This window comes from Homalodisca vitripennis, chromosome 1 (assembly GCF_021130785.1).
Source record: "Homalodisca vitripennis isolate AUS2020 chromosome 1, UT_GWSS_2.1, whole genome shotgun sequence".
Taxonomy (NCBI): Eukaryota; Metazoa; Arthropoda; class Insecta; order Hemiptera; family Cicadellidae; genus Homalodisca; species Homalodisca vitripennis.
This window is the reverse complement of record NC_060207.1, coordinates 43,929,185-44,217,542: the sequence shown is the minus strand read 5'-3', so window position 1 is coordinate 44,217,542 and position 288,358 is coordinate 43,929,185. Positions and strand designations below refer to the sequence as shown.

The following is a 288,358-nucleotide window of genomic DNA, read 5'->3' as shown; positions in this document are numbered from 1 at the left end:
AATTTGGGATCAATAATCATACTAACAAAATATATGTATATATTACCCATACAGATTATCATATATCTTTTCGTTTATAAATATATATATATATATATATATATATATATATATATATATATATAATATTTTGTACTGCGTGCAGTATTGTTTCTATTTCTTCCCAATTTTTTTGAATCATAAGGTTGAGTTAGTGCATAAATTATTTTAAATTTCATTAATGGATAGGTACATCAGAATGTCGAAAGTCACGTAACTGACAAATGGAACAGTAGTACTAAAAAACCTACTCTATTAGATCAGTGAGATGGTCCAAACTGTTGCAAAGGACTTTGACCACTCAAAACAAGATTTTCAGCTTTCGTGCACCGCGTATGATCAATAACCTGTATCTGCTGTGTACATCTCTGTCTCTGCATTGCGGTTTGTTTGATGAATTAGCTATCATGGGAGAAGGTAACCATGTAAATTTAGTCATCTTTTGCCTCTTCATTTACTTTCTCTGTTTCGTTTAGTTGGAGATAGTGTTCATCCGATAATAAACAGAGTTTTTGCATTAGTCCAAATGCAAAAATTGGCACATCTTTAAAATTTGACACTAAACTAACAGTAAAATTAATCTTACTCGTAAATCAATATGTTCCGTCGAAAAATCTGTGACTATACATCGATTGTAAATGTTATCCTCCTATGTTATAAATTAATAGCTTTACTTCTTACTATTTCAATGTCTTAATAACAGTACAATCTGCATAGTAGTAATAAATAATGCCTTCTTATAGTAGTAAATAAATAGTGTCTTACTGAGGACAATATTTAATGTAAAGTTAAGTATGAAACCAATAAAGTACAAAATCATGGCCACAGACAAAAGTTTATTAAAGTAATTTGTCTGAGTATTTTTATGAAGAATGGCATCCAACTATGACATAACACTGTGTTTTTATTTTGAATAAGAAAAACTAATACATAACGTAATATTTCACTATTGACATTAAACCATATCTTCTTTTGTGTCAAAGCTTGGATACCGACAAGCAAACTCCTCTATAGATTCCATAGCACAATAGAATATTGATTCTTAGCCAATGCCACGGGCGAATCAGCCTGGATTTGTTCCATGTTTTTATACTTTCAGCAAGATGTTATCAGATTGATTTAGACAAATGTTACCAAAAATAATTCTTTCTCTGTAACAGGACCAAATATCATAAATATAAACGTCACGAAGTACAGATTGTGATTGGCTGTTACTTAAATGATTATTTTTAGATTTGATTTAAGAAACACTTCCATAAACAATGTACAGCTAAGTCTTTCTGTATATTTATGTAGGATAGTAAAAAAACAAATTGGCACTCGTAATGCTTTACGGCTATTATTCACTGGTACCTTTTACTTGCCTTCAAATATCTCCTTCTCATTAGGAGGGAGAGCTATTTTCAAACAAGAGGTGTTAAACTAAACCAAGTTCTAATGAACATACGAATTACACTGACCGCATAAGCATAAAAACCAAGATTAGGCATTTATGACCACTGTAGAATATTAAGTGGTAACAACTTGCACCTTCGTTTTAATTGCTTTATTAGTTACAAACTGTTAAGTATCCTTATAAAATATAATTATTAACAACAGCTTACAAACTACTTTTGATTTAAGGACATTTTAAACTCAGCTCAAAACTCTCATGAGATAATAGTTTTAATTATAAATTATAATTAATATGTTCTTCACAAACTTTGAACAGAGAAATGCATATTGGTTGTAAATAATACTAAATAAAAAATTTAATGTTGCGTAACCTTTATCATGTTAATGAACGTACGCCGAAAGTATTCCGCTTTTACGTAACATTCAGAGAAATAGCATTAAACAATTAATTCAAATGGACTGTATGTTCAAGATTTAAATCATTCGTTCAATTACAAACAATCTTTAATCTTAACTATTTAGGATATACATAGCATATTTCTGCTTATAAATCTTTGTTCTATGTAACGTGGCGTATGTTTATCTACTTCAACATAACGTAACCAAGCGTAACTTTACATAGTATTATTATATAGACATTTAATTATCTTGAGATCATGTAGAGGTGTTAAGCGATTGTGATTAAAGTAGAATATAAGATAAGTCTAAGCAATAATATCGTTTAATGCTTTAACAGTAGGAAAACAATAATTTTGACTGTATTATAAGTTGTTCTTTAAGTAAGGCATCTCTACGCTTAAAATATTTAAGTATTTTTTATGTTATCAAACTATTTATTGCAATACAGTAACTATTGAAGCTTATAAATTCCTAATGTTGATTCTAGTAGATGTTTTTATTGAGTAATATTTGCACATTTATGTTGTCCAGTTAATTGCAAAAATGAAATATTTACTCTTATTATTTAACGGTGTACTATTTATTTTTAATTGGTTTGTTTTATTTAAAATGCAACTATAATAAAACATTAAAGAATGTTGACATTCATAAAAGATTTCATAGTTCCTTTCCTTTATCTTGACGTGTTTACAGTTTTAATTTTAATAAGCTGCAAAATTGCCTTCAAGATATAAATATAATACTTGGACAATTCGGTAAATAAATTTATTTGTCATCAACGTATTCAGTGGAAGATGAAACATGACTAAAGAAAATATTTATTTATAATGGGTGGTATTATATTGTTACGTAATAAAATTTTTATTTTAAACATAGGCAAAAAAAAACTTTAAAAATATATTCTACAAGCAACTAAGTCTATGGGTAAACTGTCCGTTTTCTTCTCTATTGATATAATTTAGGGAGCAAAGTGCGTTTACGTGTACAGTAAACTAATGAGGCTGAAAGTTCAATGAGCTTCTCCTGTGACAACCCTATCTCGAGATGGTCTGCTCAGCACCAAGTTGCAAGTGAAAAGTTTAGTGAAATAAAATCTCTGTTGCATAGCAGTATGAAACAAATATTGGCCTTTTAGCAGAAAATTACTCATGTATTGTTCCCTAAACAACATGTGTATAGTTAATTAAAGTATATTTCGTTTATCAAGTGTATTTATCTTAGTTTATTCTGTAACTAATAACTATGTTCTGCTGGTTTTCACTAAAAGTAATCCAATTGTGAGTTTAAAAAAATAAACACTGTGAGATCAACATATTACAATAAAATGAATACTGAGTTGTAAAGTTTTACTACATTCCAATCAAGTACCAATGAAACCTTGATGAAAAAAATGAGTAAAGCTGTCTGTAGAGTAAGCAACATTGTAACAAAACGGTACATTTGCTAGGCAGATTCACAGCATAATGCAATCCCCATTCCTCTCACCCTCCTCATTTCTTTAATCTCGTAACTCTACAGCACCTGCCTTGTCTCGTACCCTCCTTGTTTGTATCTTCTTATTGAGATGTTCCTTTTAGATACAATTTATCTTTTATGATCTGCTGCTATTGAGAACAAATTTGGGAATATTTCATCAATGCTGTTAGTTTATGATCACATAAATGTTAAGAAATACATTATGATCTTATTTTAATACTTTAAGAGTAATAACTAAAGCTAGTTTGAACTGTAATATTTACAAAGACAATAATTATATATGACTATACCTAATACTGTATAATCTTATTGTGAATGAGATGGTTCATATAGCTTTAATTTTCATGTGTTTGTTATTCGTATGTAGCATTTCGTTTTAATGAGATTATTATTTTAACATATGCGAATATCACTACAGTTTGTAGTGATTTTCACAAAATTAGATTTAGGCATGATTGTAAGAAAAAACAACAGCTAATTACTACGCGTATTTAACTTTAGGGTTTGAACTATATAAAATTTAAATGAACGGAACATCATTTTACGATGAGCATTCATTCCTAACGTACAATATAGGTTATTATACCTTGAAATAAAAATAATTGTATGACAAATATGTGTGACTAATCCTAATACAATAGAATCTGCATGAGTGAGATAATTTAGCTTTAATTTTAATTTGTACAGTATTCGTACATAAAATTTAGTTTTTATGAATAAATTAACATTAAGATTTGAGAATATCTTTACAGAATGTATTGAGATTGAGAGATTTAGATTTTAGCATTGTTATAACTGAAAACAACAGCTAACAATTATTTAATACACGCATTTAACTTCAGAGAGTAAAATAAGCATTGAATAAGCATTGTACGTGAACTAAAAAAAATATAAACGAACAGAACATTATTTGAATATGACTACTCATTCCTAACGTACAGTTACAGATTATTGTACATTAATATCCGAACTATACAAGTGTCAGGAAATATACCAGGGGCATAGATTAAAAATTTACTTGTGTTCCGATGAAGTCTCTTTCTCAATAATACATGGTTCTTGTGACCTGCGTGTTTATTAAGATAGTTTACATTGTTTTTAACTTGGTTAATTTTTTTGTATGTCAAGCTACAGTTGTTTACTATGTTTACTCGAAATACAATGAAAATATCAACCATTCCACAAAAACCTACCAATTTCCAATTATGAATCAAATGATTTTTTTGAAAAAATCGATTACCTGAAATTGAGTAAAAAACATCGTATCTTAAGTCATAAGAGATACATACATATATTAAAAATCATGTTATCGTTTTTTGGATGTGTAGTAACAATACCGCTTAAAGTTACAGCTTTAAAACCATCTATTTCTGGATTTTTCTTGATTTTAGAGAAGATATTAAAGATGTGTGACTTTGATACTAGAAAATTTACTGAACCAAATCATGATCTATAAAACGTTTATAGATGTATTCCTTACGAAATGATAATATTCTCACCCAAGTTTCTTTAACCAGCTCAGTACGCTATTGCGTTGCAATATGATACGGTGTTTCAAATGTGTAAAGTGACAGCTCCGTTATTTTTATGTAGGTAGAAATATTGTTTTTGTACGAGTACAAATCTAGTTGGATTTATACTTTCAGTTATCAGAAAGTCTACATACATGTTTTGATCGAGTCGGAAAACATCATAGTTATGTATCTACTAAGGAAAGAATAAAAAGGCAAATGTGTCCACAAATCATAAATGACGAAAGATTTCATGTGAATTATCAAATAGCGTTGGTTAATATTGTGGAACATACTCAGTGAAGTGATTAAAAAGTAGTTATAGCTACTATTTCAGTTTTCATAAGTTATAAATTTTGAGTAATTAAAAATATAATTATGACTAACTCCGTTGTTGTATCTACAGTTTTCTTAGACGGGAAGTTATACCTTCACTTTTGGTGTGATTAACTATTCTCCTAAAGTTATAACTTCATTATTTTGATGTCTGAGGACGGGCACACAACATTTACTTTTGTCAGTTGTCACTAAGCTTTACGATGGCGATGTTTATGCATGTAGAGGAGAGAAGACAATTCAGTGAAAGAAGAGTTTTAAATAGATAAGAGGGCTCCTCTCAGCTTGACGCAATTTTAATCAGAGAACAACGATTTTTTAACATCATAATTTCTCCCACATAGCGGTGAAACTCGGAGAAAACACTTTCTCCTAGACAATGTATCAAAATATTCCTGCGTTATACTGCTGATCCAGATTTTTAGAGTGGACCGGTCGACAATGTGTAAAAACACTAAGTACATGATGAATAAAATTGTACCATGAATAAAGCTGAGAACTGGATTCACTTTCCCGTCACAGTTAAAGAAATAAACAATGCAAAAGTGATGTGACAAACACGCTTCAGTTTTCAAACAGACTGCACCCCCATTTAAATTTTAAAAAACCATCAATGTTTGGAGATAAATATAAGTCATAAGTTACATTAAAAACATAAAACCAATATTTAATACATTTTATTGTTTTGTGAGGCCTTTCGATATCCAAGATATCTTCTTCAGACACATCACAAAAGTAAATTGTTATTCGTAAAAAGTTATACACAAAAAGTAAAAAGTATATTTACTTTTGTGATGTGTCTGAAGAAGATATCTTGGATATCGAAAGGCCTCACAAAACAATAAAATGTATTAAATATTGGTTTTATGTTTTTAATGTAATTTAACAGTGACCAATATAAGCTCCATCTACAGCATAAGTCATAAGGGCTACATGAAATTTCAGACAAATAGTGACGCAGAAGAAAGAATTACGGGCATTTCTACAGAATGGTCAGGCTGTGGACACGACTCTAGAATTTGGAGAATGAGTCATGTTAGGGACATAATTCTTTAATATATCTGCTAATTGCGAGAGATCTAGTTAATGGTGACTCCGGTTACAGCAACCTTTATTTTATTCAAACAAATTACAACGAGAAGTAGGTAAATCACTTAATCTGAATCAAATATGTCGGTTTGAGTAGCTGTTTCAGTGTATTTTGCTTTTGCATTTTTCAGTCTTATTTTCTCTTTTTTCTATTTGAATGTTCTACAGTTCCAATTGCAGCAGTATAACCAGTCTTTGTAGTTGAGGTGTACTCAAGTCTTTTTATCCTCTGATTCGCTGTACATAAATCTTTTTGTGCTATTGGTTGTCTGGCTGAGGGACTGTATTTTTAACAGCTTGAGCACTGCAAAAAGACGCAGTTGTTTATTTGTGTTTTCCCCAGTTACTTCTGCACAATCAGATGAACAGCAACAGTAAAACTTCCGGGTATCTTTGTTGAATCTGGATTCTCTGTTTTGCCTAATATTTCCAAAAACATTTATACCCAGTCTTTTAGTTTTACCTTTTTATTTCCCGTCACTTTAAAATCTGAATTTTTCACTTAGGATTTCATGTTTTGCAACATTTTTGTCATTTGAGAAGTGTTAACTAGATTCTTTGTTTTTGGAATAATTGGTATATACATTTTACCACGCATATTTCTTCTCTTACATAATTTTAGATACAGCAGATTTATCCAACAATAACGTGTTTTTGACAGAAATTTAACAAATAAATCTCGGTCTGTAATTTTCTTATCAGTGTTGGCTTCTTCTTCAAACGAAGAAAAACAAAAAGCCTTCGACACGTAAGCAAACAAGCGGCTCACACTCCACTTACTATCAGAGCTGAGAGTGAAAGTGGCGGAAGAGAGAGCAGAGTGGGGGAAGCCAGAACAGACATGAAAGGTAGTTAAACTACGGTGAAGTTGTATCTACCTGTATTTTTTTCCCGGACAGGCGTAGTTATATCTACGAAGTGTTAGGGTTTGTTTAATAACTTAGATTCGAAATAAAGCTATCACTACACCGTAGTGTCTACTAAGTAGTTGCTACGTTTTAATCACGAAATATAACATTATAGTTGTATCGAGCTTATTGTATTTTCTTACAGTAGTATTTCAATATTGTGTCGGACATGGTCTTTAAACACAAATTTTTGCAATAAATAGGATAACTACGATATTAAACTTTCACGTAAAGATAATGATTCTGTGATTTTATTTTTAGTAAAATTTACTAATTGAGTGATAGTCATAGCTTTTGCCTTGTGTCTTACAACCTTGTATACCAACCTTAGATACCTTATGAGCCTTAGATACCACCTCGCGCTATTAGTGTAACTACTAGAACGTGTTAGTGCCTCCACTGAGCTACTGGTCGCTCACATTTTACTGCCACTCCACAGTGGCCAATCTCTCTTATACCTCGTTTTATGGCGATTAAGCCACTTATGAAACAACTGCCACAGTTTACAACCGCCGCGATCTCCCGTAAAAACCGATATCGAACTCGTTTCGTCATAAAATATCCATCTGGAAACGGTGCGAGAGGGAGTTACAGTTGGTGTTATATACAAAGGCACAAATATGACATCCTATCCTCTTGTTTTGGAGAGGTGTGTTTGTTGCCATTGTTTGTTCACCAATTTGTTCGTAGAGGCCGTTAGTATCATATGTCATATTCAATGACAGCTGTCGTATTTTTTTCAAGTTAATTATTAAAAGTGTACAATATTTTACCATCAAATTTTATTAGTTTTGAGTTAACGTAACGTAAATTAATCTTAGTAAACTATTTCCTCCTGCATCATTCATAAAAGCATGATATCGATACACTTAATGATATCTGTAACTACTAACAAATTTTACTTGGTACTGGATGCATTGTGTTTTATATCCCTTCAATGGACACTAGCTCGCTTCGATCTCTTGTTTCTTTCGAAATGGGTCTCTTTGAAGAGAATGGCCCATTGTAACCGATATAACCTCTTTAGAGTCTCCATTTAGCCTCTTAACTCTCATTTGACCTTCACTATACTTTTTAGGTATACTACTGTATATAGTGTTTTTTAACCTGCGTTTATATGTTTCTCGTCGGTAAACTCAATACGCAACAATATTTATGGAGACCTTGAAATTCTAAATGTTATAACTTACAAGGCTAAAATGATACAATGAATTCAGCTACTCATTATTATATATATATATATATATATATATATATATATATATATATATATATCCCCACACATTTAAATAAATTAAATAAATACCGGTATAATGGTATTCCAGTAATTAAGCTACGTGTATAAACATGTAACTTCAATGGTCTAATAGATTTGACTTGCTAAAAGCAAAATACATACAACTATCCAATACTTTAACATTGAAATTTCGCTTCTTTAATTTTAGCTTTTTTGAGTCAGATAAGTAAATATCTGAATTGCGTTTCTTCATTATAACGGTACTATTTATCTACTGCAAAAAGTTGTTAGAAATCATTTTAATGAATCTAATTAAAAACATCTTAAATAGTTAGTAATTTTATTATAGTTTGTATAATGCATTATATATATAATACTGTATGAAAATACGAATTGTTACCTATTACTAGGCTCGTCAAATATCAAATATTTACTAGTGTTAATACCTAAGATCCGTTTCCACAACTAGCTGAAGTATCTATGAGAGAGGCCGTTTGGACCTTCATTAGGCTGAACATGGGCCTGTAGTTCCTTGTAACATGTTTACATCACCGGGCAACTGCGGCAACAGTAATACACATTTAATTGTGAAATCTGAATTCTCTAAAGAGTCTTGGCTGTGTTCTCGGAGAGGAAATGTCAGGTATACGATGCTCTCTCCAGTCCAATATCGTGTGTTCCTGTCCGAGACTTTATTGATTTAGGTCCTAGAGAAGTTGATACTTGAAGCATCAATCTCTAGAGTAAACTTCATTGATTTTGAAACTCTACGTATTTCCTGATGGTTGATTGCAATATATCTCGTTTAAAGCATTATATATGATGTTTTATTATACAAACTCGTCTCGAATTTTACAGACATATTTAATACTTTATAACGTATACGTATTTGTAACTACATTAAATATTGCTACACATTTATCCTCAAATAACTTAGATTGCCTCTTAAAATTTTCACTTTACAATAAATAGAAACCTGTAACAGATATCTTACGATTATATTTGTGTTTACAGTGTTTGTACTTGTATGAATGAGAAACAAAAATATTTCCAGAATTGACAGGCTATTTTTGTTCAAACCAAGAAGAATCCAAAACGTTGAAATTGGAAGGCACTAATGATTATTTTCATAATTTGTAATATTGCTTTGTTATTTTTTACTCTTTTTAATTACTTAAATAACCTCACTTTGATTAAGTGGACTGATTAGCGAAATTCCGAGAGCCAGTTTTATTTTCTTGAATATGATTACCGGTCTTAGTTCAAGTGTAGAAAATCCTGAAGAAATTACACAAAAAATGTAACATCAAATTATCTATTTTTAAAGTAACATTCATGGACTGCCATTTTGGATAATGGAAACTTAGAAGTCTCTACTTTTCGTCTCTAGATCTTCTTCTTTTATGAATGTGAATTAAATCAAGCAACAAACTTCCACTTAAGCATTTTTAATTAGCGCCCAACACACACAATTTGGATAGAGAGGCAAAACTTTTACCAAAAGCGGAAAGAATAATTTTAAACTCTACACGTGTTTATTGAAGTAAAGGTTTAAATCTTTTATCTGCATTAGTCCAAATGGTAAGGAGGAAAATTTTATCAAAACATATAGTTGTATTTGATCTATCTGTCTATCAGCCTTATTGAAATAAAACACGTCTGTAAATCTTTAAACACAAACAATATTAACACAAATTTTTGCTTATTCGACTTGTTGTTTAAACAAATAGTATAATATAACAAACACATTCCAAAAACTTGTTGCATACTTCATTTACGAATAAAAAACGATGTAAAAAGTTTATTAGTTTTTAATACTTACTAATTTTCTTTTCAAGACATATTTGCTGGAGTCATATTCAGTAGTGCCTGGATAAATGAATAGGGTAATTAGTTTGAAGTAGCATACCAGAGGAGTTCCATATCTCAGGTAGTCCTTAAAGTTTATGTTTAATCAGGAAAGAAGAGTTTACTACAAAATAAAATTGAAGAAATCGTCAATTACATCCTAAAAAGACACTTTGAGTTATTTATGTGCTTTATCTGTCCATTAAACGTACATAATATAAAATATAAGCCTTTTGTTTGAAGACTCACTAATATCTATGTTTTAATTCTAATTACCAATGAATTAACTATACTAATACTTACATTGCATTTATGCCTTACATAACAATAGAGTTCGTTTTTTCTAGAAAATTAACGAGGAGGTCAATTAATAAAACAACATCCAGCGCGTAATTTCCACGAATTCAACACGACGCGTTGTCTACACTGATAGAACATTATCTTTTATCTTGCGAGATAGCAACAATCATAAAGATCTAAATTTCATGTGCACTGTCAGTGTCCTGCTAGTCTAGCAATAGGTTTCTCAGGTGTATGTTGTTCAGTCAGTGCTATTATCGTTTTATAATTACTGTTAATTGTGCTTCGTGTGCTTTATTGAAATTTGATATTAGTTTGTTAAGTGCGTGTTTACAACTGTGAAAAATGAACATGATGCACCGATTTCATAATATCCGAAAATCCCAGAAAGTCCATCCTCCTACGAAGCGTTATCTTTTTTCCACCAAACAAATGTCTGTATAAAGCTTTCATTTATTTTTTAGTTATTATTCTATAAAACATGCCATAGAAACGTTCATTTAAAAATTAATGTCTCGCCCATGTATTTATTGCACATATATAATATTGTTTAATATTACCTTTATTTTATCCAAAAGTATACAACGAAATAACTCTCATGCACTTTCAAGTTTGCATCATAAAATAAATTAGTGTTTGCATGTATAATGAATTTCTCATTTACGTAAATCGAAGCATACCTACTAAATTTTGAGTAGTATACGTAGCCTTCAGTTTAATATACATTTATGTTTTTGGTTATTTTATGTGTTTCGTTATGTTGTTAGTTTTGACCTGATGAAGCGTAACGCGAAATATAGTTCATTAACATTAATATTTTGGCCTTTTCTACATATATATATATATATATATATATATATATATATATATATATATATATGTGTGTGTGTGTGTGTGTGTGTGTGTGTGTGTGTGTGTGTGTGTGTGTGTGTGTGTGTGTGTGTGTGTGTGTGTGTGTGTGTGTGTGTGTGTGTGTGTGTGTGTGTGTGTGTGTGTGTGTGTGTGTGTGTGTGTGTGTGTGTACATATATATAAAATTTTAAATTTATATACTGGTGTGTTTTAACCCTTGAATAATCAATATAAAAAGGGAAGAGGTAATACGTTTACTGTGATCTGTCATATTAATATACTGTATATACTACGTGAGTTTCTGATTAATATGACTCTTTCATTACACTGTAAGAGGTAATTAAAGAAACAAGTAAATCTACTTTAATGACACATTATTAAGTTCACATATATTTTATAATGTATAAAACAGGAGGGTCATATACAACTTTTAAATGCATACCATGTAGTGGTTAAGTAGTGAAAAGAATATTATGTTGTTCTTTCTACTACTTTATGGAGGTAAATTTCAAATTTGAACTTTTTTGAGACTTAAAGTTTATGATTTATATGTTTTAATATACAAAAACATATTCTATTATTGTTATGTTATATTATATTATTTAAATATCATATCTATTCTTAATGATCTGGTGTCACAGGATTTGTAAAAAAGACTATTTTTACTACTAAATCTTCCTGAACTTACTTGAGCAAAATCATTTAATTTTCTCACGTTCTATGACATGGAAGATGAACCTGTAAAAGCTTAAAAGATCGCTATTAATCGACCACATTGATAAATAAAAGGGTAATACTGGTAATCACTAACAGAGTAGTACTTACATGTACATTGACATGAATGTTACTATCACTAGGAACGGACGTAAGAAATTTATCATACAAGTATCTTGGCTTAGTCCATCGACTTTTAAAAACTACTTATTAAAAGAAGAAGGTTTTTGTTGTGTATATTAAGTTTATGAAATGTCCCAGAGAGATAGATTAGCCTTCCACTCTAATTTAGAGTTTACATGTAGGTGAAAATATTTAAAGAGCATTCGTTTATCCTGTTGTATAATTTATCTAGTAAATACCATTCAGAAAGTTACTTTCCTGCGAAATGCACATTTCTACAAATTTTCTGTTTATAGTGTAGCCAACACGTTTTAAATGACTCATAATTCATAGTTTTATCACTGAATAATTTACCGTTCGTACCGCCGAAGCTTGCACACCTCCAGTAGCTTGGCTGAATTGTGTCACTTTTATAAACAGATTGTATTAAAATATAGACTATTCTACGCATTGTTTGAGACCATAACTGGACGAAAATTATTAAATATTGCTCGGTGAGGTGTACTTTTCTTTGTGTAACGGATGTGTGTGGATAATTTGTTTGCATGAATCTGAAATTCACATTAGTAGTGACACCAACAACCTTCTATTTATAGATAATTAATTTTAAAAGTTAAATTAAATAATTTATTTGTATATTCATTAAAGGCACTTTTAGGAAAATGTTTTAAACAATACAATTGTATTGAATAAAAAACACTAAACTGAACAGTATTCTACCAAATCCCCTAAAAAGTAAAACATTCAAAATCTTTCAATGAGAGATTAAACTGCTGTTAATGCTGCAGCCTCATTCCAATGTCAAGGATTTTGTTCAGTGCTCTGGTAAGGGTGATTCTAATTACAGGTGACAGATCACATCTGAAAGCTGATGTAAGACTGCTATTGATGTGTTGAGGTTAAGCTTTTGAATTTTGAAAGATACTTTAATAAATGCCATTATCAAGCAAAATGCTTACCTGACTACATACACACAAAGTTTTTAATCGTGATAAGGTTTATCTGCTGTTAATAGGGCAGTCCGTTACAGTGTATCTCATGTGAAGGTTGTATTTCATTATATTTGTTAGTTAACTAACAAGGCAGAATACGCTATTCTTCGTGTCATAATGCTTTGATGAGGTTGCATGTACAACTTCAAATCTATATCTCATTTCGTTCTAGAGGCATCCTGTGAATAGACAGACGAACAGACAACCATACTAAACCATTGATATGTAAATGACCCATCATAAAACTTATTCATGTAGAAATGAAGTTTCATACAACATTTAAAGTAACAATAATACAAATTTTTTTGACATATCTTACCAAATATTAAATTTAAATTTTTAATGAAATTGAGATTCATATCAGTGTTTAAATAATAAGGCTACATGTTTTAATATATCACATGTTCAAATCTCTTACAGTTTTTTGTAGTTTGTTTACAAATTTATTTATTCTGCTATTTTTTGCTGCCATCATGGTTACCCATAATACCAATAAAAATATTCGCTAACACTCAGCGAAATCCTATGGAGTGATATGCACGATCATCTAGCTAGATTTTATATATATGATGTTACAGATAGAAATTAAAAATTTCTATCCACTAAACTAATAGGCTTCGCCAAAGCACATCCAGTTAATCGTAAAGATACTATTACTATATTGAGGTTACTTTTACTGTTATTCTATTCGTAAAAATCAATTCTGAGTTCAGGTTTTGACAGACTGGTATCAATGGTCTTCCGGATACCCCACTGTAGCCGTCTGAACTTTCATACACAGAAACGTGGTAAATATAGTGAAAGGTTTTACCTTGATAAAAAAAACTGAATATTTTCAGCGGATAATCTCAAAGGATCTTTTTGTTAACAAAGGACTGTAGAGTATTCAAGTTGGGACGTAAATTGTTTTCAAAGCTTAACACCACGCTGCCCAACACCGGCATACAAACTTCATTCATGTTACAAGTCAAAGAGTCAAAAGTGGCTGAGATGAAGAAGTCTTATTTTATAACAAATTTAGTATGTTGAAACATATTTTACACCTTCCTAGTTAGTGTTAATTCAAAGCTGCCAATGCTATTACTGACTTATTGTCTTTTTTTAGTGAAATGTGATTATAACAAATGATTTTCAATTGCAATATTATACATTCTGATATTTACTAAATATTTATGTAATATATCACATTTTATACAGGCCAGTTTCTGCCAAATATTTTTATTGTCTTAAATATAAGACACTAAAAATATTTATTGTCTTAAATCATATTAAAACTGTTATTTTTTAAATATGTACAGGAACATCTTCAACAATAAAATTACAATATAATAAAATATTGCAGTAGATGTATATACTAGTCATGACCAAAGGATAGACAATTTTTAGTGCAGTGATAACTAAGAGGCTCGAATTGATCTAATCATCCAGCAAAGCAAGAACAGTTTTTGCAGCCGATCCCAATGATTGCTTTCTTTGTTGAAGCCCGATACAGTGGGGTGATTGGGTTCTCTGTGGGACTACATTGGATACGTCGGGATGCAACTTTCCTTGACTGAAATTCTTAATCACTCAGATATCTACATTCTAGGAAATATTATTTAGTGAGATAAAATATATTATATTTAATTCAAATATTATATATATATATATACATTTATTTAAGTTATTATGTGTTATTAATAATAAGTTTTAAACATTACATATTAAACACACATGTTCATATTGAAAGTTATTCAGTATTGTTTGTACTTCCAAATTAAATCAAACTGTAATATTGATGCGTAATGCGTAAGCTTATTACACATACACGAATATTAAGTTACTAAGCATTATAAAGCAGATTTAGACTACATTTTGTTACATATATAATGTAATATATACATTATTTAATATAACATTTATTTATATTGGTTTCTGCCGTTATTGAATCAGGATCCGCTCTAAGATATAAGTCTTCCGTATTGATTGGTTCTATTTGCGACGGATTTTTTTATATTTTCTAAGGATCATTTAAGATTACGTATAATTTGTGCCTATAAACCAGCGTTAGTTGTTTTGAAATAAAAACAATAGGAGTGATACAAACGATGTCATAGATTCTACAATGTGTTAAAGGGTAGTTAACAGTAATTTTTTGTACTTAGAGTTTTAACACAATACTTTCAATCACAGTGGTAATCGGATATTTTATGTTTCTTCAGTAACGTATAGAAATTTATATGTGTTTCATTTGTAACAAGAATTTGTAACTTTCTTGCTATATGCATGCAGTCAGTATAATTCCTGTATGTTACCAATTGTACCAATAGTCTTCCTTGTTTTAAGAAACAACCTTTATTAAACCAAAGGATTTGACACTAATAGCTAGTGTATTGTTTGTGAATTAGGACAGATGGTACAATTGAAATTGAAACAATCACCAGGGTAATACACCTTTCCCATACCGTAATTATATTTTAAATAATATCAAGTGAGACTAATAATAATTAGATATGATAGTTATTTAGTTGAGCTTCAAATCTCTCTGTCGCTGTCGTGTTGATAAAATCGCTTTGAATGTATCAAGTTTTATTTAATACGGTCAGATTTATGTCGTAAGACATTTTAACATATACATTATTTCAGCTTAGCAGATCGTCGCAAATCCGAGGTATGTCGGCATAGTTAGTCACATACAGACCAACCATTTCGTGACGTCACAACAGCGAAAAAGGATGGCACTGATGGTACCTGGTCAACCCCAGGACATGTAAAATAGAGAATTTATAGTAAAAACTTTGCCTTGAAGGATGTTTTATGCCCAGCTCAACACTTTTCTGTGTTACTATTACCTTCAATGATCAAAATCAAACCTAAGTCACCGAATTATTACATTTCTATTTTAAACCATAAAACATAAATTAAGAAAAATAATTATAGCTAATCATACGTTTTAGTTATAAATTATTGATAGCCTAATCTTCACAAAATTTGAACAAAGACATGCATATTAGTTGAAAATATTACTAAATCTAAAATTAAATCTTGCATAACCTTATTGTTATGTTCCATTAGTTGTCTGATAATTCTTTATAAGTCTATAATTTAAGGATGGGTGAATCGATACGGATATGATGATTAAACAATTTTAATATGAAATATTTGTTCTTCTCTTTGGAGGAGAAATATTTGTGTGTCATTTCCCGTTACTTTGTTTTGTGATTATCATATTAAAAATGGACTTTGAACTGTATCAATATAATTAATTTTTATTATTATTGTAAAATATTAGTAAATTTATTAAATAGCAATGTGTATTATGTATTTTCGATGGATTAATGCCTTTGTTTATGCTTCTAATGGTGTAATTAGTGTAGCCCTAGAGTTAAATACAATTATTCTATAGTTTTTACTATTAATACTGTACTTCTGATAAAAATTATTATTTCAGTAGCATTATAGCGTTACGTTACTGTTTTCTTTGCGTTTAATTAATGGTTATTATTGTTACGTGTTGTACCTGTTCATCTCACTGCACTTTAGTCATAGCACGAGCATGGAATGAGGAATATAGGCTGAATATTCCAGTAATTATACTGCAATGCCTGACTAATGAGATCGATGTTTTGTGGGACTGTACATAAAATTCCTAACATCGTCTATTGTGTCGGTATTACCAATAGTAATATAACTAGTATCTAGTAATCAGTATTAGGATCTGGATATGTATTAATCCTAAAATCATTTAATATCATTAAGCGATTATGTATAAAACAGTATTATTAAGATCAGTCTAAGCAATAGTATCGTTTTTTGTTATAATACTTAAACAATAATTTCGAGTGTATCATTAGTTTTCCTGCAGCTCATCTTTGTCCTATATAAAAATGTTTTTTTTTCTTTTTTTATTATGTAACTAATTCTCACAATACAAACAAAATTGCACCTTATAAATTACATAATTTATTTGAGCACAAATAAATACTGTTTATTGAGTAATTTTCTTAAAACAAATTTGTGCAGTCCAATAAAAGTGCCAACGAAACATTAATTAGGATTAAAAAATCTAATCTGTACGATTAACTCGTTTGTCTTTTTATTGTAATACAACTCACTGTAATAAAGTATTAAAATATTTTAACATTTGGTAAAGATTGCTTAGTTTCTTTTGTCTAGGTAACGTTTTTACAGTTTTATTGTTTAAGGAGACTTAAATATTGCCTTTCAAGGCCGAAAATAATAGTTGGACAATTTAGTAAATATTGTTATCAATGATGGATTCAATGGAAAATTAAACAACATTAAAGAAAACATTATATTTTTATTTATTATTGCTAGTTTCTTATTTTGACTTAGTAAAATTTTAATTTAATATATATATATATATATATATATACACACACACACACACACACACACACACACACACACACACACACACATATATATATATATATATATATATATATATATAAAGTGTGTATATATATATTAAGTGTTTATATATATATATATAAACACTTAAACATATATTCTAGAAGCAACAAAGTTTTTGGATATAATCTGACAGTTTTCTTCCCTGTTGATGTAATTTTGGGAGCAAAATGCGTTTACGTGTACAGTAAGCTAATGAGGCTGAAAGTTCAATGAGCTTTCCCTGTGACAACCCTATCTCGAGATGGTCTGCTCGGCACCAAGTTGCAAGTGAAAAGTTGAGTGAAATAAAATCTCTGCCACTTGGCAGTATGGAATAAATATTGGGCTTTTAGCAGCAAATTACTCATGTATTCTGCCCTAAAACAACATGTGTATAGTTAATTGAAGTGTATTACGTTTTATCTTAGTTTGTTCTGTTATTAGTACTCCATTTTTAAATATACTTTGCCCGAGTTTTACTAAATGCAATCCATCTGTAAGTCTAAGAAAATAAACACAGTACAATCAACATATTGCAATGAATACAGCACTGAGGTTTAAAATCCACTACATTGTCGAAAGTGTTAATAACGAAGTCCAATAAAAAACAAATGAAACCTTGACGAAAAACATGAGTAAAGCTGTCTGTAGAGTAAGCAATATTGTAACAAAACGGTACATTTGTTAGGCAGATTCACAGCATGATGCAATATGCCCCCATTCTCCCAACCCTCCTCATTTCTATCATCTCGTAACTCTACAGCACCTGCCTTTGTGTTGTAACTTTCATATCTACTCTCATTGTGATGTCTCTTTTGGATAAGATTAACTCTTTTATGGTCTGATAATGAGACCAAACTTCAAAATATTAAATCAAATCTGTACCTATTTATTCAAGAATTAAAGAATGTGTAATTATTCACTACACTGTTTTATGAGATACAATTATGGCTAGTTTACATCGTGATATGTTCAAAGACAATTATGTGTGACTATTCATAACTACAGTATAATGTTATTGTGAGTGAGATGATTTATATGGCTTTAATTTCAATTTGTATGGTATTCTTACATACTGCAACATTTAATTTTCATGAATAAATTAACTTTAAAATATACGAATATCTTTACAGAATTATTGAGATGGAAAGATTAATTTACTGAAAAATGTGATTGCCTTAAATAACTATTGAGTAAATCACACCTTTGTCTTAACTTATAAGGGATATAAACATAGAGTAAAAATCATACAATCATCTTCAGTTATTGTTTTATGAGTCAGTTAGTAAAACTGCATTAAAAACCCTGTTTTCCAGTATTCCTGCTTTTAAGTAAGTTAATCTTATGGAGCTAGAAAAATTTGTTTTTGTACAAATCTAGTTTAAATCATTATTGCAGTTATTAAAAAGTATAACTACATCTTCTGATTTAGCCGAGAGGACCATTATATTTTAGCTATATTTCTGCTCTGAAAAGACTGAAAAGGCAAATGTGAGACACAGACTAATAAAGGAGTGTAAATTACCTGTAATTTGTCAAATAGCGTTGGTTAGTATTGCTTAATAGTGAAACATAATATAACGTTATATTTTTATCAATTTTATTCTGTCGTCATGCAGCAGTATTTCAATATTGTGTCAATAAACGAAAAATAAAATCCAATAATTCAAAAGTTTTTACAATAAATATAAGCATTATGATATTTAGTTTTGACGTATAGTCAATGATTCTGTAATGTTTCAGTTAGGTGTCTGTAGATTACTTATCGAGTGACAGTCATAGGTTTGCACTGTGTATTGTATCCAAAACACCTCGCGTTGTCACCTCGTGCTACCAGTTTATGTACTAGAACGTGTTGGTGGCCTCCACTGCGCTATTGGTGGCTCGCACTTTACTGCCACTCCAGTGTGGTCGACCTCTCCCATATCTCGTTTTATGGGCGATCAAGCCACTTACGAACGGTTTACGACCACCGCGATCTCCCGTCAAAAGCCAATATCGAGCTCATTTCGTTGTAAAATATCCATCTGAAAAAGGTGCCAAAGGAAGTTACAGTTGGTGTTGTTTACAAAGGCACAAACATGGGATCCTATTTTCTTGTTCGGGAGAGCTGAGTTTGTTGCCATTTTTATTCACCAGTTTGTTCGTACAGGCCGTGTGCATCGTATTGTATACTCAGGGGCTAATTTGTCGTGTTTTTTTCAAGTTATTTCTTAAACATATAGTACCGTACAATATTTAACTATCATATTGCGATTATTTTTTCGAGTTCACGTAACATAAATTAACCTTAGCAAACTGTTGTTTTCTTCTCTTGGAAGCAGAAAGAAGATAAAATATTCTTTATTTATTAAGATGGTCACAATGACTACTAATCAAGGTTATTATTAAAATTATTAAAAGTGAACAATATTTTACAGTCGAATTGTAATAATTGTTAGGTAACGAACATAAATGAGACTTAGGAAAATATTGTTTTCTTATCATTGCATCAGAAATATAATAAAATATTTGGTAATTTTTATTATTTGAATGGACTGCAATGGCTGGAAAAATTGACGTAAAAGATGTGTTATTAATTTCCATACCTGTTTTCTAACCTCTATTTACAGGTACTTGAAATGGATAGAACCAACGGTTTCTAAATTACAGGTTTTCTAAAGTCTAAAATTACAAAGTGTAAAAACACCAAACGTAAACTATTTATGTATAAGGTATATTATACTAAAATTTTTATTAGTTTTCCAAATTGATCTATTATTAATGGAAACTTTTTCAAGTATAAGTTTATATGTATTTATCCGGCACTGTCACTTTTCACAACAGGGTTCCATCGCTATAGAAATTTATACTCATCTATTCTGGAGGGTTACTGGATTTAAGTTATTTAAAATATTTTAATTTGATATAAAGTCAATAAAATTATTAAAAAACTGTATTTTAGGTGTGTATAATCAAATTTTGTCCCGTGGGAGACTCCAGCAATACGCACTTGCCAGTCAGGCGTTTAGCTCTAAGTAACATATTATGACACACGGCAGTCAACCTATTAAATAAAAGTACCACAATTAAGCAAATTGGCCAAAAATTAAATAAGATTCATGTGAATGTTTGTAATATTTTGGAAAGGAAATTAAATCAAAATAACATAAATAAATAATGTACACACACACACACACGAATATGCATATATATATATATATATATATATATATATATATATATATATACATATTAAAATTATTAACCAAACTTTTGTTTTTGATGATGTTATGAATTAACATGAACATGTTTCAGAGGGATACACATTTCCTAAAATATATAAAGAAAATCACTCCTAGTATTTTGGTTATTTTACAAAATTTGCAATATACAAATAACTTAAGGTAACCGTGTGTACCCAAAAAATATCTTTTTTTAATTTTTTATAGTTTTTCTTTACATCCTCTATGTTTTTCTGAACATTTTTATGTATAGTACATATATGTTATGCAAACACTTAGCACTGAAAAATAAATAAAGCAATGCCTGTCAGGTGTTTTCTTTTCATGTATGGCCTAAGAGTTGTATATTGTTGTTGAGTTGTATGGTATGGCCTATAGTTAGTATCTAAGAAGGATATTTCTATTCACTTTATGTGGCTATCTCGGATTTTTGTACTTGAAAAGTGGACATTTAATACGAAATGTCTTTGCTTTACAAATCCTTTTCTCTGTATCCTCCTATTCTCATGATAATTATAAGAGCCACATCAATTTTAATCTGAAGATTTTTGTATCTTCCGTCATTGTAACGAGATTACTACACTCAATGATTTCCGTTGCACTAGAAACATTTCACTTGGTACCGGGACCATTATTTTGTATACTCTCTACAATGAACACAAGCTCGCTTCGCTCTCGTTTGCTAAAATAGACATCTCTGACGAGGATTCCCATTGTACCCTGTACAACCTTGTTAGTGTTATTCGTTTTACCACTACATATAACGTTTTTAGAGGTGTTTTAGCGTTTGTGTTATTGATCAACTCACAAATATGTAAATAACTATTCATATTTATATTGTATATACAACTAGGAATCTAGGTGGTATCCTACAAAATATGTCTGTATCCATTTCGTGGTGCTATCTAGGATGGCGATACTTGAAAAGTGTGTTGTCTTTTTCTGTGTATTCTCCTATACCCTTCCTATTGATTCTAAGAGCCATTTAAATCTAAATCTACGAAGTATTGTATATTACATCACTGTAACTTGATATAGACACTCCACAATTTCCGTAGTCATAGAAACGCTTTACTTGGTAATGGGTGCATTATTTTATATATTCCTTCAGTGGACACGAGCTCGCTTGTTTTCACGAAATGGGCCTCTCTGAAGAGGAGGGCCCATTGTACTCGGTACAACCTCGTTAGTGTTATCCGCTTAGCCCCTTACCTCTAAATTAACTAATTTTAAGCATACCACTGTATAAAACGTTTTCTTAACCTGTGTTTAAGTGTTTCTATTGTCATTAAACTCAACGCAACAGTAGTTGTGGAGACATTACAATATGAAGTGAGTTTTATTACTTAAAAGTAAACATGTAATCCAGCCTCTCTTATTAATTTACATATCCCAACACATTAAAATCTGTATAAAATATTGATATTAAAAACGTATATATATATATATATATATATATATTCCAGTGTTTAAACTATATTTGTAAATATTTAACTTCAGTTGTTCAGTATTTTAATATGATTGTTCTTAGTTTAAGTGTAGAAAATGCAAAATAAGTGTGCATTTGCAATTTAAGGTCATTTGGCCAACAATAAACATTGAAGTACTTTTATGTTTAAAGTGATCATTCATAGGCCGCTAATTTGGATAAATTAAATTTAGAAGGCTTTACTTTGTGTCTCTAGTTCTTCTTCTTTTATGACGATCTAACGCCTATTTTGGTTAGGGAGACTAAACTTTTTCAGGCACCTTAGACTATAATTTTAAGCTCTGCAAACGTTTATTGACGTAAAGTCCTAAAGCTTCAATCTTCCGAAAGGTAAGAAGGCAAAAGCTTATAATGACATATAGTTATATTCGATCCACCTGTATATTTGCCTCATTGATATAAAATGAAACCGTAAATCTTTAAAATCACGAGATTAATGACTAGTTTGTATTAAAGTACTAAAAACAATATTATCCTTAATTTTTGCTTTATTCTCAAATATTACTTTTAATAAACATTACAATAAAAATACATATCCAAAAAATTGATTTTACATTTCATATACAAATTAGAATATAAGAAGTTTATTAGTTTCAATATTTAATAATTTTTTCCTTACATATTTACTTGAGACTTGTTTAATAGTGTGTGGATCAATATATGGCACGATTAGTTTGAAGTAGGAAACCATCCATTTTTGTCTTTACAGTTTAAGTGTAATCAGAAGATAAGAGTTTCCTACAAAATATAATTAAAAAATGTTCTAATTCACTCTAAAAAGAGACTGAAAGTTGTTTATGTGTTTTTCTAGCCATGTTTTTTACTTCACATAATATTTATACATTTATATTTTGTGACATACGGGTAGACTTTTATATAAAAGGAACGAAGCTGTCTATTAATAAAAGAATGTTCAGAGCGTCATTTCCACGACTTCGTCACGACGGGTTGCCTAGATAGATAGAACTTTATCTTTTATCTCGTAAGATGGCTACAATTATAAAGATCTAAATTTCATACACACTGACAGAGTTTCGCTAGTCTAGTGTATGGATTTCTCAAGTTTATGTTGTTCATCCAGTGCTAATTACGTTTAATTATTAATTTCAATTGTGCTTCGTTTGCTCTAGTGACATCTGATATATGGTTTATTAAATATCGAGTTTACGACTTGCGTTGTTTTGTGAAAAATTAACATGATGCACCGATTTCGTAGTATTCGAAAACTCCAAAAAGTCCATCCTCCAACGAGGCGTTATCTTTTCTCCACCAAACAAATGTCTGTATAAAACTTTCATTCATGTTTTAGTTATTTTTCTCTAAAAGGTGCTATAGAAATCCAAATTTTAAAATAATATCTCGTCCATAAATTGCATGTATTGAATATGCCAAATATTTACTATCTTAATATTATCTTAATACCTATGATATACGTTCAATTTTGAAATACCACTTTTCAGTGATTCAGAAAATAGTACGGTTTGACTTAGTTTTCCTATTTTAATAAATAGGTGTTTGCTCTTATAATTTTTAGTTGTGATATAATTCGAAGCTTACCTGCTCACTTTTGAGAAAGAGGGGTATACGTGAATATTGTAATTGTTTGTTTTGTCCACTGTACATACACCCATAAGAATTATTAATTTAATTTGCATGCTTGTCAAGCTTTCTGTGACAGATAAATTTTCAGTTAGAATAGTTTATCACAGTACGGTTTTCTGCTCTAGATTTTGTATTCGAATGAACGTACCTTTATGCTATCGTTGTATTTTTTTCACCACTCAAATATTTCACAGTTATTCAAATACCGACATTTTGAATTTATTGTGTTATTTCCTTGTTAATCTCAAATATTTAATACTAATATCACAAATGGAGTTATTGAATTTATGGCGATCTGCCCTAATAACAAGTTTTACAAATTACACGGAATTTCTGATTAATGTGATTAACTTTCATTGCACTTAAGGAGGTTATTAAAGAAATTAATAAGTTTATTTTAATGATATATTACTTTTTTATCTCTTATTTTTATACTCTCTAATTTTAAACAGGAGAGTCATATACAACTTTTGAATGCGTATTATATGGTTAGGTTATGATACTCTTTTCACTCCTGTCCGTACAGGTAAATTTAATTGAGATATCAAATTTAAGATTCATTATGTGATCCTAATTAACAAAACTTTTTTATTGTCAATATTCTTGGAGGGCTGGCAAATAAAGACTATTCTCACTACTACCATATGTTTAGTTGTGATTTTTCAAGCACCTCTTCCTTACCTGATTTGAGTACCTCCTATGATTTCATTCAATTTTCTCACGTTCCAAGCCATGGGATATGAACTGCAGAAGCCTGGATAATCGCTATGGGTAACCGAGGTAAAAATGTAAGTTATATACTGTGTTCACAAACAGAGTAGTTTTCACTATCTAGCTCTCAATACTGCGCTCAAAAAGAACATTTCAAAATATGAAACATGGATTGTTATACCCAAATAATCTAAAAATACAAACCATTGTCTCCTGGCTTCTGTTGGAACCCAAAATGAAGTAATTCTTAATAGTACGATAGTAACACCCTTCATTCTTAAAGTGTCTTCCAGGATACCTGCTTGTGTCCTGAATTACACGAAACCATTCCACAAAATTCTTATTTCGCTATTTCTTTCTGATGATAGACGGTCAAATATTTACTGCAATTTCACTGTGGAATGCAAATTGTTCGTTTGTTGTCTGTTGATAAGTTTAGCTAACTCGCCGTAAAATGGTCGTAAAATATATTTTATCACTAAATAGTTTACTTTAAGTACATCTTAGGGTTCGTAAATTTGTTAGAATCTTTAACTCTGTTAAAGTCAATGTTTAATCCCCGCTATTTGAACTAAAATCTATGATTTTGTTAATATACACATTGATTTCCACATAGTCAATATCACTACACGAATACAATTCATGGACAATATGTTACGATGTACACACCTAACAAATCAGAGTACTAGTAAACTACTTTAAAATCAAATAATTGAACAACACATTAAAAACCTATTTATATTGTTTAATTAAACCATAGTAATTGCCATAGTTACATGGTTTACACTTTAAACTTAACTTGTAAGCTAATTGAAAATATAGTTTATATCCATGTATTCTCAATGTTTTAACACTCAACAATCATTTTGTGTTTGTTCTAGAAACCGATTTCTGATGTTCTGTTATAAGAAAGCTATAAAATTCCATTAACTCCACTTAGAGTTATTGTAAGGGGCATATTTACAACTAATTTACCACATATTGTAGGAATGTAAAATCTTAGGCATGAAATTCATACGTCAACTCCTTAAAACAATTACGATTGAAACTATTTACTCTGTCGCTCTGAATTTTAATAATGAAACTAAATTTGTATTGCCTACTAAATCATCGATCTCTTAGGAGACACAAATAATGTGATTGCTTTACATTATTTATAAACATGAACGAGGTATATATAGTGAGAGCTTTACAAAAAATGTTAAAGAAAAGCAGTAAGTTCTCGACACAAAGCAACTAACAGAAACCTTTGAAATATTTTAAAGTAAGTTTTGGTATGTAAATAATCCTGTCCACAGGGTTAGCAGGCGTGGGTAATATTGTAATGCAAATAATAAATTAAAAAGTTTAAAGAAGTGTATACCTATTTAAAATTGGCGAACTCTTTTTTCAACAAATCAGTAAGTGGCATACCACGGTTAAGTGAGTTCTCCTTTAATATTAACAGAACTTTATAGTTCTGTTATAGTTATAGTTTACTGGAAATAACATAAATCGCAGACATTCGCTGTTTCGGGGCTGGCAACTCGACAGTGATAGCGATTACTGTAACTTATTATTTATATTAAGCCCCACAATTTATCTGATAATTTTGTTGTTGAATATTTAGTTTTAATTTGTCAAAAATATTGGGTTTTAACTCAAAAATACGTAAACTGTTAATCGTAACCTTAGGAATTGCTAGGTAACCTTTCAAATTACCAAAATCTTCCTTAATAAAAGCAAAAACATGCCCAGGCTTTTAAAGACGGTTTAAATTGCAGTTAGTGCTGCAGCCTCATTAAAGAGTCAGGGATTTTGTTGGGTACTGGGGACAGGGTGATTATAATGACATGTGACATCGCCTGTGAAGGTTGTTCTACGAATGCTTTTAATGTAGTGTATAGGTTAAGCTTTTGAATTTTGAAAGATACTTTAATGAATGCCATTAACATGATTGTAAAACGCTTACCTGAATAATGAAAAGAAAAATGCCCATTCGTTGTAAGCAAGTTTATCTGCACAGGCCAGACAGTTACCTGTGTCAGAATATCTCGAGTGAAGTATGTATTTCATTATACGATTATAGTAAATGTTAGTTAATTAACAAGGTAGAAGTACGCTACACCCCTTGTCATAACAGGCTTCAGTGAGGTTGCGTGTGTACAGTTTCAAATATTTTACACATTTCAGTCTAGAGATGTCCTGTCGATAGTTAGACGAACAGACAATCATACATAAGCCAGTTCGTTTTGGAGATACCATAGGATAGACAGACATGCATGAAGTATTTCCATTCCACGATTAATAAGCTTCGCTAAAGCACAACCATTTTGTCTTAAGGCTACTATTACTATATTTGGGCTATTGTAAGTTATATCCTATTCATGAGAAACAGTTCAGAGTTCTTATTTTGACAAACCGTCATCATTGGTCTTCCGGATACACGAATGAAGCTGTCTGAACATTTATACATCCAAACAAGGTAAATTTAGTGAAAGGTTTTAGCTTGGTTAAAAAAACAAAATAATCTCAGTGGATAAACTCAAAGGATCTTTATGATTAAATAAAAGTGGATTGTAAAGTGTTTGAGTTAGGCCCTAAATTGTTTTCAACACTTTAACGCTTCATTGATGTTGCAAGACAGAGTAAAAATTGGCCGAAATAAAAAGTTTTATTTTATAACAATAGTAGCATTTTGAAACATATTTTACACCTTTTCTAGTTAGTGCTAAAAATTAAGACCAAGCTGCAATTGCTATTACTAAAATAAATGTCTTTAAATAAAGAGATTCGGTAATACAAATGATATTTATTTTTCTATTAGGAAAGGTTTTCTGATAAAGAATGAATATTTTCATAAAGTATCACAATTTTTGTGTAGTGGTTTCTAGCAAATATTTTACTTAAATTTGTCTCAAATATTGGATCGAATAATAAACAGATATTTATTATAATCTTGGCAATGGATCATATATTTTACTGCATTAATATAATGTATATTTTAAAACATGTTATTCATACGATAACTTTTATTTCTAAGATAAGTACAAAAACATCATTAATAGTACATGTACTGTCTAAACAAAACTGCAATGTTTTGTGCGCTGATAATACCGCCTCAAAGAAACCGGTTTTATTAGCTAACCGGAAGTCCGACCCCATGCTAAAAGGGTAGAATTGATGTAATCATCCAGCAAACCAGTTTTTGCAGCCGATTTCAATGATTGCTTTCTTTGTTGAAACCCGACCGATACAGTGGTGTAATTGGGTTCTCTGTGGGAATTCATTGGAGATGTCGGGATGCAACTTTCCTTGACTGGAATTCTTTATCATTCAGACATCTAAATTGTAGGAAATATTATAAAGTGAGTCGACATATAATATATTTAACTTAACTTTAATTTATAAATGTTATGAACTAATCTACTATATGTTATGAATAATACGTTGCTGACATTACGTATTAAACGTAGAGGTTTAAATTAAAAGTTATTCACAATTGTTTGTATTAAAATATCAAATCAAACTGTAATGATAATGCACAATATATAAGCTTATTACACATACACGAGTATTAAATTACTAAGCATTATTAAACCGATGTATAGTAATTTTTTTCATAACTACTGTTTTATATACATACACACATACACACACACACACACATATATATTATATATATATATATATATATATATATATGTAATAAATCCAGACAGGGAGAGACTAAGATACATCAATACATGTTTAATAACATTATATATATATATATATATATATATATATATATATATAATGTTATTAAACTTGTATTGATGTATCTTAGTCTCTCCCTGTCTGGATTTATTCCATCACGAACCGTTATACGAGTACAATACAAAGTTTTCCGTATTGATTTGATCTAAGTGCAATAGATGGGAATAACAATGGTAATCAATTATTGTATAATTTTTATCAGAAACGTGTAAAAGGTTATAAAATGCTTCGTTTGTAGCAAAAATGTTTGACTTTTTCTGCATATGCAATTTTTTAAACAATGTAAATAAATATATAATTATATTATGTTACTAATTGTACCAATACATTTACTTATTTCAAGAAGCAAGCTTTATTCATCTATTTAAGGAATACACTAATAACTAGTATATTCTTATTGAATTAGTACTCTTGTACATTTGATTTAAATCAACCGACAGGGTGATCGATCTTTCACTACACAGTTATGACCTTTTGAATAAGATCAAATAATGAAATTGGTCACAATTACCAATAATTAGAGATAATTATTATTTGGTTCATTTTTCGTAAAATCTCTCTGTCATGATGATCAGCTTTGAATAAATTAATTTTTATTTAATACGATCGATCATATTTATATCTACAACAATTTAGTATGTAATGCCATTTCAGCTCACTAATATTAGATTGTTTTAGACAGTGCATCTACTGTAACAACCGCTATGTTTTATAAGTTATAAGAAATTATTAACAAATATATGATTTAAGGTAAATCGATATAAATATAATGGATTAAATATTTTAAGATCAAATCTGTGTTTTTCTTTTACGAGGATAAATATGTGCTCTTGTAACTGTGTCTTTTGAGGATGAAAGTAAAAATTAACTTTGAATTGTATCAAATTATTACGTAGTGTCCTATATTTATCATGAATACATGTCTTAGTTTATGTTACTAATGTAAAAATTGTAGCCCTAGAGATAAAGACAATTATTCTTTAGGTATGACTATTAGTATACTACGGATAACAATTATTGTTTCATTAGCGTTGTAACTGTATGTTATTGTTTTATTGGCGTCTAGTTATTGATTATTAGATTTACATCTTAAAATTGCTCAGTTCAATGCATTAAAGGTATAGCATGAGCATGGAGAGAGGAATATAGGCAGAATACTCCAGTAATTAGGTTGCAATGTCTAACTAATGAGATCAATGTTGTGTACGAGAAATTTCTAACGGGGTGTATTGTGTCGGTATTACTATTAGTGACAGTAAACAAAATTACTATCTGGTAACGTATTAATCTAAATGTCCTTTAATATTATTAAGCGATTATATATAAAGCAGTATTTAAGATCAGTCTAAGTAACAATATGGTTTCAAGATGTAATACTGAAACTATAATTATGACTGTGTAGTTTTAGGTAAGCGCATCTATCTCGCATATTAAAACGCGATTCCAATTTTGTTTTATTTACCATACTACTCCTTACATTACAATAAATATTAAAGCTTATAAACTACAAACATTAATTATTACGCAAATTTTAATTTTCATTAGGTCATTTTTACAACACATTTATATAGACCACTAAAAAACATGTGGATAATCAATTGAAGTTTATTACGTTTTACCTTAGTTTATTCACTTATTAGTTCTCAATTTTTAAATAACATTTGCCCGATTTTTACCATCTGTAAGTTTAAGAAAATAATCACAGTGAATCAACGTATTACAGTAAATTGAACACTGAGGTTTAAATTTCCACTACAGTGTTTCGAGAGTGAAATAAAGAAGTGCAATCAAATACAAACGAAACTTTGACAAAAACACGAGTAAATGGTCTGTAGAGTAAAAAAATTTGTATCGAAACGGTACATTTGCTAGGCAGATTTACAGCATAATGCAATATGTCCCCATTCTTCCAACCCTCCTCGTTTCTATCATGTCGTAACTCTATTGCACCTACCTTGTCTCGTAACTTTCCTCTTCTCCCATTGAGATGTCTCTTTTAGATAAGAAAAATATTTTTTGGTCTGGTACTGAGACCAGAGTTCAGAATATAAAATCATAGCTGTTTATGGGTTTTCAAGGATTAAGGAAAATGTGAGTATTTTATTTTACTATATTAGAGATTTAGCCTCGAAAAGTGTTTGATACATAGATATATTTCATACATATTATATATATAGTACGAAACACAAATTCGTACTATGGTACGAAAATAAAAAATACATCAAAAAGTGTTAAAAAGGTTTATTATTGTATATATATATATATATATATATATATATATATATATATATATATATATATATATATATATATTTATTTATTTTACTGTTTTATGAGATACAATTATTGCAAGTTTACATCATGATTTGTACAAAGATAATTATATGCGATTAATCCTACTACTCTATAATTTTCTTGTGAGTGAGATGATTTATATGTGTTTTATATTTAATTTGCATGGTATTCGTACATAAAATTTTGTTTTTATTTGTAAGTTAACTTAAAAAATGCGAATACCACCACATAATGTAATGATTTTGAGAGATTTAGATTTAGAAATTATTCTAAAAGAAAACAGCAGTTAATAATTACTGAGCCTTTACTTTAGGGAAAAAAGCGTCAACTGTACAAAACATAGTCGAATGGAGTAGTATCTGAAGATGACCATTCATTCCTATCGTACACATATAAATTATTATATCTTGGTATCAAAAATATAAAAGTGTTAGAAAACATTCCAGAGACCTAGATATTGAAGTTAGTGTTACGATGAACTGCCTTTCTCAATAACACATGGTTTATTCTGTTGTTTTTCAATGGTATTTCAATATTGTGTCGGACACAGTCTACAAAAACTATAAGTGTTTTTGCACTAAATAGAATAATTATGGTTTTTAAACTTGCACGTATAGGGAATGATACTCTAATTTACTGTTAGGTTTTAAAATTTACTGAATAAGTGTCATCTATAGGTTTTGCATTGTGTCTTGTATCCAGAACACCTTGCGTTGTCACCTCGCGCTACCAGTTTAAGTACTGGAACGTGTTGGTGGCCTCCACTGCGCTATTGGTGGCTCGCACTTTACTGCCACTTCACAGTGGTCGACCTCTCCCATATCTCTTTTAATGGGCGATCAAGCCACTTAACGAAACAACTACCACCGTTTACGACCACCGCGATCTCCCGTAAAAAGCCGATATTGAGCTTATTTCGTCGTAATATAACCATCTGAAGACGGTGCGAGGAGAAGTTACAGTTGGTGTTGTATACAAAGGCAAAAATATGAGATCATATCTTAATATTTTAAAAAGGAAATAACATTAAAATAACAAATAGTTTACATGTATATACATATAAAATATATATATACCTGTGAGAGAGAGAGAGATTTGAGGGGGCGAGAGGGAGGGAGAGAGAGGGAGAGACCATGTAGAGAGACAAGGGAGAGAAATGCTGATATTCTTTTCTGCTATTCATTTTAAGAGTAACATCAATTAAAATCTGAAGAATGTTGTATCCCCATCATTGTAACATGAGCTTGGTACAATCAATGATTTCCGTAGGCCTAGAAACATTTTACTTGGTACCGGGGGCATTATTCAGTATGTTCCCTGCAATGGACATGAGCTCGCTTCGCTCTCTTGTTTCCACGAAAGAGGCCGCTCTGAAGAATAAGGTCCATTGTACCCGAAGCAATATGTTATTCGTTTAGCCCCTTACCTCTAACTTTATCTTCACTATACCAATGTGTATAACATTTTCTTAACCTGTGTTTAAGTGTATCTACTGTCAGTAAATTTATTGCGCAATAATTCTTATAGACATGTTGAAATATTAAGTCAGTGTTATTACTTAGAAGACTATAAAAGTAAGCAAGTAATTCAGCCTCTCTTATTATTTTACAAATCCTTAGTCATTTAAATAGCCATAATAAATACCGTTATAATGTTCCTGAAAAGTAGATAGTCCTATATGATATTCCAGTATTTAAACTACGTTTATAACAATTTAACTTCAACTGTTCAGTAGTTTTTACGTGAAGTAAGGAAAAAATTCGAAAATTTCATCATTCATGATATTGATCAAATAACACAAAATCCTCTTACACACTCATAAGTTTATCAAATTTCAATTTTGTTTTTAAATGTAGCTTTTTGGCAGCCATAGAAGGAAAAATTAAGTTTGCTTGATTAAAGTTGTACTTATCTTCCTCCAAAAACTTGTTTAACATACTTTTTAATGAATATAATTACAATATCTTAAAACTACAATAACTTTAATAAATTATATATATATATACTTTATGATTATACTAATATAGAATTGTTACCTTTCACTAAACTGGTTCAAATGTGTACTAATGGTAAGTACTAGTAGTACAATGTCTTAGATCCGTTTCTACTTCTGGCTGAAATAACTATAAGAGGGGCCGTTTGGCCCTTCATTAGGCTGAACATGGGCATGTAGCTCCTTGTAACATGTTTACATCACCGGGCAACTGCGGCAACAGTAATACACATTTAATTGTGAAATCGGAATTCTCTAAAGAGTCTTGGCTGTGTTCTCGGGGAGGAAATGTCAGGTATACATACGATGCTCTCTCCAGTCCAATATCGTGTGATTGTGATCTGCTATATTGAACCTGATGTCAGGAGTTCTTGTCCGAGACTTTATTGACGTAGATCCTAGAGAAGTTGATACTTTAGTGTTGAAGGAACAAATCTCTGGAGTAAACTTCATTGTTTTAGAAACTCGTACGTATTTCCTGATGGTTGATTTGGACGTAGCAATATATCTCGGTTCGCGCATTATATATTAGGTTTTATTATAAATACACACATTCAATATAAATACAACATGTGTTCCATTTTATATACATATATATATATATATATATATATATATATATATACGATATATATAAAGGCATATACATACATAATATATATATATATAATTTCAATAAACATTGAATCACAAAAAGTACCTGCTCCGCCGGGAGTCGAACCCGGATCTCTCACTTGCCGGGTGAATGTGCTACCATTACACCACAGAGCGCTTACTTTTTCCGATTCAATTATTTTGTATTTGGCCATATCTGTCACATATGCGTTTAAATAAGCAAACTAACATATGATCGGAAGACCAAACACCTGTCAAACGACTTTTATTTACGTAAATTATATAAATTTAAATTATATAAATGGCAATAGCCTTATATATATATAATACATTCAAATACGTATTTATAATTACATTAAATATTGTTACATATTTATCTGAAAATTATTTAACCTGTATATTGAAATTTTCACTCAAGAGATAGTAACCAGTAACTGATGCCATGACAGCTAACATCGTGTAACCAGCAGGGCCATGATAGCACTAAGTAAAAAAAATCCGAAATTCTGTTTTATGAATAGAATATCAATAAAATTTGCCTCGATGTGGTCATAGCAGCCTTAAAAGTAATTGGCTGTGCTTTAGCGAAGACTGTTATTCGTGCAGATGAAAACTTTTATAGAATAAACAAATGTATAAACAAACTCAAGACTATAAAACATTTGCTGCTATATTCACACATGTATTATTATTATTTAAACACTGGTATGAATCTCTCTTTAATGAACAAAAGTCTGAATATAATATATGCTACGACAGGACAAGAAAGTTTTTATATGTTGACTTTAAAGTTATAACGAAACATAATCTCTACAAAAATTACTTATATGATGCGTCATTTTCGTATAAACATTTTTGTATGATTTTCTGATCGTCTACCTATCAGCAGAACTTCTCTAGAATGAAATTAGCTATAGATTTGAAATTGTAAATGCAACCTCAGCGACGTCTGCATTATCACGGGGTTTAGCGCACTTCTACCTTGTTAACTAACATTTACTATAACCGTATAATGAAATACAACGTTCTCACGAGATATTCTGACACTGTAACGGCATGCCCTACTAACAGCAGGTACACTTACTTACAATGATTGGACTGTTTTATTTTGTGTATTCGGGAAAACATTTTATATGTATATGGCATTCAAATATCTTTCAAAATTCTACATCTTAACCTATAAACTACATAATAAGCTTTCCTAGACCAACCTTCACAGGCGATCCGTTATCTGTAATTATAATCACCCTGGCCACAGTAGCCAACAAAATCCCTGGATCTTTAATGAGGCTCCGGCACTAACTACAGTTAAAACCGTTTTTAAAAGACTGGGCATGTTTTTGTGGAATATGGTAGAATAGTTTGTACTGTTTTATAGTTTATAGTGGGTTATATAATGGAAATACTAACAAAGTGAAACAATTCACTATTGAATGCTTTAGAGGCACAGACGGTAAATTATTAGTTATAAAATTGTGAGTTCTGACTCTTTCATGACGTGTTGGCTACAATTTTAACGATTTTAATTCCGCAGGGAAGTAATGTCTGATTACTAATAACTAGAAAAAGTATAAAGCATGCACAAATGCTCTTAAAATATTTGTAACTGTATACAATCTAAATTAAAGGGGAAGGCTGATCAATGGCTATGGGTCATTTCATAAATTTAGAATGACTACAACAATGCTTTTCTTATAATAAGTAATAAATTTAATGAACTGAGACATTTATAAACTAAATTGTTGTAACAAGTTTGAACGTGTTTCAGCATCCATACTGTCAGTTCTTGGTGTAAGAAACTTTTTACGGGACTCGCATGTAATCGATATCTCGAAAAAGGTCGAGATACAAAAAAACTTTGTTGAACTACAAAGTATTTCGGAAATAGTACAAGCCCTTAAGAACACTTGTTTTCTCTGCGTTCGTAAGGAAAGGGGTTAGGAATATATTTTAAGTTTGCATGGCAGCCATATTGAAACGAAGATGCTTACCAAGCAGGCCAACGACTTATGCGAGATATTTATAATATTGATTTTTATACCAAGTTTCAACTTGTTTGTGCATATTTTTGGAATAATTTTAGTTTTCACAGGTTACGATATATCGCACATACATATAGTTTTGAACGGGTGGAGTGGTGGTTTTAGTTGTGGAGGTCATGTGTGGTGAAGTTATATACATGTTTTTTCCCAAATGTTACTATAAACACAATTTTAATACGCTAATTGTGTAAAAAGTACTATTACCTTATACCTGTTGTTATGTGTCATATTTTATAAAAAAGCCAGCATTTTAATTATTTTATAGAGTTTATGTAATTGAATACAAAAATGTAATTTTTATTAGATATATCCATAATATTTACTACAAAAACTATTACTATTTTTGTACCCGCAAACATTTCCACTAAATGAAGGAGGCAAATAAATATTATAACCTTCAAATTATAAGTGATCACGATAGCATTTGATAGAGCATTATTATAGTAGAAAGCTGCCTCAGAAGGAATCCAGGTACGTTCTAGGCTAATCTTCGTCAAGCTTACTCTGGGGACATCTCAACGTGACTCTTGAATTACGTTGAACATCTCAACTTAAAACATTTAAATCTTGAATTAACTACACAAAATCGTTTTAAACACTGATATTACCGATTCAAATAATCACCTTTATCACCTAACCGGAAGTCAGAACCCAAGCTAAGAGGGTCCAATTGATGTAATCATCCAGCAAAGCAAAAACAATTTTTGTAGCCGACTCCAATGATTGCTTTCTTTGTTGAAGCCCGACCGATACAGTAGGGTGATTGGGTTCTTTGTGGGACTACATTGGATAAGTCGGGATGCAACTTTCCTTGACTGGCATACTTTATCACTCAGGCATCTATGTTCTAAGATATTTTATTGCTATACTTTTATTTAAGTTATTATGTATTATTAATAAATTGTAGACATTACTCATTAACGTGAATTGTTCAAGTTAAAAGACATTCAGTATCGTTTATATTACCACATTAAACTCTAATGATAACGCACAATGCATATGTCTATTACACATATATAAATATATTAAGTTACTAAGCAATATAAAACATTTCAGAATGATGAAAGTAAAATTCCAGACAAACGGAACATTAGTCCTTAACAAACCTACTCTATTAGATCTGTGACGTGCTCCAAACTTTGGTAAGGCTGTCGACAAATCGAAACAGGATTTTCAGCTTCCCATGTACCGCGTATGATCAATACCCTGTATCTGCTGTGTACAGTTGTATCTGCATTGCGGTTCGTTTGGAGAATTAGATTTCATACGAGAAGGTAACCATGCCAATGTCAGTCCTCTTCTATCTCATAATTTACTTTCTCTGTTTCGCTTCAAATTATTTTATTCAAGCCATTCTACAGACAAGCAATAAGCTACGTAAAATATACATGTTTGAGATAAAATACAGTTAGCTAGCACTAAAATGTAATAATACATTACACGATGCTAAGGAAAATATGGTTTCATGCTATAATAATCTCAATATAAGTTAAGCACTATTGAAAAACTACGTGCTGGACGCCATGCAATTATGTAATGGAAGTAGAAATAACATTATAATTACATTAGTTGTCCTATAGATAGGATGATATATTAGCATAGTTACTATCCATAAGGACTGTCTAAAAGCCAAGACTTTTGATAACAATTTGAAATATTTTAGTGTTACTACTACGCTGCTGGGAGTTTATTAAAATATTTCATACCAGTTACCGGAAATTATTTAGAGGTTAGGTGCAATCTTTATCTATGGATGCGAATGTTTCCTTTAAACCTGGTACCATATGAGTGAATATCACTATTGAGAGGTAATAGTAAATTATCCTTATTAATAACTAACAAGCACATACAAATATAAAAGTTATGTACTGTTAAAATGATGTGTTCTACAAATAGAGGTTTACAATGTTCTACAAAATTAGCATTACTTAAGATTCAAACATCCTTCTTTTGCAACAATAAGTGCATTGGACGAATGATCTCAGATGTACAATATATCATATACTACACGTGATTGAAAGAACGCAAACAAGCCTGTCTTAAAAAGGTTATTAAGCATCTCAACACTTAATGAAAGCCTGTACCTAATGATGAAAGTTTTAACTATTTCTTAAATACTAAGTAAAAGTCTATAATTTCAGCGTTAAGACTCTATGCAACGTATTCCACTGCTCTGTGACCATTCATTTGCTATTCTCTTAGGTCGCCACCGTACGCAAATACTACAAATACTACTATAACGTCCGCTATGTTTCATAGGTTATCTCATAATTTATAAGCCCCAGATTTAAGTTTGGATGAATCGATATTAACATAATGAGTAAAAAATTTTTAAATCAAATCTGTGTTCTTTCTAAAAAACAATATTGCTCTACTCCTTCCGGTAACTGTGTTTTGTGAAGAGGAAGTAAAATATTTATTTAGCGTTGTATCAATTTATTACATAGCAAACTCTATCCTATTTTTACCGAAAATTCATGGCTTAAGTTTATGTTTCTAATGGTGTAAATAGTACGTCGGTAGAGATGAAAGACAATTATCCTGTAGGTATGACTATAGCTGTACTACAGATAAAAATTATTGTTTAATACGCAGTATAGCGTTGCGTTATTGTTTCCTTGGCGTTTAGTTGTTAATTATTAGTGTTACGTTTGGTTATAACTATTTATCTCACTGCACTTTAGTCGTAGCACGAGCATAGAATGAGGAATATAGGCTGAATACTCCAGTAATTATACTGCAATGCCTCACTAATGAGATGAATGTTATGTGGGTCTGTACATGAAATTCCTAACATTGTCTATTATGTCGATATTACCATTAGTAATATAACTAATATACCGTATTAGAATCTGAAAATTTATTAATCTTAAGATCACATAGCAGTATTAAGCGACTATGTATAAAACATTTTTTAAGGTAAGAATAAGCAATAATATGGTTTTAGGTTGTAAAACTAAAACAATACTTTAGACTGTATTATTATTTTTTTTCTTTACGTATTCACATCTTAGTTCTATATTAAAAAGGTTTCACATATTTTATTTTATTTTACTATACTATTTCATACAAGACAGTAAATATTGAAGCTTATATACTACAAAGCTTAATGTTAGCACAAAGTTTAATTGATAAATATTTTTAGATATGTTTATATAGACAACTAAAAAGGCAGACCAAAAATTAATTACAATTTAATAATCAGCTAGTTATTTTTAATACGTTTCTTGTAATAATAATGCAACTAACTATAATAAAGTATAAGGTAATATAAAAAGGTTTCTTAGTTACATTGCTTTACATAACGTGTTTACAGTTTTATTGTTTAATGGGCAGTAAAATTGCCTTTCAAGGTAAAATATAATACGTGGATAATTCAGTACCTAATTAATTTTGGTCGTTATTTCAAGATTGAAGACAAATCTTTATTTACTACTGCTGGTTGCTTATTTTCAGCTAATAAAAATTAACTTTAAACATATTAAAAAAAGCTCTTAAGAATATATTCTACACAAAACTAAGTATTTGGATAAACTGTCAGTTTCCTTCGCTATTGATGAAATTTAGGGAGCAAAGTGCGTTTACGTGTACAGTAAACTAATGAGGCTGAAAGTTCAATGAGCTTCTCCTGTGACAACCCTATCTTGAGATGGTCTGCTCAGCACCAAGTTGCAAGTTGGTTGTTTATTGAACGAAAAGTTTATTGAATATTGGCCTTTTAGCAGCAAATTACTCATGTATTGTTCTCTAAACAACATGTGTATAGTTAATTGAAGTGTATTATGTTTTATCTTAGTTTATTCTCGAATTAGTACTAAATTGTTTAATAAACTTTGCCCGATTTTCACTAAATGCAATCCAATTGTGAGTTTAAGAAAATAACCACGGGGAATTAATCATATTACAATGAAATACAAATATTTAAAATCCACTCCATCGTCAAGCGTCTAATAAAGAGGTTCGATCAAGCACAACTCAAACCTTGACGAATAACGCAAGTAAATATGTTTGTAGAGTAAGCAATATTGTAACAAAACGGTACTCTAGCTAGACAGATTCACAGCATAATGCAATATGCCCCCATTCTTCCCACCCTCCTCATTTCTATCATCTCGTAACTCTACAGCACCTGCGTTGTCTCGTAACTTTCCTGTCTTCTCTCACTGAGATGTCTATTTTAGAAAAGATTAACTTTTTTACGATATGGTAGTGAGACTAAACTTCAGTATATTAGATCAAGGCAGTGTGTGGTCTTTCATAAATAAAAGAAAATATGATTGTTTTAATTTACCGTTGTAAGAGATACAACTACGGCTAGTTTATTTCGGGATATGTACAAAGACAATTATATATGGCTAATCCTAATATTGCATTATCTCCTTGTGAGTGCGATATAGTTTTAATTTTAATTTGTATGATATTCGTACTAAACATCAAGTTTTTATGAGTAAATTAACTTTAAAATATGTGAATACCACTACAGAGTGTTCTGATTTTGAGAGATTTATATTTTGGCATTATGTTAAAGAATACAACAGCTAATAATGAAATAATACGTGTATTTAAATTTAGGGATTAAATTAAGCGTTGTATGTAACCAATATAAAAATTTAAAAATGAAAGGAACATTATATGAAGGCGATTATTCAATCCTAACGTACAATTATAGATTATTATACCTTGATATAAAAGTATTAGAAAATATTCAAGAGACATAGATAGGGAAGTTAATTGAGTTTCGAAGAACTCCCTTTCTGAATAAAACATGGTTCAATCTCTTGTCACTTGCTTTGCTTTTAATTAAGATTAATTGGTTTTCTTTTGGTTAATTTGTTTGTATTTCATTGTATTTCTGTTTACCATGTTCTCTCTAAAAACAAGGAAAATATAAACTATTCTACAAATAATGGTAAGATTTTATGTCAATAATAATAATAATAATCTTTCTTTATTAGTCTAAGTTTTTACATACATACATGAAGTTTTACAACTGCATATCAACCCGAAATACAACTCTGTATAAAAAAGATAATTCTTACATAATAACGACAAAGAAGTACATGTATTGTTACATTTCCAATAATAAATAGAATATAGATAAATCTCCCAAACCTAGCCTAATTGAAGGACGGAATCTAAACTTATTTAACGGCTGGCAGAATATAAATGAAATACATCCTAAACTTGACTAAAGGTGAAATTTTAAAACTAATACATTGAAAACCAAAATCAGTAATATGTGTACATTTAAAGTATACTAACATTGTCAGTATAGGCCTAATGCTATCAAAATAGAATATTACAAAGATAAAGACAAAACAATGTAAAGTAAGTAAATTAATAAAGACATTGATAAATAGAGCTATGAATACAGATTGCAGTGACCCCCCCCCCGCACCGGCAGACCGAACAGCTGATAGATAAGCTCTGGCTGTGCAAGGAGGGGAGGTCGCCAACCTAAATTAATTGAGAAACAACAATACAAACCAATAAAACTTATGTCGTTAAAAAGTCTTCCGTGCCTGTTTGTTCTTAGGTTTGTGTGTGTGTGTGTGTGTGTGTGTGTCTTAAAATATTTGTAATGTGTTTGTTGTGTTCTACATGGCATTTGGTTTGGTGGTGAGAGTGAATAAAATTTTGTGTAGTTGGAATACTGTATCAAGGTATGCTACTATTTAAAATTTAACCTAGAAACTAACTTACTCGAATTTTCTAAGATATAATAACACAGGTTTACACTTCAGCATTTTACGCATAATAACAGAGAAAACTTGCTCTTCTTGTTCTATGCTCTTAATCAAATTCTTAACATATTTACTAAACACTTTTACAGAATTAACGTTCTTTAACTTAAGAGATATAATATTAAAGAACTTAGGTCAGAAATAACAAAATGTTTTTGTAAAATAAGTAATATTGGGTTTTGGGAGGGGTAATCATCTGAGTTTAGTAACTTCTGTCTATAATTTAAATTTGTAGCACAGTTCCTACTTTTTATAAAACATAATCGCATTACCTTTAAAACAAACATACTTTTAAGAGGAAGTACATAAAGTTGCTGGAAAGGGGGTAAGAAGGGTGATCATGGGGTCTTTTACAAGGAATTCGAATAAATTTCTTTTGCGTAGTTAATAAAGGTTTAAGATTTGGTAGATATTTTGTTTCCCCCACTACTTATGCCGTAATTACGCCTACTGTGAACGAGGGAAAAATAGAGCATTTGTAAAATAGTCTCATCACACATATTTCTTACAAAGTATCAAACTCTTATTACATTATTATGTTTTTTCCAACGTAGTTCCCTGTCAACAAATACTCCCAAATATTTCATATACTCATCTTCCAGTATGTCCTTACAACCAGTTGCACATTCACTGTCGTTGCATGAGCAATTGGGACATTTCAACAATATTTTACTCACAAAAATGTCTTTTCCTCTCAAATTAAAATTTATGTATTTTGTTTTTCCACACTTAAGTACATATTATTTTCCAAAAAGCTATATAACAGGACTATACGTATCATCCTTTATTTGTATTTCAATTTCATTTCTATCAATGTAGCAAAAAGTTGTGTCATCTGCAAATGACGTAATGTAGTCCTTGAACGTACCTTTACATAAGTCATTTATGTAGATAAGAAACATTGAAACCCTCTAGTGCTAGGCCTTGGAGGACTCAATTTGTTTCTATACTATATTCATTAAGACATTCCTTAAGAAATATGCATTGTTTCCTCTTTTTTAGGTAGCTCTCTAATAAGGAGTAGACTACCCGGAGTAGAGCCGGGAGGACAATTATATTTTAGTCTTGTTTCTGTTAAGGAAATACTAAAAAGGCAAATGAATAAAAAGGGAAATTCAATTAGGTACAATTACCTTAGATTTATAAAAAAGTTATGGTTGGTACTGCTTTAATGTGTGACAAAATGCATAAATATATTTGTATCAAACTTACTCTGTTGTCTTGCAGTTGTATTTAAATATTGTGTCAGACACTGTGTATAAACACTTTTTTTATAAACTTTTGTATAAACAGTTTTTTTCATACCTAATAGACTAATTATGACTTTTAACTTATAAAATAGGCAATGATTCTTTTATGTTTCTAAAATTGACTGAGTGACATCCATAGGTATTGAACTGTGTCTTGTATCCAAAACACCTTGCGTTGTCACCTCGCGCTACCAGTTTAAGTACTGGAACGTGTTGGTGGCCTCCACTGCGCTATTGGTGGCTCGAACTTTACTGCCACTCCACAGTGGTCGACCGCTCTCATATCTCGTTTTATGAGCGATCAAGCCACTTACGAAACAACTACCACCGTTTACGACCACTGCGATCTCCCTTCAAAAACCGATATCGAGCTCATTTCGTCTTAAAATAGCCATCTGGAAACGGTGCGAGACGAGGTTACAGTTCGTGGTGTATACAAAGGACTTCCCTTGTTTTGAGGTGTTTTTGTTGCCTTGTTTTGTTCACCAGTGTGTTCGTACAGGCCATGAGTATCATAAGTGATAACCTATTGTTGCTTGAAATTTATAAAAGCAAAGAGTTTATTTTTGTACAGAATATTTTTAAAGTACAAAAGTTTTAGTTAAAGTAAACATTAAACTCTTATTATTTATGCCAAATATATATTTCATTACAATGTTATTTAGGTTTTAATTACTTTGTAATAAATAGAAGCCTTTTCAAGAAATTACATTTTTTTTAATCAAATCAACTTTATGCTGTGTAACATTTTTCACTTTGATGTAAAAAGCTACTAAAACTTCAAAATTCTATTGTATGTATATACATAAAAATTGTTTCCATTTAATACTCCAGCAATATCAGCTTGGTATTCACATGATCTGCTCTTAATAACACATATGATACTCATGGTCACAAAACCAACAAAAACTAACAATACAACAACATCAAAAACTTTAAAATAAAAGAAGAACAACTAAACAACTTAGTCAATAACAACATGCAATTCAGTTGGATGTTTTTAAAATTTTGGAAAGGAAATAAAATTCAAAGGGTGACTGGATTAAAATAGATAACGTTTAGAGGTATTTTTAGCGTTTATATTATTGATGAACTCATAAATATGTAAATAACCTTTCATATTTAGATTATATTTATAACTAGAAGACTAGATAGTACCAAAAAACACATCTCTATCCACTTCGTGGTGCAATCTAGGATTAGTGTACTTGAAAAGTGTGTTGTCCTTTTCTCTACATCCTCCTATACTCTTGATATTGCTTCTAAGAGCAATTTTATCTAAATCGATTAAGTCCTACATCACTGTAATATGATATAGATACACTCAATAATTTCCGTAGCCATAGAAACGTTTTACTTGGTAACGGGTGCATTATTTTGTATATCTCTTTAATGGACACGAGCTCGCTTGTTTTCTCGAAATGGGCCTCTCTCAAGAGGAGGGCCCATTGTATCCGGTACAACCTCGTTAGTGTTATCCGCTTAGCCCCTTACCTCTGACTTTAACTAATTTTAAATATACCACTGTTTAAAACGTTTTCTTAACCTGTGTTTAAGTGTTTATATTGTCATTAAACTCAACGAAACAGTAGTTATGGAGAAATTAAAATATGAAGTGAGTTTTATTACTTAAAATAATTTAAAAGCAAACAATTAATTCAGCCTCACTTATTATTTACATATCCCCACACATTAAAATAGGTATAAAATATTGGTATTCTGGTATTCAAAATGTAGATAGGGCGGTAATAACTGTAAGTCTAAATAGTATAGAACTAGCATACTTAAAAAATATCACGCCATGGTAGTCGTAACAGTTTATGTGTAATCAAGAGATAAGAGAGTTTCCTACCAAATGAAATTAAAAAATCTTTTATTAAACTATAAAAAGATACTGGAAGTTTTTTATGTGTTTTTCTCCCCATTATACTTACAGCATATAACATTTTTGTTTGGAGGACTATAGTATCCATGTGAATATTAACATTAACAATAAAATGACATCTACATTTATTAATAATAAGCTTACATTGCGTTTATACTTTATGTGACAATACAGTTAGACTTTTCTAGAAAAAGAACGAAGCGGTCTATTAATAAAACAACATCCGGTGCGTCATTTCCACGAATTCATCACGACGCGTTGCCTAGACGATAGAACTTTATCTTTTATCTCATAAGATAGCTACAATCATAAAGATCCAAATTTCATACACACTGGCAGTGTTTCGCTTGTCTAGTTATGGGTTTCTCAAGTGCATGCTGTTCATCCAGTGCTGTAAACGTTTCATTAATAATTTCAGTTGTGTTTCGTTTGTTCGAGTGACATCTGATCTGATATATGCTTATTAATAGTGAGTTTAATACTGTGTTATTGGTGAAAAATGAATACGATGCACCGATTTCGTCATATACGAAAACTCCAGAAAGTCCATCCTCCAACGAAGCGTTATCTATTCTCCACCAAACAAATGTCTGTATAAAGCTTTCCTTTAATTTTAAGTTATTTTTCTTTAAAACACGCTAAGACGCAATTTTTTAAATAGTTTTTCGTGTATAAAATGTATATATTGAATATTTAAGAAAGCATTTTGGAGAAGAGTCAGTTTATTGGAAATAACACAAATCGCACACTACTGAAATTACTGTTACTGATGATTTATATTAAGTCCCCCAATTTATCGATTAATGTTGTGTTAAATATTTAGTTTTAATCTGTCTCGAATATTGGGATTTAAGCTCACAGATACGTAAACTGTGAGCCTTATCCTTAGGAATATCTAGATACCTTCCAGAAACACCAAAATTTGTTTCCTTAAGCACTTTTACTATATACTCGTGTATTAAGTAGTGCCAGTAGTAGGATATGATAAATTTACGCATTACGTGTAAATACTAGTCTTAACAAAACTACAGAGAACGTTTTGTGCAGTTAATATGTCTCAAGGAAACCAGTTTTATTAGCAAACCGGAAGCCCGACCTCATGCTAAAAGGATTGAATTAATGTACTCATTCAGCAAACCAACTACAGCTATGAAGCAGTTTTTAACTAATTACTTAGGGTACTACTCTCAAATTAAAAACTATGTTGTAATAAAAACAAAATCGTGGCTGCTTGGATGGTTATTGTTCTGAAATGTTATGTGTGTTGTTTTGTTTGGTTTGGACTACAAACAATACTTTAAATGGTTGATATTAAAAGATTCCAAGTATTGGAACCAAACTGGTCCGAGACACCCTGAATATTGAACCATGTATGTAGGAATAAAAGGTAAAATCTCTTGTACGGATATACATTATCTTAGCAACAAATTTTTGGGCAAAATTCCAAATTGCATTAATATCCGACATCCGGTGCGGCGGAGTTTAACACCGAGTTATCACAGCCTGTAGAAAACATGATGTAAAATATTAAAGAAAGTCCAGTTGTTATCAGCTTCAATGGTTAAATCTGATTTAAACTGGGGCAATATGGAAAATCTAAAGATCCAAGTGAGTTAAACGAAGAACTGGAATGTTGGGAAGTCTGATTATCCAAACGATATCGGGCTTAAAGTCAATTGGACCTCTCTCTAACTGAGGAAGTAGTAAGTTTTCAAACATAATAAGGAAAGTAATTTTCATTACCTCTGCAAATATAAGATAACGTACACATTTTCTCGAGAGATATCACGAAAATATTTAGTTTGGAGGATTTTCTCTCTTGATGTAGAGTTTTACAGGTCGCTGCTTTGTACATATGCAATATTCATAGGTTGCAACGGTTTTCCTCATAAACTCAATAGAAAATATGTTTATCAATAAACGAGTAGAATACTGCCATGGTGTGTTCCTTTAACGCGTCATTGTATTTCACTTGTACAAAGTAGCTTTTACGGTTTTACAGTCGGACCTCGCTGAAAACACGTCAGACAGACACGTTTAGAAACATCATATTCTCTATTGTTTGGTTTGTGGAGTGTACGAACGTTACTCTGCCTGATATACAAAGATTCACATATTCGTCTGATGTTCTTGGGCAGGGAGAGGGGATTGATACAAGTGGGTTTCCCTTTGATTAATGTACTAGACATATCATTGCAAGCCTGTAGGTTTTGGTAAATAAACTGTTGTCTAATACACGTAGGCCTGAGATGTACTTAACATGGATATAGAAGATTACTTAATTGTGAAGAAAACAGGATTTTTCCGGACATTTGCCATCGTTCAGTGAAACAAAAAGTTAGTAACATTACGTTTTAAGATCTGCAGTCTGATCTCTTCTTTATGTAAATAACTAACATAATACATAATTACAAACTAGGTTAAAATAAACAAATCATACCAAAGCGTTGTGACACGCCTAACTCATAATCACAACCACCATTTTGTGTGTCAACTTCACTAACTCTAAAACATGCACTTAATAAAAAACTATACACAACACTAATCATTAAAACAGGAACTACAGAATAAAGGTCACAGTAAGTCTGCATTCGTCTACCAACCACCTACGACCTACCAGAGGCCAATATCAAAGGGCTATTATCACGGCAGAAACAACATGGCAGAAATCAAAGGGAAGGGGAACAGGAATGGGCCCTTTATTATTATAATTATTTTTATACTTAATTGTGTTATTATTATGATTAAATGACATCTCTTTACATTATTAATAAATAACAAAACTAAAAGCCCAGACATGCATTGTTGTGCCTCGTTCTATAGACTGTATTATACCGAAGCCTAATACTCTAAACAGCTTATAATTCCACGTCAACGTATTGAAACCACAAAACGTGTTCTAGAGTCACGTTGGGATATCACCACAGCAGAACTTAATAAAGATAAGCCTATAAAAAGACTAGATTCTTACTAAATTAATAATTTTTATCATGGACTTTGAGTAAGGCTTTTTTCTACTGTTATATTGTTTGATCGAATGCTGTCGAGATCGATTAAAACTAAAATAGTTTTATCAAAACAGTTTTATAATTCGAAAGCTACAATATTTTTTTGCCTCCTTCATTAATAAAAGAATATACATTTTTGCGGCTACAAGGAAAGTAATAGTTTTACTAATGAGTGTATTGGATTTACGTAATCAAAATTACGTTTGTGGATTCAATGACATAAACGATAAAATACAAGATTTGTTTTTGTTTTTAATATGTAAATCTAAAAATATGACTAACATTTCCGGTTGCAGTACTTGTATACAAAATCATATACTTGCCTATAAGATATTGTCTTCATAGTAGCATTTAAGAACAAAAGTTTTCTACATAACTTCACCACACAATACCTCCAGAACCCAAAACCACCACCCCACCCGAACAAAAGTTTATATATACGCTATATACCACAGCATGTAGAAACGACAGTTGTCGTAAAAATAAGCCTAAACAAGTTTAATATTGTAATGCTGTAGATGGAGCTTATATTGGTTACTGTTAACTTACATTAAAACATAAAACCAATATTTAAGACTAGACAAATGTTTTTGTGATGTGTCTGAAGAAGATAGCCTCGCTATCGAAAGGCCTCACAAAACAATAAAAGTCTTAAATATTGGTTTTATGTTTTAATGTAAGTTAAGTTTAATCTTGATTTTATAAATATCTCGCTTAAGCCATTGGCCACGCTTGGTGCGCACTTTCGATTCAATATGGCAGCCGTTCAAAGTTTAAAGAACCCCGTTACTTATGAATTTTGGAGAAATATAAGAAAAGTATTCTTAAGTGCTTGTACCATTTTTGAATCATTTTGTACTTAAACACAGTTTTTTGTATATCGACCTTTTTTCGAGATATTGATGACATTTAAATCCCACAAGAATGTTTCTGGCACTAAGAATTGGCAATAGGGGTGCTGAAACAAGTGCATACTTGGTACAAACATTTCGCTTATAACTATCTTTACTTATTTCATTGATATGTAAAAATTACTTATTCTAAAATAATGGTTAATGTTGTGTATTTTGAATTTATTAAATGTCCTAGAGGCATAGGACTCTAATTTTCCTTCCAACTCCGTTTCCTGATATATACCGAGTGTTCAATTTAATATTGAGACACACAAGTTATATATGATATTGATATATCTACTTTAATGTCTCTGACTCCCCCTTCCACTCTAATTTTAAATTTATGTAGTTACAAAGAGCGTTCGTTTATCATGTTGTATAATTTTTCCAACAAATAGTGTTCAGACATTTACTTCTCTTTGGAATGTAAATCACTACCAATTGTCTGTTTATAGGGTAGCCAACACGTCATAAAAGAGTCATAACTCATAATTTTATCACTGAATAATTTACTGTTCGTACCGCTGAAGCATTCACACCTCCAATAGCTTGGCTGAATTATTTCACTTTGTTCGAATTTAGACTTTACAACCCTCTATGTCAAGTGAACTATAAACTGATTTTATTACATTACAGATTATTTTACGCCTTGTTTGAGACCAGAACTGGACGAAAACCGGTAAATAATGCTCGGTGAGGTGTACATTTCTTTGTGTAACGGACGTGTGTGGATTATTTGTTTGAATGAACCTGATATTCACATTGGTAGTGACACCAAAAAACCTTTTATTTATAGATAATTTAATTTTAAATATTTATAACTTTGAATTTTGTAACCCAGACTTATAATAAAAAAAAAACAGCATAAAACAGCTGGTAACATTTTGGTGGTGCGTTATATACTACTACTTAAAATACGAATACTTATACAAAATATTTAACAATGTGGTCACTATTATGTAATACCCGGAAATTCATCTATGTTATTGTAATGGTATTAAAGTTATTGTTAAATTGTGTTAAGGTTTTTTATAGTTCCACAAGGCATTTGTTATCAGATTCTCTAAACTTTTATTTTCCTATATGGTAGGCGTTATCTTGAAGGATTTTTTGTTCGTCGCCAAGACCAGAGGCATAAGTCTCAGACCGTTATGAACTAAAAATGTTTTATAATCTTAAAAAAAAATGCTGTCTGTTTTTTTGGGTTGCTTTACTATGTATTTTAGTAGTAGAAGTATCATTGAAAAAGTTTAAAATATAGGAACACCAAACAGAATTTATTTCCTTTGTTGAAAACAGTCATTAGAAGTTTTTATTTCAAGCAAATTGTAAATTACGCTGATTAAAGAGTGGCCTTGTACGTTCAGTATGTGTTTACTTCATACTTACTGCTTATCTGAGGATAAGAAATTGTGTGCACAAACTTCCGAACATCAGAAGAGAGCGTTGACAGCTGTTTTGGTGAATAGGCCAGAAATACATGTTTTTCGCTTTTGCGACAGGCTAAATATCTAGTATTACCGTCAATCTATGTCATAAATGTGTGACATTGGGTAATGAAACCTAACATTTTTAATGCAAAAATACCATCTTCATTATTACAGTCTCCTATATTTCAGTGGAGTTAAAGGGCACTACAAAATGTTATAGTAGAATTGTAATCGATCAGCAGCATTAAACTGAACTGTATTTTATCTAACTCCATACAAACATAAACATTCCCACTCTTTGAAAGAGAGATTAAACTGCTGGCTGCAGCCTCGTTGCAGTGTCAGGTATTTTATTGAGTGCTCTAGTCAGGGTGATTCTAATTACATGTGACAGATCACCTATAAATATTGAAGTAAAAAGATACTATTACTAAACTGAGGATGTAATTCAGTGTTTAGATTAAGCTTTTACATTTTGAAAGACACCTTAATGAACGCCACTAACATAAAAAAAGCTTTTATGACCACATAAATAAATGTCCATTCGTTGTGAATATGTTTACCTGCTGTCATACAGTAAGATACAGGTAAGATACAGTAAGATACAGTGTCAGAATATCTCGAGTGAAGTTTGCATTTCTTTATACGATTATAATACCTGTTAGTTAAGTACTATTAAGCCTGCTATTTCCATAATGTGGCTATTTTAGTGTTATTTTATTAATAAAAAATTTCTGAATTCTTATTTTAACAGTCCGCTTTCATTGGTCTTCCGGATACATTACTGTGACAGTATGATCATTTATACAGCGATACGAGGTAAATATAGTGAAAGGATTTAGTTTTTTATTTAATAAAATAATGTTTTAAGTGGATAAACTTAAAAGATCTTTTTGCTTAAGTTAAAAGCGGGTTGTAAAGTGTTCAAGTTAGGACATAAATTATTTTCAAAGCTTAACACAGCGCTTACAAACTTCATTGATGTTGCAAGTCAAAGAGTAAAAATTAACGAAGATGAAAAATGTTTCTCTTATCTACTCAGTGTTAATATTTGATAACAAGCTTTTAATAATATTATCTTCAAATAGTGAAAGGTAGTTATAAAAGAGATACTTATTCTTCTATTAGCAAAGATTTTCAAGTGTAATATAACAGGCTCTCATAAACGTATTTATATGAAGTAACGCACTTTGTAGGCTAGTGTCTGGCTAATGTATTGAAAAACTTGTCTAACATATTTTATCAAAATTTAAATAATAAGTAAACTATTTATAATTTTTAGGGAATTGATCAAATATTTTCCTGAAAAAGTAGAATTAAAATTTGAATCTTGAATAAAATACACAAAATAGTTTTGAGCACTGATAACACAGTTTTATTAGCTAACCGGAAGTCCGACCCCATGCTAAGAGGCTCGAATTGATGTAATCATCCAGCAAAGCAAGAACAGTTTTTGCAGCCGACTCCAATGATTGCTTTCTTTGTTGAAGCCCGACCGATACAGTGGGGTGATTGGGTTCTCTGTGGGACTACATTGGATATGTCGGGATGCAACTTTCCTTGACTGGAATTCTTTATCACTCAGGCATCTGTATATTGTGAGAAAGATAATTTGGTGAGATAAAATATAATAGAGTTATATAAAGTTGTTATTTCTACACATTTATTTAAGCTACTATATGTTATTAATCATAAATTTTACAAACTTTTCTTTTTTTAACTTATTTAAATTATATAGTAATAATCTTATGCACTTTGCAAAATCATTACAGTTTTATTTTATTTTGTAATATAAAAATAGTCAATAAATTTTAATACTGAAAAAAAATTTAAGTTTTAAATATTTGTTTATGTATTTTCAAAGTGTTATATAAATTTTTACTTGAACATATACTTTAAAAGTTCATTTAAATAAGTTAAAAAAGAAAAGTTTTATATATATATGTGTGTGTGTGTGTGTGTGTGTGTGTGTGTGTGTGTGTGTGCGTGCGTGCGTGCGTGCGTGCGTGCGTGTGCGTGCGTGTGCGTGCGTGTGTGTGTGTGTGTGTGTGTGTGTGTGTGTGTGTGTGTGTGTGTGTGTGTGTGTGTGTGTGTGTGTGTGTGTGTGGTGTGTGTGTGTGTGTGTGTGTGTGTGTGTGTGTGTGTGTGTGTGTGTGTGTGTGTGTGTGTGTGTGTGTGTGTGTGTGTGTGTGTGTGTGTGTGTGTGTGTGTGTGTGTGTAATTTTCCAATAAACATTTAATCACAAAAATTACTTGCTACGCCGGAACTCGAACCCGGATCTCTCACTTGCCCTACTACACCACAGAGCCCTTACTTTTTACGATTAAAATTTTGTTATTTGGCCGCATCTGTCACAAGTTTTCCGTATTGATTGGTTCTGTTATGTGCAATGCAACTTCTGTCTATACTCTATGGACGGTTTAAGATTATGTGTAGTCGGTACTTATAACCAGCGTTACTTGGCGTGTAAGTGAAAACAGGGGAGTGGTACTAATGCCAAGTAATAGTTTCTACCAAACCAAAGACTTCCACACTAGCAAGAAATTTAACCTTAGTGTATAAGGACTAAGCTCTAATTGATATAAACTAACTGCCAGATTAATCAATCTGTCACTAGAAAGTTATTACCTTTCTACGTACGTGAAATCTTTCTATCGAGTTGGTCAAAACAGTTTCAATAAATTAAGTTTGATTTAAAACGATCGGATTTATATCCTAAGGCAGTTTAATCTGTAATACCATTCCTGCTCCCCACAGTTTATAGATTCCTACAGATCTCTCTGTGAACCTTATTTAACTATATAACATACCCACGTGCTTTAACTGCGAAATGTGGCCTTAGTATTTAAATTCCTTTAAATAATGATGTGAATTTACTTAAAAAAGTAAGATTCTAATCCATTTTGGCGACAACAATAAAACATTTGGAAGAAAATCGGCATTTCATGAAAATAAAAAGATGTTGTTGTCCGTCGGTACTATGGAAGAGAAAATCAATAATTATATTAGTCTATATATTGTGGTACAAAAAGCGTCTAGTAAATACTAAAAATTATTTCAATAACGAGGCTTACCAAAATTTTAATTCCTTACTTAATTATTCTGGGATTATAAAATAACCCGTATGTTAAATTTTAGCTCCATAAGCAAATAAGGTCAATTGTATTCTTCCACAAGAATTGTATTAAAGGATTGTAAAACGTATCCCCAAAACTAGACGGGAAATCCGAGGAAATTCAGTAAATCCGCGAATTGCCACCTTTAATTTATCACCAACATTTCAAAGTTTACCAGTTACTAAGAACTTAGCATTTCCACCTTGAACTAACATGTAGCATAAGTACAATCTATTACACTGTCACATCACATGTACAGTATATATTGATATATTGTATTCACATTAAATTATTGGGACCATCTCTTTACGAATAATGTTTACCTCCACTTCCTCATCCTCATTATTTTTCACACGACTGTTTTATTCCAGAATAGAATTGTATGTGCAATACTATAGCTCGAAGCGGAGGAATTGAAGGAGATGTTATTTATAAAACAAAAGTCAAAGTCCGGACTAATAATAATACCGCTAGTTTTAGATCAGGCATTCGTGATCAGACCCTGTAGAATTTATTCTGATCTGTTACTGATACACACTATCTCGAGGAATGTTTCTTATTCGCTGGAAACGGCGCTTTTAATCGTGGTGGTCGGAAGCATTAGTCAGCCAGTTCGATTTTTAATTCCTTTTTATGTTTTTATTTTTAAGACTTTCAGAAATTTAATAGCTCCTTTATTTCCCTTTAACTCTATAAGTATTAATTGAAAAACTACATATATTGTGAGGTGAGTAAAGTATATGAGTAATTTTTGAATTTTTTTATTACACGTATACGGACGCAATGCTGAGGAAGTAAACTTTTACCATCCAAATTGCCATAATATTCTACACAGTTTTATTGGGATTTGCAACGAAACTAAGGGTCGAAATTTCTACGAACAATTTAGAATGATTTTTTTCAGTTATTTGGTTGAAACATTACTTGTAAAACTAAGTTACTGTAGGTGTTCCAAACGTTTATGCTTTTTCCAATTGATTCATCGTGATCGATAGTAACTTTAATATTTAGGATACGGCCGCTCATCTACTACATACAGGCTCTAACTAACCAATCAGAAACTTATCTCCCGATTTGTAACTCTTTAATATCAGTTTCAAATGGAAGTGTGAGCCAAGCAGAGTTCGAGTGAAGAACGGGGGCACGAAAATATTGTAAGATTGTATATAATTCAACACCCTAGTAAAATAATTACATAAATATTTATTAATATAAATAAATTTATCTGCTATGTAATAAAAGTAATAGTCAAATGAGAAAAATTAATTACAAGGAATATGGTACAATTAAATACAACATAGGAAAAATATTTTCTGTTGTAAAGTTACAAACGTATGTTATTACAGGAATATGTAACTAACTAACATTGTTTGAAACGCCTGTTTAATATAAGCAAGCGTTGGGTGTTTCTCAACAAAAACTATGTCGAAATGTTGGGTACGAAGCGACCTAGTCCCATTTTAACCTGTTTACTTTCGTGTAAACTCTGGTGATGGGGATGAGATTTAATTTATTATTAGGTTACAGGTTACAACGTGTTCAAATTTGTATTATTAATTAAAATTAAAAACAATTTAAATCACAGATAACGTAAGGTACGCACTATTGTAGAATTTACAATATTAGTATAATTATGTTTCATTGTTTGGTAAACGAACTTGGAAATTCACGAACTGAACAAAAATACGTTTAAAGGTTTTCAACGTTATGCACACTGAGCTAAAGCTTGTAATACATTTTGTTTTATACTTTTGAATACACATGCGATACTATCATACAAACTAAATAGGCAAAAAAATGTTGTAATGTGCAAAATTATACTAATCTGTATTTTTATATTCGCAACCTGTTATAGTTACCAGCGAATCATGTACAAGTAACAACTAATATCCTTATTTAACTAATTGCTACTACTGCAATATTTTTGCTATCTCTCCTCTTGCTTCGTTATTGATTTTAGCTACTGCTTAATCTGTTGATTTATTAATATGCTGTTAATTTATATAAACTATTTGTAATTTATTACAGTTTATTTTCTCGTTTTTACACTTACTTTATTTACATTATACGTTACTCACAAAATATATTTAGTAATTTGAATGATATTGTTCCTAATCCCTACAATCTTGATGTATACTGTTATTGGGTATATTTATCAGCAATATTTAAACAATAAATACTATGTTAATCAATAATATGTTACTAATGTATCTGTCATTGTTCATTTATACCCAAATGTTTATACTGTATGCAATGCCTGTAAATATTTGGCAGTTGAAATAAATTCAATGCAGTTGAAACAATATTTAATAATAACTCAGGCCTGTAAAATTTATTGGGTAAAGATAAAAATGATTCGGAAATCTAGTCCAGGAGGCGAGAGCCCTTCCGATACCCTCAGATTTCGACCAGCACCTAACCTAGCGCGACTTACGCTCGATTTCTACCTCAACGGGGAAAATCCTGGCGGAGAACTTATACAGTACAAATTGGCTCTTGGCACCTAGAGTGTTGTGTAAAGAGTGAAGGGATAATCATTGGGCAACACGAGATAGGATTCTGCCCGATAGAATACATGAATATTGTAAACAACGACCTCTATCCGTCGCCAGGTGGTATTGTCACCAAACAAAAATGATATTTGTTTTTCCTTGGATGCTTTTGGCACTACTTCCTGACTTCATATTTGTAACAGCATTTTGTCACCTTATAATCATTTATAATATATCCTTATATATCGCAATAATGCGAAATTGACTTTGTTTATTTGTTTTGCTTTCATAAATTCAACCCATTTGTACTGAAACGTTACATGCACATTCTTAGAGTCCCTAGTATGAATTTAGATCTATTCTTATTTTGAAAATACCTCCGGGCTACGCTCCTTGTGAATTATTGTTTAAAAGACCCTATTAACAGAAGTAAACTATTCTGTGCAAACATTGTTTTATGACAGCACAACCATGTAACCACTATTTTCAATTTTTGAAATGTTATAGTTTGAAAAAATATAATAAGCTGATAGTAACAACACTTCATATTTCAACCTTTTCTGCAACCACTAAGCACAGACTAAGAAAATATTCAGATAATAAAATAAAGTTTTAGTAAGAATATACTTTGAACTGTACACTTTTAGTATATATTAAGTATGACGTATCTAAGACAAAGTTACCTTTTCACCTTTACTATAAACTTAAATACTCCTATATAATCCATGTTAGTTGTTATTTTGATAAAAGTTGGCTTCTCAGATCTGTGTATGTATATTTATTATCGGGAAACAAGGTAAAATCATCTATTGAGCAAAAAATACTAAGAGTGGAGTCAATCACAATGGCTACAAATATACAAATTTTCGACAGATTTCCTTGATCGTGACAACAAAGCAAACTTAACATTGTAGTCGGAAATATATAATACAAATTCACTCGAGCCAGAAGTGCTAATACACGTTCAAAGGCTACGAAGTTGCATGCGAAGCCACAAATAACCGTTAGTGAAAACACACAAAATACACCAGACACTAAATGCAATGTGTGAATTACAACAAATCGTCGAAGGGGATTGCGTCCAATTTTTACTTCCTGGTATTATGTCATAAATGCTTTCACTAAGAAAGCTAAGACCATCAACTTTGGGTTTTTTACATTGTTCTATATTAGTTCTGGTGTTACTGGAATCATTGTAAGCAAAAACATATGATGAATGGAATAAAATACACGAAAGATGCAATAAAACGCAGAGGGAGTGCGTGAAAAGTGACGAGTAACAGCTAGTAATGTATATTTCAATGGTCAAATCAAAGATGTGTATACATTTATTTTAAACCATTCATTATATAGCGTTTTCAATAGTTTACGCATTTTTATAAATGCAAACATATACAGATATGGTTATATTACCAAGATTACTAATAAACATAATCTAAGTACGTAAGTTTTAGAACATGGTAAATTGCCAAGTTAAATAATAATTATAAGCAATGCACGTTCTATGATTAAATATCTGAACATCTGACGTAATCCTACCTTGTAGATATGAACTAAATAAATAGTAAAAAGAGTTTGCAGTTAGACTATGTCTAATTTTGTTACGTATTGCGCATGTTTGGGTGTTTATGAAAGATTAATAGTCTGAAAGCTTAAAGACATACTTCATGAAAGAGGTTGAAAACTCCTTCAATAACAAGAGAAGGTTACTTCACGAGTCCCAAAGAGTCATTGACAGTATAGGTGGTTGACTGAACCCTGTTGCAGGAAGCTGATTTATGTACTATCGTAAGGGATAAAAGGTCTATTACACATAAAAAAGCTTATTTCGTAAATCCATGCGAATATAGGTCACGAAAACTTAACCCAACAATATGATGAAACTAGTTTGCATAAAACCATTCTATGCGGCATATCTAATACCCTTCTGGTATGGGAAAGAAATTACAAAACAATTTAATTCTTTTGAACAAACTATCTTAATACCAATGGGAATTAAAATAGCGAGCAGCAGTGCCAAGAAATTCGTTGAAAAAATACTTCATAGTTGGATGTCAAACAGAATAATTATTCCTGTAATTTAATTTTTCAATGAGTTAAAACACTTATTGTCGCACCTTATACACACATATCAGAATTAAGCACGTTAGTAAAAAAAGGACGCAAGTTATCCCCCCCCCTTTCTAAAAGCACGTTCTTGTAGCACTTCAGGGAAATCATTGGGAAACCTCAAATGGCGCCTAATGTATTCCTGCAATAATTATTCACCATTGGAATGTTGCAGAAACAGATTGATAGATATAGGCTTAAAACTTGAGATATGTATTATATTTATAAAATCTAAATGTAAATTCACACTTAGAAGATTTGCTTAATTAGATGTCATATGGTTTCGATAGAGCACATTACAGAAGATACTATCTGAACCGGGTGGAAACAGAGCCATTAACTGATGAGACAGGAGAGGCCTGACATTTACGTGCTACCCCCTGTTACGGCGAGAGCAGAACTAACTCACCATGTCAACCGCAGTGCAGAGACAGACGTGTACACCGCAGATACAGGTTATTGATCATACGCGGTACACGGAAAGCTGAAAATCCTGTTTTGATTGGTTGACGGCCTTTGCTACATATTTTAACATCTTACAGTGTAGATTTGGTTGTCTTCTTATTTTGTCAACCAATGGGTATTCTTCACTCTGATTCATTCAATTGTAATAACATTAAAATTTACCCAATTTCTTGTTTAAAAATTGGTCAGTAAAAAAATCTCTGAATTTTATGCGTAAAATGCAGTATATAAATTTAATTTTTACTTTCTTGACTTTGATTTAATCCAATAGAGCTTACTGTGAAACTCTTTAATAATTAAAGGTGTATTGCGGTATTAAAGGGGTAACAATTATTGGGGTATTACGTTAAAAAGTGGATAAGTAAATTCAGGTCACAAAAGTGTTTATCTTTGTAACATTAAAACTCTAAATTTCGCTTTTTTATTCGAATTTGGCAGTTAACGTACTCGACTAAGACAATAAAAACTGAAAAGTATCACCAAATGTTAAGAAATCCATATCAAAATAATTACAGATAAAAAGTTAAAAAATAATTATAAACATACGCTATGAAGGTTTAATAAGTCATATTTCATACATTAAGATTGCATTGTTTTCTAAACATCAGTGTCAGCTGTTTGTCTTTACCAATTTAACTTTTTAAATAACGTAAATTATACAAAGATTTTGCTATATAACAGAGAAACCATGGAGTTACAACTGATGACAAGGCTCACCAAAAATGGAACCCTTCTAACCAAAAGTGTTTGATTAAAAATACAGTTCTAAAAACTACGACCCACTTGATTCTTTACTACATTTGGTACCAACTGAAAATAATATGTCTTTTGTGAATTGCTTTTGTAAATCATATTCGTGGCAATATTACAATCCTGCATTCCATAAAACAAACAAAACCAACCTCCCCTGGAAAGAGATGAAACGTGACAGAGAGCAATATGAAAGCTGTCTATTCATCATTGCATACGAAGATCAAAAGCTCATAAATGGTTATGTGTGTACATTTCGCAATTTAGGATGATTCAGTCCACTTGTAATTAGCATTTATGAGTTAATGTTCCTAAATGATGCATACGTTTATTGCTTCTAGATGTATACCATTATAAGGAGAACCAATTAAAACAACTAACTTAATTTGTAACCTCGTTTATAACTGTATGCAATATCATTATTATCTTAGGAAATGTGGTTTTATTGTTTCATTGAAAAAACACAGATATTACTCACTGAAATATTACAGAAAATGATCTATTTGTCTACTTTATGTAAGTGTCTTTTCTAACATAAAAAAATGTAATGTATATCTTTATTTATCTTAATCGATGTCTTACAGCTATTATTTTGGAGATAATGACGGTAAAATTTAAAGTGAAAGTAAGAAATCTTATTTCATGTTATAAAAATGGATTAAGTTAGTAAAAGTAATTTACGCCAACTTCATTGCAGTACTAGTCTAAAACATTCACACATCCTCTACAATCAGCTCTACTATTTCAGTGATTTGGAATCACCACATATAGCGCTGATATATTATTACTAAATACTACTCTCATAAAAGGTAAGAAATAATAAAAAAGTAAGAAACCTACCCAGCTCCCTCCTTGCTTTCATCGCATTATTACAATAATCCTCTCTATGATAAACCATATAGTTTAAATGAGCCTACAGTATGTCCTGTCGTTGTAATACCGAATATGAGGGAATGCTCGGTATATGAAAGTACAGTAATGATTAAGCACAATAGAATTATATCGCTTACACAGTACGGTATTAATATATATATATATATATATATATATATATATATATATATATATATATATATATATATTAACCCTCCAACTGTTGTTCATCAAAATTTTGATAAACATAACCCATTGATGATTGTTGTTCGTCAAAATTTTGATAAACAAACATTCCCTTGCATAATCACTCATTACAGTATATTCCGGCAACGTATCGATTCGATTCATGTACCATTGGATTCGGGATAAAAAAGCCTAAGGAATACTATAGTTTTAAATATGCAATATAACATGTATTGAAGTAAAACTGTATTAGTAAAACTTTTATTAGCAAACTCTTACATATACACCCTATTTTCACAATTTATGCGCATCGCTGCTTTTTGTTATATAGTGTTATTATAGTTTCATAAATTTGTATAATGCTTATGTGTTTCTGAAACTAGAATAAATTTGACACAAAATGGTAATCTCACTTTTGTAGTTTTCTTACTATAACTTGGTTTGCTAGGTATGGTCCCCCCCAAATAAAAAAAAAGAAAATGTAAATTTTGAATTTCATGTAAAAAAAAAATTCAGTAAACATTTTTTTAAGGCCAAATTTCAATACTAATATTATTATATGTTTAATTCTGAACACAAAAATATATATACTTCTATATATATTACTTTTAATTTATATTTTTAATAAATTTTTTTAAAAACCCTTGCACGAGGCTCGAAAACATGCCGCCACTACAGGAAAAAATGACCGCCAGTTGGAGGGTTAATTGTGATTCGATGTTTATTGAAATTAAATAAGGCTATTGCCATTTATACAATTTAACGTAAATAAAAGTCGTTTGACAGGTGTTTGGTCTTCCGATCATATGTTAGTTTGCTTATTTAAACGCATATGTGACAGATACGGCCAAATACAAAATAATTGAATCGGAAAAAGTAAGCGCTCTGTGGTGTAATGGTAGCACATTCACCCGGCAAGTGAGAGATCCGGGTTCGACCCCCGGCGGAGCAAGTACTTTTTGTGATTCAATGTTTATTGAAATTATATATATATATATATATATATATATATATATATATATATACATATACAATTCAGATTGTTTTCTAACAAGATGTTTTCGTAATCATCTAGAACATATTTGTTTAAGTACGCATTTATTTAAATAGGCTAAAAAATATGTCCTACAATATACTATTCTTTATGTATTTTCATTTGTTTTACAAAACAATATGTTGTAACTACGATATGCACTCGTAAGTAATACACTTAAAAAATACGAAAAGGTAAGAATCAGGGTTAAACCCCGTTAATCCAACTAGATCATCATTCGGGCCTAATTTAGATCCTGAATAGTATATTCTTAATAAGGAAAATGTGCTAAGGAAAACTACTTGAGGAATGTTTGAAGTTCAGCTAATGAAGGAAGATCTCTGGAAACAAATGAAGTTCAGTAGAAACAACGATGGTGCCGAGTCGTTTATAAGAGCTGTCGGTTCCCAAGCGAGACTTAATCTAACAGCTGATGTTTAAGTCGATACTGCGAAGTATAATGCGTTCTGAAAGCGCTTCTTTGAGAGCCTAAAAATTAGTACACATTTAACTATTCATTAAAGATGCTATGGTGATTTAAATATGGCAATTGGTAATTTTTGCAAACGATGTTTTAATGTAAAGTTATTATGAAATAAATATTTTGGATTGAATAGTTTATTATTTCCTAATGATGTATTGTGATATTTTGTTCTAATGTTCCATAACACGATTAAGTCCTCATTAGGCTAGTTTCCGAATAACACAATTAAATATAAAACATTGTTGTGTTTATTGTTGTAAGCTTATCATATTGAGCCATAACTATTAAAACACACGATCATCGAACTCTCTATCGTCTATGTAGAAACAAAGTTCGTGCAAAATTTAAAATTCCGAGATAAACTCTTCCAAAAATTTGTTTATTCTATTTGGTTTTCTCGTTGTCATCAAAATTACCCATGAGACTACTCTAAAAATATGTGAAACGTTGCGCCCAATCCCATAATAGTTGTTTGTATTGATTATATAATTATATTTTACACGAACAACACAGCTTTACGGTAATTATATTGTTCAGTTTGATTTTTTATGGTGTGTACAGTCATATAGAAACTAAATAATTCCCCCGAGTGATACGCTTCGCTAATGCTCAGCCATTTTCTTGTATATAATGTGTTTATTCAAACTGGTCCTCACATGAAGAATGAACGTGTCTTAGTTGGAATATATAATAAAATATAAATAAATAAGAATCCGATTTTTGGACGATTTCAATTCTGGTACCAGCACTATTATGTACAATTTCATCATAAAAATGTGTGCTTCTGTCCGTAGAAATCTTTTTCGGATCAGATTATTAGAATGTAATTATTATACGTCATGAATTATATTAAACATTATTTTATGGATATGTATGGAATAAAATATCAAAGCGTTATTGCAATTAATATATTTATTGCACATAAACCCGAACACTTACTTATACTTTAATTATAGTTTGATACGTGAAAATGCAATAACTTATTTTTTCCTTTGTACTCATATTATGCCTCTCACGAACATTTTTAACTCGTAATAACCACTTATGGTAGTAGTAAAATGCACAACTATGATGCATAACGTACAAAACAATGGATAGTCCCACCAACATAAGTTTCGTTAAATATGCAACAACAGGAAAGAGCTTAGAGGATTTACATAGGCGGCTGCTAGTAAGCTCCTTAAGTCAAATTATTTATTTGGTAGTGACTTACCAGTTGTTTTTAGGCTGTGTCCTTTCGTTTACTGATAATAATAACAATGCATATTATATATTTATTATATGTATATCTGTGTAAGTTTCAATGCTCTAGAATCTGTCTATCAAGAGCTAACACATGGATGGACAGATAGACCACGGGACAGATTAAGATACGATTGAATATATTTTAGCTGTCTGTCTGTCCATCCGCGTGTTAGCTCTTGATAGACAGATTCTAGAGCATTGAAACTTCATACATTGGATCATCATGGTCCAAGGAAGAACTCTATTGATTTTATTATAATTGGTTTAAAATTATAAGTAAACATAGAACTCTAACATTTGTTCATTACTCTTATAAGTAACTATGAAAAATGAACCATGCAAACAAATGTTGTAAACAAACGAAGCAAAGAAATATGACGTAGTAACACATATGATAAAGATATTTGTTTGAATGGTTGGCAAGACCTAACGTTCTGTCGGATACTTCGAACCTCCTTTATATCGGTTTTACTTTTTAACAATTTTTGTAATTTCTTTGATCCGTTGAAAATAAATAAAATTTTAAATAATGAAACAGAAAAAAATCATACTGAAGCAGAAACGAACAATTGATGGAATGATAATCGAGCAGGAAAGGGGTGATGGGAGAGCTCTGGTACTAATAACAACGGCCTCCTTAAATTTACTTTACTGCCACAACTGAAATTGGTGAACGAACAGCCTGACGTCACACAGCTCCCCCAGTCTTCATATCATCGTGTTTCAAGTATATAAATTCACTTTTTAACGTTGTGGATGACTTGCAATCGTTTAATCCTTACGCTAACGTAAGTGAAATTATATTGAGAAATTATACCTAGTGTACAAGGTTAAAGGTGATCTAACTAAAAATGTCCATCTCCTAATGATTTTAAAGTTCTTATCGATTTCCATAAATACTTATTTCACTATAATCTGTTCTATTATAGGCGTAATGTTGTCACAGTATATTACTAGAAAAGTTTTGCTATTAGACTTTTATGTTTCAATTGCTGTTCGAAATGAAATTATCAATCAGAAATGAACTTTTAGAGTCTTCCATTAGATATTATTTCTTCTTTGTCACATAGTAAGAGGGTACTGCAAGGTGTATTTATATATTTTAAATCATACTCAAAATATTATGTTTTAAGTAAACTTTGTATGTACACGTGATATATGATATTTAAAAGCTTTAGGTGATAAAAGTATATATGTATTAATTTCCTTGAAATCTTAAAAAAAACTTACCTGTTTGCACACAAACTTTTTCAACATCAATACTTGTTACATTTGCTGACACTATACATAATTTTAAAATGGTAATAGTAACAGTTTTAGGAAGAAATTGTTGGAAGCTGTGTGATATATCGTAGTATAGACAATTGGAGACTAGAATGTCTTGATGAATTTAACTGAATTTAGCCTCTGTGGTTTGATTCATAATTTTAATATCACTTGAATAAATGTAATCCTTTTAAGGGAAGGTTGCTGAATAATTTTACACAGCAATTATTACAGAGAGACTAGACTGATTTTGTGTTAATACAGACTAGTTTTGAGTAACATATTTACCTGAAATTGGTCCTTTAATTTTTTAAAGACTTAAATAAGCGCAAGCCTAGGTGTACCGGCAGTCATGACTAGAAAATCAATATTTTGCTAGTCCCAAAATAGATATTTTAAGCAAAATGTTATTTTTTTGTATCATAACAATGTTGTTACTTATCTGCGGGGGTGGGTTACAATAAATGCTGTAAAGAGATTTCCCACATCAACTGGCAGGTCCAATGTAATTGCAACAGCTACCTAGAGCCGGCTACTAAAGTCACCTCGGCCTTAACTTCATTATTGGGAGAGACAGATTGGCTTTAGTAACTTACTTAAACTGCTTTTCATTCATTTATTAAAGTTAAAGTATTTACTCAATTTCATCCCATGTAATCAAACCATATGACTACATAATTGTACAAACACTACGATATTTTAAACTCGAAACAGTATTTCATTGCATTAGATAGGCATTTTAAATAATGTAAATTTATCTCAGAGTAATGTTTCACTTCAACTTCATATTTTATAACGCTTTGGATTTAGTTATAATTCTCCAAGAGTTCTCTGTATATAGTGTAGTCGCTTTGGAATGTGAAATTGCGCTATCTAGATGCGGAGATTGATTTATATCTCACGGTTGGAGTTCAATCTGTACAGCTTCTCCGAATTAATACATACAATACAATTCTCTGATTTCTTTTTCACTCTCCAAAGTCTCGTATACGAAAGCAAGATGGGCTTTGCCTTTACTAGTACTTTATTCGGTAGTGTCATAGATTTATTGATTTATTTTCATTTATCACACGGACACCGGATGAAATCCTGCAAAGTAGTATACATTGGATTAACTCATACGTATATTTTGTTTCTATGTGAGAAGTATTTCAAATGGCACTATTCTGAATTCCAAATAAATTATTTATAAGTAACTAATTAAAAAGAAAACTTTTTACTATATTTAATGAAATAATTGTATTTATTGTACTTATCTATTGTGGGAGATAGCCAAATCTTTTGTTTCTATACAGGGTGTCCACAAATTATTCTTTAAAACTTCTCCATATGATTTATCAGGTCACAACTAAAATTTTCATATAAAATATAACATTATTTGCATTACCGCGTCTCGGTCTGTGTGTTTGCTTTTAGAAATGATCATGAAATAATTCTCCTGACAAGCTATTATTTCCAGCTGTTAAATGAAACAATCAGGTGATTAATGATTAATCAGCAGTCAAGCGACATTAAAATATCAATTAGTGTACTTAAGTGGGGGTGGTGCTCAGTAAATTGTTTATTACACCGCGCCGTAACTATTTGCTGTAGCGAAAGAACTGGGTGTTAAAAATTCCTCTAAAAGTAACATACGCTACACTCATAAATTGTTCGTAATATCTCAAATTATCAGTGATTATAGTTAGAAAGTTTTCCATGACCATTTTAAAAACCTAATATGATATTATTTTTAAACCTTTTTAACACGTCTTAATTGACATAAAACATTGCAAAGTTTGAAACGTTATACCTTAATTTGATTCTAAGATAAAATTTTTCTTAAGAACTCAAACAGACAGACAGTCTGTAAAGTAAGTAATTTAGGACTAGGCTATATGTGGCGTTATACATCATTTGGTGAATTTTTATAAAGAAATTTAATGGATATTCTGTATAACTTTTGTCCTAAAATGCCCTCTATTTTTGACGTGACAACGTCTTAAATTAGGTTGCGGCTCGGAGTCACTCATGAAAAAGTGTAACGCCCGGTAACGTTACGATGCCCGTCCAGTGGGTCCGCCGCACGGGATCCGCACGGGATAAAGCAGATAACTGTGGGTCCGCCGCACGGGATAAAGCAGATAACTATGTTTATTCGTGAAAATGTGGAGTGCTTAGATTCGTCATTTACAACAACTACAACAATAAAGGTAAATAATTGTACACTGATATTTCATTATCGTAAACTATGATTGATTGATTAATTGTTAGATTGACACAAAAGTTGAGAAACTGAGTTTATAGGTTATGTCATACTATTGACAAATGTTGATAGTGTTAAGTAAATTATTAGTGTAAATCACTCTGCAATCAATCGTAATTCAGTCGATTGAGAAGAAACAGCGCGTATTGCTAGTCAAACATTTAAAATAACAAATTATAACCTCTAACCTGTCATAACAGTGCGACCAAACAAACGAACTAAACCGACCAATCACCACGCGCGGAGTTAGAATTTAACTTTGTTTAGCAAGAATTTCAAATTCCAATTTTAGTAAATGTTTGATTCAACTTTACCATTTACAATAACAAATTTTAATTAATTTCAAATTATGTACAATGTTTTAGTAAACAAAATATATTTCTATAGTTAAAATTTGTGCAATTCTTATTTTCATTCAATTCCTTGTTCCTATTGTGCAATTTAATAATATTCATATCAATAAATATTCTACTGAGAAAAAGACGTTGTCACGTAAAATCTTCGCCCGTAAAAACCGACTTTACAGGCAACCATAATTTTTTTACGATACATTCTCTTTGTTACATGTTTTTATCAACTGTCAGAAGGAGAGCCACTATAATGCAAGGTCGAATGTCTATTATTTTGTGTTACTCCTGATGCGGTGCTAGGTTCAGGAACGTATTGTATATGTTTTATTGACATAGTCTATGGTCTTTATTCCTATTAACTTTGACTTTGGTTTGTATATCACTATGCGTATTGGTGTTTACCGGTTTGTTTATTACGACTTAAATGTTTCACACCTGAAGAAAGGAACAGCAGATACCAGTTCATTAGAAGTAGTATTATTTTACTGTAGCACTTAATGACAGTAGCATTTCCTTATCCCTGGTATCCTTTTATACCTTTGAAGAAAGAAACTTCTTCCACTAATGACATATTTCAAACGTATCTGGATATGATATATTTCACCTTATCCCAGTTGTTTTATATTTGTTAAACAACTTCCTCCCCTCAAAATAATAAAAAATATGTTTACAAACTTTACCAAGCGTTATGCCATCAATTGTTACTCTTTCACATGCAAAACTTCACTTCATCAAAACAACTTACGTTGAGGAAAATCTGCCAAAGAATTAATGAATTGTAATAAATTCTCTTTTGGGGGAAATGACGATACTCGTAGACTATCGTTCCCACAAGATCATAGTTGAATCTTTTGAAAGTCCGTTAAGTTAGGCTATATGCTTTTATAAAATACATGTACTCTCAATATTTACAAGTTTAAGGAAATGTACTTACTGAAATAAAACCGAGCAGCACAGAATATGTGGGAGGATATTGTTTTCACTTCCTGAAATGAGAACTAGTTAGCAGTAGAAGGGTGTGTCCATCGCTTGCTATTATGGCGGTGTTGATTCTCCATTAGGAAGCGAGCACGGGATATAGCTTGGTAATTAAAGGTTCACTGTTTATAGCTCCATTTGTCTCAACGGGAGCGACAGACTACCATCTGGGTAGTTGATAAATACTCAGGAAAGTCATTCTGACATTTTTGTTTTACTTTTGTATTATATCATTAGAAAAAACAAACAACTAGTGTTTTCATTCTCAAAAGCTACGTTGGTGGTCTATCGAACCGAAAAACTGAGTGACCTTCTGTTTAACATAAATTCTGAACTACTTACTACTTAGTGATCCACGAAGTTTGCTGATTACGTTAAATCGAACCACTAAGTATTTGTAAATATTTCAAGACTTTTAGAAAAAATTCATTTCTCCAATTGTATCTCCTTAACTCTTATGATATATTATTATATTATACTATAGTACATTTATATATATATATATATATATATATATATATATATATATATATATTTACAGTGATAATACACGAACTGTAGAAAATTACCATGTATAAAATTTTATCACTTATTCAAATATTAGAAATTTAAATGTATATTTGTACCTATAGTAGGTTTTTCAGATTCCATATTAAACACATAGATTTAATAAATATGAAAAATAAAAACGTTCCATTCATACTTTTATGAAAGAACAAGAAATAAAACAACAAACTGGAATATGATTGTCATAGGATATTACGACTTTCCTCATGGAGCTAAATCAGTTACTATCTCTATTCGGTAGCGGTTATCAATTAGAGCTTAACTATGAGAAATCTCCTGATTTTAAGTCTGGTTTTAGGGCTAGATCTAGAGAAGATCCATCTAATGAACACTTGATAGAAATCCGTTACCTTATACAATGTTTTAAACATAAAAAGTGTGGGTTTTTACTTTATAATGTCTATAAAAATATATATGAAAAACATTATTTCAATAAACTTAGATTTTTTAATACTGACTAGGATCCATGTTAAATTTTCTCCAACAACAGAAACAGACGCGAAGGTAATTCAGAATAAAAATATTCCTTTTGGTCCAGTGAAAATAGAGGTAGAGTACGAGTGGACTCAGCGTGGCACGAGTCATGAAATATTTAACTTAAAAAGCTTCAGGTCATATTGCAGCACATATATAGGTACAGATTGTTTCAGAGTTCTATATTTATATTTGAAGGTATTGTTTTTGAGAGTTTTTGAGTAAATATCATATTGAAATTGTTGGAGAGTCCACTAAACACACACTAAAAATAGTGCTGCTGACGGTATGGCTATTTTTAAGGAAACTTTCTCTATCGATTCTCCTAAGAACTTTGTTGTGTGTTTCTATAATTAACATTGTTTCATAGCTTTCGGGCTATAATAATCTTTATACTCTTATAATATGTTTTTCATTTTACAAGGGATGTACAGGCTACGCGATAAGTTTATAATTACAGCCGAATCCCTTTGTTGAGATGCACCATTATCGATCTCCATGTCGTCCATACTACTTCATGCAAAATTTCAAGTTTATTGGTTTACAGACCAAGCTCTTGCTCTTTATACATGAATACTAGGATCTGTGCTTATGTAATGTAAATTTCCTCTAGGCTTCTGGACTGTCAAAGTCAGTAATAATTGTAAGAAATATCAGTGGTCCCAAATTTTGTGTCTTTTTCATTATGTCTCCGCATTTTCCTTAACTCCTCTTTGTTTGAAGGTTATTTTTGACGATGGAAGGATTGTGAAGGAAACAGGATTTTTCCGGACATTTGCCATCGTTCAGTGAAACAAGAAAACAGTAACACTACGTTTCGAGATCTGCAATCTGATCTCTTCTTCAGGTAAAGAACTAACCTAATACATAATTACAAACTAGGTTAAAATAAACAAATCTTACTAAAGCGTTGTGGCACGCCTAAGTCAGGCGTAGGTGGTTATTAGACGAGTGAAGACGTATTGTGACCTGTATTCCGTAGTTTAGTTTTAATGATTAGTGTTTTGTATAGTTTTGTATTAAGTGCATGTCTATAGAGTTAGTGAAGTTGACAAACAACATGTAGGTTGTGATTCCTGACTTAGGCGTGCCAACGCTTTAGTAAGATTCCTGAATTATGTATTAGGTTAGTTCTTTACCTGAAGAAGAGATCAGATTGCAGATCTCGAAACGTAGTGTTACTGTTTTCTTGTTTCACTGAACGATGGCAAATGTCCGGAAAAATCCTGTTTCCTTTCCTTAACTATTTTACAGTTACATAAAACACGTTCTACTCCGTCTTAAATTTTAGACTTACGTGGCAGGTGTCGCAACTAACACAAAATATTTCTGGTTCACACTGTGTCAAAACATTGCGTAGATAATTAAGTAAATTAAGTCAAAAGTGATCCAAACTTCTTTTATGTTACTTTCTGCACACTTTTGACGCTTATAATCTGTCGTTCACGACAAATTTATAGAAGGCTCTATTTTAACTATGTAAAATAAGTTACAATCGTTACATAAAACTTTCTCGCCAATTCCTCTGGCTATCACCTTCGGAGTTGCCCCGCTTTTCTTAATGAAAAAAAAATAAATGATCCCGCTTTTCTTAATAAATGAAAACCCTTCGAGATCCCTAAAGATAGTAAATCCCTATCAGTAAAATATAAAAATTCTACAATCATAAATTTCCTTTAGAAAAAAAGACTGAAGTGATATAAATGCGATGGTATTGAATGAATGTAAGAAGTCCTGTGTGAACGTTTTGAGTGAGTGGTGTGTGCTATGACGTTAGTTTGACCTCCCGTAAGATGATAAGTGTTACCAACCGATGGTCATAAGGGTGCAGTTGAGTGAAGATCTCAAGGTATAACAATATCCTGTATTGACAGCATTGCCGCGATTGTTCTCCAGTGATCATTAACCCTCGACGAATATATTACTTAATTATTTTTAAATTTTGCAACAAGTAATCTATTAAAATTTATTTCAACCTCAATTTAAGCTCATGGATATGTCCAGAAAGATGACTACAAGAAAACGGAAGCATGCAATAATGGGTACGACATTGTATTGAAATGTATTTGTACTGAATTTATATTATTAAACTATACGAGTTAGTGAATTAATATGGAAACCTTTTTAGTAAAAGCTTGTAAAGTTATTATATTTAATGACCAGAAACGTCACATGTAGTCAGTCACTAATGAATAAGCTTTGAAACAATGTCACTCTGCTAATTCATTTTACCTGCCATTCTCATTGTTGTATGAAACGGATTATATACATTTATATTAACGTTGAAAACATTTTACTTTATCCGATCAGTGTTTTTAGTCCGACCCTTGCACAATACAAAAAGTAAACAGTATCCAAATAATTATTATGGACAATGATCAAATAATATGAATTTTGGATGAACAAATTTGATTAAATGCTTTATACCTCAATTTATTTTCCACAAGGGTGATAAGTATTATGTTTCTAAAAGAAAACCTTGTGCGAATCATGTAGCTTTAATTAATAAACCAGTATGTTTGTAATTGCTAGGGTAAGTTAATAGAAGGCAGATTATTGCAGGGCAGGTCGTTCCCGCTACATGGCCACTGTAATTGAGGCGGTAATTCAAACACTTTGTGATGCTATGTCCGCAGGGACAACTTAATAATAAGCGAGCCTAAGCCTGGGGACTGGGACTTCCTGTAAATTAAGCCCCGGTAAAAACGAAATTAAATTACTTTCTGCAAGAAGTTTCAAATCTTGTCATAATCACTAGAGTATACGCTTAGTTCTCTCCTTGTCTTGATTTTGTACACGTAACAAACGTGGTTCCTCGTACGTAATTAAAGGTGATAATATATTACGTAATTTTATATTTCTTTCCAACAATATATCTTTCACTTTCTCGTCCCCAAAACCTTTAACTGTATATTAACATCAAAAGTATTACGTATATAATTTTTCAAACCATTGCGTGACAGTACATAGTAGGTAACAAGGAATATTAGTTGTAACATTTACCAGCGAACTTCTCGATCTCAGAGGATCTGCAGGTAGTCTTTGTACGTGACGTTATATAGTAGTTAACAAAGAATATTAGTTGTAACATTTACCAGCGAACTTCTCGATCTCAGAGGATCTGCAGGTAGTCTTTGTACGTGACATTATATAGTAGTTAACAAAGAATATTAGTTGTAATATTTACCAGCGAACTTCTCGATCTCAGAGGATCTGCAGGTAGTCTTTGTACGTGACATTATATAGTAGTTAACAAAGAATATTAGTTGTAATATTTACCAGCGAACTTCTCGATCTCAGAGGCTATGCAGGTAGTCTTTGTACGTGACATTATATAGTAGTAGTTAACAAAGAATATTAGCTGTAACATTTACCAGCGAACTTCTATCTCAGAGGATCTGCAGGTAGTCTTTGTTTGTACATTCGCACGTGACAGTACATAGTAGTTAACAAAGAATATTAGTTGTAACATTTACCAGCGAACTTCTCTATATCAGAGGATCTGCAGATAGTCTTTGTTTGTACATTCCCACGTGACAGTATATAGTACCTATATATCATAGGATACTTGATCCAACTTTCACCAGCGACCTTCTTAGTCTCGGGCATTCTACGGCTAGTTACAATGTACGAAGTTTTTCACGATGCTTCATTGTATATCTACCCTTGTATACCAAGTGTTAGCCATGGTTCCATACTATTTTCTACTTTACGTATTAAAAACTCAGCATATGGTATTTCATCCCGTTTAAAAACAGCGTGTCTTACTAGAATAGAGTATTTTTATTTTTATTATATTGCTAATACACATATGTAACATACAGTGAAAGTGTTATTAATGAAGATACAATGTAATTGTTATGGATTACGATAAGTAATAACTATTTGTTAAATTATAAAAACAATTTAATTTTTTCCAAACTATTCATTATTTGATGATGAGTTAATAAATATTAACACTACAAAATGTAATAACGCTTACTTCCATTTCAACTTTAGAACTTACACTATTATATACCACAAAACAGGAACTTCTTTGCAGGTATTTTTAAATAACATTCTAAACACTCGTGAGCTTGGTAAAAACTATTAAAAAATATTTTAATCTTCTGGTCCATTTTTAATTAGGTTTCAATGGCACTTTTGGGGGCCCTCATGTCGGAGAATGAACCCGTTTTTATAAGTACTGTAAAACTCGAATTTTCCTCTAATATACAATTACGAATGATTTCAGCAACATTTAAACTGCTTTATACCTGCGTGGATATATGGTATAAACGAAGTTCTTAGCTTTTTAGTTAACACTTATCATGTACCATGATATCATGTATTAAGGATCTACTTAATTTTGAAACGGAACTTTATTTCCCTTTCATGTCCCGATCAAGAATATATCGCACGCAGATCAGAGATGCCTACTTCTGTCAATTAGTGTATACCTCTGCGCCATTGTGGTTTATTCCAGTTAAAATTATTTCTAGCGTCTTACTCTAGTTTTTCTTAAACGGGCTATTAAAAAAAAACTAAGATATGTTTTGTAACAGTCTTTAAGAAATTTGTAGAAAAATATAGATATTAGTTATTTTAATATCTGCATTACACTAATGATCAAGCATAGCATATTTTAATTAATGCTAACATTTACAGTTAAATATATATTTTTACTAAAATATCTTATTTAATTATCTGGATAACATCTGTGCTAATCAGTGATTACAGAAAAGGTAAAAATAAGAAGTGGTGTTACTTTTAAGCTTACTCTATGCTTTCAGTTCTATAAACGTAAAGAAATCTTTACGTATTTAAATGAATTGATTGTGTTGTCACATTAAAATGTTTACAAATAACAGTTGATTAAGAAAATACGTTATTACTATCTGCTCATTAGGCCAAAAATGGAGTTTCCAAGAGCAATGGGGCATGGGCCAGCGGGATTTTTGAAATATGAATTTGCTTATATGTTAACCAGGAACCTAAGACTGTCCTCAATGTCAATACAATGGGTGCAGTAGTGTTTAATTGATTGAGTGACACACACATCAACACACCGATAGACATTATTCGATTGTTCATATAATAGTACATATAAACTATTTAAACTGTTACAATTTTAAGTGGAAATATGAAGAAATCGATTTTGATTCTTGTGGGACTTAATGCTACATACTAAGATCTGTGTTTAGAATAAATACAGAAGTGTAACTCAGGATACATTTACAGTCTTTAAATCTGCAGTAAGTTAGAATATCTGTACTAATCTGCGATTTATGTACTGAAAATCATAGGTTGTGTTTTCACACCGTATGTGCTTGAGCGTGTCAAACTTTATAGCTATATATATATCTGCAACCTCGTGTCGTCGCAACCGGAAGAGGGCACCTTCCAGAGGAATAATAACCGTGGATCCGCCACACTAGATTCCTCCTATCCAAAACCTAACCAGCTTTGATGACTAAAGATAACTAATAATTTGGATATGGTTCCGAAAGGTTCCCTAACAAATTATGCCAAGTCCCAGGCCACGTACACTCACTTCTACCGTCCACTCTCCCCGATCGCTGCACAACGACTACCCGCACAACCTCCGGTCTCAGCTTGCTGACCTAGCAGGAATCATCCTACCAGAACCTGTCCAGAAGAATTCCGGATGGTAGGAGGCTCCTATTGGTCAAGCTAAGAGCTAGAGGTCGGCGCAGCTGGCTATCGCGTTCGCGGCTACTGAAGGATTAAGTGCGCCAAATTCAAATCTATCTATCTATATATATATATATATATATATATATATATATATATATATATATACAATTCTTCTTTTGTTTGTTTATTTTATTCTGTGTCTATTAAGTGTACTTGAAAAAGTTGTTAATTACAACGAAATATTGTACAAAATAATTGTAGTTTTTCTTTTGAACTGCTTTAAGAGACTATATATATATATATACATTAAATTGTATAAATGTATATACAATTTACGGGTGGTAGCACATTCACCCGGCAAGTGAGAGACCCGGGTTCGACTCCCGGCGGAGCAAGTACTTTTTGTGATTCAATGTTTATTGAAATTATATATAGATATAGATAGATAGACTAAAAGAGAGAAGTATCAGGAGCTCAGAAATACACAACAGCGCTGAAGTTATACCAAAATATTGCTAACAGGAACACAATGTACTAACGCTACAAAATATACTCTCACGCAAAAGCGTGAGACAAATATCTGTATTGTACACAGACGTTGCCCTATGAGAAGCTTGTAAAGTTTGTCGCTATCCTTATACGTCTGCTAAAAGCACTTGGGCGTGATTTCATTGTGGCAAGAGGGCCGTTCCACTTTACCAGCAAATGGCCAAGTTTGCCTCTGAGAAAACTTTAGGTAACAATAAAGTTTTAATAATTGCAGACTGCCCTAACTATGTTACTCGTCTTCATCCTTTTTTATATAAACGTGTTTATTAAATAGTTACTTAGTAAAATAAAACAATTTAAGTAGAAATAAACATTTTATTGTTGTTTTAACGTTATAAATAAAGGTTAAGGCTAAGGTAAGTTTTACTTGAATTACTTGTGTACTTTATGGTTATAAATTATTTATATTAATTTAAGAGATCGTTTGACCACATAATCAATCCGTCAGTTTTAAAGTAAAAAAATGAAGTGCGTGAAAACTTACACTTTTGTAGTCAATATGAAATATGTTTAAAGGAGTTGCTCCATAACTATCGACATAGAAGGGGAGATAGGCAGTTTTCTCGCTCCCATGCTATTTAAATGGGGAAACATACACATAGTTAGGTACACTTATCTCCTTAACCACTAATCCTACAAACCTGAAACTTTAGCACTGGTATAAGTGAGGTATATGGAGTATCTTATACCTATTTATAATAGGTTTTACTCATAAAAATGTGTTTTTTTTTCTAGTAATTAATATTTTCAACTTAAAAAAATAAATTTTTAGGTTAAAATTTTTTTGTAAATAATTTGCTTAGATACAAGCAAACAATTAGGTATACCATAGAAACAATGTATTAGTTGATATGCATAAACAATTTCAGGCTTCTATTTACTATGGTTCTTGAGAAAAGTGTACCTAAGTATAAAAAAACAAGGTTTCGGAAAATCGCATTTAAAGATAAAAGTATGGTTTTATTGCTCACATTTCTAAAAGGCACCAGCAGAATAGTCCTTTTCCCCATCTTCTTGCTCCTCTTTATCCTTCCTCCGTAGCCTTCTTTTGATACTTGTCTTTTTATTCTGGTCCCTTGTCTCCATGTCGGCTTTAAGAATTCTGCACCGATCAATCGTTTGAAGACCTGTGACAGTGTAACGACCCGGTTTCATTCCTAGTCTTTGAAGCACATTCACTTTTGCCACTGAACCTTCATTGTAGCACAGCACTGCATCTGTTGCACCTAGTTGGAGGGTTGGTAGGCTGACAAATTCAGTCTTTGGCAATCTTTTCCATATGCAGCTGTTCACACTTTCGTTGGGGTTTTGTGTCTTTCCGTGTAGGCAGCGCTTGAGGAGTTCAGGTTTTGACAGATCTTCATAAATTGGTTTTATAAGAAACATTACAGCTTCAGGCAAGGAGTGTTTATGAGTAAATGGGGTGTTAGTGAACTTGGCTTTTTGAAACTTACACCATGTGTCTTCATCGGAAGGACAACGGTCGTGTTGTGGGTTCGTGTCAGTAGATAGTCTATGGTAGAAGGTTGCCCACACTGCGCCTTGCATTTTTTGAACATCAGTTGTATTTCTTCGGATTGCCAGCCCATAGAAGGTTTGCAAGTTGTCGATTTCTTGTAACATACAACTTACGAGTACATATAAACTGCCTATTGAACCTCACGTTTTCTCCGTACATCGATGCTATATTTTATTGATGTTGGTTATTTGTGAACTTTTCGCCCACTCGTAGTTTTAATTTTACAACAGAATTTAAAATTTGTGTATCGGATTTTGGATTTTTATTTATTTATCAAATACTTTAACTCACTTTATCAAACCTATTTTTTTTTTTTAGAATGTATGGATAATCTATGTATGAAATAGGCTGTGTGTGTGTGTGTGTGTGTGTGTGTGTGTGTGTGTGTGTGTGTGTGTGTGTGTGTGTGTGTGTGTGTGTGTGTGTGTGTGTGTCCAATTCGTTCATATACAATTTAATAAAGTTCGTCGCTACAGAACAAGATCGCATGGAATGCCTGTAACAACCAAGTAGTCAGAATTTTAAAATATAAGGGCTTTTTAAATGATTTAAATAATTTGTTTCGTTCAAAAAATACAGGTTTTAATTTAATATGCTTGAGCTTTATACTGATGTTATTAATAGATTAGGCTGTAGTTTTCTAAGGATAAATAAAAAAAAGTAGTTACAGTGAAATTCAATATTGTGCGACTGTAAGTGTAAACAATATAATTTAATTACATAAATCTATATTATGTACTTTAATGGAATGTTAGTTTTTCAAGAGATTTTTAGCACTTTTAAAATGTTACTTCCGTTTATGGCCTATTTCAAGGCCTAATGTATATATGAACATAAGTACAAATGTATTTCTTTATTATCACCATATTTATGACACGGTATTCTTTAGACAACGTTTTAAGTACTTTATGTGCTATACGATGAATTTGGAAAAATCACTTTCATATATAACTACATAATTATAAAGAAATGTCAGTAAAATATTCATACTAGGATTTTGTATGATAATTTAAATAAACAGCATCGACATTGGCATAAAACAGATTTGTAATGTAAAACTATCTAGGAAAGAAAACACGATTTAAGTAAATGTTTAAGAAACACTCCGTGACAGTAGGTTGGGCTACGAGAGGCGATCTCAGGGGACAGTTGCTCTTACGTAACGTCTACACCACACACATCTGATTGTGAGTGTCTTACATCAACAAGTTTTTACCTCAACTATTTTTTCTATATAAAATCATCGTGTGTCATCTCATAAAATTTATATATCGGAAAATAAGATTATATACTAGATTATAAGTTTTTAACGACTAACACGTTATCATTCTTCTGTTATATAATAATCTTTATTAAAATATTTTTTTAATTTTCGATCACACAACCTTGATTTCTCTTTTAAATAATAAATAACTTTAATCAGAAAGATTGGATAAGTTAAATTGAGTTTTAAATGATCAGTGCAAAAGCTTATAAAAAGTTAATTAAATTGTCACCGTACACTTCAACTACAGTCTAAGATCGAGTAAAGGGTCGGATTACACGCTATAATTCTCCGTAGATTGTGTCTTATTTACCCACGTAGTTGTAAACAACTTTATTAGAATATTTCGTGCACTGCCAGCTGTTGTTTATATTTACCAATATGATTGATCAATTATGTATATATGTATATATACATGTATATATGTATGTATATATGTATGTATATTGAAATTATGTATTTTTCTATGTAAACGAATTCAAAATATGTTTAGAGAATTCTAGACGTCTATAAACAATTCGTTGAGAAAACATTAATTCTATTTATTCAAATATTCGTATGCAGATTTGTTAACATTAGCTATGATCTAGTATATACAAAAGCCGTTCTGTGCAAAGCATCATTATAGTTTGATTCATTCATTCTGAATATAGTCTCTTTTGTATATTTTATATAAAAAAACAAAGTATATCAATAGTGATATTCCTGACTGACGCTGATTTCCTTAAACAAATAATTTGTTCTATTCAATTTGGGTCAATCTTTATGTCTTTGCTGTAGATTTCCAACTGCAAAATTCTTTTTTCTTGATTATATAGCCAGAACATTATTATGAAACTAATTTTTTTTATTTTACATTCATTTTCATTTTCTTCTTGTGTATTCTTTACTAAAAAAAGGTAGCATAGTTCGTTTACTAGTACCTATTATGCGTAGCACTTACTGAACCAAATAACAATAAAATAATTTATAAGGATGATCTAACTAATGATGCTCAAGAAATCTAACTTGATTATAGCAATGTATTTAGCTATCACTAAGAAAGCATAAGATATCATTAAATGAACTGGCCTTGATATATTCATTGTTAAGGTTTTTACAGTTTATAATGTTCATTCATAAAATTGTTAAATTTTACTTTTGAATCCTCATAGATTCACCCAGTCTTGCATTATTGTGTGAAGACAATTCAGGGAACATACTAGAAATTTGTGTACTTGATACTGCTTTTCATAAAATTAAGGTTGTTATTTTTGTGATGCATTACAGTTGGAGGATTTATATTATAAATTTATTTTTAAACTTTTTATTAAGATGCTTTATTAAGTTATTTTTATCCTACATTACTACTGCAACATTTTATATTTTTTTACAACTCACGAGTGGTATTTTAACTTATAGCTTTTCCAGATTATAATTCTCTAAAATATATAAAAAAACATGATATTTTATTAAGAATAAAACGTTACATTTTCAACATTACTGTGTTCAACATTAAGTGTTTTAACCAGTGATATTCTATTTAAGCTCACTCCCGTATTGAAGGCTTGTATTTGCTAACACACGCATTATAATTAACAGCAAACCAGCAACTTAAAGAGAACAGTAATTAGTTATCTAATTAAGATGAACAAAAGCTAACAACGATTTACGTAATTAGTGCTCTAGAATGTTAATATACTCGTAAAATACGTTCGTTCTTTGTCTGAATTTATCAATAACATTCCATTAGCAGTTATCTATATCTAAAGCTAAGTGTTTATATTTTAACATTTTATGACCATATATACAAATTTAAGTGTGTTATTTAGTGTCGCATTTTAATTTAAAATATATAAATTAACTGAAAATAAATCGTCACGGATAAATTTTATTTTAAATAGCTTAAAAAACTTGATCAAGGACCGGCTGCACTGGCGACCATCTTGACTTTGGCCCATAACACCAATTTTAAACTTTAACATTGCTACTACCTTATTTTTAATCGAACATCATTATATATGGCTTATTACAAAAGATATAATAACTATGCAATGAATAGTTACGTTTTGGCTTTTTCGTATTTTTATTAGTTATACAGTAACAAACTCCTAAAAACTTGTAACTCGTCGTTTAAATGTGTACCTAAGACATATAACGCTTTATTAAATGAATAGAATAGAATAGAATATGATTTATTTTTGAAAATATTACAATAACACATTATATACAATGGTATACACAATGTAATAAATCAATAAAGTAACCTAAACAACCAAATGTATACTCAATGTACAAACCTAATGAGCAAACTTAAATAAAAATTTAATATTCTTGTAAATAAAATTAAAACAAAAACACTCGTAAATTAAAAAAAATATTTTCAAAAATAACTAGGGCCTCTAGAGGCAAGTACCTGTGGAGAGGTTCCTTTTATAACAAAAATCTTTTTTAGCTCAAAGAAAATTTCAACAAAACTTTGATTTTTTTATAAGCTCCTAAAAAATTGATTAAAAGTGTGCTGCTGCAGTTACAAAGCAAATGAAAATCCACTTAAATAAATTCAAACTAAAATTTACTGTTACCTTCTTTAATTAACTAGGAATCTATGCAGAGAAGAAAATCTAATTTATCAAAACCCAATAACCACTTCTTTAATGTTTTTGAAAATAACTTTATATTCTCACAACTAATAATTGAAGAAATTATACTAAACATTTTAGGTCCCAAAAAACAATAACTATTTGAAAAAAATGGTAAGTTAGGCTTTGGAACTGGTATTTGTTCTTGCTTTCTTAATTTGTTTTTGTAACTATTTTTTAATTCTGGTAAATTGCCACTTATGACATAAAATATTTTTAAAACTTTATAAACAAACATATATTTAAGGGAAGAATATTTAAATCAACAAAAAGAGAAAAAGATTTCTCCATTCTTCGTTTTCGTTTAATCAACCTTATGAATTTCTTTTGTTGAGTTAGAAGTGGCTTTAGATTTGTTTCATAGGCTCCACCCCAACAAAATATTCCTACTATTGACCAAAGAGAAGTACAGCATTCTTAACACTTCTTCGGTGCAAATGTATTGTAGAAAATAAAAAAATCTTAAAATATTGTTTAGTTTGCGTTTTAAAATTTCAATATGTGTCTTCCAGTTGATTTCTCTATCTAGCATGACTCCTAAATATTTTAAATTTTCGCACTGGGATACTACAGCACAGTTCTGTTGGCACCGAATGTTACTACACAAACAATTGACACATCGATACAAAATTGAATTACTAAAAATTCGCTTATCTGTTTATAAACTAAAATTGATGTACTTAGTTTTCTCTGGGCTTAATAACATGTTATTTTTTGAAAACCACCACTGCAATGCTTTAAGGTCTGAATTCATCTCTTGCTCTATATCATCCCAATTATTTTTTACATACGATAAAGCTGTATCGTCTGCAAAAGATGTAATATTTCCATTTAAATTTGAATCACAAAGATCATTTATGTAGATTATAAAAAGTACTGGGCCTAAAACTGACCCTTGAGGTACGCCACATTGTACAAACACGAAGTCACTAAAAGAATTATAAATTTTGACACATTGTTTTCTCTTTGTTAAATAGTTAACAAACCAAGAATAAATATTTCCCCGAATACCACATCCGTATAACTTTTGTAAAAGAATTGTGTGATCTACAGTATCAAACGCTTTTTTAATATCTAAGAATAAACCACTAACTTTCTGCCCTGAATTTATTCCTGTATACACATTATCCATGAAGCTTTTTAATGCTACTTCAGTATTTAAACCTTTCCTAAAACCAAATTGATTGTTGCTGAAAAAATTTGTTTTTTCTAGAAATTTAATTAGCTTTTTCTTCATTAACTTTTCAAACACTTTAGCAAAGGTAGAAAGTAAAGAGATTGGTCTGTAGTTATTACAGTCGGTAATTAGGCCACTCTTATGTAAAGGAATCACTACAGCTGTTTTTAAAATTTCTGGAAAAATACCTTTTTCAAAACTTAAATTTACTAAGTACAATAAAACTTTTACTAATTTTGGGTATATTAACTTAATTAAAAAAGAATTGATGTTATCTATTCCTGGTGAAGTACTGTTTTTTAAATCTTTTATTACTGCACTTAAGTCTTCAACAAAGACCATGCTCAAAAACATAGAGTTGAAAGAGTATTTTGTTTCAAAATAATTTCTATAGCATAAAGAGTCGAAATTTGCAGGTTTTACTCTCTATATATTTAATTGATTTACTATAGATAGAAAGAATGTATTAAACTCATTACAAATAACTTTAGAATCATGTACTAAATTACCATTTATATTTAGAGTTTGTATGGGAGTTCTTTTAGCCTTCTGTCCTGTCACCTCGTTTAAAGCTTTCCATGTAGCTTTGGAATTACCACTGCATTTCCTAAAAATATTTTCGTAATAATAGTTTTTTTATAATTCTTATTTCCATTTGTAATTTATTTCTGTATTTTTTTAAATCCAATTTCAGCTTTTCATTATTTGGATGATTCTTTACTAATTGATACAGTTTGTTTTTATGTATGATTTTTCTGCAAATGTAGTCGTTCATCCATGGTTTAATTTTAGAATAAATTTTACGATTTTCGGACGTTTGGATTTTACTTTCTGAAATTGATCTTTGAATAATATTATGGAACGTCTCAAAAGCGGTCGATGGGTTTTGGTCATTATAAACCTCCGCCCAGTCGAGTGAATCAAGCCGCGCTAGCAGATTGTCATACTTAGTCTAAGCGGTATGCCGGTGGGGAGGAGTTGGCAGAATCAGCTGTTCCATGACTGTCCTCTGCTCCCACACGCACACGCATGTTCACAATAATTAACCTGTGATCCGTTATGTTGGCGTCTATTACCTCAACGTGAGGTAGCGTTCTGTCTTTGTTTGCTAGCCTTGCATAAACATGATCTATACAAGTAGAAGAGTCAGGTGTTGCTCTAGTTTGCTCGTTTAACAAACACTCGAATCCGTTTGAGGAAAGAATTGAATTATATTGATCTACAGCAGTATTAACTTCAAGCAAATTCAAGTTGGCTTCTCCGATAAAAAGGAAATTCTTTTTTGCATTAAAATTATTACTACTGTAAAAATGAGTATTTAATTCGTTCGATAACAATTTTTTACTAAAACTATGTAACCTGTAAATGGCACACAAACAAAACGTCAAACATTTAAACTTAAAATCCAATGCTAATATATTGGCTGATTGAAGGTTAATTGGTTCACAGGAAATTATTTCTATATTCGACTTTACGAATATTGCAACCCCGCCTGCCCTTAGATCGTCATTGAATTTTGCAAAGTTTATGTAGTTTGGCATATAGTAATAATTAAGCTCGTTTTTGTCATTTATCCATATTTCTGACAGTATAATTATTTCAGGAAATAAATCCCTACTTTTTAATTCAGCAATAAAAAATCAAAGTTTGATCTCATACTACGTATATTTTGATGTAGTATTACTAAATTGAATATTTTATCCTCGTTAGTCAATATTCAAATTTTGAAAAGAAAAAAAATATATGTATACTGCCTAAAAGATTAATTCTTGTATTGTTGAAATATAATTTAGTAGCCAATTTTTAGTATTACCTAATATGAAGAATTTAAATTATACGTCATCATAACCATTTTAAAACGTAAAAAAAAACAAAAGTAACAAAAGTGAACTTGCACATACATTGTTTACAGTTCATTGAAGGTCGTCTTGGCAGGTGATGACTTTGACAGGCGAGTTCTCTTCCTTCCTGAGAAAGATTTTCCCGTTCCTTACCCACAGGAACTTGAAGGCCTTCTCCTTCTGGACCCTTCTCGCCATGGCGTACAACCTCCGTCGGGCAGGGGACAGGGACTCGTTCACTTAAATCGGCCGATCGTCGCTCCTTCCGATGTGTCTGGTTGACAACGTCCTCTTCACGCGCCTCTTCTTCAGGAGTTCCTCATTGTCAAACCTCCGCACAAATTTTACAATGATTCCCGGTGGGTTGTCTCCGGTTTGCCTCCCAAGCCTGTGGCAAGCGTCCACCATAGCGTCCGAGATATGCACGTCCAGAGCCTTGCCGACTTCCTTGACAATCCCTAGGACATCTTCCGCAGGAGTTACAGGGATGCCTTGGATCTCCAAACAGTTACTTCTGGAGTATTGCTCCATGTCCTCCACTCGCATTTCCAACTCAATTTTGTTTGCTTCTTGTCTCCATATTGCAATTTTGTAAGCAGGTTATTCAAATGTGTTAATTTATTTCGAAATTTCTTAGGTTTAGGTCTTTCTAACAAAATTATTAAATTACAACCTCTACAAACTAAATATCTTTTATCGATAATTTCTCCTCTATTAGAACACTTGTAACAGTTGGCATTATACTCTTCCATTTAAACAAAAAGATTTTTTTATAAATGGAGATTATGGAACTAAGTCTACCGAGATATAAATTTTTCAGCACAAATGTTTATGTTTACATTTCTACAACAGAGATAAATACAAATAATTTCATTCTATTGTACAACTATTTAGGATATTTTGTCTATGATTACAAAGATTATTCCGGAAGAAATCGAGATTTTTCATCAGCGAAAGAGTATATTTTTGAAGTTTTAGAAGGAATGAAAGAGAATAATATGAACATCATCAATTATTGTTAAAGACATACAAAATGAGTGTTGTTAGTGTGCGTGTTTTTGCGATATCTACTTAACTTCTAAGAAATTGGGAATGGGAGAGAAGAAGAAAGGTATCATATATTTTTATTTCAATCAACTGTAGATTTGTGACGTCTGCTGTGAGCGTTTGTACCACTAACGCTTGACCTCGAATCTCATTTTATTGAAACATGTGAGAGGCGTTTGTGTCACTAACGCTTGACCTTGCTTTGCACACGCCGTGTGTGGTACAAGGACAGTAGTGACACCAAACATTGACCTTGCTTTTCTCACGCCGTGTGAGAGACAATGAAATCACTGTAAAAAACACTTAATTCTGTATTACAAATGAACACTTTACATCACTATTTTCACACAATGTTTTATCACAGTTTAGAATGTCTACACAAATTCACAATCTTCTTGTAACGTCTTTCTTCGAGTCCCAAATATAAAAGTAACTTATAAAAATATAATAAACACTATGAATGGCAACGCCCAGTGGAACACTTCACTTCACTTTTAACAAGAAACACAGAACATCACACAATCTTCTTACTTCATATAAAGTCTATATCTTCTTTCTTCAACTTGCAAATACATTAGAAATCTTCTAATTGATGATATATCTTGTTAAATTTCGTTAAAATAGAGGAGGATCAAGCATGACTGACTATACGTGGCCAACGCCCATGATGAAAATTTTTTCCGTGCGATAAAACGATTATGAATATCGAAGTTTTATCGATAATAAAAATCGATGGTTACAATCGATATTAGAACTGTTATAGTTTCCAATGTATATTAAATAAGTGAATATCAATATTTATTTCAAACCTTGTTGTTAAAAAACCACTCAACCGATTTTAATGAAATTTGGTACACATATAGTAAATACTTAACTCTTTCGACTTAACTTATCCATAAGGGTGAAATCATCCCCTATTTCTTAATATTCAAAGAAAAATAAAAAATTTTATCGGAAAAATCTTAAACTTCAAAAACAAGCGAGTTTACTTAAAATTTCATGAAAATAACAAAATGTTCAAAATCTACCCCAATCATCCCTTATATTTAAACTCTTATATCTAGAGAAAACTATTGGAGCTTTTCTGATGAAATTTGGTATATAGGTTCAGTAAATATTAAAGTATTTTGTAAAATCATCACTTCCGGTCCATGACCTTGAAATAGTTTTTTCCTAATATCATCACTATTTTTCAAAGTTTTTTACTGCAATTTAAAATGAATACTTTTATCAATGTCTTTAACAATTCTGTAAAGTTTTTAAACTATCCAACGAATAATAGTGAAAATAACGCGATTTTTACTGAATTTCTCTAATATCGTTCTTAATCACATCATAGGCTAAAAATTTCTCAGAAACCACAACCACATAACAAATCGCGTTTGTAACAGCTTTTTGAAAATCCATGTTGATAATTATATCGTTCTTTGAACCAGAAATATTTGTCATACTCTTTGTTGTATCAATGACATAAATAGGTCTATTCGCTAAAAAATTCTTTAGGATTGTAATACATTTCCTTATTATTACAGTAAACTTTCTTAAAATCTTGATACATCTGATACATGATTCTGAAAAGACCTCCGGAAATGTTTAAATTTTGTAATTCATCTGGATAATAAGAACCGTTCAATTTTACTCTGATATTTTTTACATCCAAACTATCAAACTTTGAAGGATTTTTTTCTTGATTATTCTGTCTATCTGTTTGAAAACCTATGATAACGAACTTGGGATTGAAGATATTTCTATAAATGTTTGTAATATCGAACGAATAAGTTGTTCCGGAAATACCTTTTTGTTCAATACATTGCCAATCTAGAAAATTAAACATAATGTTTTGACTTTTTGTAATTTCATCAATCAACCTTATTTTACTCGTGATTTTATAATCAATCATTGGAACTCTAATAAAAAAATCTGTAATTGTTATTTTTCCATCAACAGGCATAACATTTCCAGTTGCAGTCATCAGAATCACATCATCGTCTTCTGCTCTTATAAAACTTAGATAAAATCCTCCTTTATAGATCGGAATAGTAACATTTTCAAAAAATCCTAATCCAAAATGAGATAAATTTCCAGCTGCTTCAAAAACACCAAATTTAAAATCTGATTCAAAGCCATTAGAAGTTTGAGAAATAACATCACTTTTTGAATACGAAATAGTTCCTTTAATTGTGCTTAATTGGCCACAGTTTTCGACTTCTTCTATCAATTTATTGTGTTTTCTTACTTCAATCTTAGAAAATAAAAACGGTATAAAATTATCGATTAATCTAACATTATCAGTTCCAAGATATGCTTGACCATCTTGTTTTGTTAAAGTTCCAGAAATATAAAACTGGAAGTTAGACGAGCAAAAGTTATCTCCAAAATTAATATTAAACTCAGTTCTTTTATTCGGTTCATTCAAATGTTGTTTACTAATTGGATAGAAATTTTTAAACTCCGCCCTTTCAATATCACTAGCATATTTTCTGTAGTCCGCCATTTAATAAGAGAAATTTTAAACATCGTGTATCATTTTTTCATCGATCTAATGTACGTTTTTATAAGAAAAGATATAAATTTTAGTAAAATAATTAAAAAGATTAGAGTCATTTTTAATGATCTACTTCGTCATATTCAGGATTCTCTTCCTTAAATTTTGCGATCTCGGTCACATATTTCAATAAAATTTGCACAGGATAGTAACCGCTATCTATAATATTGTTCCAATCAACTGTATCTTTATTTTCATCCAAAAACTTTATACTCAAGTGTTGATAGAGACAAAGAACAGACATATGATCTTTTAATTGATAATGTATATTTTCTTGAATGAACTCTGATGATAAAGTTTGATATTTTGCAATGTTATACCAATTCAATTTGTTTACGTATAATCTCATCATATCTTCGGATAATTCATATTTTTGAGAAATGTCATCCCAATGTTCTTTTTTAAAATCTCTTTCGTGTTGCATTATAAAAAGATCGAAAGCACTGTAATGTCCCGCCATCTCTATTTATTAAGAAAAAATTTCAAAATCAAGTTTTTATAAATTGGCTCTTTTTAGCGTTACATTCAGCACATTTTCCAGATATGATCAATATTCTCAAAAGTTTTTGTGGCATCTAAACTAAACTTATCAAAAGACTGCTTATTTTTTATAACTTTTTCATTAATTTCGCCAAAGTTTTCTTCTAGTTTAATAATTTATCATGAAGTAAAGATTGATTTAGTAACTTACTCTTTTAAAAACTTCACCATTTTTTTCTATCGGTTTCATTAAAACCCTCTTGAAATTTAGCGAAATCTTCCAAAAAGTTTGTTATTTTTCCATAAAGATCGCCTTTATATAGATTGAAATTTTCCTCAAAATTTGTAAAATTTTTTCATCACAATTTTCTATAGATCTTTTACTTCTCGCTTCAAGTTTTTCATAGACTTGTTGTAAAATCTTTTAACATGCTGTTTATGATTCTCATAATTTTGTTTTAGTTCATTTAAACATTTTAATAGGATCTTCTAATTGAATCATTACAACAACATCAAATGGATTAATTCCTTTACTAACACCGCTAATTCTTTTTCCTTTAAAATCTAAGGCATTTTTTAACATTCGGATCATGTAAATCAACAATATCGATGTTTTCTGATAATTTTAGAGGTTTTAAAATTTGTTCTTTAACAACAACATCATGTTTGTCATACCAGGTCGAACACCGACAATTCTTTTCTTATTAGCCAAACTAACATAATTCTTTTCAACTTTGATCCGCTTCAGTAATTTCATCAGCTTTTTCGATGTGAGACATTAAATTGGTAAATAATTTTTTTTACACCATCATCAACTTCTTTTTCCAATGTTTTTATTTTATCAGCAACTTCATTTGAACTCATGAAATTTGCAAGTTTGTTATCATATTCTGCTTTAAAATCTTCAATCTCGACAGCAAACATATCTGAATCTGGAAGGGTTTTGTAATAAATTTTTCTAACTTGTTATCAAACTCATTTCTCAAACTATCAAAATTGAAACTATTATCTACATTTTGAATAATTTGTGTACCAAATACGTCAAAAATATTTTGTGAATCCATATTATTAAGCAATAATTTGTTAACAACTTCTTTAAAAATCTTTACCATTTACTCAGTTCATTCAACACAAAAACACATAAATGACCACAAATTGGGGGATCTTTGTAGTCTTGAATTTGAGAATCGTTATAATAAACGACGCTTGATTTTTCAAATATTTAATCAATTCTATAGGTGGTTTGTCCTCAATTCTTCCATACGAATCAAAATAATATGCATTCTTATCATTTTTATAATAACAAATCCAATGCGTTCCACTTCCCATAATCGAGTCTAAAATTCACAATTCCACATTCAAATTTTCTTAACTTTTTCAGGTAATGTATCTCTCATGAAGATTCCTCTAAAAATGTTTAATATTTTTGCAGATTTCTTCCAATTCCCCGAATGTTAAAGGTTTAAATTTTTTTTTTCAATGTTTGATTTCACGTAATTCAAAGTTTTTTTCATCTAATCCAGATCCTGTAACATCTTCCAACTCTTTATCTAACCAATTTAAAAAATGTTTCGAACAATAGGAATCACATCCTTTTTAACGATTGGAGCAGCTTTACGAACATAAGGAACAACATTTTTAACAACTGGAATATTTTCTCCAAAATCTAATAAATCTTTCAAAAGTCCACCATTTTTAAGTTCTTTCAACTGATTATAAGAAAATTCTATTCTGGTTCCTTTATTGTTTTTTCTTATGTTTTTCGAGTTTATTGTATTGTCTATTTGTTAAAAATATCTTATCTTCGCCATTTTTTTAGTTGATCTATTTTAAATTGAATACTAACGGGTATTTTCTTCTTAAAAAGCGGATTTTATTTTTTCTTTCTGATTTTTGCTGAAATTTACATTCACTCCATTTTATATAGTTAAAATTTCAAGTTCTCTTCGATTCCCATTCCTAGTTTTTCTCTTCAAAAACATTGCTCCAGCTGTTGGAAGCGCAAACAAATCTTTCACCTAAACTAGCATCTTTTGATAAAAATCTATCCATTGCCTTATCTTGCAAAACTTTATCTGCGATATGTCTGGAATTTGTGTCTCTATGTTTTGCATAAAAAATATCGTGTTCCATAGCAGCTTGATCTAATTTATTTATACCAGTATCTCCTCTTTTTAGTCTTTTTTCGAGTTTTGTGCCAGGCCCCAGATACTGATAAGTTGGTACGTGTAATTCAAAAAGGTAAATTGTTGATAAAATCATTCAAAAAGTCCACTACCCTCAATCATAGATGAACTTATTGCCGGCAAAACTCGTTTTTAAATATTTAATTCCATCAGGTTTTTCAATCATTTCGTCAAGTTTGTTCGAAATAAAATCTTTAATTGCTTTCTTTTCATTCAAAAAATTGTTATTTCCAGCCTTCTCTTGAGCATAAATATAATTAATAATTCCATCGAGTTTTGTCAAATCGTCGATATATCTGTATTCAATCTTATTATCACTGTATTTTCTCACACCTGATCCTTCGATTCTTTTTTCCCAAATTGGTTTAATCAAATTGAGATATTTTTTACCTTTACTTGACTTTGGTTTCTTAGTTGATGGATCATTATTTTTGTAAATTGAAATCAGATTTCCATAAAATTTCTGTATACTTTTTCAAGTCTTCTTCAGGAATATAAACCGTCTTTTGGAACATCAGTGCCTGTTAATAATCTCCATAAAACCTTTGAGTTCCTTCATATGTTTTTTCATTAATAATGATATCATTATGCTCAAATTCACGGGCAAATTTTCCAATCATAAAACTTTTCTTTTTTCTGTCCCAATACAAACCAAATTTATCATCCTTTGCTCTAGGAAGAAATTTTTTACCAATTTCACCAATTATTATATCCGTTGTTCCAGGACTTATTGGTTCAACTATGGTAGAGTCTTCAATGATTCGAGGTCTAAATGGTGTTGAAGATGGTAATTTTGGCAATTCAAACTCAGATTCTGGTATCGAAATATCAGCAAATTGTCGTACAACTGGAACCAAATTCATCAAATTTTGATTATCGCTTAAAACATTTTCAATTTTGCCCTCAACATTTTTTATTGCAGAAGTTACAGGTTGATTAATTTTTTGAATAAATTTCTTGTTCTTTTTCATCAATTCGAATCTGTTCTTTAAATTCTTTGATTAATTTCTTTTCTATTTGATCAAGTTTTTTTGCTTCTTCTGAAGTTACGTTCGCCATTTATTTAGGAAAATTTTGAAAACGTAAACGTGGAAACGTGAAACGTGAACACGAAACGTGAACACGGAACGTAAAACGTGAAACGTGGAACGTGAAACACGAACGTGAAACACGAACGTGAAACGTAAACATGAACGTGAAACGTAAACACGAACGTGAAACATGAACGTGAAACATGAACGTGAACGTGGAACGTGAACGTGGAACGTGAACAGATTTACCGTTTTTCTGTTATTTTCATAATTGTAAATAAAAATTTAAAGATAATATAAAAATAATTGTAACAAATATTTTATCGAGACCACTGAGCAGCATTTATATTAGAAAATTTATTCAAATATTTACCATTTTTAGGCTTCAAAGTTAGATTAAATTGTTAAAAATCCGTATTCTTTCCTTCCAAATTTTATCACATAACTCAATAAAGTGTTTAAAAACTCATATCAGATCCCACATAATTGTTATAAATCTTTCTCGAATAGTGATCGTCTTGCTTAAAAATACACAACATATTCAGGTTATTTCTTATAACTTGTTTATCAACCTTTGAAAAGGCATTGGGAAAGATAGATACAAGATATGTTTTTGTGTGACGGGACATTACGAAATATTCCTTAATAACGTCTTGATTTTCTAAAATACAATCATCAAAAACGATTAAAGAATTCGGTTTACATTCGCTTAAACGGAACTATGTCCTCGGAAGCATTATAAAAATATGATATTTTCTTACTTAAGTTCTTCTCAATATTTTCAAATCTTTCTTGTAATTTTTTATAAGCGTCTGTTCTAAACATTTACTAAAGACGTACAAATTGGAATAAGGAATCAACCTATTGTAGATAAAATTCAATAATAAAGTTGTTTTTTCACATCCACTTGAACCAACAATTAACAATCTGATTGGTTGATCTTTCTTATTTTCTTCAAACGTTTGAAGTTTTATCTGATCTTTTGCTTTAAAAATTTCTCCATTTAAATAGAAGATTTTCATCTTGAAGCAACGCTTGCGAAAATGAAGCTGTTCAAGTTGACTTCAGAAAGCTCTAAATTAGTTTTAAAACTTGGAACATCCTATACACTTAGAGGAAGAATCAAATTATTTTATCGGTTTAAGCGGTTTTTATTCTGACAATTTTGTAATAAATATTAGTGAAAGTTCTCCTTATTGTATAGGATTTAGTGAGAAGAACATAACAAAATATTATGGTTTAAACAAAGGATATTATACTTTCGATCAATTAAAAATTCCCTTAAAAATTATCTGAAAACATTCAAACAATCAGATAAATCTTTAAACTTTGACGAAAAACAAGTTTGAAATGCAAAAAAAATTATCTCTCTAATAAAATTCAAATAAAATCACCAGTAAGAATAATGGTTTTCAGCAATTATTGTAGATTTATTAGGGTTTGTACAAGAAACTATTGAGCCAAATCAGGTATATTTAGGAAATAAAACGCCAAAATTTAGACCGTTCGATGTAATTGAAGTGCACTGCAATCTCGTTGAACCTAGTTTTGAAAATCATTACCGAACATTTACACAAAGAATCTGAAATTTTGTACACTTTTTTCCCAAATGTTGCTTATGGATCAAAAATCAGTGAAAAACCGAATGAAATCGATTATATTCCAATTAGAAAAAATATTAAAAGAATTCAAAAAATCGTTCTGACTATTCAAGACTCTGAGGGAAATTTATTAAATAATGAGAGTAAAAAAACAATATATTTAAGATTGTCGAAAGAATGATGAATCAAGGGGGGAACGAATCGTTCTTACCTTCAAATTTTCAAGAAAACAACTTTTGAATGTATAAATTACAGGAGTCTATCCCATAGACCCTTTCAAAATCTTCATCCTGACACTATTTTCATTAATGAATCTGGATTTTATTCTCAAAATAAAAAATTACTAGTTTAAATTTCTTTTCTATCTAAATGGAGTCAGTTGTAGACCTACTCAATTAATCAACTTATATTCAATAATAAAGACATTGTAACGATTGTAGACGAAAACAATGTAATCTGGTTTAAGGCTAAAGATGTTTGTGAAATATTAGGTTATGAAAAAACAAAAAAACGCAATTAAATTAAATGTTGAAGATGATGACAAAATTTCAATATTTTTACTTAAAAAAACAAGGGGCTATTCGAATGGCCCCTTAAACAATCTTCATCCTGACACTGTTTTTATCAATGAATCTGGACTTTATTCTTTAATTTTGAGATCACATAAAAAAGAGGCAAAAATCTTCAAAAAATTGGGTTACTAAAGAAGTTTTACCGAGTATTAGAAAATATGGCGAGTACAAACTTGAAAACAAGATTAAATATTTAGAGGACGAAGTTAAACACTTGCAAATTAAAGATGAAATGAAATCATTGAAAATAGAGAATCAAGAATTGCGAATGGAATTAATGAAGAGAGATATGGTATGTAAAGATTTTGAATAATAAAAAACACCATGTTTTTGTGTTAATTTAAGAAGAATCACATGTGGGAATATCCTTATTACGTTATCAGAGCTCAAAAGAGAGAAATACCGAAAAAGATTAAAACATCTAAAAATAAAATTTATCCTGAATTAGAGATTTTGTTCATTGATGACGAACCAAATTCTATCAATCTGTATAACCAAATGAAAGAATCTTTGAATATTTTATACAACGGAAATCATTTTACTACAAATATGGCAGAATCTCGACTGATTTATAGAATATCTAAATTACACGATGAAAATGTTTCTAAATTTTACTAAAAAACTCTCGATTTTATTATATTTTGTTTGTAAATGTTTAGCATAACTAGGTAACCATCGTAGAATTCTTTTTTCATATTCACAAGGCATTTCGTTTTTATAACTTTCGCTGAAAATTTTTTTTTAGCACAATCTTTGCAAAAAGCATCTTTTCTATCTTTTACTATACTGCCAGTTATTAAATTCAGAAATATTTTTAATTTCTTTACAAAAGTATACACTTTTTCTCTTCTAAAGTTAATTTGTTCATTTTATCATAATTCCTTACAATAACAGTCTTTTCTATCTCTTCTTGACACTTTGTACATTTTCTTTTGAGACTCCATTTATATAGAAAAAATTATTTACACGATGAAAATGTTAAAAACTCTTAACTTATGATATTTGGTTTGTAAATGTTTTTGATAATTATTTAAACCATTTTAATAGTTCTTCCACATTCACATTGAGTATCTTCATAATATAATCTATGGTGATTCTTCTTTACACAATCTTTACAATATGAGTCTTTCTTATCTCTACTATAGTGATCACTATTAAACTCTGAAATTTTTTTAATTTCTTTACATTTAAGACATTCTTTATCTTCCAAAGTTAATTTTTCTATTTTATCATATAATTCTTTATGATATTCCCTTTCACAATCTTTGCAATTATAATGCATTCCATCTTTCCTATTTTTATCTTTATAAAAATTCATTTAAATCTTTAAATTCTTTGCACTTTGTACATTTCTTTTGATGCGCCATTAATATATAGAAAATTTATTATTACAGTTTTGACTTCTTCAATTCATATTCATAAAACTTTTCCGGTTATTTCTTCATTATTTAAAATCTTTTATACTATAAGTTACAGGATCTGTGTTATTAATTTGATAAATCACAAAGATTTCTCTTGACCAATTGTTCTTATATTTGTTCGAAAATGTTTGTTTTTTACTAACAATTCTTACATGATCATCGAACTTTAAATTTAGTTTTCGTGTGAATTTCAGGTGGAACATACTTGAAAACGGTCTCTAAAAAACTCTTTTTCTGCATCTTTATCTACGTCTTTAGGCTTCATTTTGATTGTGCTATGAACAGTATCGTTATAATTGTTTACGATTTCTTGAAGAATATCGATCCATTTAAAGTTTTTATTAATCTCTCAAAAGAACCTTCATTCTTTCATTTTTGAGTTCTGTTATATCTCTCTACAATACTTGATTTCTCTTCGTTTTCAGTATGATAATAAATCTTAATGTTGTATTTCCTCAAAACATCGTTACATTCTTTATTTTTAAACTCTAAACCCTTATATGTATGAAGTAGGTTAGGAGGTTTGTGATTGATCCTTATGGCATCTTTTACTATATCTTCGAAAGCTTTTGAAATATCCTTGCCGTTTTTTCTTTTGATAGCTCTTTGACCAAGCATATTTTGAGAAAGTATCAATAACATTTAACATATACTTAAATCCATCATTTTGATCTGAATAGTTAGGACATTATAACTAAATCTGCTGCCCATAAATCGTCAATTCCTAATGTTATAATTTTTCTCTTTTTAAACTTTTTTCGTACTGGTGCATGAATTTCTCGAGCTTCAATCTCTATCTCATCTTTAGTCTTCAATTCTTGCTTAAACAGGTTTTTGGATTTGGATTCTTTATAAACTTACTCTTGTTTGTCTTACATTTTGAACATTTTGCAGCGATTCTATACAATCCATTTTGAGTTTGAACGATTTTTGAATCTATATTTTCGTTTTCTTTTTACACTTGTGACAGTGAGAATTAAATCATCTTTCCATTTACATATCAAAGTTTCCAAGTTTATTTAATTCGTCTAATATATCAGATTTATAGCCATACGGTACTGTATCGATCTTATTTTCTAGGACAATTCTCTTATCATCTTTAGCGTTCAGTGCCAGCTTGTTTATTGGTAACAGTGTACAAACTCATGTTTATAACTTTTGATGACTGTCATCTCCCTAAATTCTTCTTTATCTTCGAACAAACATCTCTTCAAGTTTTCGATATTTATTGTTTTATTTACAACGCTTCTCTTAATTCCTTTACACCTAACTGGGTTTTTATCTAGATATTTGTACGAGTACATCTTAGACCTTAAACCACAAAAAATTCTTCTAAAAACTTCGCTATTTAACTCATCTTTGAATTTTCCCTATTACCTTCTTATTTTTAGTAGTGAAACATTCATGATCTTTTGGATAATCACTTGTATCAAAGTCATCTATATTTTCTTTAATAATTTTAAAAGGATCACGTTTCAATTCTAGAAAATAACTGTCTGTATCCATGTAACAACAGATTCAAATCTGGATCAAACCTCTTTAATTTATCGTAATAAAAACTCGTACATTAGCAATTTTGATAGGTCAAGAACTGAAAATCCTATGTAGATCGGTTTGTTAAATTTAACCTTTTGTTTATACATGTGACTCGCTATACAGTTGTCGTCAAAGATAGTGAAGCTTTTGAAGTTCGTTTTTCTTGGCCTGTTTCATTGAAAATTCTTTCATTTCCTAGTCTAATATCGCATCTATTTTCGCACATTTTCCATACTTTTTTCCAAAAAAACTGAGTTGTTCATCATCAGCTTATAAAAATCCTTCTCAAAGTCACTTGTAGCTTTGGTCCTCATATTAGTATTAAAATCAATGTACTCATTCATAAAAGGCTTCTGATCGAATGCAATAACTCTATTCACATGTTTCAAAATCATACCTTGTTCCAAATAGAACTTCAAATTTCTCGAATGAACAACGTATTCAGTTTTATCCAGTAGAGTTGTGCAAAGTTTGTTTTTAAAATGTTCTGGAGCAAGAGGTAAATCCTTGTGATGTTCGTGTAAATTCGTTGGATATCCAAGATCAACTTCGAGAATATAGCCATAATCTTCGTCGCCAGTGAGTTCCAAAATTGTTTCTTTCCATTCTTCAGTTGTGTAAGTTTTTGGATCCATCCACTTGATATCACTAAACGGCAGTTTTTGCATTAGGCCATACCCATAAAGGTTATTAGCATCAACGTATAACAAATAGTTTTCGGGCTTTGTCTTATCGAAATCTTTCAAATATTTGTTATTTGCTTTCACATATCGTTTAATACACTGAGAAATGCCCCCGCGAATGCCTTTTTCAATCATCAAATACATATTATAATCGTTAATTAGCTGAAGCTCAATTTTCGTTAATTTTAACATTGCGTCCCATGCGAGACTGGGAGCTGTTAGATAGTGTGCCGGATCGAGTTTATAACAATTAAGGCAAATGTTTCTGAAATTTTCGAATATATCAGCAAGCAATAAAACATCTTGAATGTTATAGAGATCAGAGTAATTTCCTAGATTTTTCTCTTTTAATTTGTTCCAAACATTTAAGTAGTGTTGATAATCTTTCTCAGATATGCTCTCGTCTGTCAAAAGTGAATAGAAATCTTGAATTTTCAGCTCTTCTTTGTAATCAAGTTTTTCAATATTATCGATAAATTCATAGGGAAATATTCCTTTTCCAGATAGAATTTTAAAAATCTCGTCGTCGTCATTTGGCTGTCTTTCTATTATTGAGATAATAGAAAGACAGCCAAATGACTGAATGAGTTCAGTCCATCTTGTATAAAATGATTTGTATGTTTGAAGTCTTCTCTCTTTAGATTTTTAGCTAACTTTTCTATAGACGAGGCCATGAATCTGAACGTGTCTACAAACGAAAACTTGATGAATTTTCTTGGCTTATCACCTTCGAATTCATAGCCATATCCAGAATTTACAGAATAATTCATATATTTTTCATCGGTGTTTGCAATCAAATCAACATTTCCATATTGTTTAGCCAATTCTTTTATGTACAAATGAGTATCGTAATTTGACATATTGTGGCAGAAAACGGGAATATTCTGAGGAAATTTCAAATTTAGATTGCAACATGCATGAGCTGCGCCTCGAAACTTGCCGGTTAAATGACAATGATCTCTCACTTTATTATAACTCTTATCTTTCCAACTATCAGGAGTAAAACCATACTGAATTGACCCAACATCATAAGCAGACCATTCACAGATATGACAAACGTTTGAATTTTGATATGAAATTTCTTCTTCTTCAGTTAATTTCATAGGTTTCATGTTCTTAGAATTATATTTTTTCGCTATGTATTTCGATAATTTATTGAGTTCTTCAAACAATTTTGTCGGGACGTTTTTCAAATCTTCTTCATTTTTGGCACGATAACATATCGGTTTGTACATGCGATTGGTCACATTCGACACTAAATATAGAGTAAAACCATAAGGAATGTGCCTCTGAATCTTGGTTGTAGTCGATCTTTGTGGATTGTTCTTGCATGTCGGAATTTTTTCTAATATGCTCTCAAAGTCCATATAAATTACGTACGGATGGTTAAATTTCTTTTGATAATTAGTAAATTTAGTTGTTTGACCTGGAAATGGCATAATTGGCTTACAAACTTCATGATTTTTACAAATTTCTAAGTGATCTGTTAAATCTCCAGATTTGTAAAAATGGCTTAAACATCTTCTACACAAAAATTTTCTTTCTTTATGTTTAGACAACTGCGAAGAAACAAGCTTATTTAAATCGGTTATCAAAACATAATGAGATTTATCATCTTGTTTAACATACAATAAATCAATGTTTGTTTCAGCGTCATATTTTTCAGAAATTTGTAACGGAACAATGTTAATATTTTCATCAAAACTGTAGACATTGATAGACATTGTTGGATACTTATACTTGGAATTGTAGCTTCGTTTTTCAAATATTTGTATATCTTTCAGAGACATTGGATACTCAAAACCTGAAAATATTTCGTCATTCACAAATTTTTCGTATTGCTTTACACGTTCACAGTCTCTTTCTGGTTTTTCAATAGCACATCTTATTGAGTAAATAAAGCAAAAATCATCTCTATTTTTTATATTTATACAAGCTTTTTTATCTTTGATATTCTTTGGTAAATCGATGTATGATCCTGCATTCATCATTTCGTGTTTGTTAAGGCTCAAAACTAGTTGTTTACAACTTTTAAATGTCCATCCGGAACCTTTATTTGGATTATTCGTTTGTTCTCGATGTGTTAATTTATTAAATTGCTTAGTAATAAAGTCGTTTACGTCAAAGATTTCGTCTGCTTTGATAGTAAAATACATTAGACATGTTTGCGGTTCACCATTCACTAAAGTTCGTTCGTATTCACATTCCAAAGAGAGATAGCCCTTCATATTTTTAACATTTTCTTGAAATTTCTCGATTAAACTTTTAATTTCTGACCGCATAATTGAAAGATATTTGTAAATTGACATGGAATTGTCGTTCAAGTTTGTTAAAATGTATTGCTTGAAAAGACCGTGTATTGAGGATAAAACTTCTACATCAATGATATTTTCGGATTTTACTTTAAGAGTTTTATCAATTTCTTCGATCATTTCAGACTTGGTTTTATCGTTAGTACCGATAGCCAACTTTTCAGCTATTGAATGAAGTTTTTCATCATTAAATAGGTCGAGATTTTTCTTTTCAACTTTGAAATTTCTCTTTAATTCACGTAATTTCTCAATATTAAACATGTTTTCGTGATCGGCAATTTTATTTTCTCTAGCCCATTGTCTTAAATAATTTAGTTCATTATCGTAAATTTGCTTGTTTTTTTTGTGACTTTTAGAATTATAATGGCGATCATAGTTTTTTCTTAAAATTTCTATTTTGCAGAACGGACATGATATTTTATCGCGCTCCATTTAGATAGAAAAATTTATTTAACTAAATGGTGCTTGTAAACCAACGATTGCGCCGGGTTTACAATAATTGCCGAGTTGGAAGATTGTAAAGTACACTTACCGAACAGATTTTTGACTGTTTTGGATGAAAAAAAGATTAAAGAATTAAACAAAAATGAAAAATTACACTTGGTTGTTACTGGAAAGAAGACTATTAAAGATAAAGAAATTATAACAATTAACTTTGTAGAATAAAGTCTTAACTCTAAAACTTGCAGTCCCTCCCCACGTCATAGTACTGTTTTGATAACCATAGTTGGTGTCTTTCTTCATAGGAATCACATGGAATATTATCTACAGTAATACCTTTTGTTTCACACAAAATGTGGCTATATTCTATAAGAAAAATTCTATAATGCTCTTTAATGAATTGTGTTGATAAATCTTGATACTCACAAAAATTCCTAAGAAATTCATCAATTAAGTCTTGATTATCTTGAAAGAACGTATAATATGGGAAAAATTTCATAAAAAAACGATGAAAACTCTCTGTTTGTTTATTTTTTACTTTCTTTTCAATATCTTTCGTAATTATATTAAATATGTAATCCCTTACTTTTTTAGTTTTTTGCCGATAGTAAAACACTCCATTAGACGTTTTTTTCTGCAAAAGACTTTACAAGTTCTTTGAATTCTGTATCATTTAAGGAAAGTATCAACTGTTCTTTAAAATGTTTTGGTAATTCGTTGAACTCGTTAAAATTGTCTTTCTTTGTAAGTTTTTGAAATGCTAGAAACTGAAGAGAGCTTGGTGAGTTCATGTTGTTTATTTAGTAGAAAAGTTTTTTTATTAAAGTACAGTATGTTTTTAGTAAAATGTTTTAAATTGATTAAATTTTATTAAGATTTCGAATATTCGTAGCAGATTTGACAACATTTTACAAAGCACAGCTTAAGAAAGTAGAAGCAAACAGCTGTAGATTTGGTTAATTTTTCATTCCACAGAGTAGATAGTAATGTGCCGATCCTGGATCGCTTTTGGAGACGAACGACTGTAGATTCGGTTAATTTTTCATTGAGATTTGCTGTGTTATTTCTCAGCTTCCTTTATGGTACATTGAACAGTATTTTACATTGCTTTTCGGTTGGCTCCGAAAGTGCGCCAGGAACCCCATATTACTATCTACTTATATATATATATATATACTTCCCGATATACTATCCAACTATTCAATATATCAGTTGTAGAATATGAACTTATAAATTTTCAATTCAAAACTGAGGAATTGGCAGTAATGGAAATATTCGAAAATAACTCATTGTCCTAAAATTAAGGAAAATACACGGTGTCATACAAGGGGGAAGTCCGAGAAGAGATTCTGGTAATAAAGAGATTCTGCCAATAAACTTACCTTAACTTTTATACGGTTACGTTCTTTGTTACCACAGGATTAACAAAATTAAGTAAGTATACTTTAAAATATACTTTTCGGAAATTTACTGACACTACAAGTATTTGCACGAGGAACGGTACAATAATGTTTACGCTCTTCATTGCAATAGTCCTTAGTATGGAGCAAAGCTTATCACAGATGTGGGAAACCAAGCCAGACAGGGAACAGGAGTTTAACTGTAACAAAGATTAGTAGAAATATCGATGTCTGAGTTTAAGTAATAATATTTTCCAAACCACCAATTATGCTTAGAAACTGTAATGGTAAGAGGAAAATATTGTTTGCGGATATCAACAGAATAATTCTTTAAATTAATTTCCTTGCGTTTTTTTTTTTAAGGAGAATAATTATTAATGCAGATATTTTAAAAACCGTTATTGATTAAGGCTTAAAATTCTTCTGCAGTTGTTTTGTTATACTTTTCAATACTTTACACTACTTAGTACTTCATATCCTTTTGTAACCAGCTATTATTTTGAGGATATTATATATTCAGAATAAATTGCTACTACGGTCCATGTAGTAATTCAATAAACCTACGGGTCAATCCATTCTTGTGAGAAAACACTAACCACTAATCTCCATTATGAAATTTTTATTATTATTGATAAATTATGGCTGAAAATTCTACAAAATATACTGTCCTCCCAACAAAGTAACTAAAACCAAAAATGTACTCCTAATACGTGCATTTTTATTTGCGGGTTCTACGCAATCCGGTGATATCTCAGATTCATTAAACAACTTAACATGAGAGTTTATCCATCTTACAAAGGGGCACGAATCCTGGAAGACGTTTATAGTTGATGGAGATCCACATTCGAGGTACGGAAATTTTGCCATTTCACAAGTTCTAACACTGGCTAGATGTACCATCATCATTGCCACCCCTCTTAACTCACCATCGCACAATAACCCTCCTCCAGAGTCTCCAGGACACATCCCAACATCCTCAGCAGGCTTCACACATATGTACCTTTGTACCGAAGAGGAGCGCAAAGTTGATAATTTTAGTCTGAAATCGCAAATGCAGGGTTTCTTCACTAGCAAACTATGCGTTTTTCTCACTTGATCGTCTTTGCTTTTTTCTTTTTTCAGTACTATCCCGAATCCTGTAAATTTGCACATAAAGTAACTATGATAGGTCCATGGTTGGGACGAGAGCTTTACTTTGTTCACGTTGAGTGTCAAATTAAACCTTTGCTTGGTCTTTATTACACTTATGTCGTAATCGGATTCTCTGTTGTACTTCGGGTGCGCATAAAACTCTACACTCTCTAATAATTGCGATCCTTCTGTCAGATTCTTGTTAATTACTTCAGTAAATGAATTACCGCCTGCATACACCATTACGGACGTAACATTATCTGAAAAGTTCATCAAACAATGAGCTGCTGATAAGACCCATTCGTCAGTCAGTAGAGATCCTGTGCAAGAACCAAGCACTGTATCACCCCTATAAGACAACAGTAACACGGAGTATGGACTCTCCTCAGGTGTGGTGACGTTGAACTTATCTTCTCTTTTTCGCTGCTCGAATGGAAATATGTTGTCGTTCTGTTCACACCCGTCTACAACCTTCACATTTGAGTCATTGCGAAACTCCTCATCGTTTATATTGTGGAAACTCTTATTTTTGCAGTTCATAGACTCAGCTGTTCCGTTTAAATGTGGACTTTCCGGCGGACTTTCATTCGTATCACCGTATGGAACATCGAGTTCGGTATTGAGTATTGAAAGTAACAGTTTGGTCTGGTTATATTCAAAACTTTTTGTAGTCGTTCCCACACTAAACAAAACCGTTCTCGTAGTTGTAGAATTACTAAAATCTATGTTGTATCTTTCATTTTGACCTTTCTCACAGAAGGAAATCACCCAATATTTATGAAGTAAACAAAAGCAAATCACAGAATTCATGATGTCATAAATACACACATTTCAGGAATATAACTGAAATAAGGAAACAAAATATTTGAATTTAAATTTAGATAAATACAATAAATTTAAAGTACTACATAATTTTGGACCAGATTTGTTCTATGTTTATTTACAACATTGTATTTTACTGATTGACATATAGATTGGTTTGTATATCAAATATTAACATATGTTTACTGCGCCTTCACGATCAATGTATTCTTATTTAACAACGACTAGCCGAATACCGTAAGTATTGCAATTTACTACATTTATATATGGATCTTTTTAATAGCTCAGATAAGTGTAGAATGGATTGAGGTCTGCGTACATGTATACACGTTTGTGACATTATCTTTTTAGTTACATATTTATATACAACTTGTTGACATAAATAAGGAAGAGAACTGGCCCTAATATTGATCCCTGAGGGACACCATAGGGCATCTTGACCCTATTAGACAGAGCATTCCCAAATCCGTACGCATTGTTCTCTATCTTTAAGATACGACGAGAGCCAATCGTACGGCAAACCCCTAATACCACTAGTTCATAACTGGTGCAGCAGTGTCGCATGATGCACACAGTCACAGGCTTTGGAGAGGTCGAGAAATATGCTCATAATACGTTCTCTTCTCTCCAGGCCATCGACAAAATTATGAATAAGTTCAGTTACGGCATCGATGGTCGATTTGTCTGTCCTAAACCCGAACTGTTCAGGACAGAGAATTTCGAAGCGGTCAAGGAATTGTTCAACCTGATTGAGGAAAGCTTTTTCAAAAACTTTGGAATGGAAAAACTTTGGATGGAAATTGGACGATAGTTGCTTGAGGTGCAAGGATCGTCTTTTTTGCAAACTGGAATCACAGTGGATATCTTCAGTACGGACGGAAATACACCCTGTGCAAATGAGAGTTTGATTAATTTTGTGAGTGGTGTCAAGTAACTGTTGGTTAATGTTGGTAATTAACAGTTACTTCACCAGTGATATAAGTAGTGTTGTTGCAATTCCTTTTATATTTCTTCTGAGCTGAGCCATTGATACACAAGACAGTAGCTATTTGTGTTGGTGTCACGTAGTCACGAATATGAACGACAGTAAAACGTCTTCAACTTTCCCTCAAGGATAATACTCAACCTTGACCGAACTGCATACAATGGACGCCCTAGATCCGGATATATCCGGTTACATCCCGCCATGACCTGTCATAACAAGTCTACCATTGGCGGTTGCCAACCCACGGACTCGTGTCTTTCCACTGAATAAGTAATTAATTACACTCCATTAGGTTGTGAGTAAAATATATATGAGGCGTACACCCACTTAATAGGTGTTTGCAATTGTAACATAATAAATAGAAAGTGTACCACGTATCAAAAATACTTTATTACAAATGATTTAGTATTCTATTATTTAGAAATTGAACCTTACATTTTCTAACTATTTATTTATTTTTAGTAGCCTTACATATAATATAAATATATTGTAGTTCATATAATACAATACAAGCACAATAGATAATTACTCCCGAAAAGAAACCATATCTGAGAAGCAATTTCATTGCTTGTGTATTACCATTAATTGTGTGGTTACCATTAACTCCCTCAAAAGTAGTGTAAATTAACTTTTAAACCCCTAATAACAAGTGATCATAGAGTAATACATATTGTTAGTTAAATCAGATTTTATTAGCAAACATTAACACAAACATAGTGTACTTATTCCTAAACGTTGATATAAATTACATAAAAATATTAACTATATAATGTAAGAATTTGAATTCTGATAGTTTAACAGACAAATAGTAATCTAAAGACAATTAAAAACACAATTAATACAGTAATTTTAAACTGTGTGACGTAAACCGCTTAAAATGTAAGTACATCAAAGTTACATCAAATATAACCAAGCAATAAATAAATACATTACAACCAAATAAATATCTACGATCCTTTATACAAATTCATCAGGTGTTCAAATGCCGGATGATACGAGATATAGTAAACTTTAGATATCGTATACTTTAGAACTTGTCCATTTCATTGTGTAAGGAATAATAAATCATATAAGCCCAAAAGTGCCTGCGTACTCATAAATGTATGTTTCTAAATTGTAAATTAAATGTCACTCGTGTTAATTAAAGTGGAAAGCGTTATTTACGATGTCTCAAATTTGGATTAAATTATGCTAAGCAACATGTGTCAAAAGCAACCAGCAAATAGAGGAGTTTGTACGTGTCTCATCAACGGACTCAAAAATTTTAAAACCTCCAAAATTATATAATGTTTGCTATATGCTATGACATTTCCTCAAATCTGATTTGATTTTGTTACACACAGATGTGTAACAGATGATTCAAATATGTTCCCATACATTAAAAAAACAAATTTAAAAATATAATAGTATATTATATTAAACTTGGCACATAAAATAGTACATAACGTCATGAATTTGTAATATATTCAGCTTTAAGAAAACGTGTAGTAACTTTTACAAATTTAAAGTTAATTTCTAAAGTTATATAAAATTAATCATTTATAATTGTGTAATATGATGGGTTTGAAGATCAAATAATTTCTTTTATACTCTATGATAATTGTACTCGTTTCTACAAGATTCTCACTCCGATGAGCAAACCATGTGATTTCAATCTCTGTACATTATAATAATAATTTTTTTGAATGCAATCCGTATAGAATAGGTTATTTTCAATTGACGAAATATGTGTACTTTCAGAACATATATAACTATATTCTGTCACTGTAAACGCTATAGCATGTGTCCCTGTATATTCTGTAGGATTAATAATTCAAAAGGTATAAAAAGAGACCGATACAACTCAAAATTTATTTAAATTGTTTCCCTAACATTTGGCAGTAAACAATATTTGTTAATGGATTGAAATCGATTAGTTATTTTTGCTTGTAGGATGGTGTAAGTTTCTTATAGTGAACAGCAATATTTTTTAAATTTAGAATTCGGTTTTAAAATGGTTAAAAACGAAAAATAAAGAAACGGTGATCACACACCAACAAATCAAGACGTTGTAGACTGTAAAGAGGATCCCATAATATTCACGAAATTAATAACTTTACATTACCGAATTATTACCATTACTACCGTGAATGGACATATAAAACCAAGGGAGTAAGATCAAAGTTTACAGAAATATTTTAATACTACAAATAGGAAAGTAAAACACTGTTGTTTTTTAAGATGTCTCACTCAGGTCATAAATAATTTTGAATGTTTAAACGACCAGGAAATCTCGGAAATCTTGCTAAGAGTGGTTTGAGTATAATAGTTACTAACACGAATTGTTCTTTTATTGTAAACCTTGACCTAGATCATAGACTGTGGTACTTTTTATTGCTTCTCCTTGAATTAGACGATAAACACTCACCCATATTCAATTGGAGTATGGTCTAGTTGCTATTTTTACCGGAAAACATTGTAAATTATGCCACAAAATAAAGAATGTTTTGATGTAGTGGTCACATATCTGATCACTATACAGATAACGAAATTGCAACTGATCAGTCGAGATGTTAACTCCAATTTCTCAATAGAATACAATTTTGCAAAATAAATTATACTATTCTATAGCTCTATAGCTATAGAGGTTTATTAGTTTAGATTTTAAGCACTATCTCAAAGAATGTTTTTCAATCGTTCGAAAGTGCTGCCGTAGGCCAGAACCATTAATGTCACATCTAGACCTACGAAAACGATAATGAAATATAGTAAGGAAAAGTCTTCATGGTTGTTTAAACAATATTATAAAATATCATTAGTTCTTGAACGGTCTGACACTAATGCCTCCGACCATTGATGCCCTACACTGATGGCGTTGAATGAAAAAAATCCCTGGAGATAGAACCTATCACATAACAAATTAGAATTCTAAAGAACGATCACAAGTGCATGAAAAACGTAGTTTTATAGAGTTTAGGGTCTATATGAACAGTTTAAGAGTTCTAGGTATAACAGATTTTGACCAAAAGGTGACGTTATGATTCCTGAACTCCCACAAAACTTCCACTTATTTTCGTAAATTTTCCACTGAAATTTTGCATTCTAAAACACGTGTATTATATTAACTTCTGTGGTCTACAGTATTATTAATTCTTAGCTGTGGAGTTTATTCATATAGTTAAGATAGCTGAATCATTTAGTTATAAGATCACTTGTTTTCAAACCAGTAAAATTACATTTATCCCGTAAAAATTGTTTAATAAAGCAGAAACGTTAGATCTATTAATTCCTAGGCAACCAGACCGTACATAACAATTGTGGGTAAAATTTACTGCTGAATATTATTTTAGTTCAGTAGTTACAGCTAATTGTGTTAATCTGTGGGTGGACCTTTGAAGTCCTACACATCCCGTATAACTACGTGCTTTCACTGATTACCTGCAGGAAGAGAGAAGCCAATACAGAGAAAGCGTAAGTTCTTGCCGATTATCTGGAGGTAAAGAAATCGAATACTAACATTGTATTCAATTTCCTTCCCTCCAGATCATTGGTAAGAACTCACGCTTTCTCGTGTTTGGGGGGATCTGGAGGAAAGGAAATCGAATAGAATGAATCTGTGTGCTTTTGCAGTTTACTTGGAAGGATGGAGGATTAAACGAACCGCAAACTGTGACCTCTCGGGTTTACTAGATGAAGAGAGAGCTGGACACAAAACGTGAGGTCTCGTCATTCGTATGTGAGTGGATATGCTATGAATGGAGCGTATAAATATTTTGGGCGCAAACTTGCAATACTCTGGTAGATATAGTAAGTTCACATTAGTGGTATCAATCGTCGTGTGATATGGTTTACTCACACTCAAATATCACCTTTTTTAATAATCATGAAATTTTGTTTTAAACATAATTATTGTTTCTTCTTAATATGCAGAAGTCCACACCACAAAATTAAGGAAAAGTTTTATCGTTGAATTTATATTGTTAGGTCTTTTACTTTTGACTTGTTTCAGATATACATTTATTAGTCAATTTCTCCATTAAGTATTTGATTCTTTTTCCTCCTTTTGTATTACTCATCTTAAAAAGAAAAAATTGCAGCAGCTGTGTTATTCCTCTTGCACAAAGAATTTAATTATGTAATCAATATAATATTATTTACAGTTTCTTGCGTTCGTTGTAAGAACATTTAAAAAGTATGAATAATAATAAGTATTTCAGTAATACCTCATTACTGAAACCAACAGCTACATTTTCATATTACGTTATGTTCTATTTCATTTGTTTGGCTTTATAAAATTTTCTTATTTTCCGTTTCTATGGAATATCCATTGTATTTTAGCAAAGAACATACAGATATACGTATGAATGAATAAAAATGTAATTGTTTAAAGATATAGACATTAAGTTTCATTCATCTCATCAGTTTTTTATACTTAGTCTAATAACAACAAGAGGTTTCTAACAACGTTTTTCGAATGCTAACGTTGTCATTGCAAGTACTAATTATGATTTGAACGCCAATTTAACGAGACATGTCATGGATGTGAGTCACATCTAAATTGCCTTTTGGCACTTAATAGCTTCCAGGTGCAATGTTTGAACAAAGTCAATTATAGAGGTTCAAAACTAACCAGTGCAGGTGTCGCGTGTGACCTATTGGTCGAGAGTACTCTACAGTTCTGGAAATGTATCAAAATCATGTATGGGAAATAACATTGATTTCTAACTAGACATCACAGAATTATAACGTACCTTTTATGTAATTTATCTTTATTTTACAATTAACATTTAACCTGGGCTTGTTCATCTACCACGGCAAATCATACTTGATCATTAAGATTTATGATTTTTGTAACCCTACAAATATAAATTACACGAAAGTATAAATAATTACAGTATATAGAGCAAACATAAAAATTAAAGTAATTATACAAATTATAGTTTAAAGTATTATTTTCTTTCTTAATTCACTATAAAATCCTTCTTCAAGAATGTTTTAATTTTTCAGTACTACATTTTTCAATAAATATTATAAACATAACTTTAAATCATAAAAAATAGGATATGTTCTTCATAAAAATTACATTTGAATTGTTAAAGATATTATATTGAGTGCTCTTCCCAGTCTAAAGTATAATATACTGTACTAAACAAGAAGTCCACACTTAAATAATATTGCATCATATAAATTAAGAAAAATTAAATTAAAATTGTTTTACAGCTCTATATTTATATAACCATAACCTACATCGACCATATCAATGAACAAGTCCGCTATGATACAAGGGAGTACGAGACAGCCCGTATCATGTAACGGGCGGCACTGAGGTTACAAGCAATATTTCACTATCGAGATTTCCTATAGGCAGATAATTATACAAGAAGGTAATTTTTTTATCCCAGACAAAAAGAAATTGCGTAATTCTACTGACAGACTTAAATGGCCACATTCCATGGTTGGCACGTCCATCAAGGTGGTCGTTATATACTAGTACAATGAACGCAGGTAGAAGAAGTACGCCACACTCCGTAATATACCTTGGTGCAATATATAAAAAGTAGCATACAGAATTCTACGTGTACAAATGAAATCTTTCTTAACATATCTTTCCACATGACACATTCCCACATTTTGCCTTTTCCGTTGGGTTTCAAAAGTACACACCAATTCACCAAAGATTATTCTATTTGTTTACAAATTTACGCATTTTGTTATTCTCGTTGCCATCATGGTTACCCATATGGCCATTGTAAAATATCCGCTTACGTTCAGCCAAATTCTATGAGTTGACGTGCACCACCATCGAATGTGATGTCTACATAAAATGTTTTATGCAACGTTTAATTTCAGGTCATTTCATTCTTAAAATATCGTGACAGCCAGACAGACAGACATGAAATAAACCCCCCCCCCCTTTTGAATAAGGTACGCTCAGCCATAAGATATGGTTATCCACTCCTTCTTATATATGTAAAAGTAGATGCAAACCACTAGCCAACTAGACGCATCTACACGGGTATACAGCGGCCCAAATGCCAAGACCACCCGTCCACTATTTGTATAAGAAGAACGGCATGAACTAGAACCACCAAATAAAATGTAAACCCACTAAACAAGCTATTGGCTATATGATAAAATTAGTTTTCACGTTTCAACTTACGTAGAAAATAGAGAGTATACCCTGAAGATTATTGGTTGGAATCGCACAAAGTAGAAATTTAAAGATAAGGTAAGGTTATACATGTTTTTAAATCTTGTCTGGATCCAGACATTTTAAAATTGGCTTCACGTTCTTATCTTTATTTGTTCCTAAATGGAGGCAATAAATATTTAAAATTAGGATGTTTTCTGTGTTTTCTATAAAAAATTAAAGGATGCTGTTGTCATGCTAACCGGGTTACGTTACTACTCGCCGTAGTGCATTTAAACGATGGGCCTCAAAGCAGGGCTATTAAAATAATTGTTGGTATAAACTCATATTCCAAGTTTTGAGCAATCTAAATTTTCATTAAGTTAAAAAATTTAAATTACTCGTTAACCTTAAATTAAATGAATGATCAAACTGTGCAATTTTAAATACATTGTTTTTCCCATACATCTAACCGGTTCAAAATGTTGCCAAAAACATTTATTCAACTAATACTACTCAAAGAATAAAATCAAACCCCTATAGTGCCCAGTAAAAGCAGACTACAGCCTATTATTAACCTGATTAGCTACTGCACTATGGCAGAACAGATCTTCCAATGAAGTTTTTTGCATGTATTTGTGTGATAATAGTTTTAGACCCAAACATTTACGACTTTCCATGGTGCAACAGAAATAAAAAACAACATTAAAATAATACTTAATATTTCCTTATTATCTGTTTTACATTAAATTTAACTATCCTAATTACCATTACTATAGTTCGGTACAACTATAATTGCATTGCATAGATTCATTCGTATCATCTTTGTTGATTATCATTCAGTGTTTAATTTGTATTGTAGTTCCGAAATTCTAAAAATTAAATCAATAACTATAGCGAATTTAAACTCTTAGGTATATTTAGGCTGTCTTGGAAAATAATTTACCCCGAATCATATCACTTGGCTATTTTAGCTTGGATGGTGTTTTGACAACCACCGTTATTAATACTAAAGTGAAAGCGTCAGGTGGCAAAATCTCATTAAATCTAAATTAAACTCCTGACAGCCTCGCTCAAGAATAAGATTACTGGGATCCGGTGACCGTTCTATTATTACGGTTTCCAATTAATATTTTCCGCGGTGGCTCGACTATTGGCAGTCATTAAAAAATATGAGGTTATCAAATATCCTAACAAGTTATCTTTGCAAGAATAACTTACACTTTGACTACTTAACAAATATTTTAAACATTTTACGGTGCTGGCAATACTGAAAATAATAATTTCAATAATGTAGAAGCATATTAATTAGGTTTTGCAAAATCGATAGAGTAATTTCCCATCAGTAATTGCCTGTATCATTAGACTCACCATTTTAGGCCGAGGACGAAATTGGATGGTAATAAATCAAAGTTAAAATATAAAAGGTACATTTTGGTCTGCTTTGTTTATTTTGACATACTCAAAGTCAACCGTTGGATACTTAAATATACATATGCAAATATTCCTATGTTAACGTTTGCCAACAGTATAAATCGCCTTTTTAGCCCAATAATCTGTCTTTATTTTGAGTGTGTCAAGCAATAAATCAACTACTGCAAAATAAATTTGGTTTTAACTCTAATAACAAAATACTTTTAAACAACAAAAGGCGTTTATTTTCAAATTATAGTAATCAATAATTCTAATAGTAATCACAAACTTAATTTGTATATTATAAGATTTTACAGGTATATTTAATTCTGATAAGGCGTAGTTTACTAATACAATAATGAGTAGATGGTACGTGGTTATCGAACTCCTTGTAAGCCTTTTTCAGCAACCGAATGTTCTCACTCTTCAAAGTATGTACATATTTAAAGTTTAAATTTTATTTTAAATAATCCACATACTTTTGCAGAAAACCCACCATCACCCTCCATCAGGCGCTTAAAATTAGAAACACCATCAGGCGCTCACGGAGGTTTCCTCCAGGTTAGCGAATAATGGATATCATAGTCGTTTTAAACTGTTTTTATTTGTTTAAATATTCATACGGATTTAATTACAATGTACTATATTCATTTTTAGAAGTTAAATAAAAATTATTACTCACTTATGTAATGAATTTTCCAAATAAGAAATTCAAAATCTTAAAAAAATAGATTAAATTTCTTACAGTAACCAAATATTCACACAGTGCGTCCACATTTGAAGGCATTCATGAGGGCTTCGTGGAGTGATAGGCTACCTAATTAATTAGGTGCAGAGATAAGGAAATTTCTTCTTAAATATCGCCTTATGAAGGTTGTTTAACATTTCGTATAATACGTTCTTGATATATTGAAATCTTGTTCGAGACTACAAAGTAAACTACTTTCAAATATCAGTCTTCATTAATTACGATTTGTAGCAATGATGTTTCTACCTCTTTCCTTGGAAGAGATTGTGATACCGTACTGAGTTTTCCTTAAAATAATTTTTTTATCAGTGCTCAGAGTACTATTTTAGTATTTTATTGTGCTTTTATTTTCGTTCCTTCATATTTTAAAATATGAATTGCTAATATCACTCATTGACTTGAAATTTCATTCTGAATGAATGAATAAAACCAACGGCTATTAATGGTGTATTTCTTGAAGGCTATTCTATAAAACGTTTCTCAGCCGGTCAGACAAGTTTACTGCTGGCAGTTGTGGGTATATTTCTGTTAGTATCCTCTTCAGTAGTTTAATTCATGATGACAAAGGCTAAATATGAGATTGTGATATTTTTCAACAACCATGACTGATTGTTAATATGTTTTGAAATATACGACAGCGATAAATTAGTACACCTTTTTTGGATGTTATACTGTACATGTCTTGACTATTACGGCAGCAATAAGGAATAAGGTTTGAAAATTGATATTTCTTCCCAAAAGAAATCTGTAATTACAGTTAGGCCTTAGAGAAAGTCAAAAATACGTCTTAGTGTTAGATTAGGTTTCCGGATGTCCTATTATTGAGGGCTAATCCTGTTTAACTGAAAAAATTGGTTGCTATAATGTTACTTACTAATATATATATATATATATATATACTTCCCGATATATAACTATCCAACTATTCAATATATGAGTTGTAGAATATGAACTTATAAATCTTTTAATTCAAAACCGAAGAACTGGCAGTAATGGAAATATTCTAAAATAACTCATTGTCCTAAAATTAAGGAAAATACACGGTGTCATACTAGGTGGTAGTCCGAGAAGATATTTTGGTAATAAAGAGATTCTGCAAATAAACTTACCTCAATTTTCATACGGTTACGTTCTTTGTTACCACAGGATTAAAAAAATTATTAAGTATACTTGAAAATGTACTTTTCTGAAAATTTACTGAAACTACAAGTATTTGCACGAGGAACGGTACAAAAATGTTTACGCTCTTCGTTGCAATTGTCCTTAGTATGGAGCAAAGCTTATCCCAGACGTGGGAAACCAAGCCAGACAGGGAACTGGAGTTTAATGGTACCAAAGATTAGGAGACAGATCGATGTCTGAGTTTACGTAATAATATTTTCCAAACCATCAATTATGCTTAGAAACTGTAATAGTAAGAGGAAAATATTGTTTGCGGATATCAACAGAAAAACTGTTTAAATTTATTTCCTTGCGTTGTTTTTAAGGAGAATAATTAATAATGTTTGCACTCATGTTATAGTTTTAATGCAGATACTTTAAAACCCGTTATTGATTAAGACTTAAAATTCTTCTGCAGTTGTTTTTGTTATACTTTTCAATACTTTGCACTACTTAGTACTTCATATCCTTTTGTAACCAGCTATTATTTTGAGGATTTTATATATTCAGAATAAATTGCTACTAAAGTCCATGTAGTAATTCAATAAACCTATGGGTCTATCCATTCTGGTGAGCAAACACTAACCACTAATCTCCATTATGAAATTTTTATTATTATTGATAAAATATGGCTGAAAATTTTACAAAATATACAGTCCTCCCAACAAAGTAACTAAAACCAAAAATGTACTCCTAATACGTGCATTTTTATTTGCGGGTTCTACGCAATCCGGTGATATCTCAGATTCATTAAACAACTTAACATGAGAGTTTATCCATCTTACAAAGGGGCACGAGTCCTGGAAGACGTTTATAGTTGATGGAGATCCACATTCGAGGAACGGAAATTTTGCCACTTCACAAGTTCTGACACTGGCTAGATGTACCATCATCATTGCCACCCCTCTTAACTCACCATCGCACAATAACCCTCCTCCAGAGTCTCCAGGACACATCCCAACATCCTCAGAAGGCTTCACACATATGTACCTTTGTACCGAAGAGGAGCGCAAAGTTGATAATTTTAGTCTGAAATCGCAAATGCAGGGTTTCTTTACTAGCAAACTATGCGTTTTTCTCACTCGATCGTCTTTGCTTTTTTCGTTTATCAGGACTATTCCGAATCCTGTAAATTTGCAACTAAAGTAACTATGATAGTTCCACGGTTGGGACGAGAGCTTTACTTTGTTCACATTGAGTGTCAAATTAAACCTTTGCTTGGTCTTTATTACACTTATGTCGTAATCTAATTCACTGTTGTACTTCGGGTGCGCATAAAACTCTACACTCTCTAATAATTGCGATCCTTCTGTCAGATTCTTGTTAATTACTTCAGTAAATGAATTACCGCCTGCATACACCATCACGGACGTAACATCATCTGAGAAGTTCATCAAACAATGAGCTGCTGATAAGACCCATTCGTCAGTCAGTAGAGATCCTGTGCAAGAACCAAGCACTGTATCACCCCTATAAGACAACAACAAAACGGAGTATGGACTCTCCTCAGGTGTTGTGACGTTGAACTTATCTTCTCTTTTTCGCTGCTCGAATGGAAATATGTTGTCGTTCTGTTCACACCCGTCTACAACCGTCACATTCGAGTCATTGCGGAACTCCTCACCGTTTATATTGTGGAAACTCTTATTTTTGCAGTTCATAGACTCAGCTGTTCCGTTAAAATGTGAACTTTCCGGCGGACTTTCATTCGTATCACCGTATGGAACATCGAGTTCGGTATTGAGTATTGAAAGTAACAGTTTGGTCTGGTTATATTCAAAACTTTTTGTAGTCGTTCCCACACTAAACAAAACCGTTCTCGTAGTTGTAGAATTACTAAAATCTATGTTGTATCTTTCATTTTGACCTTTCTCACAGAAGGAAATCACCCAATATTTATGAAGTAAACAAAACCAAATCACACAATTCATGATGTCATAAGTACACACATTTCAGGAATATAATTCAAATAAGACAACAAAATATTTGAATTCAAATTTCGATAAATACAAGAAATTTAAAGTACTACATAATTTTGGACAAGATTTGTTCTATGTTTATTTACAACATTGTATTTTACTGATTGGCATATAGATTGGTTTGTATATAAAAATATTAACATATGTTTACTGCGCCTTCACGATCAATGTATTGTTATTTAACAACGACTAGCCGAATACTGTGAGTGTTGCAATTTACTACATTTATATATGGATTTTTCTATTAACAGTTCAGATAAGTGAAGTATGAATTGAGGTCTGCGTACATGTATACATGTTTGTGACATTATCTTTTTAGTTACATATTTATGTACAGTCAATAGTCAAATAATATTCACTGACTGATTTAATAATCTCTGTATCTGAAACATAGCAATAATTATGAAATTTGTTTTTTTTTTGTGTAAGACATAATTTTGACATCTAAAAAAGTTATTAAAAAATACAGTAATTACATATTTGTTGTAAATTTTTAATGGTAAAAGGCAAAATTATATTGACGTAAATGTTAGAGATTGTTTTGTTGACTACCAAATCATAATGGTGGTGGTTAAATATCTTGTTCCAGCAGGCATATATCCTTTTCAATAGGGTTTCTGAGAATGTTGACACATTTTCAGTTATATTTCCTGAAAAATTCCTGATATCAATATTCTGCATTTGCACGCTCGATCCAAACACCAAACTAGCATGCTATGGATTTTATGTTGCCTCAGGTTTATATTGAAATGTTGTATCGATTATCTTAAATTCTATTCCAAAACTGTTTTACGTTTCCAATTTACAGTGTAGGCTCAGTTGAATATTTGTTAGCGTGCAAAAATGCTTTGCCCGAACCGGTATTAGAACCCGGGCTCCTAGAAAGATAAGCTAAGTTTATAATCACTCAACTTCTAGGGCGTTGTGTAAAATTGGCTCAATAAGCAACGGATTTGCTCTTCACCTCAATCTCCATCCCAATTTACTTTTAATGTTAAACCATTAGCTAAACTTCACCAACTGCTGGATGGAAACCCATAAATACACTGATTTGGTAAAACAGTTTAAAAGATGCTTGCTGAGAAAATGATTTACTAACCACCTCGTGGCTCCTGCCTCACTCTACTGGCTTTTCAATTTTCAAGTCCAATCATATGAGTAAAGTTGTAGGCCTATACATTATAAACAGAGCAAGTAGTAAAATAACCAAATGATAAAAATTCAAAAATGGAGGTGTGACAACGTTAGAAAGTTTTTAACCTGGCAAGTTAATTATAAAACCGTAAGATATAAATACAAATTCTGATTTTCATGTCTGCAGCACCGCTGATATAATATCGATATATAGTGACTGAAAAACTTATTGACTTACGTTATTGGATTTACGCTACCTACGTTATTGGAAAGAATGCGTGTTTGCCTGTCTGTTTGTTTGATATAGGCATGCGTCGATTTTGAAGTAACAAAGAGTATTTAAACTGCATATTACTGTTCGTAATCTATTTTTCCTCATCATTTTTTAAAATTAAAGATATATTTTAAAAGTTGTTGAGAGTTCTCAATAGAATAGGTACGCACCAAATAAGTACATTAATATGTAATAAGAACAGTGTTTATCAAACGTCGCTTTGCATCGTGGTGGAATGAAGTTCAAGAAGCAATCATCTGTTTTATAACAGCTGGTTATCCATCAGCTGTTCCTTTCCTCAAACTCTCCTCATCCCTCAAGTCTACTACAATTATTATCAACAGCTGTTTATATTCTTCCTTCAGATCTTTGCATATCTCTCTTCCTATCTACTTTTCCATCAACCCATTTACACTCTTATCTTCAGCTATCATGTGGGCGGCTTCTCTTATTCCAACAGAAAAACTTATTTTGTTTCAAAATAAATATTCCTTTTTAAAAACATATTTATCCCTCGTCATCTAGTTCCTTACAGAATCATCGAATACTGAACATTAAAAAATATGTTTACCATTCTAGGCTATTTATATAAATTTTTGACATACCTCAAAAACATGATATGAATTATTTTATATTCCCTAGAAAAATTAGGGTCATAATAAGTTATATACCCTTAGTATTCTACATCTGAAATTGACATTTAAAATGTACTTATCATTACAAAATAACATGCGATCATCTGACTATACGATTGTGTAAGGCACAATAGCTCAACTGTTTATGTCCCTCTATGCTATAATCGAAGTCAAGAAATGGCAATATTGAAGAAATTAACACCATCATATCGTGGTTCTCTATGAAACGCGGTTTTTCTCTGAGTATACTTTAAGAATTAGTATGTAATTGTACACCTTGCATATGTTTCTTTAGCCACTCAGTTCAACATAATGAAAACGTGATTTTACCAATAAAAGGAAACCTCAAAAGTTACAAGAAGTAAACATAGTCTTGAAGAGAAACCCTGTTAAGGACACGCCTCCTGGGAAAACTCGTTTATCTTTATTCCGTTGAACCTGACAGCAAACGTTATCGACTTTGCTCGACTGCATATTTTCTACGGAAGTTAGGCCTAAGTCTTCACACCTAAGCACAATTTTGTTTCGGTGTCAAGGATTAATTTAAACTAAAATCTTGCTATCAACTTAAAACTCTGTTCAAAGTGTGGCTAGATAATTATACGGGTATGTATGCATGAAAATCGATCGAGAACATAGTGAATAGATTAAACACAGTTTATAAGTGTGTACGGCCTGTTAAAATCATTCTTACTCCTTAAGCTGTCAAAAGTGTATTATACACAAAACAAGTGACCTGATTGTTGATCCCTCAATGTAATGTACACAATTGAGTACACTACGATGTTTTAGACAGCATCTCTATGGTGGTACGCGCGGTGGAGCAACCGAGCTTTCTTCAAAAAACGAAGCTACTCAATTGTGTACCTTAATACCTCTTTACCTGGCTCACACTATGTGTAGTCTGGATTTGTAGTCAGGGTGTCTAAGATATCAAAACAATGTAAAGAGGTCATATCGGCTTCTTAGTCACCGTCGTTTTTTTATCTATACAAACAAAAAGACCAGCTTTCAGGAACTGGTTTGTTACAGCGCCAGATTCCAGACGCTGTACTAAGAGAAAAGCGAGCTGGAGCTAAACTCAACATTAGCATTAAATACACTCTTTCCACCACAGTTGTTTGGTTGATGTTTAAAGGTTAATTTTAATAGTAAATCCGACATGCGCGTGTGGGCTATTGATTACTTTGGCAGTCATAGGCAATTATTTTTTTTACTTTGATATTCAGTACCTCTGCTATACTAATTTAGGTTTTATCAAGAGTTTAAGTATTTCGGTTATATATTTTTTTATTTATTATAGAAATATTTCTGTTTAATGTAGCATATTATATAATATCATTTAGTCGATTTTAAACCGTTTCTGGGCTTATTTAAATACGTACTCAAAAACAAAAACTACTTTGGGCAACTAGGAGATTTTCGGGTAGAAATTAATGACGTATGATCACGTGACACCAATTATATAACAGCTGACGTATGGCATAATAATTAGTACATGTATTTTTGATTAAGAGTAAATTAAAGCTATTTCACTGTCATAGAAAATATATAGCTTTATATACCCTAATATAAAAGCCCTGGTAGATCGATATGTTCCTTTTTTTAAATTACTCATGTGCTCAGAACCAATTTGAACAATTGTTTCTTACACGCTTTCAGCATAAAAGGATTGTGTCTGATCGAAGACCATGTCATATAGATTTCGTGGTGTAGAATTGTGTGTACCTTGACCCACAGGACATCCTGGAATCTAGGTTATCAGCTGGTCAGTTGGTTAACAACAGTTACGTGCTGTCAGCTGGCAAACCAATCAGCTGACTGCTAAATAGTCTACGTGCTGGAGGTCTTAATTTGGACTGGACGTAATGAACTTTCGACTGTTGCAGAGACATTGCACATTGCACAACTGCGTGGTACAATCTACTCGAATTTATCTCAGTGCAAAAATTATAGCCAAAACTCTTATCTCTATAGTAAGTTATGTTTCTAATATTGAACAAAAATTTAACTTAACTGATCCCTTGTGTGGGTAAAAATACATATTATTCTTTATATAAATGTGATAACTCAGATTGAAAGGTTTCTAGGATTCTAGAATGTAATGAAATAAAAAAAATTAATAGTTAATTAGTCACGTGAAATGATTGTTTGAATATTTGTTTTCCAAAAGATTTCTTTCTCAAATAGTTAATGGATATTTGTAATTATTTCATTCAAGCTAGATGGGTCAATGGGTTCTATTAGATGGGTCTCAATCACGATATAGATTATAAATTATTGTATAGAATATTTATGTAAATACTCAAAATCTTTTAATTGTATTATTATGCAATATATCATATCATATAATATAATATATCATGCAACATAATTAACATATGACATTTTAATTTCCCTATAACTACTTGAGGTTGAATGGTCAGTGTACCACTATTTATGATATTGTGGCAGGAGCCACCACACATTTACTCTTAAAACGCGTCTGCTTCTGAAATAAATACTTTCTTTTAAAGACATTTATATTAAAATGACCCACATGATTAAGTAAAAATATTAGTATTATTTTTAAACTACACATTTTTATAATGTGTTTACAATCACAACTAAACAGAAACTTCATTTCCTTATTAAAATACCTTTTTTTATTATTTCATGAAAGTATATGTTTGTAATACGTAATAACATTAAACATGCTGTACATTTTCAGGTGGAATTGAACATGGTTTTATTTTTTAGGAACATACTTGCGTGATAGAATAATAAGTTATTCATTTCATCCAATTTTATTTAAGGCGACGTTTGCATAAAAATGATGGTAAAATAGCATATTTATAGCTGTAAATATTAAGTCAAGAGCCTCGAAAATATAACAACAAAATATCAAGAAACTTAGTATTAGGTGAATATAGGTGATTAGTTTTACAATATAAAATGTTAAATTAATTCCATGTTTACACATTTCACAATTCACTTTTTACAAAAAGAAGAAACTATGAACATTGGCATTGTACTTACTCGTCAAAATGTACACAGTTACCGACAAAGTCTAATAAAATGCGTATGATGAATAAATACATAAGTCCACTTTTTACTGTACTCGCCCAAGCCCAAGTTCCAATATTTGAATTATAACCCTTTCATTCAATTCTTCATTCCGTTTCTATTCAGTTTATTAATCAAATAAATCACTCAAAAAGCATGTGCATAAATGTATGTACCGTTTGCATCTTGCATGACTATATGCTTGCATGCTATGCATGTTTGTAAGCTATTTAATTATTTATAATATTTTTCACTTGTTAATTTCTTAGCATTGTCAAGCTTTAATCGTTCAAAGTAAATGAATTAGAACCAAATCCTAATAATGTTCCAGTCAGTTATGGTAAACTTCTAATAGATGTTTGATTTACAAGCCTAATGTGTCTGTGCTAGCATGGTATCCAAAACTATCGCTTTCTTGAATTACTTGTCCAAAGTTATCAATTATAATTCAATTATTGCTCTAACTCACTCTATGAATAATAAATGCTATAACAATTGGAAAACATAGCAATATGTTATAGCCATTTTTATTTAGATAGTATTATTTTGAAATAATTTGTAAGTGATCAAAATATAATATGATAAAAGATTGGCAACAATTAAGTAAAACTATCAATCCATATACAACTATTAAGATACTTGCCAAAGACTAATCCTCACAATATAACAAATACAAACAAAACATTAATTTCTTGTAACTACGTACTCAAATTCACGTTAATTTGAGGTTCAAAATCTAATATAGTTATTTTTTTAATATATCTAAGTAGAAGTAGATTTTACAATGTAATAATGTTATTTTTATACACAGTATTGTCATAACATTTCATTCAAACAATTACTGACCAAGCCTAGGTAAGTTAAGTAGTAAATAAACTGTCTATTAAACTCGCACAGGCTACTCTTTAACTAAAAGCTCTCGCATCCATTCTGAATATTTCACACCATCACTAAAGCTTGCAGTGCACGTCCACCCAAATCCTTCCGCTTCTGAATAAACTCTTACTCGAGTCAAACATTATTTGGCACGCTCTGATACACTTCCCGTTTTCAATGTAGTGAAAGTATTTGATGTTTGTGGCTAGAATGTCAGTGTTCTTCTTCCGCTTGCACAACTTGAGGCGTGAGGAGGAGAACAAGAGACGGCGCAACAAGAGCGGTACGGGATGCGGCATGCTTCGGTCCAACTTGACCCTCGCCCCCAGCAGGCTGTTCGAGCGCACCCCCCTCACCCCGTCCGACAGCCTGGACGAGATTGCTCTCAAGATACCCAGGTAACGCCATCTTGAGTTTCTGTTGGTCATATTACGACAGGGTCCACACGATCCCTCAAGATTCCCTCCAGGTTAGTCAGGATACTTACCGAAGCATCAAGCATAAACTGAGTGGAGGCAATTAAATTCATTTCATTTTATTACACCTAGATTACATTGTTTTTTAAAAGCGATCATATGAAACAAAACCTCATTGTAAATAATTTTCCTTCACTTACAATAAATTGTAGTCAAATATATTATTTTTTTGTTAGAATCAGAAAAACATATATGGTATTCATCTGATCAATCTCAAAACGCCATTATCCCAGCCCTTATTGTTATTTGTGCATCTAACATAACTGGTAACGGAAAGTACTTTTGTGTGTAGGCTACCCACATCCATCCAGTCGCAAAGCACGTATAAAAAATAAGCTATCTTCAACAGGGTAGTATTTACACACCTATTTAACAATTCGATGTTCTTAGCCTACTCAGGATTCGATAATTTCATTAAAACGTTCTGAAAGCTCTGTTGGATAATGTTTTTCATAGAATGCTGACGGATCATCTAAACATTCATCTTTACACAAAGGTTTGAAAATCGAAGAACTCATCTGATGATTTTGTAAATATTGGTAAGTAAAAACATAAATTGGTAAGTAGCCATAAGTACATAAACATCTAAACTAAATGTTTAGCACTGACTAATGAAATCAGGAATTGGTCCTTCTATTAAGACAATTGGAATAATAACTGTATATGTATTTATATACAGATGTTATTCCGTTTAAATATACAAATGTTATATATAACTCTCTTAAAGAGTCTCATTCAAACGTGCTTTAAGGTAACAGGAGTAGTCCTCCTCACTTTACCATAATTTTATTACGGCATGATTCATTTATACCCGAGGGCAGCAAAGAAGTGGCTTGGGGCCAGCCAATAGTGCGTTATCACTGTTGTCATGCCGCCTCGAGCCTTACAATATTGCTCTCATTATTGTGGCTTTCATTTCCATAGAAACGTAATCAAGTATGTCTGAGTCTGGCGAAGAGGCAAGAAGCTGTTCTGTTTGATTCCCTTGAGCTTTAATAAGTATTCCTAAATTTATTGTAATTTCCGCGATATAGGATACAGCACAATTTCATTACTTTGCGTATTTTATATTAGCTTATACACGTTTTTGGCTTTAACGTGACGCTGTAAATAAAAACAATTAAATATTTGTTTTATACCTCTTGGTAAGGATTAAGGAATTATTAAAACCGTATTTTATGTACTATTAAAAGTGAAGAATATATTTAATAAAATTTTGTTCATCTTTCAATTATTTAAACAATTTTTACATATAAACACAAAATATCCTTAAAAATTGACACATGTAATGCAGTGTGTTTGGTATTTATTTTTTTATATTCCCTACAAATATTTTTGTAATCGCTTACAGCTAACACAAAATACCTAAATTATATAAAATGTTGGATTTTATAGAATGCGATTTTTTGTTATTGTTTTTAATGTAAAAATAAAACAATAATGAATAATAGGGAACATGAATAATTATTGGTTTCCCATATACATTAAAATATAATGTATAATAATATTTAAAGAATAAGCCATTATTAGAAAACTAGTCACTGATGTTTTGCACGACATATTTGTATCGGAATAATAATACAAAATTTTAAATTTATAACAAATAATAAAATGTTATTCCAATATTGCATATAATTCTATTCTTGCAATACGAGATGAAAATAATATAGGACAAAATTTAACACACGTTTTACATAACATATTAAGTATTAGATTATTTATCTTAATTTTGGCTCTAAAGAATGATTTTATTTAACGTGATTTTATCAGACTCCTATTTGTAAAGCATCTGATTAAAAACAGCTTTCATTTTTTTCCGGAGTGCCAAATTAAAAATTGAGAACGTCACTGAGTCATGCTCTGTGTCTGTCCACTGGTTACATGATGCTAAGTGGCGGGCCGTAGGAGCCATGCTCTCAAGTATATATTCTGCTGCACTCACGTGTAGTACACATACTTTGATCAAAATTCTCTCATTGCAAGTGCATGTATGCATAAGTACAGCATTTTAATCACGACAATTACAGAACATATATTCCTAAATATATATCAAAGGAGGGAGTAACTTCAGCGGTAAGTACAATTTATCATATTTACGTAGTTATTGGTGATACGTACAAATATTTGCTTAATTAATTTTTGAGTGTTATTTTGGATGGTTAAATTATTTAAGCACATGTAAGCAATTAAACGTGGAAGGAACTGTTTTATTATAACTACATTACACAAAACATTGACAAACTTATATTTGTATTTGGTAATTGGTTTTATTTTTACAAAATATGTTGTATTATTTATTACGCAGTTTGCATAAAGAAATAGCCCTATGGACTTAACCTTGATTGATATATAATATATAGTTAATATGTAGACTAAGATTTGCATTGTTCCTATGGTTAAGTTTAGCATATACATAAATTAAATAATTTGTAAAATATTGTTTAGCCATTTGGAACATAAGTCGTACTATCTGTTTTTCTTGATGGTCATGTGAGAATGTTTAGAAAACTATATTATTTCTTTTCTGTTTAAAAATTCTCTACCAATCTGTCATCACGATTACAGTCACAATTCTGAACGCATCTTTACGATAGTTGGTATGATCGTTCCACAGGTATATGTAATTAATCGGACCAAGAAGAATGAAGCCCCAGGATCAAAACCTTTTACTACACAACTACTATAACCATATTGTGTTTGGATGGATTTGATTAAAAACTGGAATGAGCATTCTCTGTGAAATATTGTAGAACAATCGAAGCCTTGATATAGTATCGCTCCGTTTTGGAGCTCTGGAGTTATTAACATTTTATAAACAATTGCGGTTGAAGCCTGGTAGAAGATGAGGTCTGGTAAGTAGCTTAAAAGTTTCAGAGATTGAGATTTCTGGAGGCTGAGGCCTGCTAGAGGGCGAGGACTGTTAAGTAGCCTGAAAGTTCTAGAGCCTGAGAGCTCCTGGAGTCCGGCGCATGCCAATCCTAGGAAGTCCTGGAGGCTGAGGCCTGCTAGAGGCCAAGGACTGTTAAGTATCCTGAATGTTCTAGAGCATGAGAGCTTCTGGAGGTCGAGTCATGCCAATCCTGGGCAGTTCTGGAGGCTGCCTGCTAGAGGGCGAGGACTGTTAAGTAGCCTGAAAGTTCTAGAGCCTGAGAGCTCCTGGAGTCGGGCGCATGCCAATCGTTGGAAGTCCTGGAGGCTAAGGCCTGCTAGAGGCCAAGGACTGTTAAGTATCCTGAATGTTCTAGAGCCTGAGAGCTCCTGGAGGTCGAGGCATGCCAATCCTAGGAGTTCCTGGAGGCTGAGGCCTGCTAGAGGCCAAGGACTGTTAAGTATCCTGAATGTTCTAGAGCATGAGAGCTCCTGGTGGTCGAGGCATGCCAATCCTGGCAGTTCTGGAGGCAGGGGCCTCCTAGAAGTTGGAAACATCAGGTTCTCTGAGAGATCTCGGAGCCTGAGATTCCTAAAATACAAGCTCTCATAAGACATTCTGGTTTGTTTTGAGGTCGTTGAGCCGTATGGTCTTGTAGAAGATTTCCACAGTTTAGAAAACTTATTTTCCATGTAATGTATGCTATTTGAGTGTTTTACTAGTTTATGTGAGTCAATAAAAATTCAAAACCTCAATATATCGTACACAACAAATCTAGAAAATATTCTCCTACTTATTATTGATATCTGATTGTTCAGATAGCCTTCAATAGTTAAGATAGATATAGTTACTTTTGTTATGAAGATTATATTATGTCATTATGTTATGTTAACTCAGTATTAGTGTGATTTAACTACTTTCTTACACTATTAGGACTTGTTTATATCTGTATGCCTACGTTCCATAGGAAGTAAATGCATTTTTTGTTTTAAACTATTCCACAATCTATTACAAAGCTTTTAGTAAAGTTTCCAGTTTGAATTGGGTAATAAAATTTTTCCATTGTGACAAGAAAAGCGCAATAGTTTAATACTATTTTTGTAAATATATGTTAAATTCTTTCTTCCTTTTAAAATTCTATCATTAATTATAAACGCGCTAACTTACTGCACATATGCTATAGTTTCTTATACATAGCAAAGTATTTAAATTGTGACACATTTTATCATTTAAACAATCAGTGGTCAAGTTCAAAGAGGATATGGAAAATCTCCATATGACAGCATTAGCAATACCACACTACAAATGGAGTAATCAACACAAAGGTAAGAGCAACCGTAATTTCCCGTTAGTTTCATTTTACTTCTCTCTTCCCGTCCGTTCATCAATATTTTATTGAGATTTAAAGTTGCTTACCAAACAATATTTTTGCCTAACGATTTTTAATTTTTATGACTTAATTTATTTTAACGCTATTTCAACATTACTATATATCTAACCTCACATTCGCTTTGCAAAATATTAACTTTTAGTTGACTTTTAATTTTTAAACTAAAATATTGACTGGCCACCATTTTGTACTGGATTAGAAGGAAACGTCTGGTTTGCGGAATTTTTCTTGTTTTACGTAGGCCTTTCTCGATATTTAAAAATTTTTACTTCTTCCCCCACAACCAATACCTATTCTTATATAGGCCAAAACTGAGAAGGTTTTGAAATCCTGATGTTTATAGGTCCCCAGCCCACCTTTGATAATGTAATATTCTATGGAGATAATTATATTATGTCTAAAATATTGTGCCACCTAAAACGTTCAGGTTACACTCTATCAGTGGATAACGAAAGTAACGGGAATTCACATAAAAATATCAACCTTGTTCTATTGATTCGACTCTGAGAATAACTAAAGTTCTGCTGAACAGTTCCCGCAAAAACGCATTACGCTATTTATCTCTTTTTTGAAGTCAAAAGTTCAACTAATTTCTCTAAAGTTACGTGAGATTCCACTCTAACGTTGTGTGTGTGGGAAGTATATTGCTGTTGCAATTCATATGTGGTATTTTAAAATAAATTGTTAAATATATATGTATAACATTACATAATATTACTTAAATCAATGACGAATTATTGTTTAAGTAAATAATTTATTATATCCAAACGAGTTAAAATTGAAATATACCGTAACAACTAAAATACATAATGCATCATAACGTTGCCGTTCCTGCATGTATACATACAAATGTATATTATATAATACCTAATCAACCCAGTCAAAAAACAATACCTACTATTTGCATTATATGAATGAAGGAAGACACATAGTTATAAATGAAATCGCCAGTTTTCTAAACAGATCACAGTTTTGACAGTAGATTTAATATTTTATTTAAGCTACCGGACTGCTTTAAAAACTTATTGATTATTAAGGATGCAAAAACATAAATGATTTATATACATAATTATATATGATGATTGTGCATTAATAGAAATAATCAATTTTATTTCTGCATGAAATATAGGCCAGTGTATGCATTAACTGTCGCTTATTTATAACCAAGACTCTTTTAATAGCTCCAATCGTTATAATCAGCTGTTATTCTTTAACTCTACGTTTTAGACACAAAGTAATTTATAGAAATAATGAGAGGTATTTGCATTACAGTGTTTAGTTATGGGTATTGCATGACAATTTCTCTTCGTGGACTATTCAGGCGATAAAAGATTAATGGAATAAATGAACCCTGTTACATCAACGTGGAAATTAAAATTCCATTAAACGACTTAAATCCTTAAGCATGGGTCGTAAAAGCTCCTTGAAATAGCAATTAACCAACTTTGCACTTCTACAGAATATTCCCACGTATACTTTTGTAAGTAAGCCCAAGTTTTAATGATGTCTTAAACATGTTTGCAAGCTAAACTTTAAATTACGTTATACCTCCTTGACTAACTCATTCGCTATCACCATGTTAAACGATTTAATTTAAAAGGGAGTCTGTTTTTTTCGGTCACCTATATTTAAACCCGCGTTACTGTGCATCTCGATTCCGTAATGATGGTTAATTTTGTTGGTTTAATAATCTTGTACTGGGTGGTAGACTAGAGTATTTCTCTATTACATTTCTGTTTTTTTAACGTAGGGAATCCTAATATTACCGTTTAAACCACCTGGGTACTCCCTCCCTGGGAATCACAGAATTTGATTTAGCTCTCTTTGTTCAAAAGGAGTTATAAATAGAAATTCAAAGTAAAGGTAACATTTAAAAGATTATATCCGTTCTGATTGCAAATTATCAGAATATAACGTGTAAAGAAATGCCCTGAATGTAAAAGTAAAGTTTTATAGTTTTTTAAGGCATGCATTTTTAGTCACAGTACATTAAGCACAATATCGAGGTAATGGTTTGTGTGAAAGGCCACGCCAAGACGAGTTAGTTTAGTAGCAGGCCCTACTAACAATTGTAGAATAGGCCCACTATATTAATTGTTAATAACTATTTTGAAACACTAATAATAGGAAAATACTCGTAATTCGTGACTGTGATGAACTTATACAAGAGTAGTTAGTTGTATTTATAAATATTTTTCATGATTATCAATCCCAAAATTTGTATAATAAATTACTGCTTACAGATTATATTGCGTTTAAATTATATAAAATATATTATATTATGTTGATTGTTATTGCTCAAGGGATACTCAAAATTACGTGTTCTATGCTTAGGTCTGTAACATTACATAATCATTAACGAAGAATTTAAGTACCATAATTTCTTCAGTTAAATATTTTTAAGGGTATGATATTTTTGTATAACTAAACGGACTATTTTGTTTAAGGAATAGGATATTTGTAAATATGTGTGCAATAAAAAGTGGGTAGGGCTGAGTATCATTAAGATTTGGAATTTTATTATGATTTCAATCACTCCTAATTGACATCCACTCGTGTCAATCCAGGAATAGGTTTCATTAACTGGAAAATGTTCCCAAAATACATGTGATCTTAATTTGTGTTCATAATTTGAAACTATAAATTTTACACACTTGTTACGCTTAGGTAATATCGAATCATTAAAATTATGTAATGTATGCAGATACAAATCGTTATGTATTTTCAAATTATTTTGATAAAAGATAAAAATAGGCAACAAAATCATTTTATATTAACCCTATTAATTTCTTGAATAGTCTTTCATACTGTCACAACAATTTTTACTAGTTTTTGAAAACGCAAACCTAATGTTGAATTCCTTATATCACTTACTTTGAATCCAAGAAATGTAAAACTTCAATTATGGATGATATATTTTTATCTTCATGGTGATGATGATTTCATTGCCTCTCTCTTTATCTTCACGCGGCGTTGTTTGCAAGATATAGCTATTTTTACTCATTTATTAAAATTAATAATATCTTCTCAATTATCTGAATGCATAGCTTTGTGTGAATCAGGTGCATTGTAAGGTGTCAGATATGGTGATAACTTGAGGGTTATCCGCTGGGTATCGTGTTATTGTCGACAGAAAAGAGGATAATTATTGTAGTTTATTTAACTAGATTTCATGCTTTATATTGGGCCTACCGAGTTGTGATGTATGAGTGATTTTATGGACCCTGTATTATAATCAATAACTCAGGATTTATAAAGTGATTTGTGGCAGCTAGAAATGAGATATAGGTCAGTGTCAAGTTAAATAAAGGCTGGGCAGTGATATTGATATATTTAGGGATAGAGGTAGAAGATGTGTGGATGATGGAACGTGGTTTTATTCCTCCAATTATTTTGTTTCTATGTCTCGTTATATGGTAGGAGAGTTATGTCCGGTTTTGATCAGGTTACTTGACATCAAATGATATATTTTAGCCTGAAGTTTTACCAATATTAAATTATCAAGATAAAATTGAAAACTTTTTAACAAACCATATGGTATCATCAAGTCCAATAAAGTGAGTTTATATTATCATCGAGCTGTCATTTTAATCAATATCGTTGCCTTTGCTGCATTGTTTAACATAAAAGTTGGGGTTTTCATAAAATGTGCGAGGTAACAAAATTACTTTTTCAACGTGAAATACGAAATATTTTAAAGGTTTGGTTCTTACCTCACAGATGTATTTTTAAATACAAACAAATCTGTTGACGCATATTAATTTTTACTCATAATTCAAATAAAAAGATTCCCGTTACATACAATATTTGAATATAACTCATACACGAAATCAAACATGTAATTCATACATATTTATGGACTAATAAAGCAAACTTTCTTTGCCTGTGGAGAATTAATCCTAATAGGCAAAAATGAAACATGCTGAAATAATATTTTTTTAAATAATTTTTGGAATAGTGTCAGAAAATGAGGTGAGAACAAGAGGTATTGGTACTTTCTCCTATGAATTGAGTTTTGCCGAATGCCATTTAAACACCGTTGTTTAATCACTGATAAAAGCAATTTCAAAGAGAAATATCGCTTCCATTCTAAATGCCAGTGGTTTAAAACGATAACAGTTTTGTCCTTGTCCCTTCATTGACGTCCGGGTTATTAAATGGCAGGCCTCATATCTTTCTTAATTCCACCCTGTTGCACGATTTGTTTACTCTCATAAAGGGATTTTATTCGTTTTATACTATTTTTAAAATGACAATGGAACTGAGGCACCTTGTAGTTTGACGTTTCACCTTATGTTCATATTTTAGTTTAGCTGTGTTTAACTGTACCCATTTCAACTACTACAATGCCTTCTTCTACGTATTTGGTGCAATTGATTTCGGGTTCGAATCTCGTGAGAGTTCTCAAGAAATGTCTTGATTGATCATTATATCACATAATTATGCCTATATTACAGTCCAAATAATAATCAGCAAAGATTAAGAAATTGCATAGTTATGCTTACATTAAATTCCAAATAATAATCAGCTTAAATAATTTAATCATAAATAAATTTTTAATTACGTAAAATTAATCTATGTTTCATGTTTTAGAATAATAAAATTGGAAGTACATGAAAAAGGCGAAAATTCCTCTTTTAAAAGCTTATGAAAATATTTCTCATAATATCCGGTATGTTCAAAAATATTTACTAAATGATTAATTAGTCCTTAAAGTAGTAATACAAAATAACTATAAGGTAAGAAAATATGCTTTTATGGGTTATGTGTAGAAAAAGAAAATCCATTCACTGTTACAACATAGACCCGGATGGAGAACAATCGCTACAATGCGTGAGTTTCACTTTAAATTATGTCTAATCGACTTAGATATTCCGGTATTTCTAACTCAATTTTTAAAATATAAAACCTTTACAACCACATTCCACATCAAAGGTTTGAATGTAAAATGTAGTTAGTACGTCGACACTCCAGGAGTGGATCGGAAACGTAATGAGATTTGCGAACTCAAAGAGGTTGTTTTATTGAGTTAAAATCTGATCAATTCAAAGCGCTAAAATCGTGATCTTTAATAAAGTGTTCAATTTTAACATCTTTCTATAGAAACGATGCGACACTTGACAGAAAAATTTATTTTAAAACCTGTGTGGCCCCCGATGATATTCGCGCTGTATTCACAATGGACAGAGTAGTATTGTGTGACAACGATATTTTAATTATCTTACTGAACATCGCACATAATTGCTGTTTTCATTTGTTTATTCTAGCCACTTGTCTACCATGAATATAACTTTCAACATGGTGACATTTTTAGAATAGACTCTGATAACCAGACGGTGTACGCTGATTTCTTTCGTGACATGTCATGAAGAGGTAAATTATAATAAATAAATAAAAGTCTAAAACTTTGAACTTTTATAGTGTTTTCAGTTACTTAAAAAGTAGTAAAGTTAAAGGAGGAGACAAAATGATATTGCATTTTAATCTTTGTTATAAAACAGGACAATATTATTGCCTCATACACTTACAGACACCTGTATTGATGTAATTTGTACTATTATAGCATGAGATCATTGTCATATTACATTACTATTATTTGAAAAAACGTATGTCATATTCTTTGTAATTTGCGGGAGCATTATTGAACGTTTAGAGACAGTACGAGAATTTTCAGGAGGTGCAATATCTTTCAATTGAGGTAGTAGAACATAGTACAGGATTATCTGATAAATCACTTCTCCTTGTTCAATATGATCAACAACAGATTAAATACTTTCGCGTAGATTAACTTATAACAGCAAGTATATTTTATTTGTTTTTATATTAATATATTTAATAATTAATAGTGTTATATTCCGTTGTAAAAGTATAACCGGATTCTTAGTCATTAACAATTTTTTATTGCGAAGTTCTAGAATGGTTTACGGTCTTCTTATGGTCTATGTTTAGCAACAACGGGAGATTTAAGTAAAGACTGTTTAAATAAAAAATATAAATTAACCAGGTTTCTTCCCTAAGAGAACTTGCTCACTGTAACACTGTTATAACAGGACCTGATTAAAACTTATTTTATAATTATCAAACAGCAGGAAATATACAAAGGAATACAAAATGTCTATGGAATTTAAAAACATATAAACCAGGCCTACAACTCAAATTTGGTGTACCGGTACTTCCAACAAATATATACAAACGTTTGACAAAAGATATTACCATTATTTAAAATAAAATATGTTTGCGTTACAAATACTTGCACCTAGTCAAAATATTATTTTTTTACACACATTAAAAAATTAAAGTTAATTTATGTACTTCGTTAACACATTCTTAACAACATTTTGACAAACAATAAAGTATATATTGATATTTTCAATATATTATAACTGATCACCAAACATCCAAAAACGAAATAATTCTAAGAATTATAAGTCAAAATACTGCAGTGTGTTGTGTGTGTAATAACTGTTTAAATGTCTATTGGTATTACACCGTTTAACACTAAGTCTGATACGTCTATTTACGTTGTCGTAACTGTACTAAGCCTGTAGCAATGCTAGTCAATATTGAAATCAATATTTTGTAAGTCACTATTCAAAATTTTATTGCCTAGTACCTACACTATATTAATTTTTTATGTGAAAACTATAGTATAAAGCTACTGCGCTAACGATTGTACTGGTTCCAATAACAATTTTCTTTAAACGTTTAATTATTAACAACATGCAAAACAAAATAGGTACATTTTTGGCACTTTAAAAATCCACAAAGGAGTGGGAGCTGTTCCGAATTATTACTTGTAACATAATTAATGTTTTGAAATATAATCCCAACCAGATAAGTGTCTGGTTCCATTATAGAGAACGGTCTGTAGAGAAAGTGTAATAAAACGTTTTGTATGTAGAAGTTTGGGCAGATGTTATAAAAATCGCTTCGTTTAGCATAAATTTATTAAACGACATTATAGTGTAGTTTACCAATATAAGCATCTATGTGTTTGGTTTGTTTGGGCTATTCTCGCCATTCAAACCAAATCCCCTGATCGTTAATATTATCAAGACTTTCTAAAGATCGAGCCGCTGTCTGTATGATGACTCTTGATATACAGGTTGTAGAGACTTTAAACTCTTTAAATAGGTACCTTGTGGTCCAAAGATGAACCTTACTGATTTTGGGGCCAAAAGGTTAAGGAGCAGTATTTTCATTTGTGCAATGACTCTTCCTTTACGTACTGATGGGTCCTTAGGTACTACCTTAGGTTTCTTAACGCAATGTGATATATAACAAAACATATGTTTTCAGAAATTACGAGTATATTAAGAGTAGTACTTATTATTATTAATATAAGTTATTAATTATATTCTTACTTTGGTTAAATGTATTAATGAGTGTACATAACATTTATATATACTTGATTTATTGATCCAGCAGCGGAGAACTGTTACTTTAACACAATGCAAACTATAAAATCTGATTAAGTTGTATAAGTTTGTTAGATCACCGACAAAAGATTATCACTTTTTTTAAGTGTTTTGCCTTCCCAGTTCCCTCTTACATTATATTTGCTTTATTAAAATTCAGTAAAATGCTGGAAAATTTTACCCATTGAGTGGTTGGGGTAGTTTAAACTTCTTAATAAAATTCCAGTTGTTAGATATGCTTTAAACTCTTTTAAGCTTTTGTATCTGGTTGTAAAGCCATGAAATATGTCCAAATTTAGAGGTAAAATTACGTATCTAAATGATCCATCGTTTTTTATCTAAAACGTATACTTTATTATTATTCTAATAATTAACTTACAAAACTTTTTTACTTAGCTGGATAAAAATACATTTATAAAAACTAAGAGGCTTTTGAACTAGACATCTCCCAGAATTCTACATTTACAAATAAGTGTGAACATTGTTTTTATGGAGTTGAAATAAAGATGTCCGCTAACACAGCCGGGCTTTAGTTCGTAGAATCAAACAACCGAAATTTACTGCAGGTATTTTAATCCAATAAGCTCATAAAGAGTTATCGGACTTTTTTTTGCACTCCATTAATGATAGGAGGTAAGTCGTAACTTTATGTACTGTCTTATTGAAATTATTATATTTAAAATGGTGTTATTTTCAGTTTGTTGAAATAATTCTGAAAAACCCAAGGAGAATTTTTTTTAAATAATAATAAGTATAAAACTGTTTATGTTTTGTGGATGTTAGGTTTGGGCCATCATCAACTTATTAAGGACATCATCGTCAGAGAAACTTCTTTTTGCACTAATCTTTCTTCAATTAACATCTTAATATAAGGTATTATGTTAAAAGCTTTACAGTTGCTCTTTGTCTGTCATTTTGGTTCAATGAATACCTTAACCATTATCATCCCATTATACCCCAGTTCCCATTCAATGGAATGAAGACATATATCACTACTAATGTACAATTTTATATATGAAATGCATATAAGGCTTCGTAGATGACAGTATAGCCGTGAACTGTTTCCCCCATCCACATCCAGTTGTTTTTTAAATCGCCTTTAATAATATTTGGAATTAGGTCTATAAATACAGATGCAAGATCAAAATAGGCCTGTTACTCTGTCTAATCAGGGTACATTAAAAATATAAATAGAAAATTGATACTTTAATTAATCATAAATAGAGATTAACAAATCAATCACGTGAAAGATTAGAACAACCTTAAAAAAAATATTTATGAAGTAGGAAAAAGACTTAGGTTTTTTATACTAAAAGAACTACGTTTAATTCCATGTTAAAAATGTCTCAAAAGTTTAGCCAAGTGAATTAACATATATATCACATTAAAAATAAACTGTTATAAGATCATTTATTAAACATCTGTACAGGAAAAACTAATTAATAATAAATAGCTTCTCCGTCGAAATAAGTGAGGCATAATGACATGTCCGTTTTCAACAGTAATTAGTCAATCGACCAACTGTCACCGTACGGGTAAAGTAGATCTGGCATAATTTTTGTAACAGAACAACAGTCTTGCGATTCACAATATTCAATTCAAAGTAAAACTAGGAACTATTCTCAGCCTACTATGATGCCAAAACGGCTACACCAAAGCAAATAGCACTCACTAACAACGTAACAGCGAATGTCATAAATGTGTACGGAAGTAAGTGTTTACGCTTTACGCTTTGCATTACACGCATAACGGTTTTAGATCATAATGTATAATTACAATAGCTTGCAGCCCATATTACCAGTTTAATTACAGTTAATTACATGTTTAAAGGTTTAGTTTAAACTCTCCATTCCCAATTTTTAATCATCTTCCCACTAAAGTGAATTGACATTATTGTATTTCGTTTCAAACAACCCCAGCATTAGCCGAACGTTTTTGTGAAATTCGGATGACAGAATGCAATGTTCAAAATTTCAAATCGTACTAAAGAATGTTCCTAACGAACACAAAAGTTCAAACCCACTTAGTTATGAAGAAATGAGAAATATTCCCCTCCCACTATATAGCAGTTGTGAGGAAGGTACTGTCGTAACCAGAAGGCGAGTATTTAAATTACAAAAAATAAAGTTCAGGCCTTAAATAAGATTGCAGAACTCCTGTCTCTAAATGATGCAACCCTGGAGAGTAAGTTGACCGCCTAACACACTATCCTGAGGCTGTCTAATCAGTAGCAATGGTAATTAACCTTATCAGTCCACTAGGATTAATTACTTGTACTACAGATTTAATTGTAATACGTAAAAAACAGTAAAGCACACGTATATTTTATTTCAATTATATCGCGATTCCGATACCTTAATACATTACCTCCATTTTTATTGCAAATTATAACCTTGGTGTGCAGTTAATAAAAATGTATTTTTAACAAGTCATCTCTTTCTGTGCTAATCTGTGGTCAAAACAGCACTAAATAGTTATGTTAAATATAATAACTATGTATTTTTACTAAAACGAATTAGGCGCATTTAATGTAAATTAGAGCTCACAATGATTCTTCCAAGTTAAGTTCAAGTTAATATTGATTGAGTTGACATAAACATGTGTTTAATCATAGATATTGTCATACTATTGAGATTCACGACTGTTATTCATACGTATTTAATGCTTCATATTTTGTATCATGTTTAAATATCTTATATTTTAAATTAGTATAATAAATCATTGTTTGATTTCTCAGCATGGGTTTTAAAGCATGCTTAAAACGTATTACGGGTAAAATGAGTGTTCCCCACCATATTATTTCTGATAACTTTAAAAAAACTATTTCTAGCTTTAACCTTCAAATTTAAAGATTGCACAGAAGAAAAGATAGGTGTTAAATATTTAACCCTCAACAGCGAAAAGGCAGATACTTTAAAATTGGGATTGGAAAATGTAATGTTATGTAGATACTGAAATCTGTAAAACAGCATAAAACGATATAAATGTATTGTTAATTAATTACGTTAATATTATTAAGTTTCTAACTGTTATATTCAATAGTATATATTATATGGATTATAATGTATTAACCATTTGAGTTACGCTTATTAGCCGCATACTTTTATATATACGTACATGTAACTATGTATCTAAGAGCATTAACTATTTATTTTCAGGGGTATCAGCTATATGCTTTTATGAGTTTCAGCTAGCAAAGTTCTTATGGACGTATTAGTCATGTCGTTATACCTATTAAATTATCCAGTTAGACATATACTTTCAGACATATTACCCGTTAGATTTTATACATCCTAGTTATCCGCTTTAAGATTCATTTTAGCTTTATTCTAATATTCTTATTGCTACGTATAGTTGTACACATTTCACAAAATTGCTATACCTGTATAACCAGAATTACTTGAAGTTTTAACAGAACTTAATCAAAGTTTCTATATTTGTATATAAACTAATAAGTACTAGGTTTGCTTTCGATGTTGATCCGTCCCATGATAACGCGGAATGAATTCGATTTGGATTAAATATAAGGTATGTTATTAAGAACCATGTTTTATTCCTTCAAACGAATTTGCAGGAGTACCCTATGATAACTGTACGTATATTTGAGTTGAAATTGAGTTGAATTGGTAACGGGATAAACGGGGGCTTTTGAGACTTTTCAGGCCTAAGAGGTATTTCTTTATGTATATGCAAAACCACAGTAGTACATATTACTCTATTAATCGTATACATTTCTGCATAACCTAGATTCGTTCATACAAATTCAACTCCATATTGGCTTTTTCACTTTCGTTCAACACTATTAGGGAAATATTATAAGATTATATTTAACTATTATCTTTGATATAAAATATTATCTTATTTTTTAACATATATAAATTAAAATACACACTCCAAATATAGTTAAGCTGCATTGCAGTTGTTCATACAGGCAGAAAACTAAACTGTGAAGGACGGTGTGATCCTGCTGACACCGCATAAACCTGTCAGTAAGTGAGAAATATTTCCGGTAATGAATGTAGGTTTTTATGGCCGCCGACATATTGGCAATGTCGCCTTGATGGTTGTAAAAGTGCCCGTGACATGTATAAAAACGTTATGTTTGTGGGCATTTTGTGGTCAAAGTTAACAGTTGCTATACATTTTTATGTTTTATTTGAAATACCACCTAACTACTACCTAAAGCTTCCTATTACTAGTAAGTACATTGGAGTGATAATATTAATAATGTCAATGCTAAAGTTTGAGTTTTTGGTTTATTAAAATTCAGTATTTACACGGACAACTTCTTAGGTAAGACTTAAATGGCTGTAAATGCGTCATAGTTGACGGTTTACTATTTATACTCTTAAACTGAAAATAAATTTTTTTCAGGTTTCTTATAGTTATATAAATTGATTACTAAATGTTATGGCGGGTTTCTTGAAGTAGACACATACAATAATCTGTTAAGTCATTATTATGAGATAAAGTTGCAAAATATCATTATATGTAGTTTTGTAGTTTCTGAGATTGCTGTTAAGTAAACTGAAACTTTAAACGCCAGTAAGTTGAAACACTAAACGTGGAGATATTTTGGTTAGCTTCTATGAAGTAATACAAGTTTAATTAAGAATTTTTCCATAAATTATAAAAGTTTTAAGATACATAGTTTGTACAATGGATACAATTTTTACTCAGACTCTAAGATGAAATAAACATTTAATGTTATAATAGCTATATTCATTTCACAAGCTCTTTTATAAACAGTTTTTTTTTTTAACTGAAATATATTAACATGCTATATAACGTTGTGTGTACAATTCAAATTATAAAATTGCATGATTGAGTAATAATGTTGTTTTAATATTGAAAATGTATATTACGTATTCCATTTCATTGTTATTTCCACTTACGTTTTGTTTAGCTATTTAAGGCTTGTAGAGTACATAGTTAATAATGTTGAGACAATTTTTATCGTGTGTCTCTTAGGTAACATGAACGCCATAGCGTGAAGATTTATTGAACAATTAGTAAGTGAGTCGGTCACTTTCATCCATAAGGTCTCTTTTGTACATTTTATAAGGTTTATAAAGATAAAGAACCATAAGTTAAAAGCTTCGTTTTCTACGTTCTGACATTTTCCACTTCTAATTGGTAATTGATGAAAATTACTTCTGTGTAAATCGGCCTGTATGCTCAATATGATAACTTATAAGATTTACAAATGTACAGAACCAAATCATGTATTAAATCGTAATGTATCAATTTGCATAAATTTGTATTATCAATCTCGTAAAGCTAAAGGATCTTTTTAATGTTTTACAAAAATGATATTGTAAACAATAAAATATTTTTTTTTCCTTTTCAGGTAAGAAACGAGTTAAGAACACCTTGAGAACATGCCATGCCTAATCCCGGTACGTACAATAGTTTAAACATTGTATACTCATAACTCTCTAACATTAACTGCACTGTTGAAAGTTCATATAATGAATGTAACCGTAAGACTGTACTATATAATCCACTTACGAATACAAAATTTAATTTACGATTGGAGTGCTTTTGAGTACCTGACGGAGTGTCCTGGAGTTGAATACTCTTACCAACATAGCGGGCAGTTGGCCAGCTGTACGGTGAACTCTACCAAGTTTGTTAGTCTCTAATTTGTTCTGAGAGCTCTTAGCAGTGGTTGTGCCCTGCCCTGGCACTCTCCCCATCCTTATTACAACTATCTTGTTTATTTATTACGGTTGGGAACTGAATAGTATTCTCCTTGACGTGACTTGTTAATATTTGATTGCCTATTAAATACAGTTGTCATAATTGTGTAAGTCGTTTGGATGAATCACATTGTACATAACGGCAATTAAAACGCCTTCTGCAACAAGTGAGGAATCATAATTTTATTTATTGGGTCACATTTCACATAAAGTATTCTAAGGTACTCAACCTAACTTTCAAAGTTATACTGTGTAACATTAAAGTCTACAAACTTTACTGAAACTTACCTGTAACTTAAGCACTAAACAAAATCACAGTCATTTAAAAACCTTTCTGAAAATTGGTTCACATGTTGTAATTACGATACAAATTTAAAATAGTAATTTAACGAATTTCACGGTGTTACTATAGTTTTTATACGCAGTAGCCTCGGTTCGGTTGACTCCATTGAGTGGGGTTGATACACTTCATTTGTTACCTTTGATTCATCAACTAAACCTCCATAATTCGGTAAGGCCCGAGTGATCATCCAGATCCACATCAGCTTTTCGTGTTTCATTCGTAAACTTTGGATGTTGCCTGTTAAGTTAAAAAATCTATATCCTGTTGTACTGAAAGTTACCATTGAAAGTTTTCACACTAAATACGGGTAGGAAAAATCGCTTCTTGCTTACTGTACCTCTCGCAAAAAGGGTACAAACCCCGTTGTTCTGGCTTCACCTTCGTACCATGTGCATAACGAAAGTTTAAATTTGTTTTGCGTCAAATACGGTGTTCAATTCCATCTCTGAAAATTCAATGCCAAATATATGATGAGTTTCAGATAAAACCATTAAGGCCCCATAACCCTGAATACTTCTTTGAGTTTTCACAAACGAAAGTACTTCCAGGTTTTCAGCATAGCGTTTTAATCATGCTATTAATGTGTGAAACATTATATAACAAAATGTATTATATCAATCATTTTTATTCTAACCTATGACAATAGTGTTTATATTAAACGTAAACTTGGGATAAAAGGTATCTCATAGTACTACAAAAATTCTTAATACATAACATTATTACAATATAATTTTGATATTAATCATATACTAAAACATTCATAAAAGAAAATACGGAACACATCAAACATTAATATAACATATAAATTCTAAAACTTACACAATCCTGGGAGACACGAATATTCCGGTGAAACTACTTTAGCAAAGCAGCCTAGACTAATGTTGGTGCTAAAACATATTCTATGAAACAGGCTCGTTAAGAAGCTACGGTCCGAGTAAGGTGCTTATAAAATGTTTGAGAATGTTATTGAATATTTTTAAATTTTTTTAAATAAAGTTAATATTTACGAAACTACATCGAAACTAACTGACAGTAAACACCTGTGTACCCTTACAGCTGAAGTTCACCATATAGGCATTTTACATTGTTTTATATTTAAATTTATTTTAAATATTCAACATTCACGCTTTAATCAGTAGTGTATGCAGATAGGAAGGACGATAATATCTACTTTTTACTGCAGATTACACAAATGACGAATTAACACCACTAATGTACAGTAGAACCCCTCATATCCGGCCACCACGGGACCGAGCCCCTGGCCGGATAACGATTCGGCCGGATAAACCAACCTACAGTACAAAGCACTTGACGAAACAAAACAATTGTACTGTACTGTACACTAACCGCACTGGAAATAATCAACGAACTGTTTACAGGTAAAACCTATTACCTCAACTGAGGACAACACAGGAAAATGTAAAAAAATAGATACACCAAAATAACGCAAGAGTCGTGGGAGACTAGTGCGTGCAACTGCGCGTCTGCAAGCCGTGGTAAATAAATTTCGATATTGGCTTCCGGGAAGTGGCCGGATAAACCGAGGTGCGGTAAAACCGAGGCCGGATATGAGGGGTTCTACTGTATTGGAAGAACTATGAAACTCTGTTTAAAAATGCTCTGCTTCGTGAAAACAAAGCTGTGAATATTCGCCCGTAATGTACTCAACATTGGTTGGCTTCCTTAAACATTGTGTATTTAATTTTATTGTAATGAAAAACAGTAACACATGCCAATCTTTCTCACGGCGCAGCAGTCCGAAAACAAGACTTCTATGACGCAAATTCGATTATAAATTATTATTCAAATTTGCATTAATTTAGTTTAAAAAATTGTTAACTCTTTCACAAGAAGTAGAACACAAGCGGCGGTAGTAAATGTTCTGAGCGAAATAGTCGTTTTAAGCTTACATAATACATTTTCTTGATCGGAATAAAACATCCAAATTAATTCCCTTATCATTGTAAGAAATGAAAATCGACTATGACACTTGAAATATTTTAGACCGGAAGTAGATTATAAGGACCGGTAAACTAACATATGTAAATATTTTCTTTATTAGGGCAAGGAAGGTCGGATATCAATTTAAACAATGGGAATATACACTTTTAGATCGTTTATTTATAAATAGGACATAGACGTAGGGCTCCTAAGCCTTACATATTTATATACATTTTCTTCATCAGTAAAACAAGGCAATCTCAACTTATGAAACTGGTACTATTTTGCACCGGAAATAAATTACAAAGGTCGAATTAGATGCTTTTTGATTAAAGTATGTTTCTAGGACATGTGTATATATTTACTTAAACCTGATATCAGGGCAGGCAAATTCAACTGTGATGTCATAGTGAAATTGATATAAACAAAATTGTATGGATTATATTACAGGTTTTGCGCATGTAGGAACATACTCGTACAATTTTGTCACAAAGAACCAGTAAGGATATTATTACACTTTTGAATTTCTTAACCATGAACACTGAAATAATTATTGCCAGATATATTATGCCTACTTATGTTTAAAAATTGCAAAAGGCTCCATCATACCTCATCATGAATTAATTCAATAAGAAGGCTGCACATGTCAATAATTACTAAAATCGATCACAAGGCCGCGTGTAAAGCTAGTGAGAAATAAATCTGTACCCAAAGTTTTTCGTTCATGTGAATTCTAGATGTTAAAACCCAGAGAAAGATTGGATGAGAGTAAGCGTCGGTTCCCCGGAGGGAGGTTTGTACACTCGGCATGTGTATTTAGCCTTTTGTTTGTATGTTTCAACAATATAGACCAAGCGAATTAATCCACAACCTAGTAATTTTGAAAGATTGTATCTCTGGAAATAAGGAAACCAATAGTAAGTTCTTAAATTTAACTATTAGTGATGGGCACTTTTAAGGGAAAATACTGTATTTTTAGTATTGATTAAGGATTCTCAAAATGTCCATATTTGGAGTAAACATGTGTATCTCGAAATACTTCCAGTATTCATTCTACAATTATTCTTGTTGCAGGTTTTACGTAATGTCCCTGCAATTATGAAAAATGTTAGCTGCTCTACAATAAATGTCCTTAACCACGCATTGTAAATAACCATGTTTGTTAGTGAGAGTCAGATTTTGTGCTATGATATTAGTTTGGACCTATAGCGACATTTAAAGCGTTATCAACAGTGAGTGACATCGGATATTTACTTAGGTAGAATGAAATAAAGTAAGGCCTCTGATATCCAGTTATTACTTGCATTAAATTAAAATAATAACCTTAATGAACAAGTTAGTGCATTACTTAAAAATTATTACAATAACAATTATTATTATTAATTTATACTATAATTGCTGTACGTAATATATATTAGAATTTAAAGTTTAGACAAATAAGTTAGATTTTACTTAAGAATAATAAGTTTTTACCTTCCCTATCTGTAAATTTAAAAAGGAAACACCTACGGCAAAGAACTAACGATAACGATTACATTAAAAACGAGTGTAAAAAACGCATTTAACCAACTATTACAGAAGTCTATAAAAGAAGTAATTACTCTCACAATTCTTGAAACACTTAGGCACTTAGGAAAGGGTTTATCATATTTTAGAGATTACTTCAAATCTGAATTCAGTAATTTATTTTCTTTTATCTTAAATTATGTTATACAATAAAACTCGTTTGGAAAAGGACGCTTGCTTTAAAACTTTTCCAAGATACATATTTTATAGAGTTTGTTAACTTGAAAAGCAAACTATTTGACTGTTACATTAGTAGGTAGCCTTTATACAAATGTACAAAAGAAGGCGCTAGCACAATATCGCCGCTAAACCTTGCTCTAGAGATGACCTTAACTTGATATTGTACATCGAGGGAAGAGAAATAGAAGGGTCAAAACTATTGGGTTTTTATACATTCTGAATCAAGAGTGCGCGAAGAACAGAACGGCATAAGATCCCACTCTGATTCATGTATCTCTCTAAAATTATCAACTTTATTACTTAAATAAGACTAGCGAATTCGTACATGGTGTATGGGATCTTGAATTTAAAGTCACCTTATATAGCAGTAGCCTTTTTACAAAAATATGTTAATTTAAAATGTATAAAATTTGAAATGTATGAAAATTGAAATGTATATTTTTAAATGAACTACAAATTTATTTGTTTGGATGCTCAGGCTATGCTACAAATGTTTTAAAATAATTTTGAACTATATTGAATTTATACTTGTATATACTTGTAAACTTATATCCTTTTATATCTGTCTTTAATTGCAATGTTTGTTGATTAACAACATTTCTAACAAAATACTGTCTATTTGTCTCTTATCAGCTTTAGTACAGCAAAAAATATATTTTTGTTTCAAAATCGAGTCTTGTGATATCTACCACACAATATTAAATATTACTACTGCTTAAAAACTTATAATGAAAGTTTTATTGCACGAGACGAGTACTTAAAAATTAATACATTCACTTATAATACCTGTAAAAGGTCTTCAGATATTTAGAATAGACGTAACAAAAGATAAACCAAAACCATGAGTGGGAGCCTGGGGTTGAAAGCTCGGTTTTACGATCACATACGTCACCATTAGGTCTGATCATTGGTGTTCTAACAGGATTTATCACAGCACCTAAACTAACATTAATGGTCTTAACTGTACATTTATGCTACAGTTATTATCTTTATAAGACACTTGCACTTTATACAAATACACATATTATTTAAAGGCGCTGACCTGTTTCAAATCGGAATAGGCAGATCGGTAAGTGCATTCTCAGCTCTCGACCTGTAGCACGCTATTTCTATTGATGCGATCGTTGTACATAAAATTGTATGACAGATATATGAATAACATATATTTTGTAAATAAACGTTAACAGCGATATTACTATAATAGGACGTGTCCTTCATATCACTTTGTACTCCTCTTGGAATACAAATTAGATATGAATGATGGATAGCCAAATAATGTTGAGAATTAAACTAAAAAACGATAGATGGAAACTTTAAAACATGTATGCCTACTAATTTATACTAAAATATACATCTTTATTAAAAATATGTCTACTAATCAACGAATTATAGCGTTAAGGTGAAAATTCAGAATCGTATTTCGGAATGATTATTTATAAAAACTATCTTCTAGAAGCTTTGGTCACACATTACGTATCTAGACATAGTAACTCATGTAGTGTAATGTAATTATCAATAAATAGACTTGAAATTATGCGTGCGACCTCAGCGAAGCCTGCTTTATTGTGTAACGTACTTCTACTTTGTAATATAATATAATACAACACAACATAATCATGGTAACTTGCGTATATGCTTGTGAGATCTCGAATGTGGTTCATAGGTATAGAATAACCACATAATAATTATGAAGTATTTATCATAAAAACGACCAAGAACGTTCTCATTGTATGTACATTTTATTTTATAATGAAATTGTAATGTCCTGTTCATATAAATTGAATCAACAGCAAAGGAGAGCTTTAACTGTGACAGCCCGTTGACCCAAGAGAGATGACATTAAAGCTGGAAATATATCTGTTTCTTACAGCTCGGTGGAATATTTAAAATCAAAATCACATTTGATAAGTTATGTTTTTAGTTGTTTCGCAAATGTTCTTGATACCTTATGATACTTAAGATGGTAGATAATATTTCATGAGAACGTGTACATATTTGTGCTATGAATAAATATTTTGATCTTTATTTCAACTATAGCGTGTATTTTAGACAGATTGAAAATAAATTTAGCTTTAATACGTAAGTCCGCTTACATTTTCTTTCATTTGCACTGCCAAAATAATACCCCTGTCATGCTATATATTTAAAACTATTATTATTTTACCATTAATCGGTCTAAATACTAACAAAAATAAATTGGAAATGTACTTTTATCCCTTTGTAAATACTTTTCCATATAAGACATCGCGCTATTGCCCAACCTGACTTCTTAACCTCAAAACGTTATCTTAGTGTGAAAAGGTAAAAACAATACATAAATATAAAGGGATAAACTGTGTCTTACTTGAAACTTAAAAAATTATCCTTCTTTGGATTTTCTACTGTAAAGTGAATTAGTCATGTAGCTGTTATAACTTTCGTGTTTAATCATATAATATAATATTATTATTATTTTATCAAAATTGGTTAATCATATTCAATGTTTACAAGTAATCCAGTCATATCAACATGCCGCTCTCGAACAATGTTATATCATCCTTACTTAATATAATATTAGCAATCTAACCAGCAAGATACATTATATCAACAAAAAGCTTTCCACATTCGTAATGGTTTAAATAATAATTACCCGATAAAAGACAGTTTATACAGTTCACAATATTGTTACTCTCAAATATTTTTGCATTGTAGGAATTAAATATATTCGTTATATTCCTCTTGTGACACCTTCTATATACTGTAATATTGTAGATTTAACATTCATATATTCTGCACTTTAATTTCAAAAACGAAAGTTCACATTTATGAAATTTAATTTTTAATCCATTAAAAAAGTGTAATTATCCTCCTCCTCAACCGTTTAGTTAGTTTCTCTTCTTTACTTTGAAAGAGTGCCACCACAGTATTCCCCAAGTTACGACGAACATTTTAAGTCGCAAGTTATAAAAATGCACCATTTTTAGTACAATTGTTGTCCATTGTTTCTTTCTTTAGTGTAAAAAGTAATATACGCACAGTATACTAAAACTATAATTTGAGAAGACAATACTATTAAAACGATTTATTAATTAGTGTTTTTGTTGCTTTTCCTGAAGATGCAAATGTTTATTTTTAATTAAAGTTGGCAATTTGTTGGCAACTTGTTGGCAATTTGTTGGCAAGTTGACAATCTCACAAAATGTTTAGATTTAGAGGACGTTACTGAATATTTTATTTCAAATTAAAGGTATCTTATATGCTCAAGTATACACCCTTCCTTTTTCAACGAAAATATATCTCCCATGTAGATATCGACCAATGTAAGGGCAGTCATTTGAACTTTGCGCTAGACCAATACGGGAAAATGTCTACTTATCTTTTGTAGAACAGAATAATTATCTTATCTTTAAGAAATATTAGTGGAGTTTTATCTTAAGCATAGCGTTGGTATAAGAATGTCTAAGACTATTTGTATCTTATTAAGTGTAACGTAATAATAGTAATTGCTTTATTGCGTTCTATAAAAAGTACTAAATTATATCGTAAAATTCAATGATTATATCATTAATGTGTTCTCATCTAGATATTTACAGATTCAGTACTTTCGGATTACAAAAAAATATAAAAAAGAACAAAAAATGGCTATCCGTTTTAAAATCAAATGAGCACATAACTAGTAAATTATTTCTTTCATAGAATTGAACACAATTGTTTAGTATTTTACTGACAGGTACTGGAAACGAATGAATAAAAATCGAATGCCACATTTTTCCTCCATAAAAATATTATAATATGAGATGGCCAGCTGTGTTTATAGACGATATTTAGCATGAACTAATTCCACAAAGTTTCTGTATGTGTTCTCAGGTAGAGGACTGACCTGGAGTTATCACGTGATAAGAGTTGTGCTATAATTACCTCAGATATCTATTATCAGATAATTCTTAGCTCCTACGACGGTGTAATCCATCCACATTGTGCTTGTGGATCGATGATATGGGATAACTGCCCCAATACAATGGAATTAATCTTCATAGAGTTATTGGAAACACGATAATAGGGTTGTGTAAGAAATCTTTCTGGAAGTTGAAATTACTGACTGTCCTGTCTTTATATTCGTGAGGTGATCATTTACTGCAGATCTCGGAGCGTCTTGATTAGCGTCGTAGACGTTCATGAATATGAAAGTAGTGAGAGGCAAAACTTTCGATCTCAGCGTGTATTACCAACTGAAGTTACGTCGATACCTGTCGCAACAAGTTAGCACCAGACTAATCAATAAGCTTCTTCAAGGTATAAAATATTTAAAAAAAGAAAATAAACTATAACTTGTCTTAAACCCCTTTTTGTATTATGTATGAATGTATTCTACTCTGTTTATGAATTTGTAACTCGAAAGTACTGAATCTATAAATATCTAGATGGGAACATATTAATGATATAATTATTGAATTTTACGATATAATTTAATGTTTTTTATAGAACGAAATAAAGCAATTACTATTATTACGTTACACCTAATGAGATACTACAAATCGAGGGTTATAAAATTGGGCGTATAAGCCAGTTTTCATATTTGTGTTCAACAATGTCAAGCGACGTAAGAAAACAAAATATTTATGAAACTTATATGAAATGTTAATACCATAATTAGGGTATTAAACGCAACAACAAGTTCATTGCAAGTTGGTTCAGTTGTTAGTTTGACTATATACACCTATTTCATGAGAAATTAGAAATAACGAAGCACAACTAAAACATTTCTAAGTAATTGAAAGATCTGTCGAGCTTAATTAATGTCTATAACAGCTTGAGTGTTTATAATAATAACAATTTTTTGTATTTCGATGATTTGATGATTCAATCAATGTATACAGGTTTAAGTGTACTTGATTTTCAGATTATTTATTCTAGTATTGATATTAAATGTATATAAAAGTATAACATTTATGATGATAGTCCTAGGTCAGATCTTACACCTGTAAACTTATGTAATTGGATTATCAGCATCAGACGTTACATAGCACTCGTATTGTTGCATAGATATTAGCTGTGTTATATATATTTACAAAGTATAATATTTATACCAAAAAGCCACAATATGACTAGTTTTTCAGACTTATTAGAAAGGCATACTGAATCATAGAGTGGCCTTATTTGTTGTTACACACGCATGTATACATTTCATTGGGTCAAGACGTTATTTTTTATTTTCAGTACATGTTTGACTGAGATTTATCTTTTTTATAGTTACATAATTCTAGGAATGTAACGCAAGGATTGTTCAGTGAACAAATTTGATTATTACGATACAAAACTAATACAATAACGTCATAGATGGTTGATGAAATTGAATAGGCACGTTCCTCCTCCATAAACTTTGGGGAGATGTAAACAGTTTGATATGTTTAGCCAATCTTTGAGAGAGCTTGTTCCCTAAGGCTTTTTCTGTCAAACCACCCATATAGTCAGCAGTTCACTGCATAGCTTCATTAAAAACAGTTCATATAGTCTAGAGTTGTTATATCTTCCTGCATGGTCGGAGATTTCATATGCATATTGAAATTAAAATGTGATTTTATTTTAATATACATATGTACATACATATATATATATATATATATATTGGATTATATTTATAATTTTCGTAGGATTTTTTACACACATCTACAGGAAGCTTATTATTTATGTATATTTGGGGGTCATTTCACAAATAAAATGATCTAATGATCTATCCAGAGTATTTTACTTACCTATTTCTATTACTATATTTTACCCACTTTTTACACAGTTTAACACATCCGAACAAAATATCTGCTAGCCATGGAAGATTCTCACGAGCTATTTATTCGTTGTTTGTGTTATCCAAATTCCTTAGTATTTTCGGAACTTTTTTCATTATCTTTTCTCATTGTTCTCATGGACCTGGTATTTAAAAATGTGTTATACAATTTTGAAGCAGATGTGTTTTTCATAATATTCAAATAAATTAAGTAATAAAGTTAAATGATTGTACAATGTCTGTCATATTTCAATTTAGTTTTCCCTGAATTTATATTCTATAACTCCTGAAAATAAATATTTGAGGTGTATGTTCCGTGTGGATTTTTCATATAATGGGTTGAAAGAGAAAATTGTATACAAACTATTTTTACAAAACGTTACAAAACAACTTATCTCTTTTTAAACCAACTATCTATATGGTATGACATATTCGTACATATCTGCACAATATCATGGAACAAAAAGTCATACTAATGCTTATAAAGTTAGTGCACAAGCGCGTGCGCAAAAATACATTTTTATCATTCATTTTACAAGGACATTTTTAACCAAAACTTCTCTATTTTGCAGTTAATTCCTGTTTTGTCCGATAGGTAGGGGGACATAAATAACTTATCTGGACAGAAGTTGTTGTGTGAATTTTTAGAAAATTAAAATATGTTCTACTGCAATTCTACTAAACCTCATTAAAATTACGTAAAATTTGTACTGTAACCTCTTAGTAAGGAATACATTTTGTCGTGGCTATCTCTAAACCGAGCTTTAGGCTCTTAATCAGATACTTAATCCTTTAATAACGAGGTCTTCCAGCACCAACACTAGGGCTACACCACGAAACCTTGATTGTTCAAATATTTTACTACTCGAGCTACTTAAGACTCTCACTCCAAAAGGCATTCCGAAAGGTCACTTGTCCGGTATGTTAATGTAGACAATTGGATTTTATCTCTTGTGTAATTAATACATTCAAAAGTAGTATTTTTTATCGAAAAATAGAATTTGAAAACCACGTGTATATAATAGAACGTTCCTTTTCACTTTTTAAGATCTACAGGTATCTTCATTTGTTGCTGTTGAATGTTTGGACCTCAGGATTGTTTTGGAACTGACTAGTTTTTGGGCGTTTATTAACTAGTTAAAGATCAGATGGATGTTATAGATCAATTAACACTTGTATTAGTTTAATATAAGCTCAGAAAAGGGAGGCTATATTAGATTTTTTAGTTATGGATAACACCTGTAACTTCATATGATGAGAAACACAGGTATCATATTTAGTAAAATCTACGTTTTACGTTATTGGTTGTTGGAATAATTTAAAGAAACTGAACAGCAATATTGCTAATGTGTTAAAATAATTGAACATAATGTGATAGATGAAGTAGAGCATCACAATATTGCATTACTCCCGCACCATGTTGCACTAGTGGCAACCACCATTGATAAACCACTCAATGGCACTTGCACAGTTGAGGATTAGTTGACACAATGTTTGTATATAATCTGTATTGTGTACCAGACACCCCTCTAGACTGTCTGCTTCACTTATCCACACTACTATTGAATAGCTTTTTATATACGGAACATTAAACTTTAAATCATTAGTTGACGTATGTAAAAGTAAACATGGCAAGAGTATTAGTTAACCTTAACCTTAGTCTTTGTGTTATATTTATCATCGTGTTATTTTGGACTGGCATTACAGATTTTAGCCGATTTTCATTATAAAATCTTACTTTTTCTTTTTTCCATATAAATACCACATAATCCTGGGGGAGGGGTTGAAGATAAACTTATATAAATGCGGATTATGCGTGTTTTTGTGCATACTCACATACTGCGTAAGCTTTATTGTTCAACCGATTGTCTTAACACACATCTTCCTTCATTTTATTTAATATTTATCTATTGACCTTCCCAAAGCAGAAAAACATGTAGTATAAGACAATAATAAATTGCATTAGTCCTTGGAAAGACGGTTATGTTCCACAATGGAACAAGAAGACCTATTCAAATGTGTTCGTAAATAAACTGTAAAAATATTAGTATCGAGCATTGGTAGAAAGTAGACACTTTAAAAATATACTTGGCAAAAATTGTTATATTGGCCAAAAATTGAATATAATTTTTGTATTGTGATGTAAAAAAGTGTAAATTAAGTCACGAGGAACAAAATATTACAAATAAGTCACGGTGGAGTAAATACTGTTTGTTATTCAATGTTTCTTGGCTAAGCTATCTGATGTTGATAATTTATATATATATATATATATATATATATATATATATATATATATATATATATATATATTATATACACACATAAATATCTTTTTCTATTTTTGTGTCATCAAATATATTTAATTTTAAACTAACAAGAGCTTCCAATGAAAGTATCGAGATATAGAGGGCGGTAGACCAGCTGAGTATAGAGCCTACCAAGTTTGTTAGTCTCTAATTATTTCTGAGAGCACTCAACAAAGGTCGGGACCAACCCTTGGCGCCTTTCCCGCCAGCTCGGGCTCGGCGTCTCCGCTCGTCAAACCGTAATCTCGTTAGAATTCACTGAAATCTGGTTTACGGGGTTTAACCAACTAGTATTCGTTTATTTTATTTTTATCTTGCAAATATTCAACTATACAAAACTTCAATGATACAAAAATATATTATGTCTGTAATTTTGTAAAGAATGTATAGAATGAAATAAATTATTATATTGATAAAATCTCTAGAATTCTAAAAAATATTACGTAACCTTTCGTGAAAGTATGGAGTGGATTTATTATAAGTTTACCTGCGATATAAATATTTGTATTCACTATGGTCATTTATTGTAACCAAATATTTTTTGAGTGAACCTTGCCAATTAAAATATTTTGGCAACTGAGAACCTAATTTTTCCTATAACCCATAGATTAATTTGCTCTAAGAAAGAAATAAGATCTTCAACAGCGGTAATTTTGGTTTTTCGAAATAGGAGAGTACTAAACGAATTAAATACATATAAAAAAACACGTTTATACCAAATAATTTTTAGTTTTATACATTTAAAACCAACAATTATACACGTTAAATAAAGTTAAATTAGATTCAACCAACTCTGTAAAGACTGATGTTTTACAGAAAATTTTAGTCACGACTTTTTGTACTCACTTACAATAAGTTTAAATTGTATAAGTAACATGTTTCGGAAATATTCTTAGAATTAAAAACAGTTAGGGGAGTAGATTTAAATTAGGCAACTAATGAAAATCGCAATCTACGAAAAGGTAATCACTATGATGTTTAACTAATGATCTTTATAAAATGATTGGTTTGGTGTTTAGTAACTCTAAACTCATAATATAATAATAGTAGTTGTAAACGTTAGACTACGGCTCAGAGCCGTATTAAGACCTAAACACACAAGAATATATTAGAAACTATATAAAATATATTATTAGGTTGTAAAAATAGTGAGATTTTGACCGAAAAATTAAAGAGACTATTTAGGGATCAAAACACACTTAAATAGAGTTTTTCATTTCTTCTTTGTTTTGAGCGCTTCCCATCAATCAATTTATCGGCGCAGAAAAGCTTATTGGAGTATAGAGGTTAGGCCATGGGCAACAATAATCCATTGATGCGTAGATAATACGTAGAGACAGGCCAGAATAGAGTTGTCTCTACATCACATTTCATTGACGCAGTCCTCCGATATCCTGAATTATAATTTCTTTGTTTCTTATTATGCACAGCATATATAGGGCGTTTATTTGAAAGCTTCACGCTCCTATTAAAAGACTTATAGCCCAAGTACCAAAATTCCGTAGACTGGAGTGTATAGTACTAATTGGGCGAACAAAAAAAATTTTCAAAATAGGAGTGCTCACCTCAAGCTTCTTCCCGTACCCAAAGCCAAAGTTTTGAAATGGCAACTAATACCTTGTGACAACTTACATTGAAGCTTATAAATATTCTGTATTTTGGTAAAAGAAAATTGAAATCGGTTAAGCCGTTTGGCATCAGCAGCCAATTTCTTCAACAACAATTATTATTTATTATTTGAAAATAATTTTGTTTGTTCTTCCAATCAGTACTATACACTCCCGTTTATAGTCTTCTGATACTTGGGCTATAAGTCTTTTAATACGAGTTTGAAGTTTTCAAATGAACACCATGCATGAAACCATTACATAAGTATACATTTATATAATTACTATCTGTTTCCCGCGGTTTCGCACGCTTCTGGTTCAAGTGAATTATATTTCCAACGGCGATGTAGAGTTTGACCTTGTTGCCACGATCAAGAAAATCTGTCAGAAGTGTATGTCTATAGCCATTGTACATGCACAACGCACATGTACTTTATTAAAAAGTGGCCTAACACTCAGCCATTAGCGCTTTAAGTTCAGCCATAAATTTATTTTTAAGACAAATATACATAATAAATTAGCACCTTTAAATAGTGTTTGGCAATTTAATATACGTAACTGTCTTGTAATTGCAGTTTATAATGTGCAGGCGCTTTGAAAACCTTTATATTTTGCAGCGCTGCTTTGTGGTAAGTTACATCAATGGGCATATCATATAAACCTTCCCCGTGTAAAAATACATAAACATACAGATTTTCATAACGAACGGTCAAATAGTTTCCGAGTCTATAAAGGACATACACACAAACACTCATTTATATATATATATATATATATATATATATATATATATATATATATATATATATAATAAAAGACATAATATATAAAGGTATAAAGGCTATAATAAGAGGTAATTCCTTTTTATAAGTCATTATTTAAATTGCTTTATTTTGTTTTCAAATAACGTAGTTAAAATAAACATTATTACAACTAGCAATAACGATCTGCAGTGCGATACGGACATTGCATTTTTGTCGAAAAGTTAATTGAAAAATTTAACAGAAACTGCAAAAATGCTGTCATTGCCAAGATATGTAATCCACACAATACAGACTTTTTCGAATCAAAATGTGTATCTATTTAAAGACAACCCAGTTTTATTGTAAATTCTCAGTCCCCACGTAAGAAGTAATTTCATTTTAAATTTTACTAATAAGGAGTTCTTACGATAATTCTAGTACGGTACTCACTTTTAATTATAATCTACCTAAAGTACTCAGTTTTTTTAATAGTGGTTGTGAATGAAGTAATCACTATTAGAGCTCAATGTCGCTGATGCGGTGGTCAACCTGATTGTTGTGATGGACCATTACAGTACCTTGATTGTTCTGGAGACACGTTCTATACAAGTCAGTGCGTTCTATACATCATTAGAGCTCAATGTCACTGATGCGGTGGTCAACCTGATTGTTGTGATGGACCATTACAGTACCTTGATTGTTCTGGAGACACGTTCTATACAAGTCAGTGCGTTCTATACATCATTAGAGCTCAATGTCGCTGATGCGGTGGTCAACCTGATTGTTGTAATGGACCATTACAGTACCTTGATTGTTCTGGAGACACGTTCTATACAAGTCAGTGCGTTGTTTCCATGGTTACCGTTGCCAACTTAAATTACGCTAATCAATCAAGCTAGATTTGTAACAAATAAGTTACGAAACGAATCACTCCAATCTGAAACACACCTAAAATTGTAGTTTAATTCTAAATTATAGTTTAGTTCAATTCCCAATTTGGAATCGACTTGTACACTCACCATACTTTATAAAAGGTTTACATCGGTTATCAAACCATACCTGAGATCAGGATTGAATACTAAGAAAAGAACTATTATTTTATTTAATCCAATTTAAAATCTTAACAATTATATTTATTAGGGTAAACAGACAGGAGAATAATTTCTCAAGCCACCTTAAGAATTGTTTATTAATTAGAAGTTCATTAATGTCACATTAAATTAGACTTAAAAACATCCTTGTATTTGTTATGTATTTAATTTATTTCCAAAAAGCCTACACAACCACCTTTGTCGTGTAATTTTCTGAAGAAAAGGGTTTCTGTTTTCAAATAAAATAAATTAAATTAAAGTTACTTCTTATTTCAAAAATAAAACCGAACTAAAACTTTTACTTACTATATAATAAAATAAAGTTTATAATTTAATTTAAAACTTACTTTTCTCTATTATAAACGAGGCTAAATAAAACTGAACTAAAAAAACTTCACGAAACATACTTAATTCACTTGTGTCACAACCGGATATTGGTACAGACTCAAAGTTCAAACTGTAATTTAACTATGTTTAACCCCTAAATATTAATCAAAACTATATATTGATGTACTCAAATTATTTTGACTGTTGTATACTAGATTGCTATTAACTTTTAAATCATATTAAACTGGAAGACTACTTTGAAAAACATATACTCGCTTGAAAACTTTTGCTAATTATTACATGAATTCAAATCTTCTTATTTCCTTTTGTAACAAAATTATGCAATATCCCTATAAAATAAAGCTAACATTAGCTTTCCGAACCCATTTTTATATAAACTTTTCGTTACTTTTACATGCAGAGTGGGCTTCCGCAGTTTCTGCATGTATTCGTGAATCACTCTGTAGAAATGACGCTTCGTGCAAATTGCCAAAATGCCATATGTCAGACGGTTTTTAGATGTGCGTATAGACACAGAGATACAAATTTAAATTTTCCAGCCTCTCGAGTGAGTCAACCTCAGCCAATTAATATAAAAGATTTAAAAGGATTACTAGTTTAATTAATATCTGACTCTATCATTATCTGACACGAGGATTGTGAAATGCCTAAATTCTGATAATTTGTTCAATAAGGTAGAGGTTTAAAATAATAGAAATATGTAATTTTATCAATAAGTCATTTAGTTATATAACTTAAAATTGTGTTTTATAGGTATAAAATATGCTTGAATAGTTCACGCTTATGTACAAGAACAAATAGTTTTTGTTCTCTATGTTTTGTTCTCAATTTCAAAACTATTTTGTTCAAGTAATATATTCTATTTTATATTACATAAATTATATATTTAATGCCAGAGGAGGTATTTACTAATTGTATGATAATTTGTCTGATTTGTTCTCTGTATACACAGTAGTAATAGTGGCTTAGTTTGCTAGTAAATGAAATAGCTTGAACACTTACTTACTTAGTTAATCCTCTCGCTATTTATCTAACTATTGAGCGTAATTTAACAACATAAATGTGACTAATTAGCCACAATACCTGCGACCCCCAGTGAGCTACACGGGTTGAATATTCAAGAGAAGGGTTCAAGAATGGTGGAGAGTTCAAGAACGTTAAATCTAATTAAATCACAAGTTAGACATTGTTATTATTGTCTCTGTTGATGTTGACCTGCCCTCGATCACTTATTAAATCTCAATTTTATAAATATAAATTATTAAAATTAGAAGAAGTACTTTATTACAGCTATTACAATCAAGTCAGTAAAATCAGTTTGTATAAGTTTGTAAGTTTGTAAATGTATAAGTTGGAAATTGAAATTGACACACTATTTTGAACATAATTAATTATTTTATGTACTTATAAAAAACGATTACATCCTCAAACTAATTAATTGATAGATAATATTTCCCTAGTAACGTTATTCCCAGTAATTATTATTAGGATTAATCTTTACTTCCATGATTTCTTACCCCAACGGGTTATTGAAAGATTTATATTTAGAATAAGTTATTCCCTTGCTCATAATGAAAGAGGAAAACAAAATCTATAACAGTTTAGAACAATTACTAAACACAATATCGAAACATTAAAGCGACTAGTATTATATAATATTAAATTTGGCATCTCTAAAACATTCTACATCAGCTAAATAAATTAGTTTCAGAAAAATATATGAAAAACATACCCCTAAGAAAGAGTTTCAACCTTACATGTGTTTTTTGACCTATTAATGATTAAAAAAACCACAAATATAAGAATAAAAAAGGAGACGTGATAATTAAGGTGGCTCCCAAATGAAGTAAAGTCAATACTTTACAACAATTTTTGCATGACATTACAAAGTTTTATTATAAAAACTGGCAAATCTTTTTGAATAAACCAAGAAACTTTCAAAGAAGCTTTGTAATAAAAATATACAACGAAAATAACATTAATATAGTTTAATATACATATAAACTAGTATCTAAGTTCTCAAATAACTATTGTTAATATAAATAATTATTTGCATATTGTTCCCTTGCATTACTCATGTCAGTAAAAATCATTGAGGTATACCGACGTTGTCATTTATAAGCGGATTGAGTCCTTAGAGCCTGTAATCGTCACGACACGTCATCGTGTTGAATAAAGACAAAAATACATCCAACACTTTCAAGATCTTGACGAAAATTGTTGAGAAACCCTCCTCTCATTCAGTTGTATTCTACACCTTGCTACACATACTATTAAAGCTGTATCCCTCAAAAGGAGGATAGTGTAAAATCCTTAATTTTTAACAATCGCAACATACGTGGAAATGAAAAGAAGTAATACATAAACTATAAATGATAATAATAATGGATGTACGTTGATAATCACGATATTTTATCTTCCATTCTTGGCCTCATTCATAATATGCAACTCCTTCAATATAGGCATTCCGCATTGCAGACTCAATCCAGCTGTTGGAGACTTAGCAAAGTTAATAATCAAAACAGTCTTGTCAAAAGTAATTTGCATTTAACGCCTTTATTTGCTGTTGGAGAACCACAGGTTTCCTTGACTCAAAGAGAAAACCAAAGAAAAAGTCTTTGGAATGTTTCAAGGAGTTAGCTAAAGATGTATTGAGGCAGGTTAGAGGTAATTACTTATATACGTAGATAGGTAAGTACGTTTCTAGTCTTTTTTCTAACTATCCAACCTTTACCTCACAATTTCTGGTTTATTTTATATTAATTTTAATGACTATTCAAAGATAGAATTTATTAGAGACTTAAACTATAGACGCTATGAAAACCGCGAGAGTGTGGTCGCAATGACCGAGCACAAGCTGCTTTCAGAGGTAAAGAAGAACTGAACGCGGGTTGGGTCGGGTATGTCAGGTTAGTTTGTTTTCTATTATAGAGGTAGATAATATACCTTGCTCAAATATACCTTGCTTCTCTCTCTCTCTCTCTCTCACTCCAAACATACGTATAGAGTGCAGCACCAATCAATGAGGCTTTAAGCTACGCTAGTCAAATAAACAAAGGAGACGTGTCCATATTGAAATTAACTATAAAAAGACACTAAATATTTTAAAACAAATATTCATCATTCATAATCGGAATATTACGTTGACCTTTGTGAAACATCTAAATCTCTATATATAAAAGGCGAATTCCTCACTTACTCACCACTAATTTTTCGATATCCTATGAAGTTTACACTTTGCATGTACTTGTATATATCACAAATAGAAAAGATATACTATTTTTATAAATATCAAATATCTATAGGAGTTTAAATAAATGTTTCTTCAACATTTTCATATCCTAGAAAGGTGAAATTTGACACACACGTTGCTTTTGCTCTCAACAGATAATAAATAACAAATAACAGAATTTTCATGAACATCAACCACCAATTGGGGTTCAAATGAGGTTACAACCCCTAAAAGTACTATATTTATGTTTTTTATATGTTACCAATGTACTGGAAAGATGAAATTTGGCATATACATACCTCATTACTTACATATAAAATCAAAGACATTTTTATCAAAATCAAACAACCGTATGAATTTAAATATAGTTGCCACCCTAGAAAGATTGTATTTTTCTTTTACATACACGTGGTTCATGCTCTGAGCAGATAAATAAAACTTTTATTATAATTAACAACCACTCATACATCCTGAAATAGGGTTACAGCCTTTAGAAGAATTATACTTTCTTTTCAACTTTCCTAATATTCTAGAAGCATGAAATTCAACACACGCTTGCCTCATTACTTTTATTTTTCGATAAGATAAACCAACCCTTAGTAGTTAAAATACTGTTGCAATCCTAGAAGATCTATATTATTTTTTTAACTTCACTATGTCCTATTAATATAAAATTTGAGACATAAAATACCTCGACCTCTCAAGAGAAAATCAGATATTTCATGCTCACAATCCACCTATATGGTCTTAAATATTGTTGCGGTCACTAGAAGAACTATATTTTGTTTATCAACTTTCCTCTGTCCTAGAACGATGGCATTTTAAATACACGTTCCTTGTGCTCTCAACAGAAAAAGTAAATATTTTAAAACCATTTCAATCACCCATGGAAGCTAAAATAGGTTTGTCCACAGAAGAACTATATTTTTCTTTCGACTTCCCACTGCCCTAGAAATTTAACATAAACATACATATATTATGCCCTCAACAGACTACCGGCACCAGAAGCATTTTAGGTTAAAACTGACAGTTGCAACCTTTTGACTGAAGTAGTTTTTTAGACTATCGCAAGTTGATACTTTCTTGATCGAGACCATAAGTCAAACGTTAATACGGCACCATAATACCTTACTCCTGAAGTGGACGCTTTATGACCACAGAAGACTTTTCAGTTAAACGCTTGTATATACTTTCTTTATCAGGAGAACCTTAAAATGCCAAACGACATAAAAAACCTTTAATTAAAAGTAAATGACAATAACCGGAAGTACTATATATTTTACCAATTTGTATAAATTTATAATTGGGGCAACAATGCAGATCATACTAGAAAACTGGATGTATATTCCAATGACTGGAAGTAGTCAATTTTCAGACCTACTTTCTTGATCGGGGAAATAGAACAATGGTAACGGAAAACCCTTGGATTATTTTTAGACTAGTTTTTCAGACCAATATACGTATTTTCTTGTTTGGTACAACATGGCAAATGGAATCTATCTATTTCAATAAATGCTAGTTGTTCAATAAAGCTCTTTTTGACCGAAGTTTTTTTGTCACGTTTATGTATATAATTCTAGACCGGGGCAACAATAGAAAGGTTACTATAGCGCGTGAAATATAACAGACTTGAACCATAAATGCTACTTCATACGCTAAATCTCAATAAAATCCCATTGGTAATATTGTTAATCTTTTGAATACCTTAAGACCGATTCTTACTATAAACATCTCTATTCATAATTTAACTAAGAATACTACGACAAGGTTAGTATTCCTCGACTCTGGGCTAAAATAGTTTGTGTTATTGAAATTGTTTGAGATATTCATTCCAATATTGAGGAATGTCTCAGTTATTGTTTATTTTACTTGTACTCATAAAAACTTTTTCACTTCAGGTGCCCAAATCATTGCTCTTTAAAAATAAAGACCAATTATTCTACAATGGACTGGAATAACTTCCAGTGACCATCATTAATGTTCGAGGAATGGTTATTAGAGCCATTTAAAAAGGGAATGGCTCTAACTGAACTATAATATTTCAATATTAAATCGTGTTAAAACCCGCGAGTAACTGCTAGTAACTTATGTATATAAAAACAAAGTCTCCCAAACATTCAAACATTTCAATAATGGGACGAATTTAAGAAAGAAATTGATGAAAACCTTACCCTAATAGCAGTTTACCAACAATATAACGATGATAGAGAAATGTACTTAAATTAACCTTAGCAAATAATATAATAAGTTCACATTAGAATAGTTTTCAAAAGTTTAAAAGACGGATATATTGCCAGAGAGAGCTCACTACTTGCCATATACTTGTGTTGTATCGCTTAATCTGAGAAATAAAACAAACATAAGCACTAAAAAAGTTTTTCATTTTTTAATTAGATCAAATCTCATTAAATTTTGAAAATATTTTTTTTTTAGAGCAGCAACACTCTGTCTTGGTTTTAGTTTTGTCACTGACTGCCACAAAGTTATTATAACTGTTTGGCAATCAGTTAGTAAGAGAAGAAATACTGATTCATAAGAGAAGAAGTTTCAAGCAGGTTGTAAGGGTTTAATATCGATTGTTTATGATAAAACCGAATAACCAATTCCAGTTAACGACAAACACTTCTTTAGAGGTTGACTGTCGTTAACCACATCAGGTTTACAGTTTTGAATAAATGACCAAGTATATTTATCAAAACTAGCCTTAGTTATGAAAGGAGAGATAATATACAATGTGCAAATGAAAATCATTTAATAAATACGAATGAAGTATGAATAAAATATGAAGAAGAAAGTAAGCAAGTTACTGTATTTACATAATGATAATACATAATGATACGCTGATAATATCTACATATAAAGCATTAATACTTAGTTATAAAGAATTATTAAAAAATGTTTATGTAAATATAAACTACTGAAACGGTTGAATATCTAAGACTTTAAATCTAAACCAATAAGAATTAAGCAGATCAGATATAATAGGAAACATGAAGTACCAATAAAGAGAATGCCTTAAATTAAAGACCTATTACATCTTGATTAATGATACAGCGAATGTTTTAATAAGAAAAACTGTTATACAAATTTTGTCTGAAGTAGATTACTTTTTGAAGTTTGGTTGTCTTGAGGAACATGGTACATTATAACTATGCCTGTTTCACTGTAATCGTCCAAAAAGCTAATTAAACTTTTATAGTGCATTTTTCCACAAGCTAGTTAAAATATTTGATATGAAAACTCCATTTTAATATAAACAAACTCTCTAAACATTTTTTGTATGATTAAAATCGCAAAATCAGTTGCTTTAAAAGTTTAAAAATGTAATTTTAACGTTAGGTTATGATGGCATGAGAACATACAACAGAAAAGTGCAAATCGGCGAGCAGGTGGTATCGCGTAATTGAACAGCGATGCAACTCTCAACTGAAAATTGTACGATTGCAATTCAGGACAGTTCGCCAACCTATTAAAGTTGTTTGCAATTATATTTTGTGATTAAGTATTCACAAGCAACCGTAAAAATATTATTTATTTAACTTTAGATTTGTTTTCAAAATAAAATTTTTTTTAGGATATGGATTGATTGTAATTTATAAATTCTTAACATAATAAAGTAAATTTGTAATACAATTTGAGAAATATAAGATATTTTTATATGCCTATCTCGTACATAACTCTACTGTACAAGCGGATTGGCACGCGAGATCCTAATAAATAACAGGTACGTCATAGGCAAGTCCTTTTTAAATTATTTAACACACACTGCGTGTACAGAAAAATTTGATTTTACAAACCAACTAATATTAGATTTTCAGTATTAAACCTTTAAATATTGTTAATGAATAGTTTTATTATAATAATCTTAAAAATATAACCTAGATTTGAATCTTTGTTCCACGGATACACGTAGTTATTATGTAAAAATAAAACAAGATTATTCCCTTAAGAAAATTAAATTATTCTTTAACGATTTTTGAAAACTTTATAAAAAGTTATATTTAATACTCTTTGCTGGATACATTCTGCAATCATCATTCTTCAAAAATGCTTCATTCCTAATTTAATACGACATCTATTTGGAACATTTTTCATATACCAAAAACTGAACTGTTTATACACTTATCAACCTTTTTTTTTAAATCACTTGTAGCTCGAATTCTCATATTATTTTTTAAATCTATATCATCATTCATATGGAGATTTCTATCCAATTCAAAAACGTATTAACATATTTTCAGTTCTTTTCTTGTTTTAGATATTTTAATTTTCTCGGCATGAACGATATATTCACTTTTATTACGAAGAGTTGTGCATTCCAATTTATTTGTATAATGTTCTGCAGGAAGCGGTAGATCTTTATAGAGTTTATGTAAATTTGATGGATATTCTAGGTCAACTTCAAGAATATATCCATATGATTTATCATCAGAAAGTTTTAAATTGTTTCTTTTGATTCTTCATCTGTACCAGTTTTGGAAATTATCAATTTTATATTATCATAAGTTAAATTTGGTGAATTTTCACAACCTTAAAGATTGTTTGCATCAAAATACAATAAGACATTTTCACTTATTCTATTTCAATAAAATCTTTGAATATGTACTATTTCTTGTAAAATTTATTTTAATACATTGAAAAATTTCACATTTAATTTCTTTTCATATCATTAAATGCACAATGTAATCTTAAATAAATTACAATCCAATGTTGGTTCATTTTAAAATTGCATCCCAAGAGAGACTTAGATCAGTTTTATAATGAGCTTGATCCAATTTTCAACAACATACAATGCAAATTCACATAAGGTAACTATAGAGAAGGAGGCTTGATTTAATTCGAATGTTGAGTTCAGCTTCATTTCACCTTCAGCTTAGTGCAGCGTATGAAATTTGGCGCCTTCGACATCAGAGACACCTATAATACACAAAATGTGATGTAGAACATTGTAAAACTTGTAAACAAACTCATTACACTCATAATAGAATCAAACAAATGACATATTAACTCATGTAACCTAACTATCCCAACACACACAACATAATTTTATAGTAACTTGGTGTGTTGACCTTATTATTTAAATATTGATGTGAAAACCAATGTAATGAACAAAGATCTAAATCATGGTGTATCATGTGGCAAGATATCTCAAGAACGATTTTATATGCAGGCTTTAAATTTAGCGTCACTGTCGTGTAAAATACTTATTTGCGATATCGTCTGTCCTTCTGTCCTCATGACACTTAAGAATGAAATGAGCCATAGATTTGAAATCTGCATGCACCTCAGCGAAGCCTGTTACTACACGCGGTATGGCGTACCACCTTGTTACAATCAATTAAGCAATTTTAGCCTTTTGTGTAGTCGAATATGTATACTGAAATTATATATTATATCACACTATTCCCATCACACTGACATGTAACAAAACTAGATAACTAGGGAAATCTGAGACTGTTCATCTCTAATATAATCCACATTTCCAGTATAAAAATTACTTATAATTCTGATCAAGCAGCAAGAATGCACGAGTGATGTGTTTACATGGGATGTCGGAAGTGAGATGTTCGAGATTTTCTCTGTAATCAATCAACCGTATAACTTTAATGGACTCACCGGATAATTGAATTGGAATAACTCGAGCATATAATGTACCGAAACCACTTTATTGGTCATTACCATTCATCATCAAATATTAAGTATACATTGTAAACGTCATAATGTATTGGTTTGTAAAATCGGTAAGTTAAATTTAACGGACAGAATACATTTGGTATAATGTGTATTAAATATTCATAATAAAAGTTGTAACTTGTTAATATATTCTTAATGTATTAAGTAAATAAGTTATTTTATATATAACCTGAATTCTTCTTTACTTTATAAAACCTGCTACATTTTTATAAACTAAGTATAAATTATTTCATTTCATTTCTTAACATCTGTCAACTAATCAATACGCAAGTATCGGTTATATCGCTTAATGCATTATTTCTTTTTCTAATTTAATCAATAAATTTATTCCTTTCCAGCCCACTTCGGAATCTTTCCCATTGGTTTCAATAATACAGTAATATTTGTTTTACTTCTGAGCTATTATGTATTCTTAATTGGTACTCGTCAATGGCCTTTGAAAGTATTTTAATGAACGTTCAATCGTATCAATTATAATGGTTACAATCTTTTGTTCTTTGTGAGGCAAATCTCTCGAGAGCTGACCTGACTGGATCTAATTGGGCTCAAATCCTAAACCTCTTTCTGTTCTGTCTCATAGTAACTGAGATTTTTTTTATATTATTATTATCCAAGTTCATTTAAATATGTTATTTGGATACGTGAAAGGATTTTAAATCGAATTTATTATTGTAAATTGACAATAGAGATATATTTTACTGTCGCGACATGTTTCAGTTATCAGCGTGATGTGCTATGTCAGGGGCATCTTGTTTTTGTTTCCGTTCTTGTAGTCAAACAGAACATAAACTTGTACAGGGTGTGGCATAAGCCAGTTAATAGCTTCAGAGTGGCAGTGTAATATCTATACTACTTGCTGTTTCACTGTCTCTCGGCCAGTATTTGCAACAGCGTACAACGATATATGTGTTTGAGCTTATTTTTAACGATTCTGTATTCTGAATCGGATATACAAAGATAAATGAGGTGATTATGGAATTTCAAAGTAGCTTATATTTTAAGGAAATTCGATATACAATGTTTTGATTATAACACTTGTTGTAGGCATGTCTATGAATTGATAGGGGAGTTGTATAGCCTCCCCTAATACCAGGAATTAAATTTTATCACGATAAAGTATGATTAAACACGAGATAACAGTTACATATACTGTTTCTGTCTAAAATTTCAAAATATTGACACAACTGCCAAAATATATTCTCAAACTTTGTTTACACCACAAGAATACTCATATCAAAATGTACAAGGTCACTAAATGCTGTTGAAATAAACCGATATAACGGAGTGCATAAGGACCCGACAGAACATAACGAAAGATGTATCTTACATACTGTAGATGGTCGGACTATTATTTTACCTTTTGACCTTAAAGTCAAAAAAGTTATTTCTTGGACCGGACCAATAGAAACCTTTGTACCGGGTTTCTCGTCTATAGGACCTTGTAATCAAGAGGTATTTTACGGGTAGACGGAGAACGACACTATTTTAAGAAGTTGGATCCTTAATTATGTGTAACATACATAGCAATATTGTAAGCTATATATTTTGGAATGAATGAATGAATGAATAAGTTTATTCCAGCCAAAACGTATACAAAATACATAATTAAACTACTATATTTATAGTATAGTATTTATAGTATAGTATTTATAGTATAGTATTTATAGTATAGTATTTACATAAAACTTAGTATTATAGCTAATGTATAAACATCTTACTTTTTTTAGAAATGTATCTATATTAAAATAATAATCTATAGGAAAAGCGTACATGGGAAGTCTACCTGTGCGTAGGCCAGTTGTCATAAAAATAACAATATATCACAACAGGAAAAAAATAATATAACAGTTTATTAGTAGACTAAGCTTTTTGGTTCGCCTTGGAATAAAAAAAAATAAAAAATATAGTACCTACATTGAGAAACACTACAACAACAAAAATAAATGTGTGAGGTGGAAAACGTTAAACTCAACAGTGAGAGAAGAGGAAGGTAACAGAGGGGGCAGTGGCAGTGACATTCCAGTACCTGTGAGGTTGATCAAGGGTCAGGCCCTCTGTACCCGACTGTGATAATGGCCTCGGCCTCTGAAATGCCTAATTTGCAATAGCCACTTACTGATTTGTTTCATAAATATGATAAAGAATGTGCATTGAATAAATTATAAGTATTAAAGTACCGAGAAATATTCCTGAACAATATGTGTGATATGTAAAATGAATTGGTATTAGAAATGTATCTCTGTAGTTTTAATGTGGTTATGCCTATGTTTGGGCATACTAAGTGTTATGAGAATGGGAAATAAAAGAAAATGTATTAGGAGAATTCAAAAAGATTTAAATTAGAAGAGGTTTTATAAACAGTTGGGGAACTTTGAGAACTGATATTTCTTGGAACAGAGCGTCAGTAGGGCAGCCTAGACTTGTTTTAAAACCAACTTTTTACAATCTTTATTGACATAAAAACAAAGGATCAAGAATCGTACAATTCGCTCCACCCAAATCGATATTTCCAAACGAAGGCAAAGGCTGAATGTACCGAAATATATTAGCTTCATATCTTTCTCACTAAGGATATCACCTAGTTGCCGAAAAGAAAATAAGACTCACAGCAATTTCTGGACTAAATAATCTATATAAAGTGTGCATTTCATTCTGTGATCAAAAACGACTCCAATATATTTATAAGTTATAATTTGTTCTATATATTCACACATATAAGACTAACTGGCGTAATTTCCGCAGCTATGAATGATCAACTTTTATAAATTATAATCAGTATTAAAGTAAAGTGAATTTGGGGGGAAAAGTTTTTTTTTAGTTTTGATCAAACTATTTTTTATGTATCATATGGTCGGTCACTTTCCTTTGTATCACTCCAGCCCTTTTTTCAATTTTAAAATATTAATGTCACCAGCGAATATAAAAAGATTTACATTCCAATATATTTTTTGCAATGTTATTGATATAAACAAAATTGGTCCGAGGGTGCTTCCCTGAATAACTCCGTAATTTACTGTTAGTTGATCACTAGCCATCCCACAGACAGACTCAAATTGTAATCTGTCAGTGATGTAGGTCAAGAACCATGCAAGGGTGCTTCCACGAACTCCAATAGCTTCAAGCTTAGTTACCAGCATGTCTCTAATTACTGAGTCGAATTCATTTTTGAGATCTAGAAAACCAGCATAGAATGTTTTCTGAAATACAAACATTTTTTTTTATGATATCAAATAGCACATCATGTACATGTATATCCCTTCTGAAGCCTTACTGATAATTACATAAGATACTGCTTTGATGAAGGTAAGATACAAACTGGTCCTTAAATATGCGTTCTAATACATAGGGAGATCGGCCTGAAGTTGCTTTTATTAGTAAACTTATTAGATTTGTGCAATGGTAACACCTTAGCTAGTTTAAAAGGGCTAGTAAAGATGCCAGATAAAATACTTAAATTTATCAAATGGTAAGGGTGTAAGAAAGAACTGGATGTTTGATTTGAGAATGTCAGCCGAGACATCATCAAAACCGGGTGCAGACCCCCCCCCCCATCAGAGTGCACAAACGTGCCGTGCAGGTCTAGTAACAGTGTTAAGATTAAACGTACAGAAAAGCCTGTACTCAGCGTCATTCACGATCGGCTCCCCGCCCTCACTGTCTTCCGCCAACTCCTACCCCACATTTTCGAAAAAGGAAACTAACCTGTTAGCAGTGTCTTTGATCATGGAAGGGTTGATTTTTTAAATTTCAGGTAAATGTAATTTAATTGGAAAGGACCATTGCTTATTTGTTCTTCTACCTAATTCGATAAAATAGACCAGAATAATTTGGTGTTATTATTTCATTGATCGATATTATTTCTATAAAAATCTCTCTTAGTTTTTCTTTTAATTGAATTACTGAACTGTTGTATAATGGTTCTATAATTATTTCTTCATGATACGTTAAAATGCTGTATTCTTACTTTTTACTAAGTTGATCTCTTGTACGAATTAATCTAAGAATTGCAACAGATATCGAAGGTTTTAATTTCTTTAATCTAGTTGTTCTATTAAGAACTATTTTCCTGGCTCGAGATATTAAATTACAGACTGTATCTTGAATATGTTTAGAACAAAAATTGACGGCAGTGTCGCACAGAAAGGGGGCTGGGAGAGGTTATCGGTGAGCATGGTCAACGTAGGTGTAGGGCGTAGTGTCAGAGTCAGTGTCATGAGTATCACGCGACATTTATACAGTCAGTACAGGACAACAGCTAATCTTACATGGGTCATGTCAAAGTGTCTCACAAAGATGATGTTCCACAAAGAAACGCGATCGTCAGTTACTCTAGCTAGTTTATTTATATACTGTATAAGTCCTGCTCTTTTTAAACAGTTTAAATGTATGTTGTTGTGTTCGCGGTTCCTTAATAAGTGTAAATTTATGTCACCTAAAAAAACACATGATCTAAAAACCTCCAGGAATTCGAGGTATTGTTCTAGTTCGTCCAAAAACAAGTTAAAGTCATTGTCAAAAGTTCGGCACATTGCAAGAATATTGTAAAGTTTATTTTGTACAATAAAGTCCATTCTGAGACCGTAAATATCGCCTAATGATATCTGAGTGGAAGTAACTGATAAACGATCATTAACTAGAATGATAACACCGTCGTTCTGGTTTCTCTATGTCCTTTCCCCACCTCTCTCCCGCAACCAATTACTCAAATATACTATTAACTGATCAAAATTCTTAGAAAAACTAGCTATTGCCACCTTCATTAGAAAAATTGAAGCAATCATTGATCGAATCCAATTCTATACAAGAAACATTTAAGTTGACATCTCTGTAATCACCGCGCCCCCATGAGCCATAGGAGCCCCACCTACACAGCAGCCGGAATGCCCAGTTTTTCATTACCTAAAAGGCATTGTCATTTGTGGCTTATTACGATAATAAAATAACTCATAAAATGTAATTTAAATATAAATTTAATTTAAAATTAAATATAAATTAATTTTTCCTTTATTACTATTTATAATTATAACATGACTTTCATTGCATGTCATAATCAAAAAGATTTTTAGGTTAACTGACACATTATGTTACTATATGTTAATGAAAACATGCATTGCTGTATTTTTTTATTTTTCCACTGTCTAGCACTTATTGCTTTTGCTATTCATAAATTTTAAAGATAAAAGGTATTATTTTTTATATACCTTTTATATACGTCTCATATCTTTACTTTATTCTTAATTGGTAGCTGAGCGTTAACGAAGCTTAAAGGGGCTGGACAAATCTCACTTCTGTCTGTCTGTTCACACGATATCTCTTAAAATTCAATGACAGCATGTCACTCTATGGGATTTGTCCGAACGTTAGTGAATATTTCAATATTGGTCTTAAGGGTAACCACTATGGCAACGAGAATATATTTGAATTATAAATGTGTAAATAAACTGTGTACGATAATAAGAAATGTTAAGGCCTAATATTTCTATTCTTAGAATAAAAATTTTTTAAATAGGGTGGATCTTCAATCTTAAAAGTCTCTTACAAGATTAGTTTTCAGAGCACTCTTGCGTTTTAGTACACTTCCAAAAGTCACTGAGCTTTTATTAATTGGACAATGTTGTGAAACCTAAGTATTATGTGGCTAAATATCTCAAGAAATCCTTTAAACTCCTTATGAAATAATATCTCAAGATGGACAAGAATAGGGTCTATGATATGCAAGTTCCACCATAGAATTGTGTGGCGTACTTATAACTTGTTTAGATTTAACGTTGCCAAGTATCCTTAATCCTTTAAATTGGGTATATGTATTGAAATTTTATTTAATATTCCTTAATTATATATTGTTTTATTTATGGTTAATATTTATGAAGTGTACTGAACAAACTTCACTCCATGAAAATTTGCCTACTGTTATAATTTATTGAAGACTTATCATCAATATAATTTTAGGCATTTTAAAACTCTAAAGACCAAAAGAACGAATTTTTGAACGATATTCTAGTGTTATTAAGTTATTGCATACACTACTTTGGTGTTTAATTCATTATAGTTGGAATTGCAACCTTTCCAAACAGATTATACAGGTATACCTCTAATTGCTTTGGTATCCGATATCTACTCTACACAGCTGATTGTTTATTTAACATATTATATTCTACAACCCAATTATTAGACAATGTTTAATTGCAACGTGTGACTATTTCCCAACACAGTTTTATAAATAGCAACATAAAAAATTCATTTCACATATAATAACATACTTTTTACATTATTTTTTATTTATGTGTCAATAATACTTACCTATATTTTAAATTTATTAACGAAAAAAATTTAATTTTGGAGGTTTATACGTTCGTAATTTTTGTATTAACTTATATGATAACATAAATAAAGTATGACAATCTTATATAAAGGTAGGACTGTAATCTTGCACGTATGTGAGCGTACTTTAGGGTTCAAAGAATCATCATTTTGATATTCCTTAGTTGAATTATTTTTTAAACAATTCAACCGAATTGTATTATTTCTTCAATTACGAAGCGAAGAGTAACTAAACAATAATTAATTGAGCGCCTGAGAGTCTAAACTGTCTCAAATGTTAATGTTTCTTTTAGGTTTGGACGTAATATTTAATTAAATCAAATTAAACATATGTAATATTTGGTTCTCTTATTGATTATGCGGTAAGTTAGACTTGTACAACTATGGTCCTCATGGTCTTTGTATTATGTCTTTGTCCTCATAGTCCTGTGGTGGCTACTCTTACTCTAAAAGTAAATGTATTTTTTTTTGGTATTGTGAAGAATTGAAATATATAATGCATGAGCGTGGTGCTATTATACATTATAAACTTATTTCTAAAATTATGTAGTTTCGAAAGCTAGTAATAACCAATCTCATGTTATTTTGAAATGTTATATTAATTATTAGTGATCATTAGGACAAGTTCTCATCTGTTTTAGTGTTTATACTTTCTTGGTCTTGCAGTTATGATATGTTATTTCCGATTAAATAGTATCAATTTCTCATTTATGTTAAAAAGCTGGGAACCACCTATTATGTTGTTTAATTGCGTTAAAAATATCTTTTTATAGAAAATATAATATATTCTCTCTACGAGTATTCAATGTCTGGGGCGTTTCTGATGTCTTCAAAATAAAGTTTACATTTTACAATTAGCCTTAAACATTTTCAATAGATCCCTTTTTCTAAATACCAATTCATAAAATACTTTATTTTCTTAAATACAAAATTTATTTCAAACGAAGCGATCAGATATAACTGTTGTATGTAGATGAAAGTAAAACGATATTCGCGGAAATGGAGCAGAGCTTACAATGGAGATCTACAACATCAAGAGAGTCTCAGGAGGTTCACGTTCCTTATTCTTTGCTCTTCCAGACTTTTCAATGGCCAAAGTTGAATTTTTTGTTATTCCATCTTAAAGTTCTAGTGTACCAATAAAATAAAATAAAATAAACTTGTAAGCATAATTTCAACATTAAGCGTTTTTTTGTGTGTGTTTACCTGTAACTCTCGAGATGTTCTGCGGAAATACAGAAATGGAATGTTTATAGACCCCAGGCAGACAGAAGAAAAATTTAGCCAGCCGCTGAGTGAAATTTATTATTTAATTAATTATTTATATTATAATTATTTGTATAAATGGCAATAGCCTAATTTATAAAAAATACTTGTTTTTATTTAATATCTATTGAAAGATTGCGCGCGCGCGCGCGCGCGTGTGTGTGTGTGTGTGTGTGTGTGTTTCTATATTAATACGAGAAACAAAAAATAGGGAGATATTGTTAAACAATGTCTATATTTCGGCTTAAACCGTCTTCAGCAAATCAAAGAGAGTATTATACATAGGGCTATTAAGAACATAATAATAAATAATGAACACAGAATATAAATCATGAATAAGTTAGAATTGTTAATATATTATTTGATTTGGTAAATACACTTAGTCACCTTAAATTCGAATTGCAGATTTTGATTTTGTGACGAGCGTATGGGCTTGTTCCATGGTTCTTTTGATTTTTGTACTTACATTTCAGGATATTTTAAGAAGTTTTTCTATATATGTATATATAATAGTAATAATAACTCAATAGGTTATAAACAAGTATTTATCTCAACTAAAAAAATCTCCTCGGAAACATCGTTTCGGAACAGTTCGTAAATGCGTTGATAGAGTTTCGTTGTGTAGTTCTCTTTAAAGTGGCCGCTATTTTCACTGTGTTTCCAATGCCCATTGTAGCAAAGTTCATGTTCATTGTAAAACTTGTAAAGTTTGCAAATACATGAGAGGGTGTTACATTCTAGGCACGAACATTGTTTCCAGAGTTGTAACCAAACAACAAGCATCACATGACGGTAGGTTAACGATTGCGTGAATAAATATAAGGAAAATATTTAGATTTTAATATACATCATCCATTAAAATAGGGAAACATTATGATAAACTTATTTAGGACACTAAAAAACTACATTTTGGCTACAATAAAAAGAATGGTGTTCGTTTATTACTTTTTAAAGTTATTAAGTACGTCAAATTAGAACTTAGGGATTACATGCAGTTATCCTTTGATTGTACAAATTGTCTAATAATTTTAAATTTTCTTATGATACTCTCGTAGTAGTGTATGGAATCCAACCAAACTATCTTTTTGGTTTGCACAGTGTTGAAGCATTTATTTACAGAATTAAACTCTTAGAATATTTCGGCCTTCCTGTGGAGAGCCATATTTAATGATAATTAGATTTTAAAACGAAAGTACTAGATCAAAAGTATTAGATCACCCCCAAGCGTTTTTTTAATAATAACTTAGTTCTTCAGGGAAAGTTTCCGATGGATATGAAGCTCTCTACGGTCATCCCGGTTTTCAAGAAAAGGCTGGAGGTTTTCTTCTCAACAATACCGTCCCATTTTTACCAACCATCAGAAACATTTTTGAAAATCTTACTCGTCAGGCTTACTGACTTCTTACTCACGAATTCCCTTTTGAGTAACAATAAATTTCGATTTTTTCCATCCAAGTCCACCACCCATGCCATTGCTCAATTTTCTAAATATTTTTTTCCCATCTCAACAATCGAAATCACATAACTGGTGTTAATTGCAATCTTAGGATAGCATTTGTCACAGTTCATCGTCTTAAAACTTCATAATAAGCTGGACGTCTGTGGCATTATAAGCTGCCCCTACAGTGGCTCAAGTCTTATCTTTCAAATCGTTACCAGAGTGTTCAGGTTACTAACTCTTTCGGAATGGGAAACTCAGATTTCTTTGAGTGTTTTTCAAGGTTTTATTTTTGGGCCTCATCTCCTCGCATTATATGTGAACGACTTCAGTTCTTGTGTCCCTGAAGCTTGTGTTACTCAATACGCTGATGATACTATAATCATCGTTTAGGCGTACTTTTCCATAGGATTAAATTTTGAATTAAACTCTATAATAAACAAAAGAAATTCTTGGTTCATTAGTAACTACTTATTCCCCAACATTGAAGAAATATCACTTTCGATCTCAGACAGCTTCTAAGGGCGTTGTTGCTTTGAACCAGTTCTACATCACTGAGGTTGATTCAGTCTGTTTCTTGGATGTTCATTTGGATGCTGGTTTTTTGGCGTCAGCATGTCGAAGCCTTTGCTCTAGCTCAACTCCGTCTTTCCAATCTCCTAAATTGTAGTGCACTAAAATGGTATAACATAGCTCTTTGATGTCATGCGGCATAATTTAATGGGGAACAGCTGTTACAAAGGGTCTTCAAATTTCAAAAGAGGACTATTAGTCTATTGTTTAGCCTGGGGAGCCGGTAGAGCTGTCGGCAGATGTTTATCCTAGAACCTCTCCTAACCCTTCGATCCATTTTTATGTACTGTGTATCAGTTTACACTTTTAAACATATTTGAGGTTTCTATCACTACAATCATATATAATCTACCAAAATTGAAACAGTTTGATTATATTATATAATTATAATAAAAAACACAAAAATCAATAGAATATCTAGGACCTAAATTTTACAATAGATTGCGAGATTATTTAAAAACCAGTCGTATCTTAAAAAAGACTTGTGAAAAACTGTTATTAACTCTCTGAGTTTTTTGCCCCACCAACCCATACCAGTAAAAACATATCCAGAGTACTGACATTGTGATCTGTTGCTGAGTTTCAATTACTCTGTCAGACTTATCATTACACATAATATAAACACGTTTTTAGATTACGTTAAGCATTTAGTTGCATTATGCTTATATGCACTATGCATTATGCACTATACTAACTATTCTTGATAAAGGAAACAGGATTTTTCCGGACATTTGCCATCGTTCAGTGAAATAAGAAATCAGTAACTACGTTTCGAGATCTGCAATCTGATCTCTTCTTCAGGTAAAGAACTAACCTAATACATAATTACAAACTAGGTTAAAATAAACAAATCATACCAAAGCGTTGTGGCACTCCTAAGTCAGGAATCACAACCACCATGTTGTTTGTCAACTTCACTCACTCTAAAAATAGAGTCATATTCTTGATACGTTTAAATGTCCATGAAAAATAAATTATTTTCAATTTTTAATTGTGAAAATATTGTCTGCAGATGAAAGTAAAATTATATTCGCGGGAATGGAGCAGAGCTTAGCATCTAGCTCTGTAACATCAAGCAAGTATCAGAAGCTTCACTTTCGTTATACTTCGCTCTTCAATGTTCTATAAGTTGAAACATTTTTGAGTAACCACTTTACGTTTAAAATACCACATATATCATTATGTCTGTCCATAATTATAATGATTATTCTGGAAATAAAATCTATCAAAAATGTTAAAATATATATTACTTTATATTATATATATCAAACATTTTAAAGGCTACATCTCTAATATGATTATTTTAGTCCATTTAGTTTTAGATTAGGGTAGTCATATGTAGCAAAAACATGAAACCATAATCGTTTGAGTATAGGAAAGGATATGTATAAAAAAGACCAATTTTCAACAATAAAACGTAGATTTTAATAAAGTAACCGTGTAAGCCTAAGAACTAGGAACGTAACCAAAACAGTTTTGCCCTAAGTTAGAAAACTACAGATACTTGTTAGGGCAAAAGATTTAATACCGTCCTTGAATGGATTTTAATACACTTTATATGCACAAAAACACATCACGAAATGTTATCAATTTTGGATGTAAGGTATCATATACTGACTATTTTTGTTTAACTTAGTGGACATTGTATATACCACACTAAACTTTTAATCAGTCAAATATGTTTAAAAAAACTCTTTATAAAATCAGGTTTTCACTAAAGTGTTTAATTGCATCCAAAAAGTATGTTTTCACTTAAGTTTTATTGCCTCCAAAAAGTATGTACATGTGTCTTTGAGAAATCTTACATATATTTATTAAAATATGTAATTGATATTTTTTATGAGTTTTGTATGAGGTTCAGTTATCCATCGGTCATAGGTGCTTAGGCTTGTAATATTTAAAGTGGTTTGACTCTAGGACTTCGTGGTATCAAGCCTCTCATTCATCTTCTCCTCGATGTTAATGTCTCGTTACAGGCCAGTTTCACGATTTACGTCGACTTAGCACGCCATTCGATAAAAAAGCTAACTGTACACAGATGATGATGAAGTGAACAGTACACGATACAAGTTCATAACCACTGGCATTGTGAGGATTTTACTAACAAGGAGAACTTAATACGAATTAGTTTTAATTTTCGTGTCCTTGAAAATTCACACTTCTTTATTTACTATCGACTTAATCTGCAATGCATAAAACTAATGTAAATGAATGACCAAAGCTGTTTACTGCGATACAATTAATGCAATATCAGAACGATTGGCGCAATCCAATTAATCACCAATATTTACAGTAAATCGGAATTGGATCCTGTGCAAACACTTCCAAACAATATTAAATTAAATGGGCGTAAGAAAATTTCTTCCCGCATAAAGTTCATTGACTGTCCTTAGATCCAAAAGAATTTCTTTTACTCAAATAAAATACTAAATGATTTTGGTGAATTCAACTCCAACGGAAGGGCATTATGGCCGAAAATCGTGTCCTTTTCAAAACACAAAATGTTGTACAGGGTGTAACAAAACTCTCTACACAATCATTAGAATATTGTTTCTTGTACTAAGAGAGGCTAAAAATTAAATGCAACCAAGGCTGTCTCATTTCGTTTAGCGTCTGTCTGTCTGTATGAGTTTTTATTCTTATTTCAGGAACCATTTTAGATTCAATATTCAAGATAAAAAATCATTTTCCTTAGGGTTTCAAATTAATAGGAAGGATTTTATTATATTATCACAATACATTTCAAGATAGTTGCGGTTGAAGTTTTTAATGGTTAATACCAAAAAGATTAAAATTGGATGAAACTTTATAAATAAATATATATATTTATAAATATATATATATATACATACATATATAAAAATGTATACATATACAAGGTGTGTATATGTATAAATGAGTATTTGTGTGTGACGACTAAGTCCCTTACCTTCACATTGAAACATCCGTCACGCATACAGGTGACATATGTGACAAGTGACGCCCACAAATATTACAGTGCCCATCAGTGACAGTATGAAACAGTACACCAGATTTATTAGCTAGTATTATTTCCTTTATTATATTTACTATCAAAAGAGTACTATGTAAATATATTGTGGTCTCTTTTTTATAATGAAAATTCTCATTTTAAATGGTATCATAACTATTACACATAAAAATATAATTATTTATTGAAAGGTAAATGGGAATACCCAAAATATTTATGTTTTTGAAAACATTCTTGCATTAAAAAATTACAACTTTTGAAGTGGTAGTACTATTTATTTCCAACAATTAAAATTATTAGCTAATCAAATAATTAGCAATAATGTCATTTGTTGAACAAAACAATTGATACCATATTCTTCTGAAACAATATAAAGTGCTTAATATTTTATGATAACTATTGTATGAAATTATTATTATTTTTACCGTATATGGCTGATTTGTGAGTTTGGTAATTACATGTCATTATATATATATATATATATATATATATATATATATATATATATATATAAGCAAAATGTAATACTAATTTCTATTATAATATATCTCATATATTATAGAAATTACTATTACATTTTGCTTTTTATATTATCTAGAATTTTGTTAATAATGAGATAAAAGTTTTTTTATTCGATACCTGAAACTACTGAACGCTTAAAAAGACTCAGTTAATACTTGGTGTTTAGCATAAATAATAGTGTTACCCCGCATGAAATTACAATACAAAACTGCTTCGCTCCGTGGCTTAATGAAAATTTAGATTTGAAAAAGTGGGTTTTACATGAAAAACAACAGAAGTATCGTAAAATTTATAATAAACACCATTTGGTTTTGTTTACGCATCATTGAAATATTAAACCTTTACTTCAGAAGTTCAACTAACTGTCCATAAGAGATTAAACAGCATACAATAAAATCTTAGAAACTACAGAACTAAACTTTTTGGAATGTTTCATGCACATTATTAAACACCTGACAGTTAGTTCTTTAAATCGTGTCGTTTTTTTTGTCCTTCGTGTGTAAGTGTGACAACTAACTCTTTATTAAAAGTACTTTCTATTAGATCTCGGACACTCTAAACTTGGAAAAAATTTTCCTCTTGGTTCGAGGAAGTAGTCTGTTCATTTTGAGGGAAAGGTCAAAGACATTCAGAGCACTTGTCTCTCCATCTGTACAATAATAACTCTTTAAATAAAGGTTCTAGAGACTTACTTGGTAAATAGGAAGAACCCTATTCATTTAGGGGTCAAAAGGTAAGAGGAAAGTCAGTCCGTTTATGAGATAATTCTCTCGTTAAATCCTGTTGAGTTCTACGGCACCCCGTTGCGTTGTTTCGGTTAGTTAATATTGTGAGAATGCTCACAAAGTAAATGTTTTACTCTGCAATTCCTGAGATATGATCCCTTGGTTTTTAAAAGTCAAAGTTCAATTATTCGAATACAGTTCTCGAAGTGAATATATCTTACAGTCACTAACCTAACCTTATAACCTTACACGTGTTTGCGATGTCATTTAAAAAGCGGTTGTCACCATAATCCCAATTTCATAATACAGTGGGCGGAATATTTATGTTCAAAACATTTATATTTATATTTATATTTATTGTAGACGTGTTCAAAGTTTACATATATTTAATGCTTACTTTTACAAGCAAAACATAAAGACAGTTTCTATTACTAACGATAATTTTTCAGAAAACGTTTACTACAGTTTGGAAATAGATAAGTGTATTTTATAGATAAGGAACAAAGTTATATTTTTGATGTATTTGGATTTAAAGTAAATGAAACAATGAATTTTATACCAATTGTTTAGTGTAAATTATGAAACATCTATAGACTATGGTACAAGATACAACTGCGTATCACTGAATTTTATATTCAATATTATGTGTACGAGGATTTAGTACCTTATGTAAATAAATGAGAAATTGTACATACATTTAGATAATGGTCCGCTATTTTTAAATTAAACTATGCCTTAAATAAAAAAATTCCTAACATATAACGTAAATAATTAAGGATTAATTGATTAAGGAGTAATAATTTAAATGTTTGAAATTCGTGAAAATAAAATCACAATCCCCTCGTGAAAGTTTATTTAGTTGTTTTTTTTTCTATCGTAACGAAACTCTAACCAGTAAATTTTCGTATTTCCTGCAAATAAATATTTTAAACTGTTCTTCAATTGTTATAAATCGTAATTACTACGCACATTATATAAAAAATACTACGATCTATCCTTTAAAACCATTGTACAATATTAGGCTATATGTCAAAATTTATTATCACATTACATGTCAAAAGTTACATCATTCGTATGATTATTTTTTATTTGTACATCCTTTCCTGATGTTAAATAATCAACAGGAGAGTGAATTAGGATAAATAAATTTCAAACCACTAAGTTATGATAGATACTAACCAGATTCGTATTTAATAACCGTAGTGTAACAAAAATAATGGAGGAACGACAATCTGTTCAGGAACTACAAATATAATACATAATATAATACATAATATAATACAAAATATAATATAATACATAATATAATACAAAATATAATAACAGGAACCTAGAAAAGAAATATAACACTACGACAGATACAAGAAATCGCTTGAAATAGGTACGTTATTATTAGGATAACATCCCAAACATAGTGTTTTAATGTGCAATTCAGTAACCCCAGTTCTAGAATGATTCAAGATAGATGCATTAACAGCTGGGCATTGTTGGACGGCTGAGCGTATATTGGCACTTCTAGCTATTACAATCTGTTGTAACGTTGAGTTGTGTTTAAAAGTTGTACTGAATAAATGTTGTTACCAATTGATATTCTGGAATTGCCTTTGATTTAAGAACTACGATACGCTTCGTGTGAGTATGTTAAACAAACATGTAGCTCTGACGTTTGTTAAATATCTACTGCATTCAAGTTTGTTTTCTTTACATTGCGTTCCGTGTAATATCAGAGGTTTTGTGTACCGGACACGCACAGAAAGATTTATATTTTAGAAGGATATAATATAAGTTTACCATATCATTTATGGTGTTGAATTCAGGATCATTTTACTAAATCGAGCTCTTAATTTATCGAACAAATGTTCGTTTTAATAAAATGTAAATTTGAAATAAATCAACGTGATGTAAAACCTTTTTGCTTCTTCTAATACAAAATCAATATAATTAATTGGTTCATCTCTGGTTATTGTATTGCAGAGTGAACCATTACTCAACTGACCTATTGAAAGCTTGGTTATCACAACACAACACAATGTATAACGAAGGCAATAGTCCAGAGAGCTCTAGCGAGTTGAAGGTCAGAGGTGAACACATCCCTATCGTCGGGTTCCAACTCATCTCTCGCATACCATCCTGTATCCTAGTGCTAAAATTGTGTTACATCTACATACGGTATATTTCCAACTAAAATCCAGTTTTGAAATACTGGATGATCCACCTTCATTTCCTATAAAAGTTTCTGCATATTAGAAAGTGTTTAATAAACAATCGTGTTTTAGATTTTCATAAAATTTGCCAGGACTAAATTATTTCTTAAATTAATAAAATAATGAAGAAATACCATAATTAAATACAAAAATGAAATATAATATGTTATAATATAACATGTTGTAAAACATAAAATGCCACAATGGCATTTCTATTGATAATCATTAGCTAAATGCTCAATCTGTCACACTGGTTGCTGACCACCGACATTCGATTTATGACTGTGTAGACAAATGCACGATACGTGTCGAAATAATTGACCTAGAGAGTGTTGTGTGAAACTTAACGTCTCCTACCTTTAAATATCTATTGAAAACTAACAGTTGCCCGCGGCTTCGCACGCAATTTCCCGTTGAAAAACAGTACACTATATTCACGTATTCTTTTTCTATCACATTCTAAACACTGCTGAGATAATTGATAGCCGTTCCTTCGTGAGCCTCTTGGCCGCATTATGAAGGTATGTACCGTATTTCCTGCCTCTATCTTTCGTGGTTTTTGCTAGGTGTTGATAAGTTATTCAGAACAATTAATTTATATGGATGAATCTCGATAAACTAATTAGGTTATAAAGAATCAAATTCGGCCTTTTAAAATTAATATTCTGTCCAGGATATTTCCAGTATTATTGAGGAGTGTGCCTTCAAGAAAATATATCAACGAAAACCGATTTCGATCATAAAGCGTCTTCTTTCGGCTCTTTTCATTTACCTTCGATCTAACCAAATTCGATTACCTTATGTGCAAACATTCACGGATTTGTACATTGAGGTTGTTTTTATAATAGCGTTTAATATTATTTTCATTGCATTAGATAGTTTATTGATCATTGGCGCAATCAAAATTTAAAATTAGGCAATGACGTCTTCTATGCAACCTGCATTACACTACCGATCAAGCACTTTACAATAACAATTTTCTAAATTTTAAATGTAAAAAAAATGTGTCTGCCTCTTTGATGAACTTCAGCTGAAAGTATTAACAGCTGTTAAATATCAGTTCGCTTTGTATTACGTGTCGTAGCGCAGTCTGTCGGATCCAATATAAAACACTCCAAAATCAACAACAATTTATAATCAAAAACTTTATTAAATAAACTATTTAAATTGGACCAAATTGTGAATCTAAACCATTCTCGAATTCCGTTGAAAACACACACAACATTTCATCAAAATTTGTCCAGTCGTTTAGGAGGAGTTCAGTCACATACACACGAACAGAAGAAATATATATATATATATATATATATATATATATATATATATATATATATATATATATATATGTATATGTATATATATATATATATATAAAGATTGTTCACATCGGCCCATCGGGAATCTTGATTTCTGTTTTTAATAATTACTCTAGCTACACTGGAATTGTGTGTATACATGTTCGCAAACGAGATAGTTAGGATAAGCAAATTAATAAACAGGTTGTTTGAATGTTGAGTTTAGGTCTAGTTCACCTTCCGTTTATTGCAGCGTCTGGTATCTGACGCTGTCTCAGACTTGATTCCTGGAATATGGAGTCAAGTTCGTCTGAAGAGATCCAAAGAAAGTCAGCGCCGAATAAACTCAAAACGAAACTTTACATGACATCAGAGATACCTATAAATGGGTGAAGTGGTAGTTTCATTGTCTCGTCAAGTACACAATTGACACGATCTTTAAGCACGGCGGAGCAACCGAGTTTCCTACACATAACATAGCTATGGTACGTGCGGTTGATTTAATTTGAATCTTGAATTCGGATCTCTACTGACGAACATTGATAGAGATTCCAAGAGGAGGAGACAGCGTCAGATAGAAGACGATGCAATAAAAGGAAGGTGAAGTGGAGCTAAACTTAACATTCAAATTTAATCAACCATTTACTGCATAAGGTATTGTGCACGGGAAAAAACTTATTTTCTCCTTACCCATTTCAGATCAGTTTTCCTTAATGTTTATATAAAGGTAAAGTAGATAGTCGACATATCAGAAAGCAGAATCAACCCTAAACAATAGAGGTATTTTATGTAATAACGTAATAAACAATAGAGGTCGACTACATTGTAAAATGAGCCACTTTATTGCATTTATACTGTTGATCTATTAGTTCCCAGGAGTAACACAAATTTTTGGATACAATATACAACAGAGAGAACACTGATCTTAATTGTAGGACGGTCGATTTGCGGAGTATTTTTAATGAATTTTACTTGAGAAGTTATTATATTTGTATTCAAATATATGTACGTAAAGAAATAGAATCACTGTTTACGTGATCAACAATACGCAAGGGGACAGATAAGAAACGTATGATGATAATAAATTATGGATGTAATTGAAAGAGAATTGAAACTATAAGAAATAGGACGAATGAAGGCAATATCGAATTCTTTAAAGCATTCAAGCTCTGGTCTTCATATATACATACACATACTGTCCAAATACTCTTTGAACTCTGGCCATGTTCATTTTGTTTGCCCAAATATTAAAATTTGAGACATCCAAGTCTCAATCCATCGATATTTGGTTGTGTTGATATTTGCGTAACTCGCAATGTGCAATCCAGTCAAAAAACGCGCAGGCAAGAACCTCTTAAGGAGAAATTTAGTACTCACAATTTCAGTAATATAAAATAGTTTCATCCAAAACCGTGTCAGATAGTCAAATTTAAATGGTGTAGGTACACCGGAATATGAATATTAGTTCAGAAAACTCGACACTAGACACTCCTTAGACTCCAAAGAATGGTGACTGGCTGTGTTCTGTAAATCGGTATCTCATGTGTTTTGTGTTAGGCATCAGTAAAGTGCGATTCCACACGAAAAATAATGTTTAATGTATGCATAATCAGAACATTCATTTATGCCCTATAAACATGAACACGGCCATGTGAATGAACATATGGATGTTGTGGTTAAGGACTTATGAATGTTAAAATGCTCTGGTATAATTAGTTTATTTTAACCTAGATTGAAGTTATTTGTTAGGTTAGTAATTCACCTGAGGAAGAGATCGTATTGCAGATCTCGAAACGTAATGTTACTGACTATTTTTTATCCCTGAGCGATGGCAAACGTGCAAAAAATCCTGTTTCATTCATTTATGGCTTTAGTCTATCCTGATTTTAAGGTACACTACATGCATAACGTGTATCTTCCTCAAAACTTTTCATCATCAGCTGTGGTTCACCACCAAGAAAAATTAGTGTAAAACTCCTTACAACGGAAACTTTTTCCAACTAATGTTTACTTTCTCACGGATTAAACATCCTCTTGCTTTTCTATAATTGCTCGACATCTATAACAAATGTGGGTGTAAAGATGTGATGAGTGTTCAGATGATTAAAATTTATCGAAGATTTAATCCATAGGGAAATTTAGATTTTGTGACAATTTGACATGCTTGTTCTAAATTTCTTAATTTTGATGTATTTGAATTATTTTTTTATTGATCGTATTGGTTTTACTGTATATAAATTTTCAAAAGTTTCTTTGTGTAATTTACTATGAATGACTAATGGTTTTGATTCATCATTATGCTTAAAATCATAACGGTGACCTGTCATTCTTATTCTTAAATTATTTGTTGTAGAGCCAATGTAGTCTTTAGGACATTTTTTACACTGAATTTGGTATACTACATTTTTTGTATCACATGTCAAATTTCCAATAATTTTGTATACTTTTTTAGTTGAACTACTTTCGAATTTTGATGACTCTTGTATTTGATTGCACACCATGCATCTTGATTTATTACATGGATGTGCTCCTTTAAATTTATTTTCCACATCAGAATCAGCTGGTAATTTTGGTTTCGATATAATGTCCTTTAAGATAGGAGGTCTTTTAAAAAAAAATACGTGGAATACTTTTTAGAAATGAGTCTGTCAGTGGAGAATTTTGAAGAATTTTGTAAGCTACTTTAAAAAATGTTGTTAATTTTGTAAAGACCAGGATGATATTGTGTTATTAATTTAGGCTCATCATAATATTTCTTTTTGACATAATTATTTTTAAGTGTACTTTCATTGAGCTGTAGCTTTTCATTCAATAGCTTCTCAGGATATCCTCGTTTAAAAAAAAAGCATCATATATGTTACTAAAATAATCTTTAAGATCTTCACTCTCACTGCATAATTTAGTTGCTCGTGTAGCCAAGCTTTTGGGAATTGATCTTTTTACATATACAGGGTGACAACTGTTGTAGTGTAGATATTGAAAAGTGCTGGTAGGTTTTACATTAATTTTGTGTTTCAAGTAACCTTTCTTGATGTAAACGTCAATATCCAGAAATGTAACTAACTCTGTTGAAATTTTCCAAGTAAATTTTAAATTGTTATCGAATGAGTTCAATGCGTTTAAGAAATCTAAAAGTTTTTCATTACTCTCTGTCCATAACATAAAAATGTCATCTATGTATCTAGTCCAGAATAAAGGTTTAAATGTTTGAGAATGTAGAAAATCTTGTTCAAATTTTGCCATAAAAAGATTTGCGTATGATGGGGCCATTCGGGTACCCATGGCTGTTCCTTTCTTTTGTAAATAAAATTTGTTTTGAAATCGAAAACAGTTGGAAGATAATATAAAATTTATGAGAGTAATGATGAAGTTAGTGCTTGGTTTTGAATTTCCAGGTCTTTTATTTAGAAAGTGTTTCACAGCTTCAATACCTTTATTGTGGTCAATATATATATATACATTATCATTCAGCTTTGAATAGGCATAGAGTATTGGCAATTAGGGATAATGCCGTTAGTATAATTTTTGACATCATATATTGGAATACGTTTCGTTGTGAGGAAACCAAGGAAGCGTGGTAGATCAAAATCGGAAAAGCTATTGGAAGTCATGATGAAATACATATACGTACCAAGCATGCCTGTACACATAACGTTTCGTGTAGACAGTTATGTGATGAATGGGAAAAATCAAATCGGTGAAGGAGTTTCAAAAGTTATAGCTTTAAATGACAAGCCATTTGAAACTATGTCTATCACTAAATCATATCACTTTCCATTTAAGTTTACAATGATTACTTGAAATGAGATTGTTCAAAATTATATATTACTTACATTTCTTCATCATGATATTGATCTGTATGACTATTGTTCGAGGCAAAATTCATCTTGGTTAATCTGTACAATGAAAGTTAAATCACCAAAGCATTGTCCACGTACAACACCTAGAGAAATGTTATTATTTAAATGTGCATCATTTCATTTTATACCGTAGAGTAAATAATTTTGCTGAACTTGTGGAGGCCCACTCATCACAACCCGACACAATGTATAATGAAGGCAATGGTCCAGAGAGCTCTAGCGGGTTGAAGGTCAAAGTTGAACACATCCTCGTAACCGGGCTCCGACCCCTTTTTCGCGAAATATCGTGTGTATTCGTACTTTACGAACGTTAATATATAGGTACGTGTTAGAATACTGTTAGAATACGTGTTAGAATCGTAAGGATTAATTTCAAATAGCGTTTAACATAGCTTAAGTAGGCCAACTATTACACAAATATAACAGAGTAAACTCCAGACATAGTAAGGACAAAATATGCAATGAAATATCATATACCGATGAGTTTCATCTTCATTGCTTTAATACTAAAAATAAAAAAATAATGAATAGGGTTTAAAAAGAGCAGTAATAACGCAATTACTGAGTTATTTCTCATCAAATAATAATCAATAATTAATGTAATAAGGTAATTACATTAACGCATAAGTTATTATGCACTATGGTAATTTATGTGATAAGGGTATTGTATTTTAATCTTCTATTTCGACGTCTCTTGACAATCTTTGGTTTTTACATAGAGGTTTTCAAAAACTTGATAATTTTGTTAATTACCCTCATTTTGAAACTACTTGTGATCATCATCCTTATTATGTTTGCTGGAGTCGACAGTAGTAGGAAGTTTGGCAACTACTCAGTAAGTAACGAATTAATAATTAAATGTTTTATGAACTTAGATTACATAAAATTATTACATTAGCTTTGTCCAATGCTGATATCATTATTTTCTGTACATAATAAAACATGTTTTATATTTGTAATTAATTGTGACCGGCTCAAAAAAACCTCATTTTATTTTTTATTTTGGCCAAATAATCTTTATTATAATCATTTAGGATTACATCGTTTTTACTGATAAGTCGGTTAACTTAATAGACCAGAATTGGCTTCCATGATATATATAAAATTTAATTACACACAATCTATAAGACAAAACATAGTCAATTTGTCCAATTAGGGTTTATGTATTTAGAATGTTGTTATTTAGAATGTGTAGTGGTATCTTCTGCGAATGAACTTTCTAGAAATCTTTTCAGAGGTATGCTTGAGGACTGATGGATGATATAAAAGCTGACAGCTATATCACTCATACGGAAACCTTGCCCAGGTTTTCTATTATTTTTGTGGTTACATGTTATACTTATCGTTCTTTGTTTTATTAGAATTAATATTTTTAATACCCCCAGAAGATTCACGCTACTCATATTACAATTAGTTTAGAACATGGGACTGAAATTTGTTCATTACATGTCAATATTGGAATACGCCTACAAACCAACTGTCAGCTAGAACACTTTGTATGGACTTGAAAACGGATGGTAGAATATAAATCGAAAATATAATAAAGAACCATAAATTTCTTAATGTTAGTTTAATATTAATAGATTTTTTTAATGAACAATATAATGCTCGATTTAGAGACTCATGTGGTATCCTATGAAACGTTGCGTTTTGAAGTAAATTATTTATCACCGACTAAATCGTCCATAGCTTACATACTTGATTTTTATTCTACAACCAACCACAGGCGTGCGCACGGGGGTGGGGATGCCACAGGCTACCAGGTTGCTAATAAGCTGATTTTTCTATTATATAACTTTAATTCGAAAATATACTAGTACAAAAGTTATGTTGTTCGGCTGATCCGCCGGTGCCGAGTTTTACGTATTATTCATATTGTTACGTTTGTAACGCGTTGTTCTTCTCTGTGCTATCTCCTACTACCAATACCTACTACCTACTACCTACTACTACCTTACCACCGCTTGAATGCAGTATAGCTCACTGCAAAATTGCAGAATAGTGCTGGGGTTCATAAGAATTCTATGTTCAAAAATCATTACAAAAAAGCCTCAAAGTTAGTTATTTTTCATTCACATTTTCCGGGAGTGAACTCGGGCCCCTCTTTTTGTTTTGAATAACCCTCCCCCCCCCCAACCTAGGTAAGTCAGGCACCTCCAAATCATGAACCCTGCACGCCTATTGGATCAACCACTGTCAAAAAGGGGCTTTTAAAACAGCATATTATTATATTTAGTAGTGGTGAGTTTTTCCTTTAAAGAATATATTTCACTATGTCTTTATCTACTTTTCATGTTAGTTTTTTCATTACTTATCATCAGACTTAAAGCTCTAATGTGCAAAACTATATTTATTCTTATATTGATATAATCAACAACTGTCACCAACAATAGAGGACTATTGTGTTGGATTTTTATAATGCTGATGCAGCGTGACCTTTGAGTAGAAATAGTAACAGTACGGTCTATTGCACTATGATATGACTACTCCTTCAACTGTATCTCGGAATGTTGTTTTAACCCATCTTGTTTACAACAGGACAAAAATTAAAATTCTTACAAATATGAAATACTAGATTTAAAATCTAGGAATGTATAACGCTGTTACACTAGCCAATATTCAATGTGCAGATTTACTATTATATAACAATAAAGCCATGTGAGTTCATTTTAAACTGTTACACTATTTTGTTTAATTAGTTGTTTTTTTTTTTATTTAAATGCTAGACAAATTTAAATGAATTGTCAATCATTTTGAACATTATGTTAAGTTACCATTCAAACCTGTAATAGAACTGAAAACGAGCCTATTCTAGAAATTACTGGCAAGTATGAAGTAAATTACTCTTCATTTAATTACGTACTGTTTACAAATAGTAGTTAGCGGGCGGGAAGGTAGAGTGCGCCAGTGATGCGAAGGGTGGTCGACTCCGCCCCCTCAGTACACGCCTCAGTCGCGACAGTGCTAGAGTGCGGGGTGGTTCTTGTCCACCATGTGACCGGGTACATGGGGTCCTCCAGCCGGTACAGCTCCTACAACTGCCTTACAAGTTGGGATAGCTATGATCGAATACCCAGGTACACCAGTTTTCACTGTTAGGGATAATTACAAACTTTAAATATACGAGTATCAAAGATCTACAGGAATCACTTAAATATGTCATTTAAGTATATTGGTGTATACGTTTTCACGAAAGTATACTATAGTCCACAAACAATAACAAAATAATTAACACAAAATTAAATTCTAACACTATAGTAGCTAAATTCAGGATCTAACTATTAAGAAATGTACAACTTTACGAGAACACGTATTGGACTTTTGCCGAATCATGTATACTTAAGAACATGATTGAGGAATAGAATGGACAGTTTGAAACGTAAGGAAGAGGATAGTCCGATAAAGAGAAATAGACATGAGTCAAGAGAGTGCGCGCCCGGAACCGAGAGGGTGCGCTTGCGTGAGTGCGTGGAAGTAGAAAGTAAACAACGATTGATTGTACTACAAATTGGTTTTACCATCACTGATAAAGGTCAAGTGATTGACTGTCCCTTTTTTTAAATGCAATCTTTAATTAATTCAATGGCTCATGCATTTTTTTAGAACGCTTTTTAGAATTTTTTTCATACTTTATGATTCTTCCAGTAAGAATTTTGTGTTATATACTTATGAAAAGTAGTTTTAAGAAAAGTGTTGACTGTTCTCATACAGCGTTGTCTGTATATTGAGAAGTTTTGTTACTTCTTTAGTTGAATACTTTATTGAGCGAAATGCTCTATTTGAATAAAAGGAAAAATACGATACCACTCACGTATCCTGGTTCTCACCTCTTTAGAGACAGAGTCCGTGGAAAATAAAATTGAACATTGTAGTAGTAGTATGTAAGTAACTGGTTGTACGCAATGTTTAAGATCTTTATGATAATAATGAATCAACATTCATTATTATCATAAAGATCTTCAAACAATTTGGCTGCCACTAGAGGTTTTTTAATTTTTAATTACAATAAAATTTACACCTATTTATATCTACAGTTTTTTACGTTCCCAGAAACGACGTTGAGTACACCAAAAATAAACAAACGAAAGGAAAACGGTTATGCGCAAGTACTGCAGGTGCAGCATGGAGTTACGTCTTCTAAGTGAGGGAGTGTGCAGCTCCTGCAGTTCTGGTGGTCACTGTTATTTCTCCAAGCTGGATTGTTAACCGCGATTCATCTCAATGCTGCTCGGTAAGAAGACGATAATGATCGCCCCGTAATTGTACGTCAGACCCAGAGTGCATTAGTAACACCTATAGTTTGCAACACCACCATATCATATTTAAATAGACACAGATTGTCTGATCTTCTCTTTTACAAAAGTTTAATTACAAAATAAATAAAGGATCAGAAATCTGACTTAGAAGGGCTTTCTTAAAATTGTTTGAATCGCCAAATAACCAACTCCTCCCTAACTTAATTGGTGTAACAGTTTAACTTTCACTGTCCTAACATGGGGTTTGTTTTGTGTTTATTAATCGTGTTGCCATGTTCAATTTAAAATATTAAATCTTTATATTACTGACACTTTTCAGGTCTACAAAACAGCAAGTCCAACAACTAAATAATCTTAATCTGTAATGTTCCAAAAGTTGTTCTGAATTGAGCTCTCATATTGAGCCACTACTTTGTCACCATGGGACATTCATCAACTCACACAGCTTATATTCTAATGATTCAATCTGTTTCTTCAAGAATTAAATGTTTATTATTTTATTAAATCTTTTCAAAGCATTTTAAATTTTCCTTCAAATGTTTTGTAAGCTTCTTGAGCAGCCAAATTTTGTTGATGTGTTATGGAAATACCATTCATCATATATTTTGATCAATTTAGACTCATCAAAGTGTATTTTACCATCTAGAAAAGATCGAGGTATTTAATGTATTTCATTAATAGTTCATTCAAATGTTTTGTACACTTTAATAAATTTTTAATTTTCCAATCTTTTAATTACACGTATTGTATCATGATGATTTGAAATAAAAATGTAAACTCATTAACTTGGTATCTTTTGTTCTTATTGTCGGTGAGTACACACTTTTTCTAAACCATAGTTTCAGTACTAATGTACCTATGTACTACGCACAGTCAGCAAATGTGCATTCCTTCACCATCAAAATGATTATAATAAACAATAGACACCTGAAGTTTTTAAATTAATTTCTATTAATTTTAATTGTTTATATTTTACTCAGTATGAAACAATAATATGTGTATTACAACTACACTTTTCAAATGCAGTTAATAAAAGAATTTATCTCTTTATTATTTATGGTCTTACTAAATCCCGTTATGATCTTTAACGAATACAAATTGACCTTCAATCATCAAAAGCTGCAGACAGTAGCTGAAACAGTATAGTTTTCTTCCAAACTTTGTCACTTACTAAAACCAATTTTGCGAGTTATGTTATGGGTCTAGGTAATGTACAGTTTGGAGATAAAGTGACATTCTGTGATGTAGGATAAAGTGCTTAGATGGTTTTTCTATTGAATTTAAAACATTAAATTATCAATGGTAAAGAATAGTTTACTATTTTTGTTACACTATCAAGTGACCTTCATTTTGGAAGCTATGTAAAGTACGTTCTGGAGCACTGCCATAGCTTACAAAAAGCGCAAGTGTTGTTTTCTTCTATGTCTGTCACTTATCCTAGAAATAGTGTGGAATATTTATATGTTTATTATATTTCCGGACTACCTCTGTTTGTAACCCAATTGTTTTCAAATTTCGTAGGTTTGTTAGAGAATAGTTCCATATTTAATTAATGATTAAAGATTCTCAAGTGTAAAAACTGTCTTGAAGCAGTGATATAGAATGGATGACTCCTATCTATTGACTGTCACAAATTACCTAACAGAAGGTAGAGAATAATTCGTTGTTTATGTTGTGATTACTTCCTTTACATCCTGTACATCCTGGAGCTGTGGGACAGGCTAAAGTACTGTAATTAAGTTTTCTTTCAATGTTTGTCACATATCCTAGGGGTTCTAAAAACATCTCAAGTTGTAACACAGTTATTAACTGCTCGGGAACTGATTTTATAATACCCTGAACCAAGGTAACATATTGGTTGATTTATGAGGTTTTTTCTTCCAGTAGCAAAATTGTATGTAGTGTTTGAATAAATAACCAGACGATTTTTGGATTTAAGGAATTACATAATGCAGAAATAATTAAATACATTTTATAGTAACCTTGTACTTTGTAACTTTGTACTTCACCTTAAAATGTTAAAATTTCACAATACTACCAACATTAAATGGAACCTAAAAACTGTAATGTTCACTACAATAGACTAATTGATTAAGCCAGTTTTATACGTATATCATAGGTTTTACAATAATTGAAAAATACATTTTCTCGTATAATTATTAAGAACAAACAGTTAATTATAGATTAGTTAGTACACTTATTTGCACTTGTGTGTGTACTTACTAAAATATAAGTGTTTTCACTAACAACTGAACCAAGACATTTAAACCAGAAATTATGAACCAATAAGCATATTTTAGCTGTTATAGTATTTCTCAACATCCATAAACGGCAATAGTAGTGCTCTAAATAAAAGTGTTAACAAATAAAGGCTAATAATAAAAAGTAAATCCATTTCCTTATCTAAAAAATAAATTGTTTTCAGAATCAACTCTATAGATTTAATTAGTTGACGAATAACATTAACATTAATATGGTACGCCTAACTACCACCATAATTTCCCACTCATTGCAGGGGTAAAATATGGTTTGTACGAGATAGGCTATCTTTAACAATGTATATTAGATTCAATAATCTGCTGACATGAAGTGTGTAATTACCCCAACTTGATTACGATGTGCGATGTAGTGATCCGAACCTTTCCAGTTTTAAGCAGACTTAGATGCTGCTTTTCTAGTTTTAGCTAAATTTCTAGATATTTGTAATAAACTATTTAAATTTCTAAGTGTATCGTTCTCCCACACTCCTTTACAAATAATTATATAATTATTCTAGACGTACTACTACTTCATTCCATAAAGGATTTCTAAATTACTAGATCTTTTTAAACTAACCGTTCGCAAACTTGTTTTCTAGATTTAAGCGTCCCTGTACGTTTTAATGTGTCTATTACCAGCAACTGCACCTTCATTATCCCATAGCTTTATTTGTAGTGTAGGAGCACTGTTCAAGTACGTTATTGATTTGGAACCACTGATTAGATATTCATTAGATATCGCGATCTTTAAAAAGCACAGTCTCAGAATTCTGGATACTAAGAGATCCTCTAGGGTCAGTTCTGATGTTAGGGTTTTACCATCTTACCTGCATGAGACTTGGAGCTCCATACTGTCAATAAGAAATCATTGGGAAAGGATCTGATATGCACCTAACGTTATAGAAGTCGGTAATGGATATAGAGAGAAACAAAACACACATCTCAACACCATACACACTTACAAAGCCCAAAAGGTTATACCCTGTAACAGATGATTAATTATAAGTATTTAATGTACTCCGTAAGATTTCTATGTACATTAAAAATATATTACATACTCATATTCATAAAAATAAATTCATCCCCAAGGAATGCAGCGTTTACCAATCCGGCGAGAACATTAACCTTTAAACCAAAGATGCCATCAACATTACATCCTAAGGATACCTTTGGAATTTAATCTTCACTGCTACTGCTAAGTCCAGTGAATCTCAGGCTCAGAATTCCGCTGTATTTTGTCTGAAAGACAGGATTCTAAGAACGATTTAAACATACAGATAGTATCATCAGTTACCTCTGTGATAATTTGTATGCCTATTAAAATGAATTTGTTTCTTTAGAAGTGGGCAATGTTCTCAAACATATATATTTCAAAATTGAATTTTTACAGCTTCAGTTAAATTAATTTTAATGGTCTAGAGGATTTTCCAGTGAAAAAAGTATCGAATCGGATTAATGTCGAACAGTACAGGTCCTACTGCCATTAACTGAATCAGGCAGTCTTTACAGCGGTGTAAGTTTATAGATGAATTTGAGAAAAGTAATTCAGTTTTAATACATTTTTTCTATTAAACAGTGAGAGACAAAAAATATTGATGTGGTTATTCTCAAACTTGAGACTCAAATATTGATTTAAGCAACACATTGCACATTTTGCTACTATTACAGAGGTTTGATGATGAAAAATCTATTTGTAAGCACTAAAAAGCATGGCGTGAGCCTAATATACACTGATTTCTAAGTCAGTTAATGGATAATAAACCGTGAACGTATAAATCTGTTTCATGAAATGTTTGTTTGGCGTTGCTTACAATCATGTTTACCATTTAGGGTTGCATCAGTATAGTTTTGAAGAAATCCTTTGTATAATTTGTTATTGTTTTCGGATCAATATAAGAAGGAATATGTAAAACTTAATTTATTTTCTTACTAGTTACTATCGAACCATTTAGGGTTGCATCAGTATAGTTTTGAAGAAATCCTTTGTATAATTTGTTATTGTTTTCGGATCAATATAAGAAGGAATATGTAAAACTTAATTTATTTTCTTACTAGTTACTATCGAACCATTTAGGGTTGCATCAGTATAATTTTGAAGAAATCCTTTGTATAATTTGTTATTGTTTTCAGATCAATATAAAAAGAAATATGTCAAACTTAATTTATTTTCTGCTGTGCTAATCCTCTGAACTGACTTAAAAAAATTTAATTGTCAATAAAACTGTTATGAAGGGATAGATAATAAACCCATCCCCATTTTCTCGAAAGAAACCAACATTTACAACACATTTTTTAACAAATTACACTTGAGTAAACAACAGTACATAATTAAGAAATCATTATAGGAAAATTAGATTACTACATGCAAGATAACACGTTTTGAATATTTTTATTAAAAGAAAAAATACATTTAAGTTCCAAGATCTTATTGAGAATTTTTTGATCCTGTTTTTTACAGGATAAAATATTTGCTGTCTAAATTAATGTCAAATAAAGATTACAAAATCTCAGTTAATTCAAATACTGATTTATATTTATAAACTATTTAAAATCAAATAAAAAGTGAGTGATGGTTCTTACCGAATGATCACTGCTGCATTGAATTTTTAAGTGTTAATTTCTTCGAAAAATAACACTTGTTATCTTTCTTCAACATATATCAAATTTATAGCCTAGAAATTAGGTTTTATTGTGGAAAGTTATTACAAAGTTATTTTTTCTAATGAATAAGAATTATGAATGTAAAAGGTTGCAAAATTAGGAATTAAGTGCGCGTTGTTTTTGTTTGTGTAGACTTTACTAGTAGTATTAAATATTGTATAACTTTTAAACCTTTTAACTACAAAACACAATTAGAAAAAAGGATTGAACTATTTTTATAGGTCCTGAGAAAAGGCAATAACAATAAACAGAGGTCATCATGGCAGTTATATGTTGACAAAGGTGATAAATTGTGAAAACTTCTACTTTTCTTAAACATACATTTCTACGTAAAGCACATGAATGTAATAGCAGATGAACCTGCTTGTCAGCTTACAACGACATATTGACTTTCACAACAACGCTAGGCGGATCAATTTAAATCCCACCATCAGAGGGATAAACATTTTAAAGGTCATACTAATATTTGGCTTATGGTTTTTGGTATAAACGGGAACGGTTAGTTCCACCCAGAGTATTGTATGTACCCAGGTACCCGTGTATCTGCCAACTCTGATCTAATTTTATTACTTACAGTATTGTTCAAACGTGCATTGCTAAATAGATACTGTATTAGATAACATACAATGATTTAGTAAGTTGTATGAGTAATTTTGTATAAATTGCACAGGTGTGCTAGAATCGATTTAAAAACCTATAAGAAATTAGATGCAAACGTTTGTTGTAGTGAAAACAATAATAGAGTTAATACCTTATGTCTTAACCTGGAAATGATAACAATAATAATAATAATAATGACAATAATAATTAATAATAATGAAGATACGTTTGAAAACGAACGTCAAAAGTGAATAACAATATTTTTTAGTAATTAATCCTTTTAAAAAGGCTTAGGGAGTACATGGTCGACAGTACTGACAAAATGTGTCGGTCACTGACAGGATGTAACACCGATCAAAATTCAGACGTCTTAAATAACTCAGACGTCTCCAAAACTCAGATATCTTTGCTGGCAACCAGGTCTCCAAGGCTTTTTCGTAAATTAAAAAGTATATTTTTCAAATAGGCTCTCCAATTTACTCATCTCTCTGAACTCTGTGCACATCAATAATTACGAAATGGGAAGTAAAGTAAAAAGAAACCATTGTAAAACGTTAACTCATTTGCACATATGCATATATATATATATATATAGGTAGATCTGGAAGTTATATTTCAAGGACAGAGCTTAATGGTCGTGAACCAGACGTTATTCATTCATTTAGTAGGGATATTTTACTTAAAGTGTTAAAATAGTGTAAATAAGTGTAACCTACATGTTATTTCATTATTGGCTGAGCCTTATCACTTTAGCGATTTAAAAATTGTATTTCTATCTGTCTGTACGCCTGTATGCGTGGTTGTTTCTCTGTTTTTCTGTCTCTCTGGTCAAAAAGGAGAAATACCTGTAGATTTAAAAATTTGCATAAAGGCAATCCTGAGTTCAATGATGGGGGATATCACTCGATAGAATTTGGCTGGGCGTCAGCAAACAACGTTAAATTACTCTTATGGGTAGCCATTATGTCAACGAGAAAATAATAGAATAAACAAATTTTAAAACAGACAGAACTCAAACGTATAAAATTTTAACTTGTGTTGTTTGGTGAACTGCTTGAAAAGACTTTCGTCACATTTTGTCAGGTCCTTCGATACGGTTCTGAGTGTTTTATATACAGACAAGATAGAGTTCAATGATGGTGCACGTTCCTCTATTGGATTTGGGTAAACGGTAGCATGAAATGAATTAGGCTATAAACTAGAAGTTTTGTATATTTTACTTAGTTATGACTAAGGCTTTTGTGATCATTCCACTTCTTGTGTCTATCAGTCTGTCTGCATTGAGTATCTGCTTTTCACCGGATATCTCAATAACAAATTGAGTTATGGGCATTGTGCCTGCAACGTAATCTCTAGATAGACAACGTCGTGTTTGATTACAGGTCTGTGTCCGCGCCTTTACATAGACAAATCATCCGCATAATATGACATGATATAACATGAGAAATACTTTACATTGTGTATGAAATTCTATTTCTACATACATTATACCGGAATTAGTTTATGTCTACTTGTGATATTTGTCTGAGTGCATTGAATTATATGACTTGGTTAGCTGGCATATTTTCTCTTCTGTTTACCCGAGGAATGTAAAAGATTCTTGCCTACTTAACTCTCCGTCTCAGAAATCCATTCTCATTTTCTCGACAGTAAAATGAGCTATTTACTTGAGCAGAGCTTGTTACGCGACGCGTGTTGTAGCGTACTTCTTGTTTAAACTAAGTTTACATAAAGTATCACATCAATGTTTAGCCTCTTTTGTGTGATGGAAGAATAACCCTTGTTCACGCATTCTTCCATCCCAAGATTTAAACTTTTACATTTATAATATCACGAGGATGAAGTTTTTAATAATTTTAAATTTTTCTCATATTTTGCGTGTCATAAAACCCGCCTTAGGAAAATATAAGCATATCTAGGACTTGGGAGTACTCGCAATAACCCTAAACACTTAAAATTATCTTGGAAAGCTTAAAGCTATATTAATGGTGACATAGGTGAGCATACGTGGTTCTAAGGTAAAGTTAAAGGAATGTTCTCAGCACCTCAATGTATAACAAAGAGATTTGGTTGAACATGTAGAGTACTCTAAAAATCTATGGCATGCTGAATCTTTAACAAAACTGTTTTAAAAGTTTCAAATGTACTTAATTTAATAAATGCGTTTCTTACTTATCAGACATTTATTCCCAAAATACCTGTTCAGTGTTGTATCTCTGGCCCCGCTGCTGGAGGGAAACTAATTGAGGTCCAACAGAGATCCAATCACTGGTCACGCGTAATTAAACTGAATGCAATAAATCTAAAATCTGGAGGCGAAAATCAATACGCTTGGAAAAACATATACCGTCCTGCTGTATTTTGGTTCCCGAAATTGGTTCTTATGTTGCAAACAGTTATTTTAACTATCTTAATTAAATAATTTTCTTTGTAGAGAATCCCTCTGCAGTTACTACTTAATGGATATACCGTTAAAATAAGTACTAGAACAGATTATGAAACAGTTTTCAGTGTATTTGACCATTAATCTAGCATAAAATGCCTTGTAACAATTCAGTATTTTGCTGTAAAAATACATTTTGTACATTTTTAATAAATGCGTTTTGTTTAGTGATCTATGGACATTGACAAAAATTTGTATCTTTGCTGGAACTATTAAATTGAAAATTAGAATATTATAACATTTTAGTAAACTCAGTAAATTTGGATTCTGCACATTCCCAAATGATCTAAAACATTACTTGTGATATAGATAGTTTAATAGTTTCACTTATCAATGTACGTACCTCTTGTCACATGTTTATAAGCAAGCAATATGTTATATATACTATAGTGTTTGGCGGCCAAGCTGTAATGGGCTGAGCGTTAGTGAAGCCTATCACTCTAGGTGCTGGAACAATTACATTTCTATCTGTCTGTCTCTCAGGACGATATCTAGAAAATGAACTGACCTATTGCCTTATGAAGCTTTATTTCTATATGGGCAATATTGAGTTCGATGATGATACATGTCTCTCCATGGAATTGGCCCTAAGTGCATCAATGATGGCAACGATAAAATAGCAGAAAAATTAGTATAAAGACATTGAGTACCATCAAATGAGATTTGAATTGTTACATATTTACACATGTGGCCTAACTACCCCCAACACAAACAACTTCATATTTTCGTGACTTTGGTGTGTTGACTTTTATTATTAAAACACTGCTATAAAATCTGGCAGAATGAATAAAAAATTTTAATTTATCATGTGGTAAGAAACTTTAGAAATATTTTTTTCTGCATATAGAAGAATAATTTCTATGATGGTGCTTGTACAAAAATGGAACTTGGCTCAGCGTCATTCAGTAGGCTGATATAATCTCTCCTTTATTTGTATATGTAAAAATTATTGTATGATTGTTTGTCCGTCTATCTGTCCGTAGGACATCTCGAAAATGGAATGAGCTATATATTTGAGCTTTGAATACAACCTTGGCAATGCCTGCTACGCGGCAGGTGTTATGTATCCTACTATATATCATGAACAATATTAGCTTGCACCCACCCGTTCTATTTGGATTTACTGCAGTTCGTTTCCAGCAGCATATAAGAAAGAATCATATGGTAATAAATCGTTTTACGAGATACTTGCAGTAGATAGGTCAGAATTACAACTTGAGCCACTTGGTAAGTAATAGTTGCGTGCTTTTCCACGGCGTAAGAAGGAAACAGTGATTACAAAAAAAAACACAACTCACTATAGATATTATTGATTTATACGATATAACACTTGCTTTTTGCACAATAACTAATCTCATTCTATAAAAGTTTTAAGATGGTTACCATTTTTATTTTTGTAAAATTTTCTTTCGTTTGTAACACGGTACTGTAGAAACGGCTTTGTGGCTGTATGAAGTTAAAAATTATAATTATACAGCACACTAAATATTAGGCATTCTGTAAGAAAACTAAATTCCTACAACATTTTTCGTTCTTAAACGCCTGTTTTTGGTCCCTTGGATTTTACTTTATTGAATATACTAATGTTGATTATGTTGTAGTATGCAATAATAAGGCAGGAATAAAAGTATAGGTTTACAAACTTAACTTTTAACTCATTGCAACCAAACACGAGTATTTTATTCGCCTTAAGACTATAAGTTTCAGTAATACTTTAAACTATAAATTGTTTAAATAGTATTAGGCTATTACATTGTATGTAGATTGTTTTCCTATATAGAATAAAATGGTCTATAAATAACGCTACATCTGTAGAAACCACAATGTCGTTTATAAACTTTTGAAACCAATATTTCATCATCTAGCCAGCGATTAAATAGTATACGTCATCACCACACAGATTATGCTGAAAATGTTTTAATTAAACTATTCCCAATTACAAGCACGCAAAAAAACTATACTTCATCTGATTTTATGTAAATAAATATAATATATATATATATATATATATATATATATATATATATATATATTTATACCACAATCCTATTTCCGTTGGACTCATAATAAATATTAAAGATATTCACACTAAGTTTGAAAGTCTTGTTCTCAATAATGATTGCTGTTTCTAATTATTGCGCTCTTTGTAGATTGCAAATATTAAAGCATATAAGGTTGCAAGCATTTCCCAAAAACATTCTAGGTAAATCCTTCGGTTTCAAAGACCCAACAAGTTCAAATTTATTAAAGTATACATTAATATTTTATTACAAGGTATCATTTTGGAATATATGAGAATACTTATTAACCACGCGATCCTTATACTTCAACCGTCCACTGAAGACAGGAACTAGTAATTCATAGATATCGATATCACCTGCTGACGCCACGCCGCCTGTGTGCCATCATCTTGTCTAATCACATGTTGCTTCGTGTTTGTTCAACCGGCCTCAACCGGCCACTGTAAGGCGGGAATTAGTAATTCATCGATATCGATCGACTCACCTGCCGACGCCGCGCCGCCTGTGTGCCATCATCTTGTCTAATCACGTGTTGATTCGTGTTTGTTCACCATATATGATCCATAACCTCAACCGGCCACTGTAAGGCGGGAATTAGTAATTCATCGATATTGATCGACTCACCTGCCGACGCCGCGCCGCCTTTGTGCCATCATCTTGTCTAATCACGTGTTGATTCGTGTTTGTTCACCATATATGATCCATAACCTCAACCGGCCACTGTAAGGCGGAAATTAGTAATTCATCTGTTTTTCTTCCCAAGATTGACCTGTTATTATAACTGTTTATTATAGGTAAAAAATAACAATATTTCATTATTTATATTATTATTATTATTATTTTTAGTAAAAAGAGTTATAATAGTCACATAACAAAACTTTTAGAAGATGATTGTTCCGGTCATACGAAGAATTGTTCATAAAGACAGTGTTTATAGAGTTTGTTTGAAAATTGTTGTCATGGGTGGTGGTCTTGTCTAAATACTTAGAACATAAATTATGTAGTTTATTGGCATCAGTTTTAATTTGACCTTGATACCAAAGGCCCGTAATTACACTCTACGACAAGGTTTATAAATGTCAGGTTACCATTGGTTAGATATAGTATGGAATAAAGTCTTTTTTAAACAAATTTAGCTAAAAACATAAGTAATTCCATGCAAAATATTCAAACACTTCGAAACGTCCTAGTTGCTTGATACTGTGGTTACTGAGTTATGACATTTACTATTGATTATTCACTCTAGCAAATAAAAAAAATGCAACACTCACTCTTATAAATACCGTATTTAATTAATGCGACTTGATTATATAATATTAGGTAATGGGTTTCCTAGTTCTAGCCAAGTTCGCTGGTAGACTCAATATTTGTTACGGGCAATACCATGCAAAATATGGGCATTTAATAATCGTGAATAGTCTATTAAATCCTCAGAACCTAACATTTGTTAAATACTCCTGTATAATTTCCAGTCAGTCAGGTCATCGCCACTTTCGTGGATCTTTGGCATTAGAGATTATAGTAACATTGAATTTCACTATTAAAAATCAAATATTTATAACTTGATAACCAATTAAATATATCAAATAACAGTTCAATATTGGTTAAAACAGCACAGTTTCATTTATAAACTGACTTTATTTAAGCATAAATTAAATTATCTAATTTTGTAATGCTTTTCAAAAGGAATATAATATTTTTGCGTATATATTGTACGAATAGTTATGATATATATGTACGAATTTAGTAAGATATTTTACTTAACGCATTTTTAGTGTAGAATAAATTTGTCTAATTTATGTATTTGTTTCTAAAAACATTATTGTCTTTCTCAATATACCACATATCCAAATGTTCATTACTTAATGGCCAGTTATTATATATTTAATCAATTTCCAAGAACTGTGGATTTTACAGAGAAAGCACTGATGAACTTGAATAATTCATGTAGAACGTTTCAATGTCAGTGTTCGCTGTGACACTGTCAAAAGTTAGCGAGCGAATGCAGTTTAGATGTTTCAACGTATCCAGGATGGATGGCTCAGTAATATTTTATCATCATACAGTGAAACCGAATTAGCACCTCAGCATTTTAAATTACTGTTGAACAACAGTGCCGATGTGGAAGAGAATAAATTAAATTCATGCGTGAAAATTCTACCCTTGAACAATATTCTACTCGTATAATTTGTTAGAATGTCCTTAATACAAAATAGTTTTATGTTACATATGCATCTGAAACTATCTGCATGATAAATACTCGTATTTTTTGGCTGAGCAGTAGCAAATACTATCACATCTCGGACTGGAAAATTTAATTTTTGTTACTCTGCAAATCTATCTGTCAGTTCACACGATACCTGAAGAGCGAATTGACCTAAAGTTTTTAAATAGTGCATGAATCTCATGTCTATATGTGGAACACTAAGTTCCATTATGGTGCATGTCACTCTACGGGATTTGGCTGAGCGATAGCGAATATTTTTACATTGGTTTTGAGGGTAGTCATGATGGCGACGAGGAAATATCAGAATAAATAAATTTGTATGAATACTCCGTATAATTATAAGCTATTTTAACACGTAACACATTAAAACGTGTTAACTTATAATTTTAACACTTTCCACATCATTTTATTGTAACATGGTGTTTAGACTTTTATTTTTTTAACAATGAGATGAAATCCAACTTAATAAAAAAGTGAATGCGCCATGGGGTATCAAGATATCTTGAGAAACAGTTCATTTTTAGACTCGAATCATTGCATGAAACCTTATTTCTACATAGACAAGGATGAGCTGTATAATGATGCGTGACAATCATTAGAATCTGGCTGAGCGTCGATGAAGATTCACTAGAAGAGCGACACTAGTAGACCGACACAATTTCCATTTTGCTTGGCGGGGAATGTAAAGATTTCTTTGCCGTATGATTGCAGTTCTATCTATTAATAATAAAGTGTGCTATTGGCTGTTATTTTAACTTAAACTCAGTGAAGAACGTTACGTGACACATCGTGTGGCGTACTCCTTACATGATGAGAACATCGCTAACAAAATTAATTCCTCACTGCTATTAGATTAACACAAATAGTAATGAACCTTTCGAGATTAACCATGTGAGTTCATCTGACGTTACCACGCAGTGTAACAAAGAGAGAGAAAAGAACGCGCCAGCGGAATATAAAGGAACGGAACGATAAAATAAATTCATTTTCTGCCGAGGCCTTGAAGGATTGTTGAATCATGCTCGTTTAATGAAAAGTAGCATGCACTCGTTTCCACTGTACTGTTTTCTAATTGACTGTTTAGTTTCACGACAAAATATCTATATTTTAAGATCAGATAAATAAAAACTAATAAAGCATATTTCATGATTAAGTGTACAGTGAGCAACGCATAAAACTCGATTTTACGTGGTTTGATCATAAATTATCTTCTATTAAGCGCAATGAAATAGAATCGGTTTCATTTAATATGCAACAAATTTAAGAAAATTGTATCATTTCAATGTGGTATTTTTAACCAAGTTTACAAGAACGTGACTAAGGGCGAGTATTCTGTTCAGTCATTTGATATCATTCCTAAATATCAAGTTGCTGTCATTATAATCACACAAATAGAAGGCTATTATTGTATTATTGTTTTAGAATTTTTCTTTTATAACTTGGATATGAGTATTTTTGCCGTAAAAGTAATTATGAATTTCTCACCTATTGTTTTGCTTTCACCTCTGTAACGAAAGAAGAAAACCTGTTGGTTATTGTTATTTTACTTATATACGTTTTAAAATTTTCTACATAATAAGGTTTCCCATTAAAAATTTCCAACAACATCGTAACGCCTCGAAAAAATAAATAATGAGTAAGAATAAAATTGTGTTATCATTTCATACAATTAAAAACAGGCTATTTTATAAATCTTATTCTGATGTCTGATGACATGTAAATCAATTACAACCTTTTAGTAATCAGAGCAGAAATTATTGTAACAAATTATATTGTCAACACATTATTGACCACAAAACTTTACCCTTCGCATATTTCCAACGTGACAATGTTACATCATGTGTTTGCAAAGTTTCCACTCAGCTTATTGTTTTTAAAATTTAAAGGGTCACTTAAATGATAAAGAGAGCGAGTTCGTGTTCGCCGGGCAGGCGACAGGTCTCTAGAGTGTTGCGGTGTCACGACACTATACTCTGTTATAATGCGATGTCATTTGGTCATACACAGTAGTTGTTCTTGTCCACACCGTTCAACCATTTTTTTTAATAAATTGTGTAAAAACGTAAATGTTGTTTGCCTGTTTAATTTATATGTTTAGGAAACAAATAGGAGATATTTTTCCAAAACAGGGGATAGAGATGTGCTTATAGAAGGTGAATGCAAAATGTATTATATAGGTTAACCGTCAGACTACCAAACTTTTATGGATAGCTGACCGAAATTATTAGAAAGATAGAAGTGAACCACAACAGGGTTCGCTGGGGTTTCATGCAAAATTTCAAGTCTAGCTCGTTACATTCTGTAGATGTTCTGCGGGCAGATACACAGAAAGGCAATGATACAGAAAAAACATTGGCGCAAGAATGTGGCACCATACAATATTTAGGTAAAAAAGAGGATGCATGCAAATTTTAAAGAATAAATATGCAATCATTCTTGACTTATCTGCTATATATCTTATCTAAAAGATCCTTTTTCAACTGTAAGGTTCGTTCTCCTTTCTCAACGGATCTGTATAGTTCAATAGTCCTATCTTTACAAGTCACACGTCTCCCAGTCACTCCAATTCTTCAATAATCCGTAAATAGATTTTTAATATCTATCTTGAATACATGTGACCTAAATCTATTCCAAATAGATAGATTCTTTGTAGAAGTCAAATTCATTCAGAGTTTTACAAATGTTAAATCACTGAAATAATAATTAGATTCGGATTTTTTTGTTAGTTAACAAAACTATATCCTAACTGACATTTTAGTTGTTTTGGAGTACTCAAAATTTATTAAATATTATTTTCATAGTGTTCTTCGTAATTGTTTGGACTTGATGCTAATTATCACTTTTAATTGCTAACATACTATACCAGTAACGGAACTGAAAGTAATAATAGGTAAATAAAAAAGCCAAAATATTTTTTAAATCCATGCAGTTTTAATCATGTCCAAATCAAGAAGATTCTGGTCTCGATTTAAATTGGCGAATCTCTTTACTTCTTATTCTTATTTGACACCGTGACACCGTGAGTCTCACGTGCCATAAAAAGATTGTACTCCAGCATGTTAATCCACTAATATAATCAATAAACCACGCATAGGCCTATAATAATTACTTGTGGATGTTGTTGTTTCAAAAGAAGTGTTGAGGCATTCCTCTCTGTATTGATGTGTACAGTATCTGAAAACACCGAAACTCAGTTCTCAAAGTATCAATACGAATTCAATAATTTTAACACTCAGAATACTCAATATAATATCCTTGATAGCCCAGGATATTATATCTGATCACGCCGGTGTATGGGCTGGTCTAAACCTCAAGCATTGTAATAATAAGACTAGTCCAGTCAAACAAAAGAAAACAAAACGCTTAATAAATTATGCTATATTAGAAAATTTTATAAATTGTATGTCTTCTGTTGTCTGGTCTTCTGTGTATCAAAATGTAGATGTGAATATTGCCTTTGTAACTTTTATCGATATTTTATGTACTGTGTTTAACCACCATTGTCCGGTAGTAAATGTTAAGTGTAAAAAAACCAGTGCTAGGCCCAATCAAAGCTCAAATACAAAAAACTGGTTTACTCTGCAGCTTGAAATGATGCGGAAATTCTTGCTAGTAATGTATGATAAGTGGAAATGTACAGAAGACTTAGTTGATAAAAATAGATATGTAACTTTCAGAAAGCTATATAATAGAGAAATTACAAATGCAAAGAAAACAGCCAATGAAAACCTCATTATTAATGCCAAAAACAAGTGCCAAATGGCATGGAAAGTTATAAGAATTGAATCATGCTATATTAAACCTAAAAATTTCATACCTATTTCTCGTGATTGTCTCAATAACTATTTTGTAAATGTGTCAAAAAATGTACATAGTGATGTTGAACAAGATTTAAGTGACAAAAACCATAATGATTTTATTGTAAACTTTGATAAGCCTATCCTGTTTCTGGTCTTAGCTGGCAACCGGTCAGTACGGAAATAGTGTCTCAAACTATTTCACACCTTAGCAACTCTAAAAGCGAAGATGTGTTTGGTCTGTCCAACTATGTTGTAAAAACTGTTGGGGAATTTATTGTCAAACCGTTAACTTGTTTAATTAATCTAGTAGTAAGACATGGAATCTTCCCTGAAGGCTTAAAAAAAAACTTACCAAGATCACACCTATTTTTAAAAAAGGGGACTTAAAGGCTCCTGAATGCTATCGACCCATAGCCATCGTACCCATCATTGGAAAGATTATAGAATCTTGCATGATCCTAAAACTTCATGAATATTTTAATGGTAATAACTTATTGTATAGCCACCAATATGGGTTTCGTCCCAAACACAACACAGTTTTAGCTATGGAAGCAATTGTACAGTATATTATTAATAGTTTTGAAAATAGACACATAGTTGCATCTAATTTGATAGATTTGACAAAGGCGTTTGACTGCCTGTCTTTTAATATTTTGTACGATAAGCTATATTTCTATGGTATCATAAAAAAGGAACTAAACTTGATCAAATCTTATTTATCTGGTCGGCAGCAAAAAGTGGTTGTAGATGACATCAGCTCGATGTATGATGATGTTATTGCTGGTGTCCCACAAGGCTCCGTTCTTGGACCTTTTTTGTATTTGTATGGACGTTAATGATATCTATTGTAATATTCCAGCTTTTTGTGTACTCTATGCCGATGATACCACTCTACTCTGTTCTGATAGTGATTTTTTAATTGTAAAACATAACCTGTCTAATGCCTTTACTTACGCAAAAAGGTGGTTTGATTCTAATAATCTAGTTACCAATAATAGCAAAACTGAACTGATCTATTTTTCTCTCAGGGATGTTCCTGTTACTAGTAATGTAAGTAGTGAAGTAAAATTACTAGGCTTTACACTGGACAACAGCTTGAGCTGGGAACCCCACATTTTAAATTTGTGTAAAAAACTATCCCGCATTGTCTTTCTTCTTAGGAAACTTAAATTATCTATAGGCCAACAAACGTACTATGGTCTCTTCCATTCACAAATGAACTATGGAATTCGCCTTTAGGGCAACGCCTGTCATGCCTCTAACGTCTTCATATGGCAAAAAAGGCCATGAGAGTTCTGGACTGCCTAATCTTGAGACAATCATGTAAGGCTAGTTTTAAGAAATTAAAAATTATCACAGTTCCATCCTTATATATTTAAGTACTTTGCTTCATGTTAAACAGAATATAGACTCCTTTGCTGCTCAAAACTTGAATCATGACCATTTAACTAGAAATAGAAACAACCTTATAACTCCATATGTAAGACTCTCAAAAACTTTAAATAGTCACATTTATGAACAGCTCATATTATATAACAAACTACCATTGCCTATTAGAAATCTGCCTTTTAACAAGTTTAAATGTTTTGTATGAGACTGAATTAAAGACCAAGCTTTTTATACTGTGGCAGAGTACAAGGACTATAATTTTTCCGAAATTAGCTAGGCAACTGATTACTATTTTTATACTATAGCCTATAAGTTCTATAAATTGTAAGATCTTATTATAAGTAACCTAATGATCTCAAAAATGCTGTTTGTTTTCTTGTATTTGACGTATCCAATTACATTGTAAAATGTCTTAAAGGAAATAAATAATATTGTCTATTGTCTATTGTCAATTTTCCTAAAACTATTCTATACAAAACAGCGGCCATTGGTTCAAAATTGATATTTTATCAAGAGTCACCCATCTTGTAATGATAAAGCTTGTGAGGTGTGGTTTTGTGGGACTATGGCAAAACAATAAATACCTTACAATTATATCTATACTGGCCTAGGCATGCATTGAATAATTTCTTGAAACTCTCCACGGGCCATCGTCTAAATGTAGGCGTGTGTTGGTTATTACATAACAATGTAGTTAAGATAGCCATATACAATTTCTTAACGTTTTTAGATTTTATCAGCTATCGTTTAAAAAATATTAAGATATTTTCAGATATTTTATACGCCCTATATACAAAATATACTGTCACATAATAGCATTATCAATATGGTATGTTTAAATTTGCTTCTTTAATGATTACTTGCTAATTTAAACTATATTACTTCCCATTGTGTAGTCAAGTTTCTACATTATAGTTTAAAACTAAGAAAAACAGTCGTGGAAACAATTTTAAACCACACCTCTTAATGTTAATATTTAAACAGTTAGGGAAATTCATTTATATTAGGCCTATCACACATAAAACGTGTTGTAATAAATTGTTGCATTTAAATTACTGTACGTTGTAAGCACAAAACTTAATAAAGTATAAAAATATCAATGAACCTGTTATAGTTAAATGTTAATTTACGTTTATGTAAAATATCCGTACTTCGTAAATTTCTGTTGGGTTCTATTTAAGAAGGAAATTAGCGTTTGTAAACAGGGAGATTATTAGCGTAGGACAATTTCCGGTGTGTGAGCTGCGAAACTGTTCATATACTCGACTCGTACATTATTATACCCTCCAGTATTCAGTTGTAAAGTATAAGTTTATAATTATTGTTCCTTGGATTTCCTGTTTTATGAAATCGAACTCTAATAATAATTAAAAAGAATCTTTGACATGTTGTCTACAGAATAAATACTACTATTTTCCTTTTGGAATATATTACTCTTATTTACCTTTACTGCCCAATACTCCCCAGGGTGGATAAAACGAATTATACTCATTACATATAAGATACAGTGATGTAAATGCAATAGTTTGTTTATAATGCTGTATTTTAAATGGATATGTATTTATAAAATTTGCACTTATTTCAGGCTTGCAGATGCTGACAGTAAGAAAGAGATTTCTGATGACACATATTTTAAAAGCCCTAAGCTTCTAGGGTTGGGAAATTTAAAGTTAGTGAACCCACTTACTGCAATTACCATGGTAAACGTAAATTGTTTCCGGCAGTATCCATATTATAAAGGCTTAAGCCTCCAAGTGAAACTTGGTGGGAAAACTCATCTCATCTTATTATATAATAGATTTAATGTATTCGTATTGTAACACCTTTTAAAAACTCATAAGCTTTAGGCCTTGTGAAATGGAATAAGAGAAGCATGGCCATACCTTAGTGTAATGATAACAAATATTTGGAGGTTATTAAACTAAAGATATTTGTTCCGGATTATTTTTCTACAAGCGCCCTTTTTTATGTATAAGAGCTTTCAGTCCTGTCGGTTATAACTATATATAGCTGTTGTTATATTACGTTTTTCCTAAAATAATCAGTGACTGAAGAGTTTCAGAATGGATGAGGTTTCCTTTGCCCTATTAGAGGCTGGGTGTACAAGGCGGTTTGTGGAGATAATGATTGCTCCTCACGTATACGAGTATTATTCTACATTTAGCATCCTATTTCGACTACTGTCCTGACGGGAGCTACCTACTGCCATACTTGGCGCAGCTACATTATCACATTGAAGTTGAATAAAACTTATTTAATTTTCACAACATTTACAAAACCATAACATCCCCCCAAAAACAGCAAAGATTCGCTCAGTTAACCACTCCAAAATTAATAATGTTTCAAAAATATAAACAAGTAATAATATTAACTGGTCATCAATATAACATCACAAGATCGGAAATTATTTAACAATTAGAAGAACACATAACAACACATAGGTGACAACTAGTATCCAGGAAACGTAAGTTGCTAGAGTAAGTCACTCTTTAGGGAGAAATCAGAGTTTGTAGTTTTCTCCTGAGAATTGAATAGATTACTGTTTGGAAGAGCTTTTTCGTGTCCTTATATTCCTACCATTGTACAATTCTTTCATTAGTGATGAAGGTCATGCAATATCTACTTGAACTTGATAGTGTCGAGATTCCAATTAAATCTTATTCAGTAAAACTGCTACACGGCGAAAACTAACGTCAGATTTGTGTTGTAGATCCAAGATACAATACAGATGAGAAAAAACGTCTCCACAAAACCAATCTTACTAAAAAAGTGCTTTATTATCGTGATTTTTTCGTGACCAGAAGATAAACATTTGTAAGTGACCTAATAGAGCAGGTTGCAATGATTAATTAGCACTGTATAAGCATACAATCTGATTCTTATGTAGAAAGCAATAGAGACATTTTCTTAAGAAAGAAATTTATTATCACCCATGCTAATTTTGGTAGAGATTTAAATGGGAGTATATCAAAAGCCTTAAAAATATAAAACGAAAACATTTGTATGAGATTAAATTTTTACTAGATTGATAGTCTTAACACCAGTTTTCAGATTATAATATTATATGATTATGGAATATTATATGATTCGATTATGGTATTGGAAGTCATCTCTTTAGGGGAATGCATATGATTATCTGACGCTAATATAACATTAATTTACCTGTCTGACGAATGATTTTATATGTATGAAGCTCGGAAAAATAAGATCTAAGTAATTGTACTTATTTCTTACCCTCCCATTCCGATCACCATCAAAACTAACGGGGCTGATGGTTGATTTTTTTCTTAAGGGAAATGTCTGTATTGATTTTAAGTAAAACCGTATTATGTACTTATAGGATAAAGTACATAATATACACTCCAGTACCAGCAGTTGAATTTCTTATTTTATTCGCAATTTCAAGCCGTTAGTCTTTACAGAGGTTATATCTGTAAAGATCAACTGAACATCGTCTTTAGAAGCAATACTATTGGTCTTCAATATAGCCTACAGGGTAGGGGATTGACAAGGGTCTGAGATTACTCGTCCAAAGCTATATAGGCACACCCGATTCGCTTATAAAGAGTAAATATTTCGGTTATAAGAGTGATTTATTGCCAGTAAGTTGCTTATATTCAGTATTTGTCAGACCTATAAAACCAAAGCTGTCATCTTGATCTATCTTATCATGGCGCATGTTGATGTCTCTCTGTTAATCACGCAACGACAGAAGATTTCCTTATTATCCATAGTAAACTTTGAAATTTTGTTTCTCTATTAACTAGTAGGCTGAAAAGAGAAATTGATTATTGTTACATTAATTATTCTTTATTGTTTATTTCAAGTAAGTATGTAAATGCCACTTAAACAGCTTTTATCAATGGCCATGATATCTGTATGATAATTACTTAATTTTAAAAACCATACAATATTTATGTTAGTTCTACTTATATAAGTTCTGAAGTAAACCATTTAGCCTAATTTTATCAGTAGGCTCCATTACCATGTTTAGAATTATACAACCAATGTTTTCTAAAAATCAACAAAAAATGTTCCCCAAAGAAAGAAATCGATTGACAAAACCTGGTTTTGGTGGTCTAAATGGGATTAAATATAGGGTTAAAATATTATATTGTCTGACAATGTTGTAACTATTATTAATGCGTCTGTGTTTCAAGTGTGTCAAGCTAGGAATGTATAATTCAAGAACAATTTGTCGTTACATATTGTCAACCCTTTGGGGACTCTACCAATTCGACCTCTAACAATATTATATTGTCTGACAATGTTGTAACTATTATTAATGCGTCTGTGTTTCAAGTGTGTCAAGCTAGGAATGTATAATTCAAGAACAATTTGTCGTTACATATTGTCAACCCTTTGGGGACTCTACCAATTCGACCTCTAACAATATTATATTGTCTGACAATGTTGTAACTATTATTAATGCGTCTGTGTTTCAAGTGTGTCAAGCTAGGAATGTATAATTCAAGAACAATTTGTCGTTACATATTGTCAACCCTTTGGGGACTCTACCAATTCGACCTCTAACAATATTATATTGTCTGACAATGTTGTAACTATTATTAATGCGTCTGTGTTTCAAGTGTGTCAAGCTAGGAATGTATAATTCAAGAACAATTTGTCGTTACATATTGTCAACCCTTTGGGGACTCTACCAATTCGACCTCTAACAATATTATATTGTCTGACAATGTTGTAACTATTATTAATGCGTCTGTGTTTCAAGTGTGTCAAGCTAGGAATGTATAATTCAAGAACAATTTGTCGTTACATATTGTCAACCCTTTGGGGACTCTACCAATTCGACCTCTAACAATATTATATTGTCTGACAATGTTGTAACTATTATTAATGCGTCTGTGTTTCAAGTGTGTCAAGCTAGGAATGTATAATTCAAGAACAATTTGTCGTTACATATTGTCAACCCTTTGGGGACTCTACCAATTCGACCTCTAACAATATTATATTGTCTGACAATGTTGTAACTATTATTAATGCGTCTGTGTTTCAAGTGTGTCAAGCTAGGAATGTATAATTCAAGAACAATTTGTCGTTACATATTGTCAACCCTTTGGGGACTCTACCAATTCGACCTCTAACAATATTATATTGTCTGACAATGTTGTAACTATTATTAATGCGTCTGTGTTTCAAGTGTGTCAAGCTAGGAATGTATAATTCAAGAACAATTTGTCGTTACATATTGTCAACCCTTTGGGGACTCTACCAATTCGACCTCTAACAATATTATATTGTCTGACAATGTTGTAACTATTATTAATGCGTCTGTGTTTCAAGTGTGTCAAGCTAGGAATGTATAATTCAAGAACAATTTGTCGTTACATATTGTCAACCCTTTGGGGACTCTACCAATTCGACCTCTAACAATATTTGCGCAGATGACGATCGATTTCTATCTAAGAAAGAAATGCCGCATTGATTTCAAGATAACCCAGGCTGTAGATTATCCAGTGCATATTGGTTTTCGGCTACCGGAGTATTAATTTCATAATCTTGTTGAACATTTTAAGTGAAACGGAAACGTGTTTCCACATTTCAAAAAATATAAACTAAAATATTTTCAACAAAACTAGAATTTCAGTTCAAATGTCAGTGTGCAAACTCCCGCTAGCTGAATATGCGAACTATGACCTTTTCCAACTAGGATTACTTGGTCCTCCCCAGAGAGGCATTTCACTGAACCTGGCTTCAACTGTACTAAAATAGGACACAATTAGTTCAGCACTAGCAAACTCATAGAAACGTTGCAAATGAACTCTATTAAATTTCAGTTAAATAGGATTGGTCCACTTTTATTTAATACATCCATAGATGTGAAACAGTATACATCTAAAATTACATAATTCCACCAGTAGAACAGCGCAACGATTCAACTTTATCAACATAGTTCAAATGTAACAGTATACAAATACTTTTCAGCAAAGAATATACTAGGATCAACTATTATAATCTAGGATAGTTTCAATAGTTTCAAGAATAATCTACGAAAAGAAGCACTTCGGGAATATGTGATAAAATTTTGGAGACATCCACAGAAATTTCTTCGCTCTATCCTATACAGGGAATATACCTCATGTGAGCTTCTTTATTTATTTATGTACGGCAAACCCAGTACATACATAAAATACAAAATATGATAGTACAGCTAAAATAGATTTTGAATATTGAATTAAAACAAGATCGATAAATATTTAACGATATATAAATTAGACAATATGGTTGCTAAACAATGATAATTACCTACAACAATTAATAATAACAAAATGTGGAAACAACAATAATAAATAGTTAATAGTCAATAATAAAATAAAAATATAAAAACCATTATAACGATGACAATGAATTTAAATTAATTAAGATTGACTTATGTTCATAAAATTATTAATAAAAATTTCAAGACAGCATAATACAAATTTATGTTAAGGACGACGTGCTATGTTGCAAAAATAACTAGTTTTAATTGACAATGGTTAGTCAATCGCGATTAAACATGCAAAAATTGTAATGAATTCTGTGACTGTAAAAGTGACTTTGTATGACAAAGCTGTTGAAAGATAACCTATGCAGATCTCTTAAAGGAGGCTATGCCATAATGGATGATGTCCACATCCACTGCAAGAAGATTCCCAAGTCTCTGCATTCTATGAGTTCATCTCGTAATTAGTGGCATAATGTAGGCGTCGAACAGTGCCTGCGATCTTATGCTGGATGGTATACGAAGATTGATTACACCGAGGATTTCTGGGCAGTCAACCAAGCCGTTCAAGATGCGATACAGTAAGAGGACCATACGCTTGACACCAAGACTCCCCAGTCCGAGAAAAGCAGCAATGTTATTGAGAGGAGCATCCCGGTATCCAAATCTAAGCTTCTCTTACCCTATGAAGAAATTTTCTCTGAATACAGTCCATGTCGTCTTCTATGTATTCTTGATGAGGTAACCAGGCAGTACTGCAGTACTCAAGGTGAGACCTGACGTAAGCACAATATAGAGATCTAAGAGCATAGAGACAGAGTAATAAATTCCTTGAAAGCGGAAGACCATTCCGAGACTACGAGAAGCAGAAGAACAAGCGCGCGAAAGAATAAACCCAACATCTTCAACCATCAGACGTTTCTCTAATTCCTTCCCGTGTAGTGTGTAACCAAAATATCCACACACCATGCTTCGATAGGACGCAGGCTCTCTTGAAGAAGTTGGCAGTCGTCAACTGAAGATACTGAACTATACAGTTTGATATCATCGGGAAACAATAAGTGGTTAACTTTAATAACTTGATAGATGTCATTCACAAAGATGTTGAAGAGAGTAGGACCAAGATGGGACAAAATTCCTTGTGGAACACCAAATGTAGCAACAAAGTCCCTGAGGACGCACAAGCAAATCGGACACGGAATCGACGGTTCCGCAGATACATTACAAACCATTCCAAGAGGGGCCCATATACTCCATGAGCTTTTAACTTCATCAAAAGATGCGGATGGCTGACCTTACTCTCCACAGGAAAGGGTGGACCTTCTTCGAGAACAATTTTCGCATTAATATATATTCATATATATTGCTCTTCCATTTCTTTTTAAAAGTAATTTAATTTTTTGTATCGTTCGTCATGCTGTTAGTACTTACAAAAATATATTCTATTGTAGGTCTTATAGGTATTCACTTCCTGAATAAGTTGTAAGTGAACTTCTGGTATTATAATTTAGCCTTATACACTTTAGGTAAAGTAATACTTCCGCTTAACCTTGCGAAGAACGTGAAGAATGAACTATGACTGTATTGAACGGAACAAGGACAGCACTTGTTATACAAATGCTAAAATTGATTATAGTTTTATCTCCAAATCTCTTTCTCTCACCAAGTTTAAAATTTGACGTCGTGTTTAACTAAATACATATTTCTTTGCTCATCATTGTCGTTCTTATTCTTAAAAATCATGTTTAAAAAATATACTAGTGGAAACATTTAAGAAAAAAATTCGTTAGATAAATAAACAATATTATATTATCCCACATATTATTATGTATGTTACTGTTACAAAACAGTATATTTTTGTTATAGTTACTGTTAATAATGAATATTCATTTTTTTTAGTAAAAAGTAAGAGATAAGAATCATAGTATCATGTTTCTAAACTCTGTTGTTATTGCTCTGAAGATGAATATTGAATGGCTGGCTAGGTTGGAATCAAAGATGATAATCTGGAGGAACTGTTCCACGTTGGCAGTTAGGTAAACAGTTACGTTAATGATGACCTGCGGTAGGAAGGTGTCGCCGCACCGCACCGCCCGCCCGGTTACTGTCGTGTGTACCTCTGGATTATTCACGCTATTGATCGCACTGCTCAATAACAGCTGTCCTCACTGAAGGCCATCCCTCTGATGACCTTCTCTTCCAATCGGGTTTTGCCAATTTTCATTTCAAATGTGATTCTTAATTGTGTATGACATAATTTAGGGTTGAAGACATTAGAGATCGAAGAAATTACATGTAATACTTAAAAACAGAGATATTTAATGTTCGCATAAAACTAAAATGTTAGGTTTAAAATATATTTGACAAAAAAATGTGTTTATTGATATGTACAGAACATCCTGAGCCCGAAAAAAAATTTAGCTATCCGGTAAGTATATCCAGTTGCCATAATATCTGGGTATTATTTATAGTTATCTGAAACTATCTTCTTTAAAAGGAACAATCTAAACCTATTCCATGACGATACTTAACACACTACTTTTAAGATAAGAGGTCAACGAAAAGAATTAAAATTGTATTAAAGGGCTTGATCAAAAACCCTTATCTGGATTATATTGAGTTGGCATTAACAATTACAGGTTCCAAATGGATCTTTTTGCACTATACAATTCTCTTTCGGATCAATCTCTTGAGTTTCAACAGACATGTGGCACATAACCTGGTCAGTGGCATATCTGAGGTCAGCGAGTGACGTTATTGCGTAAACCCTCATCCCCAACACTAATTCTATCTCGCTGCACCAGATCTGCAATTACGTGGCATCCTTGTACGGCTTCATCAACGGATTTACTCGTAGATAGACATCGGTGCACATCACCATCTCTCCACTACATTACAGGAAACCAGAAACTATCGGTGTCAAATGAATCTTAATACACCGTCACACTGTGAAGAAGGGTAATAGTCAGGAATAGTCTCGAAAACATTCAATCCGGATGCGATGTAGCCATCCCTACCGCCTGAACTGTACAGTCCAAAGCCATGGGTTATATCACACTCAGGCTAATTATTTAACATTCAATTAAACTTGATATTCCACACATAAACAAGTCCTATTAGACATCATAAACGTTCCCAGCTTGATGATGATACCACAAGATGATAAAAATATATCATATTATGTAATATAATATACAGTCATATAGATGGAAAACTATAGCTTTCAAGACATATGTTTACAAGAAACATGTTTTTCTCATTTACATGAATACAATAACATCCTAAAGTATTGGGACACTTACTCCAAACACTCTGTTTATTACACAACTAAGAGGTGGGTTTTGTTTGATGTAAAATAATACTTTTGAAAGTTAATACAGTAATTGATGATAACTATTTACACAATAAATTAAATTGTCAATATTTTTGGACTGGTAACGAATTATTGATGAGTAATAAATATCAGGCCTATTCAATGTTCGTGTCCAGTGTAATATTGGTGTAAAATTTAAAATAACATTTATGTTTACTATTTTGTCTTCATATTTATTATAAATGAAACACATAAAATATGTAAGGTAATCAACGTTCCATTCCGTTACGTCATGTGACGTTCCAGCCGTAGCGTCCTCGCTTTACTGTCAACATACATTTTCACAGCTACTCTCTAGAAACCATATTTTACGTACGTGCAAATATAAGTAGAGTCTATCAAATAACGCAACCTGTTCTGGTAATAAAGGGTTTGGTCATAACTACTCTTAATAATCCACGCAAAGGAATAATGGCTTTACCCGTAATACGACCTTGTTCGATATTAAATATTACGAATATTGCTATAATAAAACTGACAAAACTAAACCAATAAAATCCATTTGTTTCAATATGACACCGAGTTACCAACTTATAGATATGTAGTTAGGCAGTTAATGTAAACTACATGTTATTAAATTGAAGACCATTTAAATTCGTTATGTTTCTCTAGGGGTATTATCTAGGGTCTTTCAGAAGTAATATATCGCATTGTCTGTATGATTATAAATTTCAGTGTTATAAAGTGCAACGGGAACATTTTGTAACTGGTGAGCCAAAAGTTCTGGCTGCACACGAAAACCCAAATCTATTTAATATGTATTTTAATATTTTTAACTTATTTCAATAGATCGAAATAAATTAATTGTATATTTATGATTATCAAGCATTAAATATTTTCAACACATCGTTGTATATATGTATGCAATTTTTTCATAAGAGAAGTATATAATCATGTGCTAACTTATCGATTTCACAAATCTGACATTGTACAAGTTATTTCTTTTAAAACCTTAATTAAAACACCAAGATAAACACACCAAAGGTGTAATTATAGTTTCATGATGAGACGTAGTTACACGATGATCGGCAGCTAATACATGGTAATGCGATAGTGAGCCACTAGACGATAATGGCCGAGATAACCGACATTATCCCAGAAATGTTGGGTAAATGTGCTGGAACCTTAGGGAGCTCTTAGCGAGGGTATAGAGTTTTCATTGTTGAGCCTTTCCCAAGATGGGAGCAGGAGCACCACTTATGAATAACAGTTACATTTCAAAATTCACTGTACAGTTGAAAGTGCTGAAATGAGTAGCATCATTTGTTACGCTACAACTAATCAATGGAATAGCTTTATTACTATTAAGCATAACAGTAACATAGAACAATATTCCTACTTTTGTTATGTTTACTGGTGTACCATAAAGTGACGTTTGGGATTAATTTTACTTAATTTGTATTATTCGATTTTTAAATTTATTTGTATAAGTTACGGGTAACGTTGAGGGTAATAATTTGTAAATTTATATGTATAAAATTGAAATGCTTTCTATCAAAAGGTGCAAGTACATTTGCTATTTCAGTTTTATAATTTAGTTCTTATTAAAGCTTATTGTTTTCTTTTCGTTCCTTTTGCTGGTAAGGATCACTCTTTAATGAGGTAAACTAGTACTTGCATAGTTCTGAACCCACTTAAACCTGTATGTCCTTCATGTCATCACAAGATGAGTCTTCACAAACAAGAACGGTTCAGAGTTCAATCGCAATTTGGTGTTTCGAAAATAATTAAATTTTATTATAATTGAAAAATGTGTTTTTATTAGAACAGTTTATCAGACTATGTTTAACTGTTAAGAGCAACACGTGTCACAGGGAGCTGACCGCCGCTAGCAAACAGTCCCCAAGGCTCCTGTCACCTCTGACATGACTCTCGTACTACCGAATATCGATTCCACTTAATATGAGAGTGCCATACGTTACCCAGTGCTGTGCGTATTTATTCCAGACAAAAGTTTCATGAGAGAACTAATTACGACTTATTACTTAGTGTAATTAACTCAAAGAAGCATTCTTTAAATTGGATTCGGTTTCAGGAACGTTACATTCAAAAGGCGGACCAACCTCAGTGGTTCGTTGCTATGATGAAAATATGCTAATATCAGTCCAAGTCATACATTTTAATGGCTATTACAGGAGTCTGCATTATATAGCAAAACGACCAAGAGGACAATTCGTCAGAGAGACAACTTAACTCCCTCAAAGCCGCTATCCATCATCCTGACGTCATATTTTAGAATGCAAACATGACGTAGAGCACTTAAGAAAGCTGAATATTTTACTCTCTCAGTTTTCACGCTCTCACGAGTAAAAAATATTTGCCTTTCCAGACATGATCCAATACATCGCCAGTTCCAGCTCATTAAAATTTTAATATTATCAAGTGGTAATAGTTTGAAATCGTTACATTTATAATGTATGTTCTTTTGAGAACAATAATTATAATAATACAAATAATAATAAACCGTTAAGATAAATAATATTTGTATTTTCTTATTCCGACAACAATATTTTTCCAGTAAATGTTCAAATTTTTACAATTAGGACGACAAAGAATCCGTATTTCAATTGATTTTTTCTTTTTAATTGCAGTTACACTATTTACAATCAAATGTGTAACCTATATTTTGCACAATTTTCAGTGAAAGAGAATAAGTACAACGTTACCAGGCCAACATTTGTGGACAGTTTTGAGGTGTTTATAGCTGCACTCCATTTACTAACACAGGTACCCGTATTAACACATTAATAATATTAATATTATCAGGTTAAAAAGTACACAATAACATGTTTATTCTTATACATTATTCACATTGCATTTAAAGAACAATGTACATAACAAAGAATAAAAATATTATTTGTTTCAGTGTTGCAGGTTTTTGTCCATCGTATCAAAAAATGATTTTTTTGTAATTTATCAATCTACCCTACAAGGTTTTTCATATTTTATAAGGTTTTGAGATAGCGATCGTGTATTGTAAAAATTTAACGTCTAACTGTTATAAGTGAATATGTTAACAACATGACTGTGTATTTATTGCATCAAACCAAATCTATGTTTGTCCAAACAACATTACACGCTTATAATCATTTTTAGTTTGAAGAAGATTCAATTTTTTTTTTATTTTACGATTTAATTAATATGCCAAGCTTTACAGTCGTCATATCATCAATGTTTCACAAATTTACCTTCTAAATATAATTGATAATTTTACCGCAATTGTATTATACTATTGTAAATTTACTGTATACGATAAAACTGTACTGTATACGAGGTTGAGTGGTAAAGAGGGATTGATGGCTCTAACTCTACCTTTTTATTAAAGGCCTTTTTTTCATTTTAATATCATATCAAATATCCATCTTTAGGTGATAGTTTTAGAAATGACGGCCACACCTGAAATCTATCTTTCTACCAACTAACAACTACAATTAAACACATTAAACTACATTAAGAAACTACATTAAATATCTAAATTGGGCTGCTTAAATATGTAAAATATACATAGTGATTGTATTTAAAAGTGTTCAGCCTTATTTATACCTAACCGCATAATTTATCTTCTTTATTTTTTCTTTAATTGTATTCGTAAAACATCGTATAAATTATTATGAACTATACATATATACTTGGAGAAAGAATCATGACTCGGATGTTAGTTCAGTATTGCCGACAGTAGTAATCGACCTGCACCAGAGCTGACAATGTTTGTACATTCCGTTTGTTTTGTTTTCAAACCGGCAACCTTGCGTGTATCTGTGTGCTAGAAGATTGTTCCCGTCAGAAGTAACATAACCAAGCCGCACCAGCGCTGAGGATGTGTGTACATTTTGTCTATGTTTGCCGTACAAACTGGCAACACAGCCAGCGCTGGTGCAGCTCAGTTACAACTGATAACAACTCTGTTGTATCATAACGACACACGTAAGGTTGCCAGTTTGTACGGCAAACGCAGACCAAATGTATACACATCCTCAGCGCTGGTGCAGCTCAGTTACAACTGATAACAACTCTGTTGTATCATAACGACACACGTAAGGTTGCCAGTTTGTACGGCAAACGCAGACCAAATGTATACACATCCTCAGTGCTGGTGCAGCTCAGTTACAACTGATAACAACTCTGTTGTATCATAACGACACACGTAAGGTTGCCAGTTTGTACGGCAAACGCAGACCAAATGTATACACATCCTCAGCGCTGGTGCAGCTCAGTTACAACTGATAACAACTCTGTTGTATCATAACGACACACGTAAGGTTGCCAGTTTGTACGGCAAACGCAGACCAAATGTATACACATCCTCAGTGCTGGTGCAGCTCAGTTACAACTGATAACAACTCTGTTGTATCATAACGACACACGTAAGGTTGCCAGTTTGTACGGCAAACGCACACCAAATGTATACACATCCTCAGCGCTGGTGCAGCTCAGTTACAACTGATAACAACTCTGTTGTATTATAACGACACACGTAAGGTTGCCAGTTTGTACGGCAAACGCAGACCAAATGTATACACATCCTCAGCGCTGGTGCAGCTCAGTTACAACTGATAACAACTCTGTTGTATCATAACGACACACGTAAGGTTGCCAGTTTGTACGGCAAACGCAGACCAAATGTATACACATCCTCAGCGCTGGTGCAGCTCAGTTACAACTGATAACAACTCTGTTGTATCATAACGACACACGTAAGGTTGCCAGTTTGTACGGCAAACGCAGACCAAATGTATACACATCCTCAGCGCTGGTGCAGCTCAGTTACAACTGATTGATAACAACTATGTTGTATCATAACGACACACGTAAGATTGCCAGTTTGTACGGCTAACACGGACAAAATGTACACACATCCCCAGCGCTGGTGCAGTTCAGTTAATATAACACCTCTTTTCTATCATGATGATACAAGTAAAGTTTCCAGGTACCCAGCAGGGATCGTTTGTGGATAGTTTATACCTTCCAGTTGAACCTACCCTTGGGCACAGCAAAAACCGATGTGTCATTTAAATCTGGGCTACCTTACATAAGTCTAGGAGTGGCACATCACTAACCGCAAATGTCGAGATTCTGGGGTGGAAGAGTAATTCGATAGGTCAAGGCTATTGCGGGAGATGACTGTTGGAGTTGGAGGTATCTTGTATCGTTACGATAGAACAGAGTTGTTATCAGCTGTAACTGAGCTGCTCCAGCACGGAGAATGTGTGTACTTTCTCTATGTATTCGTTGTTCAAACTGACAACCTGGCTTGTATCGTTATGTTAGAACTGGTGTGATTAACGTTTATCATAAGAACTAAACTTCTTGTGCAATTCTCAGATGCCTAGTTACACCACCTGCGTATAGATAGGCCAGAAAATTTCCTTCAAAGAAACTATCTACTGTTCTTAGTCGAGAATCTTTTTAAATTTATCAGTGCTCTGTTTTAAAACATACTGTATACGTGACCATTTAATTAATTTGTCTTTTTCGTTTTGCAGGTATGTTGCACCATGAAAGAGATGATACGTAATAGTCCATGGAACCAGTTTGGAATTGGATCAATAGTGGTGTGTATTATCATACAACTTAAGGGGATTACTACAGGAAAATTTAAGAAATTATAAGAAAAATACATAACATTAGGTGTGTTACAATAAAATATAAAAATATTCGGCACATGAAATTTTACTTTATTTCCTGGTTAAGTGCAGTTTGTAATTAGTTTAAGTTGAAACTAATTTTCAAAAATGTTTTAAACGCAGTCCATTAATGTAATTTGCCTTAAAACAAGAATAATAGAAAAATCAGTTACTCTAAACGAACTATAGGCACGTAAAGAAATATTTAGCGGTGTATTATTGTGACGTCCATAGACAAACCACTGAAGCAAAGATATAGCATTGTTACAATATTACATAATATGATGATATATGTATATGGCTTCATTAGAGAAGTATTACTTCCACAACTCATAACTATACACAATCTATAAAATAATAATATTTTTATCTACAACCATTTTTTCTTGAGTCTTGATTTACTGCTCAAACTTCTTACTTAAAATTATCAAAGATCTAGTGAGGTAGTAAAAAATTTGTTTTCTTCTATTATTTTGTATTCAGCGAAGCTATTTTAAACAAATATTTTGAATTTTTTTGAAAATTAACCCAATCAAAATTCGATTGCACCATCTTTACGTTGATCAGTATCAGACAACTCTTACATATGACTCTTACATATGAAGCGAGTTACAAGGGTAAAGTTCGTCATTGAACTCTATAAACTGGATAACTAGAACTGCATTATTTTGATTTGTAATTTTTGGAAAACTATTCTACACAACAAACTCAGTTGTGTGATCACGTAAAGTGATGAAAGTAGTTATTCTCAAGTTAATATTTGGAGATATATGAGGAAAAGCTCTTCAGTAGCTGAAGTACTCTTATAGGTAGTTCATGGAAAATTATAAACTGGATGTTAATTACATGATTCCACTGGATGATATTCATTTGCTGATTAGGAAATGAATACCATTCCCAAGAAATGAACTAGAATAGTACTGGATAAGTAGTATATGGTGTAAGTAGGCTGAACCTTTACTTCAAGAGCAGGAGCCATAGAGATTGCTTTTATAGAAGAAAGCCACAGTATTCTTTATACTACTCGTCCATTAATTATCTATAATTACTAGGAAAGATTCGCTCATTGTTAGTGAGATGATTTCGCACATCTAGGTAGAGTTCAGTTTAAAACCTCAGAAAAGATCTATTTAGTTAAATCCAGATGAAATTAATGATTGGACTTATTTTGGCTATTAACTTTATAAATAGTGTTTCAGAATACTGTCTAAAAAAACAAACAGTACAGTTTTAATAATTACAGCAATATGATGACGAGTTCTCTTGTATGAGTCAAATACGCGTACATGGGTTTCAAGTTCACATTTATTCCTTTTACAATATCAATACTAAAAGGCCCCAACCTACATTTGGTAGTTAATAAATGTCTTATCACCAAAACAATACTAATCGTTGGTGTGCTGAGAACTGGATCAAGTAATTACGGATCCGGTACTATCGTTACTAAGGCTGTAATAGTTATTATCATTTACTCGATTTACTTAAACGATGTGTCGTTGGATTTATAATAAACGTTTCTAAAACACGTTATTCTTCTAAAAAATTGTTAGTGCAACGCTTGTGATTTAAGTTAATTGAAGTTAAACTTTGTAAACGGATAAATGTAACATTTTCAGTATACATTTTTAAATAGGCGTTATTAGTGAAAGTTTTAGAACAAACTGTACCGTTTTAATTAAATATGTTTACAAAACATAATTTCAAATCTATTGTAGCTAAATCATGTTGCTTAGGTTTATCATTCAGTCAAAATTGTGGAAACAAAACGTCTCAACTAATAAATCCATCTCCTTTTTTTAACGTTTCGACAAAACAGCCACAATTAAAATGTACTTTCTTCTGACTAACGTCAGGGGATACTTCAACACCAAAATATGCGGGATGGTGCGGATAACTGAAAGTAAAAAGTACTGATAGTATAAAAGTTGAATTCTTGGACATAAAGGATAAGAAATCAGCACATTTTAAGCAAAAACAATTAATTATATTTTAACTCGAGGTGTTACCACGAGTGGACTGGTTTAAGTAAAAGGAAAGGAGGTTCGATTTTATCTAAACTGCTATGCTATTGCAGATACTTCGTGGGGAAACATTTCCAGAGTCAGTTAACTTTTTCATCGTTAACTGGAATATATCCACCACGCTATTTACATATGTGTCCCATCAGTTGGTTCCGTTTGGTCTATTTCAGTAGTCGCATAACAGGAGATTGCCTTATCATCTCTATAAATTAATCTTGAATTGTTCCAAAAACAACCCATTAAGACAGAGGAACTGATTGAAATCATGTTTTCTACCTCTAATAGCAATCGAGATGTTATAACTCTTCTGGTAACAAACCTCGAACTCCTGAAAGCTGTAGTTTCTTATAACGGCTCTACAACTACCGGGGCTAGATGTAAAAGGGCTAACAAGTTATGCTACATAGCTACTTAAACTGTATTATATAATCATTTTATTGATGTGGTAACTAGTGATGTGATATTATTCAGTAAAATATAATATGGTTGGCTTCTATTATAGTATAACCCTTTTATTTCCAATCTCGGGGTCCCTAAAAGTCGAAAGCTTATAAAAGCTGGTGCTAACGGGTGTGGATGTAAAGGAGGAACAAATTTATACTTTAGCTAATTACATGATAGCATATCGTTATTTTGATCACGATATATATATATATATATATATATATATATGTAGGTTAAATTTGTTACATTTATTAAATTTGTATAAGTGGCAATAGCCTAATTTAGTTTCAATAAACATTGAACCACAAAAAGTACTTGCTTCGCCGTGACTCGAACCCGGATCTCTCACTTGCCGGGTGAATGTGCTACCATTACACCACAGAGCTCTTACTTATTACGATTCAATTATATTTTATTTGGCCGTATCTGTCACATATGCGTTTTTAATAACCAAACCAACATGTGTGTGTGTGTGTGTGTGTGTGTGTGTGTGTGTGTGTGTGTGTGTGTGTGTGTGTGTGTGTGTGTGTGTGTGTGTGTGTGTGTGTGTGTGTGTGTGTGTGTGTGTGTGTGTGTGTGTGTGTGTGTGTGTTGCCACCAGGTTAGAGTAGAATATCTACCCAGTCTTCAGCCCCATTCAAATGATAAGGTTCCTTATGGAGGCAGGGCTGGCATAACTGCTATAAAAGGGATTTTCTCCAGTAAAGCAGGAGTAGGAGAGCACAATAGATCTTTTATGTCGCAACGCACTTCTTTCCTCTTAACTGAATATACATATGTGCCCCGACCATCAGGCCAGATCCATATATTCTATCGAATTTGTTTGAATCAAGATATAAGAAGTAAATATCTTATTAATTGTGCCAAATAAATATTATTTTTATTTTTAACAATTTCTATTATAATTTAATAATCCAAAATGTTCAGGATAAGTATTTATCTTTAATAGGTATTGTCTTTAATAATCTATTCAAAATTCCAACGGATTTTTTTGCTTCTTTATACTTAAAAAAATGTTAGTCGTAAATTTTAAATCGTATTTAAATTGTAAATTTTAAATCGAAGTACGATACTATACACCTATGAGATTTATTCATACGAGATACGTTTCATGAGGGCACAACATAATTTGACCATAATTTTAATATAGACATTTTAATAGAGCCTACACAGAAATAGAAACTTTCATAAGTTACAAAGTTCAATATAATTTTTCTGTTTTTTTTTTTTCAACAATTCTACTGTTATTGATTGTTTTAGGAATTTAAAAAATAGCTTTATATTAACACTTATTAAAGAGGTTGAGACATTAAGTAAGCACTTAATAAATTAAACAACTACTTTAATTCACGTAGTTGCATGCAATAAAGAACGGACAGCTGTCATCAAGTTTTGAATATTTGATATGACCTGTATCGACCGCTATGGCCGGAAACTGAGTTTAGAAGATTCAATGTAATGTATTCAACATATGTCCTGTACTTTAACTTTGCTCAACGTAATATTTTGTTAAGAAACAGCACACCAGTCACCAAGCAAAGTATTCCACATTACGTCTTTATAATGAAATAGAAGTTTAGAAATTAAAAATAAATAATTACTGCGGCAAGTATTGACTATTTATTAATGATCTTTAGTCATTACCAGGATTATAGTATAATAAATCAGTTTCAAATATATAACCTATATTAATATATATTAAGGTAACCTTGTTTAGGACAAACTAAAAACTTACTACGACTATATATTCTACTAGCTTTTCGTGTGTACAGTCAAACTGAAATAATGTTATTAGTATTAGCCAATGTCCACACGAAAAATTAATTGGTTTTCTTAGCAGCACTCAAAAACGCGAGAAACCATTTGTTTTTCGGTTTGTATGTGTATTTAACAACTCAACGTGAACAAAATTTGGAGCCGACTTAAAAATAATGTGTTAGTTATTTTGGAAAAGTTTTTTAACTTAAGAATTTACTGTTTTGAGAATTTATACCTAGATGATAAATATAATTGAATGATATTTGTACAGTGATTCTGAGAATCTAAAACGTAAATATTTGGTATCAATTGAGAGCTCTGGCACTCTAGATGTATCTTTTGTTAATTTGAAATACAGCTGAGTACTAATATACATGTGCTGCTCAGACCGTTATTGTGAATCCACTAACGTAATATCAGCTAATTGGTTACAACGTTCATTAACCATCTTTAATATCAGCTTATTTTTTCATGGTGGTTTGCACTCTTTTACATTTAAAAGAATTATAATACTCGCACTTGGGAATTAGTTTTATCAAATTTGTTTTGAAGATAAATTTAACAATTTGTTTAAACTCTTTGACTTTTTTCAGCTAAAGCAGTTATATAAAAATTGCAATTAATTTTTAGACTAAAGAAATTGTAAGATTTTATATATGTATATATATATATATATATATATATATATATATATATATATATATATATAAGATTTACTCTTCTTATACACTTCAAAAAAATGTATACTGAAGGAGTAAATAATGAACTGCAATACATATTAAACTGCTTCTTCAATATGTAAATTCGTACTGCTTAGTAGTGGAGCTTACAAAAACAAATTAATGATACAATCATTACTCAAACAATTCAGTATCGTGTGGCGACCACTTTTCTCGTTTAACGAAATTGTTCTAAACAGTCCATTAGAGAAACACAACTTTTACATTTGTTCGTGCAATAGTCACGCCTTCTTTGGGTTATTACGTGTCAGTTCAACATCTGTTTCATCGATCTGAGGATAAAATAATTAAAGATAACAACCGATGTGCATGTCCTTACTCTGTTAGTGTCTGAATTTCCTTGAAAGCGTCTTAAAGTATCTGAGGTCTCCAGTTTACTAATTCTCTAAAGATAATGTGCGTTTATTGCTGCCGTTTTTGCTGATATTAATAAACCGATAAAACGGAGTATAGAAGGAATCGACAAAACGTAACTAAAGTATTTACCGAACTGGCAGTAACAAATTTGTCACCCTACAATAATTCGTAGGGACCTACAAACGGTATAAAAAGGATCTAGGACCTTTCTTTCAGGAGTTATTGAATATACAGACGGACAGACAGACAACGACAATATCTTAAGAAAGACCTGTGTGATCCTCAAATAAATCATCGACACCACAAGTGACCAGGCAGTTCTTACTGAGGTTTGACTCATCAACCGAATGCAATGTTAAGAGACTTACGTATTGTGCTGGAACGTATGTTTTAAAATTAAAAACACCTATGTTTAAACTTTCATTTCGATTGTTCAAAACAATGACTCGCATTACAGCAAAACTATATTGGATGGTTAGACTTCTTGTGTATCTTTAGAAGTTGTCGGGACTAAAACCAGCCAATCATAAATAAAAAGCTTAGGGATAAAATGTGTAAAATACCAACCTTGCAAGTAATTTTCGCTAACATAACAGGAGCCGATGGCTTAATTTTATTGTATTAGCACACCACCAGGTTTGTCTTAAAATCTATAGAAATATTTCTCCTTAGAAATAAATTGATCGTCAGCTGCACTAGTTTGGGTAGAGGTCGAACTGGGAGGATATCAAAACGTTTAAATATATTAAATTTTAATTTTTCTCAGATAATATTTTTCTTAGATTCACATACTTAACACTAATCGTTAGAAACGTAAATAAATATAACAAAAGCGTCGGCTAACCATATACAGACTTTTAATCGTTTACATAGCATGTATCCATTTATATACATCATCTTGACGGTTAGTAGTCATAATAATGACACACTCTCACTATATGCTGCCAAAAAAGTGTTAAAATTGTTACTGTCAGTCTCTTATCTAGTTTTCTGACGATGCGATGATATAAACATTAGTTATTGGTCTGAAAGTCCAATAAATAATAAATAACTACGAATTATTTATTATTTATCAAACTACGAATTATGATCTGAGAAAATATTTCATTACATATATTTAACCTTTTCGATACCCTTTTATTTCCACCACCCCCAAAATTATTGAGGATTGAAGATTTGTCTCTCAACTCCAAGACTATAGTAATTTAAATATTATAAATGTGTTTATTGTTTATTAGGGGTCACTTTAGTATCAATGCCCGATGCCATAAAAAGTAATATAATATGATATAATCCACCAGAATGCATATTATACACATAGTGCATTGTAATTGACTATAATTTTATCTGCACAAGGATTTCAAAGCACTATATTTTTTATACCTAAACTTTAAATTATAAATAAACAGTTTATTAAAAGTTATCTGAATAAATAGTTAACTTTCTAACAAATAATTTTAAAAATTTTCACAACAGTAAATAAATTCTTCTAACAAAAATTATTTATAAAACTGGATAAATAAATAAGGTTTATGTCACATTGTTCAGTTACAACGAAGGGTTGTGTGTTTAAAACTACAAAGTCAGTTTCAGGAATTCCCGTTTCATTACTTGAAAAGTTCCTAAGAATAAAAGTTAGGTTTTCAGTATAAATATGTGTGTATGTGTGTGTTTGTGTCTAATTTTTAGTAATAACCAAACTATTATTACCTAAATGTTCAACCTACTTTAACACTGGCATATAACTTCTTATCTGATATTTTTCGGATACGTCCATTAACTAACGAAATTCAGAGAAGTAAAGAGTTTTTTTGGAATTTATATTTACCAGAATTTAAGATAACAACTACACAAAAACGTTCAAAATGAATAAACTTGTATGTTACCTTGTATACGGTAAATAAGAAACTGTGTCGCTCTCCATCTTAACTATATTGCTCCGTTGTAACTTTCATTTCAAATTTCACAATAACACAAAATCAAAAGCCGAATATTTTATGTTACTTCATAGCCACAGCTTAAAATACGCTTATAATGTCGATTTATTAATTTAGCTCACGGCTATGCCTTCTCAAATACGTAATACACACAGGTAAACAATAAACATTTTTATAAAATAATAGAATAGACCAAAAGAAATTTTTTAACAGGATATACCTTACAACCATGTCTATCGATAAATAATTTATAAAGAGTCTAATAACAAAATCAATCCTTAAATAAACTATGGATAAAGTACAATAAATAATTTTGATGATAAAAGGAGATCGCATAACAACAATAAAGAGCATACAAATTAATTTAACTGTAACGATAATAATAATTTAAACTTAGATAACAATAATAAAATGTTAACAATAAATTAAACAGCAATCACAACATTAATTACACCGGAAATGGTAATGCACGCAATGGTAATTTTGATTTGATTACTAAACACGCATTGCTAAATACCATACAATTTTTCATGACAAACAGCCATTCTGCATACTTAATGATACGTCCAAGAACTGATTATAATATCAGACTTCAGGTCTCCGCCTCATTGACTGTAAAACTATTCAACTAAATGACATGCAGTTTTGAAGAAATATTTATTTTACCTCAAACATTAGGAATTAAGTTGTATTCTGACTTTAGCTCTTCAAGTGGCGTTTGAGTTTTGACAATCAATGATTTAGCAGTGATTATTAAAGATTAAGTTGTGTTATAATAATTACTTAAAACACCATTTAAAAGTAAAGAGCTATAACATTAATATTAAAAGATGGTTATTACTATCTAAAAAGAGTTGTATATATTTTTGTGATAGGTTCTACCCAAGTTTAGTATATTTTTAATAAAGACTATGATGAACTTGACTAGGATTTAACACAATAGATATTATAATAATACGTGTTATAATACATATTATCATAGTACATAATATATACAGTCCTTTTTGGCTGGTACTACCTCTGTTTTTTATAAATGGTTTCGTGACGTTTTCCTAACCAATTTCAGTTTATCAGATCAAGTTCATAAATTGCAGCTTATCACTAGAAAATGGAACATGTAACGCGCCTAATCGATAACCTGTTGGCCTAAATCAGTCGACTCCTAACAAATTTCATGAATAATTCATTCGCTTGGTCGATTTGCCACCATTTGTTTATTTATTAACCTACTTGTAATACGTATTGAGCCGTTCAAAATTTTAGACATATTTGTCATTGAAAATATAAGGTTTTATTAGTAAAATATATCATGAATTATTTTAAACTATAAGACTTTATCTAGAATACTATTTTAACTGTACTTTTTTTTAAACTACGTGTTTTATCTTATTGCGTATTATATGCGTTATTATAGCTTTACCTACAGAACTCATGTACTAACATGAATTGTATAAAGAGATTTACTTTATTTCATAATATATTCAGATTATCTCTGTATCCTCTAAAATTCCTTTAACAGAACTTTTTGATTAATATTTTGTTCTTAGCAAAACAAATGTTCATCAAAACCGCCACCTTTTTAAAGAATTTCAAACGTGTAATACATTATTTGGGAGGTAAAAATAAATATGCAGACACCATACAGTAAATAAGGTACAAAATTACGTTCAATTTCTGATTAATGGTGTTTCAAATAACTGAAATGCCATTAATTTTAAAGAAACTATAACATAGAACGTTTTGAACTTTAATAACAGCACTCTGTCGAAAGTATGAAACTCTAAAACTTGAGGTTAAAATAATGAAAAGTCTAAAAATAAATCATTGTTTAAAGTTTTATTATTTACAATGGACTATTTGATACGATAGTAGTTTTTAAACACTTGCCATCGTTAATGTTACATAAATTTAATATTACATTTTGAGAATAGGAATGTATGGTTTTAATCAAGCTTAAAAACATCTTACGGCATAAAGTTAATCATACAATTTTTTTAAATCTATTAAATATGTAGCAATTAACTCAGGGATAAAAACTGAAACAGTTGTACACCAAACCTAACTCAAGGTTATACATATGGATGTACTTAGCTTGTTTACAAATCTATTTATTCTGCTATTTTATTATTGCGATCATGTTTATCCATAAGACCAATGGAAAAGTAATCACTAACACTCTTCCAAACCCTATGAAGAGACATGTACTATAATCTAACTCAGTGTTCTTCGCATATAAATGAAGCTTTATGCACAAGTCTATAGGTCAAGTTCGTTTTCGAGATATCCCGTGGAATGACTCACATGATGATAAACAGAAATGGAACTTTTCATCCCCTCGATTGGTAGGCTTCGCTACCTCTCAGCTAATTACAGTATGAATACCGGGGAAGTGCAATTTAATTAACCAATGCACCATATTTTCCTATTCAATGTCATTTTCAACTATATTAATCGGACAACCGATGAATCCTTTCTTGCTTAATCATCGGAATATTGGTTACGAATTCCGAAAGTACCCAAAACTTTACATTCAACCTACGAGAATATACGAACAACTTAAATGTTAAACTGAAATTTGCACACATGGATATCACAAGTCTGTTAAGGTTGAATAGTAATGAATTGTAATGCAAATTACAATTCCTAAGACGAATATACACAATGCTTCCCATCATAATAGGGATTGTTGGTAGCCATGTTATATTTCACTGATCATGGAGAGATATTACGTAACTAAATAGATGCGTAACAGTTCCAAAAGCCAATTTTGCACCTGAATTGGGATTATAGATTAGTTATTTAAGTTCATGATCACTTAAAAGTGAGAAAGCTTCGCCAACGTAATTGTATTTGTTCATGACACGGAAGGAATCTCTGCTCTTGACTCCGTACTTCACTCAAGTGTCCGCAGCCTTGAGCCTTGCCTTCATTAAAATGTTCTTGTTGGCTTTGTACGGAACTTCATTCAGTTTTTATTAGCATTATATTGTTTTTGAAATTTTATTCCAATTACACGTTTTAAAATTAACAGCCTATGAATATCTTTTGCAATGATATAAGAAGTTACACTTTCACATAGGCATTCCTGCCAAAGTAAAATCATCTCTGTATTGTAAAGAAATAACACGCATAAATCACTTTCTCAGCCATATAACAAGCTACATTTTCACGTAGGCATTCCTGCCAAAGTACACTCATCACTATATTATAAAGAAAATACTCGAATCATGCGTGAATAACTTGCTTAGCGATATAACAAGCTACAATTTCATATAGGCATTCTTGCCATTGTAGATTAACGATTACTTAGCCCCAGCCAAATTTAAAAAAAAATTATTATAAATATGTAAACTTTTTATATTGAAAAAATATACAAAAACCCATTAAGGAATTGTTTAGTACAAAATTCATTGGTTATTGAAATTGGCTCATTTTATTTCACTATATAGAGTTCCAATATAGGTCGGCCATATTGGACAAGGTTAGGTCTTGGAAGTTAGGCCATAGGTCGGCCTCCTTCACACAAAGGCACAACAGGATGAATCTTAAAGGGATAATATATCAATATTTATAAATAATTGCACTGTTAATTCTCCGTATCCAGAATATATCCCGTTTATTGATAGCTGCATAATTCTTTTTTCAGTTATATCACTTATGTGAGTCTGATGATGGTTCCCTTGTTTGTTTCTTACATTAATGAACTTTAACATTTTATAAATATCACAAAAAAGTACAATGTCAGAAACTCACCTAATAATAATAATAGGTTTTTTTGAGAATATGAAATGTTCTTTTATTACAAACTTATGTATTGTTATTCTATAACATATAAAAGAATTATATATAACACATAAAAGTGTCTCTTTAACACCAAATAGATATATATGCATGTTTTACTTAACTATAGAAAGTGTTAATGGTTTTATACCATTTATATATCATGTTACAAAATGCATAACAAATTACATATTCGCAAATAAAATAAAATTCATATTTTGGACATGGGAATTTTGGAATCTAAAACAGAAATTACTTATAAATCATGGCAATAATATTGAATGTTCATTATAAACTAGTTAGAAATCTCATTAGTTTAAGATTGAGGCTATATAATTGTACGTAAAGTATATGGAATTTCCAAAACCTAAGACAGAGAGACTCTGTCGTAGCAGAGTAGAGCTGAGAGGGATTGTGGCTGTCGCCTGCACGTGCATTTGAACAGATCTAAGTGAGAAATGGTGAGAAAATAACCACCTCACAAACGTGTGGTGGAGAACCTTTAAGAGATGGGATATCTCCATTTGTACACTTTTCTGGTAAGGTTAAATTTTAAGTGGGCTGATCATATAGGGAAGGGGATGATCATGCTTGGTGGTGATATAGTAGAGCTGATAGAATAATTCAGCTACACGGACTGTAACGGCTTTTAGCCGTTGGTCCCCAGGTTAAGTGTTAGAGAGAGCTTCTAAGCTCTAACTTGGTAAAACATTCTTGGCAAAACATTCTTTGAATTTGACTTTTTGACTGTGTTTGAATAGAATTAGTTAGATGTCCTTTAATACTTAGTTGGGTTGTAGTAGAGATGTGTGAGAAATATTACGCCTTCAGAATATTTGTTATAGTATAACACATGTAGAAGTGGTCATATAATAGATGAAGTTAGATTACAGCAAAAATCAATGAGAAGTATATTTGAAGTAACTAGCTAGAACGTTAAATAGGAAGGAAATATGCAAAAGAAACAAACAATGGAAAATATTGAGTGCCAAGCATAATAAATTTCCAGCTATTGCCACAGGAAGAAGATGCAATGAAGATTTTGGTATATCACTTGTCTGTCGCCTGAACGCTGCACTGTTAGAGTAGAGTTAAGAGACAAATGGGCTGTCACCCAACTGGTGTCAGAGTTAAGCTAAGGGTAAGTGGTTCCCCTTGCCAAGTCTTAAGCACAGGTTAAGTATTTTAAATACCCCGACGAATTATTTCTTATTCTCTGGACTCGTGGCACTATACCAAAACAAGAAGAAACTCTTTAACAGTTATATTAACATTACAATAAAATAGATTTCTATAATCTCTATATAAGTTCTATACTTTTCTAAACATTTTCCTTTGTTGAGTTATATCGTTAACAACACAATATATTATTATCTTTTCACTGAACGATGGCTAATGTTAAAAAAATCTTGTTCCTTTTACAAGTCTGCCATCATTAGAAGCAAACTTTAAATAAAGAATTCACAAAATAACTGTAAGCATGGTTCTGGCATTTATATTTCCATTGTAAAATGTAAAGCGGTGCTAATCGTATCCTTGGATTTATCAAACGGACATTCCGCTGTGGTTTTTCAATCTCTTTTCTTTCTCTCCTTTTGGCAAGTTACCAAGCACAGTAATTACGTTTTCCGTTATTGTTTTAACCACTCGACAGGATGTTAATTATTCTTATCTTCATGCAGGATCTGTTTCTAGCTGTAATTGGTGTCAATCTTAAATCTTTTCCTAGATGTTCACTTGAATGAAACAGAGAAACATTTGCACCGCACATCCTTAGCCCGAAAGACATTGGATATCTATACTTAGTTTCTGTACACAGTTTTGAACATCCAAATTGACTGTCCCGATATTCTTCACTTATTTGTGATGTCATATCACACTCATCACTCCAAGCTATGCCCCAACCACTCAATTAAATACGGTACAAAACAATTGCGACATCTGATGAGAATTGGGCACTCATAATCTCCAGCTGTGCCTCAAGTACTTCCACCCAAATAATTATATTCATTTTACAATATAATGACGCATGATGAGAATTGGGCACTCATCAGTCCCACCTATGATCCAAGTACTTCCACCCAAATAATTATATTCATTGCATAGCAATTACGACATATGATGACAATTGGGCACTTATCAGCCCTACTTATGCCCCGAGTACTTCCACCCAAATAATTATATTCATTTTACAATATAATGACGCATGATTCATTGCACAGCAATTACGACATATGATGACAATTGGGCACTTATCAGCCCTACTTATGCCCCGAGTACTTCCATAATTATATTCATTTTACAATATAATGACGCATGATGAGAATTGGGCACTCATCAGTCCCACCTATGATCCAAGTACTTCCACCCAAATAATTATATTCATTGCACAGCAATTACGACATATGATGACAATTTTGGGCACTTATCAGCCCTACTTATGCCCCGAGTACTTCCACCCAAATAATTACATTCATTTTACAATATAATGACGCATGATGAGAATTGGGCACTCATCAGTCCCACCTATGATCCAAGTACTTCCACCCAAATAATTATATTCATTGCACAGCAATTACGACATATGATGAGAATTGGGCACTTATCAGCCCTACTTATGCCCCGAGTACTTCCACCCAAATAATTATATTCATTTTACAATATAATGACGCATGATTCATTGCACAGCAATTACGACATATGATGACAATTGGGCACTTATCAGCCCTACTTATGCCCCGAGTACTTCCACCCAAATAATTATATTCATTTTACAATATAATGACGCATGATGAGAATTGGGCACTCATCAGTCCCACCTATGATCCAAGTACTTCCACCCAAATAATTATATTCATATTGCATAGCAATTACGACATATGATGAGAATTGCACTTATCAGCCCTACTTATGCCCCGAGTACTTCCACCCAAATAATTACATTCATTTTACAATATAATGACGCATGATGAGAATTGGGCACTCATCAGTCCCACCTATGATCCAAGTAATCCCACCCAAATAATTATATTCATTTTACAATATAATGACGCATATGATGAGAATTGGGCACTCATCAGTCCCTACCTATGATCCAAGTACTTCCACCCAAATAATTATATTCATTTTACAATATAATGACGCATGATGAGAATTGGGCACTCATCAGTCCCACCTATGATCCAAGTAATTCCACCCAAATAATTATATGCATTGCACAAAATAAAAGACGGATGATGAGAATTGGGTACTTATCAGCCCCAGCTATGCCCCAGGCACGTCCAACCAACTAAATATATTCATAACCGAACAATTACACGTCTGATTAGAATTAGGAATTATGACAGTTTTGAGTTTAAATTATTTGGTACTTCAATACAGGATATCTGAGCTGATCCTTAGTTATATATTTTAGTCAGATAAATTGGGTTTCCTTTAAAATATTACGCTAATCTGTATCACTGTTTTGATGTCTTAAATCAAATGTTATCTATTAGTTATATAGAGGTAAGCCTTAGCACAGTCACAGTAGGTGTTACCACATAATTTTAGTCAACCTTGTATTAGTTACAAGTGAAAATAGTGCTGTGTTGTTTTCCTAGTTTTATCGATTGGCCAAGATTTATACAGTGGTAGTATTTTGATTATTGTTTCTTGTTATTACTAGGAACATTTGTTTTAAAATTCTTAGTCAAAATTGTTATTTTTATATCACTCAGCTGTATTATCACTCTAAATATGTTTTAGTTACTACTTTTCCTAATTCATAAGTAGTAATTATTGCATTGAGTAGGATACATTGTAATCAAGGAATAAACTACGTAAATTTATAACAATTCTTACCTTATACGAAAGTTATTGTGCATTTTACAGTATAATGCAACATATTTTCTTACCAGACTGAGAATCACTAGAACAAACACCTCTGCCACACCCCAGTGTTTAAAGTACGGTAGATAGTAACTGTGACCTTCTAATCTATCAACAGGTAGCGAGCCACCTTTGTTACTCAAGACTAATGGAAGTATTGTTGGTGTCTGTTATTGTTATGATTAATGATCTAAGTAATTCAAATCAATGACAGGCTGTTGTTGTTAGCCGGGCTGAACTTCCATTAGGAAATGTACTCGCAAACAATCTACTACTGAACGAAATTACGTAGACATTGGTGTAGTGTTTAAGTATTAACATTATTGCTATATAGTAATAATATATTAAGTATTTATTCAGCCCTTTCTCTAATTTTTTGTATTTTAACTTTATGGATACTAGCTATTAACACTCTAATTAGTTTATTATAAATTTACTCGAAATAGCCTCACTAGCCAAAGGAACACTACAGGAGTTTTCTGCTAAGCGACCTTTGGTGTTCAGTGGTGTTCCTAATTGTTTCGATATTATGTTTTGTATTTAATGACCAGTAACAAAGGCAGCCAATAACTTATAACCTATAGAAGTAAAGGCAGCATATGACATGACGCGTGTATTATACGCACTGGTTAAAACATACAACCCGAGGATGAACATCATCATTTAGCACGTTTTTCGTAGTTCTTGAATAAAAGAAAAGTTATTACTAGTATTTTTTTAAGGTTTTTTGAATTGACTTTAATTTAAATTGTAAATTGTGGATACATTTTCAGGCCTGTGAGAGAACTTTTGGTTTTATAAAATTATTATAGTAAATAGCTTATACGCTTATGAATGAAACAGATACAAAAATTAATAGTTCCATTGTTTCATTATTACATTGGTTACATATGTTTTCAGTTTACACTATTCAATTCGATTGTTTTTTATTTTTAACTCCTGAGACATAATAGTGTGTAGATACGTATTGCCAACTCATTTAAATTTAATATTAAATATATTTATTTTTTAAACGTATATCATGTAGATTCGTCCTTATGCTGAAGGGTAAGTGTACAGCGCTAGTCATAAAATACATTTTAAAACCCCTCTTTAGTCAGTCATATAGATCTCCTTTAAGGCTCGTTTTAATTTTCCACGTGAAATAGCTATTAGCACCTTCCAAGAAAGCCGTGAGTGCTTACGTTGCCATATTCATAAACGAAGGCGTTACATTATGTAGTAACAGCCGACGTATCGACTGACTCCCCCGCACATCGAACGAATCCTTGAGTTAACATTAGCAACGCCTACGCATTGTGTGGTCTCCTAGTCACGTGATGCTCTAGATAGACAAGTCTGTTTTGTATCAGTATTCTGTCCTAAAACTTCGTTGTAGATAACTTTGTTGTAACCATTTAAAATTAAATCTATAGTATGATTTATTTAAGACAACTGTGTTGTAACCATTATTGTTACAATTGTGAGCAAGACTCTGTCAAGCATGTTCATTGTATATAGTACAACATTAGTAGGAGTATTTTAGACTAAAATTAATCCCACCCAAATTTACACATTTTCTACTCATACTGACAAAGTGACCCCATGTAATAGGATGGGGCATTTACTTTAAACTGCACTGCCGTGAGAACCTGAATTGTTTCGTATAATTTTGCTGTCTATAATGCGCGCATGTTGATTCCGAGAATCATATAGGCTTCCGAGAATGGGCTATACAAGATTTGTTTTACAGCCCGTTTTTGGATAGTAGAAATTTAGGGCTTCAATAGATTATATTGCACTTACGAACAGTGCAAAATTTATAAGTAAGATATTAGGAAACCTATATAAGTATTGGTTTCCATTCTATCTGAAATTAAATAACGGCTGCTCTTTATTGCCTATTTTTAAAAATAATATAATACTAGACCAGATATAAATAATCAAATTAATCTACCTGGATAACATAACGGTATTTTACATTAGAGGATGTGTGGAAACAAGAAATCTTAATAGAAAATTTTTTATAATATATCATAATTGTAGTAATAATTTTATTTATGATGGCGTTGTATGTCAAATTACTATTTTTATCGTGCAAAAACAATACATAAAATATTTAGTTTCTCCTACAGTAACCAATTACAGAACACGTTAGTTGCTAATGTACGAATTAGTCAAACACGTTACGAGTCAAATAAAATGGTTATCGCATAGTGGTTTGTGCACGCGAGCAAAATGGGTCATTATCACGTAGCACAATGTTTTCCAGTTACGTATCGTTGGCTTTGGGCTTTTGATAAATGACCCAACACAGTTATTTGTTTTTATGGGTCTATTATTACTCCATCAACCAATGTTATCCATATGATACCATCATGTCATGGCAGTCAGCAATTAAAACGTATTTTCACATCTAATAAAGATACACCATTTTTTACGTTAAAAATATTATACTTCTAATGAGTATTTAGATTAGTTTTTTTTTTTTTTTTTTTTTTTTATTTAAGTTCAGGAAAAATGTAATAAAAAGCTGAAAAGAACCAAATTCACCCTCATCAGTTCTTCTGGCTCGTTTCCTTTTTGAAAATTGCGAGATTGATTAAGCTCATACGTACTCATTTACATTTGAACCATTTTGGTGGCATTCAATAGCGAGCAAACTTACTACACTACCTACTGTAAAACTACATTGGCACTCTCAAAGTTACATGCAGTTTCGTAAACCACTTTACATTTTATAGGAGGTTTAATTTACCCAATATGTGTCATAAGCCGTGTTACTATAACGTTCTGAGTTCCACTCAGATGTGTATTCGATATTGATTTTAAACCGCATTTAAAAGTTTCGAATCTTCAAACTTGACTAATTATGAATTTTTTTAACTGGCAATCAGTACTTACTGACTATTATGTACTTTGAAACTTTTGTGAGAAAAACACTGTAATTGTTTTTATTGTTTAATAACTTCTCAAACGGAGGATATGAATAGACTATAAAATTATTGTAAAGTTTAGGCATCTTCAGTATTGATCATTAAAACATGTTGTTATAATTTGAGTGGGTATTATCTAAATATTCCCGGAAATTACGATGGTAATTTAATAAACTATACAGAATGTGAGTAAACATATAACATTTCATAATCTATTTACATTGTCAAAATTAAATGACTATCAATATACATGTTATATTACAACTACATTTAAATAGTGTTAATTTTTTAATACTATTTAAGCCCATTTTAAACTATTCTACATAATCAGTTTTCTTGTTGTGAAAACACGCTGGATAACAATTCTATAACACATAACCGTAAAGATCATACTTTTAAGCTTTTCACTTAAAAACGTGCGTTATAACGAACAAGAGGTATTCCAATATACATATAAAATAAGCTGCATTTGTTCATCCAGTCGAATATAAACTGTATAAATGCACAACCTAATGAAATGTACCAATGTTTTCCTATATTCCAGTGGTGTGCGTTCAATAGAATAAACTCGCAAAGGAAACATTGAACAATTGAATGGCTCAGTCCCCAGACTCATATATAAATAGAATTTTAACAGGCGTTGTCATTGTAAAACATCCACATCATTGTTTACGGAGGTACATTTAGGACGAGGTGGGACAGTTATTTGTTATTCATTGTGGTTGTATTATGTGAATATGACTGAGACTCTTCCTTTGATATAAACGTGAAAGTGGTATTTTTGGAATTCCATCAACAGTCTTTGGAATATCTTCCTCAGTTTTGATTTATAATAAAGTCCACTTTAAGGTGATCTAAAACATGTAATGTTAACATCTGAGTACGACGCAGTATAAAATGATACTTTAAATTATTCAGCTCTTTTTAAAGATGAGTATATTTTAAAAAAAATTAAATCTCATCTTAAAATTTAAACTGAAACGTATGAGATATAAGGCAAGTGTGTATGTGTACAGGCCGTGCCAAAAATAAGCTACAATACTGAAATCTGTGATAGATAGTAATTTACACCTACAACAAAACGTTGGCTTCATTTTTGAGATGTTGGCCGTTTTGTGAATTATAAACAGTTATCTGCCTTATAAACATGTTTAACAATCGTAAAAAATAAACATCCAATTCTCTAATAACCATTTTACATACAATTTATTGCCATAATTGTAAAATTTTAAAATAGTTCTCATTTTAATAGATAAAATTCCATTTACTATTCTTTTTATTTTCAATTCATGTTTTTACAACTATTCATACACAGAATAATATAAAATAGCAGCAAATACACGTACAATTTGTAAGGACTTTTTTTAATATTACATAAGTACATAGTTTATGCGACATTTTACGATTTACCATCTAAATTACAAAAATAAATCCTTAAAACTTGTTTAATACATTGATTTTTTAACTCTTTAGGCTATGACTTAAGTTGTTCCATATTTCTACTAATATAAGCTGATTTTGAATTCGATTAATTTTCTTTGTTTATACATAGTATGATGATTTTCATAATTAATTATCTGTCAGCACCAGGACTTGGCAAGACCACTCTAGATGCTAATGCTGGAAGATTGGCAGACTCTCGTAATCCTACTCTCAACTTTCCCGCCTAAACATCATCTCACAGTCACATCACATCTGTTGCATAACTCTTCACAGTTTACTGATGATAAAGAGTTGAAATGTTGAGAGGAATATAGTTGTTGATTACGTTTGAGAATACTCTATTTGTTCGTTATAATTTAAATTAAACTTAGAAATTTGAGGATTATTAAGAAAAGAAATATAAAAATGGGATGTAAACTCTATCCGTTATAAACGATTTGAAAAAGTGGATGTAAATAATTGAGTGGTTATTCCCCTTGGCAGATTATTGGACGTTGGCAATGTGTAAATAACTGCCAATCATGAGAGTAAATAATTCGTCAGATATAACTAAATATATTTATTAGTAAGTCTTTCAAAATACCGAACAAACTACATTTCAAGTATATGTCATACACAAAAATATCAAATTTATATATAACAAATAAATATATACACAATTTAATACTTTGTTATGCCTTAAAAAACTTTTGTTATATTAAAATATTTCTATAATATGTTAATACACTGTTTTTACTACTTTCTAAAGAAATAGTAATTTTTCATCAATTTTATCACATAATTTTAAATTGTTAGATGACGTTACCTATATCCAGACAAAAATATAATCTTGTTCAACCGTAAAATTCCATCGGGCTACTCAACTAATATACCTGAAATGATTCAGCCCAAATTCTGCATCATAGTTAATTCACCTGCGTCATATACCCTCATTTCCGAGACCCAGCCAATAAAAAAAATGATGACAGGTGTTCACCAATTGCATTTAGGTTTTGCAAACATTCGATACAATACAATGGGCTGTGAGTGTAAAAAACATTGCTAAACTTTAAATAATATTTTAAAGTGTTTTTATACATTGTAAAGCCAACGAGTGGTTTAAATAATAAAACGGCACAAATGTTTTAGAATTTCAAAATATATGCAATACTAATGAACACTAAAACAGCTATAACTGACAGATTCCATCCAAACATATTTTTTCGATTGTCTTAGCTATGGAATAAACGATACCGAGAATACAGTATATTCTAGACAATAAAACTAAGTACACAGATTTTAAAACTATTCATACTATTGGGATTCATAGAGTTATTAAAATTTTTAAAGGCATATATTTTAAACCTCTGTAACAATAAAAATCAAATAATTATTTAGGTCAACAAAGTAATTAGCCTTTACGATATTTTACAACTTGTCGAGTCAACAACAGTACGTCTATCAACTTCAGTGTTCTATTTATTACCGAATTTATACATTACAATCAATCACCAAACTTGCCCATTCATTGTCTGGTTTATGCGTCAAATGCGTTGGTTGGTGCCAACTATTGTTGCTCAACCATTGTCGCAAATCCTGCTACTAGATATAACCTCAACCAAATCTAGATACCATAAAGTTGTAATAAAGAGATTCTTTAAATATAAAAGCTTCACAATAAACAGTTATAGGAGAGTGTAAACTTAACAGCCTCTCTATACGTTGGAAGCGTTGTTTCCATATCGCTGTTGACCATCAGCTGCTCCCTGATGTTGAGAGTGATCAGTAGTTTCCACACACGTTACCAGGCAATAGAGCTGAGATCGGGGTGTAAGTGAGATTAAAACGCAACAGCCACCCTCGCATTACTTGGTTCTGGCATTTCTAGTCAAACAGAAGTCCTGGACGCTCAAGAAATAAGAATGGAGTAATAAACGGAATGTGTTCTCAATACAGATCATTGATAGTCATGAAAAGATAGTCTAATATTTCACCCTACTAAGGATCACAAATATTTAAAAAAAACGTTATATAGATATATGGAAAATATAGAAATGAAGCCACTTTTTCAAGGTGTACTGGAAATGCCAATCTAATTGAGCGCCTTTTAAAATCCTATTTACTTACCGGTTGACGCAAGCCCATGACGTAAATCAGAAGTTATAGTATGTTGTCATGGTAACGGATCATTCACAGTTTAAAAACTATTTACAAACTGTACGCATCTTTCATTAAAGGCATATCCAAATTTTTAGAAAAGTAAATCGTGGAGTGGGGCCATATTATTCACCACCTAGAGATAATACCGCTGTCTTTACTATACCATATCATCATTAGCAAACTACCCCCGCATATGAGTAATTAATTACTGTCTCATCTGCTCTAGATATAGTACTAGAAAGTAAAAATAGAATTTAAAAAAAAATTCTCTTTATTGAGTTGTAGATGCAATCAATATCATTCTGGTTAGATAGTTTTAGTGCTACAATAATCTAATTTTTAAAAAAACTCATGAATGAGGATGTAACTTTAAAGCAAAAAGTTTACCACGAAAAAATAGCAATAAAGCTGATAAATTGAAAACAATACAATTAAAATATGAAAATAATATATAATAAATATCCACGTTACTATGTAACTGAACTAGTTCACAATTTGTTATAATACATATTCACTTCAACAGTTTATTATAAAATATTCTTATTTTATTTTTAGGTATCTTAGTTGAAATTATTTTGTTATATATGCCAACGCTTTTCACAATAAATAATTATATGGCTCCCGTTTTTTATATCACGCGAGGAAAAGTGTCTACTCTGTTCCATCAGCTCTGTTTACAGTGTAACGAAAATGTTCCCGCATTTCCCTTGTCGCATCTTCTCTTAACATTTCCGCGTGGTTCCAAGATTTTAGCTCGAAACTTTGCGACGGACTAGGTTACTAAATAAAGTAAATTCACCTTAACGTCGGTTATGTTTTTCAGGTGGTTGGAGATATGAATTACGAGAACACAGTATTTACAATAATATAATTTATATATCTATTTACTTTTATATTTTATTACTAATATATTTTTATTTACTGTTATATATCTTGCTCTTTAAAATATAAGGTGGTTTCTTTATCCGATATATACGGTGCTGGAATTTTTATACATTCTAAGCTATGGTGAAAATAGACGCCATAATTCTTAGCCTTCATCTTAAAGTATTCTTATAACTTAACCTTTACCTCAATATTCCTTTTGGTTAGGATCAATTATATACATTTTACACAAATATATAAATCTCAGACTATATATTAATAGCTAAATAGAATTAATATTAATAGTTTTAGGTTTTTATTTTCTCACAAACATTCCATCAGGTACTGTCAGCAGACAAAATAGTCACTTATTTATTTCAAATACTCACCACGTATCGATACAGTTTATTACTGCTCTGGCAATGTGGCTTGCGCCTGATGTATATGCACCAGGTATTCAACCTACTCAGATTTTTTTCAGCTTTTTAAAATCAACTATCTCCACTATTAAAAAAATAATACACTAGCATTAGTATTTCCAATTGGCTCTGATATCTAAGTTCCATAGCCGACGTCTATGTGGGTGTCGGGTCAAATAAAACACTAAAAGTGTAAATTATATAATGCTGGAATATTTGATTGAATATTGAGAACACGTTTTAGATGCAGTTAAGAAAAGTAATACTTTATATAAAGCCACATTGAATAGGCCTTACGATATTAATCTTAAGAGATATTATGAAAATTACCTTGAAAGATTAAAACAAAAAATAGATTTAACTAAGAATTCGTATTATACTAACTTGTTAAATAAATACAGTGGTAATAGTAAAGAGCAATGGAAAATTATAAATCAAAATTACAGGGAAATAGGAGTAAAAGGCGAGTTGAGTCAAATAGAACTAGAGAGCGGCATTGTAATTGATAATCCAACTCTTATCAGTATAGAAGTAAACAAATATTTCGCCAGTACGGCTAATCAGCTGACAGCTAACCTTCCCCAGTGCCGGCGCTTGGGACAGCAGCGATACCACCTCAACTCTTGAATCTTTTTTTATCTATAGAACTGACCAGGAAGAAATCCTGGATATAATTAAACATTTTTAAAACAAAAAATCACGAGGTGTGGATAACACTTCTGTTGATATACTAAAGCAAATCAGTCCATAGTATTGCACCGGCACTTGAGCATATTTTTAATTTAAGTTTTAAGTCCAGGCCATTTTCCAACATATTTTAAAAAGAGTATTGTGTTCCTTTACTGAAGAAACCTAATTCAATAAAAATTAGACAACTTGAGACCGATTAGCCTTCTACCGATAACTTCTAAAATAATAGAGAAAATTATGAAAAAACGGCTTCTTAGATTCCTAAACAGTAAAACACTTTTTTAGCGAAAATCAGTTTGGGTTCACGAAGGGAAAATCAACGGAAGATGCACTTTCAGTTTTCGTAGAATGTTTATATAATAACATCAATTTTGGCAAAAAGGCATCTGCATTATTTATTGATTATAAAAAGGCATTTGACCTGGTGGACCAAACTATTTTACTTTCTAAATTAGAACATGCAGGAATAAGAGGAGTGGCGCTCAGCTGGTTTAATACATACCTTTTCAAACAGAGAACAAATTGTAAAATTTAAAGACTGTTATAGTAATCCAGAAATAGTTGAAAAAGGTGTGTGCCACAGGGCTCTGTGCTCTCGAGTACGTTATTCTTGATTTATATTAATGATTTGCTGAAAAAAACATTCAAAGGGCAAATTTATGCGTTTGCCGATGATTTGGTTCTATTATATGTTGATGAAAGCGAAGAGGAGATATGGCAATGTATAATACAAGACTTAAACATTTTGAAGTTGTGGTGTGTTCAAAATAAAATGATTGTAAATGTATCTAAAACTAAAGTAGTTAATTTTAATTTAAGAGATTTTAAGTTTATTAATGATATAACTTTTCATGAATTTAATTGTAAGCAAACAAACATATGTAGATGCGAGAAAATTGAGATAGTTAAGCATTTTAAAATATCTAGGAGTATTTCTAGATAGTAAATTGTCATGGGGTAAAACATATTGAATATAGTACAAAATTCTTTAAAGCGTTCAAATTAGGAAATTTTATTATATAAGGAATAAATGTAACGCAGATCTATTACGGACTTTGTATTTTGCTCTTATACATTCTAGGTTGCAATATGGTATTCACTGCTGGGGAGGAGCGTTTAAAAATTCAATAGGAAAAACTTAGAGCAACCCAAAAACCAATTTTTTTGCGTATAATTTTTATAAAAACAAGAGAGAATCATCTTTTCCTCTTTATCAAAAGCTGAATATTTTTACCACTCCAACATTTATTTATTTATAAAGTATTACAAATTTTTTTCAAAAGAAGCGGGAACAATAGAACAGAAACATTTATATAAGCATACGTACATGACGCGGAACGTAAAAAAAAAACAAAGCAGTTTTAAGACCAAAAGTTAAAAAATCTTTTTTTAAAAAATCGTTTGTGTTTTTAGGCCCAAAGTGTTTTAATATGTTACCAATTGATATAAAAAAAGTGTAAATCTAATAAAACCTTTAAAGTTCACCTGAAAAAATGTCTGATGAACTCTGAGGAAACCAAACAATTAACAGATATAATTGAATAAAACATTTCTGAATGTATATGTGAGTGCTGTAAAGGTTGTATATGGAGTATAGGGAAAATTTAGATTTCATGGGTTACAAATAAAATAAATAAACTACGAAAGTAGCAGTATTTGATAAGTGTGTATAATTGTTCCAGTAATTATGTTTTGGGTTGCTTAATTTTATATTAATAAGTAAGGTTTAAGATTGTCCACATTAGTTTGTAAACAAATAAAGTGATAACACTACAGAGGCCGAATGCCAATTCTCAGTGTCATAAAAGTAGTGACTGATAATAATGTATATTGTTTTGATTGCCAGCCATCAAAAACTGTGTAGGATGGTCGAGTATATTCCTATCATTATAAGATTGCATGAAGTGTAATAATGCAGAAGGAATAAAGATATTTTCATTTCATTTTCATTTCATTTCATTTCATTTCATTTCATATCATTCCCCTTTCATTTCTATGTATCAGCTTATGCCTCATTAGTCTGTCCACTGTCCACCTAAAATGTGGGGAGCAAAATCTTCACTGAAGGGTTCCCTATCGTTTTACCATCTCGAACAACTGTAACTATCTTTGGGGAGAATTCTACCACCTCTTGACAAGCGTCGATACATCCAGAAACTCATAAACTTCACAAAGGACCTTTTCCGACGTCTTATTTTGGAAGGAACCGGGCCCCAAACTTATTGGATTAATGGTGATAAACATAATTAGTCGCTAAACATTTAAAGAAATCTCCGCAATCCTTTATAATCATTATATTCAGTCTGGCAGCTGGGGAATTTCAAAATGAACAATAATGGCACCGTAAGGTAGTTAACGAGCAGGAACTAAACAGCCCAAATGATTGATTGAAATTAGCTTCTCTTCACTCCATACTCATTGGGCCTGGATGTACAAGAATACTCCCAGAAATAAAATAAAATAATAACTACGAGGATGTTATTAGGCTTCGCCCTCAATTATATGTTACCAGGTATCCCAGAGTTCACGTTTAGACATTGGCCATGTTTAAGTTCCTGCAGAATATCTTACTAATCAACCATCCTCAACTAAAGATCGAAATGTCCCTGAGCATTCCAAATGTCATTTCTGGGAATTTGGAGACTTTATACTCACTGCGCTGTACCTGGAAATTGTGAAACTCAAAAATCTCTTCCAGTACTCCGGGATTAAATAAAGACAATAAAGGAAGAAAGTCTCACCTTTGGAACCCAACAGCTATATTTGAAAAACGTATGCGACCATCTAATGGAACGTATCGGAAGTTTTGAACGCATCTGGACAAATTATGTACCGTATTTACGTAAAATACACAAGATGCATAGTAACAAGTATCGTAGTGCTGTGTACTACCAAGTTAACAAAAACTATAGTCGGTGAGATTAAATTAACATTATTGCTGTGCTCTTGTCAATAATTCACTGTATCAAGTTCACCATTATAATAAAAATGAAAAAAGTCAAAATTAAAACGGTTGTAAAATATCTTGACGTAAATGTATTCCATCCAAATAACCTTTATCGTTTCAAAAAGGTTATTTTTTAGATGTACAGGCTGTAAACTAGAAGTAATTTTACTACACAAAATACACAATTCTAAATTTCAAACTTATTTATCTGATGCCAATAAAGACACGTGTAACTGCAGGGTAATAGGCTCTGCTACTGTATATTCAGTCACGTGCTACTGCTGAACTTGTCCAAACAATGTGAGTACGATGCGTCTTCTGAACACTGGCAACTGTTTTGTACGTAACAAAAGAGGTCTAAACAAAAGACTCATTTGACATTAGCACTTCTTCGCTCAATTTCTCTTTGTCAATGGTTGGATGGCTTATTATCAACATCCAGGCGACTGAACAATACCGCTTTGTGTGCAGCCCCTTATTAATTAGTGCTCTCAACTCCACTAAACAACAACATTTTAATCTTTTTACTCGTATGGACCAGAAACGTTTATTAAATTGAAATTATCACTGTCCGAATATTTAAAGCACCCAAATTTTATAGTTACTATAGTTATATTATATCTTGGTTGACATAATTTATTATATTATCTCTTCATTTTTATATGTGGAACAGTTCTGATTAGAAATTGTGTCTCATTATCATAGTACTGTGCTGTAAAGTTTGTGTTTGATGCTGTTAAAAAATTAGTACAATAATTTTCTTTCAAAAATCTGAAAACTTGATAACCATTGTTATAAACTATATAAACTGCCATGGTACCATGATTCAGTACCAAATCACTGAATAGAGTAATACATTTAAACCACCGATTACCAAGAAGTTATATGTATATGGTTCAAAAACAAACCGCTCTACCTACAAAATTTATTTTTTGTGCTTACAACATGCGATACAAGGTGCGAGAAATTATCTACCTAGTATTAAAGATGACTAACTTCTTACAACAACGTACTTTACGTAAAGTTGTTGTAACATAAATCCAAGTTTCAAATTATGATTTCTATAAAAATAAAATTATAACTGATTATTCCACAAACTACTTGATATTTTAAATTTTCATGGGGGCAAATTGGGGGTTTTAACAAAATGGACTACTCAATAACTATCACTTCTTTATTTTTGATTTAATTTACTTCAATGGGCTTGTTTGTTCAATCAGCTAAAATTTTACAACAAAAAACTTAAATATCCATAAAAGTTACAATTTACTATTTATTAATATATTTTCAAATAGTTGAAGTAAAAGCTATGAATATCTTCTTCTATCACATACATTTTTAAACCATTACGAATTACAATTATAAAACATACCTAGTTTTATTATTATTACTAAGCAATTTGAAATGTCCTTCAAATTTGGTCCTTCAATATATAAAAACTATTTTTTGTGATTTAGTTCATTCTGTTTAATCTTGCTGTTTAATCCACGATAAAGGAATTTCTTGCTGGAAGCATAAATTAAATCATCGGTTACGTAAACGTTACCAGTATTTGTAAAGAAGACGCCTTTCACATCCCCAGGAACAAGGATCACAGATATGTTCGAGGAACTTATCACACAGAATAACAGGGGGTTTGGTTCAATGTCGGAAGCACAGTAATGAGAAACACTACACCGCTCTCATTCAGAATTTGTACCTACATTATCGCACTAAAATCCACTTTAGAGCGTAAAGCAATCGACTCCCCAAAATGTGTATGATGGTGCTAAGTTTACTCTAATAATGTTTGTTTAACTTTTATTAGTCTGTCTTGTCATCCATATGATAACTTGAAAACAAACTGACCTATAGACTTGGAATTTTTTTATGAATCTTTATTTCTAGCAATAAGCAATATCGAGTTCGACAATATTGCATGTCCCTACATAGGATTTAGTTATCGAACACTTTTACAATAGTCGTATGGTCAACCATGGTAGTGACGAGAGAGTCGTAGGATAAATAAATTATTACATGAACAGAGTAGAATCATATTACATTTTAACGTGTGACGTAACATAGTTCTTTTGTATACAGCATTAGCGAAGCCTGTAGCGCGACATGTGGTTTGGCTTACTCTCACCTTTTTTAACAAGAAACTATACGTTAAAACCTTAATATTTATGGTGAAAACATCAATTCAAGCCGCTCAATGTTTGTTTACTGTGCAAATTCTTCTCTGAATTACGCTAAACAGATATTTCGAACTTAATCTTCCGTAACTTTATATAAAACACCCAAATACTTCTATTATTTAATAACAACATAGAAGTACATCTCAGTACGTGTCGAGTAAGAGGCTTCGAAGAGATTGCTTGCATAGATTAAAATGTAACCATATATCCTACGGACTTTTTCCATATATCCCTCCATACTCCTACTCGTACATGCGGCCAATCATACAGAAAAGAAATCATCATCCCACGGCGTACTAGAGAAAACTTGTGTCAGCCTACTGAATAATAGGCTTCAATGACGTTCAGTCAAATTCCCTGCTTCGACATGTACCATCTCACCACCATTAGTGACTAAAACTCGTTCCTGTATATGTCAAAATAAAGTTTCACACACAATTTATACACATGAAATTTTTTGTTATCTCCATACTTTCACATGTTTTTGTTGTGGTCTTATAACGGTATTAAAAAAAAGTTCTGGTGACTTAGAAAAGGTACTACAACGCAAGATTGCGCTGAAATAAAATCTTGTTACCGGCCTTTAACATTGCACGCTATTATTTTATTTTTACTCTACTAATAAAAAATTTCATATTTTAAATCTCATATGATTGTACTCAGCTTGTTTTCACACTTATTTATGCTATTATATCTCGTTGCGACCATATTTACTCATGTACAAATATTGGCTAACGCTCAGTTATTAGAAATGAAACATCGTATAAAACTTCAAGTCTATAGGTCAGTTTATTTTCTACATATTGTGCGGGCAGAGAGAAAGATATACAAGTAGAAATGAAGTTTTTTTTTCAGCCCAACGAGTTAGAGGCTTCGCTAACGCTCAGTCAATTAAGTGCATTACCCACTTACAAGGCTTTATGGCACATCGGAGATCATCCCGGACCTGTGTAGAATATAAGACTGAACATTATAAATGAACGAGCCCCGAGAGTGTAGTCCATGTACGTGATCGGCGCCCTTATAAACATTGCACACATTAAGTGTCCTGTGTTACTGGTGCTGACCTTTCCTCGTGGCGGTGTCATAGAACTCAAGTAATTGTCGTTATATTTATAAATCATTCTCAAATAATTGTTTCTCAATTCAATTGTATATTTCTTACAGGCTAACTCAATAATTCTTCGGATACCTCATTAATAGTTGTTGATTACTGTATATGCCTTGATCAACCATCCACGTTAACAAGAAGATTACAATGGAACGTCAACTTGATGTTTACAGATTTATTGCCGTTATAAACAGAAACCTTTGTCTAATAAGACTTTGAAATAAAATTTGTATGTGAAGATTCAAACTCCCCCCATTCTTTTGTAATGATTGTGCATTTCACTGTATGTGCATATTTAGTATCGTCCCTAGTATTGCCAAATAAATGTTTTGCTGTTCATTGTTATCAAAATATAACCATTGTTCTTCTTCTACTAATACTTTAAACATTATAGACATTTGAATGATTATTTGTGACTTTATGTATGTTATCCTAAAAGAGTCACAATATTATTCAACTTAACCAACTTAAATACACGTATATTTAGTTTTGAATATTTTCTAAGGAATATATCTAGCTGTTCAGCATTGTGGTTGGAGTATTTTAAGTTAGGTATTGATGGCTACTAGTTATCTGTAGGGCCAAATTAAGAGTCTGACGGTTGTTCAGTTTCACAACTTGACTGTTCGTGACGAGGAATATGACTTTCAGGTTACTTCCAGTATGTTTATTTCATCGGCTGACGTTGATATAACTATTTCTTACGTGTCTGACGGTTGTTCAGTTTCACAACTTGACTGTTCGTGACGAGGAAGATGACTTTCAGGTTACTTCCAGTAGGTTTATTTCATCGGCTGACGTTGATATAACTATTACTTACGTGTCTGGCGGTTGTTCAGTTTCACAACTTGACTGTTCGTGACGAGGAAGATGACTTTCAGGTTACTTCCAGTATGTTTATTTCATCGGCTGACGTTGATATAACTATTACTTACGTGTCTGACGGTTGTTCAGTTTCACAACTTGACTGTTCGTGACGAGGAAGATGACTTTCAGGTTACTTCCAGTATGTTTATTTCATCGGCTGACGTTGATATAACTATTACTTACGTGTCTGACGGTTGTTCAGTTTCACAACTTGACTGTTCGTGACGAGGAAGATGACTTTCAGGTTACTTCCAGTATGTTTATTTCATCGGCTGACGTTGATATAACTATTACTTACGTGTCTGACGGTTGTTCAGTTTCACAACTTGACTGTTCGTGACGAGGAAGATGACTTTCAGGTTACTTCCAGTATGTTTATTTCATCGGCTGACGTTGATATAACTATTACTTACGTGTCTGACGGTTGTTCAGTTTTACAACTTGACTGTTCGTGACGAGCATAAAAATATGACCATTATCATAGCTTTTACTCCGTCCAATTTCGAACTTCATTAAAAATAAAATGTAGTGTTGATTTCCTTCCCTAAGAAAAATTCCTCATCTAATTAAATAAAAGAGGTTTTATTCTTACATAATTAACTCTTCTTAATGAGATTCCAGTTATTTAGGATGTGCAATTTCAGTGTGTAAGTATTTTTTACCATTTAGTATTAGCGGCAATTTGCAGTACGTTTTTAGTTAAGGATTATGTTCTGAAGGTCCTGAAGACCTCATCGAGTTAGGTAGTTTAGGCCAGAACGCTTACCTATATACGTATAGGTATAGAAGACCAAATGAGCAAACCTATTAAATAGCAAACCATTTCATAGATTCACAAATTTATGAAACATTTTCGAATGGAATAATTAATATCCTAATATTTTTATCCTTGTGTTTGTAAAAACTATTACTTCTAGTATTGTACGAAATATTATAAATAAATACATATACATATACTAGTACAAAAGTTTTTGGGGGGGGGGGGGGTGGGGGGGGGGGGGGGTGGGGGGGGGGGGGGGTGGGGGGGGGGGGGGGTGGGGGGGGGGGGGGGTGGGGGGGGGGGGGGGTGGGGGTTGTGGGGATTGATTTTCAGAAAGCCGGTTTGTCGCATGATCTAGAGAACGTCGGACTTTAAAATATAGACTTAGAGGTAGTGCAGGTTCAAATCCAGTCTATCTGCGACCGTAGAAAAACTTTTTCATTAGGTCCTTTGCCCTTGTTCATTATTGACTTTCCATCGTATTAATAATGTGAACACTATTTTTTTAATGTATAGCAATGTGCTAGTCTGGCCAGTTGGTAGATCCCGCCGAACGAGAAATCGTTACGTAGAGAAAACAGGTCTTACGAAATGCAAATTATTTCTTGCTTCACAATATGTCCCCTAATAAACGTGTCGAGTATAATTGCGCGAGTTGTATTTTAGTTTTTATATACCTATTTTATTGGAATTATGGAATTTTGGAGTTTGAGCGTCATTATTTAGTCTATCGACTGTGTTGTGTCATTTTAATGTTACATAGTAGGCTGACAACTATTTGTTTGTGTGTTGTCGGAGGATATTAAAACGTTTAATAATCTGTATGATTTATCTGCCTGTCCTATTTGAAGCGCAGGAACGCTCTCGAAATGAGCTAATTTTAAGAAATCTTTAATGTAACCATCATTGAGTACCTGGGGGGGGTTACGCGACACTTAGTGTGGTGAATCTACTGGCCTTGTATTATAGTATCAGTTTTTGCAGTATCCATTGTTATTAAATGCTATTTAAAAGTTAAAAATTAAGAGTAACAATTGATATGTTACTGCGCTCTTATATAATATTGCAACAGTAAACAAAATAGGTAAAATATATACCCATTATATCCTATAATATTAGACGCGAGAAATATTTTTGAAACCCCAAACTTCGGTTGTTCGTAACAGTTAAATGGCGGTACATCGCAACGCAATTACAGCTTTGTTGTCGCAGGCACGATAAATTCTTAACCGTGAGACTTCCATGCACACATACAAATATGTGGTCCTGTAACGGGCAATAACAGAAAATTATATATTTTTTAATTAAACCCACCTTTGCTACTGTTTTATTGAACAACTGTTAATGATGTTCCAAGTTTTAGGATACTTTTTAGTAAATTTCAAGATGGAGAAGTTTATTGTTCATTTTTGAATTGACTAATATTTATGACAATCTGAGAGGTAAAAGAACAGTTTTTAAAATGTTACATATAAGCAACCATTTCTTGACGGAATTCCATTTTTTAACGTCATAGCCGGTGAGGTGGAGAAGAATAAAAATATGCCTTTGTGAACACCTTTTTTATGATGTAATTAATTTAGTTTTTTAAAGGGTTTACCGATTCCAATGCCCTTTCGAAAGGACAACGACGAGCTTAATTTTTTAATTATCATTGTCAATTTACTAATCTAATATGTTATATTAAGAGATAAAACTAATAATCCAACATCTGTTGTACACATATAAATCGGGACTAAGCCCTTATCAACAATGCAACTTAAAATTTTAATTTAGAATATAAGTATGAACATTAGGACGAACCACTTTATGTAGGAGTTTCTACTGAGGCCAAATAAAGAGGCGAAGCTCGGGGAATTAAAAACACTTCCGGTAAGAAGAGAACGATTTGGAAAAAGTAATTCGTTTTCATCACCACCACACTGACTGAAGGTTGCCGGCAGTTAAAGGCTATAATTGGCCTTCACGTCACTTTGCTCGCACTGTCGCGATAATATGTCTTTCGTTCCTTTCATCTCCGACTTGCAATGTTACCATTAGAAAAAGAAAATGTATTTTCAAATAATGTTATATTGGTAATAATTAAAACATATAACATAGCATAAACTCGAAAAATAATTCATTAATAAATTTTTTTTAAAAGTTTTGGTCCTATAAGCTGTTAATTGGATACTTTAAAAATAAGTCAAATAATAAATACATAAAGAAGCTGCTAACACTGCTAAGTATTCAGCAACTTTTTTTACTGTAAAATGTATTACCCAATATTTAAGTATGTTTTTAACATAAAACCTATTTACATTTACTATCCATTGGTAGATATATGATTAAAAATTAGATTAGCCAATAATGATTATTAATTACATCAGTAAACTTGTTACTTAAACTTTAATAACTCAATATATATCCTGGATGATCTAGTGGTTTTATTAATATTTGTTATTAATTTATCGTTATTTAAAAAAACAAATATAAGATAGTAACTAAATAAACATGTAAAATATGGAAAGAATGAAATAGTTTGTAATTTAATCGGGGTCAAACAGATAAACCCTCAGTTTAATTTGATAAAAGAAAGATTATCAAGATGTATTCTGCACAGTAACCAACGTTGAGTTGAAAATGAAATGGAAAAGAGATTTCCAAACACACACGTGAATGTAAATGAAGGAAAAGTTAATTATCCTTTATGACCTTATTCTAAGTTTGACATTTGGACTGTAGAGCCCAGGTTAAGAAGGAGAGATTCCTTGAACAAAACACTTCGAACCAAGCAAAGTGACGTCCTACCTACTAATCTATAAACCATAAACTATTACTACTATCCATATAATTCTGATTACAGATTGTAAATATAAGTGTTAGAATATCATGAAGCCAAGCCGGAACAGAATTAAAAATGGTACATATCCTCGCTCGTAAGAAATCTGTGTTGTTGCAATAATTAGCGTGAAAATAACTTATGAAGTGTTTATTATTATATTGTATAAAAAACACTTAAAAAAACGTAATGGACGTATAAGTTTGAGTGCAAAAAAGTCATTGGCCTATTAATTCAATAGTTTATGAATTTTCTATTTTGACCTAGCGATAGTGGAAACACCAAATTGAAATTTTGGGCTGAGCGCTTATAGCAAAAGCTCTTATCACTCGAGGTTTCTTAGAAATGTTAATTTTCTGTCTAAACTACCTATCTGTCTGCTTGTCTGCAAGATAATCTCGAAAACAAAACTGACCTATAGACTTGCCGAAATAAACCCTTTTTGCAAAAAGCTTTATTAATATATAAAGCAAACACTGAATTAGATGAGAGATAGTGCAATGTCCACTCCTATGGGATTTGACTGAGAGTTTAGCGGAAATTATTACACTTTGTCTTATAGCACGATCAAAGTAGCTCAAAATTAATATAATGTATGTGAACAAACTGAGTAAAATCGTAAAACAATTTAAGTTGTGAATTTTTTGTTCAAAGTGTAAAAAGGAAAAAAAAATAATAAAATTTGTGTTGAAATTTAAAACAGGATTTGGTTTCAACGCACTCTTGCGTTGAGGTACCCTCCTTAACCCACCGGACTGTTATTGTTACAACACCGATATGAAACGTAACTTAACATTGTTGAATGTATTCTGTGGGAAGATTTTATCTGTAGATTTTAATTTTGTATGACACTTCATTACTACACAACCGAAAACGGATTCTGTGATGGTGCAGTCCAACTATGGAATTTGGCTGGACGCCATCACTCTGTGGGTTGGCACAATTTCTCTTTTGTCTGCCAGGAGGAAGTAAACATGTCTTTTCTATAGTATTGGCTGTCTGTTTATCTGTCACAAGACATTCGAAAAATTAAGTCAAATATAGGTTTGATATTGTGTATGCAACCTCAGCAAAGCCTGTTACGTGAAAGTGGTATAGATTACTCCTACCTCGTACTAATGTATTATTAATAAAACTGAAACAGATGTTAAAAAATACGATACTTAACACAGCAGACGCGGTATGTTACTCATTCTTGAGACCATATTTAAATACAAGGAGTATGAGATAGTAGAATTGTCTTGAAGGCAAACTATCTGTTCAGCCGTGTGGTAACTGTTTTATGACTATACTACAGCTACTATGACTGTTCTAGTGGCAGCTACAACTTATTAAAATACTGTTAGTCCGTTTTAAGTGATTGAAACATTAAAAAAATTAACAAGTTTTAAGTGTTGAAATTAAGTTTGAATTACTCAGATAATTGTTAACATTATAGACGCGCGGCACCGGCGACATCATATGGTTTACAACAAATGCTTAGACTAGATACAAATCTGTTATCTAGAAATATTGAATAAGATTTCAATCCTATGTTAGTATACATAGCGAGCATACACTAATAATAATAATAATAATAATAATAATAATTGGATAATTGTCGTAGAATCATTTACAATACTGTATTGCTTGCACCTAATCGAAAACACATATTAAAGTTAATTAATGATGTTAAATACAACACAGAGCCCAAAACACATTAATTAAATACAATTTTAATACCAATTTAAATTAAGTACAACAAAATGAATTACAATTTGAATAAAGTGTATCTCTATATGTCTTTAAAAAGTTTCAAACACCACATTTGGAATAATTGAGAACGTTTAATTAAATTTTGAGGCTATGTATGATTATCAATATCACTTGATGACATTAGTGGATTTCAAAATTATCTCCTTCTGTCACACAAATGAAGTTGACTGAGGCGGTGGGGGAACACTAAACATTTACATAGTATGACCGATCGAAAACCTAGAAATTAAATCCTATTTCTTACCATGCTATCCAGAATTGCTAAGAGTAAAAAAATATATAATAATAAATTAAGTTGGGATGGAGTCGGCCAAACCACCCAAACTAATGTAGAAATTGAATTTGAAATTTTTAACATTGATCAGTATCTAGTAGTAAGGTTGAAATCACACAAAATAAATTAAAATCAATTCATATGTTGTTAGCTTTTGTATTCCTTGCACCTCTCATTTTCATCATTACATAGTTGTGTTTTGAATAATATTACACATAAAATTGACATCTCTAAATCAATTTAAAAATTATTAAAATATGGCATTCTATTTTTAAGTTATACTTTTGAACAAACGTCATTCCTCTTCATACTAAATATTAGCTATACATTGTAACTTAATAATTTTTCTATTTGATTAAAGCATTTCTAATCTTTTCAGTTTACACTTGCGTTATTTAGTATTTATATTAAGAAGTATTTTTAACGAAAAATAAACATTTCTAAGAAGATTTTTGAAGATTTACGCAAAGATTTTACTACAAACTCGATTTAAAATAGAAAACACAACTTACAAGCTACAACAATGTTCTATCAAGCATGCCTTCATATGTCTCACAGCTTAGATATTCTGTTTGACAGCTAGTAGATTTATGAAATCTGTCTGCATACTCTTTACGAATGGAATGGTGTCTGACGTCAAAGTATAGATGACTTGAACAGGATATTTCCGATAGTGCTATAGTCCAAGAGTCAGGTACGACAGTCAGATTCTGATATTCCCCCTGCTACCGAACGGAACGTATGTATATATTATATACTCATTCGGTACGAAGTTGGTAGGTTTTAATGTAAAAACAATCTATTAACTATAGTTCAGTAGCCCAAAATAGGGATTTTAGAAAGAACAGGTGGTCGCGTGGTAATTGGCACGAGGTATGACGATCTACCAACTTTCATCAGTCGCCCTTGTACTTTCCAACCTGTCCTGTTATTGTATTTGATATTCTGGTTCTTTGTCACGATTAGTGGCCCATGTGAGTGAGCAGGATAAGCCTACAATTGTACAAGTAGCTCTTTTTACATAAATAGAAAATACCAGGTTATGGCAGAAAAGCATGTTGTTCACATTATTTGTGCTCTTAAACTCTATCTTTAAGTAAACTTAACCTTTCCTCTGATTCAGTCTACATTACAGTAATTGATACATCATGAATAGTACTACTACGAAAGTAAGGATTGCACGACTGACTATCCATCCATTATCTGAGTTATGTTTACTCATAATAATGTCAACAAAATTTTTATATTTAGTTACAAATGTAAAAGATTCTAATGACAATAACTGTAATCAGCACATTTCAAAACGTTTTATTTAAACGTTTTCTTGGACATTTTAGTTTTATTACGAGTCGGAAGTTTCCATGTAGAAATATAACGAGTCCATAAGATACATTAGTTTACATTAAACCGATGAAGGAATTCAATATCCAAAGTAATACATGCTAATAGCAAGATGCACGGAAACTTTCGGCTTGACGCCCAGCCTGGAAAGTTCAGTGGTATGTTTCGGTTATAGATAGTGACACAACCCTACTATGCCCACCAAGAATTCATCAAGGTAATGGAGGAACTCGTGTATAACAGAGTATCGATGTAAACTATCATTTTAAAGCGCAAGTTCAAAACTTTCTTTACCAACTCCACAAGAAAACATTATTTAACAGTGATACAGAAAACTAAATCAAATTAGAAAATGCATGTAATATCATATTCATAAAAAAACATTATTTACTCTTTTTTATTGGTAATTGCATGAAATTTGTTTCTAATGTGAAACAAACAGGTGATCATACATCCTAGTGTACACTATACGTTACATGTTTTTGTATGCGTCCATGCAAAACTTACCTATCTTTTTAAAGTTTTTATGTCTTACGTGGTTTTAGGGAGCGTTAGTTTAAAACCTACCAAATCAATTTCTAAACAAACCGTCAACGCTTTGACGTGATGCCGATTGTTATTGTTCAATATGTGAAATAAACATAGGAGTCAATCTATTTTAAAGAAAACGTAATTTTTACATTATGTAAATTGGAATATAAGGTTTTTATCCAGGAAAAATCCACCTCAACGTCGTATATTTATATATTTATTTATTTTATACTTTTATGTTAGCCCTTTTCTCGTGTTTTCTCTGTGTTCCTTACATTTAATTGTCCTTTTTGCCTCATCTATGTAAAATTTAATTGTGAATTATACTAGTTCATATATCTGGTACTGCCACACCACCCTTTTTGGGATCCAGGTTAACTAAGAATAGACGTAAACTAACATCATTTTTTCTAGCAAATATATTTCAGATGAGTGAGTCACATTTTTAACATTAATAATCGCAGCACAATGGTGATATTTCAATTCGTTCAGTTTCTATAAAACAATCCCGAGGAAATGTAATTAAAAATAATATTTACAGCCTAAAGTTGTTTTAAAAATAGGTCTACTTCTTTATCTTAATAGAGCTAGACAGTGTTTTAAAACATTTGTAAGAAGTACGAATACATTCTTGTATGATAAGTTTGGTGACAGTGAATAATGTTGAAAAAACAAAGGAGTGCTCACAAAACCGAGCAGTGAACGTAATAAAACCAGGCGCTATATTGTATATATATAGTAATAAAGATAACGAAAAGGTGGACTGTATCATCATTTAATATGTATGATATGATATGTATATTATATTCAAGCAGTAGCATAAAAAACAAATTAGTATTTTTTGAAAATTGTTTGCGGAATAATTTAATGTTTCCTCTAGTGTTATTGGATATGGCCTAGAGAGGCATCACCAACGCTTTTCACGATGCCCTTCATTAAAAATACCATCACGGTAGTCCTGTAATTAAATATTGAATTCCTGAAGTTGGAAAGCTATAAAAATTACTTCTACGAGATCATGGAGCGTCCTACGAACCCGCCATGGTATTCTTCAAGGTCCTAAAACAAGTTTCATTTGTTGCTTCTGAAACGTTTAAAGTTATTAGCATATAGCCATGAAGATGAAATTCTAGAATTGTGTTGGGGGGGGGGGGGGGTGGGGGGGGGGGGGGGTGGGGGGGGGGGGGGGTGGGGGGGGGGGGGGGTGGGGGGGGGGGGGGGTGGGGGGGGGGGGGGGTGGGACAGGGGAGGCGCCCCCCGTACAAGTTTTGCGGCCAAACCAAACGAGGTAGATTATTCGTAACAACTTAAACCCCCCTATTTCCACCTCAAAAAATTTAAAAGAAATTATTTTGAAATCTCTAAAACCCCCCAAAAGGGTAGTTTTTTGGGGGGTAGGCGTGGTTTTTGGGAAAATTACCTCATTTTAAAGGAAATTTCTTCACTGATTATTTTGATGCAAAAAGTTTGAACCTATCTTGCCGCTTATGTACAGGGTACACCAAAACGTTAAAAAATCAGGGGTTTGTGGGTAAATTTATTACAACTACCTGCACAAATGTAGAGGGGACGATAGTTTTATTAAAAAAAAATTATGGTTGCCTGAAAAGTCGGTTTTACGGGCGAAGATTTTACGTGAAACACGTCTTTTTCTCGGTAGAATTTATTGATATGAATATTATTAAATTTGCCAATGGAACAAGGAATTGAATGAAAATAAGAATTGCAAAAATTTTTTAACTATAGAAATATATTTTGTTTACTAAAACATTTTTACATTAATTTGAAATTAATTAAATTTGTTATTGTAAATGGTAAAGTTGATAAAAACATTTACTAAAATTGGAATTTGAAATTTTCTTGCTAAACACAGTTAAATTCTAACTCCGCGCGTGGTGATTGGTCGGTTTAGTTCGTTTGTTATGACAGGTTAGAGGTTATAATTTGTTATTTTAAATGTTTGACTAGCAATACGCGCTGTTTCTTCTCAATCGACTGAATTACGATTGATTGCAGAGTGATTTAAACTAATAATTTACTTAACACTATCAACATTTGTCAATAGTATGACATAACCTATAAACTCAGTTTCTCAACTTTTGTGTCAATCTAACAATTAATCAATCAATCATAGTTTACGATAATGAAATATCAGTGTACAATTATTTACCTTTATTGTTGTAGTTGTTGTAAATGACGAATCTAAGCACTCCACATTTTCACGAATAAACATAGTTATCTGCTTTATCCCGTGCGGCGGACCCACAGTTATCTGCTTTATCCCGTGCGGATCCCGTGCGGCGGACCCACTGGACGGGCATCGTAACGTTACCGGGCGTTACACTTTTTCATGAGTGACTCCGAGCCGCAACCTAATTTAAGACGTTGTCACGTCAAAACTAATGATGAGACGGCTTATCGAAAAATATCATCAAATGCCACCCTACCCCAAAATTTACACATTTTAAAAATACATAGAATTTTGAAATACTTAACAGCCCCAATCTAAAAAAACTCAAATAGCAACCTAGGTTGTGTTATACATCATTAGAAAGGTCTTTAAAAAATAAACATTTTCTACATTTAAAGATTGTCTCTATCTCCAATGGTTTCAAAAACTGTAGAACAAAAATATATTTTTTAATAATTTTACTCAATGTATTTATTATAAAAGTTAGTGCAATGTGCAAGTAAAAATAAGTTCCAACAGTAAACTGGTCTCTTATGTTTATGATTGAAAAAAATACTGTACCCAATTTTTAAAAGTCTTTTAAAATTTAAAAAGGTATTGGAACACCGTAAACTACAATGTCTTACGGTAAGTGCTGAGTTATCTCATGAAACAGGAAAATTACCCAGTTATTAAATTAGTACATTTTGAATTATAAAAAGTTTTACACTTAAATTACTCAAAATGTATAGGAGAAAACCTGTTGTTATTTAATCATTGATGTGAGTGCCATGGAAGGAAGGAGTATCCTGTCATTATTAAAAAAGATAAACACTTCAAACTGGTTTTGAAAACAAATCTACCATGTTACAGCAGCATCATGGTAAATTATCAATATGACAATTATCAAACTAAAACTAACAATAACCTAGTAACTGACCTCATGAAGAGTTAAAACCGGTGCTCAAACTGCAACCCATTGTTTTCCAGACAGATTTCAATCCTTGAGGTGAAGCTATCTACAGCTCTCATTATCTCTTCTCTACTGATCGTGTTTATAGCCTCACTTATCCGCCACATCATGTCCTCTCTAGTTGTTGGTCTTGATTTATACACTAGGTCTTTTAGTCTACCCCACAAGTAAAAGTCCATACACGTTAAATCAGGAGATCTCGCTGGGTAGTTCACAGGGCCGCCTCTTTCAATCCATCTGTCAGGGTATTGCTCATTTAGAATTAATCGAGAATCTTTGGCGTAGTGTGCTGGTGCCCCATTGTGCATAAACCACATACGTTGTAAGACTTTCTCAGGGATTTCGATTAGAAAGTTGATATAAACTCGGTTTAGGCGATCGTCAAAGAAGAATGGTCCTACAATTTTGTCACCGATAATACCGCACCAGGTATTTAGGGTCCAGTACCTTTGGTTTTCCACTTCTTGCATCCAATGTGTGTTTTCAAATACCCAGTATCTCATATTGTGATGGTTCACTTCTCGATTACTCCTAAACGTAGCCTCGTCACACCACAGAATGTTACGGTGAGTAGTACGGTAAGTTTTTATTTTGTTGTAGTTTTTCTCGAGCCCACAAACAAAAGTTCATTCTATGAAGGTAGTCATCTCCATGGAGTTCTTGATGTAATGACATCCTATATGGGTGCATTTTATGGTCGTGAACAATTCTTAAAACAGATCTTTGACTCATACCAGAATCAAGAACTACTCTTCGTGTAGAATCATACGGATTCAGTTCAAAGGCTGCCAAAACTTCGGGTGCCCTATCACTTCTCACGGGTCTAGGGAGTTCCTTTCCTTTGTTGTGGTCAGGTTGAACATGACCTGTTTCACGAACTCGACTAGCAAGTCTTTGAAAAACGTTCTGGAGTAATGTTCGCGGTCTGGGTAACGTTGGGCATAAAGAAGAGCGGCAGCTGAGTAATTTTGGAAACATCCCCCTAATACCATAAGCATCTGGAATCCCTCCTCATTTGAGAATGGCATATTAGAACAAACAAAACTTACACTACGTACTTTAAAAAAATATAAACTAATATCTACCTCATACCACGTGGTCACAAGAACAACTGAATAGGGAGACGATAATAACAGAGATTAGATAAGAGACTAAGGAATTGGTTCCAAAATTCTTCCAGGGGCTACTCGTGTATTTGGGATTATTAAAACATGATCACCACGGTTAGATTGCTTTTGAAACATGTTACATTGATAGAAATCCTGTTTTTTATTACATTATTTAAAAACAAATTAAACTTAAAAGTCCAACTTTTTTCATTTTTTCATTGGGTTTTAATATTAAAATTCAAACTAACTTAGTAAAATTATTAAAAAATATATTTTTGTTCTACAGTTTTGAAACCATTGGAGATAGAGACAAACTTTAAATGTAGAAAATGTTTTTTTCTAAAGATTTTTTTAAGACCTTTCTAATGATGTATAACACAAACTAGGTTGCTATTTGAGTTTTTTTAGATTGGGGCTGTTAAGTATTTCAAAATTCTATGTATTTTTAAAATGTGTAAATTTTGGGGTAGGGTGGCATTTGATGATATTTTTCGATAAGCCGTCTCATTATTAGTTTTTGATAAAAATATCGTCTCTCTACATTTGTGCAGGTAGTTGCAATAAATTTACCCACAAACCCCTGATTTTTTAACGTTTTGGTGTACCCTGTACATAAGCGGCAAGATAGGTTCAAACTTTTTTCATCAAAATAATCAGTGAAGAAATAAACCTTTAAAATGAGGTAATTTTCCAAAAACCACGCCCTACCCTTTTTCCAAAAAACTACCCTTTTGGGGAGTTTTAGAGATTACACAATAATTTCTTCAAATTTCATTGGGGTGGAAAATAGGGGTTTTAAGTTGTTACGAATAAACTACCGTCGTTTGGTTTGGACGCTATACGTAACGGTACGGGAGTCCTGCCTCCACCCTGAAAAAACTATAGGGGCTTAATTAAAACAAGCTTCAAACTTTAATTGACCAACCAAATTTGATAGAGTAACGTTAGAGACCCTCTAGTTTGTGCCATTCCTCTTCTCTTTATAATATCTTTGAAATAAGGTGTCACTTGCTAGGGGGTTTATATGTAAACATTTTGACTTACCCCAAAAACACCCCATTTTAAGGAGAAGTTAAAAGTTTTCATTCATAAAATACTCCTCAATTAATCATATAAATATCCCCCAAAGTAAATCACTCAATCTCTATTCAAAAGAAAGTTAATAAGGGGGAGAGACTTTTAAGACATCCGGTATAATATAATGTATTGTGTTATATATCACGTATAATATTATTTATTAAAAAACCTTTTGAACGCGGGGTGGTTTTGGCTCTGGTGATCATGTTTAGTGAAGTTTGAAAGACATTTTCCTTAATTTTCACCATGAGAGCGATTACCAGTAGGCTGATTTTGTGTGCAGAATATAACTAATACGCGGAAATATACTATCCCTTTTTCAAGAATTAACATTAACGTAAAGGGGTGTATAGGTAGAACTCGTTGTTTCAGATATTTTATTTCAATTTTCATTATACGCTTATTGGAACAAGTAGAGCCCTTATTACCGAAATGGGGGGACTAAGGTCCCATCTTCTCAGTGTTTATGAGCTTAAGTCGACGTAAGAGTAAATTAAAACTTTTTATAGCGGCAGGAGGTGGCTTAATAATTCATGAGTTTTTGCTTCATTAAATGTATAAACATGCAGGTACCTTTGCTTAAAGAGACATAAAATAATCATATTTAAGATAAATGTTAATTTTTAATTGTTTCCACGGTTGAAATTTAGAATTACCAACAATAATTACCCATGCTTAGAAACAGTGCCATTCAAAACAGAAGTGAAACATTGTCTGAGATGAACTTTTTCTAAATATTGCATAATTCTCTATTTTGTATATTTTGGCTTTTATTTGACTAGAAATAAAAACTCCCCAGTAAATATTGTAATATTAATCCATAAGGAGTTGAAGAAATATATTTTTATAAGAAAAACAAACACGGAACAAACAATATTAAGCATGCGAAAATAATTTGGATACCAACTACATCCAAATTAAATTTAACAATAGAAATTATATATTACGCAACACTTTAAAAGTCAGTTTTCTGTTTTTTTCTGAGATATTTTAATGTTCCGAATCTTTGGTGGTGCATAATATGCATTTGTAACATTAGTAGATATGATTGAACTGTCAACCTAATCTAAAATATAAAAACCTTATGTTGTGTATCATCAAACGTTGCTAAAGTGAATTTTAATTTTTCGAAGTAATAAAATTATACTCATTTAACACGTGTTTTCATATAACACATGTGCAAGATCTCCAATGACTTACTGTGTCAATAAACATTAATTACATTTCAATGTTTCACTATATGTACTGCAAATTTATAATGTGTTTTAAATAAATCAACCGTGGAAATAGTAGCTTTTGAGAAAGAATTATGTGCTTATAATAATTTTTTTTTAATATATCCTAAAAATTAAAACTGATAGGTTTTATTATATTAATAATAAAACTATAAATATTTTAAAATTTCATTCTCGTATTTGAGTTCTCAGTTTTATATACTACACAGTAAGCTAAATACTTCGAAATCACAATAAGTCATTTCCAAATCGCATGTAGGATAAATACATGTTACAAACAAATATTTCTGTAATGTTGTATTTCAAGGAATATTAATCAATTTTAGACATAATGTTTTTATATTTAAACATTAATGTATACTTTAAAAATAAACCCTCAAAATGTAAAATTTCTCTCTTGGTGTTTCTAACTAAAAGTGTAGAAATCCTTAAACATATACTGAAAGATAATTTAATATTTTTATATTAATATTGCTGCTTTCAAGATTGGATGTATTCCCAATATACATCCCTAATGTAACTATTGGCTCATTGATAAAATTTAGAAATCCTGAAACAAATATCGAAATATATTTTAATATTTGTATATTAACCTGCTACTTCGATTATACTTACATTCCAAAGGAAAATATGCACAAACGTTTAGCTCAGCGTGTATCCAGAGCACGCTACAGTGGCAGAGGAGAGGAGGGATATGGATAGAGCTTAGTGAGAGGTCAGTAACCTGGCGCCTTGGTTTGTTCTCGTGTTTTTGTTTTATTAAACAACATTCATGTAAGGAACGAAACATTTGAGTTTGTTTTAACTAGTTCGTGCTAAAAATAAAGCTTCTTTTGTGTTTATTAAATTGATGATATTGACATTAGCTGTTATTCTTCAAACGACACAACTAACAATATATTTTTTGTTAGTAGAATAGGACTCCGTTGTAACACCAATTGAGATGGTTTGAAATTAAATACTTAGATAAATTTAAATTAAAATCGGTTTGGCTGATGAATGCTTTATAAGTGGCTTGGCTTTCATTATTACTCGTATTTTATGCCAATTATGTTTGAACATTCAAATTTTATTTGACTTCGTTTACTTATTTCTTAAATATAACTCTATTACTGCAGAGTTTTTCAAAGGAGAAAATTTGAATTATATTTCACTTAAAACATTTAATTAGTGTCAACCTTGAAACTGTCATTTTAACAGAACACAACATAAAGTACTGATACATTTCAATCTCCCTTCAGTTCAGTTCCTTAACAAGGTTAGTATCAGCAACTCCCCCTCCCATTGTTGGTTAATTGGGATATCCCACTTCCCTCATAAACTCAACCAGCTTTACATTATTAACTCATCTCTTGCCTCATATTCCACCAATTATTTCTTTTACAGTACTGCGTTTAGTGTTGTATTAAACTCATTCACTTAATTGAAGTGTTTAATTATGGAAATGCGATTGTTTAGCTGAGTCGGAAACAATCAGCGTCTGCCTGGTTGTATGTCTGTTCTTTAAACGATAACGTCAGAGTGGATCGAGCAACGAGCCTGATACATTGTATATATTCATATTAAATAAAAATGCAATTAATACTCACGTCTGAAAGCTTTGAATAAAATACCGCGTTTAAGGTAAATAATGTCCATTATTTGTGGATGGGAATGTTTAAAATGTATATTTATTTTAAAAATTAATTATTTACGTTAATATTCTTTAAAGTAATAATACCAATTATAATTATTAAAATGTGTAGTTGTTCGTCCATATGTCTCTTTGTCCAGCCGTCTGTATGATAACTCTTGATAGAAATATATTACAGACTTGAAACTTTGGTTTCATACTTGTAGGATCCCTTTTAGTCCAAAGAAGAACACTATTGATTTTGGTTGAAAAGATAAAAAGAGTAGTCCCAGTTCCGTATATTCTGTAGGTCTGTGTTTTTCTGTCTTTGCAATAACTCTTATTAGGAAAGTCCTAGTGGCTTGAAAACTGGTGCATATCTTCCTTCTTGGTCCATGGAAGAACTCTATTGATTTTAGGGTCAAAAAGTAAAAATATTGTAGCGTCTGTGCCCTACGTCTTTCGATCTTTCGTTGTGTTCTGTCGTGTCCGTCGATACTCACATTATTTATTACCGTTTCGTAATGAGTGATATCCTTGACTATATTCGTATATAATCAAAGGTGCTACAAACAAATTCAATCAAAATTTAAACCTCCAACAGCTACTAACGCCCTGCGAAGCCTTACATCTGAATTCGGGAGTGTACCCATCTTAGATAAAATTATAGTGCACAACTTTGGGTTTACTCATTAACAACACTTACGCAACTTTTGTAACCCAAGCCATATATTACACAAAAATTGTATACAAAGTTTATGAAATCATATATCAAGGAAAAATCGGAGAACAATATTTTGTGCAGTGTGGAGAGCAAAATATGCTATCCAATGTATAATCAAACTTTGGAGTGATAAACATTAATGTAGTATTTATTTATTATGAATGATATTTCCAACTTTTTTCAACTTTACTACATTGCAAAAACAAAAACAATTATTTTTATTGTTGTGTAGATTTCTGTATAACCCAGCACAGCTATCGTATTTTAGCACGAATGCAATATTTTATGATTCTATTCAGGAATTAGCTTAATTAAAATCGAACTAATGAAAACTAAAATATTTGATCAAAGGCGTATAATTTTTGTTGGTGTTATTTAAAACCATATTTATATTAAATAATGAATTTCCTTTCACTCTCGGAAGAGTAAATATTTCAAATTAGACTTAAATCAGTAAATAAATATAAAGTTTAAATGAATTCAAGAATAATCAAAGTTGTACGTGACATTTACAAATGTCCTCAATTCACCACATGTTTTTAGTACTATTCTCATGTCAATTAAAATCTGAAGCAAACGAGTGAATTAGTAATCTATACACCCTTAATAATACAAAAACCTTTTACTTGGTGTTTAAGAATGTCTTTTGTCACCGTTGTGCTCGCCCTTCACATATATTACAAAAGCTGATATTAAAAATGTTTTGAAACTTCATTAAGCCGGTATTTCGGTTATGGTCAAACCTTTGAGGCCTGGCTTGTGGCGTTGTGTTCAACTAATAATGTAATAGCTGTATAATGGTTAAAATAATATCAAGCCGTCTCGGGACATAGTGACTTTGTATATACTTCTGTATATAAAACCTAGACTTTTACATGTAAATTTCTAATGTTTCACAAACCACATTATAATCTATATTAGTTACTGTAAAATAACTTGTAAAATTGAATTTTACCAACTACTAAAAAAATTCTGAATATAATAAAACATATCCTTAAAACAAAATTTAGTTTCACTTTAGTATCTGTTGGGTTTTTGCTGTAATTAAAATTTTACGCTTATTTTAGTAATTTTTCTAATGGTATTTCATTAAATAAGTTTATTATTAAGTTCACGATAGACCAAACACTGATAAATAAGACTCTACTATTAAATCGGACTGGAATATTAAATAAACTGAGCGAATTGACTACAAGGGTTGTTATTTAATTGCACTCATTGGCCAAAGTTAGCTATCGAATATATCAAACATTGAGCGTGCCGAGCCGTTTATTTAAATCCCACAGGAATGGAGTACACTATAACGATATTATGTTTGTGGAACATTATATCAACTGTAATGTAATGTTTTGGTTGGCTTAGCCACATGTGTTTGAGGTAATCGTGTCAGCCCAGCTTATCTAAACATTCCCCTGCTCCTAATATTCCCTCAGAGTCAGGTCTATTGAGTACTTCCATTTGTTTAAGTATTAACTCAGTCTATGGGAAATTTTCACACAGTTTTTGCTATTTAGGTACACAAAAACATGTGGTTATATAAGCAATTTAAGGAATATTCAGTAATTTAAGAAGGTATTGTAATTGACTTTACAACGTAACTTGATGAACACTTTATGTCAAGAATTATAAGAATATCCCATGGAAATACCTTATGACGTTGTGCAATATTGAGCACGTAATGGACCTTACGGTTGGTGCTCCGTAAGGACAGAACACCCAGTGTCTGAAGTAAATGATCAATTTATCAACGTGAGAAAAGGATACACAGCTGTATCCTGGAACTCTGTTTGATATTACTCCTTGTATCAAAACAAACATTTTGTTGTTTCAACATAGTCGAATAGCTATGGCGTGTTATAATGTTGGATGGATTTACTTTGTTTTTCCTTATTATTCTTATTTTTGATGATAGAATTATTCGAAAGGTTTTTGAACATTTCATCCATAATGTTACAAAAAAGAACACTACGTTTTCGATGATTAGAATCTATTCTCTTCATCGGGTGTAAAAAACATTTAAGGCATAAGTACACTCAAAGTTCAAAATATAATAATTGTGTGACCAAGATCTGGCCTTAGTTATTATGGTTTAATAACGGAACAAATACGTCAAAATTCTAACCATATAACTGAGATGAAAGCAAATACTAATCATGGCAGAATAGTAATGAGTGTCGTAAAACTCTCTTGAACCACTTTGTTCTCAAAGAATGGATCATACAGAGAATAATTATCCATAAAAAAATCACTTGCTGCATATAACCAGTTTAATAAATAATACATTTTTTTAAAATAAGAATGTATAGCATTACAGACAACATGACAGGTAATGTAATAATTGTAAAATGTTAATACAACACAGAAGGTTTCGAAAGTCCTGAGACCCAGTGTTTATGAACACAGCCATGGCATCTTAGTGATTATTGTACTAATAATAAGGATCCAAAGGCACTTCGGAAACCTTGAAAATAAGATCGCATCAGAAAATATATGTTGCAATATCTCATGAGCATTCACGTCCATGCATATATGAAGTACAATGTAAAATTAATACAGTACATGTAAAATTACGTTTATTCGGAAACTCATTTATTCGGATCTTTTGGTTTATCTGGATCGTTTTTAGAGTGGAGCGAGACAATTTTTTGAAACAATAAACAATTTTTGTTGAATTTCAGTGATTTTTTCCGCATTTATGATACAAAATTATTCCGAATCCCAATATCTAACTCACCGAATGGTCATCCCGAAATGAAATACTGGCACGTACACGATTCATAATTGAATGAGCCGCACATCACCACTAAGTACATCGCGATGGGCTGCCCACCGCTAAGCACGTCACCGCCTAAACATTGTAGTACAGTCACATTGTTTTGAGCCTTTCCTCACTGGACTTTAGGTGGATATCGGCACCCCTATTAGGCGTTATTCGACCATTTTCAGGAATAACTCTACAGATGGTAGCATCTTACCAACCTGCTAGCCTTATTCTTCTCCCTACTAAGCAGGGTTACTATTGCAGCGAATCGCCATCAGTTCAGTAAAACTAACCTGTTTCGTGACAGCATAGGCTCAGCCGGTTCAGATCGCTGTAATGCAACTAACTATCCGTGACTTGAGTCAGCTTCGGGCTGCAAACAGTGGGCATTGCAAAATTTAGCATCCTGGATTCAGGTGGATGCTTTGCACATGATTTCTGATCGTATGCCTCAAACATGTTTCCTTCAGCAAACCCTTCAGGGTTGTGGATAACCTTCTAGGGAGGCTTGGTTGGAGGGAAAGAAACCTCGACCACCAGCGGAACTTGAATGGGTTTCACCTTTGGCTCTAAAACAAAGTGAACAATGTGCTGGGATTGTGGGAGTGAGACCGAGCAGGGAGCTGGTGGCCCCTATGGACCCTTTCTCACGGGTTTCCAGGCAAAAGTAACAGTCATTATGGAATGTGCTCGTAAAACTCTTGGCCTGCAGTATATGAGTAAAACAATTTGAATTTTCACAGTTACAAGGATATCACTGAAATACTCTTGTGTGTTTCAATTCCAAACTTGTCTGGGATTGTTATGAAGCCATTTCTTACCTTGGCAGAATCAGCGATGTGGCTTATTTGTTGGGTTCCCGGTCAAGAGGAGGTCTTTTTCAACGAAAGAGTTGATTCCATAGCCAACTTCGGGCTCAGCGTCCAACATAACAGAGCCCGAACCGTTGAGTGATATTTCTAGGTGGTGAATTCTTTTTTGGACTGTCCGCAAAATGGGTTCAAACTGAAACATGAGAGGAGGTAGAGACTTTATCCGGGTCCTGAGAATGATTATGTTAGTTCCTAACAGTCACCTACCCTCAGGTTGGCGTCTTTTCTTCTCGCCTTAGGTACATCGTTGTCTTCTGAGATAGATATATGTCTTCTGGTTTAATTACGGGACATGATCACCTGAGGAAGCATCCCCACAAACTCTAAATTTATTGGGAAGATCCGCTCCCTAGATTGTTTGATGGGCAGGGGGAAACTCCTGAAACACCTACTCTTCAATTGTCTTGCAATAGCAAGGGAGCACTACGCCATCTTTGGTACTCCTGGGGCAAGGGCGATGAATATCACCAGAAGGAAGCGATAGGCTCTTTTCAGAGCGGTTTGAAGAAATACTGAAACAGTAAAATTAGTAACCTCATGGTATACCACAAGAGTACGCAAAATAACCCTTGAGACTAAAGTTTGTAGCAATTACCGCCTCTTAGAACAAGAAGAACTCAAAGCTAGCCGTTGTATCTGCTTTGTTTTATTTGTTTTTTATTTGAAATGACAAATTTTTTAAATACTTTTTGTTTTGCTTTACATAAATAAGTAGAAAATTATGTTTATCTGAAAAAAATCTAAGTAAAACGATGACGAGCAGGGCTCTTATTCTGCTTGACATGATTACTGTATTTCACGGAGCAGTTTTCACGTCGAGTGCAATAATTAAATGTCATCTCTTAGACACTTGAGTCACTTGTTCATGAAAATGTACGCCTCAATGTTTCCTACGCCCTCTAGAGCTCTCTTTCTAGAATATAATTAGCTGCTCTTTCCACTTTAACGTTAAAACCACAGGATGCTTTATAAACCGGGTTATGAAACTTTAAACGTGTTTTTAAACGTCATTTTTATACTGTAATATTCATACAGCGTTGCTGTTTTTACTCAACCAATATTTTAGTTTGTACAATTTTTAAATACTACTTCCAGAAGGGATTATGTTCTAAAACCATGTCAACTTAACAAAACAATCAACAGTTAACAGTGATACATAACACCAAACCTCTTAGATATCCACAGGGTGTGCCCAGAGTTTAGTATAAAAAATGCGAAAGACGTGGTGTTTATTCATTCACCAGAGGACCTAAAAAACACGTGTCGGATTTGCTGAACCTTGGCTTACAAAGTCAACCTGGCTTTCGTATAGCCCTTCCTAAGTTTATTAAATGTTTTCTTCACTTCACTGCAGTAAAACTGGGGTTTTCATCTAAAGAACTTGCGAGGGTCCACCTTAAGCTGTATTTAATTCAGTTGTCAAACTTCTTACATGCAAGAATACTTTTCATTCTGTTTTTCTTTGGCTTTAGCTAATTAAGTTGTTATTTTTGTTATAATGCGTCGTTTTAACAATTCAGAATGACATAGTTCTTATAATTAACTTCAAATACATGAGTAGCAATTTAATATTAAAAACTAATATTTAGCATTACAACAATGTTTTCTGTGAAGTATAGGATTATAATATATAACCATTATTAGGTTTAAAAGAAGTAAATTTCATATTTTTTCATGCCACATGTGGAATGATTAAATATTGTAAGAAACAAATTCGAACTTAATCTCAGTTGGGACAAATTGAAACCCTGTATATGACCAAAGCACTTCTTATTACTACCAACGACTTTGTAGTATATCAGCTATTCCCCTTGTTCTGTTTGGTAATATGTTTTGCACCAGCTAGTGGCTCATGAGGAGAGGACGAGAAGAATAAAGCTAAAAAGGAAATCGGCCTCTCTTTTTTACTAGAAAGAAGTAAGGAAAAAGAAGGAAAGTAATGTTTCAAATTAATTAGGTTAATTAATTTAAAAAAGTCATTTGATTCTTTTCATATTCAATGTTTATTCTTATTCAACAAAATCCAGAATTTCCTGTTCCAATATCTAGATTTGAAGGTGATTAATGCAGCGTTAAACATTAAACTATTAACAGATTGGCCCTTTTTGAGGTTGTTCCTACAGCTAAATTTTTTGGGAGGAAATATAATTTTAAAACCAATTGGAATTGGAAATAATGACCTATTTTCAAATATAACTTTTATGCTCCGAAGACTGCCTTTATAAATAAATTTATTCATCACCAGAGCATCTAACAATAATTGGGTTAGTTTAAAAGTTTTCACACATTTCTCCAATACCATTTTTAAAATGGTTTCAATGAATTAATGTGTTTTTTATAAAATTTTATTTTGCTGCTTGGCCATTAAAAGATATGTATCTTATCAGTAACATATCTGTGAGGAGTAACACTATCTTTAAACCTCCTATCAGCTCTTAACTGAAGCATCATGGCTATCAAAGGAAGGGAATGTTTGACACTCTTGAGAGCTGAAAGAGTCGTCGATTGATTTTTTGAAGTGCGATCTTCCTCTGGTATACTCGTTGCATTGTCAGCTTTGGAATTCACAATGCTACTTTTGTATGATTTTATTTGTTTATTTATTCAAACATTCTTTCAAGAAATAAGTCAACCTTTTTGAATTATTCGTTATACGTTATTATATATCGACTCTTGTTTAAAACTTTAATAATTTTTAAACCTACATTCGATAGTTATGAAAATTAAACATAACTAATAAAATTTCTACCCACTTTGTCTATATTGTTTTGATTAATTGTTTGCCGGATTTCCCCAGTTACCTGACCTATTAAGGCCCTCAAATGAATTAAAACCAAGAGGTTCATATGGCTGTAAGTCGAGCAAAGGTTTATTATAATAATACCGAAGAAATTAGAACGTTAACCTTTATAGTTTCTAGTCTTCCAATATAGACGGTTGTGATACTATCTAGCAATGATTATTATTAGCCAAACATCAGCGAAGCTGGCACAATTATCAGGGAACTGACAAAGTTTTCTTCTGTTTTTTTCTCTGCCTGAAAGATATCTCGGGAGTAATTTGTGCTTTAGACAAACTCTTGTACAAACTTGTATTTTTAACATAACCAATATTGAGGGCCCTGTGAGTCCCTTATGTGTGTCCAAATATATACACCTTTACCTGTTGCGAAATCTGCGATGCGACGCAAGATCTAGTGGACTCCTGCCTCCTTCTGGCATGAATAAGAATTCAGCGTTTTTTAAACATCTTATTCTATTTCAAGCTAATTTTTAATCAAGTTAATCATCCTTTAAATCAGAATAAGCTAAACATTTTCTTTTGGATTTGGAACAAGTTTTTGAATTAGGATACATTATAACTCTTCTATAGCAGTCTTTACTCATGAAATACTTTCATGTTGAGATTAATTTTAAAAAGTCAATGTAATTACAAAAGTATTACACTTTGATATACGTATTAGAAACGAGTATGTATTTAAAGCATTAAAAATGGCACAATAATGTTTGGAACAGATAACCAAACAAGTTCACGGGCTGGTCGAGTCAGACGCATAATCATTCAAGTTTGTCGCACCAAAGCCGAATGATGCGGAATCTAAGAAGCACAAAGGATCGATGGTATTCTAGCGGACAGAGAGCCTATTTCTTCTACAACCTTGAAACTTAATATTACCTATAGCATATTGTTTAATATCAAACAACGAGAATAAATTTCCTATAGTACACAAATAGGAATCATATTATCCGGAACGCGCTATAGAGTAACTCTCATCTTTTTTTTTATATTCCTTTAATGGTAAGTGGTAAGCATTTTAAATCCGGGCAGTTTTCTGGCCGGTTCTCAGTAGCCGTCTGCATCTATCGAGATAATCCCCTAAGGATAGTAGTTCAATGGAATAACTCTAGAAACACATGGTGTTGTATGAACAGATTCGGGTACAACTATCTTGTGAAAGTAGTAAATATTCCAGGATTCGATTTTTACTGTGAAATGAACTGTGATCACTCAGTAAACAACTGTCTCTTGTTGCAGGGTCAGAGTGGAGTACTATGTGAACGAGAACACATTCAAAGAGAGACTACAACTGTACTTTCATAAAAAATCAACGCTCCAGTGAGTATTGTTGGTATACAGTAACTAGTAGCATGACTAACATGAACTAGTAACTTTTCTTGATTCACTGTAAACTATACAAAATTAGCATACAAATTGGAAACTGACAGAGAATTAACATCAGTTCATGCTTAAATCTTGTCCTTTCGAAGTTAGTTCATAAGCCTCGATTCTATAACATATACGGTGAATCTATAAGTGAAAATCAAAATTATATTGAATACGTCTTACTTTGAATCCTTTTAATATAAATTATATATCTGACTCGATACTAGATAATACTTCATAAAGTATTGGTAAAGTTTAAAGTATCATAAAGCTTACAGAATATATAACGATTGTGCTAAAATATACAAGTAATCACATAAACGATTCTGACTGCGGAAGAATGAGTCCATTGGTCTCAAAGCGTTTCTTTCATCCAATTCATAATGCCTTTAAGAGCTTGTGAGTGAGTGGCGTCCTTTTTCAGAGAGATTCTATTTTCCACAATGCCAACTGTTAAAATGTTGAATTCTATAAATTTACTTCTTTTTTATGTATAATTTGTATATATTTTCTATTATAATTTTAGAATAAATTCTTTAGATTAATTATTAATGATGGATTGAATATTTATTCTGGCAAACTTTTTTTTGTTATTCTACAATATTATATGACTCTCTCATTATTTTTTTAATTACAAATTTTACTACAAAATACTGCATTAACTAATTACTTTAATGGGGAAAGAATTTTAAAAATATTTTTTTTATTGTATGCCTACTAATTATACTGAGATACCGTGCTGTATTCATGAAACTGTTCGATCTTTACAATTATAAATATATAATTTTGTCAGTCACGTTTTGCACCGTGTGTCCATTGACTTTCCACAATCAACAGTGCATTTCGTTTGCTATATAAAAATGCTGAATCTCTCTCTAAAATATTCCACGAAACATTCCACAACGCAAACGCTCGAACTGTTTCATCCCCCCCCCCCGCTCACCTTCAATTTCAGTGGCTCTGGTAAACAATAAGCCATTCCGCCATTCCAATAAACAAATATTCTACCTCAAAAAGTGCTCCTTGTTTGAGTTTTATTCCATCTGCCGATCACAAATATTTGTAAAATGTAATTTAGATATTAAAGATTTTATTAAATGGGTTCTCTTGTACGATGTAAACAGTTTTCTAGAAGTTATTTATGTTTATTTTATGGTATTTTTCTGTCTTGTTACGTTTTTTTTCATCGAACGTTTTTTTCCCACATTAACACTTACAAGATATTGGTTATTTGTTGATATTTTATTCCACTTACTAATATTCATCAAGTAGTTTATGGTAGGAAAGAGTTGACTCAATGTAAATGTTGAATTAAGCTACAGATCACCTTCCTTTTATTGCAGGACGCGATGATTATTAAGGAATCGGAGAAAAACATAGCTATTTCATCGTACATAGCGAATTTAATCATAAAATCAGAATGTTCTGCTCATGGCTGAATTTCTAACTTTAGGGTGTTTTAGGATTATGATAGATTTTAAAATATATGGTAAATTAAAAAAAATAGTTTTTTTTATTTTCAAGTATTTATATTCAAGAGAAGGATGTTATACTAAAAAAATCGTAAATCAAATAATAATCGTGTTCTATTCGCTAGCAAGAACCATCAAGAACATACCACAACATTTGGAAATATCATAATGGCTACCGTTATCTCAGAAAATCTACAACCTTAATTTTGTTTACATTGTGATAATTCATTTTCAACAAACGATAATCCAATTGGTTGATCTTAGATGTGCATAATCTTGAACTATCTTAATACCCTTTAAACGACTTAACTTTAGCAAAGAAAAACTATTTCGAAACGTTCAAAAAGCCCACTAAGTAGTAAATAAAGGTTGTATTACAAGTATATAGCACGAAAAGTTAGCGCTTTTATCTACTTCAAGGGTTGGCATATCGTTACAATACTGCATAGGTAATATTCAAAGAAACTAGTTTATTATTTTACTCATACAATTCTGATGTTTTTATGTTTCAGGCCTTCGAATTCGTATTGCCAACCTCCTCTTCAAGTTACTGACATGTGTCCTGTATATCCTGAGAGTGGTCACCGACGACGACCCTATAAATGCTGCCTGGTCAGTTTCAGGTTCATTTCTATACTATCGTACATACATAAAGTTAAATTGCCTACCTGCTGTTCAAGCTACTGACATGTGTTCCTGTATATCACTGAGAGTGGTCACCGACGACGACCCTATACATGCTGCCTGGTCAGTCCAGGTTCATTTCTATACTATCGTACATACATAAGTTAAATTGCCTACCTGCTGTTCAAGCTACTGACATGTGTTCTGTATATCCTGAGAGTGGTCACCGATGACGACCCTATACATGCTGCCTGGTCAGTCCAGGTTCATTTCTATATTATCGTACATAACATAACGTTAAATTGCCTACCTGCTGTTCAAGCTACTGACATGTGTCCTGTATATCCTGAGAGTGGTCACCGATGACGACCCTATACATGCTGCCTGGTCAGTCAGGTTCATTTCTATACTATCGTACATACATAACGTTAAATTGCCTACCTGCTGTTCAAGCTACTGACATGTTGTTCTGTATATCCTGAGAGTGGTCACCGATGACGACCCTTTAACATGATGCCTGGTCAGTCCAGGTTACATTTTCCTATACTATCGCTTACATACAATAAAGTTAAATATGGCCTACCTCCTGTTCAAGCTACTGACATGTGTCCTTGTATATCCTGAGAGTGGTCACCGATGACGGACCCTTTATACATGCTGCCTGGTCAGTCCCAGGTTCATTTCCTATATTATCGTACCATTACATAACGTTAAATTTGGCCTGACCCTGCTGTTCAAGCTAACTGGAAACATGTGGTCCCTGTACATTCCTGAGAGTGGTCCACCGATAGACGGAACCCTATACATGGCTGCTCTTGGTCAGGTCCAGGTTCATTTCTATATTATCGTACATACATAACCGTTAAATTGCCTACCTGCTGTTCAAGCTACTGACAATGTAGTCCTGTACATCCTGAGAGTGGTCACCGATGACGGAACCCTATAAATGCTGCCCTGGTCAGTCCAGGTTCATTTCTTTTATATTATCGTACATACATAACGTTCAATATTGCCTACTACTGCTGTTCAAGCTTACTGACAAGTGGTGTAGCCTGTACATGCCTGAGAGTGGTCCACCGATCGACGTACACCCTATAGGCCTACATGGCTGCCTGGTCCAGTACCAGGTTCATCTTTCTATATTATCGTACATTTACATAACGTTAAAATTGCCTACCTACTGTTTCAAGCTATCTGACATGTGTCCTGGTACAATCCTGAGAGTGGGTCAACCGATGACGGACCCCTAAACATGCTGCACTGGATCAGCTCCAGGTTTCATTTCTTATATCTATCGTACATTACATAACGTTTAAATTGCCTAACCTCCCTGTTCAAGCTACATGAAACCATGTGTCCTGTATATCCTGAAGAGGTTGGTCACCGACGACGACCCTACAAATGCTGCCTGATCAGTTTCAAGTTTCATTTCTGTATTTATCATTACACGATACCTAACGCTATATTAGGCTTCAAACTATACTTCCTAAAATCCACTTCCTATTATGTGACCTACAATCATGGATTACAAATTATCCCATTAATTAACCCCATACAATTGAATTTGTAAATATTTCATGTACTGGAGTATAGAAAGACAACAGACTCAACATTATTTTTCATTGCATAAAAACAGATTGCTGCTTGGTGTGTTCTCTATTGCCTCAATACCAATGATAGTCAAGACAATAAGTTCAATTGGTACGCCCCCGAAGAAAATCATTCAGCTTACCGCACTCACATCCGACTAAATAACCAGCTTTGATGAGAGGTAATCTCGTTTTGTGTGTTTGCAATCGAGTAGACGCTAGCTCTTGATCTCAATCTCCTTTCCCGTCAATCAACAAATTAGTGTTAATTTTAAGTTAATCATTTTAATGCTGAAAAACATATGAGTTGATGAAAATAGATCATCGCCACAAACCATTTCTGGAAAAATGTATGCGCTTGTATTTAAAATGATTTACGAACGTAATGTAGTAATATGAATATATTATACAGTTTACCAAGATTACCAGATTTGACAACGATCAGGCAGAATTATCACAATCATACTTGTTAAAATAGAACAAAAGTCAAGGAAAAAGAATAACTATCCCATTAATTTTTTATCCTCTAATGCTTATTCTTGATCATACCCAACTTTTCAAGATATACGGCGGGGCTTCAAGTAAAATGTATGAAATTCCAAACAAAAATCAACGATAATTTAATATTTTATTGCACGAAGTACAATATAATTTTGTATAAATTTTTTGGCCATAGTGCAGTGATTCATAGTTTTGTAGCCTCAAGTATACAAATAACGTAATGAGCTAGTTACAAGGTTTCTGAACTTGCTCAAGCACACTTTTAATACACTAACGACTATGAATTGTTGTAGTTTGGAAGATTCAACCATTCATCTACTAAGTAAATACAAAAAGACAACAACTAATAGAAGCGTAGTTTAAATTAGTAGCGTCAAATCAAAGCTATTTTTAAGTTTATTCCATGAGTTTAGAGAAGTAACATTTATCTTAGTTTATAATACAGAGAAATATCCACTTTTGTAACCAGAACCGTTTAATGTTTAATTTAATTTAATTAGTAGTGAAAGATCAACAAGAAACGTATATTTTCATCAAACAAAGAACCACATGAGTATGTATTCATATAATGGGGTGGGGGGGGGGGGGGGTGGGGGGGGGGGGGGGTGGGGGGGGGGGGGGGTGGGGGGGGGGGGGGGTGGGGGGGGGGGGGGGTGGGGGGGGGGGGGGAGAACTTAGTACGGAGGTTGTTAATTTATTCACATCATTACATATTTATGGTCGCTGCTTTGCTGCTCGGAAAATGTAGACGTGCGCGTGTTTTAAGGGTCTTGTTCTAAGTACTTACCATATATATCTACAGCTGCTAAGGACATTACCACTTAAATTTTTTGTTTTTGTATGTTTTACACCGCATCATATTTATAGCTACCGAGAATACTGCCCACATAATAATATAGTAAATTCAGCAATAGGTTAAAAAAAGTCACTCATAAGGGGTTAGAAAAGCTTTTTTTTTTGGAAGTGTGTTTGTTCACACGATAAGTCGAATAAGACACTTCACCTTCAGACATAATTAATATTGCAATTACGTTCCATTTATAAATAGGTAAAATTTTAGTTACAAGACTGACGCATGATTACCCCATGTGATTGGTTGCGCTTTATTGAACATTTTAAAACTGGTCTTATGTCTTAGGTAAAAAAGAATCACAACGGGATGTTGCAGAAATAATAACATGTAAAACAAATCGAGTCAGTCATATGACATTTTAATACGTGACATTTTATATGCTGCAACTTTTACCATAAAAACTTCATTTTACAATTTATACTACAGAAATTGAAACTATTATATGATTAATTAAAGGACCATATCACCCCCCCCGACTTTGTAGGTCAGATAAGTGGCAGTTTTTTCAATTCTATAAAATTCGAAAACCGCTCAAAAGATTGTTTATTAAATATGCGATGTGTATGGTTGACGTGGTTACGTGTCTGGGATAATGATGCACGAGAGCCCCCAACTGGCCGTTGTGGAGCGCTGGTGGGGGGGGGTACTGTGCGAACAGAAGGACTTTGCAGTGAATCCTTTCATAAAGACCGTCATGATACCATTTACAAGTAGGAGGAAACTGGAAATCACAATACAGCCAGTCCTATGTGGGGACCAGATACAGATAAGCAGGGTTGTTTCACTTTTTTATTTTACTAAACAAATCGGATGAAATAAAGTCATGATAATACATTCCCAATATAAATAAAATGAATTGTTATATATAATACCTCTTGATACATTGCTATCGAGTATTTGCATAAAAGATGTTTACAGGTATCTATTAAACAACCAAAGGAGTTGTTTTCAAAGCTTTCATTTTGAGAATGTTCTAAAAAGCGATGTATGATTTATTCGGTGAAAGTACATCGGCTCGGCTGAGTGCAAGATGGCGTTAATAATATGTTATCCTCTGTGGCAGCTGTCTGTCACACCTTGGTTCTTGGCATTAAACATTCTCCCAGTCTCTCCAATAGCTCTCACTTTTTTGGATATATACCACTTTACTGGTTGCGTTATCCTCTAGCGACGCTACAAATTCCGTTATTATAGTATTCTGTCAGTGACTGTGATTTGCACTCCTATATTTTTAATAAGAATAGCACTCGAAAAGTTCATAACTGTTTAATTTTATATGGTTAAACGCATGAAAAATATCGTGTAGTAAGACAATTACAACCGCAAGTTCAACACTTGCATAGTAAATCATAACACACATAAAACTCCTGTTTGTGAACTTAAGTTGGTTCACGATTTCATTGTTTTACTATTGTACATCAGCTCGCGTGCAATGTAAGATGTTAGTTATGTTCACCACAAATGTAGTTATTGTTTTAGTACATTTAAATAAAAGGTGTATTTTTAATTAAATTTGATGTTGAGGCTATTGTTGTGTTATTATGTAATACAAATAAAACCCAAAGCTTTAATATTGTCTTGCGTATCATAAAAATGCTGTTTATCTCTTGGAGGAAAATCGCATAATCGTACTTGCGTATTAGAAAACACAATTGCATAACGCAAACATTCTCTTTTGCTCATAGTGATAAAAACTATCCCGCTCGGTTACAAAATAATTTAACATAATATTAAAGCCTAAACTATAAATATGTAGTAGTAGCCTTTTTTTAGATACAATTTAACCAGTAGTTAATTGATGTTTTTCTTTCATAAAAGTATTTTAAATTTAATTTTAAGTGTACCGTTATTTGTATTCAAGTCTTCAATAATAAAACTTTGCTATTTTTTTGGAATATTACACGGGCGAAAAACTAACAACTATAACGCTGAGCGTCCGAATGATCCAAAATTCAAGACAACTCGCCCTCCATCTCCAAAAGATTTATCGGACAATATCCGGAAAGCGAAAGCTGAACAGGAATTTAACGCCACAATCTCCGTTGTTACATTTAAGCGTTTACTGACGCCAAGAATGTTATTACAGTCTTCATTTTAGTCTATACAAATAACAAGGAATGAAATATGGTTATTGAATTAGTAGTATAACCGTAATATCTACTTTAAAGCTGTATTAACTTACTTACGATATTTTATACTGCAAGAATAAAACTACATAAAATATGTTCTAGAGACATTATTCAAATTAAGCCCTCATAACTGGCTTATAAATGATACCTAAAACTGACATGTGCCGAAGATTGTCCATATGTATCTGTCTAAAAACTCTTCAGACGTAATTTTATGTCAAACTTTTACTAAATTTAGCAAAAACCTTCATTTAAAAATCCAAAACTCCAGTTCGGTAACCATCCCAAATGAGGCAGAGCTCTAGAAAAAGATTGTTTCGATGAGTGCAAATTTTTAAATATAGAAAGAAGACTTTACGAAAGTAAGCAGATTAGTATGTATGGATATTTTCCATGATGATTCACGATTTCATCAAAATACAAGCTAAAGACGAAGCTCTATATGGAAGCACTGAAATAAGTGAAGGCCAAAAACTGTTATTGTTGTGAATATTATCCATATTTTCCAAAAGTAATTTATGCTTTATGAATTAACATGGGATAACATAGGGTGAATAGTATTAAAAAAAAAAAAAAAAAAAAAAAAAAAAAAAAAAAAAAAAAAAAAAAAAACAGAAGTAGATTCCTATCAAGATCAATGTACTGTAAAGGTGAGACACGTTTATCAATCTCTGGATCCCTTGTTATTTGATGTTAGGTGATTTTATATTAAAGAAAGTTTTTGATTACAATATGTTACACTCCAGGGTTTCTAGAATGATAAAACAATTAAAGTAAGATGACTTTGTATGGTATAGTTTTATTAACCATAGAAATTAAGTGAAAAGTCGAAACCATCGAGAGGGTGGGGGTAGAAGTATAAAATGCTTTTTTCCGCCAGTTTTTTGCAAAGCTGGCTCTAAGTTTTTCTGTCTTTGACAGTGATAGATCGTTGATTAATTGGACAAATCCTGCGAGGAGTTTTCTGTGAGTACCGTACAAGATAGATTTTGCAAATGCACCTGGTTTCTTTGGGTTAACAATGTTATTTGTTTACAAAGGATTTCAAATCAATTCATGATTATTAATAATCCATATCCTTAAAACTAAAATAAATTACTTGATTTTAGGATGTAGCTCCAATGAAAAGGTTAAATTATATTTTACCTACAGATTTACGTTTTAGATTAATTATGGAAGAAAATTCGTTAAAATAAAATAATTAAACTTGATTGATAAAAGAAAAGTTTGTTTTTGCGATAATGAGCTAAGTTATATTGGAAACTTTACTGCATCCGTATAAAAATCAAAATAGAATTTATTGAGAAACAATATATTGAACAAACTCACTTGTCAAACTGTTATTCGTTCGCGTTTATTATTGTTTTATTTTATTTCAAATGTTTTATTAAGTTAGGTATTATAAATTCAGTAAGTTAGTTGGTTATATTAAAGTTCATTTATGTTTTAAACCCCAAATAATTTAAATAATTTGTAACAAGAATTATACAAATTCGAATGTTTTTTTGTGAAAAAATTTTACCCACTTTAACTTGAATGTTAAGATTCATGGATTACATAATCAATACAACAATATGCTGATTGATTCTGTCTATTCTATCCAAATGAAAATTAAGAAGTAAATGGAAAATTATGTGGGTTTGTACTTTGCTCGGGTTATTTAAGTTATATAAAGGATTGGAGTACTGTACTGAAATCTACTGGACCGGACTAGTTTAGTCCAGTTATTGGTTTACGGCACTACCAATTGTGAAAGTAAACCATTTTTATACAACATCGAACTTTCCAATGTCTTTGCAATGATGTGTAAAAACATTTATAATATCATCTAATTAGGTCAGTTTCTTGTAAATAAATAAAATATGACTTACTTTGTACTGTAAACACGCATAATTTAAGTAGCCTGTATAAGTTTAGGTAAATGTTTTAGTTAAATGATGTTAACTTTTTAATATTACATAGAGTGAGATTTTGCTGGATTTCAACGCCGCGCCGTCTCAGTTACATTTTTCATAACTCAAAATGAAACTACCTGGAATTTCTCTGGTCCCAATATCGACAGTAAATTTACAGGGTTTTAGATTTTCCTGAATGTAATATAAAAACATTAAAACTACAAGAATTAATTTAGGCCTTTGCTCTTCCTGTTACATCTAAATAATGTCAAACTGTTGGAAAAAACCGTGGGTGGCATTTGATAATAGGGAAAAATTCTAATTGGTACATAATCATGATTATGATATGTAAAGAATGATTACACGTAAAGACACTCAACTTGTTTATTTTCAAGGATTTAGCAATTAGTAATCATTTTTAAATTAGAGAATGCAGTTATGAATGAAAAAATTTAATTGGAAAAATCACATTCAATGTATTCATAAAAAAACCAAACTCAGCAGAATACGTGTAACGATCCTTCTTCTTTTGTCCAATTAGTTTGAATAAGCAAACACTGAAGGCTAGAAGAAGAGTAGTTTCCAAGTAAATATACTTTCTACGTATGTATGGTTATTATTAATTAGAGTCTTCTCGTAAACATATTTTGTTAAAACGTACATTAGGGTCAAATATACACGTATACCTTACATAATTTTACTTATAAACTTAAATTTGGCTTTGAGAAAATAAATCATAACTATAATATTCAGAACACACTAGGGATATGCGTGCTGGTATACTTAGACGTAAAGGGCTCCATCTACTAGATAATAAAACGTAATTATAATTTTTGCAGTTCTTTGGGTTCTTTCTTTTTATTTTTTGTTACGATTTAACATACCTTTTTTATTGGGGTTTTCTTCCAGAAATGGGGATATAGTAGTTAAAATAATATATAGTAAAAACTACCTTGAATTTCACATTTATTAAATGTGTAAAGAAGTATCAGTGTCACAGTAGTTTGTTCAACTATTTATGGCGGTCAGTAAATTTTGATTCCGTCACAAATTTATTCGGTTGTATCGTTTTGATTTATGAAGTTTGGAAATGGTACTCCACACAAATTATTTTTCACACACTACAGTGCAGGGCTGTTCTTACTGATAAATATTATTCTTGATTGAATGGCACAGTACGGTATAATACAAGATAAATGGGGATGTGAGCTTAAGAGTCGCTAAGGAAAACAGAAATAGAAGCTTATCACCCAACTTGATAACCCCCACTGCGTAGCCACACACCAGTTATTCAAACTGGTTCCTATTATTCAGTAAATAGCAGATATGCTTCTTTGCACGGAGGCGAGCTTCTGATTTATATACAGAATACAAGTATAATTCTTGTTTCATACAGTTTTATGTCTAAAGAATGAGATTTATGTAATATTTTATGTCTAACCATCCTTTCTTAATACAGAATACAAGTTAAATTCTTGTTTCATACAGTTTTATGTCTAAAGAATGAGATTTATGTAATATCAAGTTCGTAGCTCCATCCTTCTTATATACAGAATAACAAGTTAAATTCTTGTTTCATACAGTTTTATGTCTAAAGAATGAGATTTATGTAATATCAAGTTCGTAGCTCCATCCTTTCTTATATACAGAATACAAGTTAAATTCTTGTTTCATACAGTTTTATGTCTAAAGAATGAGATTTTTATGTAATATCAAGTTCGTAGCCATCCTTTCTTTATATACAGAATACAAGTTAAATTCTTGTTCATACAGTTTTATGTCTAAAGAATGAGATTTATGTAATATCAAGTTCGTAGCTCTATCCTTTCTTATATACAGAATACAAGTTAAATTCTTGTTTCATACAGTTTTATGTCTAAAGAATGAGATTTATGTAATATCAAGTTCGTAGCTCCATCCTTTCGACCTGTGTAGTGTGGACTCGAGAAATGTGTAAACAGACAAACAAACGCCGGCTCGTTCGTCCAATATGGGTGATAGGCTTTGTTTATATTCAGTCTCTCAGAACGACTAGGCTGTTGGACATATTTTTTATTCTAACGCTGTAAAATTTACAACGTATAATTTTACATAAGCAAAAGGGAAAATTGTGTTTTTATATAACTATCATTTTTCAATATGTTTTATGTAAGAAAATGTTTTTAGTTGTTTTGGTAATACTTACGAGGAACAACGCTATGCCAATCACGTCTCTGATTATAAGAAGTTTAAGTTATTCACGGGCTTTTAAAGAAAATATATGAAAATTTAAATACCCAATATACTTGATTTGATAATATAACTTATACACAATCACATGTAAAACAAATAACAATATTTTTTTTATTACTAACTATTACTTTGATTTACTGAAATGCAAGCGTATTTCATTCTGATTAGGTGATACCATTAATTTGATAATGAATCAATACTAACCTTGGCTCGTAACACTTTTATTCTGATTTCTATTTTTTGTTAATTTTTTCCATAGCGGAAACCCAAATGTAATGTTAAATTTGATATTAAGAATGAACGGTGTATTAAGGGTAATCAATAGTTTACATTTCTTGTAGGTATTGAACTATTAAAATATTAATAGACGCAAGAACGGTTTTAATCTCTCTAATGATCTTAGACATTCTGTATTACTGATACTACTGTTAATAGTTTCATTAATATATTATTGACCAGTTTATGTAATTGTTAGAAATTTTTTTATTTCATAAATGTGTTATATAGGCTACTATTAAATTGGTTGTTAGTACATTTATTTGTATTTCATAAATGTGGTATATGTTATTAGTATTGGTTTTAATCCTCTTTACTGTTGTCAACTTATGTAGCACTAGATTATTATTTTACTCCATTGCATCATTACAGAGAACTTTGCTAATCATTTTGCAATGGTTTAATGAATGATTTTTTTCCTTCAAAAATATTTATTTATTACAGTTTGTAGTAATATATTACTTTCTGTGTGACATGTTATAATAAATATTTTGTAAGTATAAGTACATGGGTTTGATGTAGGAACGGATTGGAGAATGAGGTTTGTTATTCTTAATTTTAGATTTTGAATTAATTGAATGGTTTTATAAATTTACGTAGGGAGATATAGAGAGGTACATTGACGCCTAAAAGTTTACAATACTCCTTTGAAAACAGATGTTATGTTTTAAGTGTTATTATATTATGGTTTGTTTGAAAATATTCATCAATAATCAATTTACTGTTTTTTATTACATTTTTTTAAATTTCTTTATGTAGTATTAATAAGTGGACCCAAAAATTTGGCAACGAGTCATATTTTTGGTTTTCTTTTTGATGTTTCATTAATTATTCATATGTTTTATTTAGCCATTCATCATGAAAATATCGTAGATGACGAAGATTTTAGTTTCTATTCAAGCAATGGCTGGTCTTGTAAACAAACTAGGTGCTATTACAACATTATAAACTATTTCTACATTAAGAATAACCGATACAACATTATTTAATTTTTCAAACATAAACATTGAAGTTCTTGATGATTCTAAAGAAACTTTCACTTGTTACAGA

At 31.5% G+C, this 288,358-nt stretch overlaps 3 protein-coding genes across 3 annotated transcripts; 1 reads left to right on the top strand and 2 right to left on the bottom strand.

Annotated features, from left to right (window-relative positions):
• Positions 1-100,631: 100,631 nt before the first annotated feature.
• On the bottom strand, positions 100,632-102,113 carry LOC124360535 (chymotrypsin-like elastase family member 2A). The gene has a single exon (XM_046814247.1). The coding sequence runs from the start codon at positions 101,968-101,970 to the stop codon at positions 100,681-100,683; it is 1,290 nt and encodes a 429-aa protein (XP_046670203.1). The 5' UTR covers positions 101,971-102,113; the 3' UTR covers positions 100,632-100,680.
• A 10,565-nt stretch (positions 102,114-112,678) lies between these two features.
• LOC124360528 (anionic trypsin-1-like) lies at positions 112,679-114,492 on the bottom strand. The gene has a single exon (XM_046814235.1). The coding sequence runs from the start codon at positions 114,327-114,329 to the stop codon at positions 113,040-113,042; it is 1,290 nt and encodes a 429-aa protein (XP_046670191.1). The 5' UTR covers positions 114,330-114,492; the 3' UTR covers positions 112,679-113,039.
• Positions 114,493-120,138: 5,646 nt separating this feature from the next.
• On the top strand, positions 120,139-279,245 carry LOC124359832. The gene is made up of 5 exons (XM_046812945.1): positions 120,139-120,739; positions 275,609-275,689; positions 277,722-277,821; positions 278,023-278,087; positions 279,173-279,245. Exons 1-5 carry the CDS (start codon positions 120,537-120,539, stop codon positions 279,243-279,245), a joined length of 522 nt encoding a protein of 173 aa, XP_046668901.1. The 5' UTR covers positions 120,139-120,536.
• The last annotated feature ends 9,113 nt before the right edge of the window (positions 279,246-288,358 follow it).

Bases quoted from the DNA above. Each gene is read 5' to 3' on its own strand.
- LOC124360528 (XM_046814235.1), bottom strand. From the start codon at position 114,329: ATGAATTGTGTGATTTGGTTTTGTTTACTTCATAAATATTGGGTGATT.
- LOC124360535 (XM_046814247.1), bottom strand. From the start codon at position 101,970: ATGAATTCTGTGATTTGCTTTTGTTTACTTCATAAATATTGGGTGATT.
- LOC124359832 (XM_046812945.1), top strand. From the start codon at position 120,537: ATGTTTGTGGCTAGAATGTCAGTGTTCTTCTTCCGCTTGCACAACTTG. The intron at 120,740-275,608 runs GTAACGCCATCT...CTCTTGTTGCAG, and splicing joins ATTGCTCTCAAGATACCCAG to GGTCAGAGTGGAGTACTATG. The intron at 278,088-279,172 runs GTCAGTCCAGGT...TCCCTGTTCAAG, and splicing joins GACCCTATACATGCTGCCTG to CTACATGAAACCATGTGTCC.